This window comes from Camelus bactrianus, chromosome 1, assembly GCF_048773025.1.
Source record: "Camelus bactrianus isolate YW-2024 breed Bactrian camel chromosome 1, ASM4877302v1, whole genome shotgun sequence".
Classification (NCBI taxonomy): Eukaryota; Metazoa; Chordata; class Mammalia; order Artiodactyla; family Camelidae; genus Camelus; species Camelus bactrianus.
This window is the reverse complement of record NC_133539.1, coordinates 90,530,032-90,818,389: the sequence shown is the minus strand read 5'-3', so window position 1 is coordinate 90,818,389 and position 288,358 is coordinate 90,530,032. Positions and strand designations below refer to the sequence as shown.

The following is a 288,358-nucleotide window of genomic DNA, read 5'->3' as shown; positions in this document are numbered from 1 at the left end:
CATTTGAAGTAGCAGACACCTCCTGAAATCTTTATAGTTGCCTTTAGGTGGGATACACTGTTCTTTGGTTCTATTATATCTGGAATTTCCTCTCACCTTGTATGGATGCACCTGCTCCATACTTCTTGCTCCCTCTTGTGGAAGAATTCTTAAGCTTTTATGTCTTTATCTACTTGTCAAGTTATCTTACATTTAATTTTTAGTGGAAATGAGATATATCTGTTTGCTAAAGATCAGACGCAGGCCACTGTTCACATCTGGAAGATGAATTAGCAAATGTATGAATCAGGTTCTGTTTATGTAAGATGGATAATGATGCTTGCTAAGTAAGAACTCTGCCTTGATTGTAGTATCAGTATTTGCAAATAGTAATTTCCTGTTAATGGAAAATAGGTGAAATTCAAATAATTTTTGCAATTTATAATTGTTAATATTAGTGAGGCTCAAGTCTTATTAATAACCTTAATGATGTCAGAATATATTTACTATAGCAAATTATTTTCTCTAATAAAAGAAATATGACCAAAATCCAATTAGAGTGTGTAAATGTTTATCTCCTAAAACATACCTTACAATCTGCCTTTAGCCATAAGATGTATGACTGTAACATATTCAGAGATAAATATTTTAAGGACATTAAATTATTGACTACATGTTAATCAAATATATAATAAATAATGAAGTCAGACCTAGTTTCTAAATAGAATATTTTATCCCCCAAATATTTTATTTCCCAAAACATACTTTTAGGCTTACTGGCAGAATAACAAGCTTTAATTTTGCTATTAGAGGTTCAGAATGGACATCCAAGAATAATTCTATTACCAAAAAGGTTTAAAGAAAATCAGTCTTGTTTTTCTCTGCTCCTGGAAAGTACATGTAAGTTTATTTTGCTGGGATTAACAGGACTATGTCCTTTATTTTCTAAAACCATGTTACCAATAGGGGAAACTTAGAAGGTTAATATAACACATACGATAAAAATGTTTTCTAAATTACAGCTATTCCAGTGTAATTTACTTGATGTAAAAGTAAGAATGGAATGGAGAGTATTGTTTAAGGAAAATAGTTTATGTAGATCCTGATTATCTGTAAAAATTTATTATAATTAGACAACTAACCACTGTTTTAGAATAGGAAAAGCTAAATTTGATGTACAAAATCATAACCTGGTTAATTCTGGACATTTCCACCTTAGTATATAAACTATTATTAATCCAAGGTGATCAGCAAGATTGAATGGAAATCATCTCTGATGTCAAGAAAAAAAGAATTATTCTGTCAAACTGCATATTGGGCATTGTATAGAGCAAGTAGAATTGAGGTAGAACCAAAATTTAGACTGTACTAGAGGAGAGTTGAAGTTCAAGAAAATCTTGTTATAGGAATCAGAATCCTAGACTGGAAAACCAAGCAGAGGCCAAGGTGAAGGATTTGAGCAATGTCAGACTAGAGAAGCATCTTAAAAGTTGTGGGGCCATGGAACAAGACTGTGTGTCTGAGTGAAATGCATGAAATGCTAGTGCAAGCCCCAAGAGGCAGTAGGTTACCAAGTCTTTTGCTTTCTGAGTCAAGACTCTCTACCTTCTACTTAAGGCAGTAGTGTGTTTCAGGGTGAAGGCAAGTCAGCATTGTTGGGTGACTCAGACTCTCTAAGGTTATATGAGACTGCTACAAAGACATTGGAAATGGTAAAAATTGTTGGCATAAGAGTAATGGAGATTATATTCAGTCATCTTGCTGAATCTTCTGCAACTAATGTAGCCATTATTGCTTGTAATTTGAACCAAGCCTTGCTGTAGTGCTGCTGACAAAGGCAGAGGAAGCACCCAAGTAATAATATATGTGCTTATTAGTCTTCAGAGCCAAAATACACTAAGAAATTTAAGGAAAATACTACATCAGGGTTGTTTATGTGAAAAGACAAAACTACTTATTTATGTAAATAAAAACAAGAAATCCACTCTGCGAACCATCATTAAGTAAGCACCAAAATATAATCAGTGGAAAGGAAAAATTTTGTGACAGTAACATTCCATTGTAACATTTATTGTAATAATTTTTACCCAGTCTTTGTTTCTACCCACCATATTCACAGATTATTTTTTGAAATAAGTTGACTTTTAAATCCAGGTTGTTTTATAATTCCAGGCTGAGTTTGCTTTCTAGTCATTATCTTTTTGAGAACATTAAGGCAGAAATACAACTGAGCAGCATCTACTTTGCGGCTTGAAAATAATAAGCCTTCTCTTTTTAAAACAACTTGAAATAGCCTCTTGTTAGAAAAAAATCTCCCTTCTGCATCCTTTCAGCTTCTCTCTAGAGCATGATCTGTTCAGCTTTTTAGAATATAAATACAACACACAGTTAGAAATATATTATACTTTGTAACCCAGTACACATATGCATATGTACATATAATTGAACAATATTTTACAAAAAATACTCGTCCACTCTGATATGTTCTCTTTGTCCTAATGGTACTGCATCTTAAAACAATGAGAAACAAAAATCACCCACTAAGGAGTCATGATTCTCAATCTGAAAAACATTGCTCTGAAACAGGTTTCTCCTGCATTTTTTTCTCACCCAAATCACTCTCATACCTTAAACAAAGAAGCCTGAGGAAACATTCTGCTTTTGCCTATGATTATAGTCAACTGAAGACAGTAAGTTACTGCACAAATTGTTGGTGTTTTTCTTAAAGCAAAATTTTAAGGCAAACCAATATATTGTAATAATATAAAGTGAAGTTAACCCATTCAAAATTAGAAGCAACTAGATTTCTTTAAATTGGCATCCTGTATAAACTCAATAAATAATTCTTAACTGATTATGGATCATTTCCCTGTAAGTATCTCTGAACTTCTGGAGGAAGTGTATTCTTACTTAGGATATAATTATCTGTTAATTTTCTAGTTAATGTAAAATTTACAGCTTATAAATGGAATATTATATATGTAAGTGATATATTTCTTCACATCTTTAGTTAAAATGTATTAAGTTAAGTCTGAAGTACCTTGGAATTCATGTTAATGTGAATTTGATAACTGAGCCAAATCTGACTTCATGATGATTTAGATTATAAACTTGAATCCAAGTTATGGAAATGGCCTGAATTCATCTAATTATTTGGCAGAAGACAATTTACATTCAGTTATTTCTGTGCATGCAACTCTTCCAAGTTATGAATAAAATTTAAAAATAAAATTATCTCACAAATAAAGATCCAGATTTGAAACAAGTAGACTTTCAAAAAGAAAGAAAATAGAAAAGGTGGAGTTTTCTTCCTAACTAGATTGTTTAAAGCATATGTCCTCTGAAATAAAAATGGCATTTTAATTTCATGATAATAGTAAGTGATAATAAGGGGGGAAGGTATAGCTCAAGTAGTAAAGTGCAATCTTAGCATGCATGAAGTCCTAAGTTCAATCCCCAGTACTTCCTCTAGAAATAAATAAATGAGTAAGCCTAATTGCCTCCCCCCACCAAAAAAAAATCTTTTAAATAGTAAGTGATATTAATAAGTCACACAGCTATTAAGTTGAAGCCAATATTTGAGTACAGATCTAATACCAGAGCCCAAGAGCTTAACCGCTATGCTATATGACTTCCCACTGTGCTATCCTATAATGGTATCGCTTTTGAAAGGGATTTTATTCTGTCATCTCCCTCCCCCAAAACTAGTTTACATTCATATATCTTTTTTGGAGATAGAAAACATAAAGATAACGAGTGGAACTGCCAGATTTAAGTGTGTTTTTCTTTTTAATTAGGGGATTGATATTACTATTTAGAATCTATTTTGAAAATTTATTTAAGACTTTGTATACTGCATTTTGTTTTGCTTAGAAGCATTCTTTTAAATATAATTAAAGTTTTTATAAAAATATTATGAGCCTATTTCATAGAAAATGTGAACAATGTATAAAGAAAGAAAGAAATACACATAATCCTACAACCCAGAGAGAAAACTTAGGCTAACATTTTGGTGTATCCTCCTAATGGTCGTTCATTTATAATGTTGAGATCCTGCAGCATGTACAATGTTAGTTTAGTGTATCAACTATGTATTGTAAGAGGTAAGAGAAGGGAGATCTCACTGTACAGAGGAGGCCATATTCTTTCGGCCTCTAAATTTTTACATAGTAAAAAGTTGCTGGTGGAATATAAACACACCTTACCTTGCCTCCCACTTCTCAAGTCCATATCACTCTTTTCAACCCCCAGATATATTACAATTTTGTATTCTGCATTTTTCACTAGTTGTATAATACAGTTATTTTCTCATGTTATTAAGAGTTCTTTGAATACATTTTAATGGTTGTATAATATTCCCATTTATAGATATGCTATGACTTAATAATTTCTCTATTTTGGGATGTTTAGATTGTTAGCAGCATATTTTGTCAGAAATATATCTCAGTAAGCAGTCCAGATGTGGAAGCTTAGTGCTACAACCATGTAAGTACTTGCTGCCTGTACTACATATGTGGAAAGTCATTCCATTTGTTTTATAAAGAGCTTCCCTGTGCAATCTTTTTTTTTTTAATGGAAGTCCTGGGGATTAACCCAGGACTGAATACATTCATGCATGCTAAGCATGCGCTCTTCCACTGAGCTATACCCACTCCCCCCACCTGTACAGTCTTAAAGAATTTATATTTCCAGAGCTACAAACCCTAATGAAAAGGGAACAATTTAGGCCAGAAAAGAACTAATGGTACCTCTTTCTTTTATTTGCATAGTATTTTCTGATTTCCAGTGAACTTTCACAAGTGTATGTTATTTAACTTACTCTTTTCAATTCTGCAAGGTAGGAAATATTAATCCCATTTATAATTGAGAAATTAATGTTTAGTATGAACTCCAAAACAGAAGTTTTCCTAATGAACCATAGTTGCTTCTGTACAAGCTTCAATAACTGACTCCAATTGTAGAGGATTCTTCGGTTGTTTGTTTAGTTAATGGAACAAAGTGAAAATACCACCCTAACGCTGGACTGCTCAGGGTTGAAATTTAATGCTTTTCAGTATTTTAACAACCATCAAATTGCCCAGTCTAACTTTTTTTTTTAAACTTCCAGAAATGTATAGAACTGTCCTTTAGCTACGTTACAGAGAAAATAGGCAATTTTCCCAAAGTAGTACTGATTCATTAATCTGAACACAGTTTCAATGCAATCACATTTTTTAAACTGGTTCATATTTTTGTCAACAAAATATTAGGTCTATGTATTGAGTGACAATCTATTTCCAAAATTAGACTTTATTTAGGAATCCTTCACTAGAATATGTGTAATATTTCTTGGCTTCCTTCCACCTTGTTGGTATGACTGAAGTAGGGAGAAACTTTCTGATTTGCTCTTAGTTTTTCATAGTCAATTTATATACCCCAGGAGTGGTAAAGCACTAAAGAAGAGCTCATATTATAATCAGTGGTTTGGGCACAGCAGACATCAGAATTGATGTTGTTCATCTGAAGATAGAGCTGTCTGAAATCAAGCTGTGCTGAAAAAACAGACCCAAAAAATTGTTTTTTATACATAGACAAACTATAGTTGTTGGAGTCAGTTAATCCTTAATAAAAGAAAGCTTATCTGAGTGGTTATCTGCATTTTAATTTTTCATACAAAGATAAATTATTTATTGCTATATTTTCCAGCCTCAATGCAAATTTAAACTACAGTGAGATGCCACTTCGCATGTACTAAGATGGCTATAATCAAAAAGACGATAGCAAGTACTGTTGGTGATATGGAGAAACTGAAGAGAATGTAAAGCATTGCTTAGGAAAATGTAAAATAGTACAGACACTTTGGAAAACAGTTTGATGGTTTCTTAAAAAGTTAAACATAAGTTTACTATATGACTCAGCACTTGCAGTCATGGAGATATTTAAGCCAAGAGAAATGAAACATGTCTGTACAAAAATCTGTACACAAATAGTCATAGCAGTATTATTCACAGTAGTGGAAAAGTGGAAACAATTCAAATATCCATCAGCTAAGTAAATGGGTAAACAAAATGTGGAAAATTTCATCTAACAGAATACTATTCAATAATAAAAAGTGAATGAACTACTGATACATGTTTCAACATAAAAAATATTATGCATGGTTAAAGAAGCTGGACACAAGAGACTACAAATGAAATATGATTTCATTTAAATGAAAGGCAAGTGTCCAGAAATTCATTCTGAGGATAGAAACAGAAAATGTTTGCTAACTTATCTTCAGTTGGACATCTTCCCATATTCTGAAGAAAAAAAAAAAGGAAACTCTTTCTTTAGGGCCTTCACCTGTACTCTTCTCTACACCAGGAAAGCTCTTTGCCTGGCTAATGTAGGCCAGTACTTCAGGTATCAGCTTAAATGTTGTATCTTCAGAGGAACTATATCTTTACCTAACGATTTAATCACGTCTCCTTGTAACACTACCTTTTTGTGCCCCTTACTGTCTTTTCATAGTATTTACCATAATTGTTAATCATTCATGTATCTCACAAGTATTTACTGAGCTACTTCCTACATGCCAGGCACTATTCTAGTCTGGGGCTACAGGAGAAAAGAGAACATGGAGCATATTCTAGTGGGGAGAGACAGATAATGAACAAATAAGCAAATATGTAATACATGAAGAGATGAGTGGTTGGGAGAAGAGTAGAACATGATGAGAAAGAGGTTGGGGAAGGGATGTCATTATTTGTATGGTGTCTTCAGGGAAGTTCTATAAGATGACATTTGAACAGAGTTTTGAATGAAGAATATACACACCTTTCAAAGTTAATACTTTCTTGGTTTCCTCTTTTTCTTGATAAATCCCACTCCTGTAAATCAGTATTCCTAAATTTTGAATTGTTTGATGTTGTGTCTGATAATTCTTCAAGAGATATAGAAAATGCAGATAATTTAATCTCTTGCCAATTAACATTTGTGAATTTGTATTACATAGCATTGTATTACTCCAACCACTTTGCCAAATTAAAAAGTATTAGTATTTTCTCCAGAATGTCAGAATTATTTTACATTATTACCAGATTCTATCCCACATCTATGAACTTTTATAAAAAACAAAACAGTGGTAATTTCTTTTGTAGAAATGGCAGAGAGTAAGAAAAGAGCCTATTTTATTAAAACTAAAAAAATTAAACTTTTAGACATAGTGAAATTGAAACTTTTTTTAAACATCATACAAAAACACAATCCTGACTACTCCTCTCACCCTCCTCCCAGATTCTTAAATTATCAGTCTGTTCCTTTTCATGTTCATCTTTTATGAACTCTATCAAGAGTTTTTTTTTTTTTTTTTTTTTGGTAAAGACATTCTTGTACATCCACAGAGACAGAATATCACTTCTATAACCTCTCCCTCCCTTGTCCTTTTTCAGCAGTAGCTTAAACTATAATCAGATTGAAACCTGGGTAAATTTCTGAAGTAGATAAGAAAAGCTAGTTGGTAGAAATGATTGTGAAATCAGAAATCTGGTCTGTTTTGTCCTAAAAACTCCTTTATTTTCTCTTCATTTTTAATATAAAAAGTCCTCAGTAATGGTTTATTATTCAGGTGTTTTATGAAACAAACACATCTAGGGAAAGAAGTAGAAAATGGAGAATGTTGTTCTTTTCATTATTTAATACATAGAAGATTGAGACTAAAGATAAGGGTGGAAAAGTTAAGCAGAAGAAACTTATTAACAAAAATATGACAAATTTATGGGAGATATCAGCAATCATATGGCATTTTATCATTGTGGACTAATTTTTGTATGCCTCTTCATTTTTGGAATTTACTAATTATAATAGATTTTATAAATCCATTGGATTAATGAGATCTTAGAAACACAAATAATACAAGCACGTGCCTTCTGCACACAGTCATAAGAACATCCTTGGGAGCTTTTTAAGTACAGTGTGTGGATTCCCAGGCCTCACCCCAGATCAGAGGAATCAGGACAAGCTCACTGTTGTTATTTAGTCAGTCAGCACCAACCTATAGAGTCGCATGTGTGAACTACTGCTCTAAACCATTTATTTTGTAGCTAATGATAGGAAATGGTACATTACATTTTTTGGAAATGAGATTGGCTTTAATGCATCCAAGTTATTGTTGTCTCCTTCAATGGAGTCAGTTTTCAGGACATACAGTGGACCAAGCCTTGTGACCTTACAACATTGCCCAGTTTTGTTTTTGTTTTTGCCTTCCTGAAAAGTTTAACCAAGCTTGATACCCATTTAGCGCACCAGATATGACTTCAAATGTCTAACAGTACTGACAGAAAGATAATCCAACCTCCAGGGATTGAGTGACAACATTTAGATTATTCAAAAGATTGCATGGTAAACCAGGAAAATCATATTGTGGGTGGGCAGTAGGCTATGAAAATCCAACTGTTAAAACAGTGATTTAATCATTGATGGAAAACAGTTACATGTTCAGGTTTGTTTTTTTAAAACCAGTCACATTATTTTAAGTCTCATCTCCCCAACCAACTTACGTACCTTGAATGCAGAAATGGTGCATCTCACACTTTTTTGCAATCTCAGTGCTTGTACAGTACTTTACTCAAAATAGTCACTCCTGTTATTTGATAATATTTTCCTGCTAATGATGTCTCTACACTGAACTAACAAGCCTTTTCTTGTTACATTTTGTGATGAACAGCACAAACTTGGTAGGGCAGTCATGTTTGTGATACTGCCAGTAGCTGTAAAATGACTTACTTAACTGATCCAACACACCCTTAACATTGGTCTTACTACTAACAGATTATGAGCTAGTAGGTAGGTATCAAATACTATTCTAGAAATCTTGATTACCCCCATTTTCGCTTCATTTTTGAAATTACAAATCTCGCTTTCAAGCTTTCAATGTTTTTATTCAGAAGAATGTTTTCTCTAGCAAGAGTCAAGGGTTACTGTTTAGCAGCTTCAGGTTTATCTTTCACATGTATTTGCTCAGTGTTCACCTTTAGAACTGGGCAGAATTCCTATAGTATGCAAAACTACAGGGAAAGAAAGGAGTAGAAATCATACACTTAGGAAATGAGACTTTTTCTCCCTAAAAGTTAAAGTTCTCCATCTATTAATATACTTTAAAGAAATCTGTGTTAATTTAGAATTTTTGGAATGAGGTATTTTGAATGGAGAGAAATATACCAAATTATTTTGGATTTCTTTCTAAAGAATAAAAAGCCCTAAAGTTGAGTTCAACCAACTGTACATTTCAAAATGTTTTATTCTTTCCCTAGACTTATTAATTTAGCCTTTAACTAGCCTAGTCACTTAATTAATCTAGAATATGATGTATTTTAAGTCAAAAAGATATTTTACAGAACTTCCTTTCATATACTGAAATGCCTGTTGAGATATTTGGAGAAAAAAAATTGTACATTGGATTTGAAAGTTCTCTGAATTAGAAATTTTTTTCATAATTTTTATATTATAGTCTCTTGTAATTAGGCAAATCATAAACACCAGAGCCTGTTTACCAGTAACTGACATTTGGGCATAACTGCAGTGTGTTGAAACCATATTCAATTTGTGGAAGGTGACTAGCACAAAATCTATAAATTCATATGTGTTGTGGGTTTTTTTGGTTTTGGAAGAATATCAACTTAATTTCACTTAAGCAAAATAAAATTTTTGTGCACTTTTTAAAATTCTCAGATTATATTTAAAATCTGAGATTAATTACAGAGCCTTATTATGCCTTTAAACATGATTTAATTCATTATTATGAAGTGGTTGTCCAGGGGTGTTGTAATTGGCATAATCCAGGGCATGTCATCACAGCTATGTTAAAGTAGGAACTCTGAATCTCTGTGGAAGTGGACTTAGAGACCTTGAAACTGCTCATTTGAATCTAATTCAACAGACTTACAATTTTCAAACAAAAATTAAGAATTCTCAGTTCTGAGCTCTGAGAAATGGCCTACAGAAACAGGAAACTAAACTGCATGATTGGAAAAGTCTGTGAGTTTGGAATTCAAGTTGGCCAAGAGCATTGAAGGGTTTTTTGGGGTGATTTTGTTTTTGTTTTGCTTAACAATATCAGCTGCATTGAAGTTGCCAGTCCCTAAAAGAGATAGGGCAAAGCAGCCCACAGAGCTACTGTCAGGAAAGAAACACAGGAATCAAGCAAAAGTAATTTTTTTTAAAAAGCCTAATGGATATTATTTTAAATATTGAAAACTTCTTGAAAGTATGGACATGTCCTGTTTTTCTTTCTATACTCTTTTCCATTTTATAATTTGATCAACTCCCTGATTTTTATCATTTTAATGATAATAATAATATTTACTCTGCTAGAATGTGAGCTGCAGGAGAGCAGAGACCATGCTTGTGTGTTGCTTGCCTTAGGTGTGTCCAGCACCCAGCACAGTACAATTAGTGTAATAATTAAAAATAATGACCCTCCAAGGAATTTCAAAAACTCAAAGAGTAGAGAGTTCATTTTAAAAATGTGACATTGGATCTTATCAGTCTGTAAGTTCAGCTAAATAAAATCCTTTAGTGTTTTTATTTCTTATTTATTTTCCAAATAAGCTTGTATTTGTTTTTGTCCTCAGTCTTATTAAAATTTATACATTCTTTTTCAATAGTGAATTAACAAATTAGTATGATAAAATTCACACTTAGGAAGAGAAGGCTACAACTCAGTAGAAGAAAAAACAAATAGATCAACATAGTTGCAGAGGATCTTATCCAAAAAATAATTATAACAAAATACTGAAAACTAAAATCAAAATGTATTTGCATTTCTGCATATTTTCATGTGGTTAGTAAGTCTAATAATCTTTGTTTTTACTGTGTAACATAAATCATAATCCAGCAAATATTATTCTTTAATTCAGTTTTCTATGTAACTTTTAATCAAATCCATGATGTTTTAAAGAAGTTGAGTTTTCAACTTCTAGTTTTCCATTTAATTATTCTTCTCTCATGCAGCATTAAGAAAAAGTAGTAGTTCTTCTAAAACAGCTCTTGGATTTTTGAACAGATGGAATTTTATCTCAGATCAAAACAAAGCTTCTGTTTCAGTGTGGTCTGCCTAAAGGCAGGAGAATGGACAAGATGACTTCTTAAAGTCCCCTCCATATCCCTGTATTGTTTGTAAATTTCACTGCTTTTTAGTGAGCAAAAATAGATGGAACTTATAGTGCCTATAAAAGAACATAGAAATTACCTACTTTTCTTATCAACTGTCATACTTTGTTATTTTCATCTTATTATTATTGAAAAGTTAGGCCTTAGGAATATAATAGACAAATATGATACTTTAAATAGTTATTGTTTCTCAACCCTTTGGAAAAAAGTTCTTATTTCTCCACTTTACAGTTATACTGTCTCTACATTATTTTTATTGTAATTGTATTGCCAAATCAGGTGTGAGATTAGATGTTGGATGTTACATGTAATCTGCACAGAAATCAAATTATTTAACCTCTAAGCCCACAATGCCCCCTCCTGCTGGTTTGCTGTTAAATATTCAGTATTTTCTTGTCATGAATACAAATGGAGGACAAATTAGAATCTACAGACAGCTGACCTGAGCTTCAGATTAGAGACTGGGGGGCTTGTGCTGTTTTAAATGTTTTAATTATCATAGTCCCAGTAGCCAGTTGAAGGACACACATAAAATCATTTTTTAACAAAAGAAAAAGGGAAAGAAAAAGCTTCATCTTCCTTTTTCTTCTTAATATGAATGTTTGGGTGCGATTACATTTGCACTTCCATTGGAACTTTGCTAATTTGCTGTATTAAATTAGGTCTATTAGTTGTAATAATTTTTTAACCACTAAACATGTATAGTAATATTTTCAGCTGGTATGTGTTTTCCTTGTAGGAAAGATGATGTGTATTCCTCATTTTGTTTCTAACAATACATCTCTGTTTATTTGTAAAGCCTAATTTTAGACAATAGGTCTGGTAGTTCATATTTAATGTGGTAAAAATATATAGGAATAATGGACTAATTTAGTAGATGTGATAACATGTATTTGTGTCAGCAGAGCATAGAGAACCCAAGTAAAATAAGCCAGAAAGATCATTCTTGGAATTTAAAATATTTAATATTTCATGGTTTGAGATTTATTTTTAAGTGTTGCTGCTTAATTGAAAATGTTTACAATTTAGAATTGAAAAGTTATGAATGAAGTAAGTAGAATGTTGTATTGGCTGATGAAATAAAATGTTTATGGGCATTTACAAAGGAAAGAAATATACTTTTGAGCTTTAAAAAGACAGAAATGTAAGTAATCTTTTTAATTTTAAAAGTAACTTTATATTAATATTTATTCTCAGGAATGTATTATTTTGATACCTACAGTCTTGAATTTGCATTTTTTGTTTCTTGTATATGTTTGTGTGATGTTGATTTGATTAGTTATGGCTGACTAGTAAACAGTGAAGCATTTTATATACTCTTGGGAAATAAATTTGGCAGAAAATCAGCATGAGTAGATTTAATTATCACTCTGAGACCTTTTCCTTTTCTAGCTTAGTGATCCTGAAACTCCATGTGTCTCACTGAAATCTGTGTGGACGCTAAGCTTCGCTTCCCAATTTGTTCCTCCATGCAATGATAAGCCAAGCAATTACTGGTTTATTGATTTTTCATCATGGTAAATTTAAAGTTGATTTTTTCCTGAAAAGGCAGGGGTGATTAAGTGTTTCCCCTCGGTTTAGTACAAGAGAGCTATGTGGCAGAATCTAATATCCTGAGGTCAACCTCTGCAGGCAGATAATACGGTGTCTTGGCCACGTGTTAAAGAGAGAAATCAGGGCTACAAATGTGATAGGATATATGTGGAGACAGTTTAATTTGCTCCATTTATATGAACAAGTCATGTGGCACATGCTTGGAAAACATCATTTTGAATGGGCTTAGAAGTGAGGCCCACGTGGGCAGAAAGAATGAGTGAGTACAAAAAAGAAAGATGTTATTGGTTATTAGGGGAATTTCACTATCATTTTTAAATGAAAGTAAGTAAGCCATTGGTATAATATAAAATGTTCAAAATAGACAGTGAAATCCACATATACCGCTATGAAGATTTGCTGGTGTGTAAAATGTAAAAATAAATAGCCTGTCATGTAAGAGAGTCATGATTAAGCTATGCATACTAGTTTCAAAAATATATAGTAATTCTAATCTCTTCAGGCAGTTCTCTAGCAGCAGTATATTTTTGTGCTTTTCAAGGGTAGAAATTTTTTAATCAAAAACTCAGTTCTTTATTCCAAAATAATTTATAATTTTTTAATATTTAGAAAAATATTATTTCATAGAAGCTATTAATTACTAGTTATAAATAGGAGTAAATAAATAGATAGACATTATTGTGGGAAGCTTTAAATCTGAGAATGGTAAGAAAGCTCTCCAATAGCTGGATTGAATATTTACTATAATTTTTATATAAAATGGAAGTGTTCTAGTTTTAGCTTTTCCAGTTATAGCAAGGAGATAAATTTCCTAGAATATAAACTAGAAGATGCATTTCTCTATGTGGTAGTTTTTCTTAATCTAGTATTTGAAAGCTAAATATTTTACCAAAATGTTGAACAAATTTAACCTGGTCATAAATCTACAGAGCCCATTTTTCAACTGGTTTTTATTATTTTGCAGTATGATTCCTCAGTGTTTACTCATTATCAATCCACACTATTATAGATATACTTTATCAATATGATTCAGAAAGATTCTAATTGTTTTCCCCGATAACCGAAGAATGAAATTTGTGGCTGTTTCATGTATCTTGTTTACTAAAAAGTCCACTCGGTTATGTCGTCAGTCATTACCTGAAGTTAACTGTAGATTGTACCTTTGGCAAATAACTGAAATAATTCCTCAATTTAATATCCAACTTTTCTAAAAAATGAACATTTAAATCCATTTGAAAACAGTGGTGCTAAAGGCAAATATTTTATTATGTACATTAAGCCAAGCTCAGTTCTGATTCTAATGTGTCTTTTAAAATCTTCCGCAAAGGGTTTAATATAAATATATTAAGATCATTAATAGCATCTGATCTCTCACTAAGCACCAAAGCAACATACAACACCAGAGCTCTGCTTCTGATCATGTCTTTTCCTGTGGATTAAAATCCATGTGGCTAGAAAGGGAGTGCACCTTCCGTTACAGGAACCCCTTTTCCACCTACTTCCCCAGTGTATGTGCTCCGAAATGTTGTGTTTTATTTTTGCTCACATCTGACAGTCACTATCTGGCTACTTTTTGAAATTGGTGAATCTACTACCTCAAAGTTACATTTAGAAAGATTTGTGAATTATTTTTAGCCATGTGGTATATTTACATGAGCTGATCATTTTCCAATACAGGTTGACTCTTAAAAGGTAGAGGGGCATTATTTTCACTGACCTGAAGTTTTTATTTAAAGACAATTTTCTCTAAAACAATAAAAATTACAGGAAAAAATTCTAACTTCAATTAAAAAGAATTGTCTACCTGTGTTGATGTGAAGTCCACATGTATGTAAAATATTCATACACTACTTAAAAGAACTTAGGACATGATCTTAAAAGCTTATTTTTAAGCATCAAAGAAAAAATTAATTTTTATTTCATCAAATATGCTTAGTTGACTATTTGTCAGCCATACCAATTGTTCTTTCTCCAGATTTTAAGCAGTACTATACCACATTCTCATCCCTTCCCCAGAATATTTTTGGACAAAGAAAATGGAAATATATTATTCTTTCTTTAAATGTCCTTCCCTCTGTTAGCCTTCAAGTAAATGTTAGTTGATTTTCTAATGACTAATTGGTAAATCACATCCTGATGCCCCTTTACCTGACTTATAGTGTTAACTTAGCTGCAGTGACCTCTTACAGTTAACAGCTTTTTGAAGGAAGAAGTCAGTATGGGAAATGGATCACTCTCTTGCTATTACATTCATATCCTTCTGTTAGCAAAGCCCCAAATCTGTTTCAAGCACCATGTTAAATGCAAGGGCTCAAGAGATAAATAAGGAAAAGTTCTTGCTCTAAAAAAGTTTGCAGCCTATTAGGGAGGATATGTCATGTGCATAAATGAGTATAAAACAAAGCAGTAATAAGCTTCAGTAAAGAGATACAGGTAGACTGCCTGTGAGAAAGGGGGAGATTACTTGCAGCTGAGAGAATTGGGGAATGCCTTGAGGAAATTGCTTACATTTTTCAAATCTGTCAGTATGGAACAAGCCTGGAGTAAACATGTAGGTGGTGGGGGAGGTGACAGAACATTTTTTGAGTTTATACCAAGTGCTTTTACCAGTGCTAGTACCTAATTTCGGCCCCACAACCACCCTTTGAATTATGTATTTTCATTTTATAAATAAGGAAACATGACAATTTAAGTGACTCATTCAAGGTCATACAACTAGTAAGTAGTAACTAGGTGGAATTTGAAAATTCATATCCTAACTTTATATTCAGAGCCCTTTTTACTATGTTACAGCCAACTAGCCCACCCAGCAATTGGACCTTGATCTTGGCTTCCACAGCAACATGCTGTACCAGTGCTTCCCAAGCTTGGCATACATCAGAGTCACCTGAGGGTGGTTTTTAAATATTTAGATTCATAATACTTTATATTTTTCTGAATTTTGACGGAGTCAATCCAAGAGCCAATGTATTTTCTTAAAGTTTCTCAGGTTCTTCTGATTTTTAGCCAGCATTGCAGCACAGACATTGGAAACAACAGCTCTGTGCAGTTGTACTAACTAGTTACAATCATGATTCACCATGTATAAGAACGGGCATATAGTCATGTTTCATATTTAATCATATTCCTTTTTAACCAGTCACTGATTGTTTAAATATTCAATAGTATAATTTTGAAAGTGCCAAAATTTCCAATCAAATTTTGATTTTTTTTTAATTTCCAACAAAATTTGTGGAATGAGCATGAGCATCAGTAATTTGGAAGAAAACCCAGAGACAATAGTGGAGCACCCTCTTAAGAAAGGCTGCCTCACAAGTGCTCCTGATGGCAGAGAACATTATTGTAAGCAAAAATATAGGCACCTACAACCCTAAGTTGAAAGAGTCAGAAAATTTATATTTAGAAATACCCCAGCCATTTTATTTCTCTGTCTTTGTCTTTTTATGTATGTGCAAGAGCGATATGTAATTTTAAAAAGTCTGTTTTCAGTCTAAAAGAGCTCTTTTAATAAGTGCAGCTAAAAAATTCTGTTATAGGAAAGCATAGTGCCATAGTTGGACAGCATTTTCTTTGTTCCTGATGTGTAAGAGAATTGTGTATTGCAATCAATGACATCTGAGATTTGATGAAATACGATATTAGTACCTAATATTTTATCATTCAAATTCTCTATTGTGACCTGCCATAGTCAGCTCAGAGAAGCAGTTCTTTGTGATGATGACTGACAAAATGATGTTTCTCAGTCAGTGCTGGAAATGTTAGACATTAAAGAGGAGGTGCTTAAATGTGAGATATTAGAATATATTAAGATATTATTAGAAACTTTAATAATGCTAGCAAAGTATCTGTTATAGAAATAAAATTCCCTGGTAACTTTAAAAATAAAATTAATTTTCTTTTTGACAGATGAAAGAGGCCATTCCCACATTAACCTCTACTGTTAAATGAGTAGTTTTTCTAACTTCTTTAAGCCAGGAGATGCGTCTCTTTGTTTAACACTTCTTACAGTAAAAGTTAACATCCTACCTTTATCTAATTGCTATCAAAGACATTAGCCTATTTGGCTCTAGCATGATTCAATTGTATGAGGTCATGCTGCCTAGCTGTAATAACTTAAAGTGCTTCACTTGGTGATAAGAAAATATATTAAAATGCTCTCTGGTTCACTAGTTATTGCCTAAGGTCATGCTTTATGGTCAGTCCATTTACTAAAGTTAGTTGTAATAGCACTGACCTGAACTCACGTTTTTAAGTCTTTTGATACAAGAAACATATTAAGTTTTAAGAAATGATGTTTGTGTTTTAATCCACTTAAAGAAAAGTTGTTTATTTTCATTTTTACCACTTATAGAAGAGCTGGAAATATATCTTGTTACCAAAGTATACTTAAGACCTTTAACCAAAAAAATGCTGCTATGTAAGTGAGAGACTTTGATTTAATTGCATTTTTACTATGATTTGAAATCCTTCTGTATACTTTCATAAATAACCAAATGAGAGCAGGTCCCTCCAAGTCCACCCTTTGTGTCCCTCATGAGCATGTGCTGCTTCATTAGGCTGGCTCAACCACCTGGTGTGGAATCTTTGGTCTCAGGAGACTCTCTCAACATCTGGCATTAGCTATGATCTTTGTATATGTGTGTTTAATATTTTTATTGACATTTTATAAGAAAAAAGAATGTGGGACAAATTAGGAAGATATATAGAGCAATATAAAATAAAGCGATAGTGGATCTGATATGCCACAGTATTTTACAATATATAGAAAAAACAAACCAGTAAATAGAATATCAGTATGTATGTCAGGTAAGTTTACTTTAGAACTTAGCATGATATATATGATATAAAAGATTCAGAATTTGTTTTATATGTGATATTGTTGGTTGAGTTATTAGTCTAGGGTCAAACTTTATTCATCCTTAAAAAGAAATTATACGTTTCAATCTGCTATTAAACTGTTATAGCTTTAGTATCATTTTTAATAGATTAAAAAATGTAGGATGGTTTCATGGTGAAACAGGAAAAGAGATTGGCATCTTACTAACTTTCTGAAAGATAATGTAGTTGAATTTCTGAACTAGAGAATACTGAGATAATGTATAAAAGTGAGTATTTTCTTAACACAGAAAACCAAAGGACATTGTCCATCATGTCTCAAAAAACAGTAAAAGGAGTTCGTGGGTAACTATGACTGAACTAGTTACAACGAAAACAAAAGTGCTATGGCTTGTTTTTAATTGAAAATTTATTTATTGCTTTAAAAATTTAATAAATATAACAAAAACAGAAAACAACAAATACTCTGTTATTATTTATATGCAAAATCTAAAACATAAAACAAACAAATGTATATAACAAAACAGAAACAGACTCACAAATATAGAGAACAAAGTAGTGGAACCAATGGGAAGAGGGAAGGTGGGAGGAGCAAGATGGGGTAGGGGATTAAGAGGCACTGCTATGTGTAAAATAAATAAGCAACAAGGATGTAGTGTACAGCACAGGAAAATATAGCCATTATTTTGTAATAACTTTAAATGGAATATAATCTATAAAAATTTTGAATCACTATATTGTACACGGGAAGCTGATACAATATTATAAATCAACTATATTTCAATTTAAAACATTTTAAAATAATTTTTTAAAATGAAATTATTATTAATGTAATTTTAAAAATTATCCTATGTATTTAAAATGAAGCAAAACCTTGTGCATAAAAGCATTGCATAGTGCTGTGAAGTGTCACTATGTAGAGCTACAAAATGTCGTTCTTTTGTTTGTAGATTTATATAATCATTCTGTGTAATAGTATTTGCTATTTTTATTAGAAGTAGATTAAGAATGAATTCTCAAATAAGGTATAGGTGTTATTTGTAACTATTTAATTTATATAAAGTAGACATTTGAGTCCATAATGTATATGTTTACTTACAGTATGGGATAGTGTTGAGATCACATATAATAAATCTGTAGGTGAATGGAGAGAAATTTCTGCCTGGAGCCTAGGAGATGGAGACTGACTCTGATCTTAATCTGTTGACCTGCTGAGTGATCTTGATTAGTGTTCATATTATACATGTACAGCTAAGATTGTGAAGATTGTGCAGCTATTAAACACATTGCTTTTATAACTTAATGGGACAAAGATTAACAGCGGCATTGAACACTAATTTAACATAACAGATTCACAAGTGTAATTTTAGCAGTTGAAGACAAACCTCTCTAATAATTTGTGGGGGGAGTGGAGACATCATGTATTATTGTGATACTTAAGTGAGGTCAGTACATTATATAAAACTTTTGCTTTTCAGTTATTATCTTCTGTTGCCCTATTTTGAGATCAACGAAAACTGGTGATTTTATCATGGTTTTCTCAGTAATGTGATTTATGTAATAGATTTCTCATTTCCTGTTGTCTACAAGGAGATGGGCCAGAAGAAAGAACTCTAAAAGAAATGAAATAAAGATGTAGCAGCACTTTTACTGAAAACCTCTTTGTCCATTAAAGATTTTTTTTTTAATTTGATATTTAAAACTGAGAAGTATTCTTAATGTAGGTACCTACATTAAGTAGATGTATAGGGTATAGATGAACACTACCCTATTTGTGGGGTAAGTTAAATTGGTTTTCACAGCTAGATAGTTCAATTAATTTCAAAATTACCCAGGATTAATGGAATGCCAGGTTTTTTGTTTTGGGTTTTATTTTCTTTTTGTTTTTGTTTTGTTCTTTAGATCCTGAATGAAGAATGTTAAGCGTTTCAATATGCTTGACCTTGCTAAAATTGTATGTTTTTAACTGATTGGCAACTGAAAGGGGACTTCAACTTAAAATTTTAGGTTGATTTGGTTAACCTCTTTGCGTTTATAACAATTTAGTATTCTTGAACAAATACAGTCATCCTTCATTGTCAAATTATATGCCAAAGTAGTGAAAGTGAAGATAACTCATTGTAATTTTCATGTATGATTACAGAACATACCAACAGTGAAAACCTTTAGTACTTTTGGCACCTGGTGATATGGGTTGGAACATTCTGAGTAGAATGTTCTTATATTCTTTATCCAGGAGTTTTGCCTTCTTTGTAGAATACAAAAATAAGGATACTATTGTGATATGTTGAAGAGAATTTTTTACATCATGGTAGCATTTGTTTATAAAGTTTTTTTGAAAAAAACTTCTAAGTTGTATTTATTTAATATAAGCCTTTCCTAGTACTGTTAAGTAATAACTTAAGACAATTTTTAATATGATGTATTTTCAATCAAATAGTACTCTCATTCTGAAACTGGACAATTCTGAACAAATCTAGCCAAAGCTACTCTTAGGCTGTTTTCATTACAGAATGCTCTTTAGATAGCTGCAGATTGCATAGGAAATTGATCTAAATGTGTTCTGCTCCAGGACATCCTCCAGAAGTAGGCTGGGGGCAGAAGGGCTAGGCCGTGCGTGAGGGTGTTCTCTTATTTTCCCTTCCTTTTTTTCCTGTAAATAAATTGCCAGCATATTCTGGTTAAATGACTTCTGTTCTCAGTTACTTTTCAAATTAACATATTATTTCTTCTTCTAAGTGGGATTTTTTCCCTGTCTTTACCTCTCAAATAAATAAACTCATAAAATGATAGAGCTAAGAGGAATCTTGAAGATCATATCTAGCTCAGCAATCTCATTGCTGTCTTACTTTATAACTAAGAATTTATTTTCCTCCCATCTCCTCAGTCCCCTGCCCCAACTCAACAGAAATGTGTGGTGGTGAAGAGGAAAAATCAAAACTAGGTCAAGGGGAAGAAGATGTTTCAAAGACTATGTGGTTCAAAGAAAGAAGCTCTGAATGTCACCTTGCTTGAAAATGTGGCCATTTCTATCAGGAAAACTTGTCCTTGGGGTACAAGCCTTACTTACAGCAATAGGCCGAAAGAGGCAGTCTAGTATTTTATGTTAATTCCCTCTACTCAGTGGTTCCTGATCTGACTCCAGGGGTTTTACAACAGTGTACACCTTCATTTATCTTCCACGGAGTCAGGGAATTCTGGGAAGCAGACTGAAGTAAAGTAAGACTTGTTAAATCCCTTTTAACAAATCTTACAAGAAGCCCTAATCATCACCTGTTGAGCTGAAGCAGTAGGTCATTGTTCACAACTAAGCATCTGCTAAGTGAGTACCTTGCACTGGAGGTGACAGTAAACTTTCATTCTCCCAGCCCAGGAGTAGGAGCCTTTGAAGCAGTTTTAGTCAAGTGCTATGTTCATGTTTTGAGGTTTGGACTTTTGTTTTCTATTGAGGGATGAAAAGGAAAAGAAAATTCTGAGCAGAGAATATAAGAAATGTTTTTTTGTCCCAGGCCTCCCTTTTGGAGTTGCTTCAAAACCAACTTTCTTTTTTAGAGAGATGCTCCATACATGGGTCAAACTAGAGAAAATAAGATTTTTAAAAAATCTATCTATAGAAGTCATTAAGAAAGATTTAAGCCTGGAACAAAAATCATACCTAAGTTAGTAAAAAAATAAAGGGCTGAGGATTTGGGGCTTACTTAAAAGGTTTAGTAGAAAAATTCTTGAAATTACTTTATCACTTGAGCATTATAATATTCTCCCTTATCTTAAATGCAGTTAGGGAAAAATTAAAATATTTTATATCATCAGGGCTTACTTAGCAAGCAGGGAAGCACAGTGGCCTATTCAGGGCAAAGAAACCTATACTGTGCCAAGCACTATGCTTTTCTCATTTAGTTCTCTCATTCAGTTTTGTTTTGTTTTGTTTTTTTCATTTAGTTTTATGTTCACAAGACTCTGCTAAGGTATTTAACAATTTACAGGTAAGGAAACTGAGTCTTGGAAAGATTGAATCATTTTCCTGTAGTCATAATACTAATAAGACAAGAATTAAGATTTGAACTCAGTTTATATATCCCAAACCCTTGAGTTTTTATGTTGTCTCAGTACGTACAAAAAAAACGAATGCACTTGGCTCTAAACAGCGACAGTTGACAAAGTGGAATATTTTTGTTGTCACCAAGCCCACTGGTCATTAAATCAACAGATTTAGTGAATAGTTATTAAGTGCATAATACCTTACTGGGAGTGAACAGACATTTCTAAGAGCTTTCCCTTCAAAAAGATTGTCTCCTTGGAATTTAATTCTGTGGATACCATTAAAGGTATATACATAACCTTAATTTATCACATTTTGTGTATTTTCTTCATATAAACCAGTATCTCCAGTGTGAATTATTTATACAACGTTTGGTTCCTGATTATGTACACACTGCCTTCAGTCACTCAGGGAGCTCAGGTAATGGAAATGTGTTTTAATGACAGCTTAAATCAGGGGTCAGCACAGTACAGCCGACCTGCCAAATCCAGCCCACCACCTGGTTTTGTAAATAAAGTAGTGTTGGAACAAAAGCCATACTCATTGTTTACATATTGTCTGTGTCTGCTTTTGTCTTGCAACAGCAGGATCTAGTATTTATGACAGAGGCATACGGCCTGCAGAGCCTAACATATTAACTGGCCCTTTACAGAAAAAGTTTGCTGGCCCTGGCTTAAATCAGCATCTTAAGAAAGTAATTCTAATACCAAAATATAGCTACAAATATAACCGAATACAATTACACACATATGTATGCTATCTATCTTTATCTCCATACATATATGTGTTATAAAGACAAAAATTTTCTGGGATTTATATTTTTTGTGGTATGTGTGCCGCTAGTACTCCCCTTACCTAATTTCTTTGCCCTGGCTATTAAATATTAGTAGTACAGTCCTCATAAATATATCTAGAGGTACAAATGGGACAAACTTTGTTTCATGAATAGTTATTCTTATGAATAAGAACTTTGATTTTTATGTATTTGTCACATTTTTGCATACTTGAGGGATCAGGTTTCTATTTGAATAGGATAGACCAGTGGTTCTCAAACTCTAGTGTGCCTCGACATCCACCTGAAATTTATAGCACCATCCCCAGAGTTTCTGATTCAGTAGGTCTGGGATGGGCACTGATACTTGAATTTCTAAAAAATTTCCAGGTGATGCTGATGCTTTGGTCTCAGCACCACACTTTGAAAACCACTGGAATAAACCCTGAAGATAGTATAAAGGTAAAAGGAACCTATGAAAGCATTCAGTGAGATAGCCCGAGTCTTCAGAAAACTTACCACACTTTCTCAGAGAGTCTGTGGCATTAGGAAAACTTGTTAGGAATGAAAAAGCAGAAGACACATATATACTGTAAAACTAGTAATGATATAGTCGATAAATGTAATATGCAATGAAAAGTTATGTTAAGAGTGAAAGAATGAAGTGGTCCTTTGCTATTTATTTTTATTTTGGGTAGGGAATTAGGTCTAATTATTTTTTTAAATCAACATACTGGGGACTGAACCCAGGACGTTATGCATGCTAAGCACGCACCCTACCACTGAGCTATACCCTCCCACTTCCTGTTTTATATTTTAATTGAAAGACTCACATTTACATACTGTCCTTTCTCCTTACTGGTTGAGTGACTTTGACCATATTATTTAATCACACTGAACTCCAGTTCTTCATATAAAAATGAAGAAAACAATGCCTGTCTACAAGAATTTTGTTAAGCACTAGCTATATGAAAGCATTTAGTAAAGTTTATCCAGGTGTTAGCTGGAGGCCATGTAACTTCAAAATCTTTTTTTTTTTTTTTATCTTTTTTTGTAGTGGGAGGTAATTAGCTTTATTTCTTTATTTTTTGGAGGAGGTGCCAGGAATTGAACCCAGGACCTCCTGCATGACAAGCACATGCTCTACCAGTTGAGCTACACCTTCCCTCCTTCAAGATCTTGATTGTGGAATGAAATAGAAACTATACCTAGTAGGCCTATTAGGAAGTGATCCCGTCATTAAGGTAAAAGAAACCTTTAAAGTTTGTTAGAGGAAAAAAATTACTAACCCTGACTTCACTGTTATTAAGTGTATTCGATTCATTTCTTAGGTATTTCATTTTAAATTCTGAGATTTGGCCTTCAAATTTCCATTAATTTGGACTGTTTAGACTTTTGAGGTTCTCATTTGTCAAAATTGTTAGCTCTTGGGTATTACTAACACAAATATTGATGTGTAGCTTTGGCCTGTTAGCTATCAGTGGAAATCAGAAAATCAATAAACTTAATAGCTGTTCATTACATAGTTGATGCATTTGCAGGACTATGTTGAGTACTGTCAGTGAGTAATCAATTCAGTCAGAATCTATTACCAGGTCACTGCCAGAAAATTTTTGTAATATACTATTTTATTTATGACTTTATATAGCTACTGCAGCATTTTTTTATGACATAGCCTTTTGTCTTGTGGGATTCATATTGCTTATAATCTGTAGTCTTTCCATCCAGCTGGAAGCACCTACTACCTAGGAGGTATTGTTCTTAGATTAGCCCTCTTAATATAAACAGGACTCCAGCTCTCGGGTCAGCTTCCACCCTAGGATTAATTTCACCTGGTCCGTTCACTCAGCCAGCTTACACTCACTGAATCCCTCCTATGAGCTAAGTGCTGTGTGGAGACATACATCTGGGCTCTTTTGTAGTACATTAGCTAGTGGGGGAGAAAATGTGCAAAGCAGTAATATAAGGAGAATAAAATAAATGTCACGTTGGGGGTTTGAAGAAGCAGGTAACTCTAATCAGTAGGGATTTTGGAAGGCTTCATAAGGAGTGGTATCTGAGCTAAATTTTGCAAAAGTAAAATTCACTTTGTAAGGACTAGATGATAGATATTCCTGCCTAAGGGAAGTACTTGAAGTATTGCATGTTATAGAAGCTCATAGGAATCAGGCTGATATGTCAAGGGAAGATTTCTGGAGAAAGTAAATTCCAAGCTAAGAGTTAAAGAACATATTTAAGATGAAAGGGGGAAGGGATAGTGTTTCAGGTAAAGGACACATTTGTGAAACCTAGAGATAAGAGAACATGGTTTCTCAAATAACTGAGAACTGAATGAAGCTTAGCTCAGCTGAAACCAAGTGATTTGTGTAGGGAAATGATACACTCCAGGTGTGGAGGCCTTATCATGCAGAGATTTACAGACCCTTCCTTAATGAAAAACCCTCAAGAAATTTGTTAGGGCTACAGAGTTACCCACAGCAGATTTTTTTTTCCTAATTTTTTAACACCTTTATTATAAGCAGATTTTTTTTAGCTGATACTACAAATGTATGTTGTCCAAAAACAAACATGTTATGGTCTTAGGAGTCCTTAAAAGAGTAATTTAGATTGATGAAAGTAAATTTCCTTTTTTATGTATACAATAAAATGTGACAATTCTTGTTTTGTAGCAGAATTAGGATTTTTCTCTATTCAGGAAATAAACGGGTGGGGGTATGGACTTCAAGAATGCTGGAGTTCCAATTTTAACTGAAATTTTTTTATAAGAATTCTTAGACTATCTCAGTTTTTAACCCAGGGTATTAAGGATTTTTGTGTTGGTTTTTTTATTTGTTTGTTTGTTAATATTAACCTTTCAGTGAGGAGTATTAAATTGGTTTAGACTTTGCATCTGAGATCCTTGGCCAACTTCAAGGCCGTGATAACAAACCTATACATGGCCCAATCATCTGACACCCTATCATAAGGTCAAAAATCTCTCCTCTCCACATCCTATTTGTTTTCCTTCTCATCTCTTTCTCATCTTTTTTCTTTTTATTTCTCCGTCTTATTTTTTCATGCCTTTTTTGTTTATCTGTGTCACATCTGCCTCCTTATCCTCTCTCTGTGTCTGTTTCTTCCCTATCCCCCATTTTTGTTCAACTCTCCACAGCGTATAACTGAAGTCTGTAGTGTATTCATTATATTTAATAAATGTTGTCTTGTTTCCTTCTTTTAAAATACATATAGATGGGACATTTTACATTTCTCTCAAGATATGCTCTGTTTTTATATATGTACATATATATATGATTTGCTTACTTATTTATTCTATTCTTTCCCATTATGCATCAATGACATGTCACTGAAAAAGATTAATCTTTTCTCTTTGGCCATACACAACAGGCCAAAAGGAAGCTGTTAGGGGTCATCTTCAATTGCTACCAGTGTCTGCAGCTTTTAGCACTGGTTTAGTTTAGAATATTTGCCTGAGGTCCCTATGATATAGAAGGTATTAAAATACTCTGGGAAGGTTTCATGGAAGAGGTAACAGAAGTAACAGCGCCTACTTGATTTTTAACTCTGTAACCTTCTCTAGACAGAGGCATCATCTGTAAGCTAACATCCACCTCTGTGGTGTTCACTCAGCCACTGTGTTCTCACTACAGGCATTACTGCCTCATTCCTGCACACCACACTTACTCACTTTTCATAATACGTTAAGAATACTGTATTTTGCAAAATTTAAGTTAGAAAATAACTGATACCAGTAACCTGATGCCTGTGTACTATACTTAAAACAAAAGAACTATTTATATAAAATGTTTTTCATTTTTTGATGGCGTCTTTGATACCACCAAATAACTGTCAGATTCTTTAATAAGTTCTGATAGAAAAATGATTCTGATTATTCCATGACCTGAGATTCAGTGTTGAATTTTTAATATGATGCTGACAGTTTCCTAGCAGTGTGTTATAGCAGATAAAACATGGCCTTAGGGTTCTTAAGAGTCAGAGAGATCTGAGTACAAATCCTAGCTCTACCATTTACTAACTGACTGGTTTCTCTTTTATTTTTTTCTTCATCACAACCTCAAGTAGACATGTCAAACTGCACATACATCCCATTGTGTTGTTCCAACAGGTTCACTGTCCTGAGTCAACTATGTCATATCTTCTTTCTCTTCAAACCTACCAAACCCTCTTCTCTCTGCTTGTGCTTAGCTGATGGTCTACCTCATCCTTCACTGACAAAATGAAATCCATCGGACAGGAACTTCTCTATCCTGCCACCTGCCCATCTATAAGGCAACTGGAATTTGCTCCCATCCTCTTCTTCCTCACTCTTGTATTAGGGATATCACTGCCTTTGATACTATTACCAGGCTTCTCTTGCCTTATCAAGTACTTTCCTCCCTTGATTATCACTCTTCCTTTCAGCATCATTCGTTGTTCCCTGTCTTCTGTATCATTTAATAATAGTAATGCATGCTCTAGGATCTCCTATCTTAAAGTAACCTTTCTTGAACCTTCAACCATCATCCTATTTCTCTGTTTCCCTTCACCACCAGATTCTTCCTGCACACATAGTTTCCAGTACTTTACCTCTCATTCACTTTTTAAAAAATATACCAACCTTGTTGAAATATAATTCATGTACCACACAATTCATTCATTTAAAGTACACAGTTTGGTAATTGTAATATATTTAAGCCGTCACCCAATCCATTTTAGAACATTTATCACCTCAAAAAGAAACTCTGTATCCATTAGCAGTTACTCCTCATCCCATTCCCACCCCCAAGTCATAGGCAACCACTAATCTTCTTTCAGCCTATCTAATATGCATATTCTGGGCATTTCATATAAATGAAATCAGTTAATATATGGTGTTGTTTTGTGACTGGCTTCCTTCACTTAGCATAATGTTTTCAAGGTTCATCCACATTATAGGATGTATGAGTCCTTCATTCCTTTTTATGACTGAGTAATATTCCATCATATGAATCTACCACATTTCATTTATCAATTCATCATTTAATGGACATTTGAAATGTTTTTCTTTTTGCTTATTATGAATAAGTCTGCAATGAACATTCATCTAGTATTTGTACGGGTATGAGTATTTGTGTACAAGTATTTGTGTAGATTATGATTTTATTTCTTCTGGGTATGAACCTGCCAGTAGAATTGCTAGATCATTTAGTAACTTTGTTTACCCATGGTAGGATCTGCCAGACTGTTTTCCAAAGTGGCTGCACCATTTTATATTCCCACCAGTAGTGTGTGAGTGTTCCAGTCTCTCCACAGCTACACCAGAACTTGTGATTGTCTTTTTGATTGTAGCTATCCTAGTGGGTATTAAGTGATATGTGTGATTTTCATTTTTATCACCTTAATGGCTAATTATGTTGAACATTTTTTCATGGACTTATTGGCCATTTGTATATCTTTTTTGGAAAAATATCTATTCAGATGCTTTTTAATTGGTTATTTGTCTTTTTATGGTTTAGTGTAAGAGTTCTTTACGTATTCTGAATATTTCTTAATCTGTATCAGAAATACCATTTGCAGTTACTTTCTCCTATTCTATTGGTTGTCTTTCACTCTCTTGAAGGAATTCTTTGAAGCACAGAAGTTTTTCATTTTGATGAAGGACAATTTATCTACTTTATCTTATATCTCTTATGCTTTTTCTGTCACATCTAAAAAGATGCCTACCGCAAAGTCTCAAAGATTTACTACTGTATTTTCTTCTAAGACTTTTATAGTTTTAGGTCTAACATTTAACTCTGTGATCCATTTGGAGTTTGCTGTATGGTGGGAGGAAAAAGTTCAACTTCATTCTTTTGCATGTGCATATCCAGTTTTCCCAGACCCATTTGTTAATCTTGTTCACTTTTAAACTACTTTTGTTAAGGGTGAAACACATTCAGAAGGCTATTTATAGCATATATGAAATATATAAAAATAACAGTGATACAGACACCTGCACCTATCTCCCAAATTGAGATACCGAACAATGAAAACCCCTTCTGCAGTGATCTCCAGTCTTACCTGTTCTGAATTTTGTGCTTGTTATTCTCTTGTTTATCTGTATCGTTTCACCACATTTATGTATATTTCCAATAATATAACATTTAGTTTCAGATGCTTTTAAACTTTTTTATATTGAAAAAAATAGTGGGTTTTTTTTATGACTTGCTTTCTTTTTCTGTTCAGCATTATGATATACATCCATAGTAATGCCTATAGTTGTGGTTTATTTATTTTTGCTGTGGTAAACTATTCTATTTTCTGAATGTACCAAAATTTGTTCATTCTCCTGTTGATGGACATTTTGGTTGTTTCATATTTTTTGCGGTTACAAACAATGTTGATGAAACCATTATAGTACATCTCTTCTGGTGTACATGTGCAGGAATTTCTGTAGGGTATATATGCCTAGGAGTAGAATTGCTGAGATACAAGGTAGACACATCTTCAGCTCTACCGGATAGTGCCAAATTGTCTGCAAAGTGATTGGTGCCAGCCTTTACTCACACAGGTATTTGTATAACGTTTCTGGTTGCTTCACATCCTGCGCATACTTGATATTTCCAGCCTTTTTCATCATTGCAATGTATGATTTTATTGTCACAATGTGGTGACTGTAAAAGGGTCTCTGATCCTGGTGTGAATGAGCATTTCTAAGAGTACTAATGGAGTTGAGTATCTTCTCATTGTATATATTGGTCATTGGTATTTCTTCATCTGTGACATGCTTATTCAAGTTTTTAATGCAGTTTTCTATTGGTTTTATCATCCTTTGTCAATCTGTGTTGCAGATATCTTCTCTCAATAGGTCTTAATTTTTATGTATTTGAACTTGTTTTGTACTTTTTAACATCCCATTTCAGAAATTCTTCCTTATTTCACAATCATAAGCATATTCTCATATTTTGTCTTCTAAAAATTTTCTTTCATGGTTAAACCTTTAATCTACCTGGAATTGATTTTTGTATATGGTGCACTATAGAGGTCCTTTTTTTTTTTTTATGGGTAACTGTTTATCCCACATTATTTATTCAGTACTCCTCCCTTTTCCCTACTTGACTGCAATGCCAGCTCCATCATCAACCAGGTTTACCAATCTGTGTAGACTATTTCTGGCCTCTCTGTCTTGTATTTGTCAATTTTATTTATCCTTGTTACTAATAGTGCATGTATTAGTTCCTAGGTTCATAATAAGTCTTGATATCTGATAAGACAAGTCACTCACCTCATTTTGCTTCTACATGAATATTTTGGTTATTTTTAATCTTTACTTTTCCATTTAAATTTGAAAATGAATTTTTTGAGATTCACTAAATAGATAAGTAAATAGACTGACTGACCAATTGATATGCTGGTATTTTTATTGAATCTATAGTTTGATTATCAAGTAATTATATCTTTATGATACTGTGTCTTATGCTTTAACATGGTATAACTCTGCATACTTACCTAGGTCTTCTTTAGTATCTGTTAATAAACTTCTACAACTTTCTTAATAACAGACTACCATATCATTTGTTGGATCCATTTGTAGATGCCTTACATTTTTATACTATTAAAATACTATTTTTAAATTATATTTTCTGCTCATGGCTGATGTACACAAATGCAGTTGACTCTTGAATACTGATTTTGTACCTAATTAATAAATTATCTGTAGTTACTTTTGGTTTTTCTACATAGATAATAATATCTGTTAACAGTAACCTTTTTGTTTCTTCCTTTCCATTTGTTATATCATGTGTTTCTTTTTTAAAACTTACTGCACTGACTAGGGCCACCGCTACCTAATAGAAACGATAATAGCTAGCATCATTATCCTACTTGTGAGCATAGAGATGTTGGTTTTTAACATTATACCATTAAGTATATTTGCCTTACCTTTTTCATTTTGGTGTAGTTTTGGGGAGGAGGGGTACAATCTTTTTTCAGGTTAGAGATATTTTCTTCCTTGCCTGGTTTGTTTTTAATTTCAAATACTGCATTTTGTTAAAGACTTCAGGTTTTTAGTTTTTCTGCTTTAATCAGACAGTGTTATGAATTACATTAACATATCTTCTAATGTCAAACCAACTCTGTGGTCCTAGAATTAATCCAATGTGATTTTGTTTTATTATCTTTTTTACATTCCTTAATTTGATTTGTTTATATATTAAATTATACCTATACATGTATATATATTTGTATACAAATATATGTGTGTATCTTCCCCTCTCTTACCCTTTTTCATCTGCATTTTTGACTTTCTTCTACAATTTCTCCTTTTTTGTACTGCTCTTGACTGTTTTTGAAAGCAAGTTTGTGCTAGCCTATAAAACAAGTTAAGAAGTCAGTTTGTATAACATCAAAATTTTCTCTTTCTTGAAGATTTGGTAGAATTTTTCTGTAAAACCTTCTAAGCCTAGTGTTTATAAAAATTTTTTTCAGAAATGATTCAATTTCTCTGAGTTAGAGGACTACTAAGAGTGTAAACTTCATTTTCGGTCTTTGTGGATTCCTTACTTCATGTGATCTCAGCAATTCATTTAATTTTTTTAAATATTATTTTAAATATTTATTTAAAAATAAATAATTTTTAAAGTATCTAACATTATTTGTTGTGTTCAGCAGAAGTATCATTCAGAGAATCTTATGCTCCATTATCTAAGAAACAGAAATCTTCATTTACGTGTCATTCCTCTCCAATGTGACTTACATCACTCCATTCAAACTGCTTCTTTTCAAAATCACCAGTACTGCCTAATTTGCCAAATCTAGTGGAATTTTTCTTATCATATTCGACCTTGCGGCAGCACTTAGTGCAGCTCACCACACTTCTTTTTGAAACATCCTTTTTTTCACTTTATATGGCATAATACGCATCTGATTTTCCTGCCAGCCCTGGCCAGCCCTGTCTTTTCCTCCTACCCAATCTGCAAGTTCTGGTATTTATTGGAACTCAGGTCTTTTATTTCCTATCTGTGTAATTTTTCTCCTTGAGTGAATTTATCATGTCCCACTGGAGTAAATGCCTTACATATGCTTATCATTTCCAAATTTTTATCTTCAGCCCAGACTTTTCTGTTTTGAACTGCAGACTTGGAGATTTTTTTTTTTTTTAACATACAAGCATCTCAAAGTCATCATCTTTAAAACTGAACTCTTAATTCCACCCCCAAGTCTTCTTTGTCTTAGTAAATACTAGCACTACTGTTTATCTCGTTACTGGACCCAGAAATTTGAAAATCAGTTTGATTCCTCTTTCTCTCGCTCTCCACAAAATGTATGTCTATTCTTCATTTAATATATGTCTCCATCTTCCCTGCTACCCCGATTCTGATATGTTAGAGAATGACCACTGGCTACTTTAGACTGACTGTTCTGGGAAGGCCTCCTTGAGGAGATGGCATTTAAACTAAATCTGAACGAAAAGGGACTTGCCATGCAAAGAGCATTCTAGGTGGAAGGGAACTTCTATAAAGATCTTAAGGCAGGGTGCAAGTTTAGAATGCTTGAGAACCACAGAGAAAGCCAGTGTGGCTAAGGCAAGGGTTAGAGATTTAGTTGAAGAGTTTAACAGGATCCAGATTATGTAGGGTTTTGTAGATAAGAGTCTTATTGAGTTGAGTTTTATTCTAAATGGGCTAGGAAGCCAATAAAAAGTGATAGTTTAAATTTAGAGGGTAAGAGAAAAATCGAGGTATGGAGTTTCGTGAAGATGTCAAGCCCTAAAGATTTGAAGGTCATCAGCATATAGATGGTATTTATAGCTGGGGGTCACTTAGAGAAAAAGAAGGGACCTGGTCTGAGCACTGGGACACCCTAACATTTAGAGGGGCCTGTATAGGAAAATAAGGAATTATGACCAGTGAGGAGAAAAAAACCAGGAGTGTAAAGCGTTATGGAAACCAAATGAAAAAAGTTCCAGGAATAAGGAAGTTGTGACCTCTGTTGAATGATAGGTCAGGAAAGAAACAGAAATCAAATCCTGCTCCTATAAAGGTCATCATTTAGTAGTTTCAAGGACAGTGAAAGGGTAACATTTACATACTGTCTAGAGATTCTTGAGAGCAGTAAATAAGCATCTGCTATTTTCCAAAAAATTAAGAGAGAAGAGTGTCTCAAGGAGCGTCCCTCCCCAGTAAAGGAATGCCACACTCTTTAACAACAGTAGTCTATGTTCAGCTTATCATTCAACAGAAACCTACTAGAGTCTTCGTGAATTTTAGTATGACTCAAACGCTATTCTTGTTAGGCTTTCAAACATAATATTTGGTTCTCTAATTCATGCTGTTTGGCCCACTGCTACTTTACAGCAACTTTTCAGGATGGTTGATAACCTTTTGGACCAGATCAGATTCTCTTACAGCTCACAGCGTTGCAGTATCTCGGACTGGACAGCCAGAGAAATAAACATGTTCTCCCTTACAGTCAACACATGGAGGAACAAATAAACTTGTTTTGTTTAAAGAAACCTTCCTTCAGTCATCACTTTTAAACGAAGACTTTTTGCAGTGGGTAATTACCGTTTGAGGTAGTAGCTGGTGCTATGAATGTGTTTACTACACAAGAATTTTATAGAGACAGCAGGGATACATTGAAATTTATCCTTTAAATCCATTTTCTGACTATTTTGGTCAAATGGCTTTCTGATGTGTTGGACAGTAATTGTTTCCGGGGACTTGTTTTACTATACAACTAATCACTGTCTCATTGCTTCTGGATTATTGACCTCTTATGTCCATATGGCTGCCAAGATCAAGCCCTGAGTCAGCCTGTAAAAACTCTTCTTAAAATGTTTTAAATTAATTGTGGATTTGCAGTGGTTTCACTTTCAAATGTTTATTTTTAGTGCTAATATTGTTATATGATATCAGTTTTGTGATTATTAAATGAGTTCAAGTAGGCCTGTATATGATGTGTGTATATATAAAATTTATATTTTTATCAATCTTAGTCTTCATGATTTGGAGTTATGTTCCTACTTTTTTTTTTTAACTTAAAATTTACTGCTATCCAAAATCACTAATATTCCCTGATTGTTTCAGTTACAAACTGGCAAATATACCTTAAGAGGTTTATACATTTTTCCACTTGTGTGGACCTATTATACATTTTTTTATGCTCAGATTTTGAGATCCTACAGAATGATTGCTACCAGCACGGCTATCTCCCTGTTGCCGAAGACCACAGATCTTTAGAACACCAATCTCGGGAGTTCTAGATGTTCAAATAGTAACTACTACTATATATAAAATAGATAAAAAACAAACAAACAAATTTCTTCTTCATAGCACAAGGAATTATATTCAATATCTTGTAATAACTTATAATGAAAAAGAATATGAAAACAAATAAATATATGTATATGTATGACTGAAACATTATGCTGTACACCAGAAATTGACACATTGTAAATGACTATACTTCATTTAAAAGAAAAGAACACCAATCACGTATTGGTAGTTGATGTGGACCCATAAGAATTAAAATGTATGAGGAACAGATTGCTCAGAAATTATGTTCGTATGGTTAGAGATTATGCCTTAGAGCCACTGTCCTCTCACACTGGGCTGTCACTGGCAGATCTGCATGTGAAGCTCAGAACTATGGTAAATGTTCCATTACCATCTGACTTTCCTTTCTTGTCCTGTCCCCTTTGCTCACATCTTCAGAACCCCTTGCCCTACTGTATTCCCAGAGGTTAGCCTCCATGCAGTCCTGATCTTTCCCTCAGTTCTTCATCTCCAGGATTCTTCCTTCTTCCAAATCTATCTTTCCTGTAGGGCCCTGTTCTCTTCTGTGGAACAAAAAACTCATCTCTGCTAAACTGCTTCTTCCTACCAGAGATCATATTTGCACTTTAGTAGATACCATATCTTGACTCTGAAGAGAAGATAGGAATTTAATGGGAATACTTGCTTAATATAATACAGTTAGTTGTGAAGCTAGAACTTAGAGCACTAATTTTAACAGTCATTTACTTCACCTGTAAATACAGCTGGACTTGCCTATTATTTTGCAACTTTATGACTTAAGGCGTTGTGTTTGTCATGAAAAAAAACACAGAAGTGAATGAATGGTTAGTATTAATATTCTTTGTTCCTATAGCTGATTTCCCTCAGAGTCACAGAGGAATAGGCTAAAATATGTATCTCACTTTCCATTTCTTAATTCCTTTATTTCTTTATATTTTGCTCCTCGTCATATCTAAATGTCTCTCTGCTTATCTCAGTTTAGTGTGGAAATGTGGGGATTGGATATGATTTGCTTTCTTGAAATTGTAATGCATTAGAAACAGATTAAAATCATGGAAACTTTTCTCCACTTTTATAAATGTTATTGATGTGAGATTTCCAACTTAAATGTTTGCTACACTCTTTTTTCTCAAAGTAGAATTTAAAAATCAAATCATTAGGCTATCTCACCAGAATATTTTAATTCAAAACATTATACAGCTATGCAGGTATTCATAGCTCTGACTTACTGTCATATAATTTTCATAACATTGTTGAGGAGATTTCAGTCCTATCCAAATTAAGTAACTATAAATTAAACCAAATAAGAATTATATATAGTTCTTTTTTTTAACATTTTTTATTGATTTTTAATCATTTTACAATGTTGTGTCAAATTCCAGTGTAGAGCACAATTTTTCAGTTATACATGAACATATATATATTCATTGTCACATTTTTTTCTCTGCATGTATAGTTCTTGATACAGCTTGACCAACTGTATTTCAACATATGAAAACAAACAGAACCCGTCTTAAATGTTAATAATATAGATAATGTGGCACTTAAGGCTTTTCTTGAAAAAAGCCAATAATTTTATTTGCATTTCTTTGAAAGGAAAAACTGTAATGAGACAAAGTATTGGCAAAGTGATGAACCAATCAGAGAGGAGATTGTAATTACAGACTTCAGAGTTTAGTTTAGGATGTGTATGTATGTTGCTTCTTAAACGACAGTTTGAGGAATAGAGGTCATTCATCCATGAACAGTTAAGAGTTTCTCCGTGTAGTTCAGACTCTCAAACATGCACTCACTCTTGGTTCTTTACACTCCCTGAAAAATTACCTCTTCTATTCATCTGCCATTCTCTTTTCTCCCTTCTGATTTTTCTTTTATTAGTTATACCTGGCCCCCAAAAAGTTATACCTTGCCATCAGCATTTAAACTATTATCTTCTTCTTTATAAAATAACACAAATGCGGCTCAATTTTTGACTCTAAAGTCAGAAGAAATAAAAATTTACCATAGTAGATCTAGTTGTGATAAGTAACATTTTTACAACTTGATCATTTCCCAAAAAGTATTTGTAAAGTTGATTTAAGTAATTGGCAATAGTTTTCTTTTCTTGGTTTAAATTTTGTACCTAACAAACTAATATTTGGAGAGTGTCTAATTTTATTAATCATTTGTAATTCAACTCATACCTAGAACTGACTTTCATTATAAATTATACTTTGCATCCTAATGCTAAAATTCAACATAAAGCACTAGGAGCAAAGTTTCTCCTAAGAATCAATTTTGTACAAAATTCAAATAACAATAATTAAAGCAATTTTTTTAAAAAAACTAAAGTCAGATGATTTACATTCCCTGATATCAAGACTTAGTATAAAACTATGGTAATCAAGTGTGTAGATTACTGTGAGGATAGACATATAGGTAAATGGAACAGACTAGAGAGACCAGATATCAACCCTCACATATATGACAGATTAATTTTCAACAAAATTACCAAGGCAGTTCAGTGGAGAAAGGAAAAGTCTTTTCAATAAATGGTGCTGAAAAAACTGCATATCCTTATGGAGAGAAATGAACATTGACCCTTATCTCACAAATGTACGTAAGAATTAGCTCAAAATGTATTATAGACCTAACTACCAAAGCTAAAATTATAAAACTTCTAGAAGAAAATGGATCTTTTTCGAATCTTTGCAGTCTTGAGGTAGGCAGATTTTTTTTGATAGACACAAAAAACACAAACTACTTTTTAAAATGGTAAATTGGCTTTTTTTAAGTTAAAAAGTATTGCTCTTTGAAAAATACCATTAAGAACAAAAGGACAAGTCACAGAATGATAAAAGATACTGGTGTGTTGACAAAAGATGTACATTCAGTATAGATAAAGGACTCTTAAAACTCAATAATAATAAGAAAACCTAATTAAATAATGAGCAAAAGATTTGAACACACACTTGAAAAAGGAAGTAAGTGCATTAAAAATGCTCAATATCATTAGCCATCATAGAAATCCAAAGCTACCATATAATCTAGCCATTCCAGCATTAAAGATTTTCCCAAGAGAAGTAAAGATGTATGTCCACACAAAAAATTGTGCATAAATGTTATATAGCAACTTTATCCTCAAAAGCCAGAAACTGGAAACAACACAGATGTCCAGTAACAGGTGAATGGCTAAACAAATTGTGGGTATATTCATATAATAGAATTCTATATGCTGTTATAGAATTGTATTTGAATTATATATTCATGAAATAGAATTCTACCAGTAATTTTTTAAAAAATAGATAAACCCAACAACATGGAGTTATCACAAAAATATGCAAAGTGAAAAAGACATCAGACATAAATGAGTATACCATCTAAATAAAATTCCAGGAAATAGAGACTAATCCATACTGGCAGAAAGCAGATTTGTGATTGTCTGGGGTCGGGGTACAGATGGAAATTGACCACAGAGAGGCACAAGGAAATTTTTGGTGGTGTTGGAAATATTCTGCATCTTGATTTTGGTGTTGGTTACACAGGTGTATACATTTGTCAAAACACATTGTATGCTTTACATGAGTATAATTATTACACATAAATTATACCTTAGTAAAGCTAATTTTTAAAAATTCAATTTAAAGTATTTAGTAGTTTCTTTAAACCTTATAATTTTATATGCTGCACTTCATTAATATTATGACAAAGTACTCTGCTTTTAAGAAAGAGAAATTAATATCTTCTACCATCCACTACCATTCTTCCTATCCCATCTCTGTTTAAAAGGTCAAAATTGTATATATACTTGATAAGTATATGAAATAAGCATATACAGTCATAACTATTCATTATGTAAGGTTATCAAGGATTCAGAGGCTAAGGAGCCACCTGGTACAGTGGGAAGCATACAAAAGCTGAAGTACAAAGACTTAGTTTCACATCCCAAATCAGTTTCTTACGGTTATCTTTTAAACGTTGAGAGTGTCAAATACCCAAATTTAAAAATGGCGATACTGTTTATTACCAAATATTATGTCTATTTCAGTGTCAAATGAAATAACAAATGCAAAGGCACTTCGTAAACACAACAAATCCTTGTACCTACCCACTGTACAGTCAGCTCATAATTACTTGCAAATAAAATTCTAAACAAAAGTTTCATCTTGCCACAGATACTGAGAGGGCAAAAGATGTCACTTTCATCCAGAAATTTCCAGCACCAATGTAGCACCTGGCAGATATAGGCACTAAGTACATGTTGGCTGAGTTAATTTCAATTCTTATTTCTGAATCCCTGAATTTTTATCAATATGTTCAGGGAAATTAAAATATTTGGACCCATAGACTATTTTCTCTATGCTTATGAACCCAAACAGAAAATGCTTATAAGAAGAGATATTAGAACTCATAACTTTTATACTGAAAACTTTAATGTTCCAATATATGTTAGGTACCTATTTGCTTCTGACATAAAGGAATGGATTGCAAAAGACTTGAATTTAGGCTGTCCTGGCCTAACAAGTCCCCAAGAGAATCAAGTCCTTGAAGAATTGAGCCTCATTGCTTCTAATACATGTGTAACTTTCTGTTAAATATGATACCTAATAAAGAACTAGCCATGAAAGGAAACATACGAAGTCAGGCTGATCATCACATTTGAGCCATTAAGAAGTTAATTGTTCAAAGCCTTTTTTTTTTTTTTTTGGTAGAAGACTCCTGAAATAAACTCTCTACTCCCTACCACAATCCTAAAGTGTTAGAGGTAGAGAGCAGCTGTGCAACTCCAAAAAGTGACTGGTCTGACACCAAAACCAGTGTTGACATTTTCCCAATGTTTTATTTTATTAATCTTAATGCCACACATGCACCCTTCTCTAGGTAGTGAATGGCCAGAAAGTACAGCTTACAAACAAAGGCAAAACCATTTGGGGTGATACAAAGAAGAGAGTTGCAGATTTTTAAAAAATCTCCTCTGCACGTAGGAGTGAGCATAATCAGTGCTTTTTGAGGACTATAAGGAGAGTATGTCTTTTCACTTTCTCTGGGATGGAGGACTGGGTGGATATGCTGTCTCTAGTTTCAATATTTGTCTCTGGAAATTTTGTCTTTTCATTTTACTATCATCCTTTAATAAGCTGGTGCATTCACTTTGCAAAATATGACTATGGAGTTATTGTATACACTTTAAACACACTTTTGGTAGATGGTTCTTTTGATCTTCCAGTACTCTTCCTTTTCATCTCATTAATTTTCAGGTTTCAGCACAAGTGTTTTTAAAATAAGGATTTAAACATAAAAAAGTAACTCTAGATAAAGAACTAAAGGATTTTGATATTTCATAGTTATTCTTTCTGTTTTTAGTAGTTTTTTGACCCTTACAAATGTGTGTAATAGTTAGCTGCTATTAATATTCTTATCTTCTCTAATTTGTCATAAAAATTATAACTTTAATATAATGATACATTACATTTTAATCATGAGAAACTAATAATATCTTGATATTGAACCCAAATTACAATATGAATATATGAAATCTTATTTTATGTTAACATCTATGTTTTTTTAAAGTATGTGGTATTTGTGTGTGTGTTCATTTATTTTAGATATATTTTAACATATTTATATGTTCACAGAGATTTTATATAGAGGCATTAAAAAACAGGCATAGTCAGTCATGGGTGTTCGTTATATATATAGGTTATTGGCAATGCAAAGATATAAAAGATAGAAGAACCTAGTAATTGCCTTTAAGATCAGAGCACAAAGCATTAGTTTGGATTTTACAAGGCCAGCCAGCAACAAAAGAGCAGTAATTTATGAGCTCAGCGTAAAAGAATAGCATAATTGCATTAAAAATTAATGCTAATGAACACTAAAATGGGGAAGGTGGTTATGATGAAAGTTTGTATTCATCTTCTCTGGTTTGAATGATGGCTAGTGGCTTGATTAATGGCTTAATTTCTATCAATTAGTGGGGAAAAATCTCCTGCGAGACAAGGGTAAATTGAGCATTGAATTACATATCTTGCTTTTGTGTGCTAAGAAAAAAGAGCTGCGTATCTCTGATATTAGCCACAGTGACAAATGTGGTGTGCCCTGCGATGTCTGCATTAGCTCTCCTGACAGGCGAGTTGTGTGTGGTTATGGGGTGTTTGGAGATGGCTGGCAGACAGCATTCACTGCAAGTTCCTTAGAAAAACATACAACTCTCCCATCTCCAGAATTTTAATTAGAGTCAGTAAGAATTCTGGAATTAAATTGGACAACAAATAGCAACTTCAGAGTCTGTATTCTGCCCTGTTAATCTGGTATACCTCCAATTATATTCCTTTCTTCTATCATATTAAAATAAGGAACACTTCCAGTCACGTTTACTTTGTTGAAATTATTATCTCTTACAACTATTAAAAGTGGATTTGACTACCCATGTTTATTACATTTGAAACAAGCATAAGGCAATAACCTGTGTAGTTGGACTGCATAGTGGTTACTGGTTTAGCCAAATTCTCAGAAGCTATTCTAGTTTTTTGTAACAGCAGTTGATGCACAATAAATAAAGAATAGCTCTAACATGGTAATTTATTACTCAGGTTGTCTTCAGGCTTAAATGAAAGGATGATAGGTTTTCTAAAAACTTTATTTCTTTTATTCATCAATAAAGGTTATCAGAATGTGACTTATTCATGTATGAAAAATTCTGCAAATACACATCTGTAATCTAGCTTGACAATGCCAAAAAGTCTAAAATAGTGTATATGGCATGTCCTCTACAAATAAAGCTCTGTTGTATTTTACTGAATGAATAAGCATTAAAATGCAGAATGAGGACAATACCAGGAACATTTGTTATTCTAGTAAATAGATGAGAAGGAAGAATAAATGGTACATTGCTTGGCAGGTCTGGGTAAAGAATTTATTGACTAGGAAATAATGACTGGATCACAGTTCAGGGATTGGATCTTACTTCTACCACCAACTAGCCATGTGGCCTTTGTCAAGTTACTTAGCCTCAGTTTCTCATCTGTACAGTGAGAACAATAAAAGTACCATCTCTCATGGTTATGATAGTTAGGTGAGGTAATCCATGTGAAGTGCTTAGCACTCTGTCATAAGGCAAGCTTCTGTTACCACTATGATTACTACTTCTGCTATCAGAACAGCTCATCTGGCCTTTTTAACAACTCTTTAAATGAAAAATTAGCCTCTTTGACCTTCCTCACTAGAAAGGATACTGGTGATCAGAACAAGTGTTTTTAGCCTTACAAACACTACACTAATACACGTTTGCTTCACAACATGATTTCTACCACACGGCTACCATTTTAGGGAGTGTGTTACTAGACATCTGTTAGGAAGGGACAGGATCTCCCATGTGTTGAGTCACTGGAACCTGGAAAGGCATGTGTCAGCAAAGCACTACTTCTTCACTCACCCTGCAGCATCCCGTGAGTCAGGGTGGACTCCAGCGTCCTGGTGTGTGATAAAGGCCAGCGGGGCCTTTGTGCCTTCTCAGAAATGTGTCCGGGCCTGTCCCCTCTTCCAGTCCTTCCCACAGTCTTGCCAGCTCACAGGTGATGCCACAAGAGGTGTGAACTAAAGCTAATTACTTCCTGGCTGAACTCAAAAAAAGGTTGCCTGCTTAAACCATATGGCCAGATTAGGAGGTTTATATACAAACTTTTAGCCAATTTCCACGTCTTTAGTACGATTACTAAATTAGCGCTCTAGTATTATTCCTAGTAATAGCTACCAGTCATTAAGTGCTTTTAATGCTTCCACAACCCTATGCTGAAGCCAGATTTTCACGGCGTGCTTCTTCATATGAATCTTCTCTGCTGAAATCACCATGTCAGGGAGTTCTTTCCTGGTTTCCCCATCTGAGACAGCCCCCCTTTCTCCTTTGTAGCCCTCTACTCTGCTCTGTTTTCCTTGATATTATATTGTTTATTTACATGTTTATTATTCGTCTCTCCCATTGAAACATAAATTCCATGAGGGTAAAGACTCTTACTTGTTTCTAAACCCCAGTATGCAGAATAATGCCCACTACACTGAATGTGCTCAGATATTTGGAAGGAGGACAGGAGAAAGGGAGGGAAAAAAGGAGGGAGTCAACCTCTCAACCATCCTATGATATTTAAGCTGTTATCCCCATGCCACAGAGGAGAAAACTGAGGCCATCTTAAAGCCACTTGCCCAAGATCACAAGGCTTGTAAGGAGCAGAGACAGGGTTTAATCCAGATGATCTAAACCCAGAGCTGTTAAAGCTATCCACTTAATTTAATTTCTTAAATTATAGAACTTGTAATTTGACATTTTTCCCCCATGAAGTTTTTTTTTAATGGTTACTGTAATGCCCTTTAACTTGTAAGTTTTCAACAAATAGTTATTGACTGCTTACTAAATAATAGAGCACACCATACTAACTCCTGGAAGTGACACAGAAGAGTACGTCCCCTCTAGCTGGGGAAATGAAGCTTTTGCTCATGAAGAGATGAGTATCAGTGCAGGATAACATATGCTGAAAGCCAAATGAATTATGGAAGAGGCCCCTTTTCTCACAGGTGGCAAGGGAAGTGACAGGGAGGATTCAGAAAAGGTAAGAGCATTCTAGGTGAGAGGAACTAAATGAGGTGGATTTTGTGTGGATTTTCAATGTGGATTTTGCTTTTTCATAAAACCTAGCCTGATGCTCAGTTCACTTGCACTTATTAAAATATCTATCAGAAATTCTTCACTGGTTCAGTCATATTAAAGTAAGTTATTCCTATTACTTAATTTGATACGGAAAGTAGTTTGTTGTAAGATGAGTCTGTCTTGGACCCCATCCAAGGAAGGTTGTAATCAGAGACACTCCAGGAGCCTCATTGACATATATAACTTGGTACTGTATCATAATCTTTCAGAACACTGATAGACAAACCACATTCTTCCTAAGAAGTTTTCTTATTTTTCAAATTATTTGTGATACCAGTTCTGGAAATTTGTGCCCAGGGATGTGGGATTTATGAACAATCTTAAACTGTTAGAGTTGAGTGGATTTCTAATATATGCTCTGTATGCTTTATGAAAGAAACTTATTTAAAATATACTGTTTTGAAGGAAAAGCAGTGGCTGTGATTCATTAAATTTGTGTTTGTGAGATATTGTTTTAACTTTAGAATTCCAAATAAGCTTTATGAGATGTTTTATGTTTACAGATTTTAGTGAATAGCCACCTTTATTTACTTATTTATTGAATGGCTGGTTTGTTATTGTTTGCTTTTTTTTTTCATTCTTATAAAGCACTTGAAGATACATTTCAAAGACTTTGTTTTGTTTTCAGTGTCTGTATTGTTCTGTAAAAGGGAATTTCACAGATATTTCCATTCTTGACTAAAATTTTAGTTAATTTAAACTGAAAATAAGGTATTCTTTTGTATTATTCATATATTTGTTGCAGTGCTATTAGTATATAAATATCTCCCTCCTCCCCCGGGAGAGAAGAGTAGCATAAGTAATTCGACAACTATGAAGCCAACTGACCCAAAGTCTTTGTAACATAAAATGCATTTTAACTTTGGGGAAATTCATAAATTATTAATACTCAAAAGGAGTCATTTGAGATGAGATTTTCACGTGTTAAGATACCTTTCATAAAACTCATGCTGTCAGTTAGTCCATGATTACATCTTGGGTAATAATGCCATCTGCTGGTCTCAGCCTAGCATTGCTGCCAGAGAGATTGCCTTGTTTGTAATCTACAAATGGCGTACAGATTAAAATTTTGTCTTTTCAAGTAGAAAGTTTTATTGCACCTTATCATCTTTATTTATTAATCTTGAACTTGTGTACCATTTGATAATATTTTAAAAGAAAATTCTATAAACCTGTTATGTGAAATTGTCAAATAACTTGAAGTGGCAGGTGAGCCTAATTTTTATGACATCAACAATAACTAATAAAATATTTGATTTTAATTTTCATCACAAAAGGAACTAAATAATTTTCCATGCAGTGAGTTAGTACTGAATTCTTTAGTCTGTGGTGACTTAGATTTCTGACCCCATTATTTTTTCTTTTACTATGAAATATGTATCCCTTCTACAGACATCTTGCAAGCAAACCTATGGAAGTCATTTTGTTTATCAAAAAGAATCAAGTGCTAATAGATACTTCATGTTTACCATGTTAATGTTTAGAAGGATCCTGTAATTTTTATCCTCCAAGTAACTTGTCTTTATTTTTACCTCATGACTAATGAATATAAGATACTTTGTATGCTAGGCATTCATGCCAAGCATATAAACAGTAACTAGTTTTAATTCACATTCTTCTCAGTCTTAAAATGGGTACAGAATTTTTAAATGACAAATTGACACATAAAACTTAAGAGCCTGAATTTAAAACAATTTACTGTATATTATTGATGTGTTTTATTCTGCTTCCCAAAATGACAAGGTTATACTGAAGACATACATTTGTGGACATTGATCTTAGAATTTTGAGTATGAAGCAATTTAAAACATTTTTTATGCCTGTTTTCAGACAGCACGGAGCTGAGCTATTTATAAGGCTGCAAATGTAAATCTTCCATTAATCTTTCAAATTTTAATTTAAATATCACACTCTCTAATTTAAATATCACCAGTAAAATGGTTTTCCCACATTGAAAGGTAAAAGCTATGTTGGTTTATTTTCATATTGTAAGTCAGGCAGACAGCCTTTCCCCTGTCTGCCCCGTCACTTTGTTAGTCCTGAAGTGATCTTTAAAGAAACACAAAGATAATGTTGTTTTTCTCTGATTTTTCTCCTGCCTTTCTTTATAATTTCTCCAGTGCTATTTTGTTAAACATACTGGTCCTTTGGCCAGCTTCTGTGATAACAGTTTTATTTGTATTAGGAGCTGGTTATATGCCCATATTTAAAGCTACAAACATTGCAAGCTTCAGACATCAAATACTGTTTGTGAGCTCACCTCTGACATTTAATACTAATGATGCGCTTTGTAAATCCAAATGAGAGAATATGTTAGAGAAAAAATCCAAGGGGCCAAATAGTTGATATATATGAGACATCATCCTGAAGTCAGAAATACTGTCTTTTGGTTGGGAACTAATGATTGTGAAATAATAGTGAGACTACTTAAGACCTACACGAACAAATATGTTTTCATATGGACAAGTTAAAGTTAGATTACCTGGAATGGTATCCATTACTATTTTTCTCTGCTATATTAATACTCTTATACATGTAACTAGTAAAAATATTATCCACTGGTATGGGATGTGTTAATATTAATAAGTTAGCTAGGCAAAGAGTCTGTTCTCATTTTGCATGCTCAATTAGTGCATTGCATAATTAAAATCCACAGGAGCTTTTATTCTAAAGCATGTGAAACTATTTGCTCCTCCATGACACTCTGACAGTGCCTGCTTTTATGTAGGAAAATACATTCTTCCAGAGATGAGAGTGTTGGCTCTGATGGCTCTTAGGTCCAAACTTTCCATGCATGATTTCTCACGTGAGAAAAGACTGGTTACAGCTGTCAGGGATACATCATCAGAAGCATTGTCTTTCTCTTAAACTGGAGCTTGCATAAGACTCTCTAATTAAAATTTGTGATTGGCCAAACATTGAAACAAAGATTTTTCATAAAATGTTAATTTTTATTATATGTGTTTAACCAAATTTCTTTTCATACTCTCTGTATCATTTAACATTTTCAGCTTAGTATGTAAAAATTACTTTGATGCAAATAACTCTACCTTGTTAAACCAGTTATTACAGTTGTTTCTTAAAATGTAAATTCAGTTATTATTAACAAGATGAGATAAAGTCTCATCACTTTTAGATGCCTTAGCTTGGCATACAGTGGCTCCTAATTCAGCTGTGTATTCATTTCAGCTTAGACCAAGAGTTTAAACTGGTTGTAAACTGTAATGTTGCATTTTCCCTGCCCAGCTAGCATATGGAAAAAAGAACAAAATGATATATGCATGTGGCTCTTTATTAAAGCGTTAATTATAAAAGCAAAGGACTGGGAACAATTCAGATGAGGCATTGGTAGGAAAAAAAAAATCCTAAAACCATAAAATAGGTACATCTGTTAACATAGAATGAGGAAGTCTCTATACTGCTATGGAAGACATTGTTAAGTGAGAGAAGTAATGTGTGCAGGAATGTATACTGTGTTAGTTTTGTGTAAGAAAGAAGAGAGTGTATACTTATTTTTAGAAGTAAGCGATGGAAGGATAAAAGTTAAAACCTAATAAAAATGGTTACCTATGGACTGGGGGAACGGGATTAGAAGAGGAAACTTAGACTTCTCTGAATGATGTTGTTTTACTTTAAAACCATGTAAGTGCTTTGTGCAATTTAAAAAAACAAACATTAATCATGAAGACAAGAGAACAAAACAAGATCTAAAAATCAAAATAAACTGAAATAAATAAACCTAACTGTATATCAAGTTGGTAGCATAATCACATGGAGAATTATTTTAAGTGACTTTAGAATGTAGTCTATAGTGCATTGGCAGTTCATCAGTAGAGTAAATCCTAAAATCAAAAATCATAAAGAAATGTGAAACTGCATTAATTCATCTTGTTAATAGTAATATTTGTCTTGCTATTTTGAAACAAATACATGGTCAACTCACATACTAGGAAAAGCAAGTACTTTTGATCATATCACTAAGGCCTAATATTCTTAGAATAAGAGAAAAGATACACAAATATAAGAGATTTGACTAAAAGTCCTTTAATCCTTAATTTGGTTGGTTGTATCAGCATGAACTCATATTAATTTTTCTCTTCGAAAAATGTGTGTTTCCTGTCCCACCCACTGAAAATCTCAGATGCAGTGATAATTCAGTCACAACAAACACCCCTACTGCCCGGGTCATTGTCTTTAAATATCGTTCCCCACTAAAAGAAATCCAGACCCTTTGGAGAAATGGCTAATTTCAAGTCTAAGACAGGAATTGTACAAGATGACGCTGGAACATATTATCACACCTTAACAAAGGAGATCATATCAAAAGGATGCAGGTGCCAACTTGAAGAGGCTCCCACTACCCAAAGGGAGAATCAAAATATGAAAATGATTACCACGGACTGAAATAACATTAAATATGTAAATATTCATTAGCTCATAATGGTCATATTTAGACCAAAATTGATAAGGGGAAAGAATTAAATATTTATTCTGCTTTTTCCTGTGCAGATTGTATTTTATAGTCTCAAAATAGTCGATGAGAGAAGTTCTTCATTATGTGAGAATCAGAGCAAATAAATGTAAGACAGATAATAAAATTAGAAAAAATCACTATTCTGCAATGTCTACTAAAATAATGGATGTGAGCAACACGCATTTATGTCTGCTAAAACCATTAAGTGAAAGGTTGATAGAGAACTTTATAATAGAGTGAGGCTGACATCACCTTGGACTCACTCATCAATCTTAACATCATTAAAAAGTAGAAGTGTATCTTGATATAATATAGTAGGAATTACACAGCATCACCCGTGATGTGTTCTTGACCCAAAGAAATTGAACCAAAATCTTATCCCTGTCTAGGTAGAACTACTGGTTTACACAAAATATGAAGGATAGAAGAACGTGTTAAATGATACCACAAGGATAAAATCAGCCAAATCCAGAATGTAGAAAATTGTGAAGGATAATTGATACATTTTCTTCAGTAAATAAATGACAATGAAAGGAAGGGATGGTGGACTGTAAGTGTAAAAGGGATTTAAGATACATAACCTACTAAGTAATATATGGACCTTGTTTGAATCCTGTTTCAGACAAACCAACTGTAAAAAGACTTTTCTTGGACAATCAGTGAAAATTAAACATGGACTATGTAAGATGATATTAAGGATTTATTACCAATAATGTTAGATGTAAAGATGGTATTTCAGTTACGTTGCTGGTTTGTTTGGGGTTTTTTTTATTTTCTTAAGCCCATAACTGAGATACCTACTAAAATATTTAGGGGTAACATGGCATGATGTCTAGGATTTACTTTTAATACTCCAGGTTCACACACAAAATTGAAATGGGCATGGATAGATTAAGAGTAAGGGAAAATTAATGACTATAGAAGTTGGGTGATGGGTGCAGATGGACTCATTGTGCTCTTAGCCCTTTTATTTGTATTTCCATGATAAAATTGAAAAAAAAAAAAAAAAGTAAAGTCCTCCTACAAGATTAGCCCAGATTATCTTGGATCATTATAGCAGTAGCTTCTCAGCAATGTTTTAGGTTTTAGGTGAGAATCTTAGTGTATAGGAATGTTATATTTATGGAGCTCCAGGGGGAATAAAGTTTCTATTATAACTTAAATATAATGTCTTTTTTTTCATCCAGTTAAATCTCGTAAGTCATAAAATTCATAGAAAGAACATTGCCTAGGCATAGTGTTGTTAACAAGCTTACACACCAAAATACACTGACATTAAACCCTCTTTTTTAGACCAAGCCACCCTGGTAGAACAAGTAAAAAGAGTCAAAGAAATTGAAGCCATTGAAAGTGATTCTTTTGTTCAGCAAACATTCAGATCAAGTAAAGAAGTCAAAAAGGTAAGTTTTCATTCAGGCGTATGAATAAGCCTTTAGATTCCAACTGAAGAGATGCTTTATTAATGGATTTTACTTAAATGTGAGTGCTTCTTCTAATAAAGAGCTGAAGTAGGGTGAGAGAATGTCACCTTGTTATTGAGAGAAAGAATGAATCAGTGAGAATCAGTTCAAGTTTAACTTGTTTTAAAAAACTGTAAAAATGTATCAGATGCCATTTTTATTTTAAAATTCACTGAGAAGACAAAGTTAAGTGTCAACATGATAGTTCTATAATAGTAATCTGCTGCTATATGAACATATACAGTTCTTTTTCAAATGTGTACATCTACTTTTTGAATTGACATTGCTAGAGAAAAGTTAGAAAAGAGCTTTAATAATAAAATTATTACCCAAGTAGTATCATATATTTATACTCTTCACCCGTATGGGTATCATTTATTTAGCTTTAGTAAAAGGAGCTTTGATTGTTATTTTATCTGTTGAATATTTCATGTATTCTTTCAGTCATTATCAGGGTTGCTTTCTGGAATTTGTATTCGTTTAGTAGAAAAGGGCTATCTACTGTGAAATGTATGTATTTCTTAATAACGTATATATAATGAAGACATAGTATAGTTACCACTTATTCAAAAATATTCTATATCCATAGATATATTAATGACTATAGTATTCTACTTATCAATGTATCATAATTCATTAATTTTTTCTCTGATAGTAGGTATTTAAGTAATTGTAAGTTTGGAAGTATTACATACATGTTTGTAGATATCCATTATTACCAACTTAAGTTAAAATTTTCAAGATGGAGTTATTTGTTAAAGGTTAGTATCTTTATTTTCATGTATGTTCCCAAAGTCATTCTCCAAAAATGTTGTACCAATTCAAATTCCACCCAGAAGTGCAAGGTAATGTCTTCCTCTCACACTGATTAACACCAAGTGTTAGACTGTTTTCTGACCTGATAGGTAAAAATTGACTTTTTGTTGTTCCATTAGCATTTCTTTTGTTACTAATGAGATGAATGCCTTTTCAGTTGCCATATACATTTTAAAATAATTCATTCTGGAGACATGGATTAAGCATGTGCAGCATACCAGGCACACAGCACTAGACAACCTTGGTTAATCCATGGTCTCTGCCTTTTTATTTTGCTAATTCCATTTGAACATTTTGTAGTTTCCACCATAATGCCTAAAAAGTGGAGCTATGAAATGGACATTATAAAGTATAGTTGCCCACTGTATTTGATATCTTACTCTTACACATAAAGAGGTCCTTCATATATCCTAATAGAATTGTAATTTATTTTGAAATTTACTTTTGTAGTATTTACTTTCTGGAGTTCACCCTGACTTTCCAGTTCTTACTGGACACACTTAAGATAAATTAGCATTTTCTTTCCATGGAAATATTTATTCTTCTATAGTTAATACACTGGCTTTTCTTCTAAACAACTTTTTCCCATTTGCTATTAATTATTAATGTAATAACTTATTTTTTATTTCGTTCCTCTCCTCCAAGATGCTAACAGTTCCTCCAATAACTAGTAAAATTGGCAGTGAGCAAGGAAATTGATCTAAACCCTGCTTGATATAGTGGAAAGAGTTTCGGCTTTGGACTCAAGGAGATCTGAGTTTCAATCTTTTTTTTTTCATTACTTTTTTTAATTGAAGTATAGTCAGTGTACAATGTTGCATCAGTTTCTGGTGTATAGCATAGTGTTTCAGTCATACATATACGTGCATATATTCCTTTTCATATTCTTTTTCATTATGAGTTACTACAAGATATTGAATATAGTTCCCTGTGCTATACAGTAGAAACTTGTTTATCTATTTTATATATAGTTGTTAGTATCTGCAAATCTCCAACTCCCAATTTATCCCTTCCTACTCCTTTTTCCCCTGATAACCGTAAGTTTGTTTTCTATGTCTGTGAGTCTGTTTCTGTTTTGTAAATAAGTTCCTTTATATCTTTTTTATTGGAGTCCACATATAAATGATATCATATGGTGTTTTTCTTTCTCTTCCTGGCTTACTTCACTTAGAATGATGATCTCCAGGTCCATTCATGTTGCTGCAATTGGCATTGTTTTATTCTTTTTTATGGTTGAGTAGTATTCTGTTGTATAAATATATCATAACTTCTTTATCCAGCCATCTGTCGATAGACATTAAGGTTGTTTCCATGTCTTGACTATTGTAAATAGTGCTGCTATGAACACTGGGGTGCATGTATCTTTTCAAGTTAGAGTTCCCTCCAGATATATGCCCAGGAGTGGGATTGCTGGATCATATGATAAGTCTATTTTTAGTTTTTTGAGGAATCTTCGTACTGTTTTCCATAGTGGCTGCACCAAACTACATTCCCACCAACAATGTAGGTGGGTTCCCTTTTCACTATACCCTCTCCAGCATTATCGTTTGTGGACTTTTCAGTGATGGCCATTCTGAGTGGTGTGAGGTGATACCTTGCTGTAGTTTTGATTTGCATTTCTCTGCTAATTAGTGATATTGGGCATATTTTCATGTGCCTATTTGGCCATTTGTATGTCTTCACTGGAGAATTGCTTGTTTAGGTCTTTTGTCCATTTTTGGATTGGATTGTTGTTTTTGTTGTTGTTGTTGTTGTTGTTGTTGTTATTAAGTTGTGTGAGCTATTTGTACATTCTGGAAATTAAGCCCTTGTCAGTTATATATTTGCAAATATTTTCTCCTATTCTGTAAGTTGTCTTTTTGTTTTGTTTATGGTTTCCTTTGCTGTGCAAAAGCTTGTAAATTTAATTAGGTCCCATTTGTTTACTGTTGCTTTTATTTCTGTTGCCTGGATAGACTGCCCTAGGAAAACATTGCTAAGATTTATGTCAGAAAATGTTTTGCCTGTGTTTTTTCTTCTAGGAGGCTTATAATGTTTTATCCTATGTTTAAGTCTTTAAGGTTTTTTTGTGTGTATGATGTGAGGGAGTGTTCAAACTCCATTGACTTGATGCAGCTGTCCAACTTTCCCAACACCACTTGCTGAAGAGACTATGTTTTCTCCATTCTATATTCTTGCCACCTTTGTCGAAGATTAATTGACCGTAGGTCTGTGGGCTTATTCCTGGGCTCTCTGTTCTGTTCCATTGATTCATATGTCTAGTTTTGTGCCAGTGCCACACTGTTTTAACTACTGTAGCTCTGTAATATTGTCTGAAATCTGGGAGGATTATTCCTCCAGCTTCATTCTTTTTTTTTTTTTTTTTTTTTCAGTATTGCTTTGGCAGTTCTGGGTCTTCTGTGATTCCATATACATTTTAGGATTATTTGTTCTAGTTCTGTGAAAAATGTCCTACATAATTTGATAGGGATTGCATTAAATCAGTAGATTGCTTTGGGTAGTATGACCATTTTAACAATATTAATTCTTCCAATCCAAGAGCGTGGGATATTTCTTTAAGTCGTCTTTAATTTCCTTAATCAATGTTTTGTGGTTCTCAGCATATAAGTCTTTCACCTCCTTGTTCAAGTTTATTCCTAAGTATTTTTTGATGCAATTTTAAAAGGGATTGTTTCTTTACTTTCTTTTCCTGTGATTCATTGTTAATGTAAATAAATGCAACTGATTCCTGCATGTTAATCTTGTATCCTGCTACCTTGCCAAATTCTTTTATCAACTCTACTAGTTTTTGTGTGCAGCCTTTATGGTTTTCTATATATAGTATCATGTCATCAGCATATAAGGACAGTTTTACCTCTTCTCTTCCAATCTGGGTCACTTTTATTTCTTTTCCTTGTCTGATTACTGTGGCTATGACTTATAGTACTGTGTTGAATAGAAGTGGTGAGAGTGGGCATCCTTGTCTTGTTCCACTGAGTTTGAATCTTAACTCCTTTACATCATACCGTGATTTATGGTCTCAAGCAAACCTCTTAACCTCTTTCTAAGCCTGTTTCCAAATTCATAAAGCAGAGCTAAGAATACCTACTTTTTACTTTTTTTTTTAACATTTTTTATTGATTTATAATCATTTTACAATGTTGTGTCAAATTCCAGTGTAGAGCACAATTCTTCAGTTATACATGAACATATGTACATTTATTGTCACATTTTTTTCTCTGTGAGCTATCATAAGATCTTGTATATATTTCCCTGTGCTATACAGTATAATCTTGTTTATCTATTCTACAGTTTTGAAATCCCAATTTATCTCTTCCCACCTCCCGCCCCCTTGGCAACCACAAGTTTATATTCTATGTCTGTGAGTCTATTTTCTGTTTTGTATTTATGCTTTGTTGTTTTTTTTTTTTCTTTTTTTAGATTCCACATATGAGTGATCTCATATGGTATTTTTCTTTCTCTTTCTGGCTTACTTTACTTAGAGTGACATTCTCCAGGAGCATCCATGTTGCTGCAATTGGCGTTACGTTGTCGGTTTTTATGGCTGAGTAGTATTCCATTGTATAAATATACCACATCTTCTTTATCCAGTCATCTGTTGATGGACATTTAGGCTGTTTCCATGTCTTGGCTATTGTAAATAATGCTGCTATGAACATTGGGGTGCAGGTGTCATCCTGAAGTAGGGTTCCTTCTGGATATATGCCCAGGAGTGGGATTCCTGGGTCATATGGGAATACTTACTTTTTAGAGTAACTAAGGATTAAATATAAATATCTAACATGGTTCTTGATCCATTAAATGTTTGTTTTTCAATAACATACTTAGCATCTAAATTATTTGCTATCTAAGGACATTCTATAAACTATAGTACTTGAAAACTTTTATGACTGTAGGTGCTCAAACTATCTTGAGTATAAATACCTTACTCCACTTAACGTTTCTCCAGCATGCCCTTTATTTTCCCAGCGTCTCCATACTCACCAGTTAGACAGGCCCCGTGCTGAGAAATACAGCAATTCGTTAGATATCTGGTTTCACCTTTAAAGTCTTTTGAAATTTGTACATGTAATAATATCTATCTATTTGAATTCTAGGATTAGTAATGTTTTCACCTTCTTACATTCCCTTGAAAAGTTTTAAAATATTATTTCCTATAGCTGTTAATCTTAAGATAACTGACTGAATTCAAGAGAAAAACTCTTGTCCCCAAATCTATAACAAAAACCCTATATAACAAAACCCATGGGACCAATATAAAAAAAATTTCACATACATCTCATTAGAGGGACCACCATTATTAATTATTTTAATAATTAGTTTTTGTTTGCTTTAGGTTTTAATGCTAAGTTGTAATTTACTCACCTTCAGTATTGTTTTTCTTGTGCTTCTAATTCAGAAGCCACCATTAGGGATTGAGAGGAATAAGATAGAATAGGAGCCTCATCATTTTGTAAGCAACCTTCACATATATGTGTGAGAGAAACCCACCTTCTGTTTCAACTGTCTTTTAAAAAGAGGTTCCCCTTAACAAGAATTCATAGAAAGATAGAAAATCAACCTGGAAAACCTAGAACTGACTAGTTCTAGGTTAGATAAGTATGACAGAGAAGCAGAAGCAGCCTAGAAATGTTAATGCAGCATTGCAAATTGAGCCACTTAGAAATGTACTTAGTTAAAATATTTAACCAACACTTTTATTTCTTTCCTCTAAAATTCAAACCAAATTGCAGTATCTCTTGGATTTAACAATTAGAAATCAGTGGTCAAAAGCATGAGATGTAGAGTGAGACCTGGAACCACTTTCTGATTTTGCTATTTACTGGCTATATATGTCCTTAAACTACATAATAACCTCATGCAACCTTGGCTCTCTTTTCTTAAAATGGGGATAATACCCATGGCAGAGGCTTTTGTAAGGATGAGCAAGATACTTTACCTAAAGCAGTTAGACTCGCACCTGGCATACAGCAGATACTCGGAAAGTAAAAGCTATTATCCTACTGCTCTTCCTGCTGCTACCCCACCTCCTCTCCTTACTGAACACTGAACATTTGTCTGTGGCTTCCTTAAGAGGAATTGTAGATAGAAGGATTCCCATTTTGATTGGGCCAGAGATTATTTTATGTGATTTTTATGATCTGGAGACTCTAAAATTCTCCTTATTTGAGACTTGGTAGCCTACTGTATTACCAAGCAAATAGTTAAAAAATTACTTTCCATAGTAACTTACTGGTTTCATCTAGAGACATCAGCTTTGGACCAGTTTGTTTCAAGATAGTCATTTGGAAACGTTAAAGCACTAAGCAAATGACATAAAACAATGCTGTTTCCTAGCCCCACTTTTAAAATATATTTAAAGAACTTAAAATAATGTTGGCTACCATTAATCCTTACACATTTAGTACTTATAATTTACCTAATATCCTAATAACTGTTATTTATAGTGAGGAAGCTGAGGTTTAGCAAATTTTATAACCCTTGGTCAAACTGCTAATAAATAATAGAAAGCAGTATCCAACCAAATTATCCAACTCCAGAGCCCATGTTTTTCCTACTAATTAAACATCTCTCATAATTGTGAACTCAATGTATATTCCCTGTTGAAGTATAAAGAAAGCATGCATTAGAGTGACCGCAGCAGGGAAATATGCTAAAAAGCCTCAGAAGATGGCATTTACCTTGGTGAATGTACAATAGTATAAAGTATTAGCTGTCTAACACTGGACTTTATTAGTCACCACATTTCAAAATGATCAGAAGAGCAGTGATGGGTCAACAACGAATAAATTCACACTTGACTGTAATATAAAACAAAGGACCAATTTATTAGTTTAGAAAGTGATATCCCTTTCCAGTACTAAAATGTCTGTGTCTGCAGTATAAGGTGAAGGATTCAGGATGCCCAAGAAGCTGAATTATTTATCAGGAGATTACTTAGCAAAAGAAGGTAAATTATCCTGAGGACCATTTCACCCAGGTCATGGGGAGATGTGATGGGCTATCCCTGATGCCCATCAGGGATAGATGCCCAAAGACTAACTCTCTTGAGGACTAAATTATGACCCAAGTTTCAACATCCTTATCTCCTGGATAGTTCTACATGCATTGGTATAAAGTTTGTATCTCTGAAAAAGGCTTTTCTGTAACTAGCCACCCCTTCAGTTGGTAGAGTCTTCAGCTGTGTTAATTCTACTAATTAAGCTAGGAAGCTATTAATAGAAAAGTGGCTATTACCAATGACATGCTAGATATTGTGTCTCCTGCAACACATATTGATTTAACTAGTTTAACTCTCTGCAATCATATTTCTCTAGTGAGAGTAGATAATCTGATAGTTCCTGCTATATCATAAACTTCAGGAGCCAAGATGCAACTTGTTTTCAAACTGCTGCCCCCAATAAGTTTATTACCAATTATTCAATCCTGAAATTATTGTATTTGGCAGATACTTGCCTGTGTTCAAAAAGAGGGTAAATAACCCTAAGCAGCATGAGCATTTGTTCTTTGACATAAGTACATGTTAAGTATTTGTTAAGTACATGTTAAAACAAGTTTTTCCAAACTGAACCATTAGGTGGCAGTGTTACTCAAAGCCAGATGTTTTGATAGCGGCCATGTTGAGGGTTTTTTATGGTCAAATTTTCTCTAACAGCTTTCCTCACTTGCATAAAGAAGGAATTAATGGTTCTCCTCATTTTTTTTTCATTACCCATTATTAAATAATAACTCCTATGCTCTGATCCTAACCCTTGAGAACTTTACCTTATGTGTGTCTAAGCACTTTTCAGAGAAGACTTCAATGTACTATGTAGGTAAAAACAAAATCAGATTACTTGGTTTTTATAATAGAATGTTATCTCTGAACATGTGTAATCCACATATTTGGCAACTAGAATAACAGCACTTCACAATTTGGGCAGCCAGTCTCCTAGCTGAGCCCTGTCAAACTGTGGCCTAGATATTCAGAATAGCATGCTTCTATATTCCCTGCCTGGCAACTTAGAGTACCAAAAAGTGATGTCCTGGACCTCCTTGGATTAGCGTACTTCCCATTTTCCCCTGTGCAGAATATTGGGCTTGACTGTTAAATGGCTCCAGTTTTACAAAGGGTCAAAATAATGTCATTTAGGGAATAAGCCTTGAGGTTGGGGGGGGGAGGGGGGGAATAATATTAGCTCCAAAATATAAGAAGAAAACTGCCAAATCAAATTTACCAAATATTTTTTAAAATATCTCTATGTAACTTGTGAACAGTTTGTCATATATTTTGGTATGTATTTGTTAGTGATCTGTCATCCCATTAGAAAAATATAGTTTCCAATTTGGACAGGGAACATATCTTTTTATCCTCCCTTGTGTAAGCAATGTGCTAAGCAATTAGTAATGCCAGTAAATACTGGTAAAATAGATGGATCTCCAACTCTAAATAAGATAAATTATTATAATAAAGGATTAACTAATTCATGCGTATTTCATTTTCTAGATGTTTTCCCCAGTGACATCTGTTTTGCACTTCATTCAGAGAAGTGGATATTCAGAAGTAGATTAAATCAGAAGAAAATGGAAACTGAAAAACTATAGGTGTAGAATCAATAGGTGTAGAAAAAAAAGGCTAAGGAGAGGAATTAATCTCCCAGTCATCTAGGGTTTTTTTTATTTTGACTTATAATTTCAACTTCTCATCTAATCCATCTCATAGTATTCCTGCAACTGTGCTGTTAATTGGCCACTTCCCTGGCCTCCTCTTCTCTCAGGGAAGGAGATACTGGAATTAACCTTAGCACTACACTCCTGGTTCCTTCCAGCAGAAAGACTTATTGGTCTTTTTGTCCCCAGCACTTAGCACGGTACCTGGCATATAATATGCCATACAGTGGAATGTGATTCAGCAACAAAAAGGAGTGAAATACTGATATGTGTTACAAACATGGATGAACCTTGAAAACACTATGCTGAATGAAAGAAGCTAGTCACAAAAAAAAAAACACATATGTGATTCCTTTTATATGAAATACCCAGAATAGGGAAATCTGTAAAGACAGAAAGTAGGTTAGTGGTTACCTAGAGATGGGAAGGTTGGGGAGAAGTGAGGAGCAGTGACTGCTAATGGGTATGGGGTTTTTTAGGAGGATGCCGAAAATCTTCCAAAGTTGCTTGTGGTGTTATTTGCAAAACTCTGTTGATATGGTAAAAGCTATATGAATTGTGATATGGAATTGTATCTCAGTAAGACTTAGTAAAAAATTATAGTAATAACCTTTGAATTTGTCTTTTATACCTAAAGAGACCAACTAAGTAGAGATTTGTTGCAAGCTTCTTTTGATTAATAGAATTTAGTTATATGAAACATGTATATGTTTTCAGTAGTATAGACTCATAAGTACCAATTTCTTAAGAAAAATATACTGATTGTAAGAAATTACATTTTCACAGTGGTTTTGTATTTGTTTGCTTGTTTTAGGAATAACTGTTTCTTATTCAATAACTTAGGACCTTTTTGTGATTGGTATTATCTCAAAGAAGGGCAGTTGAGCAATTATTACTCAAAATCAGAAATATTATCAAAGCGAAATTTTAATTGTATCTTGTGATCCAGCGAACAATGTGTGTTTTACGTTTAGTCAGTGGAACCTAGTGAAGTGAAGCATGCAGCTGCAACATCAGGACCAGTGTCAGTAGTTGCTGATCCACCAAGTAATGAAAAGGAAATAGACCCTAGCAGCATCCCTACTGCCATCAAGTACCAAGATGACAATTCTCTGGCCCATCCGAATGTAAGACCCTTAAACCTTAAGAATATCAGTTTAAGTCTAGTCGACTGAAGTTAATTCAAGCAGTTGTCCTTTTGTGCTGGTAACAAGAAGACCACTGGAGGAAATGGATTCATATGTTCCTATTTGCTAAAAATAGGCAGCTCACCTCCAGCCCTCAGAATTATTACATGTATTTGAATCTGGTTCGGTCCAACTCATGTTACCTGACTTCTAGAAGATTCAGTGAGTAAGAAAAATAAGCAAATAGAAGAGTTTTGTTTTTAATCTGACACTAAAAGGTCTCATTCTGGCTGTGCTCCAGTTGGCTCACTGACTGTGCATACATCATTATCATACTCTGCTGTCTTCTGTGAAATGGTGTCATGCCACTATGTCTCCCATAAAGATTGTAGGAAATGAACTTCTCAAAATGAGATGTAAAACTGCTAACCATTGATGATGATATTAGTCATTTTACTCTAGGACTTTTCTGAGCTTTATTCCAAATAGATGATCTTCTGTTAAGAGGTCAGCAAGAGTTAAACACTATCCAAATCTTGTGCTGAAGGAAGTGTTCTGTACAGGTGACTTATCTTATTATGTAGGGTCAAATCCAAGTTGTTGGCAAACAATAACATTTTTTCTTCTTCTTTTTTTTTATTTCAGTTATTTATTGAGAAAGCTGATGCTGAGGAAAAGTGGTTCAAGAGATTAATTGCTCTCCGACAAGAAAGGCTAATGGGCAGTCCTGTGGCCTAATTAACATACATACGGTTGAATTAACAGTAACATTGGAAATTTAGGTTTTTAAATCCCAATATTAACTTTTTACTCTTAAAAATAACTTAGATGATTATATATAAAGGTAATCTCATTTCATTCTTTTCTCACGTAGGCTTGAATATTTGTTGATTTGAACTTAATCAAACACTGAATAGTAAAACTAATGTAAAGTTTAAGAATGCATGAAAATGTCATACTGTTAATAAAGCTAATCCTAAGAACAGCAGTGTTAAAATAAAAGGCACACAGTAATGTTTCTGAGTACAATAAATATCACGTTGCCATTTAAAGGCACAATTTTGATTAATCATATATATAAAAAAATCAAGCTATAAATATGAGTGGTCATCTTCTATATATTATAAAACCATTTTTGAATCTTTTATTTCACCTTATTGTAAAATTTTAGGCACAATTAAAAGCACTATAAACAATCTTAAGCAGAATGAGCCATGTTAATCTTAGAGGAATAACAAATTTAATGAAAAAACTTCTTGAAAATTAAACGAATTGTTGCTTTATTGCTTAGACATCAGCTTTTACTAGATGCTCCTTTGAATCATGTTAGCAGGTCCCAGCTCATTCTTTTAAAAATTATGTGTTCACACAAGACCTAACCAGTTGGCCACATATCATGGTGGGGAATTGTTTCTGAGAAAACTTGTAAGAGCTCTCACTTCAGTCTTACTTAACCAACTGCTATTCCCTGTAGAGGAAGCCAGCTAATGGTAATTTTGATAAGGCTATCTGTCATTGTGGAATACCTTTCACTGGTAGCTGAATGAAAATCAACTATGCATTCCATTACTGAACATGCCAGAGATAAGGACATTTAGGCCTTGCCTTACAAAACTAGTTTTCAACAGCTGACATGTGTATTACCCTTTTCTATTTTGTTCTGCTCTAATTTGTATCTGTGAAGACTACATGCAGCTCAGAACACAAGATAAGCATGAAAAGTTCTTAAGCTCGTATTACCAATATATAGGAGATTTTGATGCCATCTTTTTAAATTTCTGAAATGACTAAAGTTGTAATCCCTGTTAAAAATGAAAAATACAAAGAATTAAAAACCAGTTGCAAAAGGCATGGAAAATAGACTGATGACAAAATACTTGTTTTCATACAAACATGTTTTCATATTCTAATATATGCTAGTGGGTTTTTTTTTCCCCTTAGCTGTAAGTAAAAGTGCCCAGTATGGACTCAGGTTTGTGTGGTTTTTAACATATACAAATTTGTAGTAACTTTAAAAAGGGATTATAGTTACTGAATAATTTTGTGTTTCATTCATTATGTAACTTGTAAATAGTGAAAGGGCTGTTCCCCTTTGGGGAAGTGTGTATCAGTGATCTAGGCAAGAATATGGGTTGTCATTTGGGCCACTAGTGATTCTCCAAAGAACCTGGACGAGGCATTTTTTTCTCAGTATGCCTGATGTTCCTCATTTATAAAATAGTGAAAATACTGTCATCCACTTTAATTATATTTAACACCCATGTTCCTCTGTGACAAGTGGCCCAAATGCAGAAGCTTGAACTGCAATAGATTTGTATTTTACAGCTAAATTTTTCATCGAGATAGAGAATAATTTTTTTTGAATTAATTAAACTTTAGTCCCTGCAGGAACTCAGTGACTATTCCCCTCCTTCCTGATTTCCAGTATGATTCATTTTAATGTATTATTAACTTTGTTTACCTGCATTCCTGTTGAAGACTACAGTATTACCGCACAAGCCAAATCAAATTTAATGAGAAAGACTTCATAGACCGCTATCAAACATATCACCAAAGTCAAGCTAGGTTATGCATCCAAGCTTTCTTTACTATCCTAATATAATGAGTCTATAAAACAGAACAATCCTTTTCATGTCACTTGATTAATGGCAACAATTTGGACTTCCATGAGACCTCAAAGTGTTTTTTGAAACACTGACTTCATACAAAATGATGAGTACTAATAGTACAAGTTTTCATTTCTGAACTGAGCGCATTCTCAGGGAAAGTGGAATAAAAAATTTTTCCTGGCACTTCCTAATTATGAAGAGGCAGATACCTAAGAATATGAGAAAGAACACTTTGAGTCATTCACCCTCCTCGCTTCAGCATCCTAGTGTGTGAAATGAGGATACTAATAGCAGACCTGCTGTCTTTGATTTTTCAATAAAATAGCACAAAAGAAAGCCCTTGATAGAAAAAGTGTACTGTTTGTGCCAAGGTAACATATTGACATGGTAGCCATCTTAATGAAATATGGAACAAATAGTTGCACGGGTAATGATCTGAAAAGCTCCACTCCAACCTCAGCATACTCCTTATGTATGTGCTTGAACTGCCATGGCCCGTAGACCTCATCCCAGCTTTGTCCTCAGCTTTCCCTGCCAAGACCACAAGAAACCTTGATTGCTCTGCAGTTAGTGGCCTGTTCCCTGCTTACTTGGGGAACTCAGGTATTCTTCAGTCAGATTTACCCACTTACTCATTAACTTTTTTTGACTGCCAAGTTTGTTCTGGGCACAGTAAGGGCATTTGGGTATATATGGGTGAATCCAGAAGGGGTCCTTCCCTCAATAGGCTTAGTTATGAAGACCAGACATATATATGACATGAGAAATATAATACTTAGTGGCAGAGAAGAGGACATGATTGCAAAGAAGAGAGAAATTACTGTAAGTTAAAAAATTAAGGAAGGCTTCATGATGACTTCACAACTGAAAGAACACTTGAAGAATAAGAAAGCTTCTGGAGCCACAAGGATGCACAGCCATCACTTCCATCTTCCTTATTGCTGCTCTGGGAGGCTGGGGAACTGTTGCACTTCCAACCCATGGTTACACTTCCATTCCCTTCTTGTAAAAGACCCAAGTGGCCCTGCCCTCTCTACCTTATTTAAAAATTCAGGCAAATTTTTAGGTTGCTGGTCACCCTCTGGCTTCCTCTGACCATTTCTTCCTTTTAGTGGAGAATCAGTTGAATAAGCCAAACCTTCATTTGGCCACTGCCAGCAGTCTTGGGTCACCACCACTTGTCAGCCAAGATGACATGAGCAAGACAGACAATAGTAGCTGAAAGGAGAATTTCAGTGCTAAAAAGAATTGCATCTGCCAGTAAGGCCTTTCATAGCCACGGGGACCACTGTGTGTTCCCTGATCCTCTTTGTTTTTCCACTTTGCATTGTTACAGAAAGCATTGTTTTGGAACAAAAAGATACAGTTCACTTGCCTGTGGTTAAATCCCTCCCCAAATGTTCCTTTGGTTTGAGTATCAAGTGAAAATCTTTAAGTGAGCAACTGAGATAGTAACAAAAGCTAGAAATGAAACAAGACATAGGACATTTTTGGTCACTAAACTATAAATGAATTGACCTGGAATACTTACACGTTACTCCTTTCTTCCCCTCTTCCCCTACCCCAGAATTCCTTTTGAGTATGATGGAAGAGGTTTTAAACCAGCTCTTGGCCTTCACTCAGTTGATACAGTCCTTAAATTGTTTAGAAAATGTTGAAATGCCATCCTTTAAATGTAAGCCCTACTTACTCTTTGGAGCTCCTTTTTGGAATAATGGAGAAACAAGTCATCTTGGTAAGAAAATATCTGAGTCTTTATAGCAGAACAAGAATAAAAATGGAAGTAAGAAAGAACTCCTTGTAAATTCTCTAATTATCTTCATCTTTTATTATAGAGATGGATGTTGATCAGTATATTCTGTTTGGCAGGTTTTTTCCAAATTAAAGAAAATGCTCTGTCATCATATATTTCCAAGTTACTTTTGCTATCATTGTATCCCCAGAATCTACCCTATGCCTGACACAAAGAAGGCTCTCGAATATTTTTCAGTGAAGGAAGAATGAATTTCCCCATCTCAAATGGGCAGTCTATTTAGCAGTGTGGCTATTAAAACTACTCAGGCTATTTGGAGCAAGTGCAAAAAATAAATAGGTGTCTGGATATATACCCAAAAGAGTTGAAAGCGGAGTCTCAAAGAGACGTTTGTACACCTGTATTCATAGCAGCTGTATTCGCAATAGCCCAGACATGGAAGCACCCCAAATATCCATGGATTGATGAATGGGTAAGTAAAATGTAGTGTATGTATACAATGAAATACTACTCAGCCTTAAATAGGAAGGAAATTCTACAGTATGCTATAACATGGATGAACCTTGATGACATTATGCTAAGTGAAATAATCCATTCACAAAAAGACAAACACTGTATGATTCCACTTGTATGAGGTACTTAGAGTAGTTAAAATCATAAAGGCAGATAGTATAATGGCAGTTGCCAGGGGAGGGGAAACGGCATTATTGTTTAATGGGTATAGAGTTTCAGTTTTATGAGATGAAAAGAGTTATGGGAATGGTTGATGGTGATAGTTGGACAACAATGGGAATGTGTTTAATACCACTGAACTGTACACTTAAAAATGGTGAAGCTGGTAATTATGTGTATTTTACCACAATAAAAAAAAAATCTACTTAAATAAATAAGGGGAAGGGTATAGCTCAAGTGGTAGAGCGCATGCTTAGCATGCACAAGGTCCTGGGTTCAGTCCCCAGTACTTCCTCTAAAAATAAATAACTAAACCTAATTGCCTCCTTTCCCCCCCCCCAAAAAAAACTAATAAATAAATTTAAAAATCAACTATAAAAAGCTAAATAAATAAATAGATGTTCTGTAACTTAGCTAGTTTGATTTCTGTGATTTGTATCTTCAGATGTCTCTGAGCTGACAAAGGCCTGATAAAAATCATAGGGAAGGTCAGAGTACACAGTGCCTTCATTGCATTAGTGACTAACGTCAGTGGGGCTAGAGTTTAAACGGGATCTTACTAGTCCTGCCCTTGCCCAGACTTTCTTTCTGGGCCAGTTTTTAAATTATATAAATAATATTTCAAACGACGTGGGTGTGGTCATTCAGGGTCCACCTGCTGGCTCCTGTGATTGCTCTCCTTGCGAGCAATTTGTCAGTTTTCAAGAAGTAAAGTTTACCAATATAGTAAGACACAACACTTTAAACTCAACAGTGTACCATTTTATTTTTAGGTCTTGAGAAGGAATGGCAAAATGATCCTGCTGCAGTTCTAGGAGAATGGTGAACTGAACTGACCCTCTCTTCTTGACATCTTATGACATGGAACTTAGGCTTAAATCCCACAGTGTAAAAGACCTGTTATAGTGTAGGCTCCCTTCATAATCTTTTTAAAAAATGAACTGCTAAAATCCCATGTCTTGAATGAAATCCATAACTACAGTTTATCTACCCATGGATGTTCCATGAAAGTACTATAAACTTAAAATGGAATTGGAAACACAAATGAGAAGTAAGTAAATGTTTTCCAAACAGCAGCACAGTAGATCAAATGACTATATTAAAGATTGGGTGGATTTTTTAAAAACAAATCCTGTAACTGGATTATTTATTTAACCCCATTGTAACTTTTCTCTTCTCTTTCTGCTGTAAGTCTAAATGACCTGGAGAAGATAACTCGTTCATTAATAGTTTGAAAAAATACTTTTTTCAGAATGCTGTGTATTTGAATCAGCTGCAGTGTCATTACATACAATGAAAATGGGGAGTCATCCAAAATTATAATCTCCAAAAATATACTTTCTCCATGTTTGAAGTAGTTCACTAGGCAAAATTTTTTATGCCTACCATAGAGCATCACTGGCATCCCAGTCCCTGTGCTACGTAAGACCTGTTCCATCTAAAACAGTTGAACCTTCAGGAAGAAAACCATTTTCACATTAACATTTTTTAAATTGAAATGTAGTTAATTTGCAATGTTGTATTGGTTTTTCATATACAGCATAGTGATTTTGTTATACATACGTATTCTTTTTCATACACTTGTATACTCTTCCATATGGGCTATTACAAGGTATTGAATGTAGTTTCCTGTGCTATACAGTAGGTCCTTGTTGCTTATCTGTTTTATATATAGTAGTTTGTATCTGCTAATCCCAAACTCCTAATTCACCCCCCACCCCCTGTTAACATTTGTTCTACAACCACACTCGTGTTTCCAAGGCCATGTGGGCCATTTTCAGCAAAGGTGCTCAGAGACTTTTAACTCATCTTTTTTATAATTAATAAGAGAAGATGACAAGTGATTGGTAAATAGGTTAGCATATGACACAGTCTAGAAAATACCAGAGACTCGGTTTCTGTTTAGGGTTATGAACTTGAAGTTCCAGTTTCTAGATATGTTTGTCTTGCTGTAATAACTGCAGTATAATTCCCAAAAGACATTGTTCAATTAATTTCTAAATCCCTTTGCAGGGCATTTACACAGACCTTTAAGAGCTTCGAAAGAGTTGTAAAACTTTCAAAGAGTTCTCTTATTTTCTTATTTTTTGAAACACTGATTTTAGAATTAGCCCATCTATGACAAAAATCTTTGTCCTTCTGCAAACAAGACAGCACAGATTTGAAATGTATTTTTACTTTCAAATTAAAAAAAAATCTAATGTTTAAATGTCAATGGGGGATTTGAATATTGGATTCCAGTTCAGATGTGGAATTTGTAAGTTAAATATGAATGGCCACCATTTTACTAATCTAATTCTGTTTCTGCTAAGTACTTAAAACTTTTCTCAATATTCATTTGTATATTTTTCTATAAATTATATAATTTATGCCAGCTAGCAAATGGCCACAATTTATTAAATATGCTCATTTGTTAAAAAAAGAATACACAAAATGAGTTATGTAAAGAATTAAGCTTTTACTCAAGTAATATTTTCCACATTTTTGTGATTTGGGTCTTTTATTAAAAAATACTGGGGAAAAAAACCCATAAAAGATAACTCATCCATATGCACCCAGCTTTTGAATAAACAATATCTGCCCCTCCTACTCGGCTGCCAAGTTGTCGCTCCCCACCAGGTGACCATTATTAACGGTCCTCCCAGCCTCCCCCTGTGCTTCAACAGATACATCTCTGTTGAGATATTGACACATGGACTCTTTTCAGACCATGAGAACAGATTTGTCTGCAGTTAATTTTTTCCCCTGATTATCTGCCTTAGATAACTTCCCACAGCAGCCCATCTGTATGCCTCGTTCTTTTTAATGGCGTGTAGATTCCTAAAAGTGGAATTGCTGGGCCATAGGGTATCTACTTGTCGCATTTAAACCAGTAAATTACAGCAATAATAAGTAAGCTTTCGAATTAGATGAGTTCATGCAAATTAAGATTATCTCAATCTCTTTCAAATCACTTAAGAACTAAAAAGTCATTTTATAGTGAGGGGACATTGTAAGTAGCTAGTTCTCTCCATCATCCGTTCAGAGTCATTCTTCATTCTTTTCTTTTCTGCAGTGTCCCAGGAGGCTGACCTTCATAGACTGTATCACCCATTTCCCTGCCCTCTGGCTTCTGGGTTCGTTCAGTCAATAGGAGGCACTGGCAGGAAATCACAGGAAGGAGGAGAGAGAACTGGGTTTCGATACCCCTGCAGGGCCATGTTTCAGTCTGGTTGCTTTCCTAAGGCCACAACTCCTGTAGGCTAGCCCCTCTCTCAAGGACACAGCTCTCACCATGTTATGGTAACAGCTCCCTCCCACTTCTCCTTCAGACCTGGGGGCTGGGACAGTTTCTTGTGTGTTAGTCTCTGATTGGCTCCCTTCACCCTGCTCACATCTCTGTATATAAGGCCTTCATTAAAGTCCTTTGAATATGTCATTTGTTTCCTGCTGGGACCAAAGCTGATAAAATTATCTTCAAGGACAGTGTATCAATTAGAATTAATTAAATATACCAATTAGTTTTAGCTTCATAAACAGTAACAACTGTAACAACAAACAGTGGCCTAAATAAGAAAAGCATTTATTTCTCTCTCAAGTGAAAAACATTTAAAGGCAGGTAGGGTGGCTTCATATGTCAGGACCCTGGCTCTTGTTTCACCAGCCTCAGTAGGTGGCTTCCCATCATGTGGTTCAGTACCACTCTGACCATCACCCTCACATCCCACTGCCCTCCATCCAGGCAACATGAGGGCTGTACCTACTGCTTCCCTCTTAAAAGGACTCAGAAGTTGAAATTAAAGGAGACTTGGAAGTTTATACCTCTTGACTAGAACTTAGTCAACTGACTACTCCCCTATTGCAAGAGAGATTAGGAAATGGAATATATCAGCTTGTCATAGCAGAAAATATCCTCTAGAAATATCGAAAATCCTAAAGAAACCTAGCTACATAATACATCTACCCATTCAAATTTTTGTTCATGAGAAAAACAATTCCATCGAATACTGCTGGGTGACATACTCCCTTTCCTAACTCTCCAAAAAACTCCACAAGCAACCCTTCTCATGAAGTTATATTAAGCAGTAACATCAATAGCTTTATGTGCAAACATTTCAGACATGGAGTGAGCAAGTGGCATGTTGACCCTGAGAATTCCTAATCACCGTTGCTCCGCAGCTTTCTAATCCAGGCCAGTGCTAGTCAGTTAAGAGTGGTTCTCTGAGCCTGAATGTATCCCACTTAGAGAGGTCTGGCATGAATGTTCCAGCTTGACTGTGTTGAAATGGTATGTCTTGGGGTGAGGGCTCAGGGGAAAGGGGTCACCAAATCGTCAAGGTAATTCTTGTGCCTAATCACCTCGTTTTCCATTTAAGTAGTTTCCATGTCTACTTAACTTTTTCTTCTTTAAAGGAAAAGAACTTTTCATTCATCTGATATTTTAGCACATGGAACATGCTCTACATTTACCAACCAACCTTTGCCCGATGATTTCTGTCTCCACCAGCAGGGTCTTTCTGTCCACAAATATTTTAGTTTTCTAAAAATTGAATTAACCAGGTGTGTGATGTCATATGAGTGAAGCAATAAATTTGAATTTTTTCAGCCTACTCTTGCTCCTAAAAATTTTAGCCAAGCAAAACTATCTAAGGTAAATGAGATGCACAGTCTGGCTCTCTCTGTCTTAGGGAAAAAGTTTGAAAAGGAGGCTGCCAATGTGTCATCTCTTCCCCAGCCAATCGATCAAGGTCATAGATCAGCTAGAAATTAGGGTCAGAAGTCCCAGCTAGTCATAGAGGTGCACATGCCTGGAGTGTGCCCTTGCTTCTGGGAACCAAGTGAGCCAGCAGGAAGGGGTGGGGAGATAGATGAGAACCTTAACTCCAGCATGTGAGCCACAAGTAACAATATGTAGTAGAGTAATTGTTACCTACTGTGATGGCTTTAAAACATGTCTGCAGATTCTCTGACACTTCTCCCACTGAGCAGTGGGGGTCTATATCCCCTTTCTTGAATCTGGGTCGATCGTAGTGACTTGCTTTTAACCAACAGAATGCATCAGAAATGACACAGTGTAACTTCCAAGACTAGTTCAGGAAAGGCTTATGCCTAATTCTCTTGGGATCTTCACCCGGGAGCCCTGAGCTGCCCTACAAGATGACCAGTTGCTCAAGGGCTGCCATGTTGTGGGAAAACCTAGGCTATTTGGAGAGTCCAGATGTTGGTGTCCTGGCTGACAGTTCCAACTGAGGTTCTGGCCAAAAACCTGCATGTGAGTGCATACTCCTCCAGCCATAAGTCCCCCTAGCTGAAGCCCTATGGATAATCCATCTTCATTTCCCAGTCTAAATTCCTTACCCACAGAATCTATAGCATAATAAAATGGCTCTTTCATACCACAAAGTTTTGTGGTGGCTTGTTACACAGCACAAGTGGCCAGACACCAATCCTACCAAGTCACTGAAGGTCTGATTGAGCCAATACTTATGAACACTGATGTTTATGTGGAGGTCTGCTGAAAGCTGGGCGATTGCCCCTGTTAGCAGAGAGGCTGCCTGGCATGGTGCCATGAGGATGAGCTTGAGAGTTAAACCTCCACCCTGCCTCCTGAGCCTCTGATCCATAATCTAGTAAACAGGAGAAGTAACTTCTACCTTGCAGAGTTTCTATGTGAATTAGAGTTGATGTGTATACCGCACTCAGCACAATGCCTAGCAAAGAACCGGAATCAATTCAGCAAATAGTTAAAAATAACAGTGCTATAATTTTCTGATTTTATATTCCCTGTCATTTCACTTAGATTGAAGCTTTATTCTCTTGTGAGTGATCTTATTTTATAAAGCCAACTCACCATATACAGCTAAGTTGGATAGACAAATCTATTACAGTATTTGCATTAAATGATAAATATAATTAGAAAATGATTGAGATTTGGGATTAGCAAATACAAACTACTATGTACAGAACAGACAAACAACAAGGTCCTGTATAGCACAGGGAACTATAGTCAATGGCAATATAGTAACCTATAATGAAAAGGAATGTGACTATATATATATATATATATATATATATATATATATATATATATATATATATATATAAAAGAAAAAGTGAGAGTGCCATGTAAAAACAAATACTGGGTTATTTAGCACCTTTAGCTAGAAATCAGCATGTCCTAACAAAGCTGACTGCCTTGAATAAGACTGAATGAGCCATAATCATCAAAATGACTGAGAATTAAGAAACAAAATTAATTCCCAAAGGTAATCACTATAGATCTCATTAGTTCAGGAACAACCTACCTTAGGACTTTAATTAAAAATAATATTTATTCCAAAGAAATGAGCGCTGGCAGGTTTCTGCAGAATCCATAATCTTGGTTATGCTAAATCTTCTTATATTCAGGCAGACATCATTAATCTCATTTGAGACGCCCTCCAGTCTGACAGCCCTTACAGCACTGGGGCTCTTTCTTGAAGCAGCCTTTTTATCTTCACAAAAGAGTTATAACTCATGCAGATACCTAATGTAAAAAGGTCTAGGCAATTAGAGACATCACTCTGAGATCTATACTGGCATATTATGTTAGAAAACTTCTCATAATGAGTTTGTTCTCAACTGGAGGCCAGTATCTCAACACTATTATCAAATTAATGGGGGTTATTTTATTATTTTATGTATTTATTCCTACCATTCTTTGTTCCAGAGAAGCATCGGGTATTTTATAATAATTCATAGGCTATGATCAGAGAAAAGAGAAATTATAACAAGTCAATGAAGAAAATAGAGCCAAGGAAAGAATGAGAGTAGAGAAGGCAAGAAGTTAGAAGGAATGAGGTTAGTACCCCAAACGCATGTTGTAAAGTTCTGTCAACTTATCCACTCTCAAGCTTGCCAGCTGATTGTTGGCTTATATTCCAAGTCTTGTACAGTGATTGATTCTAAGAATTTTGTTCTCTACCTACTCTGATTATTTTTGTACCAGTTACTAGTAGATGCATGCACTGGGGTGAATAGTGTTCCCCAATACCGCCAAATTCTTGTCCAGCTGGAACCTGTGAATGTGACCTTATTTGGAAATAGGGTCCTTGCAGAAGTGATCAGTTAAAATGTGGCACTCTGTTATGACAGCTCTAAGAAACTAATACAACCCTTAAAACATTTTTCTTCCTAAGAACCTAGAGTATATGTCCAGTTTGAATATAAGGATTTGAAGGGGGAAAAAAGGAAGAAAAGAAATTCCGAAAGTGCTGTCTGGTAAGCTTTCTGTTTAAAACTGATGGCTCTCCTATACATGGTGGCCGGAGACAAAACAAGTAGCAAGTAAACAAGTGACACATATTAAGAGGGAAAAAAATCTTGGGAGCATCCAATCACATTTAGTTTAACAGATTATTTTTATATGGATAAATTGGCTTTTGATATTTTATTGCATATATTATGAGAGTGCAATTTTTCTAAAGCTGTACCAGGAGGACAGTCTTCAGTAAGACCACTGTCCCATTCTATAGCACCTGAGAGACTGCCGTCTCCTTTCCCTCCCATTGAGGAAGGGGCTTACCTAGAGCTGGACTTACAGCCACCAACACTTCATCTAGGAAAATTGGAACACAAGCATTTTAGAGCACAGGCAAGATGATTTCAGACCTACTTTAAGACAAGAGAATTGGAAAGGTAATATAATACCCCAAACGGATAAACTTGTGCCAAACTTTTGCAAACCAGATGAAAGTACTGGCTTGTAATCTAAATACCCTGCAGAAATGAAACTCCTCCCTCGTGGTCCCAATATTTTAAGATATGAACAGCCAGTGATGTGGTGGTGACTGGTATCCACTCACAAAGCCTTTGGCTGGGAGTCAAGGCACTTAGCTCTCACGACACCAGCTTCTCCATCAGTGCGGTTTCGAGCTACATTCAGAAGCCAGTTCACTGGGCTGAAGTATCCTCACTTGGCAGGAAGACTCACACTCACAGTAACTAGATCACAGACTCAGCCCACAGGCTTGTTTTGGTTGCTCTGCTCGGGTATTTTGTTTTTATAATTTCTAACTTTAAAAAATTGGGAGATTTCACGTGAAATTCCGTATTACTAGCGGGCATGAATTTCTGCAGGGTGATCATCTACAGCTGAATAGAAGTTCCCCTGTTTGCTGGAGGCAAGCCCCCTCCAGTGTGTGCCGTACTGTGCACGCCCCTCCAGGAGCCCGTGGCCTATAGCACAGAGATGAGCGCAGTCTCCCAGGCAGAATCTCAGGGTTCCACTCCCGGATGTGTGACCTTGAGCAAGTGGTTTTTCTTCCTCTGACCCTCAACTTCCTTTCATGTAAAATGGGCATAATAATAGTGTCTATCTCGTGAGACTGTCTGAGGGATTAAGAGTTACAACATGCAAAGCACTTAGCGTGGTACCTGGCACACATGGAAACTCACTAAGTGTTTGTTGTTATTTTATTATTAATTCTTATTCTCATTATCATCTTACCTATCCCATTCCTATCACTTTTATTACTTACCTGGCTTCTATTGGTGTTTGTGTTTTGACTCCAGCTCCAGGTAAAGCCCGACCCTCAGTTGGAGGTAAGGGAGACAGCTAGTCTCCTATGCGCTAGACAGCTGGGAGGCAGGACTTACACCCAGTGCATCAATCAAGAGCCGAAATTTCACTGTCAAACAACCTGGCTTCCAGTCCCAACCTTACTACTTCCTAGCAGTATGTCCTTACACAAACTACTTAACTCTCTAAAGCCTGTGTTTATTCACTTCTATAAAATAGTAATGGATCTGTTGTGAATTAATGTGCCTAGCATATGGTTGATTTTAGCTTTTATCATTAAGAACACCACAGCATTCTCCTGCCCCCTAGCAATCCCAGGGCTGGCCCACCTCAGTTTCTCACAACAGGCTATAAGTGCCACTCAGTCATTTTAGCCCTGCTGGATGCTGCATCCCAAGGGGGCTTCTAGGTCTGAGAGATAATATGAATTAGGAATAAACCAGGTATATCTTGGAGTCACGTACTATTGCTACCTGTCACCCCTTTATCTTGTTATCCCAAAATATATACCGCAGGTATCAGTAAAACTTGCATGCCTTGAAATTAAAAGCAACTTTTCTAAGAGGGAAGCAAATTTTTTTTCCCCTACCACTTCAAACAGTAAAAGCATCTAAGCATATGACAAGGTTGAAGGCATTCAAGTTCTTAAAGTTTTCCTAAATAATTCCCTCAAGCCCTGGACAGCCTTCTCATATGATTGCCTTCTCAGTGGGACATCTACCCACAGCTTGAATTCTCTCCAAATCTTATCAAAGGTTTAAAAATAACTTTAAAAATTATGCTTTAGACAGTCACATTAAACAGTTCCTGAGAACAGATGACCACAACGGTATTTCTTATAGAATGCCATCTATTATTCAGCTTGTTTTAGGCTCTGTGATTCTAAGTTTTCTTTTTTTTTTTTTCTTAAAAAACAACAAAGTGTCTCTTCTATACTAGACACAAAAGAAATACAGACAACTGTAAACATCAAAGAGTTGACTCAATAGAAAAGTCCTCCTTATGAAATTATTGTCTGTAGAAAGAAGTTTTCTGAATTTCAGTGACAGTAAAGATTAAAACACAGCTGAATGTTAAATTGATTTTAAAAATTAGTCAAGTTGTGTACAAGAATAGTCATAGCAGCTTTAGTCTTAAAAGCCAAAAAGAAAAATAAAGGAACAATATAACTCTATCAACAGTAGTTGGGTAAATTACTTGTGGTAAATTCATACAATAAACTACTACACAGCAATGAAAAAAATAAACTACTGCTACACACAATCATATGAGTAAAATTTACAGACATAATGTTAAGCAAAAGAAGCAAATCTCAGGATACTAGTTACCTTTGAGAGAGATGGTTTAAGAGGGAACATGAGAGAATTTTCTGGGGTATTTGAAATGTTTTATACCCTCAGCTGAGTGGTCTTTACATAGGTTTACTCATTATGTAAAATTTTATCAAGCTGTACATTTAAGACTGGTGGATTTTACTATATTCAAATTTTGTCCCTCAATTAAAAAGTAAATTTAAAAACTAAGTCAGTCTTTGAATGTGGATTTTCATTATCTACATAACATGGCTCCATTATGGGCTCTATGGAAAGTCTGAGTTTTATTAAAAAATGAATAACATTTGTATTTTACATTGTCATTCAGGTTCTTTGTTTTTGGAGTAATAGTCCTTGTTTTATTCACTGAATGACATTTTTGTTTTTGTTTTCAGGAAAATTCAGAAACCTTTTCATGTACATAAACCAAAACAACCTATGTCAAAGTTTGGACAGTCCTGGCAGCTTCACACGTATGTCATCTCACACCATCAAGTTCTCTTTCATTATGAGAACAGCCTGTGGGGGGCAGGGTATAGCTCAAGTGGTAGAGCCCATGCCTAGCATGCACAAGGTCCTGGGTTCAATCCCTAGTTACTTCCTCAAAAAATAAATAAATCTAATCACCTGTGCCCCACCACCTCCTAAAAATTTTTTTAAAAAGAGAGATTCTGTTTAAAAACAAACAAACAAAAAAGATAGTTAAAAAAAAAAACAAACCCTGCCTATGGATGTAGTAGGAAGAAAGAATTTAATAACGAAATTTTTCCTCTGTGAACTCAAATTGGCTTTGAAGTTTTACTTCGCTGAAGGAAAACTTGCTTTACAGAGTATGTTTCTCAAAAGGAGAAGAATGCTAACTGTCATTTAGGATGGATGAGACCATTCTTCATTGTGGGAGGCTGTGTCACACCTTGTGAGATGCTTAGTGTCCTGGCTGCACCCAGGGAGGGGAATAAAGATGCCTTCAGAGTTGCAGCATGGTCGGCAACCAACTGCACCTTGCCATTGTCTCCCTGGGAGAGAAGGAAGGGTCACTCCCAATGGAATGGGAGAACAAAATATAAATTAAGTTCAACTACAGGGAAATCAAGTTACATTCCTTGCTCATGAGTTTGTGGATGAGCTGGGTACGCATTAACTTCTGACTAGTGAAAAGAATTCAGGCTTGGGAATGGGGCTGCCATGACCAAGTGTGCGACACCTAAGGGGGCACTAGTCATATTATATACATTGTAGATTTGTAAATTGATTAAACAATTGTCCCATTAATAGAAGTATCTTGTGAGAGAGGTACCTGTTCCTAATTTGAACAATGATGTCGTCCAGACCAGAGGCGACCGTGACAGGGAGTATGAGAACCTTGGACTTATGCTTTTATTATGTAAGTCACTTATCAGTATGCACGATTGCCCCATTTTTCGTAAAGCTATAATGCAAGCCTGTAAGGGGGTTGGTAAGACAGCTAGTTGACAAGAGAATAACACTAAAAAGAATGAATCAAACCTTTTATAAAAATTGGATTTGTGATACAACTTTACATTTTTAAAAATTTGAAAAAAGAGGTATGGGGTTAGGAGAGACATCCCCAAATGATGTCAGTTCATGAGCATTTAGTGCCTCAGTAATATTTTCACTGTGCCCCCGGGTCTGAAGAAATACTGAATAGTTAGTTCTGTTTATTACATAGTGAGTCCAAAAACTTAAGTATGCGTGCCCTAAAAACTCAGTAGCCTTTTTAAAAAAAATTACATACATCAAAAGAAAAGAATTTTAGATCATTCTTAAATAATCACACTGACAGGTGTGTCTGGTCTAGCATGGCTCAACTTCTCAAACTTTGGGAACAGATTGAACTCTCTGCCACCATCCTTTCCTGTTCCACGATGATTTTCACAAGGTACTTCCTTGTCATCATGGTAACTTCTAAAAACCTACCTTTCCGAAGCTATGATACCACCTAAAGGAATGTAGTGCAATATTGAAATATGTGACCCATCTCAAGCTAGTAGTTTCACAATGTCTCATAGATGTTAAGTTTCTGTTTCCCTCAAAATTTTTAAATGTTCCATGTGCCCCCTGTGAGTTTGCTGTGACTTCTACTCCTGCAGCATCTCTGTGCACAATTTAAACAAAGGGATTAGGACAATGAAACCCTAGACACATTGAAATTAACTGCAGTGAAGATGTGTGTAATGGCCTAACACCCATGGTAAATCTGAAAGTCCAGCACTCACGAGCCTGTATATTTCTTCTTGGGAACTTGAGATAATGTCTTCAGAAGCATTTTGAAAATTCTGAAGTGCTAAAACAATAATAATTGCAGAATTAGCTGGTAAAAGCACTATCTGCTAGAGTGTAAACTCTAAGAGACCAGGGAATTTTGTAGCTTTGATGCCTAGAATAGTGCCTGGGATACAGTTGGTTTTTAATAAATAGTTGATGAATTAATGGATGAAAGAAAAGAAGACACTGATATTTCAAAGTCTTGGTGTTTTTAATAGGGTTATAGGGTTGTAGGATTAGCTTGGGTCTCATGTTTTTCTCTGTATTCTCTCAACTCAGTCAGTGACCTTCCCAGTGAAACCTAAGTTGTAGTGTGGTTAGAGATATGTACGTAAAAGTGCTTCGTATATAGAGGTACTCAGTAAGTGATTAATTTTTTACAGGGAGTTTAAGTAGGGTAGTGGCCAGAATGTAAGCTTTGGAGTAGGACTAATTTGGATTTGAGTTGACTAGACAATTATCAAATTTCCCTGGGTCTCAGTTTTTCCGCATGTAATATCGAGATAAGCATCTTAGCCTATAGGGTTGTTGTAAGGATTAAATGAGAAAATGTATGTAAAGCACTTAATGCAATGCCTGGGACAGAAAAGTATAGACAGGAATTATTATCCTAATAGGTAATTTTCACTTTACTTGGCTCATCTCATTCCTCTGAAGGTAAGTTCCAGGACTTATGAATAGTACATCATACACACCAGGCACATGCTGCCTCAGGACCGTTGTAGTGGCCTGGAATGCTCTTCTAATAGATGTCCACTTCCTTCCAGTGAGTCTGCTCAAATTTACCTTCTCAATGAGGTCTACAGAGACCTCCCTATGTATAATTGCACACCTCCATTCCCCTTACCATTTTTTTCTCCTGACACCTATCACCTTTTAACATACTACTTTCTCATCATTTATTTTCGTTATGTTCTCACAAGAATATAAACCCCAGGAGGACTGGGATTTTCATCACTTTGGTTCACCAACACCTCAATGTTTAGATCAGTGCCTGACAGAGTGTAGGCACTCAATAACTATCTGTAAAATTGAATTGAATTGAATTGATTTGAATATATTCCCAATGAATTTTATACTTTTTAGTTTGGGTCCATTATTTAGTTTGTCAGCATGATTTTGAAAAATATTAACCTGCCTTCATCTTGCATCTTTAAGTGTGGCCCATCATCCACATTCCATGCAGCTAGCCCTCCCCAGGGAAAACTCCAGGTACCCCGCCCAGTTCAATTACTGGGTGTGTGAACCTTGGCAATTTTCTTAGCCTCTCTGTGTCTTGGTTGCATTACCTACAGACATAGAGATAAAAAACATTGCTACTCTATAAAAATCCAATGAAGATTCAATTATTTAATGCACATGAAGTACCTACAACAGTGCCTGGCACACACTCAATAAATATGAGCTATTGTGATTCTTTTAACAGCCAAGCCCAGGACTCTCTCTCCTTGGGCCTGATCTGCATCTCTCTTCTCCCCTGCTCTGGTATTCATCCTCTCCAGACCCACCTCTTCTTTCATCTCCTACCTCTTACCCACCCAATCTGAACTTAGGAGGTCTCTTTAGTTTCAACTCTCCTTTATCCTCTGCTAACTTTTTTTTTTTCCCTTAAGCATTTGCCATTAGGCCCAAACTGCTTTTAAAAGCTTTAGGAAATTCCCTGACTAACCTGTGCCTAGACTAAAGCTTTCATGTTTTAACAATGTGATTCTAAAATCCCCATGGGAACAAGAGGAAAAAACTTTTCACAAATTGCTTTATTGACCTTAATCCAGGACTATTTTAATACTGTCATTTTTTTTTACCAATAACTTCCCCATTCCATTTAATTTTTTTAAAGGGTGGCCTACTTAACATCTTGGGCTGTATTATTTTAAAGAGAAAATAATTTCAGTTCTTCTAAAACATTTTTATTGAAACTAACTAAGAAGAACCCTAATATGTATATGCTCTCTGAATTTCATTCTGAGGCCATAGAGGAAAATATCCTCTTCCCTGGAAGGGCTACGCTACCTTAACTTGGGCTGTGAAGTCGGCCCTACCTCATGCCACCAATCTCAAGAAAGGGGGGCTGCCAGAGAACTTGGCTAAAGGTGGGGAGGTAAAAGGTCCAAAGGATTAAATTTCCGGCTCCCAAAATAACCCCTGAGTACTCCTGCCGCCTCCGTATCAGGCCCTGCAGGCTTCTTCGTGCTGGCTGGGTGCCACCTCCCTGGCCCAATCCCAGGAGGCCCTGTGCAGCCATAGATGACCCTCTATCCCCACAGGACAGCCCTCTAGAGAGGCTGGGGATCCCACTGAATTAAGGATGGACATGCAAGGTGCATTTTCTCTCTTCTTAGACTCATCATTCGTCTCTTTATTTTATGTTCCTTCTTTTTTTTTTTTTTTTTTTCTTTCTCTCTTCCACTTGTCTCTAGTCTCCTGGAAAGCCTTGGAACAGTGTTTTTCCAAAGCTCAGTAATGTGAGAACTACTGTCACGATATCCTCTCACCTGCCCCCAACATGTCCAAATCCCAACTATACTAGTTTCCTTAGATTAACTCATTTTTTCACTTAAATTTTTAAAGACTAGCTATTGATATATAGCACCACTTTAAATGTAAAACCAGTTTCACTTGCCATAAATAGAAGGCTCACATATAAATGCAATTAATACAAAAATATATAGTAGTGGAATTTTAGTTGGCTATGGTTGCTTGTTGCAGGCCTTGTACTTGAGTCCTACTCTTTAAGTAATGCTGGAGAAGTGTTAAAGACATACCAGCATCATAGTGAGGCTTGCTCCTTAAATAGGGACTGGGATGAAGACAGAAAAGAGCAACATTCTCATCTGATTTTCAAATTACCATGCCTACCTAAAACTTTAGCATTTCCCACTTTGGGAAACACTGCATTCAGTTTAGGCTCACAAAAGTCCTAAGTTTTGTTGAAATCTGATAGGCCTCATCCCATTTCTCTCAAGTACTGAGTACACCATTTACTAACTTCACTCAGAAAATTTTTGCACATTTTTTTTTGTTATTTGTTCACATAATTTGTTCACAGCTTCTGACCAGCCACCACAGAGTGTTTCGGATATAGAACTTTGGTGTGGATCACAAAATGTGGCCGGTGGAATGGGTCTTTGGATGTCATTTAGCCCAAATCTTGATCCATCTCCATCTTCCCGAAGAGACTTGGGATTCGAAGCCCAGGGCGATTTGCCCAAGGTCACATAGAGGGTAGACTAATTTTTGTGTTCCTGCAGCCCAGAGAACAGGCTATCTCGTCCTGCAGGAGACTTCACGGTGGTTTGCCTGGCTGGAGCGAGGCCAAACCTTAAGCCTCCACTGTGTTGATCGCGGTTGCCACGGCAGCGGCACATTGTTCCCCGCCTCATCTTGGTGACGTTACGGGACCAGCGCCCAATGGGAAAGCCGCTCTCCGCCAGGCACCGCCTTTCCCAGCCGGCTCGGCCGTCGCGGCCGGGAGGGAAGCGTTGACAGTGCTGCGGAGGCTGGCTGGGGTCGCGGCCGCGGCAAGTGACATCGTTTTCCAATCTGTCCGCGTCCGCAGCCGCCCGACACGGAGCCAGGATGTTCGGGATGCTGAGCAGCAGCTTTGAGGATGATCCCTTCTTCTCGTGAGTGTCGGGGCCCGGGACCCCGCGGCCGCGAGGGAATTCAGGGATCTTGAGCGGAGCTGTTAAGGGAAAAGAGCGAGTTAAAACTCGACAGACGGCGAGACGGAATTCGGGTGACTACCGGAGGCAGCTTGAGGGAGAGGAAGACATGGGGACATGAGAGGGAAGGGAGAAGAGGGTTTAGTGGGATGTCAGGGCGAGGAGAGGAGAGAAGGATTCGGGGGCGTGAGGTGGGGGTGGGGGGCAGTCGAGCAGGCCCCCCTCCCCAACAAACCCGGGTGTGGGCTGCTCTCAACCTGGCGCGACTTCAGGTACTGCGCACCCCCCACCCCCACGCTTCCTGCGTTCGGGAGTCCAGTCTTCACAGCTGCAAAGGCGTTGCTTGTGACGAAACTGCCCTCTCGGTGGACCGTCTGGTGAGGATTATGCTCACAGGACCCACGCTTGTTTCAATTTCAAATGAGGGGTAGGGAATACTTAGTAGAGGACAAGTCTTCGAAAAGGGAAGCGTTTTAAAAACAGTATTGTCCATTATACTTGTTTATAAGAATATTAAGTTAGAGTTGTGCTGTCTCTCCCCTCGAAGTGGTTGGAAGTTGCCAGGTACACTGTTTTGTTTGCTTACTTTGTTACAAAGGTAGCCTTGTTTGGAAAGGGACTCTTCTTTCTGTCAAAAGTAGGGCAGGGAAGCAGAGAGAGGGTGCATTTACCACCTCAGGTAAACAAGTGCCAACCCCTGTAAACGGTTCCAAGTGAAATAATGTGGTGCCTTAAAACGAAGGCATCCAGAAACTAGTGGCATTATGATCTCATTTTCTGGGTTTTGTCTTTTTTTAGTTCTTCCTCTAGCGATTATGTAAAAGAACACAATCTAGTTGGATCCCTAAAACAGGAAAAATTGTGTTACTTTTTTGCCCATGTGTTTTGCCAGTTTGAATTTCGACTTGCTGTCTTAATTTATTTTGATCACTTCTATTCTTTATGCAACTTGGAGACCATTTTTTAAAAGGTTAAAATATTAAGTTTACTATGTAGATTTTTGTTTGCTTTTGAAGGAAAATATTATATTGGCTTAAATGTGTTAGTACTATATTAAAACAAAATGTAAAAGTAATAATTGAAAAGAAATTAACAGAACAAAAGATGAAATGATTAATGTAGAAAAATTAAATGATTAACTTTTTACTCTAAAGGTTATTCATTATAATTAAGGGGTATACGGACTCAGGCAAATTTATTATACTGTTTTAGTTAACTTGTTTAGGAGTGGTTGGGACGTTTATGATCAGTGTCGTTTTAACAAATTTCAAATTGTATATTATGATTTCCTCTTTAAAACCCTCTGAGAGTAGGGACTAAATATATCCATAGAGTAAATGAGCTGTTGAGGTGGTTCTTATGTAATTGTGACATCAGTACAATGGGTGACAGTTAAGAAGATTATGACAAAGCTTTTGAGTTGTATTGTCCTTGATTATGTCATAAAGAGCAATGACCTTAACCGTGAATGTATAATCAGTACCTTCTTTAAAATGTCAAGCAGAAGTGTAATTTAAACTCTTGGGTGACTATTTCTGAGCAAAGGCAATGAACCCAAGAGTCTGGGTCAGAAATAGTAACAGACCACAAATAGTAGGCATACATCAAAGGACACTCTTGCCCTGAGCTTAGGACAGATAGGACCACCAGTTACATGTCAGTAGGTCTTTCAGTCATCACTCTGTGGCCTTCTTCAAATGCAGGCAGCCATGTCATAAAAATTTGGGATAAAATTATTGTAATTAACTTTATAAAACTAATTTATACTTATAATTTTTTTGCTTCACAATTAATAATATAGAGAATAAATGTAATTAGGGGAGGTAATGGAGAAAGAGAATATGAGTTTAGTAATCTGTCATTTGTCCCACTCCTGTTACCCGAACCCCAAACAAAATGAGTATCCATTACTTAACATAAGGAATTCATAACGATGACAGGTTCCTTATTAAATCATCAACTAACCTTAAGGAACACAGAAAGGTTCCATGCTTATCATCTTTTATATAAATATCCCAATTGCTAACATTTTGGGTCTGGTCCCTAGTGGCTATTTTAATGTCTGACATGTAGAAAGTATTCAGTAAGTAATGTTTAATAACAGTCTGATGTCGTTTACTCTGTTTGTAGTTGATGTGGTATTTAGTTGATTGCTGGATTGCTGAAAGTAATCAGCTGGTCCCCAATTTACAATGGTTCCACTTAAGATTTTTCAACTTTGCAGTGGTGTGAAAACAATACATATTCAGTAGAAACCATACTTTAAATTTTGAATTTCAGTCTTTTCCCAGACTAGTGATACGTGGTAGAATGCTCTCCTATGAAGTGGGCAGAGGCAGCAAGCCAGCTCAGTCAGCCACGCTGTCACTAGGGTGAACAACCCATCCACTCACAACCATTGTTTTTCACTTTTAGTACAGAAATTGCATAAGGTGTTCAGTACTTTATTGCAAAATAGGCTTTGTTTTAGAGAATTTTGGCCAACTGTAGGCTAATGTGTTCTGGGCACATTTAAGGTACACTAGGCTAAGCTATGATGTTTGGTAGATGAGGTGTATTAAGTACATTTTTGATGTACAGTTATTTTCAACTTATGATGGAGTTATCAGGACATGACCCCATCGTAAGTTGAGGAAGATCTGTATTTACATTCAAAGGGTGCTATTGTTGATGTTGGCACTTTCTAATTTAAATGCTACCATTTTCTAAATAATTCATTAGCTCAGAATCAGGGTTATCAATAACAAGCACACACTACCAATTTGCTAATTCATCAAAAGTGGCAGACAAAAAATTTATACTTCTTGGACATAAAATTTGAATTTTTCAAAAAGTAAAGACTGGGTAAATACAGTGGTCAAATTGTTAAACACTAAGGATTTTAAAACAAAATCTGTAGCTTTGAATTCAAATATATTCACTTTCAATGTTCATCTTCCTGTAACAGTACATGTTAAATATTTTATCAGAAAAGTAAAGGGAAACTTTAAAAGTGATATTTTAAAGTTTGGTGTTTTATTATGTATTTGAGACTTTTTGATGTATCATAATATGTTTCAGAGCTGAAGTTTTATCAGTGAAAATTGCCTCACAGTATACCTTCATATATATCTTTTAAAATAAATAATACTTGTAATTTGGTTAAAAGCACTAAGACTAAAAGCTAGCACTTCCTGGCATGCAGCTTTCCCTCAAGAATACTACTTTCTCCTCTGATTTGTATTTGCTTAAGAACAGAAATATGGATGGATGGATAGGAAAATTAATTTGAGGTTAAAATGGTTTGGACATCTATCCTATACCCTAAAAAACTGATTATTAAATATAAAAGTTTACGTATATGTAGTATAACCTAGAAATTTCTACGTTGTACAGAAACATAAACTTTGAATCTTCTGAGTTATAGAAATGAAATCCTGATCATGCAAGTCTACAAAGAATAGCTGTGTTACCACTTATCAGCTGTTATAAAGACTCAGAAACAGGTTGGCAAATCAGCCTTATTCTTCATCATAAATTGTTAACATTCCTTTAAGCCACCCAAACTCTCCATATGGGCGCCATATTGTGATGACCACAATATGGTTGTTAAAGAAACCCTGCATATATTCACAGGATGTTACTTTTTTTAATCTCCTTGCTTTCATCAGGGGCTAACATTTACATGTCTATAATTCTGTTTTTAATTTTTAAAATTTATTTACTTTGCTCTTTGGAAGTAGTGGGAGGATACTGCTTTGACCAATTCGCTGAGATGAAAGTGAATGTAATGCATTCCACATATAAGATAGGCATTGACTGAGATAGTCATTTTCTTGAGTGAGAATATTGCCATGGCAGGAAATAAAATAAAATCACCTTATTAGATAAGCTAGGCTGTTCATTTGGGGCATCTTTGATTTGTTAGGTACAAACTTGAGTTAGGAGCCAGGGAGCACAACATGATTATGACGTAGTTGCTGGGTCAGGGAATGCCATTTGGTACCATCTGTACTTACAGAATGGGAAGAAGCCATAGTCACTCCTACAACTCTTTTAACATCAAAGCCTTTTGCCATACCACCACTGTAAACTGTGCTTCTAAACGGCAGGAAAATAAAATTGCCTATGGAAATGTAATTCATTCTTCAAGTATTTCTTCGTTTTCTACTATATGCCTAGCCCTGTGGTCTCTTAGAAATTTGTAGAAGTCAAGGCCCATGCCCTAAAGATTCTCTTGTGAATGTTGTATTATTTCTAGTGTCAAAACTTAAATCATCTGATGTATTTTCTTTATGGACCCACATACCTCATTGAAACTAAGGAACATTACTTTATGATCAAGAGAGTCATAACAATCTGCTTATGCTACTATCATGTGTAGTGGAAGGAAGGAGTTTCCCTTGATGGATGGGACTGCTATGTCAATTATCTGAGACCCTGCATAATAAAGAGTAGCATAAATCAGTTGCATTTCTTTACACTAACCATGAATCAACAGAAAAAGAAAGTAAAGAAACAATCCCCTTTAAAATAGCACCCAAAGTAATAAAATATCTGGGAATAAATCTAACCAAGGAGGTGAAAGAATTGTACACAGAAAACTATAAACCATTGAGGAAGGAAATTAAAGAAGACTTTAAAAAATGGAAAGATATCCCACGCTCTTGGATTGGAAGAATCAATATTGTTAAAATGGTCACACTGCCCAAGGCAATCTACAGATTTAATGCAATCCCTATCAAATTACCCAGGACATATTTCACAGAACTAGAACAAATCATAATAAAATTTATATGGAACTATCAAAGACCTAGAATTGCCAAAGCATTACTGAAGAGAAAGAAAGAGGCTGGAGGAATAACTCTCCCAGACTTCAGGCAATACTGTAGAGCTACAGTCATCAAGACAGCATGGTATTGGTACAAAAACAGACATATAGACCAATGAAACAGAATAGAGAGCCAAGAAATGAACCCACAAACTTTTGGTCAACTAATCTTCGACAAAGGAGGCAAGAATATACAATGGAATAAAGACAGTCTCTTCAGCAAATGGTGTTGGGAAAACTGGACAGCAGCATGTAAAACAATGAAGCTAGAACACTCCCCTACACCATGTACAAAAATCAACTCAAAAGGATCAAAGACTTAAACATAAGACAAGATACAATAAACTTCCTAGAGGAAAACATAGGCAAAACATTATCTGACATACATTTCAAAAATTTTCTCCTAGAAGAAATAAAAGCAAGAATAAACAAATGGGACCTAATGAAACTTACAGGCTTCTGCACAGCAAAGGAAACCAGAAGTAAAACAAGAAGACAACCTACGGAATGGGAGAAAATCTTTGCAAATGAAACCGACAAAGGCTTGATCTCCAGAATATATAAGCAGCTCATATGACTCAATAAGAAAAAAAAAAACAACCCAATCCAAAAATGGGCAGAAGACCTAACAAGCAATTCTCCAAGGAAGACATACAAATGATCAAAAGGCACATGAAAAAAATGCTCAATATCACTAATTATCAGAGAAATGCAAATCAAAACTACAATGAGGTATCACCTCACACCAGTCAGAATGGCCGTCATTCAAAAATCCACAAATGACAAATGCTGGAGAGGCTGTGGAGAAAGGGGAACCCTCCTACACTGCTGGTGGGAATGCAGTTTGGTGCAGCCACTATGGAAAACAGTGTGGAGATTCCTCAAAAGACTAGGAATAGACTTACCATTTGACCCAGGAATCCCACTCCTGGGCTTGTATCCAGAAGGAAATCTACTTCAGGATGACACCTGCACCCCAATGTTCATAGCAGCACTATTTACAATAGCCAAAACATGGAAACAGCCTAAATGTCCATCAACAGGTGACTGGATAAAGCAGAAGTGGTATATTTATACAATGGAATACTACTCAGCCATAAAAACCGACAACATAATGCCATTTGCAGCAACATGGATGCTCCTGGAGAATGTCATTCTAAGAGAAGTAAGCCAGAAAGAGAAAGAAAAATACCATATGAGATCGCTCGTATGTGGAATCTAAAAAACAAAAACAAAAATAAACAAACAAACAAACAAACAAAAAGCGTAAATACAGGACAGAAATAGACTCATAGACAGAGAATACAGACTTGTGGTTGCCAGGGGGGTGGAGGGTGGGAAGGGATAGACTGGGATTTCAAAATTGTAGAATAGATAAACAAGATTATACCGTATAGCACAGGGAAATATACACAAAATGTTATGATAACTCACAGAGAAAAAAATGTGACAGTGTGTATATGTTCATGAATGACTGAAAAATTGTGCTGAACACTGGGATTTGACACAACATTGTAAAATGATTATAAATCAATAAAAAATGTTTAAAAGAAAGAAATAAAAGTAGCATTAACCTTTTTTACTTAGAAGCACAAGTATCTATATTCTTGTACAGGCTAGTAAAATTGTAACTCTGGGAAAAATATATATATAATATGTATTTGAGAGAGTCTTAAAAACAGGAACTTATTCTTAAGTGAAATATTATCAGCCTCTTAAAAAAAAAAAACTGTATGTTGATATTCCCAGGAGACCCAAAATCAATCTAGGAGTTAAGGCTTTTTGTGGGGGAAGGTATTTCCTAGCTTCTGATAGGTAAATAATATGGAGTGGAAAAAATGTGTTTGGTGCCAAGTTTCATTCTGTTTGATTGTGGTTTGCGTCAGCAATCTTGTAAGAGATAGTATGGTCATCATAATAGTATAAGTAAATTTTTCCTCATTTATTCAATGAAAATGCATTCTCATGGGAAATCTGTAAACTATAGAAAATTTGGTGAAGGAAATCATGCAACCCAAGATTTTAGATACTATCATTATTTTGGTGTATTTTGTTTCTATTTTCTAGATATGAAATTTTTTTCAAAATTGAAACCAAGCTTTATGGTTATAAATACAGTTTTTCCTCAACACATACCGTAAACATTTTCCTAATCTTTAGATATTCTTTAAAGCATGAATTTAGTAGCTGCAAAATATTACATCCTGTCGAAGTGAAAAGAATATTTTTCAGATAAATCTTTAACCACATTTCAAATTATTACTTTAGAGTAGTTTATGTACACAAAATGACCAGTTTATAGGATATGAACTTTGTAAAGCATCGTTATATTTTCTAATTTATTTTCCTAGAAGAATGAAACATTCATTTTTGAAAGAGAACAATATGAATAGATAGAAAAATATAATAACTCTTCTTTTTATATTTTATAAAACAAGCTATGTATTAGCTTAATTTTTGAAATATTAACACAGCTTCTTGCTACCACAAGAGACTTTGGCGTTGTTAAAAATTCAAGCTTGAACGAGAGAAATCTTAAAGTGTTATCTCCAAGCAGCTGCTGTTTTGGGTAGACATGAGTTGAACTCAGTCTGGGGTTCAGCCAGATTTCTCCCTGAATGGCTCAGACAGGTGCAAAAGCCAGACTGGGAGCCCACTTTTGTCTTAATGCTTTTTCCAACAGACAGTCTTTTGTTCATGTCATCCAAAAAAGTAAGATTTTTTTTTAGCATTTGCTGTACATATAAATATACCTACTCCTATTTAAATAAAGAGAAACCTGGGCAACATTTTAACGAGCCACAGTTAGTTGTTGAATTTTTAGCCCAAGTATAATGCAATCAGAAAAATAAATCTCATTAAGTGTTCTGTTTCTATAGGAAAATAATAGCTGTTTAATACTCATTTATTCACTGAAGAAAACTTGTATTCCCTGAAGTATCTTTCTTCATTGCATTTGACTCTCATTGACATCTCTAAAAGGAAAGTTGACTGGTTTTCTTAAGTAACTGCATATTAATGAGAGTGAACACTTTTTTCCTCCACATTTGGACCTGTATTCTAAGCTCTAAGTGTCCAGTGAGTATGGGGATCTAAGCAAAAGGACTCTCTCTTGAATCATCCATTCTAAAACATCAGATGGTATGAAATCCTTTAACTCTACATAGTTCTATTCCTTTTTTTATTCCTTAAAGATTTTTATTATGAAATGTTTAAAATATATACTACAAAAGTAGTGCAGTATAACAATACTGTGTCCTCATCACCCAGAATTTCAAAATTTACAGCTGCTTTACTCATCTCTATTGCTGCTGCTGTCTTCAAAATGTCTTAAAGCAAATTCCAGACTTCCTCTCATCTCACTTATATGTATTGCTAAATACATCTCTGAAAAATATTGTCTTCTTACATTACCATAATGCCATTTGTACAAGTAACAAAATTAACAGTAGTTTCAGTTTCTTGGTATCATCTGGCACTGAGTATCATCTAACTAGGAAATACTTTGGAATAATCTGGTTTTTGAAATAAAAATTAGAAATTCTTAAGACAACTCATTTATGGGTTTTACAACTACTTGAAACTCTGTCTCTTTAAGTAAAACTAGGGAGATGTATACACCAAATTCTGATTCCTTAATTGAAACTAACCTCTGATCTTCAGGTCTTGATTTGGGAAAGTGTAAAACTACTGACCCATTTAATTTTTAAATTGTCACAACTTCTTCATAGTGCTGGTTGCCTATTATTCTGCTAAAATAGTGATTTCAAACTTTTAATAGGTGGCAAATCTAGGAATAGTAGTCTGTTAAGTTTTCCATGCCAATCACTCCTATCAATCAGACAAAAATTCAAAACTAAAAATCCTATAAAAATTCATGGGAAAATGATCTTATTTATAATATTTTTCTGCATTGTATGTATAATATTTTTCTGCATTTTATGTATAATATCTTTACTTGATTAATCCTTAATATGTTAGTCTGTTTTTAGTTGGAAAGGAGGAAATATGAGTAATATGTAAATAAACCTAATGCTCTAGTGTCTTCATTTTATCATATTTCCTAAGTGAATTTAGTACATTTCTGTAGATAATGCTGATCATTCAACTAAATATTTTCTTCATTCTGAGAGACTCAGTTACTAATTTGGTTAAGAATAGTTTAATTTTTGGATTCCTGTTGAAATTTTTGTATTCTGTTGCATGAAGAGCATCCTCAGCCTGCACATGCTGAAGAGCTCTTTCTCTTTGTGACTTTGCATAAAATTTGTCAACAGAAAGGAGGCTAGAAAGTAGTCAAAGCAGTGTCCCCTGGTGGATGGTATGTGAAGGACAAGAGTGACGGCAGGAGAACACATGAAGTAAGAGTACTGATGTGTTACAAATTTTTAGAATCTGGATCAATTATCCAGACCAGCAGTGGTCCTAATGCAGAGGTGGTTGAACATTATTGTGCCGGTCAGGAATGCAGAGGACCTGGTGTCAGTCGTGAATACATTTCTTTTTCTACTTAACAGTTTCCTTTAAAACAGTTCATACTGCCCAAGATCTGTAGAGCAAAACCATCTGGAAACACTCTCATAAACAGACTCCTTATTAGATTTATTTAGAGAATACTCACCTTTTCGTTTTTTCACTTTAATACTTTGTAGTATCATCAGAGGTACCTGGGAAATGGCACTGCTTTCTGAGTAGAAGACTAGATTATAATTCCTGGAAATATTGACACCTAGTTCTTTATTTTTAGTAAAACTTCACTGCTGAGATATTGCTTCTGAAATGCAAAGCAATAATTTAATAATTTAGTTAACCATAGTAGTTTAAACAAAAAGAATAAATCCTTTAGATAAGTTTAAAACACTCACCATTACGCCATTTATGGTAGAATCAATTTAATGATTTGAAACATTCTAGATAGCAAATTTCTGCATTCAATTTTCAGAAATTATATTCAAGTTTAAGGCAATAAGACATCAGAACTACACAGAGTTTTTGGAGTACACCTTCTGTCTTAGCATATTTTGAAAACTAATGCCTAATTAGAAACACCTGAGAAATACTAATTTATTAAAACATAAAACTTTGTAGCATGTTACCATGAATACCAAAATTTGAGAATCTTTAGGATTTTCACAGAGATAAAATGGCATACTTTATTTTACAGCATGTTAGTGGGAATTGCCAAGAAATAAGCTTTTTTTTTAACTATTATGAAAAAAAAACACATTTATACAGCCCAAACTGAATATTTACATTGAATTTGGAATTGCAGAATTTTTTTCCCATTTCAGTTTTCCATATTTACAAGTGCACCATGAAACTTTATAAAAAAATTTTTAAAAACCTATAAAACTTAGTAACATCTAACATCTGGCAGTTAATACTTTATTTTATAAAGTATCAAAGTGCTTTACATTTTCAAAAGTGTGTTTTTGAAATATGTAATACATGTTTATGGCAAAAACTCATACAGTACAGTAGGCACAGTAGACCTGCCTCACAACAATATGGATATAATTAACAGTAAACTATACACTTAAAAATGGGTAAGATGGAAAACTCATTGAGCTGTACAGTTAAGATTGATCTGTGCACTTTTCTGTGTGTGCTATACATCAATAAAATAGCTTATTTTAAGACCAAAAAAAAAAAGACTCCTTTCTCACCTTTGGCCCTCAGCCATCTACTCACCCTCTCAGAATGCAACCACTGTACCGTTTTGCTGCATAGCCTCCTAGGGATATATTCTATACATTTATAAGCATTTGTGCATGGATTTTTTAACATGAGTGGAGGTGGTATACTCTATATCCTGCTAATCCTTCCATATCAGTACATAAATATCTGTCTGGAGATTTTAAAGATGGCATAATATTCCATTTAAATGCTTTTAAAGTGCTGAAAAGTCTTTCATGGCTCTTTTCCTATCCTTTTTTGGTTATTGTTCCATCCAGAAACATCTGTGGGCCAGATAATTTTGTACAATGGATAGAGCAAGCAAGATGCGTTCCCTTTCTTCCAGTAGCTTCTAATCTAGGAGAAAAGACAAACAATATTTTCTGTATGTTATTTTATTTTCAGGTAGTCTTTGTTTTATAAAGAGGACTAACACAATCAGCAAGACTTCAATTGTTTTTAACTTGAATTTTTAAAAAAATTCCCCTTTTACTCCCAAGAACAGTAACCTATGCCTTTTTAAGGGAAAGAAAAGAAAGTAGAAAAAATAGTGAAGAGTACTTAAAAGAAAAATGATTAAGTAGTTGAAATAGTCAATCTTATTCAGAAGTCCTAGAATGGGAATTAAGGCTGACAAAAATAAGCGTATACCTGCCCACCTACATTGATATTTGGTTGTGGGAAACAAAATTTACTCTAGCAATTACAGGCAGAAAACAATTTATTACAGGGCATTAAATGGCTTAGAGAATCACTGTGATGGCTGAAGAAACAAGATTCTAGACTGAACTTTCAGGAATGACTCCCAAAGTCATATCACAGATTCAGACCACAGAGGGAGCAACTTCCACTTCCAGGGTTAGGAGTCACTGAATCGGGAAGCTGCCGCTGCTCCTGGCTCCGAAAGTGTTGTGTACCTGCTAGCATGTAAGCAAAATGGATTTCACTTGCCTGTCCCCCAATACCCATAAAGCTCTAGTGATGAGACACTCAGGGTTCTGCTAATACTGCTACAGAGAAACTACGTACCTCTGTGACTGTGCTTACCAACAAAGAGAAGTAGTCATCCATATAGGCTCTGCTGCACCTCTGCCTTCCAGTTCTCAATTAATTGCCCAAAATTGGCAAAACCTAAATCCAGAATCTTAGCTTCAGTGGAGTAGTCTGTTAGGCCTTGGACTGAATGAGTTTTGGGAGGATGTGAAAATAGGAAATCTCAAATACTGAGCCAAACTAAGCACAGCTTCTCCCTCCTAATTCATATCTATAAAGTCACTTGAAATACTTTTAAGCATTTGTGCTCTGAAATTAATTTCTTTATCTTGTTCAAAATATGTAAAAAAATTGCACGTATTTGAGGAAAAGTAACATCATGAAAGACAGAAGCTATGCTCACCAAACAGAAGAACCAACATTTAAGGAAACAAAGCTAATGAAACAAAGACTATAGAAAGTGTAATTAATATCTTCAGGAGACTCCATTACCTTCAGGAGTGTGGCCACGAAAGATCCAGTGTACCAACCCTCTTGGAGATAACACTATAATGGCAGGATGAAATACAAAAACAACTTTCTGGAGAAGGTACTAGAGAATGATGACAACCAAATAGAAAATCTAGAACTGAAAAATACAATATTTTTAAGGAAAATATTCACTGGATGGGCTTAACAGTAGAATGGAGATGACATAGGAAAAGAGTCACTGAACTTGAAGGTTAATAAAAATCAATCTGAAAACAAACAAAAAAATAAAAATATTTTTTGTAGGAAAATATCAAAATATCTAACATAGGTGTAGTTGGAGAAGAGGATAAAGAGAATGAGGCATATAAATTAGTTGAAATAATAATGAAAATCACCAAATTAGTTTGGTGAAAGATAAAACTTTAGAGAGTCAAGAAGCTGGAAATATGGATAAGGATAAATATGGATAAGGATAAATATGAAGAAAACTATGCATATATCCATCATAATCAAACTTCTGAAAGCCAAAGATAAAAAGAAAAATCTTGAAACAAAAGAAAACAATACATTAACTGTATACAGGAGACTAATAATTTGAATTACCTTTGGCTTGTCACCAGACAAAACAGAGGCTAGTAGACAGTATAAAACACTTTTAAAGCGCTGCAGGGGGGAAAAAAAAACCTGACAACTTAGATTTATCTGTGAAACTATTCTTTAAGAATAAAGGGTGAAATAAATTATTTTCTGATAAAACTAAGAGAACCTGTTGCAAATATTCATACCCGCAGAACAAGAAATGTTTAGGTTCTTTAGTGAAGAGAAATGATATCACATGGCAAGTTATTAATATTAGGATATTAAGGAAAGAAGAGTGTCAAAAATGTTAAATATATGGCTAAATGTGAAAGAGCTCCAGAGATGTCAGAGGATAGTGCAGTCATTAAAAAAACAAAACAAAACAACTAACCAGAGATAAACAGAAATTTAAAATTTGACCTTAAAAGTTAAAAAAACAAAACAAAACTGTTAAGCAGAATGTTCACAACCAAAGACTGTATTAGTAACCTGGGAAACCAAGCCAAGAAATTTCTTTCAATATGCAGCACAAAAATCACAGAGGGTTAAAACTTCTACAAGGAAGGGACAGATAGAAAAAGAATAGTAAATACACACCCCAAAAAATAATTTAAGAACAATTTCTAGAACTAAAGAAAGGCTGAAATCCTTAGAACTCTGATTGAAAAGGGAAATTTAAGGATTGACAGGATCTTTTTTTAAAGTTCTATACTTGGACCCATGACAATGTAATTTTAATATAATAAAAATATATTTTAAAAAATCATAAACTTATGAAGACTATAAATTTCTTAGAAATAATGAGAACCAGATTGTCATCAGACTTAAGCAAAAATAAGGGAGATAATGAAGCAATGTCTTCAAAATACTAGGGGGAAATTATGTAGATTTCTATGCCCAGATAAGCCGTCGTGTCAATTTGAGTGTAAAATAATTTAGACATATGACTGCTCCAAGTTATTCAAATTACTAGATGTTAGAATCCAGGAAGAAAATAATAAGATGAAAGATTCAATGGTACATGAAATGCCCAAAATATGCAAATGCAGAAAGTACGTTTGTGGCTGCCAAGGGCTACAGGACGGGAGACTGCCAACAGGTATGGAATTTCTTTTTGAAGTGATGAAAATGTTCTGGAATAATAGTGGTTGCACAATTGTGAATATACTAAAAGCCACTGAACTGTTTAAAAAAAAAGATTTAATGGTAATTCAGAAGTAAACCAAACTCAACTTTTCTTGATGGAGGGAGATTGAACTAGAGGACCTGCTATCTCCTTTATTCTTCCCATGGAAACAGACCTCACCCTTTCCTCTCCTGGAGCTAACACAGGACAGATAAAAACCCAACAAACAGCCAGCTCGTTCCTGAAGTTTTGAATTTGGATGACTTGGAGAATAATGACTATGTGTTTAACAGAAATACAGACATAAGGAAGAAAAGCTGGCTAAGGAAAAAGACAATGTTAGAAATGTTAGGTTAAATGATTTTTTAGGATTGAAAGAAGAGAAACTACAAGCGTATCACAGATACAAACAAATCATAATACAACAAACAGTTATATGCCAACAAATTGGACATCTAGAAGAAATGGATATTTTCTAAAGACATACAAACCTCCGAGACTGAATCAGGAAGAAGTAGATAGTCTGAAGAAACTGATCATTAATAGTGAAATTGAATTAGTAATCAAAAACTCCCAGCCAATAGAAGTCCAGGATCAGATGGCTTCACAGGGGAATTCTACCAAATGTATAAAGAAGAGCTAATACCTATCCTTATCAAACCATTTCAAAAAAAAAAAAAATGAGGGGGGAACACTCTCAAACTCATTCTAATGGGCTACTATCACCCTGATACCAGAACTAGACAAAGACACTATAAAAAGAATTACAGGCCAATATTTCTGATCAATATAGATTCAAAAATCTGCAATAAAATATTAGCAAACTGAATTCAACACTATATAAAAAGCATCATACACCACGATCAAGTGGGATTTATTCCAGGAATACAAGAATGGTTCAGTATCTGCAAATCCATCAGTGTGATATGCCACATTAACAAAAGGAAAGATAAAAATCACATGATTATCTCATTAGATGCTGAAGAAACATTTGATAAAACTCAATATCCATTCATAATAAAAGCTGTCATCAAAGTTGGTATACAGAGAACGTATCTCAACATAATAAAGGCCATATATGACAAACCCACAGCTAACATTACTCAATGGTAAAAATCTAAAAGCTTTTCCTCTAAAATCAGGAACAGCCTTCTCTTGCCACTTCTAGTTAACATAGTAATGGAAGGGCTAGCTACAGCAATCAGAAAAGAAAAAGAAAAAGAAAAAAAAAGAAAAAGTCTCCCAGATTGGAAGGGAAAAAGTAAAACTGTCACTGTTTACAGATGACATGGACAATATATAGAGAACCCTAACGTCTCCACCAAAAAACTATTAGAATAAATGAATTCAATGAAGTTGCAGGATACAAGATTAACTTATAGAAATCTGTTGCTTTTCTATAACAATGAAATGTCAGAGAAAGCAAGAAAGCAATCCCATTTAAAATCACATTTAAAAGAGTAAAATACCTAGGAATAAACTTAATCAAGGAAGTGAAAGAACTATACTCTGAAAACTATAAGATATTGATGAAGGAAATTGAAGATGATACGAATAAAAGTTTTAAAATGTCCATACTAGCCAAAGCAATCTACAGATTTAATGTAATCCCTATCAAAATACTCATAACGTTTTTCATAGAACTAAAGCAAATCCTAAAATGTACATGGAACCACAAAAATCCTGAATAGTCAAAGCAATCCTGAGGAAAAGGAACAAAGCTGGAGGCATCATGCTCCTTGACTTCAAACTATACTTCAAAACTATGGTAATTAAAACACCTGAAACTAATATATAATATTGTAAATCAACTATACTTCAGTAAACACAAAGACTTACTTGGATAGAAGTAGGCAAATGCTCAATAATTTATCATTATTTGCAATTTATACTCTGAGTACTTCAGAAAGTATTACAACTTCCTGGTCAGGGCTCTGTCCCCACTGCCTGGCACAGTGCCTTTTACATGGGTATTCAGTATATGTTTGTTAAATAAATGGAGACCATTTGCATCAAAACAAGCAAAAATTGAACTAGAGGTCCGTGATAAAATGGTTGAAGAGGATTGATTAATGTTTATTCATTTGAGGTCCTTAGAACATCTGCATTAGGGTTCTTGAAAGGCTTGTTGGAATGCAGATTACTGGGCCACGCTCCAGAATACTGACTCAAAAATCCCTGGTGTATGTGTCAGGAATCTGCATTTTACTGAGTGCCTCTGGGGACTTTGAAACATGGTCAAGTTAATAGAAAGAATCCACAGAGGGGAGAAAAAAGACCAGGTAAAGTCCAGAGAAATTAAGTCTTTAGAGGGCAGTGCTTCTCAGCATTTTAACATCATTCACAAGTAGAAAACATTTGCAAAGCACCTTGGGGTACAAGGAGAGACTGATGGAAGCTGGAAGTAAGCAGCCCCAGGGCTTTCGAGGGTTCAGGCCCACCTGGCTGTTGCCCCAGGGATACGGTATCAACATTTTGACCCACCAGTAACCTATCTCATGCTAAGGAAGCTCTGTCAAGGGTGAGAAGGAAGGGAGAATTTAAAGGAAAAATTTATCAAACAAGGCTGAGAACAGTGCACTGCCCCTGAAGTTAACAGATGCTGCTGAGAATTCAAGGGGTAGGGACAACCTTTGGGTATTAGTAATTGGAAGGTTAAGGGAATCCATGGAGTTTTAATGCAGAGGTAAAGGGAAGGAAAAAGGCATTTAAGAAGAAGTAAAGGGAATGAGCTACAAGGAAGTAAAGGACACAAGCATAGGGGACTGTTGGAAGGTTGTAAGAACTAAAGAAAAGGAAATAGTAGCTGGAAGAGTATCGGGAACATGGCGAGGGGAGGGAGAGGGGAAGTATAATAGCAGCCTTTCTTTGGTACAGCAAGAACAGAAAGTTTTCATTGACATGGATCATAAATTGATTACTTAAAAAAACCCTTTGTAATCATTTAGTAGTCTAATAAAGGACTTCAAACGTCCCTTTGAATTGTAACAAGAAGTAATAGTTACAAATCAGGCCATCAGTGCAGAGAGAATGCTGCCATTGGAGTGGATACTTCTTCAGAAGCTGGTGCTTTCAGAGTCTCTTTTGGCTGGTCCTAATTCAGGTTTATGTTCTCTAATCTCTTGTCTCTATCATCAGCTCTAGACATCCCATTCAGCATGAGTGCCAGGTTAATCACAAGCTGTATTTTGTAGCTTTTCAGTCTTCTAAGACTATTTTATGTGGACTGGCAGAAACAGTTGGAAATTGCTTTAAATACTGTGATTTTAGGAATATGTCTATGGTAGACAGAATAGTGCCCCCTTAAAGATGTCCACATCCTAATCCCCAGAAGCTGTGAGTGTGTCATTTTACATGGGAGGGGGCAATTAAGGTTATAGATGGAAGTAAGGGTGTTAATCAGCTAACCTTAAAATAGGAGAGTAACCTGGATTATCCAGGTGGGCTCAATTTAATCACACGAGTCATTTAAAAATATGGACACATCAGAGAGAGATTTGAGAATGTTATGCTGCAGGCTTTGAAAATGGGGAAAGGGGCCACAAGCCGAGGAATGCAAGCAGTCTCTAGAAAATAAAAAAGGCAAGGAAACAAATTTTTCCCTGCAGCCTCCAGAAGGAACATAGCCCTGCCAGCACACTGATTCTAGCCAAGTGATACCTATTCTGGGCTTCTGACCTCCTACAACTCCATAACAGTAAGACAAACAACCTGGTTTTTTAAATGGAGGAAAATTTGAACAGATGTTCTATCAAAGAAGGTATCTGAATGCCATGTAATATAGAATAAAACCCCAATGGGATATTATTATACCACCACTGAAATGGCTAAAATTAAAAAGACTGACAATACCAAGTGTTAGCAAGAATGTAGCCCACTGGAACTGTCAGTTTACCTTTTTTTAAAGTTCAACACACTCTTACCATACAACCCAGCAATCCCACTCCTAGGTATTTTACTCAAGAGAAATGTTAACTGTGTATACACAAAGAAGCTTTATTCATAATAGCCAAAAACTAGAAACAGTTTTGTAATAATATTGTAATGTAAATCATACGTATACAATGGACCTAGCAATAACACTTTAAGTAAACTGCTGATAAATGGAATGAACTACAGATAACATGGATGAATCACAGAAGCATTATGCTGACTGAAAGCAGCTAGACGCAGAAGACAACATAATGTCTGATTCCATTACGTGAAATTCTGAAAAAGACAAAACTGTAGTGACAGAAAGCCTGTCAGTGGTAACTAGGGTTGGATGGAGGTAATTATCTGCAAAGGAGCAAGAGGGCACTTTGAGGGCGATGGAAATTTTCTACAGCTTGATTGTGGTGGTGGTTGTGACTATACATTTTTCAAAATTCATCAAACTGTACATTTAAAATGGATAAATTTCACTGTATGTAAATTATACCTAAGCAAAGCTGAATTAAAACAAAAAACCTCTTAGTAAACACAAACACACACAAATCCAGTTAAGTGGCTTGCTCATGAATTGCACTTGAAGCTTTTTCTTTTTTAACCTCCAAGGTTACATATGAATAAATCTGAGCTCCCTTGGGATAGGTTTATGTATATAAATACTGCAGAACTCAGAGAAGCTCTTTCTGCCTGGAACTGAAGGAAGATGGAATTTTCGAGCTTTGTCATGATCACGTCAGAAGATTAGAATTTATAATTAGAAGCGGGTGACCTAAGGCAGATGAAAGTGAGGTGAAGTCTAAAAGGAGAGCAAACTATGAGGGGCTTCAGTCCTAACAGGGGGCTACAGGGAAGAATAAGGTTGCCTTGGTAAAGTGAGCACCAGTGGTGATGTGCCTTAAGTTCTAGGATGAGTAACAAGGAATTGACCAATGGGTCAGTGACTTTCCAACAGAAATGACATTACCACTGTGATAAGGCAAAAACTTTTAGATTCTTGATTGAGATTTGAGATAAATGGAACAACATCAGATTAAAAACATGGATATTTATATGGCACGAAGAAGAGGGCCTGGAGTGTGATTATTGCTTTATGTGTTTTTAAATAAAATACATCGCTTTTTTATTAGAAGTATTTGATAATAGAATAAAAGGGAGTGGCATTCATACATGAGCTAAGAAGATACAGGAAATTAGCATTCAACAAACTATATGATACCGTACTTTGTGCCTGATTTCAGATTACATGATTTAATCTCCACAGCAGGGATATGTGATAGTAGCCTCATTTTACAGCTGTGGAAACTTAGAAGGAAAGCTGTGAATCCTAATTAATTAAGGCACTATAGACACAGAAGGGGCATATTCCTCAAAGGCTCCTGAAGGACTACATGAGTTATGATCGCTAGTGATGCATGTCCACAAACCACACCCAGAGCTAGTGAATTCAGTTAGGAGGTTGGGGGCGAGGGGTGCCAGGAACTTGCATTTCTAACCTGTTCACTAGTTGATTGGTAACTTCAAAAATAATTTGAGAATCACTATCTTGAGACAGAAGATATTTTTACTATGTGGTGATTTCTAGTATTTAGAATTCTTAGAAACAAAAGTTCGCCTCAGAGAGGTGATCTGCAGCTTTGTCTTTACTAAAATAATGTTGTATCTTCATGGTGTTCATAACATAGGTATAGTTCTCAATGCTCACATTCCATAAATAAGAGTTACAAAAATAAACAAGTCAGCATTCTTTATTAGCTCTCGCTAGAATTTATATTGTTGACTGCCCAAAGTGACCTGTACCTGGTAGCAGTATCTTTCAGAGTCCTTTTTTTGCAGTTTCCTTTAGTGCGGACTTAAGCCACCTGAGATGTGTTACTTTGTGTTTATCAACTTTATACAGTAAGGGATAAATAAACATGTATTTTAACTATTATACACAAGTGAATATGGTAGATAACAAATAGAACAGGTTTTGTATTAGTGAATAGTGAGTCTTTATGGGATAAATCTATTCTCCTAAATTCTTCCTTTGTCTCTTTAACAAGCATATTAGTTCAAAATAATTCTTTGTAGTATTAAGCTGCCTACTTACTATTTAAATTCCAACACTTACTCTTACACGATTACATGTATTTTCAACAGTGATTCTTTTATTGCACACCGAGAAAGTATGCGACAGATGATGAGAAATTTCTCTGAACCTTTCGGAAGAGACTTGTTCGGCATCACTGATGGTAGAGGAAGAGCTCGTAATCATACGGGACATGAGGATGGTGAAAATTCCTTGACAGTAAGTTCTTTACTTTAAAGTTAGTGAAGAAAACTGTTACGAGGGAACTATGGGAAAGCTCAATTCTTTTAACAATGCTTTTTTAATTGTATAGCATTCTACTGTGCTACCAAAACTTTTAACACGGTAGAGTTATAAATTATAAGTCAAACTTAAAGCATTGTTTTCTATATATATATAGGTTTTTTCTCTCACCTTATAATTTACTCCCATGTATCAAATTAGAACAGACAGGGAAATATCCTTCCTGTCCCCTACAACACTTTTTTTCTGCTTTAAAATAGCATCCAAAGCTATAGTATATGCTTATCTCCGTTGGGCCAGGAAAAACCAGTCTTCTTCATGGCTACCTTGGACCTTCAAAACTTAGATTAACTTTTAACTATATCCAAAAGCCTTGTATAACTACAATATGTTTTTATAGTCTTGTCTGAGAGCAAAGCTAAAAGGTTACAAACCATACTCAGCTCAAACCGCCCCCCCAAAAAACCTAGGATATTTATATACCTTAACTAATTTCTTTCCTGCTTATTTTATTTGTATTGCTTTTTCAGCCTCAGGAATGGAAGTTCTAGTACAACAAATTCACAAAAGTTTCTAAAAGATAAATCTCTGCAACTGAAATGTAGATTTTTAGAGCTCAGTAAATATGAGTTAGTCAATTGGGAAACTTTCAGAATCTTCTAGAAAATTTTTTCTTATTTTCTGTTTGCAATAATCTTAAATAGAACAAAATGTTTCAAATACTCCTAAGAAGTTTTGGATAAAGTTGCATTTTTCATTTAAATAAAAGTAATCCTTACATTTTCATATGCATATTATTCCAATATATATGTTATTCACATTCCAATTAGTTTTTTTAATTAGTTAATTGTGGTATCATATATATTTTTTAAATTTTAGGACTATAAATTTCCATAAATGTCTAAAGTTAAGTTCAAAGGAAAAATTATCAAAGAGGGCAGAAAATATCAAATCAATTATGACATTCTGAAATTTTACCTTTCATGTGAGCATTGAAATATTTTATAATTTGCTATAGCCACACAACCATCCAACCATAACCATATAACTAGCAAGGAAGAGTAGGGCTGTACATAGTATTTGTATTTATGTGCATAAATGAGCTACTCATAACCTTTGTGGAAGAAGCAAGAAGTGATGATTTTATTCCCTTGTAAGCATAGAAAAGAGAGTTGTTTATAGTTCATCTGTAAAGATCTCATTGCAAATGCCTGTCACATCAGCTGTAACTCTGCTGGTCACCCACTGGAAGTAGAACTGTTTCTTTCCTGGCTACTTGTTTAAAACATCTGAATGTTTAGTGAGCTGGAATAAGAAATATATAACCAAACAAAGAGATAAATTTCCATGAAACCACTTTGTAAGATTTATAATTTAGAACTGTTTGTATTTTAGCTTGCCTCATATTTGCCTTGCCAGTGTGGCTTGAAATCAAGTTTTGGGAACCAAAAAAACCCACATAGCTGAAGTAATATGATTGTGTAAATGTGAAGATTGAATAAAGAAAGTCAAGTAGATAAACAATTCTGAATATAAAGGAAGGCCACGACCAACATTTGAATGAAAAAGTGAAATAGGTGCAACCTTGTCCAATTTATAGGCATAAATTAACTTTTCTCTCAGATTATGACCCATATCTATAGGCTGAAGTATGTAGCATCCAACAGAACTTTCTGGATGATGGAAATGCTCTAAATCTACCCTGTCCAGTATGGTAACCACCAGCCACAGATGGCTACTGAGTACTTGAAATATGCCTAGTGGTACCTGAGGAACTGAATTTTTGATTTAATTCTAATTATTTGGGGAGGGGGGCAGTTGGGTTTATTTAAATAATGTATTTGTTTTATTTTGATGGAAATACTGGGGATTGAACCCAGGACCTTGTGCATGCTAAGCATGTGCTCTCCCACTGAGCTACACCCTCGCCCTTAATTCTAATTATTTTTAAATTTAAATAGCCGCATGTGGCTAGTGGCTGCCTTAATGGAGGGCATGATGATATTCAAATAGGCTCCAAAGCCTTAAGCTTTTTTTTTAGCCAATGCTGAGTTAAGAGCACTGATCGCCTATATATGAACCTATCATCTTATTTTTAAATTTAATATCTTTCAACATTTTCCCAAGAAAAACTGCAGTATTCATCGACCTACTAAATAAAAAGTAAATGGTAGTTTTCACTATATCAGATTTAGACCAAACCATTTCCTAAAACCTTGAGTTTTATAACTTTTTAGATAGTAAATACTGCTAGGTAGGATTTACTTGCCTCTTACATCTAAAATCAAGTCATATATATTTTTCTTCAGTTACATTATACAGTATCAGCTATCTTGGAAAGCTGACACCAATGCATTTTTTTCGAAGTTTGAACATCCTTTGCCAAACAAGAGCACTGAGCATTGTCCTAGGGCAGTTGAAGGACAGTAGTAATTTTTTAAATGTAGGAACTTCATCCAGTTGCAGCAGGTTTTCCAAGGAACATTCAGCTTCTCTTTTAGCCAAAACTCATTTTTTTAAAAATGTATACTGGTGAAATACGACTTTCCTTTTTTTCCTGACATGTTTTTCTGACATGTTTATAGCTCAGTATGAAAGACTTATGTCATACTGAAACTAAAAGAAATTAAAAGAAATAAAAAACCAAACAACAATAACAACAAAAGATCTCTATCCCAACTTGACTTTTCTAAGTCAGTGTTTTGTAAGTAGATGTAAAGGTATTCGAAGTTCGAAACTGCAGAAAATGGAAAAGACTGCTGCCTAGTTTGAAAAGAACATAGCCAAGAAAACAGTAGGCTTTTTGAGCATGCTAGCTGTTCTGTTTGAACTTTTAACAACGATTTATACAAAGCTTTCTTTTTTCTCTTTTCATGAAGTTATAAATTTTAAAATGAGTGTGTTGATGAAGTAGCAAGTCATTATACTGATCCTTTTAAGCATAATGGATGAAAATTTATATTTCAAATAGACACCTTGATAATTTTTTCTGTTTTTGGCCCATTTCTTGACATTTGTCATCTTTATCAGCCATATTGTGAAGGAAAACAAAGACTCCTATAAAAGTAGGAGAAGCAGCAGCTCTGCCACTTTATTGTGTTTGTGTTATTAGCATTTTCCTCAGGTAATGATTTCTTTTTTGGGATATTTTTAAGCCAGTTGTCCATTTTGGGAGGATTGGTTTTATTTGCAGCTAGGTCATTTAATCTGTAAATTTATTTAATTAGGCAATCTATAATTCAGATTATGACATGTGCTCTTCTGACACTTAGACTGAGAGATAATGCCAGAGTCAATCTGAAATCTGTTTTTCATTTTAGTACAAAGAAATAGAAAGAGAAATTTTATTGGTGCTTCTAATATACTTTGGAGATTACTGTTCTAGATATACAGTATAAGTATATATCATATGATATAATTTATTATAAAATTTAATATAAACACACAGTTTTCTCTAGTTTTCAATATAACTTACACAGGGAGAAAATTATCTTTCACTGAATGATTATAAAACCTTGTATATACCTTTTACAAAGAAATTCAAAATTTATTTTCAACATTTGAAACTTCCAAGTAATAAAAGTTTTTAATTTGTATACACATCTAAAAATTTATTTTTATCCATCTGTACCTATTAAGGAATACAGTTTATGAACTATAATTTTGATCATTTCATCTATTATATTTACTGTTCTTTTCCCTATCACAGACCAAATATTTTAAAATCTGCATGTAAGCCTTGCTGAAGTCTACATTTTTTTATTCCATAAATTAGTTCTTAGGAAGTATTCATTAATTTTTGTGCCCAATATCTCTACTAATCTTTTAAAATGTTGTTAGTGTAGATACTTTTATTTTTAATTGATTACCAGCAAGATTAACTGATTTTTTTTTTAAAAAGATGGAACAGTTGAGCAAAAGAAAGATATAATCTTAATCATTGTATCTTATGTTTCAATTTTTGTGTGAATTTGCATTTCTTTTGAGAAATGTTTGTCTCCATCCATAGCAAATACTTTGTCTTTGAACTGCCTTTATATTAATAACTAATACTAGAGTAGTCTTGTTTACGAGTGACATGAGGCTTCCCTGTTTGCCTGCCAGGCTCCTGTCAGGCTCGACCATGAGTAATAAGCAGAAAAAGTTTTAAATATATGTTGAAGTTTTTTTGATTAAAAAATTCTATGACTTGGTTAGCTCTGAACTATGTGATTAATGCAGTACACTTCTTTTTCAGAGGTTATCATGTAACAAATATCATAACCAAAATTAATTGGATTTTTTTCCCTAGGCAATGCGTTCCCTTGTGCCTTTTGGCAGTTTTGGTGGTATGGTTCGTATCGTAAGACACAAACCATTTTAGCAGTATTTTCTGAAAAATATTTATTTTTCATTAGCTTAAGCAAATTGAATTGGCATGCAGCTGCACTTACTTTGATGATGGCTTTTTAGCATTTTTACTGAAAATTTATTTCATGTATTAAATTTATCTTAGAGTGTTTAGGCATATGTTTTGTGAAGTGAGTCATTTCAACATATATAAAATCAATCTTCAAAAAGAAAAAGTACATTTTAATACGTGACCATTCACCTGATTTACAAAAGGGATCCCCTTAGTTGTGTTTGAAAGTTGGAGACTTCCTCATGCTCGTGATGATAGGCAAGCACATTTGCAAAAGCTCAAATTGGCTGCTCTCTCCAGGACTCTATTGCCAATTTGTTCATGCTTTTCTTTTCCCATGTCCACGAATGGCTTCTCTGCAACCAGCTTTTCTCCCACCTGTTTGGGCTTTGGTTCTGTTTTCTGTGGTGCTAGTTTCTGACACACTTAAAAGCAATCTGAGGAGTAGCAGAGAATAGCATGACCTTAGAGCATTTCCTACAGATGCATTTGTACTCTCATGAGAAAGTTCCTGTTTTATTCTCTTGTGTTAGATTTCAGCCATTTCTCTCAATGTTTGACATTTGTCCTTCCTGGACAGTTTTTAGTGAGACAAGTAATGAATGGGGGGACAAAAGCAGCTATAACACAGTTATCAGTAAAATGATAAGGGAGTTGAGCATGCTGTGGGAGCACAGATAGAAAAAAGCCCAGACCTTCTGCGATGGTGGGTAGAGGTCAATTAGAGAAGACTTTCTGAACCTTGAGGATTAATAGGAATTAGCCAGGAAAAGCAGGGATGGGAGAAGAGTGCTCAGCATAGAGGAAACAGTTTGTGCAGAGACCTGGAGGCTAGGGAGCTCGAAGATGTTTAGGGTCAGTTAGCCCTACGGTGTGAGTTCAAGGAGAGATAGAGATAAGCATAGAGAGGTGACCAGGGACTTCTCTGGGCCCTGCTAAGGACTGTGGGCTCAATCTTAGGAGCAGGGGAAGCAATTGATGAATTTTCAATTCAAAATAGTAGAATCAGGTTCTCCTTTTTGAAAGATCATTGTGCCTGCAGGTAGGAAAGCGATTAGCAGGGACAACAGTGGAGGCAGGGAGGCTAGGAAGCTGTTGAAGGCTTCTAGGAAGTATTAGCTATAGCTTCTACTCTGGGAATAGCTGTGGTGATGAAGAGAAGTAATCTCATTTGAGAGAGAGTTAAACAGGTGAATGGATAGAACTTGGTGATTTATTGAATTGAGTTGGGGTGGATCTGTAGAGAGGGAGAAGGAAAGTATTATGCCTGTTTTTCTGGCGTGAAGAATTAGGTAGGTTGGTAGTTCCCTGGCCACTGAGCTAGGGAACAGAGCACTGATGCAGTGCAGATATGAGGGCAGAGGTGTTGAGAGATCATTTCAGTTTCAGATGTTTTGCATTTTGAGTCATCTGTGGGCTGTCCAGGTGGATTTATCTGGTAAACTGTTGGATATACGGGAGCTAAGCTAGAGAAAATTTGTTCATTCATTCAGCAAATATTTATTGAGCCCTCTTGTGTGCCAGGAGTTCTTTTTAAAGTATTGGGAATACAGTAGTGAATAAGACAGAGAAGATAGCCCTTCTGATTTGACAGTGAATTGAGAAGAGAGAGAATACACCCAAACATCTGATCTTTTCCTCCTCCTGCTTCTCCGCCCCTTCCCTACCATCTCTCTTGAATTGTATCTCTAAAACAGCCCTGATTCTCAACCTACAGTTGAAGTCAAAAATTCAGAGTATTTCCTGAATTGTATTGAGTCTGTGAAATGCAGATTGATTCTATTGCAGTCCTCTGAGTCCCATAGATGTATCAGTATCTCCTAAACGTGCCTTTGTGTTCCCTACTGTGCTGAGTGCAGGTTCTAAAGAGAAATTTCCATCTGTTTTCCCATTGTAACTAACAATAAAAACCCAATAGAATGCAGAGACATAAACAGGCCTTTGCTACGTCTTATATTGAGTCCCAGCGTGGCACACAGCAAAAGACTCTCCAGAAGGGCTGAAATACCAGCATTGAACAACAGTGCCTTAGAGGATTCAAAAGACTCTTTCTACTTGAGTGGTAGGAATTCCTTGACTCACACACTCCTTATAATAGTAGATGATGTGTTGGGTGACACACTAGAACATGTGCTTCATTTTTTGATTTCTGGTAACTGTTCTAGTGATAAAACCTAAAAAGCAATAGCAGACTTTCTAGAGCAGAATTTCTCAGCCTCAATGCTACTACTCTCATGTTGAGCTGGATAATTCTTGTTCTGGGAAACTGTCTTATGCTTCATAAGATGTCTAGCAGAATCCCTTGCCTCTACCCAGCAGATGCCAGTCACAGACCCTCTTCAGTTGTAACAAACAAAAATGAGTATAATTATTGCCAGATGTCCCCCTGGGGTCAAAATCACTCTTGGCTAAGAAACCACGGTTGTGGAGGAATTCTTAACTATTCTAAAGGAGCATACCTCATCCTTCGAGGGTGGGCCCTACTGAGCCTTCAGTGGTAGGCAGCAAATTCAAGGCCTGTTAATGGAGTGGATCACAGGAGGGCTGGCTACTCCAAGGCAGCTTCTGTCAGCCTTGTGGTATTGCTGAAGGTGACACTGTTGTCTTATACCCAGGTGTTATTTATTTGCCTGGTGGGGTACCCAGAGGGAAAAAGGAATAATTTGAAAACTAGCCTGTGCTAGAGCTGTTTCGCCCACAACGCACGACTCAGTATTTAAATATTAACCAAATTATGTTTTGAGCAAGTTGAATGATTGCATGTTGCATGTATATACATGTTTATATATACACATATATATATGCCTGTATTTATAGTGTTACAACTTCCTAACCATTTATATGTTGGCTATTTAGGATTTTGTGTATGCTTCAAGTTTTTCTTTAACAAATTGCTTTCATTGTATTTTCCTTAAATTATCTTTGCCTGGTAGATCCCGGCATGAGGTCCCACAGCAAAAATCAAGAAAACACTTTTCAGCTGTTGTGGGAAGGTTCATTTGCTTCTTTCGTAGTTAATAATGTACTTCCTAATATCCTGTAGCGTCCAGATGTCAACCCTTTTCAGGCAATGGACCGAATGATGTTAAATATGCGAAACAGTATGCAGGAATTACAAAGAAACTTTGTAAGTACTAAAAAACTGATGAGAACGTTGTTTTCAGTTATTGGTAACCCTATATTATAGTGGCTTTCAACCGTCTTCTAACCCTGGTCACAGTGATTGAAAAATACATCTTACATCATGACAGTACTTGTGTACTATTTATATTGTATACCTGAAATAAAAGTTTCATGAGAAAATGATCATACTATTTACAGATTGTGCTGATAGAATTTTCTATTTTATTTCACATTTTAAAAATTCTGGTCAGATGATCTCAAAATGATCTCACAACCTACAAGTCTGAAAAATAGTATTAATTAAATTTTCAAAATAAAAAAATTCAACCTCAGAAACATTTATCCTACTGAAGGTCACTATTGTAAATGAAAATTTTATATGAATTTAGATTTTCAAAAATTATATATAACTTGTCTACTTAAGAAGATTTGTAGCACCTAAGAGATTAATTAACTTTTAGTGTTTTGAAAAATAGAAATCTCAGGAATGATGTTTAGGCACTGGATTAGATTCATACGGTCTAAATACTTAAAAACTAGTACTCATACTCTTACTTTTCTACTCATATTAATCAAAATAATAACTTGATTTAGCATGAAGACCACCCATATTATTTTAGTCATCCAGTTTGAAATCTGAGGTTCATTTCAGAATGTTCAAATCCAGGGCATTATTAATGATTTTAGAAATGTAGCGATCGGTACCCACAGAAGGTGTAAAACTTCTTGGCATAAGGCTGATTGGCTCACGGTTGGCAAAATTGCACACACAGTCAACCGCTGACTGTAAAAGTATCACATGCTTCAGGGCACAGCATCTATAAGTTTAACCATGAGTCTTTGATCTCAAAAATTTGAGGGTTTCTGAGTGAATCACTTGTTTATTCCTTACGAGGAGAGTGGGAACTGTTAAATATGGAAGGAAGTTAGGACCTTTCTAGGGGTACCTACCATTTGGATAGATCATACTCATCACTTACAGTATCCTTAGAACTTCTAGTTTGTGTTGTTAATTATTTGAATACTCTGACATTAGTTCTTCGTATTTGACTTAGTTCTCTGGATTTACAATTTATGTTTGCCCCCAGGGTCAGCTTTCAATGGATCCAAATGGGCATTCTTTTAGCTCTTCCTCAGTTATGACATATTCCAAAGTAGGGGATGAACCGCCAAAGGTTTTCCAGGCCTCAACTCAAACCCGTAGGGCTCCAGGAGGAGTAAGTACTTTCTTGGAACTTTATAAAGTTGTGGGATAATAGATCACCTATATCAACTTTTAACTTAAAATTTGACCTGGTCTTGGCCAGGGAAGGGGTGGGGTCGAAGAAAACATGGGTCACTGTGCAAAGCAATAAAGCTAACTGTATTTATTTAAGGCATTCTTTGCCTCCCCAAACCCCTCCACCCCTGTCCTGGTGGCTTTTTTCATGTAAATATCTATCAATGTTTACTACCTTCACATGTTGACAAGGTAAGTAGATACTAGAAGAAGTCTTTGTTTCATGAAATGAATGTCTACTTTTAATTTATATTTACAGTAAATGAATTTTTAAACTCACAATTTTTCAGGTATACATAAAGGATATAGAGAATAATATAAATACCCCAAATTCCTTCCATCCAATTTAGTCAAATCAACACTTTTCTCTATTTACTTTGTCTCTTACTTTGTTTTCTTTTTAAGCAAAAACGTTGCAGATTCAGTTCAGGTTTCCAAAATGCTCCTCCTTCCTCCTTTTCCTTTTCTGCCTCTGCCAAAGAGAACCATTTTCTTATACAGGTGTACCTCGTTTACTGGGCTTTGCTTTATTGCACTTTACAGATAAATTGTGTTGTTTACAAACAAGGTTCGTGGCAACCCTGTGTTGTCAGATGATACCAGTTTTTAGCAATAAAGCATTTTTAAATTAAGGTATGTAATTGCTTTTTTAGACATAATGCTATTGCACACTTAATAACTACAGTATATTATAAACATAACTTTTATATGCACTGAGAAACCAAAAAATTTATGTGACTCACTTTATTGCAATTTTTGCTTCATTGCGGTGGTCTAGAAGTGATCCCACAGTATCGCTGAGGTATGCCTGTATCTGGAATTTATCATTCTCATGCATACTTTTTGTAATCTTATTAGTTATATATGCTTCATATGCAGTATAGTGACTTATTTTACAGGTTTCTAAACTTCACGTAAATGGTTTCATATTGCATGTGTCCTTTGCAACATGACTTTGCTCAGTAATTGCTTCTGAGATTTATTCAAGTTGATATGTGTAACTCTGGTTTCTTTATTTTAACTTCTGTATAGTGTCTGAAATATGAATATACCACACTTTTAAAATCCATTTTTCTATTAATAGATGTATAGATGTTTCTAATTTTTCACTTACTCATCTTGATACCTGTCTCCTTGTGCAGAGGGGCTAGGAATGGTATTGTTGAGTTGGAGGAGGCATGTGTCTTCATCCTTACCTAGAAATTACCAAGTTGATTGAAATAAATGGCTCCCACAGACTTTGGAATGAGAGTTCCCATTTCTCCACTTCCTTGTTAGTACTTACAGTAAAGAAAGTTTGGGATTGCCTGTCTAATGGGTGTAAGTAGTTCATTTTTCAGTTCTTACCTGTAAAGACATACCTTTTAATGATACTCTTGCCATAGTACAGCAAAGACTTTTAAATTTTAACTTGCTATAAGTGACATACATCTTAAATGAAAAGAGAATGCAATTGTCGATGTCCCACAGCAAACCATGTTAACAGTCCTTGGCTTTCATAAATATTCTAATTGATAGGGTCATTAGGTAGGAGTCATGAGATTCAAGCCCACCAACATGAAGTCGCCCTTGCTTGTAGGAATGCTAGTATGTACTCCCATCTATTAATTGTCAAGGACAGTGTTGAAGGCATTGTTTTATAAAATTAAATTATTCTTTCTTTTAATAATTGTATTGGTTCTATTTGTCCTGGACATTTTAATTTAAAGCAGTTCAGGAAATATCAGAGACAGGTTGGTAGTGGAACTGAGTACCTATTATTTTTAGAGCATTGGATCTATGTGTAGGTAAATAGGTTCTGAGGAGTTTGGAAGTATATCCATTCTATATTTATTTAAATAATGACCAATTTTTATTTTCTTCATTTTCACAGATAAAGGAAACTAGGAGAGCACTGAGAGATTCTGAAAGTGGATTAGAAAAAATGGCTGTTGGTCATCATCTCCAAGACCGAGCTCATGTCATTAAAAAGTCAAAGAACAACAGGACCGGAGACGAAGAGGTCAATCAAGAGTTCATCAATATGAATGAAAGTAAGTTATCACAGAAAATAGCATTCTTTCTCTGAAAGTTAAAATAGCAGCTGTACTAGTAGAACTTGGTGAATATTTTTATAGAAATATTTCATATGATATCATTTCAGGCAGTTTATGAATATATAGGAAATATGCTATCAAAGCAGTAATAAAATTGTGGTTTCATTGTAGATCCATTTTTTATTGTGATTGTTGTTGAGTATCATTTATTTTTTGTTTTATACTTGGAAATGGAATTTTTGAATTGTTTTATAGTAAGGCTGTCAGTAGAAAATAGTTTTTATATATTTTTGATTGTCAAAGAAGTACATTTGAAAAGCTTTAAAAGGTATAAAGAAAATTAAAATTATCCATAATTCCAACCCCAAATAACTATGATTAATGTTTTAGTGTATTTCTTTCTTATAGTTTTATATGTATATAAACATATTAACACACATACTTTTTTTCAAAATTAGTATTTTACTATTGCCATAGTTTATTGTGCTTATTTTAATTCTACACTGTAATTCTGAAGTCACCTATGTATGATGTTATTTTTCGAAAACATTTGGAATAGTTACCTTATCATAAGTTGGCCATAATTTATTTAAACTATTCTATGTTCTTGGGCACTTAGGCTTTTGTGTAGATAAGATTCAAATTTCTGGTATTGTTAGATAGTAAATCATATATGTACCAAGCAAACCTTTCGGTTCCCTAGATTTTATATGCATTCTTCAATGCATTTAAGTCTTTCTAGTGTCTTCACTCTTCTCATTATAGCTTTCAGGTTATATTCATTTCCAGTTTTTAGGAAGTATTTTGAATAAAAATGTTTTATCATAGTAAAGGATTTAAATGATTATATCATTTTAGAAAAAAATTATCTTAAGGTTGGAGTTGGATAAAATTATTCTTATGCAATGAGATGGAAGCCACAACATCTTTTTTTTAATTCTATGATACCATTTATATGAAATGTCCAAAAATAGGTAACTCCACAGAGACAGAAAGTAGATTAGTGGTTGCCAAGGGCTGGGGGTAAAAGGAGAATGGGGAATGACTGCTAATGGGTATGTAGTTTCTTTCTTTTTATTCATTTTTTTTATTGAAGTACAGTCAGTTACAGTGTGTCAGTTTCTGGTGTACAGCACAATGTCCCAATCATGCATATACATACCTATATTTGTTTTCATATTCTTTTTCATTCAAGGTAATTACAAGATATTGAACATAGTTCCCTGTGCTGTACAGAAGAAACTTTTTAAAAATCTATTTTTATATATAGTGGCCTACATTTATAAATCTCAAACTCCCAAATTTATCCCTTCCCATCCCCTTTCCCCAGTAACCATAAGATTCTTTACTATGTCTGAGAGTCTGTTTCTGTTTTGTAGATGAATTCATGGTGTCCTTTTTTTTTCTCTTCAGATTCCACATATGAGTGATATCATATGGTATTTTTCCTTCTCTTTCTGGCTTACTTCATTTAGAATTACAATCTCTAGGTCCATCCATGTTGCTGTATATGGCATTATTTTATTTTTTATGGCTGAGTAGTAGTCCATTGTATAAATATACCACAATTTCTTCATCCAGTTATCTGTCGATGGGAAAGCCACATCTTAACCTTTCTTTAATTTTAACCTTTATAATTTGGCCATATTTAAATATATACAGAGTAATTCACAGTAATTAACATATTGAAGAAAATTTTAGTAAAGTAACACATTATTATATAGGCAATCTGAAAGAATAAGTATTATCATTTACCTATTGTTATTATGGAATTTAGATTACCTACTTCATAACAAATAAATTGACCATTGAGATGAGTAACCTGTCTCAGGAAATTGAAACAGAAGCTTGTGAGGCCAAGTTATGCCGGGAAATTGTGAGGTGCTGGCCACAGGAGTAGCTTCCTCCAAGTACAAAGGAAAAGCATGATCACTGTGAGATAGAATGCAATTGGGTCCTGGGGTCCATTGGATAGAATAATATGATATCCAGGCAGGTGTGTGAAAAACCAGGTCATCAATAACCAAATTACCAACAGAAATAGGAGATGAACAAATAGAATGGAAATATTACTCTGAGTCCGAGACCTTCATATTTGAAGCAGTTTCCTGCCTCTACTTTAAGGTTAGGCTGATGGAAACACCAGGCTAGAATGAAATCTATGGGGAGCAAGGCAGTTACTGACAGCTGGTACCTTCATACTTACCCCTTAATTTTGATATTTAATGTAGGTGATGCTCATGCTTTTGATGAGGAGTGGCAAAATGAGATTTTGAAGTACAAACCGGGGGGACACTGGCGCAATCTAGAAAACTCTAGGATGCGGAGCGTTGGTCATGAGAATTCAGGATCCCGAGAGCTTAAAAGAAGGTAAAAGTTATCTCTAAAATAAATTGTGTTTTTAAAAGACAAATTAGAAGAAAAGTTATGTCATTTTACTTCTGTTATCAGGAAATTTTTATTAACATCCAAGTTGTTTGTATCAATAATATCTTTTGTGAAACCTGTAATAATTTTACATTATATCTGAGTTTTCCAGCACCAATTTAAATTTGTATTTAAAAACTAATATTATTTTAGGATTATATGACTGGTAACTCACTGGCAAATTATGCTTTAGTCAATAGGAGCTAAAATCCTCCTAAGGAAAAGTGCTGTACTATGATGTGGTTGTTCTTGTGAAACAGATTTTTCAACTGGATATGACAGGAGTCATACATTCCGTACCAGACAGAGATACTGGTGCTTAGGGGTATGGTAAGGAGAGAGGGGCTATCTCTAAAAGGCTTAACAAAACTTCCCTAACAAGTCAAAATAGAGTATTTAATGGTAAACACATTTTTGGACATGTGTATAATGTAAACTAATATCTGTATTATTTTGTTATTAGATATTTTGGAAGAATGTTGCAAAAACTTTAGCCTTCTTTGGAATTACCTTTTGAAACAGCTGTGACGTATAAATGTACTAAAACCACACTTTAAAGATTATAGAGATTTTGACACATTTAGTATATATTCTAGAGTTGCAATTCAATTTGGTTCTCTGGGGGGAAAATGGAAAACACTATCTCATTCCTATTGAACTTAAACTCGAGAGAGGGAGAGAGGCCTCACCAGGCCTTAAAAGAGAAATCTGTTCTAGGCTATAAGAGAGTGGAGGATTGCAGCAGAAGGTGGAAGGCTTCCCTGAACCAGCGGTGGACAAGTGGGTACCAAGTAAATCAGAAGCCTTGTGTAGAATTTCATGTGCTACCATCTTTTATTTTAAAATACTTGTTTAGAAATTTAGAAACCTGATTTGTTTTCTATAGAAAACTTGCTCCCATGCCAATTTTAGATAGTATTTGCCTCACTTTGAAAAGTTTTATCGATAAAAACCTAGCGGTGCCAAGTTTGACTGGGAAATCCAGGTCCCAGTTAGAGAAAGCATGCTCTTTATAGATGATCTATAAATTTATGGCCCTCTCAGTGGCATTTTCTATAAACCAACACTGTCCAACAGAACTTTCTGAAATGGTTTTTTGCAATGGTGAAAACATTATGTATCTGTGCTGCCAGTATGATAGCCACTGGCCTCATGTGGCTATTGAATCACCCTTGAAATGTGACTGATGCAGCTGAGAAACTGAATTTTTAAAATTTATTTTATTTTAATTAATTTAAATGTAAATGATGTGGCTACTGGTTACCATGTTGGACAGTACGGTTAAACGGTAAAGAGTTAAATCTGTCTCAGGAAAGCAGATGTTGCTGTCTTAAATATTAAGTGAAGTTGTCTGCCATATGTTTTTCAAAGCTACTAAGGAACTTCTAAGATAAAATTCACCTTACAGTACAGTGGTTTTTATCGTGTTTGTGTTGATTTTTTATGACCACTTTAAAAATGATATTAATGTTCACATGTATATTTCTCAGGGAGAAACTTCACCAAAGTCCAGCCATTGAATATGGAAGAAGATCAAATGCTTTTGTGGACAAACTCAACATCAAAGGATCACCTGTGAAAATCAACAAAAAATAAATAGCATTGCACTTGATCTGTTTAGTTTCCATGGTTTTAACAGAGAAAGTAATGGTGCTGGGTGATACACATAAGACCAATCTCTTGTTGTTGAATTAATACTGTATTTAGCAACTTTCTTCTGATGTCTGAATGTTCTTGGAAGTGCTAGCTTTATATTGTCCCTACTTTAGGAATAAAGCTTTGATTTTCAACAATGCAAGAAGCATTAAACACTCTATATCATTTTAAAACATACTAATTTTTAAAGCTCACATGCTGATTTTGCTTTCACAGTTATTTTCCTGTTGCTATGTATCCTATATATTCAATATTGAATGTACAGCTAGTCTATCATGTAAAATTAGTTATAAGAAGTGAAATGTTAGAAAATTATCTGTTTTTACTAACACTATAAGAGTGATGTTCATAAAGGTGAAAGCTAGCTTAAAGAATTTTTAAAAATAAAGTGAATCTATACTAGTACTCTTACAAAAAATTACTTTTATAAAGAACACAATAATCAAATAGTTCATTTTCAAAGAGATTTTAAATTGCTAATATACATGAATTTTCTTCTTATAATTTCTTTTTACTGTGTATTCTTTTTTTGTTCTGTGTTACATTTTTAACATTCATCAGACTTTACATTGACCTTTGTCTTTAACATCTTAAGGTAGAATATTTCTGTTCTCCTTTCCCACAGACAGCTTAATCTATCTCCCCGATTAACATTCTAAAGTTGGAGTGTCCTTGGAGAAACTCTGCTCAGCCTTTTTGTGACATTTAGAAAAATGCATTTGGTATTCTACAAACCTGAATGATTGATTGTCTCAAAATTTCTTAGACGGGTGATGTGTGTGTTTGAGCAAGGTACTTAATAATTCAATTGTTCTGTTTTTAATTATACTATTTAAAGATTCAGCTCTTGTTTTTTTTTCATTCTAGAATTCAAACATTAATCTGTTTTTATAAAGTTAGGTTTGAAATTTCTGAGAATATAAAATCTTAACTCAAGTTTTTGTTGTTTCAAGGGGGAAAAAGAACAAAATCCCGTTATCACTCTATAATCCTAATATCTTTCTTTTTAAACTTTGGAAGTAGAATTGGGTGATTGTGCTTCTACTCTTCTAATTTTCTGTATCATGTCCTATTAATTGTACCAGTCAGGATTTCATGCCTTTAACTAGTCACTACAATAAGATACATATGTGTCGATTCATTTTTATAATGGAAAATAATTGAGCATGTATTAGTTAAAGATGTTAAATTTTTCCTCTTATGCATAACTTAGCATACTAATAACATACTAACATATTGGGAAGTTGTCATAAAGGCATACATTTTAAATAACACTTTTGCATAAATTCACTTGACAGAGAAAAATCCCAGTAGACACTGTAATTCTCCTTTTGCCTAAATTATTACACTGATGGTAACTTGAGTCATTATATTCAAATATGAAAAAATGATTTAATAAATAATTGTACTAAAGACAGTATAACTTCTATGTGTCATATAGCAGTTAGAGAATTCATAGATACTTTTTTTCATCCCAACTTGTTTACCATAAAAAGCAAATTAAAATTGAATTAAATATATATTTCTTCTTACGCCACAGTGCTTCCTAAGGGGCCACTTATAAAATATGTGACGTGGATTACATGTCAATTCTTTACATTCACATGATGCTGAAATTGGCTTTTTTCAGAATTTATTTTTATCGTAATTCTGAAGTCAACTTAACCAGTATAAAAAAGAAGGCTCTCCGTGCTTTGTGGTTCACATATTATTTTTTCTTTATGGACTGCCACTGATCTTTCTGGAACCCTGGGTCTCTGGGGAATGTAAGGATATTAACAGTTCGGTGAATTGTTAAAAATGTTAATATTCTTACATTAACAACAATAAGGCCAAGTTGAATACTTAGGCTCCTTGCTACTTTAGTGATTTTCCTGGTGACTTTCAGTCTCAGTGATAGGTTTTCATTACTCTACCTTTAAGACTCCTTTAGCTTTTAGTGGCAGGAGCATGCTGGAATCAGATGGTCCCAGCCTGAGGCAATGTGATGGAGTTAGGAGGTGGGGCCGGGGAGGGGATTGGGTTATGAGGATGGAGCCCTCAGAGCAGGATGAATGCCTTTGTAAAAGAGACCCCAGAGAGCTCCTGTGCACACGCAGTGAGAAGTTGGCTGCCTACGAACCAGAAAGTGGGACACACCAGATGCTGAATCTCCTGGGGCCTGGATCTTGGGCTTCCCAACCTCCAGAACTATGTGAAATAAATTTCTATTGTTTAGAAGTCACCCAGTCTGGTATTTTTACTATAGCAGCCTGAAGGGACTGACAGTGGTCAGTTCGGAGATCCTACTGAAGTTTGACCTAGACCTACCTCACTGCAGTGAATTAGGACCCTCAATTTGGTGTAAGTATACATATCTGAGAAACCTTGAGGTCCCTCTGTCCCTTACTACATGGATTTTGCAGTAACTCTGCATTGTGATGATCTCTTTGGTCCCAGTGTCAGTCTTATTATTGTCTCCCAAAGTAACCAACCACCTGACAAAACTTCAGGAAGAGAGCCTCTCTGTAATTTGTCTAAAGAGACCACTTTGTTTATGTAGAAGTCTGCCCATCTTTTATTTCCATACTTCAGCGCTTTTTAACTGTATGGCTTATATTTGAACTTTCTTCTCTCCTTGAAGAGGGAAGGTAATTAGACTATTACAGGGATACTTTCATGTTTGTATTACTAAATTAAAGAATGAGGCCATTAGACTGAGACAGCTTTAATGCCTTAGTAGCTCATGCAAGCAAACCAAAACCTAAGCCTGCAATGCCTCTAGGTTAAAAACAGCCAACCCGGCGTTCCCACAGCAGGCAGCCCTAGCCGATCAGCTAATCCCCTTGCTTTCCCTCTGCCTCTTCCCTCCGAGTCTCTTCCCAGCCCCACTTGGTGGAGCGCTCCTTCTTCCTGTTTGGTGCTGCTGATTCAAATTGAGTTTTGCTCAAACTCAAGATTTTCAATGTCTCAGTTTATCTTTTAAGCTGGTATAAAGCTGGCTCTAGCTCTCCTTCTTGCTTTTTCCTCTCCCCATCTTCTCCTCCTACTTGACACATTTTAAAGACGAATTTCAGAAAACAATTATTTATATGAAATATGTGTCACTAGGAATATCTAGTCCAAAAAAACCCATAGTCCAAAATGTCTTCAGAGGAAAAAATCAATAAACCATTTGTATTGCTTTTGCATGGGATGTGGACAAGTGAATTTAAATAATAGCCTCTGTTATGATTATGAGACTAAAGCTTTCTAGTCACTGTTTTGGGAAGGATCCCAAGTATGCTCCTTACTTGCTGCAAGTAATAAATCTTTCCCTCTCTGGAAAATAAAATAAAATAAAAGTTTCAAAACAAATGATCTTTTAAGTAATGATTATGAATGTAAGGTTTATAAATGTATTTTTAAGGAAGACAAAAAATATTTCTGACAAGTAGATGGATTTGGGCCAACTAATGCATGAATATTTAAAGTCAGCTATATGTCTTCTTCCAGGCTGTATTATGTAATATTAATGCTAATGAAATATTCTAGTTTATATAAAACTAAGATTGAACTTCTCATGATTTAAACTTTTTAAATTTCCTATACTGATCTTACGGCTCAAGTAAGTTATTGATTCCACCAATGGTGTACAAAATAAGATTACAAAATATCAAATGGTGTATCTGAATAAAATTGTAATACAGATGTCTTAAAGGGGTTTTGATCTTACAAAATTACTATAATACTATTAAGTATAAGGACAATGTGTGAGCTAAAACTAATTTTTCAGATCCTCAGTTAACTTTTCCAGACCTTAGAAAATGTTAAATTAGTCCTTGGATACTTGGACAGTTTCTAAGGAAAAGAAACGATACAAAGCTTTGGTCACTAAAGATAGTTTGAATTTATCTTTATTCTTATATATTATAAAATGACTACAAATCAACAGAAAGTGCAAATGCTTTGAATGACATAATGTATGTGTATTTTGCCACTTTAAAACTTAACAGAAGAAATCTATAATGTGTACTTACAAAATTTTAGCTGGCATTTCTTGATTTTTTTGTCTTCCAGTTTTCTCTGTGGAGAAAAAAGTTTATTACTTTGGTTAAAAGTGGTGATTAATAAAAATAATGAAGATATACTCAGTATAAAAAAAGTATATTATACTTGGTATAATCACAGACAATAAATACACACACACACAAGATAATGAGTATGAATTTTTACTTAAGGAAACATAGTTTGTTAAAGTAATTTCAAAACTAACAGCTACACTTTTTTACTTAACATAATTATATCTTAAAATTAAAGTAAAACCTTAATATTATTACCATCTATGTAATTATTATTTAATTTATATATTTTAAACAAATACATACAAAGGCTTAGAAAGACTACATTTTTGAAAGCCTGTAAATGAACAAGTTTACTTAAAAGTATATTCAACATTAATGGATTTATTCATCAAAGTAAATCCTTGACTACAAATTAATACATGGATGACATACCAAAAATGAATTCGAAATTCAGCATTGAATCTCTGGTTTTTCTTTTCTTGTCTCCTGTAATTTACTCTGATTTCTATTTATTTGATCTTACTCATTTAACAAGTATTTGTTGAGCTCCTAGCACAACAAGGGGTATAGCAATGAACAAAGCCAAATCACTGTCCTTATGGAACTTAGGTTCTCGTTGTCAGACGGCAGTCAGACAACAGACAGCTACGTAAAATGTCTGGATATATCTAAGTGTTCTGGAGGAAAATGAAGCAGTGTGTGAACATAGGGAAGAGCTGGCTGTTTCAGAAGAGTTGGTCTGGGAACCCCTCACTGACAGAGGCTATTTCAATAGAAGAAAGAAGAGCCATGCAGGTATCTAGAGGGAAGCAAAGGCTCTGGTTCTGTGAGGATCAGCTCCTAAGGAGGCCAAGTGTCTGGAGGAAAGCAAGCAAGTGAAGCAGGCTACATTGGTGTGGTTGCGCAAGCAAGGCCTTGTACCTGCTTATTTGAGGGTTAAATTTTTTTTTAATTTAGTCGTTTAAAATTTTAAAGTAGTTTTTTAAAATTTTAGGAAAATTTCTAGCCTACACAAAAGTAGAGAACAGCAACAAGAAAATCACTGGATGAGTGTTTTCAGCGGAGAGATGACATGGTCTCTCTCCATAGATCCCTTCAGTTACTGTGTTGGGAATAGACTGAGCAGCCGCGGGGCGGAAGCAATAAGGTCAGCTAGGCTATTCCAGTAATAACGTAGAGAGGTGGTGGTTCTTTGGTGGGGAGAAGTAGGTTCTGGATCTATTTTTGAGTGTAGTGCCCATAACATATACTGACAGACTAGACCGGAAGAGTCAAAGAGTGGTGTCAAAGTGACATTTTTGTTCTGGGCAACTAGAAGAACGGAGTTTATTTACATTTATCTGATGAAGACTTAAGAAGTTTTTGGGTGGAAGATCATTAGCTCCTTTTTGTACATAAAAAGTTTGAGCTGCCTTTAAGAAGTCCAAGTGGAATCGTCAAGGATGCCGTCTTTTAAATGGAGTGTACACATAACGTTTAACATCGAACAGTGATGGGACATTTTGAAATAAGTAAAAGCACTTGCAGTTGATAATTCACTATTATTCCACGTTCTTTTCAGGTCATGTCCTATAGATCAATTTTTTTCATATTTGTAGTAGCATAGATAAAAATTTTTGCATTTTTTTAAACTTAAAGTATAAACTTTTCTCCATTATGTCGGCAAAACAACCACCTTTAAGAGCTGCGTCTTAAAGCCAAATTAGCGCCGCAAAGCGACTGCACTTTCTCTTCCACGTCGGCAGAGGGCGTCGGGGCAACGGAGGGCGCTGCTCTGCTCTGAGATCCGGAAGCTTCTCCGTCTTTTTTTTCCTCTCCGCTTTGGCATCCTTTGCCCCGGAAGTGTTCTCTCTGCGTGATTGCCGGCGTGACTTTGAAAGCTTCCAGCAGTGGTGCTGGTTGCTGGGCAAAGCCGGAGCCGCGGGACCTTCGTACCAGTTCTGCGCTCGTCATGAGGCTGCTGGGAGCCGCCGCCGCCGCCGCCGCCGCCGCCACGGCCGTGGGGCGCGGGCCTCTCCTGCGGGTGCCCGCCTCCCTGGGCTGGCAGGGGAAACAGGTAGTGGAGACCGGCGAAGTGAGACCGAACCAGGGACTGTCCCCAGGACCTTGCGGTGCCTACGGGGCCAGGGAGGAAGTGGCCTTCCCTCCCTGGCACCTCTTTACTGACTGCTCCGAAAGCGAGCTGTCGACCTCGGTGCTGAAAAGCCGCTCTATTTGCACAGCTGTAGGTCATTAAGGAGCAGCTTCTCGGTGCCTTGGGAGGTTGGGTGGGCCTCCGGTTTATGGTTAAGCCTCTTATTTTTGGTATACCTTAAAGAGAAGTGACTGGAGTGAAGGTCAAGACAGCAGAAGAATTAGTGTGTCCAGGGCTCGAACCCGGGGCTTCTGACTCATCCAGTGCTCTTTTCACTGCGAGTGCCGTTGGGCTGACTGCTCCTTCTTTCGACCGACCCTGGGTTATTTGGTTTAGTGCCTAAATAGTAGTACTATTCTTTGGTGGTTTGTTTGCCTTTTGCGGGGAGGGTAGAGGTGGGGCGGAGAGTGGAGTAGGTTTAGGTCGCAGTCGAGCCTTCCCCGTCATGCAAACCTCCTTTGCTTTGCGCGCTGGTATCCCTAGGATTTAATTAGCTAGGCGCCTATCATCCAGATTCCATTGAGTATTTTACCTATCTTTTCCAAGTTCTGCCTCCCTTTCCCCCGAAATGGCTGCAGTGCATTTTGGATGTGCAGCCTTATAGAGAGAAGTTAATGTTGTGTCTTGATTCTATAAAATGCAGGATTCCCTCTCACCTCCAGAGTAAAATCCGGGGTTTTTTTTAATGTCATTAATTGTTTTGGCGAAGAAGGAATTGGAAACCTTTTATGGGCTGCCTTGAAGTTATTGGCACCACTGCATCGAGCATAGAAGTCCTCAGACATCCTTACTAGCTAGTAAGGGGGAAGGGAAAAAAAAATCCAAGTAAAATCTAAAGTAAAAACTGAATTTTTTGTCAAAGTAATTGTTGGGAGCTGTCTTTCTGATTTTATCAGCCCCAGTGTATATTTTAAAACCTGTGACGTTTGTTAAAAGTATCTGTCCCCTTTTGTTTATTTAATTAATTTGAATATCTCTTTTCAGATTTATTTATTTTTAAGAATATGTCCTTTCTGTCCTTTGCAGTCCCTTCTTAGGCTGAAACATTCCCTCTTGCCTTTCCAGGCTGTTTCATATGATGTTTTATGAGCATTGAGATTTCTTGAAGGAAAAATGTCCACTAAACCCTTTCTAATTGCTCACTGTTATCCCATTAAAAGTGCATTGAATTGAGCGCTCTTATTTTTTCAGGTTAATTGGAAGATCTGCCGATGGTGTTCATCAGGGGTGATTCCTAATGAAAAGATACGAAATATTGGAATCTCAGCTCACATTGATTCTGGGAAAACAACATTAACAGAACGAGTGCTTTACTATACTGGCAGAATTGCAAAGATGCATGAGGTATGTGGTTGACGGCTGATTCCAGATTGGTGTAACTGCAGTTTTGTTTTGTAAGGATTTAATAAATTTCACAAAACCTGGAAGATTAAAAGAATAATAACAGTGGATCTTTAACCACAGTCATACCACAAAGTGGCTAGCTCAAGTTGGCTTGAAATGTTGCTCTGAGAAATCTGTCTAGAGACCATCACTATGGGTATCCTGAGTAGGTTGTTTTTTAAGAATATTAAGTCAATATAATGTATTCTTAAGCAGCCATTAAAATAATATTTAGATGACCTTAAATGTTATGAAGAGATGTTTATAATGTTAAGTGGAAAAAGGGTTTAAAATGATGATATGTAGTATAAGCTTAATAGTTAAAAAAAATATTTTGGGAAAAAATTTTTTTTAGAAAATCTTAAAACTCCTGAAGAAATTACATATTGAGTTACTTTACTCTCCACTTAAAAATGTTACTTCAGATGAAGAGCATCTTGTTCAGTCACAGACTTTAAAAGATGAATCTTTCCCACCCAGGCCTCAAAATCCACAAGGAGCACAACAGGGAAAAATCTGTTCTCTGAACACCTGCTCACAGACTAACAAGGCTGGTGGGCAGGAACAGTGCAGAGAGCAAGGGTGGCTCTCAGACCAGGTAATTGCTGAGTGGTAGCAGCTGCTGAAAACAGCAGTGAAAAAAGGATTAGGCAATTAATAGAGGGCAGAACCTGTAATCAATTTTCTGTTTCATGAAATGAAATGGTTTGACAATGAGGTTTCTCTGAAAATTGTGTCAGTTAACTCTGTGTTCTGGTTCGATCTCAGTAAAGATTTCTTCTTGGAATGCAGGGACAGAGAAATCTGAATGGCTGTGCTTGTGTTTAGGTGAAAGGTAAAGATGGGGTTGGTGCTGTCATGGATTCCATGGAGCTAGAGAGACAAAGAGGAATCACTATTCAGTCAGCCGCCACCTATACCATGTGGAAAGATGTCAATATCAACATTATAGATACTCCTGGTGAGTTGCGTTTTGGGTTTTATTGCAGCTTGTTTTGGCAACAGCACATTCATTTCTTCACTATGACCCAGCTCATTTTTGAGTATCAAATAATACTCAAAAGTGTGACTGTGAATTCCCTTTTAGAGAAATCTGACTTGGGACCTCAAGTACTTCATCCTTAAGTGGGTTCTTTGGAAAATAGTGCAAATAAATTGTGGGTAGGAAAGTTCTTGCCTTTTACATGTTGCAGCTGATTCCAGAGATGCCCATGGCCTAGTATCTTTTTGAACTGATTTGGTTGGGCGCCTGGACCTTGTGGTAAGTGAACGGTATTGGTGGTTTAAGGAATTCACATTCTAAATAGAAGACTTATGTATGATCAGAGATACAAAAACTTTTACTTGTTCATGTTGTGAAAAATCAGACAGCTTTTTAAGACCCTCACACACTTCACTGTCTCTTTTAGGGCACGTGGACTTTACAATAGAAGTAGAAAGAGCCCTGAGAGTACTGGATGGCGCGGTCCTTGTTCTGTGTGCCGTTGGAGGGGTGCAGTGCCAGACCATGACTGTTAATCGTCAGATGAAGCGCTACAATGTTCCTTTTCTAACTTTCATTAACAAACTTGACCGAATGGGCTCCAACCCAGCCAGGGCCCTGCAGCAAATGAGGTACTGAACCTTAGAACAGAGGCAGGTCATGATCTGGATAACAACTTACATCCAGAAGGGAAGTTAATTCAGTGTCATTAAGCTTTATCCTTAAATTTTCTTTTCCTTTTTAAAATTCATTTTTATGACTAACTTTGTAAATAAGACACTGAGGTCCATAGTTCAGTTTGTAATGTGATTTCATCAACTGCTTTTCTCTGTAAAATGGGGGAAATATGACTTAAATTTTAGGAAAGTTGAAGGTGAATTCAGCAAACAATCTGGCAATTTATAGTGTTTTGCTATAATTAGAGAAGTTGTAGTCTAGGGTAGGTTCTAAAAGTACTTTGCATTTATTTAGATAAACCTCGAGGATCTTCTTCAATTTTAACCTTTATTTGAGGAATTTTAATTAATGCCTTAAAGTAGTGGGCTGTATTCTCTTGCTTTCACTTGGTAACATATTTGCTAAGACATCAGCAACACTTCCTTTCTGAACCGGACGTAACCCAGTAAGTGGTATTGATATCATTTTACATTTTGCACAATACTACGTATTTCACACAGCCTTTGAAAAGTGTCACAGTTTCACTTTTCACCTTTCTGGTAGATGTGTAAATGGAGCTGTGGAGTTCCCACTGCAGTTTTACATGGCAGAGCTGATGGTTGTAGGCAGCAATGCTTGTGGTAGTGGAGACACTAAGTGATTTGTCTGATGACAAATGATACAGTGTTGAGGAACTTCAAGTGACAGTATTGCTGTGTGCTCTCTGATGGAACTAACGTATTTGAGAATTTGAGAGTGAACTTTTCCTTTATTGGTGTTTGTAGTACTTTCTTGGTAGAAGGAAACATTTTCACTTTTAGCCTTATTCTGTTTTACTTGTGTTTGGCAATAGACGGGTTCTTTCCACCGAGTCTTTTTCTGAATTCCAGGAAAATTTTCTTTCCGCATTTATTTGACTACTTTCTTTGCTCCACTGCCTTTTATTTGTTTTCTCATTTTGTAACTCTGATTAAACACACTTTGAAACCTCTGAATCTAGCCTCATGTCTTAACTTTTCTACAGTACTTTCTTACACTTTCTCGTTCCTTCTCATTTTGCGCTGGATTATGAGAGAATTCTTGAGCTCAGTCTTCTAACTCACTAATCTGATATTCATCTACATCCCTTCTGTTATTTAGCCTGTTTTTTATTCTTTTTTAATCCCAGCAATTATATAGTTAATTTCCATAAACTTTCCCTTTTATTGTGACATCTTTATTAAAAGAGGTGAGTACTTCTCAGATTTTTACATTTTATTTTTTTCTAGTAACTCTCTCCTTGGAGGTTAGTACTATTTCTTGAGCTCACTGTCTTTCAAGCTATTGATTTCCTTCAAAATTTGGTGATTCTTAGTTACCTATCCCTAGTTATAGATGGGCACTTGGAATCTAGACTAAACTGTGGTAGCTAGACCATATTTTTTCTTGGATGAGAACCCCTGTTGGTGAGTGTAGTTTCTCTTCAGTGGTTCTGCCGGAGCAGGGGTGCAGGTTGACGATAAGTGTCTGGCTTTAATACCCACTCTGAGAGTTTTCCCTCTAAGAACTTCCTTTTCACATAGCTGTCCTCAGCTTCAGCAGAGTCAGCTGAGCCAAGAATGAGATGTGGGCATAGTTACCACACCATCCTTTAATTTCCTGGCCAACCACTCAATGACCTGTTCTTCCCCTTTCTGTTTCTGATCCAGGATATTCTGGGGATCTGATGGGAAAATAGTTATTGTAGAATTCTTTTTGTTGCCTACATCAGGTTGTGGCTTCCTGAGCACAATGAGTTTAGCTGTCAGTCTGTTTCTAACTGCTTTATATCTCCTGATCTCACCTACTGATAAATTCCACAGGTCTGCCGTTGATTTCTTTTTATATTTATTTTGTCATTTCAAAGGGATTTGGGGAGAAAAAAGGGGTAAACATACGTATTTTTATTTTTCAGGTCTAAACTAAGTCATAATGCAGCATTTGTGCAGTTACCCATTGGTTTGGAGGGTGATTTTAAAGGTATTATAGATCTTATTGAGGAACGAGCTATCTACTTTGATGGAGACTTTGGGTAAGTGTTAAAAATACACTATTAAAATTTTATATTTTAAAAAGTATCAAAGAGAAGGAAAAGAATGAGTTCTTTAAAACAGAATAAACTTTTTGAAATATGTCTGGAAGAATATCCGTTGAAATGATTTTGTTTTAATGCTTTTAGTCCTGGTTACTTCCCATTTTGCTTAGTATTCCTTCCGAGAGAGTATGTTATTCTTTGAGTAATACATTTATATCACATTATAACATACATCGTGTGGTGTAAGGAGGCTTTGGGCTAGTGATGTAATATCTCTTTATCTATTTGTTCTTTATACATTCTTTCATTCATTTTGTAGACTTTCTGGAGCATTTACTATGGGCATTGTCTTAAAACCTGGGAAGAAAATAGGGATCATAAATATTTCCTCTACCTACTTAAGGGGTTACAAAGATAAAAAGATTAACATATAAAAGAAGTTTAAAATTGTACAGATGTGGTTTGGCCAATACAAGAAGCAAGTTGGTAACTTTTGTCATGGTATTTGGTCGGTCAGTCAACTTTTGAGAGACATTTGCATTCAAAGCTTTGTAATTGCCCAGTGGTTATCAAACCATGGCATTCAGAACAGTCACCTGGAGAGCTTGTTAAAACACTTATTCTTGGATCCACCTTCAGAGATTCTAATTCAGTAGCTCTAGGGTGTGGCCTGGAATTTGCGTTTCTGGAATGCTCCCAAGTCATGCTGTGTTTCAGGTCTGCAGACCACAGTTTGAGTGGCACTAGTCTAGAGAGTGAGGAGCTCATAATGAACCTTTCTTCTGAGAGTGGCCCCAGTAGCCTGGCAGTTTGTCCAAAGGTCCTTCTTGAGGGGTTTCCCTCCCCTGCTGTGGAACTAGGACTGCTGTCTGGCACGTGGGCAAAGGACATTGTGATCGGTTACCTGTGGGAAGTATCCTTATCAGCCGTCTTGTAGGCTGGGGAAAGATCGAGCAGGTTCAGTGGACAAGGCTTTCTGTCACTTTTTGTGTGACAGCTAAGCAGTGACAACACAGCTTATCTATCATTCCTTAGAATGTAAGGGACAGGGGTTTTTATCAGGTTTATTTGTTGCTATGTCCCCAGCCCTAGAACTGTGTGATAAAAAATAAGGACTCAAAAGATATTCGTAAGTGTATGAGTAAATCCACTTCCCTAGAATTATCAGGGCATGTGTTTTTGTCTTCTAAAGTAGAGGCTTTTAAACTTTGTTGTATATCAGAATCACAGATGGAACGTTTTACTGTACTTGCCCCCTTTCCCAGCACTAAGCCACTGGGTATGTATATCTTGATTCCACAGAAGATTCTGACATGAAAGGCTAGGAACCAGGAAGCTTTGTCAGAAAGGAAGAAGTTAAGCTCTGAAGGCTTTGAAGAGCATTCTTTAGGGTAATAAGAATTATTGTCTATTTGCAGTTGCCTTCTTTTCCTTTTATTTTTTTAGGAATGTGTTTTCTGAAAATCTTGTTATTTTTTGACTTTAGATTCCATTTTTAAAGAAATACTTTGAAAACTTTCAGACTGATGTTTCTAAATATCAATTATGTCCATTTCTTGGTTGTCTATATTGTATTTGTGACTCTTACCCATCTGGCCCTTAGAGGAATGGAGAACTGAGGTCAAGGTTGAAGAGTATCATATTTAATAACCTTTTTTTTGAACTATAAAATGGTGTTTTCTGTGTTAAAAATTATATGATTGGGTTTGTTGTTAATGGAAAGGAATAGTTAGGTCTCTAATCTGCTTGTTAGAGACTGTGATGTTGTGATTAATTTAGTTAATAGAATTTTCAAGCACAGTTGACCGTTGAACAATGTAGGGATTAGAGGCTATCAGTTGAAAACTGAGTATAACTTTTGATTCCCCCAGAACTTTACTAATAGCCTGCAGCTGACCGGAAGCCTTACTAATAAGAAGCAGTCAACTGACAACATATTTTGTACGTTATATGTATTGTATACTGTATTCTTAGTAAAGTAAGCTAGAGAAAAGAAAATGTTGTTAAGATCGTAACAAATAGAAAATACGTTTGCAGTACTGTATATATTTATCAATACAGTGAGTTTCTTATGATAGAAAGCACTGTAGATGTTATGTGTATTGCTAACACTAGGTATCACAAATGAAAAGGCAATATGAGAAGAAATTGATATTTAATTACAGGTATAATGATTCATGCATTGATAAGAAGTAGCATTATGATTGCTTTATGGTAGCCTGTGGTAATTGATATGATTGATTCACAGTAGCCTAGACTATAAGCTAATTAATGAATCATAAAATTTTTATTGCATATGATATTACAATCATATTCATAATACAGTATTAGAAACATTGTTACATTTTAAATTTTTTCTTACCTATGATGATACAGTTTCTCCAGTTATGAGAAAGAGAAGGGCATTCTGTACAGTAATGTAATTCTTTGAAAGCAAAGTTATAAAACAGTAAGAAAATGAACACATTATTAATTTTATATTAAATATCACTCACCTTATGCCTATGTAAGGCTAGGCTATCCACTTCAATGCCAGTCTTGCACACAATGTTCTACACACATATTTTGCATATTATTGAAAAAATCCACATATAAGTGGACCCACACAATTCAAACTTTTGTTGTTCAAGGGTCAACTGTACTCATGGGCTTTGGAGTCAGACAGGCTTTGAATCTTGGCCTATCCATTTACTAATAGTATAACCTTGAGCAATTTGCTTTGCCTGTTTATAGTATTTTGCCCATTGTTCCATCTGAATTTTGAAAATGTACATTAGTTTTATTTGCCATTTTAATACAAATATATCAGAACTCTTATTTTTTTCATTGGTGGTTTATATATTTAATTGAATATTCTTAAAGTACTAAAATAAAACATTTCTACTCTTAGTCAGGTTGTTCGCTATGAGGAGATTCCAGCAGAATTCAGGGCGGCGGCAGCTGACCACAGGCAGGAGCTGATTGAATGTGTTGCAAATTCAGATGAGCAACTTGGTGAGATGTTTCTGGAAGAAAAAATTCCCTCAACTTCTGATTTAAAGGCAGGTGCTCTCAAAATATGTCTTATATTAATATGAAAAAGGTTTTTTGTTTTCTTTTGTTTTACAGGGAGGGGACATGATGCTTTTATGCAGAGTTTTATTAATGAAATCTGAGTAATTTTATTGACTATAATTGGTTTCTTCAAAAAATACTTGACATGGCATTTTTTTAAAGTAGTGAGTTATGTAATAATATCTTGCAATGGGAAAAGTCAAAGTTTTTTCTAGACAAAAAGATACTTAAACTGCCTACCTCTTGGGCATATCCTTGTTAAGAAGAAAGAAGATAAACTAGCAATGTTACAGCAATAAGACAGCTTTAGAGGCAAAGCATTTAAATATTTGCAGACTAAATGTTGGTCCTTGCACTATTGTGCTGTTTGGAAGGCCATGTGGATTCCTTCAGTTCATTGTTCAACTCTTTAAAAATAAAGAGCCTTGCCTAAGACTGATATTCACTTTTTGAATAGATATTTCTCCATAGAGATAGCAAATGGCCAGTGAACACATGAAAAGGTGCTCAACATTGCTAACCATTAGGGAAAACAAAACTACAATGAGATAGCACTTTATTCATTAGGATGGCAGTTATTCGAAAAACAAACAACAGGTGTTGATGTGGATGTGGAGAACTTGGAACTCTTGTGCATTGCTGGTGGGAGTGTAAAATGATGTGGTTTCCATCTGCTGTGGAAAACAGTATGGTGGTTTCTCAAAAATGTTAAATATAGAACTACTATATGATCCAGCAATTCCACTTCTGTATACCCAAAAGAAATGAAAGCAGAGACTCAAACAGATATTTGTATACCAGTGTTGATGGTAGCACGATTCACAGTGGCCAAAAGATGGAAACAACCCAGTGTCTATCAGTGGAAGAATGGATAAACAAATTTGGTATATTCATACAATGGAGTATTATTCAGCCCTAAAAAGGAATCAGATTGATACGTGCTACAACATAGATGAGCCTTGAGGACATTATGTTAAGTGAAATAAGCCACACGTAAAAGGACAAATATTGTAGGATTCCACTTATATGAGATACCCAGAACAGTCAAATTCCTAGAGGCAGAAAAGTGAAATAGGGGTTACCAGGGGCTGGGGGAAGGCAGAATAGGGAGTTTAATCAGCACAGAGTTTCAGTTTAGGTTGATGAAAAGTTCTGGACATGGATAGTGGTAACAGCAATGTGAACGTACTTAATGCCACTGAACTGTACACTTAAAAATGGTCAATTTTGTTATGTATATTTTATAATAAAATAAGACTGATACTTATTTTGCCAAACCACTTGATGCACTTAGCAGAGATCAGATAAGTAATTATTGTTTGTAAGACATTGTACTCAAGGAGTTTATAAATCAGATGCACAAGGAAAGAACCCTATTGAAGCTGAGATGCTTACTAATATATGAGAGTCCTTTACCATTCATAAAGGCCTTATCTTCTCAGCTCTCTGATGAGTAAGGAACACCATGTAGGAAGGTATAGGTCTGACCTTAAAGTCAAGATTATATCCTGGAAACCACAATAGGGAGTTAGGCTTTGATCTATTAAAGGGAATGTGTCAGGGGTCCCCAAGACCTGTGATTCACTATGAGTAAGGACTTAGGACATAATTGTACTCGTGGCTATGATTCATTCTAGTGAAAGGATACAAAGCAAAATCAGCAAAGGAAAGAGGCATGTGAGGTGAAGTTCAGAAGAAGCCAAGTGTAAGCTTCCAGGCGGCATCTCCCAGTGGCGTCTGTTTCCTCGTAGGGCATGCCTGTTTCCTCCAGCAACAAGTTATGACTACACCTGTGAAATCTTGTCTACCAGGGAAGCTCATTAGAAACTCAGTACCCAAGGTTTTATTGGGGGCTGGTTACATAGACACCCTCTGCATGTACCAAATTCCAGACTCCCAGAAGGAAAGCAGGTGTTAAGCACATAACATATTTTTTGTACAAACAGCATAGGCACAATGAGCTAGTCTTACCAGTTCTGGGAATGCTGGGAACCCTCTGAAATCCAAGGCTCCAGATTCCAGCCAGGGACCAGCCTTGCAGGCAAGCCTTTCTAAGGAGGTGGTTTCAGTCCTGCTATGTTTACTGTTTTTTGCACAGGATACATAGGTGTAGTTTAGTTTCTGTATTGTTGTTGGATATATAGTATTAGGGACAGTAGAAAGGCAACAATTTTCAAGTATAAATATGATTCTGATAAAAATAAGGAGAAATTTCAGGGAAATACACTGTGGTAAGATTCCTATGTCCCTACTTTTACACATAAGAGAGGGTTGTAAAGTCAAAGATGGACCTTGTGGTCTAGGGTAGCCTCATTGGTCAATGACCTGGCCATTACTGATTCTTAGCAACAACAAAAGCAAGTTTTTAAGATAGTTTCAAATAATTGCTTTCTTGCCATGCTTATTTTTCCTTTTTTATATTCCTTTTATTGTGCTCAGCTGTTACCCTGCTTTTCATTGTGATGTTTAGCAATTGTGGTTATGAATGTTTTGATTTAAGCTTTTTGGGGATAACTCGTTTTCTGCTTTTTCCTGAGGACTGAGAAGTAATTGCATGCTGCTCTGTATTTCTGTGGTGGGGGTGTTGTGGCCACAGCACAGCTGTTGGCCTCTGCCAGCTGCTAGAGCTAAAACTGCACTGCTGGCTCGGAGGCCTGCTTTTGCCAGTAGCCCCTGAGGAGCGAGAGTGGGACACGCACGATGGGTTGAGGACAAGACCCAGAGGTCATTATTTTAGAGCCTGTTACTGTCATGGCGCTTAAATAATGGATAGTTCGTACTGTTTGGTTTCCTGTATGTACAGTCTTAAAAAAAAAAAGAAAACAAATCAATTAATTAAATGTTTTTTAAAAGATGATACTTTATATGGTTTAAACATTTAAAAACTAAATTAAAAACACAGTAAAAAGTCTCCCACCTGGCTCCCATCTGCCTAGTTCTCTGCCCCGTCCCTAAAACAGATTGCCAATTAATAGTTTCTGATGTATGGTTTTTGTTTTTGTTTTTTTTTTGGTATATATATTGCTTTTCCCTCTGTTTTACACAGTTGTTAGCATACTGTTTATATGGTTCTGTGTGTGTGTCTATTTTCTCTGTGTGTGTGTGTGTGTGTGTGTGTGTGTGTGTGTGTGTGTATGTGTCTATATATATATTTGGGGGGGGCAGATTTAAAGTTAGTGACATTCCAGGAATGTTAAAAGCAATTGCACAGTTAAATAGCTTTTTTTTTTTTTTAAATTTTGACCTTAATTTATAGAGGACCTGATTCTAGTCTCCACTGGAGCCAGTACTCCAAAGAGTATCAATTCATTTCATTCATTTGTTAGTTTTTAATTGATCTGAAACACCAAATACAATTCTAAGATAAACTAATCATTAAATATTTTTCCTTGTGTAGCTTGCAATTCGAAGAGCTACTCTAAATAGATCATTTACTCCTGTCTTTTTGGGAAGTGCCTTGAAGAACAAAGGAGTTCAGCCACTTTTAGATGCTGTTTTAGAATACCTCCCAGATCCATCAGAAGTCCAGAATTACGCTATTCTCAATCAGGAGTAAGTCTTGGAAATATTCTTAGTTTATGCACTGTAGAAGAATTTAAGAATTGTTCTTGTAGTTTTGCTGTACTTGTGGGTTTTTGTTTTTTTCTTAATTTACAAAAACCAACTTCCATTTCTATTTGGTTAACAATTTTGGCATAGAGAAAAATACTTATTACACCTTCCCATATCATGTTCTATTTGTAAATTAGAAATATGATTTGTTCCATTATCTATCAAGGTTTGTATTATTAGAAAATTTTCTCATTTGGGACCAGTCATATTAAAAAAAGAGCTTTAAAACAAAAATTTTTAAGCTCTCTCGTTTTCTTTTTCTAGCAGACCATTTCTGTGTTTTTCATTCTACTCTGCACCTATCAAAGTATAATAACTAAGGCCAGACAAGTAATTTTTATTGCTCTCTTTCAGTGAACTTTCATTTATGTGTAAGCTCAGAAATGTTTAGTACACATGTGCTTTTTCTCAGGTAAACTCTGATGAAAAAACTAATATAAAAGAAATATCAAATATTACATCTCATAGATGTATATTTCTTTTGTTTTAAGTGACTCACAAGAGAAAACCAAAATCTTAATGAACTCCGAAAGAGACAATTCCCACCCATTTGTAGGCCTGGCTTTTAAACTGGAGGTAAGTTGCTTTCTATTGTATTTAACTGCTATATGTAGAAATACTCTTTTCTCTTAAGCTTTTATTCCTATTACACAGTGATTCATAGGAAAAATTTGGTGATAGATTTCTCCACTGTAAAATTACTCTTCCCCATCCCTCCCCCCTCTTTTCCATACTGAGTCTTTAGGAGGAGGTTACTATGCATAGCCTACATCAAGGGGTGGGGATAATGCTCTTGCTCCTTGAGGGCGCAGTATCTACATATGAGTTGTTTCAGATTCTTTTTTTATCAGTATGGACTCCGGGATATTTATTTTGTACTTTTGAGTTACAATCCAGTAGTAGTTACTTATTTTGTTACCAGATTGGCCAGATTTGGCCACTGGAGCTCTTTCAGTTGGCCTCTGAGTCCATTTGACATTCCCTGGTATTTTGCTTTTTTTTTTTTTTTTTTAATACTTCCTTACTTCCTGGCACTACAGGATGCTCCTGGCTTATCTTGTATATTCCCTGCTCCAGCCCTAGAGACAGCTGTCTCTTTAGGAGCCCTCGTCCCTTTTAAAGTGAATGGCATTAGAAACCAAGATTTAGAGACTGGCTGTGCTTTTTATTGTGGTGTTTTTGCTTCTGTTCATAATACTTTAAGTGGAAAAAAGATGGGTAAGTTGGAGGTTTTAAAGGCTGGTTATTTTTGGAATGGAATTATAATTGGGGGTGGGGAGTTTCTGTACTTTTTATTTTTAAGTTTTTATAATATTACTCTAAAATCAGAAAAAGTAATTTTATTTCTTTTTATTAAATAAAAAATTCTTTAATTTCTGTAGTGCTTTACAATTTTCAAAAGTTTCACACACATAATTTCATATAATCCCATAATAACCATTTTTTTCCCTCTACCCCTATATTGCTCCTCCCCTACTTCTGTCTCTCCAGTGGTAACCACTAGTTTGTTCTTTATATCTGTCAGTCTGCTTCTTTTTTGTTTTATTCACTAGTTTGTTGTTATATTTTTTGATTCCACAGGTAAGTGGTATCATACAGTATTTTTCTTTCTTTGTCTCACTTGTTTCACTTAGCATAATGCCCTCCAAGTCCATCCATGTTGTTGCAAGTGGCAAAATTTCATTTTTTATGGCTGAAAAATATTCCTCTGTGTGTGTACATCACGTCTTCTTTATCCATTCATCTGTTTTTGGACACATAAGTTGCTTCCATATCTTGGTGATTGTAAATAGTGCTGCTATGAACATTGGGTGCATGTATCCTTTCAAATTAGAGTTTTGGGGCTTTTTTGGATATGTACCCAGAAGTAGAATTGCTGGGTCATATGGTGACTCTATTTTTAGTTTTTGAGAAAGCTCCATACTGTTTTCCACAGTGGCTGCACCAATTTACATTCCTACCAATAGTGTACGACAGTTCTTTTCTCCACACCCTCACCAGCATTTATTATTTGTGTTCTTTTTAATGATAGCCAGACTGGTGTGAGGTGATACTTCATTGTGGTTTTGATTTGCATTTCCCTGATAATTAGTGATGTTGAAAATCTTTTCACATCTGCATTTCCTCTTTGGAAAAATGTCTGTTCAATTCCAGAAAAAGTAATTTTAAATTAAAAAGTAGAAATAACATTGCAGTGACAATTTTTATGCTTAAAGCTTTTAAGAATAATGTATTTAGGAATATTTTCTTCGGTTCCTCAGAATAGCAGTTATTGAGTAAAAGGTATGGAATACTTTAATACTTAATGATTTATATTGCCAGATTGCTTTTATACTCTCAGAATTCATGTACATATTTAGATTATTATTTTAGTGAATCTATCAGCATTGAGTATTTATTAAAAATCATTACTGATTTCACAAATGAAAATGGTATTTTAATATATCATCTTGACTTAATTCCTAATGAAAGAACATTTTTCCATATATTTATTATGCAGTTGTATTTCTTCTTTTGTAATTATCTATTTCTTTTGTCTTTCCTTTTTTAAAATTAGAGTCAGTGTTTTACTTACTTGTTTGTATGAGCTTTCTCTAATAAAATTTTTTGAAAAACAATTAGTTTAAAATTTATATAGTCAGATATATCAGTCTTTGTCTTTAGTCATTTTCTCATTTTTAACCTTATAAATCTTCCTCTTTGAGTATCTTTTATAAATACTTTTGTTTCTTCTCTTTTTTTCTGTTTTTCTTTTCCATTGTTAACCCAACTGGAATTTGTTTTGCTGAAGGCTATAAGGTGGTATCTGAATGTATCTCCTCTGCCTCCAAATAGAAGACCAATTGTCCAGTTAACAGTTTTTGAACAATGTTATCTTTTTCCATTGATTGTCATGTCTCCTTTATCATCCATTGACAAATGAATTAAACATTTTAGATACTTATACTGTACTCTACGGGCTGTTCAGTTTAATTTGTGCTAGTTTATGCATTTTATGCCTTGGAGTATTTAATATGTTTTTATATCAGTCAGAGTTATTTTCTTTTCATTGCCATAGTTTTTCAGAAATTTCTATTTTTATCTGTTCTTCTAAATGAGTTTTAAAATTACTAACCAAATTTTTAAAAAATTACTCTTGAGATTTTGAGTGCTGTTGTGTTAAACCTATAAATTAAAGTGGGAAGAATTGGCAACTTTTAAATACATATCTAATAGGCTACTGTTATATTCACGAGGAAATGATCCTTGATTATTCATTTATATTCAGTCATTTTTGCAGAGCTCTTGTATAGTTTTCCAGGTGATTATCAGTCTTTTTTACATGTATAGTATATGGTCTTACCATTTCTAATGATATTTTTGTTGTCTTTCTAATAGTTATACCTTATTTTTATGTCTTATTGTATTAAACTGAACTTATGAAATAACTTATATAAATAATTTAAAACTTTCTAATAACTTTTATTTCCGAGGAAACAGAAGTAGTATCTTGGATTGTGATGCCAAAAACAGCAACCATTGAACTTACTGAATTCAAAACTAGTATTAAAGTAGTTTATGATAATAAACTGAAACAAGTATATAAGTTGTACTACTAAAACTGATGGGGAATATTTGGAGGTAATTGTGAAGTTTTCCTCTTAATTTTGATTCCTGTGTTTCTTTTTCATTCTTTCTGCCCTTACCCAATTTTGACTTCTAGGCAGGTCGATTTGGACAGTTAACTTATGTTCGCAATTATCAAGGAGAATTGAAGAAGGGTGACACCATCTATAATACGAGGACAAGAAAGAAAGTGCGGGTGCAACGGCTGGTTCGCATGCACGCCGACATGATGGAGGCAAGTGCCCAGCCATTGTTGTGAGATCAGAAATTTCTGTGACACACCTAAAGTAGGTCTGCCTTCTTGATATCTTGAGCCTCACAAGAAAGTCGCTTCCAGTTGAACATGTTTTCCTAGCTTCTTCCCTTTTTTTTTAATTAGATGTGCTGCAGTTCTGAGGTAGCACTTTGGTATGGGCTAAATTAGCACAGGTTAAGAATGCATTTTATATCACCATTTATGAGTTAGCTGTATTTCCTCAGCGGCCAGTGTTAAGGACAGGAGATTATTACTTCCCTGAGATTCAGAACACAAGATTCAGCACTTTCCCTAAGGGCTGTCATTATAAAGTGTATAATAGGTTTTTAGGGCAGTGGAATAAATTCACATACAGCTTCCCACATTGTTCAATAGGTTTGCTTCCTGAAAAGTGAAGGGTGTGAAGGCTCTGTTTAACCCTAGAACTTTGTATTCATGGAAAGGCCATATTGGTGCTAGAATCCATCTGAAGATTTAAAACCTCTCCAGGTCTGGTCTGGGAAATAAACTTTGGCTTATCGCTTGAATTCTTGAATTGGCTTTGAATCCGTCCTCACCTTTGTGGCTCGTTAGGTTAGGCCTTGGCAGGAATACCAAGTATGTGAGGTTGTCTCCTTCTTGCACCCTTTTCCAATTCAGTGCTATGCTCCTGGAGAAATTTATTAATCTAAGCAAAATCTTATGACATTCAGAAATTTTGGGTGGCCATAACTTTTGTATCTCCTAGAAAATGAGTAGACAGTCTCCCAAAATCGAACATCATTGCTGTTTTTGAGATAGGCAGCAGGGGGCAGGCTAGTGGGATTAGTGATTGTCACAGCTCTTTCATGGGCCAGACGCTAAGAGGTCTGTACCGCTGTGTGCCCATGAAAACAAGCCACACACACTTTCTTATTCACAGCCACAGCTGTTATGAATGAACTGTCAATAAAAAGACAAAGGCCAGGAAACTTAGAGGCACCAGTGCTTTGTTCTTAGATTTCCTGTGGTTTCTTAACTGCTTGCATCTGTGAGAAATTAAGATTATTTTAAGTACAGTGGGCTCCATTCTCCTGCCTTTGTTTTCAAAACTTCCTTTGCTGGTTTTCCTTGTATGCCTTTGTCATACACATCTCATTGTTGGACTGTGGCAGCACATATGGTACTACATACTTTTTAATTCTATAGAAATAACTTTAGAAACGTGAGGCTCTGTGTTCTGTCAGTACTGCGGATCCTTTAAGTAAATATGCCATAGCTCTTAGTTTCCATTTAAGGTAAAATCTTGTCAATTGAGATGTGTTTTTAATAAAGGCTCTTTTTAAGGTATATCTTACCCTGGTTGATAGTTGGTGTTGCATTGATTCTAGCTAATTTCTCCTTTGTAGAATTCATGGTTAGATTCTGTCATGTTTGTTTTGTACACTGTATTTATTGTGCAGTTACTTTTTAGTTACTATGTCCTGATTTGTACTACTTGCAAGTATCATTTTGTGTTATTTATTTAGGATGTTGAGGAAGTGTTTGCCGGAGACATCTGTGCATTGTTTGGCATTGACTGTGCTAGTGGAGACACATTCACAAACAAAGACAGTAGTGGCCTTTCTATGGTAAGTCGTTGAATTTCAAAGTTATTTATCACTTGAGTTTCAAAAGTTTGTGTTTTAGTACTTTAGAAAAACAACCACAGATGTTTTCATTTAGTGCCACAGGCATCCAGTGTAGATTTGTTGTGGCTCTTTTAATGTCAGTTAAACAAGTGCTCTGGATTAGCTAACTTACCTGGTTTTTCTTAGTAAAATCATTCCACGATCCCCCAAGGTTTAACATGGAGGAAAAATCTTCACTCAACACACTGGGACCGTGTAGCTGTGACTCCTGTATCCTGAAATCTGCCTCCCCATTGTGGGCACTTCTCTAATTGCTGTCACCATCATCAGGCTAGTCCCAACCGCGTGCTCCTTCCTTATTAACTCAGCAGCCAGAGAGTGAACCCTTCCCTCAGTCCCCTAGAGAACCATAGGAGCGGGCTGTAACATTTACAGTAGACTTGGGGTTATCAAGATAGAGCAGAACCACGCCCCAAATGCGAGATGCAGCTGGACAGTCCAGCTTACTGCGCACAGCCTGCCTTGTGGAACTCGTAGGTCCTTTTTCATTACTCCCAGAGCCTGAAGGAAACAGCATGCTTTTCCTGCCTTTCAGTCCCCTTCCCTCACTCCCCATTTTTGCCCCTACAGGAGAGCAGGCTCTTCTACACTATGACTGTTTGTTCATGAGGGTGGTTCCTCTCCTGAATCCAGTAAGGGAAGAGTATGAGTACAGAGGTGATAGGTGATTTGCAGTGAAGGAGTGTACAGTGGGTCCTTTATGTAAGAACTGGTCCCTCCCTAACAGATGAGCACTGTAATGGCCCTGTATCATGTGATGAATTCTTTATTTTGTAATTTAGCTTTTTTGTATATAATACTCTCTACTGTCTGTGGTTTTACATGTTGAGTTAGGACACTACAGAAATCTTAAATCTATAAATGTTTTGAGGAGACCTAGATAAGGGAACTTCTTTAATCAGTATTATTGATAAGGCTTTTTCCAAACTTGCCATCAGCAGTATGAACGGACTGGAGGTTTAGGGAAACACTCAGGCTTTGAAGCAAATAGATATTGATCAGAGTCTCACTTCTACCCTAAGCTACCTACTGGCCCTTGGCCAAGTCATTTTTTTCTTCTTGCCAAGCCTTTAATGATTTTATTTGTAAAATGGGGATAATAATATCTGCCTCTCAGAGTTGTGATTGATTAAATGAGGTATCATGTGTATAAAGAATCTAGTCCCTTTCTCTGTTTCTCTTAACTGTGATTGTAGTATATTTTGATTAAATAAAGTAACTTATCAGACGATAGCTATAGAAAATGTAGCCACTAGCCAATAGGAATTCCGTATTTCAGCATTTGGGTTCATTATAATGATCATGTTAAACTGAAAGTGTCGACAAACTTAAAGGTCTTAAACAAGTAAGTAAACAGGTACTCTATTGTTATTTTGGGAGGGAGAAGATCATATAAGTAGACGTCTTTATTAATATATTTGTTTATTTAATGCAAAACAGACCAAGATATATTTTGTCTAGCCTAAAGATGTTGACTAGTGTTTGTCTTTTGTTCTCTTGTAAAGTAGAACATTAATATTAATCCATCTCTGACACAGACAGTACTGTATTTGAATCCTCTGTTCTTTTAAAAATATTTCAGGAGTCCATTCATGTTCCTGATCCTGTCATTTCAATAGCAATGAAGCCTTCTAACAAGGTAGGAGTTTAATGCTCAGCATATCACAATAAAAACTTGAGCTCTTTTTCATCTCTCTCCACAATGTATATGTTCTCTTGTGATAACCAGCAGTCTTACGGTCTTGATTTCCTCTTTTGGTATTCAGATCATCTGTTAAAATTTACCAGTCTATTAGTAAGTACTCCTCAGTATATTTGAAAAAGTTGATGGTATTATAATATTCATGAGACTGCTTTGTAACTCTTCACTATAGTAAACATGTATCATTGGCTCCAGAGTGTTAGTTGTAACTTCCTAGATTCAGATCATAATGGGATGGAAAGGGGGAAACTGGGGCATTTGTCCTCAGTTGTAGAAAAACCTCACTGTAAAGTATATTGGAATATTGTGTAGATTAATTGCCTCGTGGATTATAATGCATCTCTACATCTGTGGTAGTTATGAAGTAAATGTCTGATTATAACATGGAAGGTCTGCAAACAAGACAGTTTTTCTCACTTTCAAATATAACAGTTTTATGACTGGATTTGATGTCATTTAGCTTTTTAGCCAAATTGCTTGAATAGGTTCTGCATTCACATTGCTTGCCTTCGGAATTAGTCCTGATTGTGAACCATAATTGTGTAGTTCTTAAGTTGCCTTGACAGTCATAACTCTCATGTTAATGTGGTATATTGCAATTAACTCGTTTGTGCACTGAGTAAACATTTTATGATCTCTTGTCATCTGGGAACCATCGTTTACAGAATGTTTTCTGATTTATGGTCTTGTGGATACTTTAACAGCTACTACTTCATCTATTTTGAGGAACTTGAGATTTTCCAGACCCTTCTCATTATAGAAAAGAGAATGTTGAGGTGGCAAGAAACATTTAATCACTCCATCTCAGGAATGTGAGGGAAAGCAAGCTTTACATCTTACCACAGTGAGATGCCACAGTTTGTTCCAAGTACTTTGCCAAATTGGTCACTTTTTCCTTCAGAAGATGAAGGGCTAGAAATTAAAGATATTATGTTACTTTATTCCTAAATTCAGAGTTCATGTAAGACATTTAACTGTTGAGAGTTCACAACAATGGGGGGGATATCAAATGCATCAATATTCAGAAGGCTTTTTTGGTGTCTTGAGGTGTCTGCTTGCTGGAGAATTAATACAAATCAAATAATGAAGTCTCTGTATAAGGCTGTGAATCCCAGTAGTGAGGCAGGGATGACCTAGTGAGTTGAGAGTCCCTGACTAGTACAGGGAAAAGGGAAAAGACTTTGGAGATAGACTAAGCCAGGAGTCAGTACCCGCTTTGCCATGCACTAGCTGTGTGGCTTTGAGCAAGTCACTTAACTTCTCTGTACCTAGTTTCCTCACCTGTAAATGTGGATGGTTCTGTCTTGCAGTCTTGTGGTTAGAATTTGAGGTAACATATACAAAACAAAAACATCTTCAGCCACACGTGATAGCTGTAATACTGGTGATTCAGGGCATGTTCGTTTTCTATTGGTGCAGTAAGAAATTAGCCCAAACTTTGTGACTTAAAATGGCACAAATGTATTATTTTACAGTGGTGTAGGTCAGAAATCTGACACAGTTCTTAATGGGCTAACATCAAGATATTGGCAAGTTCCCTTCTAGATAGAGACTCTAGGGAAAAATTTATTTCCTTACTTACTCAGGTTGTGGGTAGAATTCAGCCCCTGTGGTTGTAGGACTGGGGTCCCCATTTCATTGCTGGCTGTCATCTGAGGGCTATTCCCAGCTGCCAGAGACTGCTCACCTTCCTAGGCTTGTAGCCGCCTTCCTACTGTCTTCAGTGCCACCAACTGCGAAATGAGCCCCTTTCATGCTTCAAATATCTCCTGTCTCTTCTTTCCCTCTTCCCATCTCTGACCTACCCTTCTGCATTCCTCTTCCATTTTTAAAGGCCCATGTGGATTACGTTCAGCCCATCCGGATTATTCATAATCTCCCCATCTCATAGTCTGTAACCTTAATCACAGCCGCAGAGCCCCTTTACCATGTAAGGTAACAGTCACAGGTTTGGGGGGATTAGGGGCTGTCCTTAGAAGGCCATTATTCTGCTTACCACGTAAGGAGAATAAAGGTGCATCAGACCACATCCAGGCAGGTTGTTTGAAAGGGAGAAGTTTCAGCGAGCATTTGCTTGGTGTTGGTCTTTACTGTCTTCTTGAATCTACCATGGAATCTTGGTAAACATGTTGATTCCTTTGATTGTGTGTAGGATTTCTAAAATATAACACAGTAACACAGATTCTCCTCTTCACTTCATGGGCAGTTTTCACAAATGTACAGTTTTTGTCAATATAATAGAAAAGGGCATAGAGTTAAGTCTTAGACTTTTATGTTGTGTCTTAGTGTGAAAAGAAGTCTGTCAGTTTACTATTCTTTGCTTTCTTGGCTGTGTTGTATCCAAGCTCACATTTAAAAGGGCCTAGGAATTAGGTGGTGGACCATTTTTATTTCTTAACTGCTTATGTATTTGATTTCATTCAGTTGTTTCAATAGTTTCATCGCTTGTCATGCTTAATAAAATGTGTAATGATTTTCTTTTTTTAAAGAATGATCTGGAAAAATTTTCAAAAGGTATTGGCAGATTTACAAGAGAAGATCCAACATTTAAAGTCCACTTTGACACTGAAAGCAAAGAGACAATTGTATCTGGAATGGGAGAATTACATCTGGAAATCTATGCTCAGGTAATAAGAAGGAAGTTAAATTCACTTTATTTATGTCTTGTGTTTTGTAAGAGTAAAGGTTAATAATTCTCAATTTATAAACTAATAGTGGTTCTTCAAGCTCACTCTTGTTTGTATTCAGATGTGGTATCCTCCACTTTGTGTTACAGATTAATCACTTTTGATTTATAAATCTTTTTATTTGTAAAACATTGCAGACTTCTAGAATCAAGGTTCAGGGGATTTGCAATAAGACCATCCATCATCTCCCAGATCATGGTTGGTTAGGTCAGGTATATCCTGGTCTCAGCCTTAGGGAGAAACCTACAGGAGGAAACCGGCTGAGGAGGTCGGTGCACCAGGGGCCACACTTCAGGCTGTTTCTTGCCTATTTTCTTAAGTTAGTACTGGGAGATGGTTATAACGTAGATAAATGAATGGGTAGGTGGGGCTTGTACTTTCCTAGGAAAGTTCTTCTGTGTATATGAATGAAAACAAAATATATGTGACTTAACGATTATAAATTCTGGTTGTGATTATATCTCTGGAGTTGAGATAGTAGAAAATTCTGACAACATATTCATAAGCTATCCCAGTGAATATGTAATAAGATGGAACAAAGGTGAAGTTTTAATGGATAGATTAATTGGAGTAAGTGTAAATTAATCAGTCTAAATTAGAATTCATTTATATAAAATCAATAAAAGCAGTTTATATTGTTTAGTATCACATATTTATCCTCACAAGGCACATAAATGATTTAAGATTTATCATTTGCTTATCATATTTAAATGAATGTTTCTAAGGTAGTTAAGATTCTTAGATTTTTCTTCTAGTTTTTTGTTTGTTTCAATTTAAATATTCCAAAAAGTGATCTCCTGCTTTTTTTTTAAGAGGTTGGAAAGAGAGTATGGCTGTCCATGTATCACAGGAAAGCCAAAAGTTGCTTTCAGAGAGACCATTACTGCCCCTGTCCCGTAAGTATGCAACACAAACATACTGGAAGGCTGGAATTAAGAGCTTTTTATTATGGGATATACATAGCACTGTTACTGTTGATAAGACACTTTTCATGGTGACAGTCTTTATTATGAAAGCTATATAATTCTGGTACTATAATTAAGCCATTTATACAGAGTGACAATTTTGGGATTCATCTGGCCCCTTAAGGTAGATGTCAATGAAGACTGGCACACACGTCATTGATAAGCATGTTTACACTTCATCCGGTGGTAGGGTCTTCATTTACTCCAACCGTGCTTCTTTTGGCAGACGGCTGTTATGTTTTACTTTAGTACCATATTGTGGATGCCACAGAACTTGCATTTGCCAAGGAATTATCTCCTGCAAGTAAAGGAAATTGATGCTATAATGAAATTTAGAAAACATTTAAGAAAACAGATTTATATTTTGTTAGAGACAAAACAGTCCTCAAAGACAGCATAAAACAAGTTAAATTGCTATAACTGTAGTATACTTCAACTTGGTGCCTGTTTGAATTGACAGGAATTCTGATTTAGAGTCAAAATTAATAAGGCATACTGTGGCTACAAAACAAGTCTTAATTTTGAAAGTGGCATCAAATAAAGATAACTGATACTCTACCTGAGATGCAATGTCATGAAGTAGGATGGTGTAGTCTAGCTCAATGAAGTCATCATTTCTTTGCTATAATTAAAAAAAACCCTGGCATTTAGAACTTAATATCATTGGCAAAAATGATATCTGTATTTTAAAAACCAGCTTTTCTTAATAGGTGATGATAATACTTCCACTTAAGTAAAAATAAAAATTGAATGTTGTAATTTATTTAGCCTGACAGAAAAACTATTCTCTTCTAAATAAGATTTCTTTCCAACCACATTTTAAAATCACGATTTTCTCGTTTGTTCCTCTAAAAGTCATTTACCATTTCTGTTTTTAGTTTCTGAGTTGTGGTAGCTAGATAAGAGCATTACAGTCTATAATTTTGTCATTTAAGATTCCTTAATGTTTCCATTGTTCAGAAAAGCATAATTTAAGGGATAAACTAATAAAATGAGTGTTTACATTAAAGAAAACCAATTTTATAATAGAAATTCTCTTTTAAAAACTGGAAATAATAAATGTCATGCTTGATTTTGTGAAAAGCTTTGATCTATGCTGCTAACTGCTTTGGGCATATTAAAGTCTTTATACTTTATACACAGAAATATTGCTTCTACATAGTTTAAAACCATGATTATCAGAGATTTGCTGTTACTTACACAAGGCTCTTTAAGGCTTGTAATTGATGTATTGAAACAAGCTCTGAACTCCAAGAGGCAACACAAACTCCTGTGGCTCCTTCGGCTAACAGTAATTACAAACGTGGCCCCAGGAGCGGATGAAACTATACTAGTCCCTCCTTACAGTATCTGGAAGCAGTCCTTTCTTTGACTGTATCAACAAAGAATGTCCTTTCAGAATAAGGTCAAAATCAGTAAGGTTTCTTATATGTTGGCTCTTAATAGGTAAAGATACGTAATATATATACCCTGAAGCACTGTATATATTATTAAACCCTTCTATTGGAATTTTCATTAATACTTTAAAACTGCAGTTTGGTGCAGGTTTTTAGGCTTTTTCTTTCATGAAACTACTGACACTGTCTTGTGCATATTTTGCTATAAAAAGATTGTATATCTTCTGTAACCTGGAGCAGCTACTCAATTATCTGAGGCCTCGGTGTCCCTATAGGAGTGTTGTAACCAAGGTTGCTACCTATTACCATGCATTACAAAAAGGCTCTCTTAAAATGTTGTAATAGTGATGTAGGTATTTGACATCACGCTCTGAGTACCGTAATTGGGTACCTGCCCTCCAGTGCCCAAGGGGATCTAGTAAGTAGTTGAAAGAGCCTGTGGAGTAAAGGTGCTCCGGCTGTCTTGCAGTTTGTTATCAGCAAGCTGAAACAAATCAAGTGGAAAGTCCTTTTCTCCTACGGAGATGACTGCAACTCTTGTGGTTTCTTTGCACTTTTTTTCCTTTATTCCATTAAATACTACTAGTTGACATTTTTTTCTCTTAAACCTCTTAATAAGGTTAAACTCAATGAATTTATTTTTATCTCTAAGGTCTAGAAAGAAGCAGTTTGAAATAGTCATATCGGACTTAAAACACAAAGTTAACAAGAAGAGGTTGTCAATTATGACTAACGGGGTTTTAAAAGAAAATTACATAAGTAAGCTTCACAAAGATTGAGATGCTAATATTTTTGTTCTGGCTGATTCGGGGGGCAAAAAATTCCAGCCATATCTCTAGCTCTGGCACTGCCATTTCAGTAGAGGAAAAAAGCAGAAGTAGTTTCAGTATCGCATGACTATAGTGATTTGAACACAAAATTTAGGTTGCCATAGGAAATAATCTGTATTAGCTATGCACAAAAACCATTGCCAAATTATTTATAACTCAGGACTTCAATCTCTTGAAACCAGCTTCACCTTCTCTGGCCTTGATAACTGTTCTCTCTTTCAAATACCAGGTTCACTATTTTAAATACAAAAATGACTGAAAGGGCACTATCCAGTCGTGAATTATAACACTTTCAGTAAATGTTAACCCTGTTAAGAGTGTAGTTTATAGAAATTACTTACCACTTGCTTGACAGTTTGAATTTTTGCCATTTTATACCATGTATTTTCAGTAGAATTCTGCCATATGATATAACTAGAGGCAACCCAGGCTAAATAGTGAACTGGCTTCATTTCCGGAGGTACATTTCCAAAACTGTCTGGTGAGGGAAACATATATATGGTAAATGGAATTATCTTATATATGCAGTATTAATTTAACCTTTTAAAAAATCTAAATTCTAAATCATATCTTAGTTTTCTTCAAATGTGTGCAGAAAATAATTTAATTAAGCCATGGATTGATCTAAAAGTCCCAAGGCCTTTTTTGTTGTTGTTGAATTAGATTAGTACTGAGTATTTTTGCAAAAGCCAGTATATTTCCAGCATAGTGTTAACAACGAACAATTCTGAACACAGGTAATTGATATTGACCTTAAAGTTGAAAAACTATTTTTCCATTCCATATTTACATACCTGGAATATTTTGTGCTACTAGTGGTTCCTTCATGGATTTGAGTCTTTGATAAAATGTGTTGTCTTCTTCATCTGGGTTCTTTCCAATTTCTCCTTCAAATGTGAAGTTGACTTCTGGTGCGGAGTCTTGTCCCATTGGAGGGTAAAGTACTTCAGCTGTGCAATTCACTGTAACTTGCTGTTTGAAATATTTTTCAAAAGATCTTTACATGTAGATGACCATCCATTACTAATTACTGTTCTTTGAGATATTACATTTAAAGCATTGTCCCCCTAATGGTGTTGTTTCAGACTTGACTTGGGAGTGCTTATTCCAGAAGTATCTAATTGACCCAGTAATTTTCTTATGTAACTTATTTTATAACTTGTAAGTTCTCGTAATCTTATAAACACACCTTAAAACTTTGAAAATATTTCAGTATTAATGGGATGTCTATTTGCAAGGCAGATTTTAGTCTGACTTATATACCAACTCCAGACTCTGGTTACTTTTTGTCTTTCCGTTACTCTTAGTCTCTTCTCCTAAAAATAACAGAAATTTTCTCAAACTCAGGTACTGCAGTCTGTATCTAGATGTAAAATGAAAAGATTGTAGCACTGATTCTGTTTTATAAAACTGTCTGGCAGCTCAAATGCCTTTTAATGAGTCTCTTTGTGTTAGCCTGTATCTCTTCTTAATTATACTTAGAAAAAAGGCAAACTTTTAAAAATTTCAAGATGGTTATGGTACAAGTTGCAGTACTTTTCAAGTTGGTCTCATTAATAATTTGAGAGGTGTAAAATTTTTTTAACATTTCCCTGCCCTATTACTGAAAGATTCTTATCTGAACATGGTGGTATCAGTTGGCCATTCTGTTACTCATAAATATCTAAAAGCACTGTTTTCTTTAATTAAAAGAAATGAAAAACAAAATGAGACAGACATAAGACAGTGATGATGATTGGAGAGTTAGTTACTTTACTTGTTCATATTAGCATAAATTGAACTAGCATATGAGTATATAACATTTTTAAAGGAAATTTACTTGAAGTATATAATGTCTCTTCCACATAACTCAATATAAATATTAACTGTATCTCAGAACACACAAAAAGTTAAAACTGACCCTGTGTGATCATTTTTTTTTGAGGCAGGGATTTCATAACAATTTTTCTTTAAAACTGAATTAATCCTATGATTTGATCAGCAGAGGTGATCTGGAGTATTTAGAATCGAATTTTATTTCATAATAAAGGACATTTCACTTACTTTTTGGATAATTTCTTCCACAGAAAATTTCAGGCAATACTTATGTCCTTTTCCTGGAATATCCTAAAATTGAGAAAATGTGGTGTTATTAATAACTCAATTCTTTGCATTGTTAGAAGAATCTATCCTCATTTGTTTGGGGTTACTGACTGGTGAGGGTAAGTGATTAAAGCTTTAGACCTTGAAAAAGGCATGTCACCATGTATATAACATCTAATTTAGGCCCTCTAGCAGGGTTGTTTCGGATGAGAATAAAAGGGTGGGATAAAAGCATATATGAATAAAATCAATTATAATTTACTTTTAATCATCAGCGGGCTCTAAACTCTGGATCTGTGATCCTAAATTCCACACCTAAATTTCAGATTCTGAAAATTTTAATTCTAAAGATGACAAATAAGATACACCATTGAAAATACTTTTCATAAAGCCCTGTGTATCCTCCAGATGGTGTTCAATGAAGATGAATTCCATTTGGGGCATATTACTACAAAATGATGTTAAGTACTGTTTTTACTTGTGTATTAGTGGACCTTCAAAATGCTATCTGAACAAATTTTTATAACAGTAAGACGAAGGTTTAGGTATTTCACTCTTGAATTAAGATACAATTGAGTGTTTATACCTAGTTATGTTATCTGGTGTGGTTTTGAAATTTTATCTACTCCCTTTCAGCTCTTCAAGACTGTTAGCAGTTAAACTTCTGTAGCATAAATAAGGGACGGTCTCAAATCTATTAGATTTTATTAAAATGAAAGTGAGCTTAGTGATTGCCCAGGCCTTGAGCCTTTAATTTAACTCTTTAGCCAGAGGGAGCCCATCGTTCACAGCAGTCAGTGGCAGTAGTGTTTGGTGGTAAAGCGAGCCTCAGCTCACAATACTTTTTTCTGATTTTGCTTTGTCAGTTTCTGTTGCTTTTTTGTTTCCCTCTTCATTTTGGTCAAAGAGTCTAATAAAAGAGTGGTCTTAAAATTTAAGTAGTGAAGAATCATTTGCACAACCGGAGCTTTTGTTGGTCCAGACTGGAATAGTAGATAAGAAACACAGTAGCAGTTTTAAGATCGTTTTGAAAATGGTTCCTACAGGTTTCACTTGTGGAAAGGGAAAAATGCCTCCCCTCATTGAGAACATTTCCTTATATTAGTTCCCATAAAAACTATACCAACGTCTCTGCCTTCCCGCGTGAAAACAACAAATAGCCCTGGGGTATCCCGAGACTGGAGTGTAGACCACCCCAAGAAATGCTAACTCGTCTCGACCGAAGGTCAGCAGTGTGACCCAGAAGAGGCATCGGAGTCGGGGGTAGGGGGCGGGGTTGGGAGCGGACCACGCTGAGAACCTAGGGAGTGGAGGGAATGTAGCAGGTGCCCCCACCGCCCTCTGCCCAACTCACCTCCAGGCTGGCTTGTTTGACTGTCTGCACCAGAAACACCTTGTGGGGGGTCCCCTGCTGGTAGTTGATGCAGCTCTCCGCCACCGAGGCCGCCCTGGAGGCTGGGTAGTGGGTCGGAGGGATTTCCATTCTTGGTGAGTGGCGGCTGGGCTCTCGTGGGGCTGCTCAAGCTGGGAAGTGCGTCCCGGTCCAGCCCGCGTGGCCCTACTGCTTTGGGCTGGGCGTGGCAGGGGCGGGATCGCCAGCTCCTTCCCTCCCTCTCTTCCTCGTTCCTTCCGATTCTGACAGCTGCCGCCTCGGCGCTGGTTCCTGAGAGGGCTGCTCTTGTGGCCCCGCCCTGCTACCGCCTACAGTTACTCTCCGGTTCCTGCGAGCAGAGAGCCGCCTCTTCCTTTAAGGGGGTGGAGAGTCTGGGCTAGGTGGTCAGGGACTACATCCTTCCTTCTGTTAACTTTTTCAGAAGTGCAGGGAGGGGCTTTCTGGACTTTGCCTTAATGGAGCATCTCCCCTGGGGCTTCTAGTTTCCTCTCAGTGGAAAGAGTGGTTGCTTCACTTGCAGACTGGAACACAACTTCCTTAATACACCACCCCCAGTGTCAGGCACAGGGCAAAGTGCGAAGGAGCTCCAGGTAGTGAGTCATGCGATTCCTTCTTTTCCCTTCCCAATGTGAGAGTCCAGGAACAGACTTACTCAACCCCACCAAATCAGAATATGAGACTGCAAACCATAGCATTAATTTGGAGAATTATGTAACTTAGGTCAGGAGAAATTTTAAAAGGTACTTGCACCCTTCTCTCCCTTTACTGATCTTAGAAGGATGAGGTTTTGATATAACACCATGCTTCCACTTTGAAAATTTTACTTTGAGGATTAAAACATTTAAAAACTGAACTTAAAGCACTACACTGAAGTAGCTTCTAACAAAAGTAGTTTTTAACGCTCCTTCAGCAAGCACAAACTTTTAGTACACAACACGTTTTTACTCTACAGATCTCTTAATTACCTGTATCTGTCACCTTTAAAGGAACTATAATCTAGGCTGTTTTTTGGATTTGCTGTAGATCAGGCAGCTAAGATTTCTTTTCATCAGATATATAGCTAACCTGACACTTTAGCTTGTTGGCTTGGAAATAAAGATTCTTTGCTATTTTTCTCAAGATGGATTTTTGTTGTTTCTTCGGGTAGATATATACGTTGTAGGGTTTTTTTTTAAGTTAACAAAAATGTATTTGTAATGTGTTTTCTCAAATATCTTTTAAAACTTATTCATAAATAAAGTCCTTGGAATAAGCAGATTTTTAACACGTTGATTGCCACATTACCCAAATCTGGGTGACAGTTGTGTTTCCTCAGGGGCACCTGATCCACAGTGGGTGATCAAAGTGTTAAAGAATAGTAAGCAGTAAGGCATTTCCCATCCTTTCTAGTTAATATTAGCCATTAGTTGTCAAGTTACTAGACGATGAAAGAGTTAATTTCTCCTCTTAAGACTTTTACAAAAAAAATGGAGGTTTTTCTCTTTTGCTTGGGCAGGGCTAGTCATTCATCTTTCAGCCAACCTCTTAGGTTGTCACCGAGTGTATGTGTGTGAATTATGTGAATTATGTTGCTCCAGGAAAGAGTGGCTGAGAACATTCTGATTATGCAGAAAGAAATTTTTGCTGAGAATGAAATTTTTTAAGTTTCACAAATAGCTACTTAACATCTCTTGTGTAATTACTAGTTAGAATTGTGAGAAGTACATGTGAGCTTCCTAGATAAAGTCACCTTTTTGAAGCTTTATGAATACAACTACTGTCTCTGCAGATCAAGGCTAGTAACATAGGTTGTGATGTCAGGCATTTATTTACTTAAAGTACATATATTAATTTAGGTTCTTTTTAAAATATAACTAGTTATATTAAAAATTTTCAACTGCCTATTTAGATGTTAAATAAATAAACTGCATTAAGAGAATTTCATTCCTATTCTTGAGTCCTTGAAATCTTAGTTGCTTACTAAAGCTTCATGAATGATTAGTTAACGGATCATTATCCTCAAGCTTGAATAATGTATGGGTTACTTTGAAAGTAACAGAATTATTACGGATCTCTGGGATCAGGCAAATTAAATTATTTTAAATAACTGTATGAACATAAAACTAAAAACGCTTATGACTTGCAAATTTTGTAAGACTATAAAGTCACGTTAAAGCTACAAGATAGAGATATACAATAAAACCAACCAACACAATTCTAGTTAACATTAATTTTAATGTGAGAGAGAATGTTTTGCCAAAACTAATTTGTCTTTCACAAAATGCCAGTGGTCTGACCATAGGAGCATGGGTTCTTTTGTCTTCAGTGTACCTGTTAGCTGCCTACCAAGTGGTGTCTGAGTTCTTCCAATTCTCTGCTTAAGCGGCAGTAAAATCTTTCTTGTGCAGCGTCTTCTAATGGCTTTTGAAGTGAATGCAGGTTAAATCAGTTTATATTCTTTTCTTATTGGCCTTCTTAGAAACATGTTTGATTAAGAGTATTGGTCTTGGTGCAAATCCTGGCTCTGTCGCTTAACAGCCATATCACATTTGGCAAGTTTCTTAGCTTCTCTGACCCTCAGGTTTCTCACCTATAAAATCATGAATAAAAACAGTACCTACTTTATAGGTCTGTGGTGAAGAACAAGTAAGACAGTCCATAAAAAGTGCTTAGCACAAGCCTGGCACATAAGTATTCTGTTATTTGGCATCCACTTGATTATCAGCTCAGCCACGATCCTGGAAAACTGCATGGATTACTTGTAAACTGGTCCTCCAGGGCAGTGCTGTCCAGTAGAACTTTGTGCAGTGATGGCAGTGTTCTGTCTGTGCTGCCCTGGACACTAGCTACACTGCACACTTGCCTATTGACCATTTGCAGTGTGACTAGTGCAACTGAAGAACTAAATTTTAAATTTTATTTAACTTTAATATAAAGTTCAGTGTAAATATTTATGATTGGTGATTACCATACAGATAGCACAGTTCCAGAGTATGTTGTATAGATATTTTATTACTATCAACAAAATCGAAAACAATTTAAAATGTCTTAGAGAAGTTGTGCATACTTGAGAATATGTCAGTGGACCATAGTTTTGGAATCCCTTTAGTAATTCTGTGGTGATTTGGCAGTTGTTTCTCTTCTGCTTTCCTTCTCTCAGTTCTGATAGCTGTTTGTTTCCCTCCCAGGAAAATTAATCTTTCAGCGTTTTGTTTTTCCCAGCCCATCCTCAAGCTCTTGGCCGCTGGAAGACTACTTTAAAGGCAGTTCCTCAGGCACATTCACACTTAGGCTATGAAATCTGCTTGTTCCAAGCTGACATCTCCTGCTGAAATTGCTATTTACTTCTTCCAACCCACTCACAGATCTGTTTGCAGGAATACACGCTCGTTAGTGTCCATTTAACTCCAGTTATCTACAGTCAGCTTTGAAAGCAGCTGGCTGCTTTCACCTTACGGTCTTGAGGAAGGTTCTGTTTAAAGGAAGAAATGCGTTGCAACGGTAGATACTCTTGAAATGTTTTCTTCAAAGAAATAGTAGCCTGTGTTTACATATATTTAATATGTATGTAAGGTGTTTATCCTATTTATGTTGTCATTAGTAGTTTGAAGTAAACACTGACCTGTGTCTGTATATGTGTATATTTGAGTGGCTTATGTTAATCATAATCATTTTGCCGTTAATCATTTCCAGGTGTTAGTTACTCCGCCCGAAATTCCCTTCTCTTTTTTTGCCTCAGTCCATAGTGTCCAAGTTGTAAAATCAAATAGCAGCTACCTGTATGAATTAACTGCACAGCTCCTACTTTCAGGTAACTGTCCTCGATTATATAGGTTTAAGGAGAGAACCCTGTGTCCCAGGGAAGGGAAGCATTCCAAAAGAAATGGGCAAGCTCTTTGGAATGTAGATTACTACAATAGAAACCTTGGGCTGACTGATTTTAATTAGTTGACTTTTATTTTCTTCTTATGAAATTCAGAATTAGTAGAATTAGAACCATGGATTACTTTAGTGGTGTACCACCCTTCCCTCCAAGTAAGAATAGAAAGGAGAGGATTCCTTTTTAAATGAATTCTACAATAAAATGTTATAGCAAGTTATATTTGAAGGGAAAAATGATGAAATGTGTTTTCTCATTTAAATTAGTAGGAGCTGTTTTATTTTGGGAATTATATAATGCTGTGTTGATTTTTTTTTTCCTCCTTAATCACTTTTAGGTTTGAGTTTACACATAAAAAACAATCAGGTGGTGCAGGCCAGTTTGGAAAAGTGATAGGTGTATTGGAGCCTCTGGACCCAGAGAACTACACTAAGTTGGAGTTTTCAGATGAAACATTTGGGGCAAATGTTCCAAAGCAATTTGTGCCTGCTGTAGAAAAGGTAAAAAATAAATAAGTAAATAAACTTTATTGTATTTTTGAAAAATCAAAAACAGTCTTCTAGGTATCAAATCATTTTTTTCTGTGTTTCATTTTCGTTACAGTCTTACTTTTTCTGATTAAGCTTTCCATCTCATTTAGAATCTTTAATTCATTAAGTTGAAGAGCTATAAATGTATGCTATGACAATGAGGGGAAATAATTCTGTGTCTGAATCATAGTTATTACATTTCTCTTGATAAATTGAAACTACTTAATTGATCGTAATCAGCAACTGAAATTTGTAGTAGTTGTCAGGGATTGATGCAAGTTTTAGGTGTTCTGTTGCAGTAGAATGACCATTCATTAAGACTCCCAGTCCCTGGGTGCTGCCATCATCTTTGCTACTGATTCAAATGCTTTTTGGTAAACCCTGGTGTTCAGAACCACTTTCTTCATTTTAAACTGAGCATATAATACTTCAATTTGAACCCCTCACAAATTGAGGATCAGATAAGACTGTGACATTTCTTTGGGAAATGTGAAGAGCTTTACACATATGATGGGCTATTAGTGTTTTGTTTGCTTTCTGGGTCACTGGCTTTAAGACTGTTGTAAAAATCTTTAGCAACTGTCTATTCTTATAGATTGAGGTTTTTAGGTTTTTTAGGAATCTTCAATAATAGATCATAATTTTGGTTTCAGTATTTTGGTAGCTTTTTTTGTGATTAGTATATTTCATTCATTACCCTTTATTTCAAGACAGTATTTTGTCATTCACACTTTGAAATTATCTTCTAAAAGATTAATGTAGGTGAAGGAAAGCTTAGATATTTCTCAACACTGAGAGTTTACAGTTTTAAAATGTCAGAAATATATTGTGCTACATGTGCAGCTGTGTGATTGTCTTGCCATGAAAAACTAACTTGAATTGTAGGAGCACTACAAATATTTAAGTGACTGAATGGAAAAGAACTGCACACTTATCAAATTGTAGTTTTTAAATAGGTTTATTTTATTGATATCATCATACCTCAGTAAAGCTGCTTTTTGAAAAAGAACTTGTTTGGAAAAATGAAAGTACCTTTTACTTTTAGTTCTTACTGACATTGTGTAACACTAAAGATATTATGTAGTGATCTGCCAGTGAAGCAGAGCAGTGATAGGTATACAGAAGGAGCTCAAGACACAGCTGTTAATTAGATGCCAATTTTGATGGAGGTTTTCTTTTCGGGAGTTTCTCAGATTTACCTTTCCTGTTTCCTCCTTATAAAATTAAGATCATGCTGTCTCAATAATGCTTCGTGAGAGTGTATAATTACTGATGAGGTTATGAGAAAGTGATTGCTGGCACTCTCATCATCATTTTCTAACCAGCTCACACCTTTAAGTAATATGCTTTTCCAAGGGATTGCTCATCTAGAGGCCACAATAATAAAACTTAAATGGTAAGGCTGTCCAACTTTTTTTTAAAAATTTAAGGAATGAAATATAGCATAAATGAAAATGTTAAACTCCTGAATACTGAGACTTTTGGGGGTTCGTGGTAATGCATCTGCAAGTGCAACCCACCTGCTCCAGAGGTTATGTTCATTCACTAACAGGGGTTTCTGGATGCGTGCGAGAAGGGCCCTCTGTCTGGTCACAAGCTCTCTGGGCTCCGGTTTGTCCTGCAAGATGGAGCACATCACATGGTGGATTCCAATGAAATCTCTTTCATCCGTGCAGGAGAAGGTGCTCTCAAACAAGGTATGCTGCGTCTGGCATTTGCCGTGTCCCTATGTCTGTTTCCCTGGTGGACCATCAGCCCCAGAAGGCAGTACTGTGCTGTTTAGGTCTTCTCCCCTCAGTGGTAGGCAGCACATCAGGGAACATGATCAGTTCTGGGAAAATATTCATAGAATCAGAGTGAGAATACATTGCTATGTCTTCTTTCTCATAAAATTAAAATCCTACTTTGTTCTTTCTAAATTATCTGATATTTTTCATAGATAATCTGTAAGTTCCATTTTTAATGGAAAAGAAGACAGAAATGCTCAGAATTCTAAGAAATATTTTGAAGAAACATTATAGTCATGTTATTTTTAGTGACTTATTCAGATGTCAGAAAATCCATAAATTTGAAATAACTTTTTGATGTATGACATTATAGGCTTTTAGGCATTTTGAGGATTGCAGAGTATTTTGAAAGAATTCGGTAAACCTTATTCACAGTGTAGACTTCTTGCTTAACTGCTAGAATCATCAATCTTTCTCACATAGAATAATATGTGTGTTAAAACCGTGATGGAACAGAACCCTAAGCAATTGCAGATGTATCTGACTCATTGCTTTTAAGAGAAAAGCAAATAACAACAGGGCATCAGGGTTATTCAACAAAGGAGTTCCAAGTTCTATCTGGAAACCACAAAATTCATTCTTTTTGTCATGTCTTCCATACCTGTTATAAGGTAATTCATTCATGATGTCTGCAAGTGTGTTTACACAGGAGAATTATGATTCACAAAACATTTCAGGAATATTTTTGGGGAAGAGGGTCAGGATGGACAGCAGAAAATTAATCTTAACACACCATTTCCAAGCATTTGGTAAATCAGGACTTACTGATTCTGTACAAATTCTGGGCTTCATGTTGTTATGGGGCTGTTAGCCTTTGTGATCGGGTGTGCGGCAGTGGTTGGAGAAGGTTGCTCATTCCTTAACCAGACTGCTAATTTCTTATTTTACTTAAACTAATGGGAGCCACTAGTAATTTGTGATTTAGTTTCTCAGTGTGAAAGGGCGAGAGAATCCTCTATTTTCTTTACGCCAGCTAGCGATTAGAAATGTGATTGGAACCTGTGATCTGGAGACCTTGTCACAGTCTGACAATTGTGTTCACAGGAAAAGAGGGAAATAAAGTCATAAAATAAGACTTTGTTAGGCTTGATTCAGATGGTAACACCTGCCTCTTTAATAAATCTTAAACAAATTTGTTGTAATCACTTCATGGTTTTTTTCAGCTTTATTGAGGTACAGTTGACAAAGCTGTAAGATACTTAAAGTGTATAATATGATGATTTGATAAATGAATACATTGTGATAGTTTTTAGAAGTATAGTTAAAACAAATCAGAAATCACCAATTGTTCTATGCTAGTTCTTGACTGGAGATTGGTAACTTTCCTGGAGATCTAGGTTACATAAGGCAAGGTAATTGGTAAAATCAGTTAACAAAGAACCTCATCCTTTTTAATTGTACCTATATGAAATATAAATAAATATAGATTATATGCTTATAATATACATATACATATTCATGAAGAAAGTCTGCATATCTATGAATATTAACTACACAGTTGAATATATACCATTTAGTTTTTAAATACTTCAGTGTGCAAATATTGTTATGTGTGATTGCCTGGTGGGGGTGCGAAGGAAAAGCATTAGATGATAACTGAATTGAGAAGCATTTTTTTTTTTTTTTGCTAGATAAACATGTGCAAAATAAGCAGGGCGCTAGCATGAAAAATACATTACTTTTCTGTTTCATCATCTAATTCTTATTTCTCCATGATTGAAAGACAAAAATGTAACAGGGTATGAGGAAATTTTTCCACGCTCAAAATCAGCTTTTCATGCATAGACTTCCATTGTATATTATGAGAGTTTTAGGGAGAAAATCTTGATAAATACACTTAGAATCAGATTAGCTTATACTTTTGAGCTATTCCCTGTTATCAAAATTGGAAGAAAAATAGTTCAAATTCTCATGTATTTTTCATTAAAAAAAAAAAAACTGGAACTATTTTCAGTCACAATTTAAACTTTGTCCCTGAGATTAACCAGTGATGTAACTAAAACTGAAATGTGAAATTGAGTGGATGTGACCATTTGCCATCAGTTTTTTTCTGGCCAGTTTTTGGGAAGACCACTATGTTTGGTCTCCCCCAGAAACTCGAACTTGTAGCTACTCTAGAAGAGAAGTAAAGTCCTACCCAGTGTCATGGCTAGCTCATTTCACTTAGCAGTGTCCCTTTTTAAATCTCTGGGCTTTGAGTTTGAACCCTGCCTCTACTTCATACTTAACTCTGTGGAAATGGGCAAGCCCAGGCTGCTTGGAGAGAGTAATTACACAATATTAAATGAGAGTGTACTTGAGAACACTTGCACATCCACGTTTGGGCATAGTGAATGCTCATTCCCCTCACTCCCCTTCCCTTCGTGCTTTCACCTGGCACTGTGCCTTGCCACCCATTCCCCAGCTTTGTGTCTCAGAGTGATCATAGGAGCATTCAGTGATCACTTTTGTGCTGTTTATTATGCTGAGTACAGGAATTACCATATCTGGTCTTCAACAGTTGAGAAAATTGTGACTCAAGAGTAGTTAACTGAATGGCCCAAGGTTCCATGCTAGTTAGTGGAGGTGCTAAGTGTTAAACCCAAACCACAGCCCTAGCCCTTGACCACTTCCTCACACAACCTCTTTAGCACTTGGTGTGGTGTTATCAACGCTATCCTTAGTGGGCTGAAACAGAAATATTACCACCTCTACCCACCAGTTTAGGCTTCAGAAGTTCTGTGATGACATTGGTGTTTTCATTTCCTGCCTTAAGACCACATGGATCTGCTTGAGGAAATTTGTTTTTGGGACTTGGCTGCCAGGTAACTATTTAAAAAATGGCAGGATGAATTAGCGCTGGAGTCTTGTCACACGGAATGCGGTTAGAGAAAGGCACGCATAAGGGTGAGGTTCTTTGAAAAAATTGGGGGGTGGATTTTGGAGGAAAGAGGGAGTTTAAAAGGGAAGGAGCAGAGTAAGGGAATATGAAACTGAGAACTAGACCTGCTGTCCTCAACAATTAAGAGGTAGGCACTGTATACTTGGCCCCTTCCTTCCCTTTGGAATAAGACCCTTTCATACTCCAGCTCTTTTTTATTACTAACCTGTTGCAAACACTATACAATGTGTGACTAAATCTTAATAAGTCTGCTCACATCGCTCTTTCTGGGTACCTTCTGCATTAATTACACTTACTAAGAGCCAAGGAAGCTCTGCTGTTGTAATAACCCAAGAAGTTACAAGAAATAGAGCTGCTTGTACAGTCCAGAATTATTAGTCTACTGCTATAAATATCTGTGTAGGAGGGTTCTGCAGGGTTTAGTTAATGAAACTTAGGACTCTACAAAGTTCAGTTATTCCTCTTTTCAGAACAAATTCATTAATTAGGACTATTTTGTCAAAGATAGGTCTGAGCTAGAATAGATTTGAGTTAGAAAATATTTCAAGGAAATACAATTATATTAAATGACTGTTCCTTCCGTTATTGCACTTAAGGTAATAGTATCTTCAGAAGAAGTGCTTTAATGAATATACGAGAATAATTGCTGACTGGTTTATTATAAACAAATTGATGTTTGGAAAATTATGATTATTTTAAAACAAAATATTTTCTTTGTCACCTTTTCTGTGTTTTGCTTAAAGTCTTTATTTAGAGATAACTCATCCAGTCTGGAGCTGAGGTATTATTCTGCATTATCATAACGTCCAAATTAAATATGTTCCGGTTATGTCTAAGTGGGATAAAAGAGTGTACGTACACATTGGGGTTTAGTGCTTAAATGGCCCTTAGCTTCTAGGCCCATGTTTTTATTTTGTAGGTGAAGAAACGCAAGACCGGGAAAGATTGCGTTTTTCTAAAAGGCATGTAACTTTTTAGAGGCAGAGCAGAAACTAAAAACTTGGTTTCCTAATTCTCAATTGGGTATTGAGATTGTTCAGCCTAGACAGATCCCAGGTGTGACTTGATTATTGTCTCCAAGAATAAATAACTATCTGCCAGGGACTAACAGGAAAGAATTGATTTACCTTGATCAGAGATGTGACAGTGTCTTTACTCCTGAAAGATTTCAGAAAGAATAAGTAACCCCCAGCTGCATAATTTAAACTGTAAAAGACTTGATCAAATGTTGTTGTAAGACTCCTTTGATATTATTCTCTGCAGCTTAATGATTTTTAAGGATAAAAATATGGTAATGGACATACTAATATTAGAATTAAGTGGTGTTTTACTGGAATTTCCATTTAGAAGAGTGACCGCTACTGCTACTAGAAAAATGAGTCCAGATCAAATATTTTAACCTCATCATTTGTGTGTGTACCTTTGGGAGAGTACTCTATCTTCCTTGTGTATATTTGGATAGAAAAGAGTCCCAGTTCGTTTAAAGATTAATAAACCAATTTATTATTTTTTTTAAACCCCAGCCTTGGCAGATGCAACATTATGTATTCTTGAACCTATTATGTCTGTGGAAGTCATAGCTCCAAATGAATTTCAGGGAGCAGTGATTGCAGGAATTAACCGACGCAATGGAATAATCACAGGACAAGATGGAGTTGAGGACTATTTTACACTATATGCAGATGTAAGTATTGTTGGTTCCTGACAACCTGGCTTTTATTAACCACAGGAGGAAATCAGATTAGCTTTTGTTTCTGGAAATCGTAGAGCAAACTGACACATTTCCCTGGCTATTTGAGTGTTGAGTTTGTGGCTTATATATGTGTGACAATTTCTGTAATTTTCTGTTAGAGCATCTTAAGTGCAAAAGCTAAAAATAAGATTTATTTCATGTAGACTTTGTGAATATGTCATTTTCTTAGATGTATAGTTCCATTTCTCATTATAGCTTTATTTGCATAGCTGTCTTATTATGCTCTAATTTATTGGGGTATTTAGTTCCCTTGCCTGTACCTTACTTGACTTAAATCTCATGGGAGAAAGGGTTTATTACGTTACCTAAGGCCTCCTGAAGACACTACTACCGACATGTCATTGAGGAGTCCTTAGGAAAGCTGTATTCACATTTTCACCCAAGAAACGTGTCTGAGCACTTGAGCTGCAGCGAGTGGAGTGGGATGAGAGGGAAGGCTGTTGGTGACCACTCTGTGAAACTGGAAGATTTGCTTTCTAGTTGTGACTGTGAAATGAAATTATTTTCAAATAGGGTTTCTACTTGCAGTGAAACAAAAATAAATTTTTCTTTGGCTTCTATCTTTTAAACCAGGAGTAGTTAGTAGAGACCTAAGTCTAAAAGAATTAAATTGCTAAGGCTTCTCTGTATTTTCCTCAAACATTTTTCAATAAGCAATGTTAAAGTATCTACTATGTTTATTTTCAGGTCCCTCTAAATAATATGTTTGGTTATTCCACTGAACTCAGGTCATGCACAGAGGTAAGCAGGTGCTTACGTTTTAATTCAGTGCTCGAGAGACCATCCTACAAGATGATCATTTTTATGAAATCTTGTCTTTATGTGACTTGACTTGATAGTTGGGTTTTTTTTTAATCTGCTTGTTTTGTTTGTTTGTTTTAAACACCCAGGGGAAGGGAGAATATACAATGGAGTACTGCAGATACCAGCCATGTTCACCATCCACACAAGAAGACCTCATTAATAAGTATTTAGAAGCTACAGGTCAGCTTCCTGTAAAAAAAGGAAAAGCCAAGAACTAGTTTTCTTCAGTTTTTTGACTGAATATGCAAGGTTTAGATACTTTAATGGACTCTAATGGAATGAAACCTGGCTGAGAACAAGTAATTTTAGAAGCCCTTTCTATTAAATTCAGGAGCTTCTATTCTATCAAAGTCAATTCTATGTATATCTCCTCTGTTGATTGGTTTTTACCTCAAATAAAATATTATTACAGAAATACATTTAATATTGATTTAAGGGGGAAGAGGCTTATTTTTGTTATACTTCTAAGCTTAGAACGTGTATAAACTTCCAAATTTTTTATAAGAATTTTCAACATACAGAAAAGCTGAAAAAACAGTACAGAGAATGGCCATGTACCTTCCATCTGGACTCAACAGTGGACAATTTTGGTAACAGTTTGTTGATCAAATAATTTCCTTTGTCATGTTTGCTTTATCTGTTTGTCTGTTATCCATCTATGTCTTATACTTCCATTTTTTTAAAAAATTGTTTTGCTGAATACTTGGAAGTGAATTGCATATATCATGATACTATCTTGGATTGTCATCTTTTAGTTGGCAGCCTTTTTGTATAAGAGTGGATTCCTTTGTGACAACGTGGATGACCCTAGAAGAGATTATGCTAAGTGAAGTAAGTCAGAGAAAGATAAATACTGTATGATTTTTACCTATAGGTGGAGTGTAAAAAAAAATGAACAAACATTAAAATGGAAGCAGACTCATAGATACAGAGAACAAACAGGTAGGTGTTTGTTAGAGAGGAGGGAGGAGTCAGGAGAGAGGAGTGAAATAGGTGAGGGAGATTAAAAGGTACATACTTCCAGTTACAAAATAAATGAGTCCTGGCGATAAAATTATTTTTTAAGGAATGGATTCTATATGATCTTAATAGAGAATGTTTTTCAGATTCTTTATTTGGAGATTAAAATGCTAGCTAGATTCCTAGCTATTTTATGTAGAGCTGATTGCTTCAATTTGTGGCTTCTGCAGATTTTTATCTGCTTGTTTTTAGGAGTGTAAATGTTACTTTTTGCAGACCTATGAGGTGAAAAACAGACCCTTGCATATGCTTTTCTTATCTATATTCATTTTAGTGTTTCTGCAGCTCAAAATAATAAAAAATTTATAATTAACAGGCTTGCTGCCTAGTCTGTTTCATTCACCTTGTAAATGCTAGCTGAATTTGAGTCTGTTAGAATTTATCATGTATTGTATTCATTGAGATTGTGAAAGAACAAATGTTAAGCTTTTGTTCCTAGAATATGTTGGGCTTTGCCAGACAATTCCATCATATTCAGAATTGCTTCATCCAAAAATCATCTGATGTAATAGACATGCCCTAGTCCTTTCCCTTAGTGAATAATACAAATAAAATAACTGGCTTAAATTTCTTTGTTTTTCTTGATTTATAGATTTGACTTTATAACTTAAGGTTCCTAGAAAAAAAAATCTTTAAAAAATATTGCGCAAGTGTTTTCAAGGCATTTGCTAAATGCTTGAAATGCATGATCTAATTTCGTTTTTACAACCCTATGAAAGTAAATTACTAAATGTCCATTTTTGTAATGGAGGTGGCAGAAGCACAGAGAAGGTAAGTAACTTGTCTAAGATCATATAGCTCATTAACTTTTCAAGTTGATAATGCAGTTATTATACTCACCAAACCAACTGCATTTTCCCATAAATATATCTGTTGCTACAGTAGCATCAGGCCTGAAAAGTATTGTTGCTTTGGCATTTCGTGAGCATCTCACGGTATTGATAATGACTTTGAATAGTGTTCCTAATGAGGAATACCTTCTTGGAACTTAGCACAGTTCCTCTGGTTATTGCCAACAGTTAGAAATATTAGAACATAAGATGGATAAATTTGGATTTATTTTTAACTTGGTCTGGTTATGATGGTATGGTTCCCGGAAAGAGTCTAGATATCTAATGTGACACCAGCATTTCATAGGCAATGACACAGGCCCAGCTGGTGGGAGTAACTAGAACAGGATCACACAGGGGCCGATCCAGGACCAGAACCCACATCTCTTGCTAAGTCATTAGTCTGGTTATAGCTTAAAGACCATATACCAGCCAAAGTCTCTACAAGGAAAAAATTAATGAGGATATTCATAAATAAGTTTCTTTTATACTACTTTTATACTACTAAAGAATAATTATTGGCTAATTTAAAGACAGACAGTATTATTTGTGTTGGAGAATAGTGGCAGCACTAGGCAGTATTGCCCTGATTCCCAATCCTGGCAGCACTTTAAAAATACCCAGGCCAACCCTTAGATACTCTAATTCTTTGGATCAAGAACAGAAGTTTTCTGGTTTATTCAAATATACAGACAAGGTTAAAGACCATTGTAATGTCACCTGCACCCCCAAAACATGAAATGCAGATGTGTCACACTATTAATATTTTGTGTGAAGTTAGAGTTCGGGCTGTTTCTTTTTAGTTTGATAACTTTACCCTTAAAGATACAGTTTTCTGTTATTCCTTTCCTCTTTGCTTACTCTTAGATTGTTTAGTTTGTGAAGACACTTAATCAATTCTGAAGCTTTAGGATTTTTTCAGATTTTAATGTTTTTGAAACCTGGATGAGTCTCTAAATTGATACCAGTGAAACAAGGCAGCCACCAGGTAAGTAGTACGTTGTGACATGTAGGAATACATCCCTGTGTAGAAAACAGCTATTTGCGTTGCTAAAACTATACATTTTTATATTAGAGCTTTAATTGTTGCTTAGTGTCTTCAAGCACCACTGTAATGCATCATTGAAGTAGTTAATGTATTCACAGGCAATTTACTGTGAGCATTCGTAATTCAAATAAGCGTCAGGCAGCATGTTAGGTGACTGTAGCACTTTGAAATCTAGGAAAGGTCACAGAACAGGTCATCGAATTTTCTAAGCTGTGAGAAATTAGTGTAGTAAACTCATGTCATGGAAGACATTCGAGGGCTAATACAGAATCTTCCAACTGACTTTCAAAAGAATTTGTTTAACTTCTAACTGAATCATAATTCAGATAGGAAAAATGAAACTGAGTAGAATCAAATGGAATGCAGACAAAATCCTGGTGTTATTCTGTACATCTTAGAATTTCTGAAAATTCTGAAGAGAGTAGGAAAATCACTGTAATGCTGTATATAACTGCCACTGGGTCGGATTGAGTCTTAATTCTTTACTCATTGAAAAGAGGGCTTAGGGTATTTAGAAGGTTTAATTCTATGTCAAGACAGATTAAGTAATTTTTTTCTGTTAGCTAGCAAAATCGGTATTAATAGAATCAAGTCAGCAGTTTTAGAGTTTGTGCTAGAAAAGATGTTCTAGTGGTGATACTGAGAAATTTTTTCGTGGTTTAACTTTGTGGGTTTTGTGAATTTATAAATTCGGTAAGTTTTTGTATGTTTGTGTAGATATACTGAAGTCTGTTAAAGGGCCATTTTAGATTCCTTGCCTGGTTGAATTATGGTCACATTTGTGAGCCTGATTTCACTAATAATGCCTTTATGAGGATGAGATCTGCCCCACCTCCTGGCTACAGGTTTTCAGACATGGATATAAGTATTCATTAAATGATATTAACTTTGAGAGGCATATGCTGGCCCATTTCCTGGATCGAATCTTCCTTCCTGGTTAGCTACTCCACTGAATCTGATAATGGTATATGTTGTATTTGCTTTTATAAATTACTTAGGCCAACATTAGGTCCAGATTGTCCTTATAAATGAAAGTTGTAAATACTTTGTAAACTTTTAGTTACATCACTGTTTCATTTAATGTGTATTTGCAGACACTCGGCTTTATCTGTGAGATACTATATTTTTTTTTTGTAAAATTTGAATTACACAATATTTAGAGATCATTTAATCCCAGTTTAGCACAAATTTTGACTATAGACAAATCTCTACAAACACATTTAACACATTTTATTTAGAAACATTTATTTGAAAGTAGGTATCAGTTAAAAAGGAATACTTGCTTGAAATCATAAAAAATTATAAAATTCCTTTTAAACAGGTAATTTTTTCCGTATAATTTGCTTTCACTGAAATATATTATCTCTTTAACATGTTAGGTAAAAGCATCATAAAATAGTTGGTTACAGTATATTCAAAATATTGAGAAATGCAGATTTAGAGATGTGACCATCAAGTCTATTTTGTTGTGTTTTTTTAAATACTTATTGGTCCAGCTGCAGCACATAGTAATGAACTAGGTTTTGCAATTTAGGGTTGAGACCCTGAGGAACCTGCAGGGAGACTGTTTAGCACTGAGCAGAGTGTACGTGCTCCCAGAGTTAAAAGTAAACCAAACCAATCAAAAAACAGAAACCCCAACATCTTTTGAGTATTTACTTGTAATCCCAGGCTTCCCTAAATTACCAGAATGCCTTATACCTTGGCTTTTTTACTAGAGTAATGATTTCGGCTATTTAGTATAGTCATCTGGTGTAAGCAGATGATCAGAAATTACTAAGCTCTGTTGGTGCCACAGCTGATCCCTCTTCGGTTCCAGAGGCTTCTTCTGGTGTGTGTGGCTCTTGACAGTGGTCCTTCACTTTCAGTGGTTTGCCAGGGTACCAGACCAAGTGAATATGACAGGGAATGATTTCCTGGGAAATAAGAGTTCTAAAATGATGATCTACAAAAACTTCCGGCTAAAACAATTCCGTATACTGTTTTGTTTTACCTGTGTTGAGAATTCATGAAGTAGAACAGTATAACCAAAATCAATTGCATCATCATTTGTTTTCTAGAGGAAGGAAAAAACAATAATTAGTGCAATAGCTAGAGTAAGTTGACTTTAGCTCAGAATTTGGAAGGCTCCCCTTATATAAACCCTTGCTTTGGCTAGGTGCCTTGAACCTCCTGCTACCTGTTTAAGTCTAAGCCTCATCTCCTGTGGTGGTTGGTATTCTGTGTTACGACATGGAAGTCATGGATTCTTCTTGTTTTGTCACTGAGGCATGTGAAAACCTAGTAATGTCTTTTTTTTTTTTTAATGGGTTTTGATAGAGGCTAAGGTCTATTGAGTACAGGCAGAATTTTTTGACAACCTTAGGAGTCTAGTTACTGTGTATGCACCTCAAGCCAATAGGTTAGCCCTGATATGCCAGGCAGTAAGAAAAGGGATAGGGCAGCCAGGATTTCTAGGCCACCATGGGCCAGATTGTGCTAGGCACTTAGTAAATACTCTGGAAGACAGGAGAATTCCCTGAGAACATGTATAATGAGCCTGGTTTTACAGGGAGGGTACTTGAGGTTATAGCTAGTAAGTGACATCAGGATTCAAACCCAGACCTACTGTCTCCATCATCCACATTCTTCATGCTTTACCATACCACTTCTAAAACCAGCACTTTGGATATTTACAGGTAGCTAGGCAGTCTTCCTCTTACCTTCTTTATTCACTTGATTTTTATAAACTTTACTAGTGACTATACCAATTTCCTGTTTTCTTTGACACTAACTTTTTTTGGAGGGGGGAGGTTGAGGGCAAGGGTGCTTATCCCTTTGCTAGTAAAAATGGAATAGAATTTTAAAATAGATCTACAAGGCTTTCACTGAGACTACTTAAGAATATGAAAAAACAAAAACGACTTAACTTGATACTGAGTTTTATCTTCCCTTTGCTTACAGTGATGGAGATTTTTTCAAGCCATGAAATTTCCAGCAGTTGGGGAGGGTGCTGGAGGGAGGAGGACAGGAGAGGGCCTGGCTCCATCAGAAATTGACTGCTCTTCTATGATACTTTGCTTCATTGGGTGGGTTTCCCTTTTGTCTAACAGTGTACCTATGAACGATGAAAGCAAATATCCAAAATACAGGCTGCAAAGATAGAACTCATGAGAAAATTCAGTGTCTTATGTAAGTTCCTGAAGGCTCCAGTGATCAGTTGGGCATTGCCGGGTTTGGGGGTGAATTTAGCCTTGTTTGACCCTCCTTTGGTGACGATCTTGACCTTTGACACAGCTGGCTGCTATGTTGTACTATTTCTGTCTCAGACTTTCGTGCTGCCTGCATTGTTCCTCAAGGCTTGACTGTTTACCATGTATTTCTACAATTTAAAAATTGGTCTTAGTGTTTTTTCAGGACAATGCCTCCTTCTGTTTTTGAAATAGCATTTCTGAAGGAAATCATGGGAATCTTCAGATTTTAGGCAGAAAGGAAGCAAGGCTTGAAACAAATGATGGCATTCAAATTCCATCTGACAAACTGTTCTGCCAAATACAAAATGTTACCTATTTTTAAATAATCCAAACAAAATTTGGGATTATTATAATGCTTAGACACCCTGTACCATTTAATTAAGACCTTCCTGAATAAAGTTATTGAAACACACCTTACATTTCTGTTTTTCTAGGTTCTTCCTCCTCCAGGAGGAAGCACCCTCAAACAAAACCAAAAGCAGGGCTTACTGAAGATCTGCGGCCTGGACACTGCATACCTGGCTGGCAAAGGATCCAGGCTGCACTGTCTGCACCAAGTGAGGCTCTGCCAGGAAGCCATCATTCTTTATATTACCCAGAAATAACCTCCTTGGCTTATGTATTCAGATAATGACCAATGTCAAATCCTTAGAGTCCAAATTGATGATGACTTACTGTCCCATTTTCTGGTAACTCAGCACTTTAATGTTCCTAGAGACAGACTGAAGTGTTTTGTTTCCTTATACTTACTCATAACCCACAGCATCCCCGTTTCTCCCCGCACCACCCCCCCGACCCACCCCCACCCCCGACCCAAAAGAATGATCCCTAAGAGAACCATGTGGTTTTATACATTTTTTTTCCTCTAGCCAACAAGTATCTCCCCTGCCCTTCGCTTAGTCCTCATGCTTTGGGAATGACATGTTCTTCAGTTCTAAGGCAATAATGCCAGTAAGACAGGTCTTATGTTTGTGTTTCAGTCTGTCTTAGCCTGCTCTTTTCCCAGGCTGTGTTCTTTTGGGGCTATGAGGTTATGAGGCTGCACTTCCTTACATAATTGAATTAAAGGTAAGTTTAATTCAGAGTATAGAGATAGCAATTCCCACCCAGAAAGCTTTTGGAAAAACTATAATCCCTATAGTTTCCTGAACTGTCTTGGGCCATGGAGCACCTCTGGTCACTTCCTGCTTCTGTGTCTTGGCTTTGTCAGCCCTGCTGTCCTACTTCCAGTCTCTAGGACAGACCTAGACTTTCCGATCTTAGTGGTTTTTAAAAAACTGTTGCTTGTTGCTTCTTTTTCTGAAAGATCATAAGAAACTTTCATGGCCACCAAGTAGCAGAATTTGATAATCTACTTGGATGGTGCATGCTTTCAAGGGAGCCCTCAGATGAAATGCGTATCGACCTTGAAACCAGCTTTCCCAGTTGCTTCAGTATTTAGATTTATGTTTGTTTCAAGGGCTTCAGTAAGTTTGTTAATCCTCATTTCCTAGTCCTAATTTGTCTAGGGTGACCCAGCAAGTCAGGTGCATATTCAATTATTATTTACGTAAAATCCAAATCCCTCAGGGTAAAAAAAAAAAATCAAAAACTCCTACTCAGTGACCATTCTCTTCCTTCCTTTTCTGTTTTCTGAGCTGTACAATCACATTTGTCTCCACTTTCCTACCTGCAGGTTGGTTGAGGGCTATTAATGGACAGGTGATGGACATCAAAGGCTGGCTAGAATGAGCAAACCAGGGCTGCCGTTTTTGAGCCACAGTACATCTGGGTCATTACTCTGGTGATGTGTCATATACAAGTGCAGAAGAATGGAAAACACGGACATTAAGAGATCCTAACTTTTTCTCTTTTGTCTCTGTTGCTTTATTCCTAAGGAGTTTTCTTCTGACATTCATTAATCTTGACACCTTTTTCTACATCAAACAAAAAAATTCCCCTTAACTTCCCAGTTAAGGTAGAAGCCTTTTGTTGAGGATATGACTGTCTTGATAGATGAGAGAAACTTTTATCTAACAAAAGAATTAGTGCTATATCCTGACTCTTGATATATCAATTAAATGGTCACTTCTATTAAAAAGCACTCTATAAGGGGAAATAAATGTGTTCATTTAGATAAGTAAGGAAAAATTTCAAACAGTTGTCTCTTTTACAAGTGGTCTTTGGAAGGCACACCAAGCTGTTCCTGGCAATAATGCTGACTGGATGGTAGACACATCCTAGTACTCAGAAGATACTCACTGATGCTCTAGCTGTCTATCCATGGTGAGCCCACTGCTTCACCCATCCATGTAGAAAATGACTTTAAGAAATTTGTGCTTATGGTTGGCTCAGCCCGCCTCTCTGAGTAGTTGATTCTGCTTACTCTGGAAGTGCCCGCCCCCTACATCACACTTGCCTGACAGAAACCCCAACTCAGCCTCCTCGACTTCCACACCTGCACAGCTGAGTGACTGGACCTCTAAATTCGTGACCATAGACCTTCAGGGGCCTGCAGTACTGCGTCAAGTCCACACCTTTCTCCACAATCCATTCTCATCCACATACCTTCTGTCTCATCCTTGCTCTCAGCTGGAGACTGCCTCACTTTCACTGAGAAGACAAACATTCAGAACTTCCACAAGCTACCACCTGCCCTTCACCAGCATCTATGCCACACTCATCTCCTTCCTCCAGGGGGCTCTCCGTGCTCCCACCCAAGGTCACCTCCCAGATGGGCCTTTTCTTCCTATCTACTCAAAGGTATTAACTCCAACAAGCCTGCCTTCTCTTTCCTACAAGTCCTGCTTGGCTCCTCTCTACTGGATTTTCCTTATCTACATATAAATATGCTATTAAATCTTCCAACCTAAAGATACAACAAAAGCCTTCCTTCCACCCTGTGCTTCCCCATCCTCTAGCTACAGCCCTTCCCTTTCTTTATAACAAAATTCCCTGAAAGAGTGTCTACTTCCTCTCCTCCTGTTCTCTCCCGAACTAACTCCAGTCAGGGTTTTGCCCACACTGTGCCAGTGAGATAGCTCTAGATAAGCTCTCCATCGACTTCCAACTGCCTGAAACCAAATGGTCAATTCTCAGTCCTCATCCTCCCTGACTTTCCAGCAGCATTTGATACAGTTGTTCAGTCCTCAGTCTTGAAACACTTTTTCTCAGATCTCCAACCTCAAATTCGAAGTGTTCCAGAACTCAATCCTGACCTAACTTTTCTCTGTCTATGCTCATTCTCTGTGATCTCATCCACTTCTGTGGCTATTAAAAAAACCATCCATGTGGGAATACTGCAGCCCAAACCTATCCCCTGAACTTCAGCCTCTTATATCCAGATGACTTTACAGATTCTCTACCTGGTTATAGAATTTAGAATACACCAAATCAAGCTAATTTCCACCCAAATCTGTTGTTCTGTAGTCTTCCTCAATCAGTAAATGAAAACTGTCCATCCAGTTACTCAGGCCAAAATCCTAAGACTCATCACTGACTTGTCTCATTCTCTGATATCTCCATATCCAACTCATCAATAAATACTGTTGGCCTACCTTCAAAATATATCCACAATCCAGCCACTTCTCACCACCTCCACTGCTGCCACCCTGGTCCGAGTTACCACTGGGCCTTGCCTAGATTATTGGAATACTTTACTGGTCCCCTGGCTTCCACACTTGCTATCTTGGCCTGTTCTCAACACAGCAGCCAGAATGACCCAATAGTAAGTCAGACCGTGTCACTCCTCTGCTAAAAACCCTCTAATGAGTAAAAGACAAGGTCCTTCTAATGGCCTCCAAGGCTTAACACAACCTGAGCACCCCACACACTCGCCTTGCTCACTCTGCTCCAGCCACACTAGCCTCACTGCTGTTTCCCCAACCCCTCAGCCACGCTGCTGGTCAGTTCCCTCTGCCTGAAACGCCTTCCCTTACGGAAGGTTGGCTCACTCTCACTTCCCTAGGCCTCTGCTCCAATGTCGCCTCTGCTCCAATTAAAGGGGCCCTTACTTTAGACCGTAAGGAGTAGTCCTGTCATACTCTGCATTCCCTTTTCCCTACTTAATTTTTCTCCTTAGCACTTACACCGTTGGACATATATTTGCTTGTTTATTAGTTCACTGTCTTCCTTACCTTCTCTCACTGGAATTAGTCTCAATAAGGGTGCTGCATTGTTTTTTGTTCAATGCTGCATCCTTAGTCCCTAAAACATCTCCTGGCATTCAAATATTTATTCAGTGAATGAAACACAATTAAAACTCTTGCCGTGAAACTATAAACCCATATGAATTTAGCCTAAGAACATCACATTGGTTGTATTTCTTAAGGTACAAGTTAATTTTCAGTTTTTCTTACCCACTGCTTCACCCTGCTGAGCTGTGCCATGTAGTAGTGTAAAAACTGTGTTGTCTTTTCCCACATCACATAAGAGCTGCCCAGAAAGGCTAAATCCCAGATGGGTTTCAGAGAAGGATCAATATGTCCGTGATTATCTGAAGGCACACAAAAAAGCACATTTGTGTTAAGACATTTTTAGGGCAAAATTTCAGAAATTTCAGTAATAGAACTTGTACCTGTTTCTATGTTATATGGAGATTTACATGCTTCAACTTGCCCTAAGTAAAGCTACTATAAAACAGTTTAAGGACTATCTGTTCTATATAAATGCAAAATAAGAGCTAGAATGATACTTAAAGTTAATCTAAAATCTTGTTAGTTGAGAAGTATTTTTTAATTCTACTGAAGCATCTATCAGTTATCTTCTCCACATTACCTTTCGGTTTCGGTCTACAGTCAGTGTACTGGTCTTTGCCAGTCCACATGTCTCTGTCCTCTGCTGATTGTTGGCGTTAAAGTTAATCACTGTAGCGGCAGCATCTCTGCCACTTTTTTGACTACATGAAGAATCAATCAAGTGGGTTTTCCTGAGGCATTGTTTTTGGAACTGCAGTCTTTTCAACTCAGCAAACATTTATTAAAAATGTACTTAATATCAGGTATGTAGGATACAATGACTAATAAATTACCTTTTGTGACTTCTAGGAACTCAATTTTAGCAAGTAACTTATGAGACAACTGTTCATGGACCATCATTTATGTAATTTGGCAGAGATATTCTTAGTCTATATTAAAGCCCAACAATAGTATAGTATGTGAGTAATACTAACTAGCTTATTAGGAGATGAATCCTTTTTGGTAAAATATCTTGAGCATAAATGCTGCTGTATACTGGTAGAACCTGACCTGGCTGGTCTGTATGAATGGTAGTCAATTCAAAAGGCATTCACTGATTGCTTGGGTGCCATGAGGGACACAAAGAGGGGCCCCACTTTCTACTTGCTGACAGTGGAGAAACACAGCTGACACCTTCCTTAAGAGAGGGAGGATCAGAGAGCTGAGGGGATAGAGAGAAGGGAGAGGTTTCTTTGGGCTGAAAGTTTGGGGAAAGCTTCATAGAGTTGAGATCTAAGCTGAGCCTTGAATTCCTGGCATGTGTATGGGAGCGAGAGTGACCAACTTCACCTTATGGTGCCACTGTGAGTTTAACTTGTGAGATGAAAAAGAATTACTGCAGAAGAAAAATTAGTTATACAAGATACCGTGAGTATGAGGACATCTGAAGGTAAAACTGCCAGTAGCCCTGCTGCAGTTGCTCAGGCGCCAGGACTTTACTTTCTCTGGTTATTCCCAGGTCCCCAGCCTTTTCCTTTGTATGTAGTATACTTGGGCTTATCTGTAGAAGTTTATGAATTCACTAGAAAAGGTGCAATTTTTACTCAGAATAAAAACCAGACAACTACTTTTTAGAGGAAAAACAGGGTGGAGCAAGGATATCCTAAAACAGATCAGATCTCACTCAGTCAACTGTAGAGAAAGCTGTACTCAGGCCAGTACCCTGGGTTGAGCACATCCTGAATAGGATCTGCTGAGATTTGAAAGAGCTATTCCAACAGGTTTTGATCCACTTTATCTAAAAACCAAATCTTCTCAGCTTTAAGTAGATAATTTTATATACACAGGCTATAAATAGCACCGTTAAACGTTTCTGCTGAACTTAAAGTGACAAGAGTACTTGTAGATTTTGTTGATGAAAAGGTTCCCGGTATTAGTTTTCTGAAGCTTCACAGTAGCCACGTTAAGTTAGACTGTTACAGAATGAACCTTGTGGGCATATAGGATTTATTAACTGAACATGATCCAGTTAACCTACACTATTAAAAAGTCTCCAAAATATAGTGATCCTGGAAAAGGTTCAATACAATTTCAAAAATTTATGTTTTAAGAAGAATATATAAAACTCTATTTCCCCAACTAATGCTAAGGAAGGGAACAATCCTGAAATAACTGTAGATTTTAAGTATCAGTCATTGGCCCATTTATTTCAGGCAGTACTGAATGTAAGCAAATTCTACTACAATGTAAGATTTTGAATTGTTCCCATAATTCTTTGGACAGGATTTAATCCAAGTTGTCAGAGAACTATAATGAGAATGAGCCAAGCTTCTGAATTTTTGAAACACTAGGAGCGTTTTTCAGCTGCAAGTGTTTTTCAGAGCACTTAGTCTGAGTAAATGGATGGGACACAGATACGCTCAGGAGTGGAGACCACAGGTCCTCCCAGGCTGACTTGGGTCTGTTACAGTCTCCGGCAAATGAATGACCTGAGAGAGAGAGAGGGACGGGGAGCACTGTCATGGTCAGATGTCAAGCATAATGCCCAAGTGCGCAAGTCCAGAGATGACTTCTGTGGTTTTGCCAGTAAGTCCAAGTCCCAGATGCTGCCCACACACCCCGCCAAGGGCCAGAACAGACTGCGTCACTTCAGCTGAGTCACGTCACAGGCAGGGCTCGTTTCTTCTGAGAGACGGCACCGCTGCCCATCAGCTCGGGACCAAAAATGAGATCAACTGACTCCACAGCAAGTTCCCGAGACAGTCGACTCGGCCTGCCCTGGTGCGGGAAAGGCCGTGATGGCGTCTTGTCACCTGAAGTTCCCAAAGCCACCGCCAGAAACCTCTTAAGGCATCTCCTCAGCTTCTGGACCCAGCCCTGAAAACTGCACCCCCACGTGTGGGTCCTACTGCAAAGACCTCTACCCCTTCCTTGGAATTCCACTCTTGCCCTGCGCCTCATCTGGGATGGAAGTGGTGGGGGGGTTAAATGTGCATTTTGGAGGAGTCACTATGATGCACTGGAGGTGAAGACTAGGAAGAGGATACTTCTGAGTTTTGTTTAAATAATGAGGTACCATATTCTGTAGCTGAATTAAAGCGCCATTTGGAGCATACAATTTTAAATGATCATTCTTTTTAAGATTTAGTAATAACATGCATTCCTGAGTATAGGAATTCCAGATACTGTTCATACCAGGTATGCTGACTACATCCACGGGGTTTTGAAGTTGCTTCATGCGCTTGTAGAGCTGGTAATCCTTTTCGTGTCTTTTCTTCTTCTCAATGAGTTGAGCACAAGTCACATTAACAGCCGGTCTGGGTTTCTCATTCCTGAAAAACACTCGAGCAGAACATTTCCCCAGACGTTTGTTACCTTCCTGAAAAAAAGATTTTGGAATTAAATGGAATGGTTCCTTCTCACTCCCCGTGGCCCCAATACACAAACACACACAACTGGGGAGTTCCTTGTACACGGCAGGTGTGCGCTGGCAGCAATACGTGGTGGTCTGCTCTGTAGATAGTGATTTCTGCGCTCACAGCAGAACACAACAGTCTTCACTCTGCTGTCGTTTAAACTCCGGCTTTCTGACGGTGCCCTTATGAAAGGGTGCTGGGCCTTTTCCCAAGAACCATCACTGGCGTCTGTGAGTACTGCTAGGACAGGGGTACTTCCCTCTACTGTGGACCAACATAGTGCTTAGTTGGACCTCCAGCTTGCTAACCTGAACCAAAAGGAAGCTGGTTCCCACAAACACAAACAGTACCTTTCAGCTGCCTGACGCACTCAGTCCGCTTATTCCAGTTTTACAGATTAAGACTGAGGTTTACAGGGAAAACTCCTCCATGTCTCACAGCCATTAAGTGGCCAGAACTGAGCTGTGTCTGTGATGCCAGGGCCCTGTGAGAGCTCCACCTCTGCACTGAGACCTCATGTGGAAGAAGCAGAGGCACAGATCACCCAGGTGGACAAATTCAACCACCCGAGTGACCAAGAGAGGTGTGTCTGCACTCAAATGTGCAGTGTTCTGGGAACACCCCAACTCATTTTCCAATCCAGAGACATGTGGAGCTGGGTAGCTGGATGCTTTAAGTAGACATCAAGTCCATGATTCATTTCTGGGACAGTGCTTCTCCACCGTTTTAGGTCACAGATTCCTTAACTCAACAATAAAAGCCAGGGAACTGCTTCCCAGAAAAATGCATGTCCGCTCATACCATCCACTGGGCCTAGAATTTGAGGAAGTTCGTGGATGGACCCACTCAAACCCATCCATGGGCCCCTAAGTAAGAACTCCTGTTACTACGTGGTTAGGTGAGCAGCTGAGTTCTTTTCACTTTTACAATCGTTGAAACTGGGTAGAGTCCCAGTTAGAGCAACAACCAAAAAGAAAAAGCCCACAAAGAAACAAACTAATCAAAACTGGATCTGCTTAATAAGCCCCTCCTAGAACTGATTCAGAAAACTGAAATAGGCTTTCCAATGGGCAGCTTTTCCTCTGGTGAGTGCTGGTTTAAATGGGAGGGAATTTCAGTGGTGCATTAGCATCCTAATTATCTGTGCAACCGAAGGGGCATTCCGGAAGAGGCTTATCAAAGGCAGAAGCCAGGCTGGTACGTGGAATCCTTTGATGTCACAGCCACTTCCAGGGAAGAGGAGAGGAACCAGGTATTGCCCCCTTTTGTTTTTCTTTCTGTGCCCCTGTCCCCAGACAGCTCCACAGAATCAAAGCAGTTGCCTGAAGATGAAAGAACTCTCCTGCCTCCTACCCTGAAGTGGAACATTTCAGTTAGCTAACCATGCTCTTCAGAGAAACAGGGCTGGTCCAAATAATCTAGTCATTGTTTTCCCTTAAGCTTCAATCTAACACTTCTGTTTGCAACACAGAAACCAAAGGCACCCTCCTTAAGCTTTAAGAAAATGTTAATTCTCAGGTTAATTAGCGAAGTCAGAGTGTTGCTGTCTTGTTAGAACCTGTTTCTGACTACCAGTAGGCTTTCTTCCAGAAGCATCGGATGAAGGGGTCATGCCTTCACCGAAGCTCTGCCTCCCTGAAACACCTTAATGCCGGACCCGCCTGCCCGTCCCTCTGCTCTGACTCAGCGCCGCACAAAGGGGTTTGGGCTGGTCTCCACCCAGGTTCCAGCTGCTGCCTCCCAGCTTGGCCGGGCACCTCCAAGTTCATCTGGCTCTGATTTCTGAGTCTTCTGTTTACTCTCTTCTTGAGAACAGGGAAAGGACACTTGGCAAACCATGGCCTGCCGAGTCAGAACTGTAGAGGCTGGAGATGCTGTGGCGGGTCTGCTGTGCTACAGGATGCCTCTGTGCATGGAAGCTCCTGGAACTGGCCTCACGCTATGCCTGCCTGCTGAGAAATGTCACCAGCTGACAGGGAAAGAGCAGGCTGGCATTTGAGAGATGCTGAGATGCGAGGGAGGGGCATGGGTGCCAAAGGGAGTGTGAAACCCTCTCCCAGCACCAAAGGAAGGAGGGGACGGTGGACTGTCTTGAACACAGCCTGCATAAGGCCATGGTGCTGTCCTGCCTACTCTGCTCTTCAGTTCTTGAGAACAAATAGGAAACAGAGCAGGAAAAAAACAAAAGCAAACCTTCATGTCTCTATATATTAAGATTCTCACTTTAAAAAAAATTAACAGGAGTTGTTAACAGGACACTTCACTAATCTTGGCAGCCTACCTCCGGGTTGTAGAGCTCTGTGGTGAACACGAGGTCAACTTTACGTTCCTTCTTTTGATTAATCTGAAACACAGAAACAGAAGTTAGCCTCATGGAAGCTCTGTTAACACCATCATATCCAAGAACGACTCTCTCAGGATAACATGACATGCAAACGGCAGCTGTCACACTTATACCTGAAGAAAATCGGGGGTTTTTTACAAGGAGAAAAGATCTCAAATTTTGGTCTGATCATGCCACTCTGCTCGCTGGTCTGACACCTACTCACAAAGAGGGAGGACGAGAGAGGGACCGGTAGTGCCGAGGCTGGGAGCAGCTAGGCGAGAAGCAGGCCTGAGCACGCAGGGCTGGGGAGCGAGCCCCGTCCCTCCGTCCCGTCCCTCCGTCCCCGCCGGTCAGTGCCCTCACCTTGAGCTGGGCCCTGGGCCACATAAGCTCCCCCTCCTGCCTCTCCTGGCTGAACAGGGGATCCAGCGACAAAGGGGTAACCAGAAATAAGTCCTGGGTTTTCAGGAGGTGATGAGTGAAGAAAAAGAAGTGGGGCAGAATGGCTACTTTTCTGAAGGGGGTCAAGGAGGGCATCTGGGAGGAGGAGACCTCAGCTGAGATGGCAGGGACAACATGGAAGCAGCCACACCCAGACCGGAGTGGGCAGAGGGGACCCACCGTGAGGCCTTCGGTGGGCTCAGCAAAGGGCCTGTGTCTGGGGGCAGGCTGGGTCAGCAATACGGAGGAAGTCCTCAGATGCTATGGTCTCCTATTTCCTTGCAGCTTTCATAAGCCAGCGTTCCTCTAACGTTTGGAAAGGCATGTTTAGTATTTCTAAACCTCTTAGTTGATTGATTCCAACACATAGTTTTAGAGTATTCATATCCATGTCATTGAAGCACATTAGATCGTTTAGGAGAATGCTATATTATTGGCCATCATTTTTTTTTTTAAGAGCACAATTTCATTCAATAAAAGGAGTGTTTTCTACAGAAGAAAAGGAACTTTCTGCTGCATGGAGCTGAAGTTATTTCACATAGTATTGATTAAGTTAGATTGTGGGAACATCAATTTCCCTTGAATACTACTTAGCCCAGGAACACAACCACCAAACAGGATTATCTTATTTTAAATAGACCAGATAGCATACATTACTGTTAGTTTTTTGTTTTTTTTTTTTAATTCTGGGAAACGAGGATGGAGGGCAAGGATTCTGTGTCAAGTATTTATGTAAAAAACATTTCAACACATGAATGGAGATACTGCTGGGGGTCGGGGGCACCCAGAGCACACACATGAGAGCAGTTTGCTTAGTGCTGATTTTCAATCTTACAGCAAGTTCTGGTGTAAGCTGAAACACTGATTTCAACTACAAAGTCATACAGATTACAACATCCACACACACAAGTCTGTCTTCTCAGTCAGTCACTGTTTACCACCTACTGTGCCAGGCACCGGGGAGATACAAGGAAGCAGGACATCCAGGCCAGCCTTACCAGCAGCCGGCTTCCAGCGTGGGAACAGGCACACCGGCTGCTACACAGTGTGGCTGTGGCCGGAGCTGATGCATGTGGGGAGCTCAGCTTAGAAAGGCTCCCTAGAGCCAGGGGGGCCGGGCCACGGTGTGGGAATGGAAGGCAGAGGCTGCTGTTCCTGGGCAGGCAGTGAAACTAGAAAAAAGGCTGTCTGGAGAGGCTGGCACAAAGTCACAAAAAGCCTTTTTTTTTTTTTTTTTTTTTTGTGAAGAGAACTTGGAACTTGATTCCAAAGTCTGTGGGAGCCCCAGTAAAGTAAACATAACGAAGTACTTAGGGTGTTGTAGAGAGTAAGACACAGCACGAAAAGGGCTTGGACGGTGCCTGGGCCAGGGTATAAGTACTCACAGATGTCAGTGATATTTATGGTCACTATTTTTATCATTAAAACCTATCCACATGAGGGAGATAAAGAACTGAGCTGGAAAGCAGGGTCTGGTCCATGGTGGAGGCTAGGGAAGGCTGAGAACACGGACTCTGTCTAGCTTCTTTTACTTTGGTTTCCTCCTGCTGGAAGCTCACAGTGAGCCGTCAGAAGGTGTAAGTTGGACCTCCATGAAAGCGGCTGCACAAGGGGCCCCGTGGCCTCTGTCTCCACGTCTCCTGAAGCTCGGCGTCCTCCCTGCCCCACCTGAGTCAGAGGAACACACGGGTCACTCACGCCAGCCACGGGCACCCCCCACCTGCTGATACTCACAGAAGGCAGCCATTCTAAGGCTTGAGTCGCTTGCTGCGCCAGCCCTGGGGCCCCCTCGAATGCCGCATGCGGGATCTAGGAGCCTGCCCTTCACGTCCCGAGGGGCCCAAGCGCAGCCTCCTACACAGGAGCCGGGTGCCCCTCAGGCTGCCAGTTAGGGGTGAGTGGGGTGGGTGGTGAGGCCCTCAAGAGAAGAGGAGGGGGATGCCGAGGTGGCGAGTACCGTCTTTGTGCTCAGGGACACAGAAGAGGGCCAGGAGGCAGCTAAATGTCATAGATGATGCAGCAGCGGTGATGGCTGAAGCCATGGAATTTGCTGCAATCCCCCGGGGAAGGTGCGTACACTGAAAGAACCTGACGACCACCAACCTTCCCATCGGTATTACACTGGGGCGTGCTTATTTGCTGTCCACAAGGATGTACAAAAATCTGCCTTATTCTTCATATAATTGTGCATATTTTAAATAAGTACTTAAGGTATTATTTAACTCAACAGTTTTTCGAAAATTCTTGGAGGCAAAGTGAGGTGCTGGTACCTGTTCTTTGTCGGGAAAGAAGCAACTGGACTAACCAAGGCTGTGAGCTGAGTCAGGATGGAGCCGTCTTTTTGAAGAGTAATCTTCTTTCCCGATTCCATCTCTTTGTTTTAATTAGGCGCTCTTAAAACACCTGCATTTTGTCCAAAACACGATTTTTATATTTTTGGTTGTACTTTTTTACCATTTATCAAGACGCAGCCCTTTTATCTCCCACAAAGGCCTCTAGGTCTCCCTTCCTCTGAGTCACAAGTTCCTCTGAGGTTCTCCTGTGATAAGGCAGCAGCCCTGGGCCTTGGGCAAAACAACACCCGCCAGGCCTTCTTTTCTGGGACAAAGTGTCTTGTACTCCTCGGGCCATTTTAGGGCTGTGTGTTCCCTTGGGCTGTCTTTGATTAAGCTGTGCCGTGATAAAGAGGTCTTTGTATTCAGCATCCACCCCAGAGTTTTGAACAGGAGCTTAGGGTTAGGGGCAGGAGGACAGGGAACAGACTGTCACAGGCTACCCTCAGGGCGTCAGGTGAGGACTTCAAATAGATCACTGTAGAGTTGATTATTTGATCATGGATGACTTAAGAGCTATGAAAAGATAACTGGAGAAGGAGTCCAGTCTAGGGAAGTGACATTTGAGCTGAACTCTGAAGATTCAGAAGGAACTGACTTTGGGGGTGTCAGGGTGGAGTGGGGGTGACAAATCATTCCACATGGAAGGAAAAGCAGTGCTGAAGGCCCTGTGGGAGCAGCCAGGAGGGGCCAGAGGGCAGAAAGACAGGAGCCAGGATGTGGAAGGGGCTGGCTGGGTAATCAGGGGCCGCCCTGCAGGCTACGGGGAGGGTTTCATCATAAGAGAACTGGGAAGCCATGGACAGGAGGAGAGGCTTTTAAAGATCCCTCTAGCTGGCGCACAGAGAACCAGAGCTGGAGTGAGAGGTCCGGAGTGAACGCAGAGACTCCAGGAGGCTAGCTGAGGGGGTGGATGACCAGGGTGGGCACGGCAGAAGTGGAGCAGATGTGGGCGTGAGTCCTAACTGGAAGGTAACAGGACCAGCGACGTCACTCAAGATCAGAAATAATCTCTAGAATTGTAGGAGGACAACATTATCAAATCAACCATCATTTAAAGGATGCTTGTATTTACAGAACAACAGCAGATGCTCTTGGGCCTGTGCTGGGTACAGTCCTAGCACGTCACAGGTCCTGACTGGGAAAATGGAGCTCTGAACCCTGCGCACAAGCGAGTAATTGGAGATGCAAATTACAGGAGTAGTGAGGAAGCACTGTTCAACTGTCAGACTGGCAATGAATGAGAAAGTGAAGAGGGCCAATCGTTGGCTGGGTTTGGGGGTTCATGGCTGGTGGGAGGTAGCCTGATGCAGCCTGGCTGGGGGGCAGTCTGGCTGACTTGATCAAGTCAAACTTACATATGGCCTATGATCCAACACCCCACTTCTGGGTACACACCCAGAGAAAATGATGCTGTTAAAAGGGACTCGTGGGAGGATGTTCCTTGAGGCCTCCTCGTGTGTGTGGCAGGAAGGTGGAGGCAAGCTGGTGTGCATCCAGGGGGGTGCAGGTAAAATGGAGGTGCTATGCGGCAGGAGAGGCAGCCAACTAACCATACATACACCAACAAAGAGATCCTCACGGCTGAGAGTGGGAACAGAAGCAACACAATGCGTGGCATAATGCCACTTAGAAAAATGTTGTAAAGAAAAATTTTCACAAATACCAACAATACCTTTTATAAGGACACTTACAGACAGAAGCATACACATCAGCCCTTTTCAAGTGGTTGCCCACGGCAGGTGGGATGAATGGTGTGAACAAAGGACATCGCCTGCCGTTTCAGTAAACAAAGGACACTGCAGCCATAGACCCAGACAGCGCACCCTGAGGAGATTCAGGATGGAGAAAAACAGGACACTAGTCTGAGAGAGTTAAGATGTTTATCAGAGGAACGGTTTCAATAAGCCCAGACTCTTGCGTCTTCCCACACACAGAAAAGCACTCAAGTCATTAACTCGAGAGCTCTGTTTTTGTGACAGGCGGTCATCTTTTGATGTTCAACTACATGTTTTGTTTTTCAGCAAAAACTCCCGTATATCCTGGCTCCTCCCATACCTCTTTGGAGCAGTTCCTCAGAGCTGAGAGGCTGTATCCTGGGCTATAGTTCTCAGTAAGGCCACCAAATAAAACATAATTCTCAACTTTTAGGTTACGCATTTTTTTCAGCTGACAGTTTTGGCGACCATCTGAGGGACCCAGGGCGGACTTCTCCCCTTCGCCTGAACTCTACGAGGATCTGGAGCCTTGGTGCCCGTGAAAAGAGCCAAAAACTAACAAGACGGCCATTAAGTTGTTCAGGTCTGTGCTTCCAGTTAAATTGATCTTATGACTAACATGCTCCCTTCCCTGTGCATTCTTTTCTTAGAATAACTTACGCTTTTACCCTAGAGGTCTTGAAAGAGGGTCATGGACTGATAACCTCAAGAGAATGGGCAGCCCCTCCTAAATTCCTCCGTAACAACAGCAAGCTCTTCTCAAGATGAAAGAAACGTAGCCCCTGCTCACACCCTGATTTGTTATCACCCTCCTGTCCCCTTTTCCTATAAAACCCCAGGACTCTTACCCCAAAGAGGGCTCACAGTCTTTAAGGCCTGCTGTGACTCCCTGTGCCTGGCAAAGCAGTAAGTTCTTTTCTATCTCCTGAAACTGTCTCCATTTCTATTTCAGCCACGAGCACAGAGGCAGGGTTTCGGCAGCACCAGCGGAGGCCTCTGGCGCCCGTGTGCCCCTTCAGAGTCCAGACGACTCTGGGGGAGTGTCTCCTGGTTCTCACACCTCCCATCATTGGCTTGGTGATCCTAAGTTTTATTCAGTGGTGTTAAACTCCTCTCTGGAGGAGTAGGTTATCCTTGAAGCTTAGTTTCAAGAAGAGCTACCTTGGTTATTCCCAGCTGAAAGACTGGGAAGATTGTACTCATTTGAAAGACACTCAGTAGGTTTGGATGGGTAATTCAGGTGGGAGCCTGGCCTGTCATTTTTTCCTTGGATTGGCTACTTTAATAGTTTGTCAGAATAAAAGTGAAGATAGCTCATGAGAACTTTCAGCTCCAAAGAAGGGACATCTCCCAGCCAGCTTCCTCAAGGCAGCTGAGAAGCAAGTGGAGACAAGTCCTCGTACCGTGCAGCCAACTCACTCATTTTATTAAAAATGTGCTCTGCCGGAAACACGTAAGAGTTGACCACTCAGTGATCCGAGCACCCACAGGGATCTTACACTATGAGAGGGAGAAACTGAGACATAAGAAAGTAGAAATGACTCTAGGGTGACACCTAGAGGAGCTCAGCCCACCAACAGCACACCGGCCACCACGCAGTCCTCAGCAGCAACTGTATCCGGATAAACGGACCTCAAAATCAGAACAAAGCTTTCAAACAAAAGAAAAAGGAGCGACAGATTGCCAGCCTCCAACTAACACCCCAGCCAGGTTCGCATACAATACCTCTGGAATTTATACTTGCGAATACTTATTTGATTAGGGAAACTAAAGATCTCAACCTGAAATGGCCAGATTAGGGCTCTTTTGACATCCTCAACCTAATTTTGTATGTGCATGGCTACAAAACACCAGCTTGATAAAACATCTTTTCAGAACTCTGACCTTAAAGAAACGAAACCCTTCTAGGGGGAACTTGCGTTTCTCTCCCTGTGTCTTTGAGATGCAGCTGTCCTATCCGGCCTTCCCAGTGTGCACGCGTGTGCTGAGAGCTTGGCCTCTGCCGTCTGGAAGGTACACACGTGGTGCACATGTGTGGCAGCCAGCGGACAGAGTGGGATTCTGAGTCATCTTACTGCCTGGCTGTGCCAACTCTCAGGGGTTTTTGTCATCTTAACCTTTGTTGCATCTGCCTGTACAACGCAGGTCTTTCCTGCCTTAGACTGTTCTCAGGAGCAAACCTTCTAGCCCTTGTGCAGGCTGCTTTCTTTGCGCTCTCTTGTGGGGACACCTCTTGCATCTTACTGGTTTGCGTCGCTATTAAGGTACAGTTCTTTAATGGCCTGGAGCCTTTCAACTGGAGAAACTTCTAAATTGGTAAATTTTTAGCGATCTCACTGTACACAGCTGTTTTTTTGGCACCTATGAAAAAAACAAATCACACAGCGTTTTATATATGTGTGTGTGTATAAAATGGCTAACCTACAGAACTCCTTTAGTTTAAAACAGTTTGGGAAGCCTTATTTGTGGTCTACGCTTCCCCTCAATAGGTCTTACAAATGCTAATAAAAACAATAGGTTAATTAGTTATTAGGTTGATTAATGGGGGGTGGAGAATAAGGGGGGAAGTCTAAAGACTTCTTCCCAACAAGGTGGAAATTTTAAAGGCATCCCTCCCAAAAGGATAAAAATCTTTGCATGGTTATTAAGAAATGTGATAAATAAAACAGATGTTAATGAGATTAAAACAAAAGGTTCTGATACAACACTACCTAAGGTTGAGTCAAAGGGACCCCTTACTAGTCCCCAGCACTAAAGGACCCCAAACAAGTCCACTCTGCATATATATATATATATTTTATATATATATAAAGGCTGGGAGAAAAATTACATTGAGATACCTTACCAGTAATTACCTGGGGCAACAGGCCAACTAATCAAGTTAAAAGATTGACAAAAGGGGCTGAGTCCCTTGGCTCAACTCTTCACTGGGGACCCCAGAGCCTTTTAGACAAAAATAGTTGGAGGATTAAAAAAAAAAAAGTTTCTAAGACTCCTTGTAAGAGCAAGGCTTATTAATGGGGTTCTAGCAGAAACTACAGTTAAAGGTATAAAAGTTAATACAAGTGAGATGAAAGGTTATGTAAACTGGCATACTTACATGGGCTTTATATGAGGTGATGATCTCTCTCCTGCTTAATCATATTGTGAGACAAACACGATGTCTCATTGGAGAATGCTTCCCCGGCATTATAAGAGGGCACATAAATCTGCCCCCCAGACAATATTAATTAAACATACTAAAAGAAACCAGCAAGGTGACCTGAGCCCACACAATATGAAATAAAAACTGGGAGCTAATATTCAGAGGCCAATAAAAATAATAAGAGATTTCTGCTGTGGGTTTAACCTGTGCATTCAGAAAGGAGGCCTTTGGTAAATGCCTTGTGCAAACTTTTGAAGGCATGATAAACTGAAGCCCAAAATTCTAGAACATAAAACTCTTGAATTTCAGTTTAGCTGGTAATCTTCAGCAGCACTTAGAGAAAATGTAGTTGGGCAAATCAATCGTTTAGTATAATTCAGGCAGCAGATCTGTTCTTTCTTTGGGGAATTAAAAGCAACTATATTTGTCTTGCAAATCTCTACAAATTACAAATGCAGATACAGCCCACAATGGCCTGACACTGAGCCTAATTAGCTCAATCAGGTAAAACCTGATACAAAAAAAAAAAAAAAAAAAGGAAAAAAGTGGTCTTTTAAAGCTCAAACTGTTGGAAAGGCTCCCTCACCCAAAATCTAATTCACAGCTTCTGTAAGGAATTATCAAGGACAAACACAAATCTTAAAAGTCTTTTCCACAAATAGTAAAGTCTTAGTCATCTGAGCAAATAAACTTAACTTATTCCAACTGTTCTTTATAAACTAGTAGGTTTATTTTGTAATAGCTGATACAGAATGAAGTGTTAAAGTGAAGCTGTGAGATCTCTGCTTTTGTCTGTTTATGTCAGTGTGTACATTAGAGATGTCTCTACCTCTGAAAATATTCAGTTAAACTTATAAAAGAGCTCTACTTAACTGACTTAAAAGTGAGCATTTACAAATTAAGTATTTCTAAATATAAAGGAAACTGGCCAGAATGAATTTCAGGTTCACGTGATCTAGGAAATACTCAATATTAAATTAATATCTCACATTAATGCCAGTTTATCGCACCTAGGGTAATTTCTGTTGCAGAATTTATCAGCAAAAAACCAAAAATTCAACTTGGTATGATGATATTTTCACAAGTTATAAAATACAGATAAATGAGATGAAGAGTTTCAGGTGAACTCTTTAGTAGTTCTGTTTTGGGTATGTCTACGTAAACTAGTTTCTCCAGATTTTTGGAACCTTAAAACTTTAGAGTTTTGCTAAATTAAGTTAAATGATGGGAATTCATTGACTATCCAGGTCATTTCAAATAAGATAAAGTACTGGAACATTAATTGCTAAACAGGTCTAAATTTACCTACTTTTGTGAGAAAAGGAAACTAAAGATGTTTGGGTTTATTACGCATATGTCTTGTGCCAACCACATTAAGAAATTCTGCTGTTTCTAGAGGTAATGAAATATTCCTAAGTTTGCCAACCAGGAGATGCAGGCACAACAAATAGTTCACAATTACTTGCTCCTTGTGAGTCTTCACTAAAGTTTTTAAGGGTTAAAACTGTAATATGTAATTAAAGCTACTAAAAACAATAAGGGAAACGTTTGTTTGCAAGGAACATAGGATGTGTGTTTTTGGCAAAAGAAGGTGTAAGGAATGGAACTCCACTGTGTTAAGGGGAAAGACTGACTTTGTCCTGGAGCCGGCTGTTTCTGGATGGGAAAATAAGGGACAAACTAATCTGGATATAGAACGTTGTGGAAGATTTGTAGGAAGACAGCTCTGAAAAAGCTGTTTTGTGCATGTTCAGGTTGGGATTAGACTGAACTTAGGTAAATACATTTTGTTGTTGAGAGTGAGCTGGTGCAGGACTGGAGTATGGGTTTCTCTCTCTGTTAAGAGGATAAAGTCTTCCTGGAACGTTGAACTACTTTTGATAATAGATTGTGAGTTTCTTTGCCTTCTACGTGATCTGTACTTGCCTTAAAAATCTTTTATTGCTACTTTGGTTGAGTGAGTAAGTATTGCTTCATAGTGACCTATGATCCTATTTGACCAAGTGTTGTTAAAATCTTTGGATTTTTTGACAGACTTCCCAAATATGAAATTCTAATTAAGATTCTTTTGACCTCCAGCTAACTTTGGGATACTTAAAGAGCCCCTGAAACATCCCATAGAGAGATATTAAACTAATTAGGCTCATTTTGTATGTTAAATTACATGGGGAACATTGTCAAATAAGTGGTGATAAAACCTTAGGTTATATTGTATGGATAAATGTCATGAATATAGATATTCCAAAATGTATACGGAATTCCTAAAAATCTAGTATGTCCTGATACAGTGTCATCAGCCATAATTCTAATTATCTTAAAATGTTGTGTCACAGAAATAGCCAAGTTTCCTGTCAATGACATTTTAATCAGATCTTTAACCATGCTGTTTTAAGTCTTTTGTCATTTACGATCTTTGTTTTACTCTGATGTTTTTATAAAATGAAGATCTTCAAGAGGATTCATAAAAAGGACTTTTTGACAAGTATGTTTCTGGTAATTTTTAGATCACACCACTGAACTGGGTAAGGAATTACAAAACTCTAATGGAAAACCTGATGACTTCATCCAGATTAGCTGGAATTACATGGGGCTGAATGAATTGATAGATGTGATTTATAATTTTACGACTTTTTTCTGAAATAAACTGGCTCAATCTTTGTTTTCCAGAAAAGTCTTTCCTCTTACACTATGACCTACAAGCTGATAAAATATATCTTTGTAAATGATGATGAAAACATTTATCTTTTTCTCTCTATATGACCTGTCCAGAATTTGGCTTCTCCAGATGGCTCCCCTGTGGACGTGGTGGCTTACTGCAATCAGATCACAACTAGTTACGCTAATCACTATCATTTGTTTTACTTTTGTTCACTGTTACTGTTTTGCTGTGTTGTTTTATTTGCTACATTACTTATGCCTTATGCCTGTCCCTGCTGTTCTATGACTGTTAACGCTACTAGCTGTATCACTTGTATCCTCTCTGTTTGATAAGGCTGTGGGCTCGTGCACTACAGTGTGTAACCAGGCCTCTGACAAATTAATGATGGCTAAACGTCTTGAGGCAACTGATCATATATATAACTCTACATAGAATAACTGTTGTAATAGTGCAACTCTAGTCAGGGGAACAACAAGGGAACAGATTTCCTGGATCATAACAGACGAGTGAGGCCGGCAATGCAGAGAATTTTAGATTATCAACAGGGCCTAATCCAAAAAAATCAGCACGTTGAGTGGCCTATCAACAGAATCCTCGCCTGATCTAACAATGCACCTTCCTAGAGCCATGGGACAAAGTTGGCCATGAAATGCATCCCAAACATTGGTCAAATTTATGACCAAGGGGAGGCACTGTGGACAAAGAATGTCGCCTGCCATTTCAGTAAACAAAAAACGTTGTAGCCTTCAAGCCCTGACAGTGCACCTCGAGGGGAATTCAGGATGGAGAAAAACAGGACACTGGCTCTAGAGAGTTGAGATACTCACCAAGGAAGGATTTCAAAAAGCCCAAGCTCTTGCATCTTCCCATACATAGAAAAGCACTCAAATCATTAACTTGAGATGTCTGTTTTTGTCATTAGCAGTAACCTCCTGATACTCAACTACATGGTTTCATTTTGTTTTGTTTTCAGCAAAAACTCCCCTATATCCTGGCTCCTCCCGTACCTCTTTGGAGCAGTCCCTCAGAGCAATCGTAGAGGCTGTATCCTAGGCTGTGGTTCTCAGTAAGGCCACCGAATAAAACATAATTCTCAACTCTTAGGTTGTGATTTTTTTTCAGTCAACGACGGAAAAGGAGATAAAAGAAAATGAGCAAGCGTCAAAGAGGGGCCTCCGTGAGCAAAGGTGATGAGGGTGTTACCCCTCCAGCTCTGTACCCAGGACCAACATGCACACGAATGGACCTTTAATAAGACAGAAAGTCATTTTAAAAATGTTAAAAGTCCCAAGGAACTCAGTATGGATGTCCCCACCCTGCATCTTAAATTGCATCTTTGTCCTCCGTGTTGTTGGTGGGATCAGATTTGAGGAGTGCTGCGAACCGCACTACGCTTGTTTCGACTCAAGAAGCTCTGGAGCTCAGGTGCTCCTCCCTCTGCGCTTACACACACAGCCACATGGTGCAAAGCTAGCACAGTCATTATAAGACATTAAAAAAAAAAAAAAAAAAGCTAAACAGACATTTTTGAAAGAGCGGAGGCTGACACAGGGAAGGTGACAGGCAGGCCTGGCTTTCCTGAGGTGAGGCGTTTCCACGAGAGCGGATCCCGGGGCTCCCACCCCCACGCCGCCAAGACCGCCCATCTGCCAAACAGACTAGGAGGCTTCACATCCCTTTCTTAAAACATAGCCAGAGGCACACCACCTTGTTCTAATTTTTCCAGAATGAGGCTCTTTATATAAAGAAAAAGCCAGCAAGCAAAGCAAATGACCCTGTGGCTGTATAACCTGAAGGAATGAATTAGCAGCTCTTTGCTACAGATTTCTTTTGAATTGTGTAGAAAAGAGGACTTATTATGTACTATAGCCTAGAACTAAATGCTTTACGATCACAGACCACCAATGACATGGTTCATGTTCTAACGTGATTTTTTGTGTGTTGTTTATTTTATAGGTTTTCTGGTTTTTGACCCCATCAGCCAGGAGGAAGGGCAGCCCCCCGCCTCAGGACGGGCGGGCTCTTTAGGGGGGTGATCAGCAACTCAGATTTTGGGCTCCCTTGCATCAGTTGGGAGGGACACAGGTCACTTTTAAAGTCCCATTTGAGAAAGTATATAGTGGAATGCTTTCAAAGGACAAACTCATCTCATTAGTTTATTTGTTTTGGGTAAAAAAAAAAATGTTCCTCAGATCCCTATCAAATCAGTGTCAAGCACTAACTCAGTGCTTGTGTGGAAAGCATCCTGCCAGCCACCAGGTGGGAACCAGGATCAGAGCTGTAATACATGTCCTGAGCTCTCACCACAGGCTTCCCGCGGTTCCACACTGTGCCCGGGACTGCTTATCACAGCACAAGAGCCCTTTGCGGGTAAACACTGTTCTTATACCCATTTTAACGAGGGAGAAACTGAGGCACGTGCCCAAAGTTAAGGAACTGCTCAAAGTCATAAAGCTAGTAAGTAACTACCCTGGCTCCAGACCACTTATATGCTCTTTCCTTATATGGCACGGAGGTCAAACAGATCCTGTCACTCTAAGGGAGGGCAGAAAGAAAGCTGCCGTGTGTGTGTGTGTGTGTGTGTGTGTGTGTGTGGGTGGGTGTGTGGGTGTGGGTGTGGGTGTGTGTGGGTGTGTGGGTGTGTGTGTGGGGGGGTGTGTGTGGGGGTGTGTGTGTCAGAGACTGGGTGAGTAGGACTTTGCTTTAAGCTGGGTTCCTGTAGACGAGACCACCCAGACCTTCTGGGAGATGGCCAGGAAGGGCATGTGAATCCATGTCCCAGGGCAGCCGTAATAAGTACCACAAACTGGGTGCCTTCACAGCAGAAATTGATCCTCTCACAGTTCTGAAGGCTAGAAGTCCAAAACTGGGGAGTTTTCAGGGTGGGGCTCCCTCTGAGGCTCTGAAGAGAGCCCTCCCTGCCACTCCCCAGCTTCTGGTGCCGGGCCCCAATCCCTGGCTTCCTCGTCTTGCAGCCACCATCACTGCAGCCTCTGCCTCTAAAAGGCGTTCTTCCTCTGTAGTCTCTCCACGTGACCTTCTCACAAGGCCATCAATCACTGGATTCAGGGCCCATGCTAATCCAATATAGCCTTATCTAAACTTGATTACATCTGCAAAGACTCCATTTCCAAGTAAGGTCATCATCGCGGGTACTGGGGGCTGACTTAACATATCTTTTTTGGGGACACAACTCAACCCACAACAGTATGGAAGTGACGATGATCTGAGACTTAGCAAGGAGCCCCTGGATACACTCTTTCAGGCAGGGTCTAAATGGGAGCTTGAGCCAGTGCAGTGCCAACAGCAACTCTCCTAAGTTATGTCTCATTTTCAGGAAAAAGCTATTTACTCTAAAACACAAAGCTGCTGTTTTCATGTCAGTGGCTCAAAGAGGTTTCCTCCAGCACACGACTGGACTAACTTTGTATATTAGACACTATATAATGTTGGCGTGCTTCTTTAAAGCCAAGTCATTGAAATACTGGATGTGAGTACTGGACATAAACCTGAGAAACTTGATAAGGGATGGAGAATAGGTATTTATTTATTTATTCTAAGAGCACATTTTAAAAACCTAATACCCCCTTTAAACTCAAAACCACAGCCAAATCTTGGAGCAGATGGAAGAGCAGGGACAGTACCCAGAGAAGCCCTGTTGTCGGCTGCTGTAGGAAGCCACAAAAACGCTGGGACCCTGGGAGTAGCCAAGACGTGATTCTGCCAAAAGCTTATCTATAAGAAGAAAACCCTGTGCTGTGGGAAAAGGCTGTCTCTTGATTTCCCTCTCTGATGCTGGTTGCTAAGCATGGTCCCTTCCTGTGGCCTTAGAGCTAACGGTGTCCACTTTAACTTCATGTTTCCAGGTTGAGGGGGTGGGCGGTGGGGACAAGGTCAGGGGCTGAGAGCTTGCAAGTGATTCTAATCTCCCCTCCTGCGCACAGGGGGCCCCACTGGCCTAACAGATTCGGCTCCTAAATGTCCTCTTCAGCCTTCACATTTGGGAAGAAAACATAAATGTCATGCCATTCCAGGAAAAGCAAACTTCTTCATTTTATAAGGTTAGTTTTATGAGTCAGGCTCAGTTGGAGACAAGTAAACAACTCATTTGTGGATAAAAATTGCTGTGCTGTTCTTCTGTTCTGGACAGAGAGAACACCAGTGTATTACATTATTTCCTGGAATTACTGCATTTGCCTTCTCTTGAGCCATGTGAGACAAGGCGAATGCAGTTTAAGGAACAAAAGTCAGTGGCCTTCGGATCAGGCCCCATCCCTTGTGGTCCAAGGAGATCTTAGCCTTGGACACTTTGCTCTATCAGGCTAAGAAGCAGTGGAGAGAAAAGAGATGGAATACTGTGGTGTTAAACTGTTTAGCCAACTCTGGGTACGAGTTCTGGACCTTTCCAAAGGAGCCAGAGTGGAAGTGGCCAGAGGCAGTGTTCCCCTCCAAGTCCCCTTAGCTCAGGGTGGGGCTAATCAGAAAAGGCTGGTTGTAAGAGGGATCTGAGGTGCTGGGTCTCCCTCCCTCCCGCAGAAGGGCTGGGAATGGGTCAGGGCCTCCCGTTCCGAATGCCCAATGGTCCCAGCACTCTTCCAGCTACCTTTGTTTCCATTTAACAAATACTCACTATTTGTCCCTTGCAGGTCCCTATGCTAGCGCAGCGGAGGAAACAAGGAGAAGTGATGCCTACTACCACGTAGAAGCAAGCACTCAGCAGCCTATAGTCAAGTGCCAAGACGGGGTGTGGAGAGCAGGCATGTTTGGGGGTGAGATCACCAAGGCTGCGGAGACCAGCCAGAGCTGCCATTTCTTGGGTAAAGTCACGTGTCCGGCAGTGTGGTAAGTACTGGCAGGAGCTCACGGCCACTCCAGAAGCTGGGGGTGGTAGGCTGAGTAACAGCTCCCAAACATGTCCACGTCCTAATCCTGGGAACCTGTGGACATGTTACTTTACAAAGCAAAGGGGACTTGGCCAATGTGATCAGGTTAAGGAATTTTTTTAATTGGGGGGTAATTAGGTTTGTTTGTTTGTTTGTTTATTTAATGGAGGTACTGGGTACTGAACCCAGGACCTCGTGCATGCTAAGCATGGACTCTACCACTGAGCTGTACCCTCCCCCCAGGTTACGGATCTTGAGATGGACAGGGGACCCTGGATGGTCAGGTGGGCCCAGTGTACTCACACGGGTCCTTCTAAGGAGACTTCCTTACATTCAGGAGGTGCTGCCTGCTGGCTGTGAAGACGGAGGATGGAGCAAGAGCCAAGGAAGGCAGGTGGCCTCTAGGAGGTGGGCAAGGCAAGGAGTGGAGTCTCCCCTAGAGTCTCTAGAAGGAATGCAGCCCTTTCAACACCTTGATCTTAGCCCAGTGCGACCTACTTCAGACTTCTGACCTCCAAATTTGTAAGAGGATTCATTTGTGGGGGTTTTTTCCCCTACAAAATTTACAGTAATCTGTTACAGCAGTGAAACTAACAGATACAAAATTACTTGTGATCCTTCCTGTCGTGTTCTGTGTGGGCATGTCTCCTTGGGGCCATTGTGGATTCACATCCGTCTCGTATACAACTATGGTACAAGATCCTTTCGTAACTCGCCTTTACTGGCTAGAGGCGTCTTGAATGAACCTAAGAAGAAACTCAGAGTGGAGAATTGCTATTGCTACTATGGGACCAGCTCTGTGCAAACCTCTTCAACTGAGGGACCATCACAAAGGCAAGTAAATGCCACGCCTGCAAAAAGTGTGACTAAGTCTCTAGGGTGATTCATGCTGATGCCTTGAGATCAATGGTCAGGCTGGACTTGCGAGACTGTGTGTGTGGATTTAACATTCCACGTCTCATTAAGATCAGTTATTTTAAAGCTATTTACATTTGTTCTCCGGCAGAACCACCTATGCCGTTCAAGGAAGCATGTGCAGCCAAGCTAGATTCCCAATGGTTAAATTTACAACCTACCAACCATGGTCTTTATTTGGGACCACTACTAATGCTCCATGATCACACACATCCTGGGCTATGCAAACACATGTGCTCAGACAAGTGGAAATGTTGTGGGCTGGCAAAAAATGTTCGTGATTCAACAATAATTTATTAATAAGCTGGTTGAAGGCATTCCTACTTGCTAGCTCATCCAGGTAATGCTAGTTTGGGTGACTGTGGGACACGTGCCAAGGAGCCCAAGGCCCAGGTTTACCCCCAGGACCACCCCAGGCGGGACCCAGACTCTGCAATCAGAGCCTGCAGACCAAGTGGATGCTGTGGTGGTAGGTAGGGTGGGGGTCCTGGGGGCACCTGCCATTTCAGCAGAGCAGTGCCCAGGAAGGAGGGCAGTTCTGTGCCTCTCTGTTCTGCGCTTCCAGGATTGCTATGTTTCATCCCCGTGGAGGAGTGAGGGTGCGTGCTAAGTGCCACCTCCATCTTGCCGATAGCTGCCCCCTTCCTGTTCTTTCACCAGGGCTGTAAAAGCACTTAGGAGCCTGCCTTGCATGAAAGTATAAATTATTTCACTTTAGTGTTTTATTATATATCTTGCCTCTCCATATTCATTGCGACTGCTTTCATTCTCCAGTTTTCATTTCTACGGTCTGCTCGATGTATTGCTTTCCTAGTCTTGTGAACCATCACCTCTGAATTATTGACACTAATGGAGGGAAGACTTCAAGGAGAGCAGCAATTAGATGAATTATGCTGCATTTAAGTGCTTTACAGATTGAAAAGTGATAAACAAAGAAGCGTTTTCTTAGTAGACCAGGCGTTCTCCCAGCTGCCTAGTGGCCCAGCAGGACAGGCTCTATTCTGCTGACAGCGGGGCGGGCGCCCACAGAGGCTCAGCCCACCTGCGCCGGGGCAGCAAGGGCGGCCGGGGCCTTACCAGAAGTCAGCTGTTTTGCTCCTAAGCTTGCCTAAGCCAGGTGTACTCAGTACCTAGCTGCATTATTAAAAATGTTACATAAACTGATGAAGAGTGGGCACAAAAAAAGATGTCATGTCCACAAAATCCAAGTTAAATGCTGTAGAAAGAACTGATGGAGCCTTTCTCGTGAAGTCGGCGCACAGAGATCCCGCCAGTCCCTCTAAACATCAGGGAAGGGCCGGCAGCTGCTTGGGGCAGGGGCCAGTGGTCGCAGGACTTGCTCAGTGTAAGGGACAGCCCCAAGTCGTCAGGAGCGGGGCTGATCCAGGATACCCTGGGTAGCACAGGCACTCTCAACACCACCCCAAATCGCCCACCCCTCCACCCTGTGGTCCTGAGGCCATGTCATGTGACATCAGAATAGCAGGGGCCTCCTGGTCATAGAAGAGTAGTGTAAGATCAGGAAAGAAATGGCATCAGGCAGCAGCAGTGAGGGAACACAAGCCATGGTCTGTGATCTCTGCTTACAAATTAGTAAAGAAAACAAAACTGAATGCTCACAGGCTTTTCACCAGCTAGTCTGACTTCTTCTCCGTACTTCCTTGCATTTACTACCACAGCTATTACTGCATTTTATCACTAGAGGGCAACAGTGTTCCTAAAATGAGTGATTCTTGCAGAATCAGGAAATCACTTAGAATCAAGGAATTTCAGAGCTGGAAGAGGTCTTAAAAATCATTTGTGCAGATAACATGATACCATATATAGAAAACCCTAAAGGCTCCACACAAAAACTACTAGAGCCGATAAAAGAATTCACCAAGATAGCAGGATACAAGATTAACACACCAAAATAAGTGGCATTTCTTTACACTAACAATGAAATCAGAAAAGGAACGTAAAAGAAACAATCCCTTTTAAAACTACATCCCCAAAAATAAAATACTTAGAAATAAACCTGACCAAGGAAGTGAAAGACTTATATGTGAAGAACTACAAAACACTGACTAAGGAAATTAAATATGACTTAAAGAAACGGAAAGATATACCATGTTCTTGGATTGGAAGAATTAATATTGTTAAAATGGCAATAGTACCCAAAGCCATCTACAGATTTAATGTGATCCCTATCAAATTACTCAGGACATTTCTCACAGAACAAGAACAAATAATCCTAAAATTTACATGGAATCACAAAAGACCCAGAATTGACAAAGCAATACTGAAGTAAAAGAATGAAGTTGGAGGAATAACCCTCCCAGACTTCAGATAATACTACAGAGCTACAATAATCAAAACAGCATGGTATTGGTAGAAAAACAGATATATGGATCAATGGAACAGAATAGAGAGCCCAGAAATAAACTCACAAACTTTTGGTCAGTTAATCTTTGACAAAGGAGGCAAGAACATACAATGGAATAAGGACAGTCTCTTCAGCAAATGGTGTTGGGAAAACTGGACAGCAGCATGTAAATCAATGAAGTTAGAACACTCCCTCACACCATAAACTCAAAATGGCTTAAAGACTTAAACATAAGGCAAGACACTATAAACCTCTTACAAGAAAACATAGGCAAAACATTATCCAACATAAATCTCAGCAATGTTCTTCCAGAGCAATCTACCCAGACAACAAAATAAAAGCAAAAATAAACAAATGGGACCTAATTAAACTTACAAACTTTTGCACAGCAAAGGAAACCATAAGCAAAACAAAAAGACAACCTATGGAATGGGAGAAAATATTTGCAAAGGATGAGACTGACAAAGGCTTAATCTGCAGAATACAACTTAATTTGCTCATACAACTTAATAACAAAAAAACAAAGAACCCAATCCAAAAATGGGCAGAAGACCTAAAAAGCAATTTTCCAATGAAGACATACAAATGGCCAATAGGCACATGAAAAAATGCTTATTATCGCTAATAGAAAAAGAGAAATTCAAATCAAAATTACAATGAGGTATCACCTCACACCAGTCAGAATGGCCATCATTCAAAAGCCCTCAAACGATAAATGCTGGAGAGGGTGTGGAGAAAAGGGAACCCTCCTACACTGCTGGTAGGAATGTAGTTTGATGCAGCCATTATGGAAAACAGTATGGAGATTCCTCAAAAAACTAAAAATAGATTTGTTAAGTAGGTTAGATAGAAATGAGCACTGGGCAGGGAGAGAGGAAGGGGAAAGGAACAATCCACAACACAAGGAAGCTGAGCTGTCAATCAACCAGAGCGCAGGGAACTTGAGTTGCCAATCAATCAATCAATCAATCAATCATGAAACCAGGATATAAAAACAGGAAAAACAAAGAAACAGAGCCATTTTTCCTCTCTTGGGTTGGCACTCTCCCAATTCTCAGGAGTGTATCTTTCATTATTTTTTTTACTTCACTAATAAAGATCTTACTTGTATCATGCTTTTTGTCTTTCATCAAAAATTATTTTTTTCTAGGTGACTAAGAACTGAGGTAATTCTTATTTCCCTTTTCCCAGTAACAGATTTACCATATGATCCAGCAGCCCCACTCCTGGGCATATATTCAGAGGAACCTTAATTCAAAAAGATACATGCACCCCAGTGTTCACAGCAGCACTATTTACACTAGCCAAGACATAGAAACAATCTAAATGTTCATCAACAGATGACTGGATAAAGAAGCTGTGGTATATTTATACAATGGAATACTACTCAGTCATAAAAAATAATAAAATAATGCCATTTGCACGAACATGGATGGACCTGGAGAATGTCATTCTAAGTGAAGTAAGCCAGAAAAAGAAAGAACAATACCATATATCATTTATATGTGGAATTTTAAAAAAATTTATTTACAAAACAGAAACAGACTCACATAGAAAACAAACGTGGTTATCAGGGGGAAAGAGGGTGGGAAGAGATAAATTGGGAGTTTTATATTTGCAGATACTAACAATATATATAAAATAGATAAACAACAAGTTTATACTGTATAGCACAAGGAACTATATTCAGTATCCTGTACTTACGCTGAAAAGAATATGAAAATGAACATATGTATGTTCCTGTATGACTGAAAATTTGACACACTGTAAACTGACTATACTTCAATAAAAATATATTTTAAAAAATCATTTGGTTTACTGGCTTTCAAATTTTTATCACCTGAAACCCACAGCAAGAACTGCATGCTTCATAATGACCCAGTTCAAACAAATAAATTTGCAACATTTTGAGGCACTACTTTTTTTTTTCTGCAATGCATTCTAAACGTTTGTATTCCAAAATATTTCATTAAAAACAAATAAACACAAACAACTGCAACCTACTAAACAGACTTCATAACCCACTAGTGTGCCATTAGTTTGAAAAAATCCTGACTTGGTCCCAGCCTCTCATCTGCAAAGGGTGCACTGACTTCCAGCATGGAGAAGGATCCCTACCAGCTGAGCTACACCTCTCTCCCACCCACTCACCTGCTCACCCGGGGTCAGTCCTGGAGGAATGACCAACACTGCAGCAACTCAGCACTCATTCTAATAATGTATTGATTGGATAAAGAGTTTTGAGGGTCTTATCATTTTCCACCTCTTGGCAATGCTACAGCTACTCTTGTTTTTGAAGCAGAAACTCCTTGCATTGAAGGCTCCAAGCAGGTGCTGTCTGTTCTCCTTATTCAAGCAATTTGAATCAAGCAAGCAATTACACTGAATTCTTGGGAGAAACTGAAATCACTTTGGTCTCTAGAGATTCTTGACTGAAAAAGTCACTAGGTTCCTTCCCTTTTTTAGGCCAAAAAACAAAAAAGGATCCCTTTAAAACTCAGCAACATTATTACAGATGAAAACAGTAACTGAGTTCTCTATGAAAAGAAAGGAAAAATTTTAACTCAGATTTTGAGAGTTTATTTTGTGAAAGATGCCAAGTATTTTATTCTTTTTAATAAGCGGGTGACTAAATGCATGAAAATGCAAACTACTTTATTATTTAATTCGTTTATGGTCATAGAAGGAAGAAAAAATACCTAGGATTTGAAAACTGGTGCACCTTAGATATGCGACCTTGGTTTTCTGTAGGGACTCTTTCCCACTGACAGTCAGGGAGCAAATCTTCAGGGGGGCCCTTTTTGGGCTCTGGGAGGTAGTGATTCTCCTACTTTGATAGAAAGGCCTCAAGCTCTGATCCTTCACTTCTCTGTTGGGCTGGTAAAACTGAACTTTTTCCTCCCTGAGACAGCAAAGTTTGTTATAACAGATGACAAACACAGGTTGCCTTTTTCAAGGAATAATTTGCTTTCATCTATCGTTAAATTAAGCCAACCTGGGTTGTACAGTTAAGTGTTTGAAGAACTAAGGCTAAGCTTCTAAAAGGCGTTCCCCTACCCCTAACACCAGGTCTACAACATCTTAAAAAACAAAAAGCCTACTGCCACTTATTAAAACTCTACCTATTTACACTCTACTGAACTCTATTTAAGGCTGAGTCTGCAGTCTTTGAGGAGTATTGGGGGATTACTGGAAAGAGCATCTTTACTTTTGGGGCAGACTTTGTATAGTTCTGTAACTTTCGTAACCTTCTATTTCATGATGAAAGCAATGTATCTCCATCGACACAAAATGGTACCTACAGCCACTGCCTTGCAATCAGCATCCAAAAAAACAAGCTGCAAAATTATCACTCTTTCCGTTCACACAGAAAACAGCCTTGGTTCACTCACTCCCATTAGATTAAAGCAGACGCCAGGATTAGGAAGGGTTCTCGCCCAGGCCTACGCGAAAATTCCTGAAGCTTCTGCACCTGCAATTAACAAGAGACCGTCCAAGGTCCGGCCTGGGAATTAGCTTAGATTTTGGAAATTCCGCCCAGGCCTAATGCTCGAGCCACTGGTGGGTCGCGCCCTCCATGACCACCTCATAGCAACAAACTCTGGGAGTAGTCTCAGAAAAGACCCAGCTTTGCCTATTGGGCCTGTACCTCAGTTTCCCCATACACCTCTTCCCAGGTATGGGAGCTGCCCTTCGAAAACTCCTTAACGCCTCGTAATGCCAGCCGGAACGAGCCGGCTTTCTGCGGACTCGGCGCACCGACGGGCCCTTCCACGCTGAGGCGCGAGCCCGGATCTCCCCCGGCGCCTGGCGCATCGCAGTCTCCCTCCCGGATCCACCGCGGGGCGCACAGGCACGCGCACCCAAAGTCGCCACCCAGGCGGCCCGAGGCCGGACCCCCGCGCCGCCCGCCCGGTCGCTCCCGCACTCACCCACGCGCGGCTCTCCTGCACCTCAGCCAGCATTCGAAGGGCGCTGGGCGAGCCCGCGCGGAAGTTGAAAAAGTGCAGCGCCACGCGCGCCGCTTGCGACAGAAGCCGGCGCGGCAGCTCCGTGTCCTGGTGCCACCCGGAGTCCTCCGGACCCCCGGAGCCCGCGGGCGCCCCCGCCGCCTCCTGGAGGGCGAGCAGCAGCAGCAGGGCGAGCAACGGGGCGGCGGGGAGTGGGTTCCCCCGCCGGGACGCGGGAAGCGGTTGCCGGAGGGGCTGCATGGACGTGGCTGGCGTAACGCTCGACGTATCCCGGCTCGGAGCGGGCGGCGCCGGCGCTCAAGTAAATAAGCCCGCGGCGGGCCCCGCCCCCTCCGCCCTCGGGGCGGATGGCTGGAGAGGGCCTGGGTCTGCGACGGGCCGCGCCCTCTCGGCGCTTCCCGTTGCCCCTGGGTACCCCGTTCCGCCCAACTCCTCCCAGGCTCCGGCTGCCCCGGCTGGGTGCCGGCACACAGCGGCGCGCCGGGGGTGTCCGGGCGGGGCCGCGCCGCAGGGGGTAAAGGGAGGCCGTTGGAGACGACTCCCCGGAGGGAGCGCGACCCACGCGGCGCCACCCCGTGTCCTCAGCTCAACTCGGGGACCGGCTTCTCTCCCCTGCGGTTGCTGTGATTTCGGAGCCGTTGGGGTTTCAGAGCAAACCTGCTTCAGATCTCCAAGGCTTGGAGCTGTGATTTCCCATAAGATGAAATTGGGAACGAGTGGAGAAAGGATGGGGCGCAGCCTGCGTTAATAGGGGTTCTTATAACACAATGACCTTAGAAGTGAGACAGGTTTCCAGGGAACTGGGGCTGGAGAGGAGGCTGCCGTGGTCAGCAGGGCAGAGGCAGATAAGGACCCAGAAGCCCCACTAAACTTAGAAACAAGTAGGTCACTGATAACCCTTGTGCAGTGTAGATTCAAAAGCCGGGCGTGAAAGCCAGATTCCAGCGAAGTGAGGCATGGATGGGCTGTAGGGCAGTAGAGGCAGCGAGGGTCGACTACTCTTTTTAGACACATGGCAGTGAAGGGGTGAGATGGCCATTATTCTTAAGCCACAGACAAGAGCGAAATACCAGGAGAACCAGGGATTAGAGGCACTCTCAGCAACCATTTTTCCACCTCTCTTTATTTTGTTCAGGTGTCCACCCCTCCCCAACCCCTGACTCCTGCCCCACACTGTGGAGCTAAAGGAAGTGGAAGGGATCAGGGCAGAGCCCCAGGGGGGTCCGTACAGGACGAGAGGATAGTGGCAGACCAGTAGGAATCTATCACTGAGGCCAGGAGGGGGAGAAGGGAATGACTGATGGCAGCATTAGTGCTTATGAGATGGTGAGGATCTTGGGAAAGTCATAAACAGGAGGGAAGACACACAGACACAGCCAGGGGAACAAGTGTGGCTGCCTGAGCACAGGGGACTCTTCCAAGGTCAGCTGTTTTAATAGTGATATTAATTACACTTAGGGCAGACTGACATTGATCAGGGACACACATTTCTAAAGTTTTTCATTATAGCATTCATTTTATTAACAGATTTTCTTCAACATAGGAGAATATTTCCTTCATTGAGAACTGTATGTCCTCTGTCCATTTATCTGTGGGGTTGTTGGATTTCTGATTGATTTGTATAAGTTCTTTAAATACTAAGGAGATTGGGCCTAGGTCTATCATGGGTACCACCAATATTTTCTCAGCTCCTACAGTGCTTGTGTGTGTGGATTGTTCCTCCTTGTCAAACACTGTGTAGGGGTGATATTGTTAAATGCACACCATGTTCTCCAAAGGGCCTGTCCTCTTGGGTCACATGTACCACCTCTTGCCCTGTTTTTCCTTCTTGGGGCTGCTGGAAGACTGCCCTACAGGCAGGGAGGGAAGTCTTGGCCAGCAGGATCTGGCCCTCAGCCAGATGTATCCTCGCCAAGAGGGTCCCATATGTCATGTCTCTTAGTTCCTGAATCATTGCTCAGATTACTGTCAGCATTTTTATATAGAAAACTTGGTTTGTGTTTAAGAAATATAATGGTATAAAAAAGTATAGTGACTTAATCACATGAAAAGATCCTGTACAGAGAGTGAAGACATTGATATAATATTTTCTTGGGCTATTTGTAATAGCTATCAAAATTAGCAATGCATATACCTTTTGACCCAGGAATTCTACCCCCATAGTTTATAGAAATGATAAATTCACACATGGACACAGAGAAGTATGTAAGAGAATGTTCCTCTGGATGTGAATTGTAAACTCCTCAAATAATCTCATTTTCTGCTCTCTGTCCCTAGAACAGTGCCTGACACCATAGGCATCAATTCAAATTTTAGGAAAGAATGAAGAGTAAAACGCTGGGGAAAAAAAATCCCATGGCTGAATAATTATGCTCCCTCCATCTAGTGGGATCTGTGCAGCCATTAAGGAGAGGGATCCAGGCATGAAGATACTGAACCATCTCTAAGATGTAATGTTAACGGACAACGAAGTGTCAAGTAGAGCAAATTATGTGCTGTTTGTTTAAAAAGAAACGGTATACACATGAGTACATACATAAATGTGGAAACATACAAAGATGTCTGAAAAGGTTCATAAGAAATCAGTAATTATAGGATGGGGACAGGGGTGTGAGAAACTTTTTACTATATACCCTTTTGCAGTGGTTCTTTTTTTTTTTTCTCTAATATGTGTTACCCATTCTGAATAACTAACTAAATGAAATGCTGTGTATGAATGCACTTCAAATCAGTTTCTTCTGTGGTAGAAAGGTCCACCATTTCTACAGGGACTTTACAATTCCATCACTGAGCATAGCCAGAGCAAGCCTGACCTCAGTTTAGACATACAATTTAGGCTTGTCTTCCTCCCTCTGAGCCTCACTCTTCCACACTCTTTTGCCTCAGGCCCAGTTGTGTTTCCCCACATTAGAATGTCCAGGGGAGGAGCTGAAGAGCTAATTCACACTGTTGGTGTAAATGACTGCCATGGCTCACTGCCTTGCTTTTCTCAGGAGTATTTGTCACTTTAAAAAGGGGCAAAGCCTTGAGCCAAGAGACCTGAGTTCTAATTGAACTGACTGCAGGCACTGGCAGCTGTGCTAAGTAGAGGCATTCAGCAGCCCTGAGCATCCGCACCTGCCCCTTCCTACTCCTTTGAGTAACAAGAGGCCAGATAGCTGAGTGGGAGGGTTTTGAGAGACATTAACTGTTCATTCCCCTCTACCAGAAAGAAGGAGCTGGGACATGTCTTCCCTGGAAGTGGCTAAACACAGGCCTGCTGAAGTACCCTCACCAACTGCCTGAGGGGACTGGGCAGTGATATGCAGAAAAGAAGGGCATGGTGACTCTGCTGTCATGGCTATCCCCAGCTGTCCCGGCTTGGAGAGTGTGGGTGAGGACTCAGGAGCCAGTTCCATGAGCCACAGGCCCCATGTTCCTTATCCAAGCCCTGAGAATACACTAAGAACAGGTGGGGTCGAGTGGGTGCTTAGCCCGCGCGGCTCTGTCATCTGAGGTTACAGAAATTGGAAGAGCCGGAAAGTTTATTTCTTATCACAGAACACTGTTCGGATTTTCCACCCTGGGACACTCTTGACAATTGGGGGTGCTGTTTGTAAATCAGTTTTTGATGAAATTTTCGGCTTAAGATTTTTGACCAGCAGTCTCTTAGTTATATATTTGTAAATACTATGTTTCTGTAAAAATGCATTATCAAGTAAAATGGGAGGAAATACTTTTTCTAGCTAAGAAAAGCAAAAGAATAAAAAAAAAAAAAAAAAGGCTGACAAATAGATCAATAGAACAGGAGAGAAAGCCCAGAAATAAACCCACACACTTACGGTCAGTCTACAACAGAGGAAATAACTGGTGGAAAAAAGACAGTCTCTTCAATAACTGGTGCTGGGAAAACTGGACAGCTACATGTAAAAGGTGAAATTAGAACATTCTCTAGCACCATATACAAAGATAAACTCAAAATAGATTAAAGAGCTAAGTATAAGACCAGATACTCTAAAATTCCTAGAGGAAAACATAGGCAGGACACTCTTTGACATAAATCGCTGAAATATCTTTTTGGATCTGTCTCTTAGAGTAATGGAAACAAAAACAAAAGGGACCTAGTTAAACTTAAAAGTGTTTGCACAACAAAGGAAACCATAAACAAAATGAAAAGACAACCTATAGAAAGGGAGAAAATATTTGCAAATGATGCACCTGACATGGGATTAATTTCTAAAATATACAAACAGCTCATAAAGCTTAATATCAAAAAACAAAACAAAACAAATAACCCAATCAAAAAGTGGGCAAAAGACCTAAATAGACATTTCTCTAAAGAAGACATCCAGATAGCCAACAGGCACATAAAAAGATGCTCAACATCGCTAATTATTAGAGAAATGAAAATCAAAACTACAATGAGGTATCACCTCACACTGGTTAGAATGGCCATCATTCAAAAGTCTACAAATAATAAATCCTGGAGAGGGTTTGGAGAGAAAAGAACCCTCCTACACTGTTGGTAGGAATATAAATTGGTGCAGCCAGTATGGATAACAGTATGGAGGTTCCTTAAAAAACTAAAAATAGAATTATCATATAAACCTGCTGTCCCACTGCTAGGCATATATCTGGAGAGAACTCTAATTAAAAAAGACACATGCACCCCAATGTTCACAGCAGCACTATTTACAATAGTCAAGACATGGAAGCAGCTTAAATGTCCATTGACAGATGATTGGATAAAGAAGCTGTGGCACATATATACACAGCAGAATATTACTCAGCCATAAAAAAGAATGAAATAATGCCATTTGCAGCAACATGGATGGACCTAGAGATGATCATATTAGGTGAAATAAGTCAGACAGAAAGACAAATATATGATATCACTTACATGCAAAAAAATGATACAAAGGAACTTATTTATAAAACAGAAATAGACTCACAGACATAGAAAACAAACTTAAGGTTATCAAAGGGAAAAGTGGAGGCACGGGGGAGAGGGATAGATTAGGAGTTTGGAATTAACATATACACACTATTATGTAAAATAGATAAACAACAAGGGCCTACTGTATAGCACAGGGAACTATATTCAGTATCTTGTAATAACCTATAATGAAGAGAATCTGAAAAAAGAATATATATATATATATACATATATATGTATAACTGAATCACTTTGCTGTTCACCTGAAACTAACACATTATAAATTAACTATACTTCAATTTTAAAAATGGTTATAAAAAAGAAGCTATCCCCTCTTCCTCTTGGTGATGCTTCTCTGATTCTCAGCATTGCCTGCCCCCTCCAATGCTGGTGAACACATCTCACTCCTGGGGCCCTGCCAGGGCTCTCCCTCCACCCTCACCCTCACCCTCCTGGTCATTATCAGGGCTCAGGGATGGGCTCTGGACCTACTGAGGCAAGTGTCGGGCTGCAACTCACAGGCCTGTAAGCCTTGTAGCTGCCCAACCTCAAGATCGAAGAAAGAGACTGAAAACAGGACAGAGACATCAATCATTCTTCAGATGGGGGATCTTTGAAGTCTGAAGCAAAAGGTCTTGGAGTGACACCCCACTGTGCATAGCAGAGGGTGAGCAGAGCTCCACTACTGGGGGAAGAAGGCTATCATTTATAGTGGCTGGGGCAGCGGGCAAGCACGTAGGCAGTTCCTGATTAAGCCCTATAATTAAGAAGATTGCAAAGTCATGTGAGCAAAGCGGGGCCTGGTCGAGCAGGGGGTATACAGAGAGCAAGAGAACAGCCATCTTGAGTGGCCTGATCATACAGCAAGTGAGTCATGAGGTGGGGGCTCTTGCTCTTCTGAGACAGCGTGTTCTTCCCTCCCTTGCTGTGACTCTGAGAGGAAGCCATGGCCCAAGAAGCTGCTGGTGCCCTCTTGCTGTCCTCAGGAGAGTGGGTCTCAGGATGAAGGAAGAGACCAGGCACAGAAAGAAGCCAGGTCCCTCAGGATACTACTGACCTGCGGGCTAATGACCTACCCAAAGCCTGCCCTGTCCAGACTTCTCAGTTATAGGCACCAAGAAGCCAACTTTATTGTTTAAGCCAACTGAAGCATGATTTTGCTGCCCCAGTTAGACAGTTCCTAATGGATTATGGAGTCAGGAACTGCTGTCAGGAGTCAAAGAGATATAAGGCTGCCCCGTGGCGGGTGCCAGGCCTGGGAACACATCAGCTGTCTCTGTCCTGAGAAGACCATGTTGGCAGATTCCGCCAACTTTGGGCTGAACCAGCTGGTGAAGAGACACCCGCTCCCGCCACCTCCCGCAACTCCCAGCCTGGCTGCAGAAACTCTCCAGCCTCAGGGGCCAGGCCAGGCCGTGAGCCCAGATGAGAAGTGACTGCTCCCAGGCTGAGGGCTGTCAGCTGTAGTCTCTCAGGTTTTTCTTTAAGAAGAGCAGGCTCAGGAGGAGTGGGAGGGAGAAAAGCCCCTGGGGGAGGAGAAGGAATCTCTTAAGATAGACACTGGAACCCTGGCCAGGGCTCAGAGTCAGCCCCTGGGGGATGGCCGCACCACTGGCATGGATGGGATCTTTTGCAAAGGCCTGAGTGGCTTCACTGACAAATTCTTCTCTCCCGTGGGGGCTTGAAAAGCAAAGTTGGTGTCAGGGACTAGATGAAAACATCCCCGATACACAGGTGAGCGAGGCCACTTGATGTGATTCCACAACTCCCCCTTTCTCAGCACTGACATTCACACGGACACCTCTGGAAGGACAGTCAGAAGCTGCTAACAGTGGGGTAGGAGGGGCTTACTCAAACTATAAGGCTCTGCTTCACTTCTCTTTCCATTTGCAGATGGCACAGCCGCGCAGAGCGCGGACCTGGAGCCAGGCATGCATTCAAAGCTGCACTGGTGTGAGGCGAGGACAGTTACTTCCCCCGCCCCCAGCCTTGGGGCACCTCCTCCTCGTAGAGTTGTCCGCGAGGCTCATGCACTAATATCCACCCAAATGAAAGCACTTCACAGTAATGGCCATGTATGTGATTGCGATTATTATTATTAACTTTAAAAATCTGGGTATAATCTTGAATAGAATCAGCTGTGAATTTCTTTTCACAGCTCATGAGAAGGGAAGGTAGGGACTAAAAACGGCTGGGTCATTAAATAAAATCTTAGCTATTACTGTTAGCCTTCTTAACCGCATCTTTTATTGGAGCTATTGGCGAGTCAGGAAATGTGACTCCAGAGTCCCTTTTATTCCCCTTGGCAAAGGTGAAGCTTGGTGGGATTGGGACAAGAATATGGATAATTAATCCTTGACCTGAAAGCTGCCTAACCAAAGCTCAGGTGTGATGAGATGATCCTTATCTCCAAACCGTGGAACTAGGAACACACGTGGAGAAAACACAGCTCATCTGGTTCTCCGGGTCCGCAACTACCATGCTCAAAGTGACCTCTTGGCTTGCGTTTTGGTTCAGCTCTCCAAACCTGCACATTTTCCATGCTATGTTCGTGATTCACAACATCTCTCCTGAGACCCCTGGAGGGAAGCGCTTTGCTGGTGAAGGAAAGAACTGCTCAATGGAGCTAGGGGCTGTCCTGGAGCTTTTGACTTCCTAATCTCTCCCTGAGGTACTTGCGACTCATGGGTGAATTCACCATGTCCTAAACACTGGGCCTATACACCACCTCACTGGCTGCAGCGAGCCCCCGGAGATGGCCTTTTCCTTTGGGACCAAGACCAGGGCTGGAGCTTTCAGCGTCATGCCTGCACCCTGCCAGACTCTCAGGGGCAAGGCAGAGGCTGCAGTGCCAAGGGCCCTCAGATGCAGGTCTGGGCTTCAGTGGGACAGCTAACAATTGTTTTCTGAATCTGGGAGGATAAGGAGAGCATTTCTAGCTTGAAGTTATTACCAAGCTTGAGCAGATGAATAGAACTGTTACGCAATTCTCTGTTCCACTTACCTTTGGGCATGAAACAATTCTTTAAAAATCCACTATCTGTTCACATTTAAAACTAAAAGTAATTTAGATTGTGTAACTTTGAAAAAAAACTCCTTCTCTTGCAAAGATTTGACAAGCCAGTTTTGACACAATTGGCAACAGAATTTTTTTTAACGTAATGAAATGAACACAGTCAGTACTACATGTATTGGATTTTGCAATTTTCCAAAGTAAGCCCTCATTTTTGGCGTGTCATGCTGGTTAAGAACACAGCATTGTTACAGGCCAATTATGCATTTTCTGGTGACTTTGGCATGGCATTTTGTTTTTCCATCACTCACTTAAGACAGGATATTTGCCATTTTGAGAATGAACTAACATTCTACTTGGTGACTTGTAAAGTGTGATGCTAAATATATTACAAATTGGGAGTGTTTTGATTTTCCAAGCAAAAAATAATTTAAAGCTTGAAGTTGTAAAGTTTACCCCTTCCTGTTTGAGAAGATGCTACATTCAATGCAGAGTGAAAAAAAAAGATTTAAAATTTTTTTTTCCCTAGCAATTATACTTAGAATTTTATGTTCTCCCAAGAAAAATCCCAATAGTTGTTAATATTTGTATACCATAAACTTCCTGGAACGATTGACTTACACAACTATTTATGACATTACTATTCACCAATCAAATCTGCATGGAGGTTGTTATCAGGGAAACCAAAACCAACTCCACATACCACAGAGGAAGGCATTTGCCCACACATGGCAGCCTATGCAACAGGACAATGTGTTAGAAAACCCATACTCTGCTTTTCTTTCCCTCTTTACCAGGGCATGCATCTAAGAGTGAGGACAAAGTGCTAGTAAATAAACCATCTGGGTAACACAGAGATGACGTAGTCACCAAGACAACTTATACACATGCAGAGGTTATGTTTTTGGAATGTAATGATGCAGTGGGAGGATCTTCAAGGCAGGAAGCTAATCAAGAAAGGCTGGATTTGTGGCAGGTTTAGAAGAGTCGGCCAGTTGTGAGACCACCAAGGGGCAGGCTGTTCTAGGCAGAAGTGGAGGCCTGGGTGAGCAAACACGGATCAGCAGTGAGGCTGCCTGGAATGGCACCAGGAGCTACCTGAGGTAAAGCAAAAAGGTGGATGACCTGGTAGCCCAGAAATGGGGTTTGTTCTTAGAGGTTCCTCAGAAGTTCTGCACACTTAGGCTGAAGGAAGCGTATGAGTCAGATCATATGAATATTAGCTTTTGGGAACAAATTCTAGTGCAAAATGGTTTTCATTGGTAAATAACAGAATTATGACCAGGCTTTAGGACAAGGAGGTAATTTTGCTGGCTAGAAAGCAAAATTCTTCCAATTCTTCAAGGACTAACAAGTACAGTCTGGTGCAAAGGGCTCTGGTCTGAGAGGCAGGAGGAGTGAGGTCTAGTACCAGCCTAACCACCCAACTGGCTTCATCTCTTCTGTACAAAATGCCAGGTATGGGATGAATGAGATGATAACCAGGAGTTACATTCTCCTTTAGCTGTTCCTTGAGAGGGAGACTTGCTAAATTGTCTTTTCTTGGGACTAACCTCAGTGACACCTTCCACCTTCTACTAGAAGCCTTGTGCCCTCTTACCAGCATTCGGGTATCACATATTTTAGGCTTTAAAAAATCCAACCCCCCCAAAACAACAACAACAACAATGGTTTAACTGATATGCTTATTATCTGAATTAAAACAACTGAATGTTTGAAATTTGATAAATGAGCTGACTCATTTGAAATAGTGAGGAAACTGATGCAGCAGTCAGGAGAGGACAGGATACGGTGCAAGTATGATTGTGCCTAAATCGCAGGGCTTAAGCTAGCAAAGTTTCATCTGCTGCTCTCACTGTAAGTCCATCACAGGTTGGCTGCAGGTTGGCCCGTATCACTCGCCCCCGGAGCAGGATGAAGGGACAGCCCCCAAGGGAGCCCGCTCCTTGCTGTGGCCGGCCGGGGGAAAAGACAGCAGGGACAGTTGTGCTCAGGCTCCTAAAGTTCCTGCTAGAAGTAACATGTCACTTCTCACCTTTTATTGGCCGAAGCACATCACATGGCCACGCCTAGCTTCTTCAGGGGGTGGGAAGGTACCATATCATTACATTCCCCAGGAGGGAGGGACCTGGAAGTTTTTGGAAGAGCACAAATGCCTCCCACAACAGTTAGTGCCAGGTGAGCCCCAGCCCTGTCAGGGGTCTTCGGTATACTGCATTGGTCTGCTAGGGGCGCCATGACAAAGCGCCACAGGCTGGTGGATTAGATAGCAGAAATTAATTTTCTCACAATTCTGGAGGCTAGAAATCTGAGATCAGGGTTTGGCAGGGCTGGCTTTTTCTGAAGCGTCTCTTCTTGGCTTGCAGATGGCTGTTTCCTCCCCGGGTTCCCTCACAGTGGTCTACCCTGTGTGTGTGTCTGTGTCCCAACCTCCTCTTCTTATAAGGACACCAGTCATATTGGACTAGGACCCACCTTAATGACTTCATTTCACCTGATCACCTCTTTAAAGGCTCTATCCCCAAATACAGTCAGAAGTACTGGGGGTTAGGACTTCAATATATGAAGGTATCATGCTAAAACTGAGGCCTGCCTCACTAATCAAGGCTATAACAATACTAGAAATATGCAATGCTTTTTGATATATTTTATCCTTATACTTGGTGCCAAAACTCTATTGAAATCAATTTCTGTAAATAAATCATTTCTTGCTATGACCTTCAAGACAGAAGCTGTGATTAGAATAATAAAAATGTAAGAAATTTAAATTTAATTGAAGGCCTATAGAGAGGGTTTTCCTAATTCATCTCGTGTCCTAAACTCTCTCTGAACTTATTAGATAGTACGGAGTCCAGAAGACTTTTTATTCGCTTAATAACTCTCTCATGATATATGGTAGAAGGCCATAGTCTGGTTACTCTTATTGAATATCTCCCTGCTAGTAGACACTGACCTTGGCTAGTGATTCTCAAACTTGCTCATGTATCACAATCCCAGTAGGTCTCGGATGGGCCTGAAGCTTTGCATTTCTAACAAGTTCTCAGGTGATACTGGTACTGCTGGTCCAGGTCCAGGGACTGTATGTGGTTTAGGAAGTTGCAGTTGGGGTGATGGAAAACCTTCTTCATAGGCTTCCTCATCTGGGTGCCTGAGTAGCGGATGCTGGAGGCAACCAGGTTAATGTGGGTACACACACTGGCAACTTCCAGGCCCCAGCAGACAGCAAGTGAGTCAGAATTGTGAATCATCTAAGCAGGACTAGCTCTTTGGTATTTTTTACTGCACAACCATGTAATATTACTCACTCTGGACAAGGCCTGCCTCCTCTTGGCTCAATCTTCAGTTGTTTTGTTTTTGTTTTTAGAACTAGGGTCCTGGTAGAACATTCTTTTTAACAGTTATGCCAATCCCACCAAAGTCTTAAGGGAAAAAAAAAGACTTATCCATTCCTTTTTCCTTTTCCACCTGTGCTGTTTTTCATAACAAAAATCCCCTGGGCTCTGTATTAACTGTGACCAGTTCTGCATTGGGAGTCATGGAGCTCCTTGCCAAGACACAGCACTGCAGCCTGCACTCACTCTCTTCTTGACGTCTGTGCCCTCCTGCTTGGGGCTGCAGACTTCAGCCCTACCATTAGGACTGGTGTTTTTTTAGTTCCCCAAGGAGCAGCAACAGCTGGGGAGGTGATGAGTGTATATGCCCAGAGGAGGTGGCTGAGGCAAACACGGCTCTCTGCCTACCCAATATCATTTTCTTCCTTACTAACTGGACCTCAGTGTTGTTCAGGGTGGCGATATGTCCTCTAAATACCATGCCATTGCCTTTGCACCCAGGGGGGCTGTGTGACTCAGAGATGACCAATGACATACAAGGAGTTTCTGTGTAAGGCTTCTGGGAATGGCTTTTAAAAGGGGTCTGGCTCAGCTGGCCTGCTCTTATCGCCCTTTGCCCTTCCTCTACCTTTTTTTTCCATCCTGGAATGCAGATGCAAGGCTTGGAGTTGCAGCAGCCACTTTGCTACAAGAGTTGCACACTGAGGAAATTGGGCAGGAAGAAGGAACCTGCCCCTTTAATGACTTCCCCATAGCTGCTGATCTCCAGACTTCCTCTTATGTGAGAAAACAAGCCCCTTATTCAACAAGGCCTTTGCAGGTTTTTGGTTATTTGGTTCCCTATGAGGGTTCTGCCTCAGGCAGCATGGAGTCCGGGAAGAAGGGAAGTATTTGGGGGAGGACATGAGTGTACTCCCTGCCACTGATAAAGATGACAAGAAGCGAGAAGCATTAACCACGGTTTCCTGAGCACATACTGTAGCTTAGGCAGGATGCCAAGCCCTGGACATGTAGAACCTTGGAATTGAAAGGAATCTCAAGCATCAACCAGCCTCAGCCTTTCCTGTGAGAGTTTCCCATGGCAAACTCAGAAGTGTGCTAGAGTTGGAGGGGGTTGGAGGACTTGTATGGGAGCTGGGAGCCAAGCATTCTGTATAGAAAAAATAAATCATGTCTTCCACTTTCAAATGTATCAAGACACAATTGTGATTAATATCATATGGATTCCTTTCGAAGCACTGCTGTATGGGGAGGTTGCGACCACGATGAATTTTCTGGTGTATACGTATTTAAAGGGTTTTCAGATCCCAAGAGTCATGAACCCCTCCTCATGCAGACCTGCTCCTTCTCCTGAGAAAGCTCCTTGGGAACCTCAGAGCCTTCCTTTCCTCGAGTTCAGCTCTGCCTCTGGGAAACTTCTACCACTGCCCTGGTCCACTTGGCAGCAGCTGAGAATAAGCCCCTCCAGCATTTGGAAATCAAGAGTCTTGTGTCCTGGCACCTCTTTCCCCACCGTCACCTTGACCTAGGGTGACAGCTTGATCTGGTTTACCTGGGACTATCCTGGTTTTAAAACTGAAAGTTCTGAATCTGGAAACCCTCTCAGTCCTGGGCAAACCAGGATGGTGAGTCAGCTAACTTGTACCTGTCTGTTCTTTTTCAGGCTAAGCAATATGTTTCCTAAAACATTTGTAGCAGAACAAGGTGTTCACATCTCCTACCATTCTGGTCCTCCTCTCTGGTACACACTCCAGTTTGTCCACATCACTCATAAAAGGTGGCACCTGGAACCAAAGATGATAGTCAGGGTTTAGTGGACCTGTCAGTGCAGTCAGTCTGTACCAATGGTACCAGCACTGGCTTATAACCACACGAGTGATCAATTAAAACCACAGGGCTTATTTCTATCAAATCAGGTTTCCCCACTCACACCCTGGATTTGGCAATTGGCTTTTTCAACCTAATGGCAGTTAGTTTTTAAATTTATTCTAATTTAACTTTTTGGCTTGGGCCCAGATGTTGTTCTTGTCCAGGTGAGAACAAGTGGCCCATCTTACTGGTGGTCTCACCCCTGTGTTTGGCTTCTGAACATCTGATAAACACGTTTTCTATACTCTCATCCAAATTATTGATTATGTTTGAGGAAAAGCCCTGGGGCATACCGCTTGAGACATCCTGTTAGATTAATGGTAAGCTGTCAGTCAATGATCTGGAGTTTTCTTGTTTAGCCACCTAGGAATTGATCTCATGTGTTTTGGCCCTCGGGGGTAACCCCAGCGACTCTGAGCACATGCTCCTGAAAAATCAAAATCCCTTAGGGGCTGAAGCCTTTTCCAGGAAGGCTGGGGTGTCAAGAGGTCAACCTCACTCTGAATGAACACAGATAGTTGAGGCATTAACCCTAGAATTATGTGGATGGTTTACTCCCTGGAAAGGCCTAATCATCACTAGAATCTCCCTGAGTCACCGCCTCTCACCAGAAACCATTCAGCAAACTCGTGGGGAGTTCAGATCAATTTGCTTAGTATTTCAAGATTTTATTCTGTCACATAAATAAACTGGTACAATGGGATATACTTTCAAGTATATCCTTTTAGAACTTGTGTTTTAACTTTTCTATTCCTCTACATGTTCCTATAACCTCTGAGTTAAGGCCTACAGATAAATGCCCAGGTCTTAAATGTGCAGTTCCACGAGCTTTGACAAATGTATGGGTCCATGTAACTAGCACATGGATACAGAGCATGTCCATCACCCCAGAAAGGCTCCCTCCCTCACCCTTCACAGAGTCTAAGGCTCTAACACTCTAACAGATCTTAGACACTACACAAATATAATTAGGGTGGGATAAATACCCTATAAAAACAGAATTAACAGATATACATGATTTGAAAATACCGACAGCTTAGAATGTCTCATCCCTTTCCGTGGGGCAAGGCAACACTGTTTCCCCACAATTCTCATTGCATAATTTTCTTCAAATAGTTCAGTATGTCGTAACAACTGAAGTATTTATTTTGCTTTGTAACTTGTAGTATTTAAAAACTATATGTATACAATTGAACCTAAATGGGGACAATCTACCTGGACATGAGTGTCATTAGGCATGCAAGGACCAGTGTCATGGTCACTGGCTGGCAGAACTGACCCCTGAGGCCTGCAGACAGCAGAGGTGCACACACGTGCAGGAGTGGGTGCTGGCCAGCCTCCACCGCTAGTTTGTGTTGCTACTGCTCAGGGAGACCCGAGTTTGCAAGCACATTGCTGACTGCTACGGCTGACACACCTGCAGGTGTCTGAGGGAATATGAGTGATTGGTGGGGCCTGGCTTTGCAAATAATGAGGACTTCTCTTGTTGTAGGAGATGAACTGGACTGGCTCGTTCATCGTAAGTGGACAGAAGACAAGTTTATGTAATTCCACTTGGTAAAGAGCGTTCATTTATTATGATGGTGACTTTGGGAAAACCCTGGGAAGTTTTTTAAGTCTGACAGTAGGTTCATCTTTGAATGATTTTTTTTGCCCAGCTGGTTAGGTGCTACTCAGATCATTGGGTAGCAATGAAAAAATATTAGCAGTAACAACAATAATAACCACCACCATCATGACAGCAACAGCAACCACTTACTGTCTGCTCATGCTCTGGATGCTGTGTTGAGCAGCTTATGTAAATCATGTTAATTAATTCCCATGGCTGCACCATTTATAGATGAAGTAATTGGAGTCAGACAGGTTAAGTAACTTGCCTAATAGGGGTACATCACGTTAACAGCAGAATTTATACCAGTCAGCGTCCCAGGAGAGAACAGAGGGCAAATTTAAATTAGGCAATTGGAAGTAAGTGTAAATAGGGTGAGGGCAGGGTTTAAGGAAATCATAAGGGCTACTACCAATGGGATCATTGTACCCCTAAGCCAGTGGGGAGGAGAAGGAAGCTGGGGACAGTGAGGCTGTGTGCAGAGGGTTCTTTCAGGAGCTGTGGTCTTTGACTGAAAGTCACAGCTAGTCACTTGGACATCCATGATACCTGGAGAATAGATGCCCTCTATTAGCACTAGCCTGTCTCCACTTCACTGGGCTTTCCGTTGATAAACCCAGTGGAAGCAAGAGGTTGATGTAGTTGATTATACATATTGAAAATGTCTTCTCTCAGGCTATGGCTTGTTTTTTTCACTTCATGTACAATTGACTTTTGTTCTACATACGTTTTACATTTTAGTGTAATCAGACCTGTCTTTTCTTTCATGGTTTGTGCTTTTATATCTTATTTAGGAAGTTCATTTTCTACTCCAGTGTCATAAAAATAGCCTCTTCTTTTCTTCTACAGGTGTTAAGATGTTATTTTCCACCCTGAGTCTTTAGCATCCATAATTTTGTATATATGTGTGAAAAGGTGACTTTTCCCCCAAATCAATAGCCAGTTGTCCCAGCATCACTCACTGGTCTGAATGCCACCTTTGCCATAAATGGACGTGTGTGAGGACCTGCATGGAAATCAGTGTACCCAGAAGTGTGAGTTCCCTTCTCGCCTTCTTCCTGCTCCTTCAATTCTTTTCTTAGCAGTAGTTTTCCTTTCATTACTTGCTACTAATTTGAGAATGAACTTGACAATTCCATGAAAAAAAAATCTGTTGGGGTTTTGTATGGAATCACATTGCATTTACTGATTACTTTGGAGAGAACTGATTTATTTAAAATATTAAGTTTTGTCATTTGTGACTGTGGTAAATATGTCTACTTGTTTAGGTGTCTTTTCATGTCCTTCATTATAGTTTGATAACTTTCCCTGTATCATGTACCACTTTTTGTTAGAATTCTTTTCCTAGTTAAATACCTGGTGGTTTTGTTTTGTTTTGTATTAAAATTGGAATCTTCTTTTTTATTACATTTTTAAAATTAGATGATTCTTGTCTAAATACTTTTGTTCTTTATCTGTTGATCTTATATTTAGTAACCAGTTACAAGGTCATAGTAAGTATAATAGTTTAAAAAAATCTCCTAGGTTTTCTGTGGTGTGGTAGGCAAAAGTCTAAGAAAGTCTCCAAGATTTTTACCTTCTCATATACACACCCATGTAATTTCCTCCCCTAAGTGTGGGCAGGACCTGTGAATATGGTAGTCACTGCCTTGATTAGGTTATTTTATATGGCAAAGATGATGGGATAGTCCCTCCCATTATTATGTTATATCACACGTATAGCCCATGGAAGGGGAAGATTCTCCTGCTAGCCCTAAATAAGCACACTGTCACAGTGTGGGCCATGTGGCAAGGGACTGCGGGCAGCTTCTGGGAGCAGAAAGCAGTCCCCAGGTGATCAAGGAAATGGAAGCCTCAGTCCTACAAACACAAGGAATTTAATTCTGCCAACAACCGCATGAGCTTGGAAGAGGACCCTCAGTTCCAGCTGAGAACAAAAGCAGGGCCCCACCTTGATTTCTGCCTTCTGAGACCCTGAGCAGAGAACACAATTCTACAGAACTATGAGATAATAAATGTGTGTCGTTTGAAGCTGCTATACTTGTGGTAATTTGTTACCCTGCAACGAAAACAAATGCATATGTAAACAATTATATTGTCTGCAATTAATGGCAAGAATTTTTTCTTCCTTTCCAACCATTATATATTTTATATTTATCTCTGGCCTATTGTGAGGACTAAAGCCTTGGGTTGAATAGAAGGGCTGAACAGAAGAGCTGATATTGAAAATCCTTGAATTTTTCTTGATTGTCAGGAAACACTTCCAATGTTTCATTAAGTATAATATTTGCTGTAATTTCTTAGAGGACATCGTTTATGAGGTCATAAGCTTTCCCTTCTATTCCTACTTCGCTGAGTTTATTTTCTAATTGTAAATGGGCTTTACAGTTGTTAAATGAGTTTTTTAGATCTATGGAAATAATTCTGTATTTTCCCTTTTTTAACATGTTAAACTGGCTTCTACATTGATAGATTTTTTTTTTTGAAGTTAAACCATTGTTTCATTCTGGCAATAAACTTTACATTTTTTTTTAAAGTTTCAGTACATTGGTGGACTTAGTTTGCTAACATTTTATTTAAGAATTTTGTTATCTTTCTTCAAATATTTGGTAAAACAATTGTTGCTTTTTTAAAAAAGACTTTTTTTAAAGAGTAGTTTTAGATTCACAACAAAATTGAGCAGAAAGTACAGAGAGTTCCCATAAACTCTCTGTCTCTCCCCATCCTCCCAGACGCCCTCATTATCAGCGTCCTCCACAGAGCAGTATATTTGTTACAACTGAGGGTTCTACATTGACACATCATCATCACCAGAATTCCAGAGTTTACATTAGGTTTCACTCTTGGTGTTGTACATTCTGTGGGTTGTAACAGATATATAATGGCACGTATCCACCATTATAGCATCATACAGAGTACTTTCACTGCTCTAAAAATCCTCGGTCATCTGCTGATTCATCCCTCCCTACCTCCAACCTCTGGCAATCACTGGCCTTTTTATTGTCTCCATAGTCTTGCCTTTTCTAGAATGTCATGTAGTTGGAATCATACAGTACATAGGCCTTTCAAATTGACTTCTTTCACTTAGTAATATGCATTTAAGTTTCTTCCCTGTTTTTCCATGGCTTGATAGCTCATTTCTTTTTAGTACTGAGTAATATTCCATTGTCTGCATGTACCACAGTTTATTTATCCATTCATCTACTGAAGAATATCTTGGTTGCTTCCATGTTTTCACAATTATGAACAAAGCTGCTATAAAGATCTGTGTGCAGGATTTTTTGTGGACATAAGTTTTCAAGTCCTTTGGGTAAATACCAAGAAGTGTGATTGCTGGATTGCAGGTAAGAGTATGTTTAGTTTTGTAAGAAACTGTCCAATTGCCTTCCAGAGTTGCTATATCATTTTGAAGGATCATTGCTTTTCTTAGTGGTTGAATTTTTTTTTATTACTGATTAGACTTGTTTTTAAATGTTTATAGATCTTTTCACATTTTTTAAATTCTCAAGTGATTTTTAAAAATGTTTTCCAGGAAACTGTCTACTGTATCTGATTATTGTCTTATTGTTCATAGCATTCTTTCATGAAATTAAAAAAAATTCCTATATTAATATTTATATTTAATGTTCATATTTAGTATTGTTGATCTGGACCTCTTTTTATTTATTATTGGCCAGTTTGGGAGAGTTGTATCCACTTTATAGGTCTGTAAAGAGTCAGCTTTTGATTTTATTAAACCTAGTTAGTTAGCTTTCTTTTTTATTTCATTCACTTCTGTTCTTACACTTATTAGTTTCTTCTTTCTATTTTATTATTATTTTCATAACTTCCTCAACTGAATGCTTTAGATCATTAATTTTTTATTTTTCTTCTTTTCTGCTATATCTTTTTTCTAAGCTCTGCATTGTTGCATTCCCACATAGAATGGCATCCATTTCTAAATATTTTGTAATTTTATTCTTTCACTCATGAAATATTTAGAAAACTATTTCTTATTGTCCAAATACATTGATTCATTTTAAAAAATTGTGATTTTTTTAAATTGTATTTCCTTGGGGTTAGAAAACTTGATGTCTGTGGTACTGAGTTTCTGTATTTACTGAGATTCCTTTTGTGGTTGGTCAGTGGTCAAGTTTTGTAAATGTTCAACTTTATAAATGTTTCAAGTATGACAGAAAAAAATTATGTCCCTAACATTGGTCACATGGTTGGGTTATCTCAAATTTTTGAAACTCTAATTCTTTTCTGGTATCCTTACTGGGTAGTCTGCTTTTTCTTAAATCAAAGGGCTTTTTGGGTCCCAGACTAACTCTCAGTTTAATTTTTTGGATCTGGATTCCTGTGCTCTTGGGATAATGTAAATGTGACTCCCACTCTTGTGAGTGAAATAGGCCTGGGGATTTGATTTCACATCAAGAGTTACTCTTTTTCATCCATGCAGCAGGCAGATGACAAACTCCCTGGATGCCCATAGTCCTGGGGGAAACACTTACATTATGTGCATAGTTTGCTAACTATCTTGTTATGGAAGGGTTCACAGAGACTTAGTTACAAAACTTGTGCAGCATTTATTAGAAACTCGAGAGGTGAATGAACACTTGGATGGATGATACAGAAGTGCCAGTTATAAGGGAAAAAATATATATATAACAGCATAAGCTCAGGTTGTCATTGTAGAGTTTAACCTAGCTCCACTTCCAGTACTACTTTCATAGAAGTACCTGAATCATATATAATATTTTTAAAATTCTATCAAACTGGCTTCAGTTACTAACTAGGCTGCTCAGCTTTCTTAGCTAACTCATTCTGTACTTAAGAAATTAGGAACTAAAAGGAATTATTGTCAGTTTGTGCCACTGTCTACAGAAACTGAGATTAGCTATGACTAAGACAGATTTGCTGTGCACCAGCAGTTTGAGAATTTTCCTTCTGCTTTTACAAAATATAGATTTTATAATGTGTGGGACAGGGACTTCCCAATTTTCTCTATTATGCCATTACCACATGCTACCGAGCTGACTGCAGTTTATTTGGATCCGCCATCCCTAGAGGCAAAGCCACTGAAGACATTAGTAGACACTAGTTTGATAATATAATCACTGAATGAGGACACCTAAGTAAGTAAAGTGTGATGTATTTGGAGGAAGTAGGCCTGGGGTGAGATAAAGTGTTTTTTATGCCTAAAAACAAGATTGCCCTTTGAATTCTTGATGAAGGCAAGACATCTTAAATGATTAAATCATTTGACAATATTTAGTAGATGTACCTTTAATTTATGTAAACCCACCACAGTTCTGACCTCAGTTACTTTTGACTCATTAATTTTTCTCAGGCTGTGAAAGCGTGTGTATCCCAGTCTTCTGAGCTGACTCAGCCCCGGCCTCGGCCAGCCCATCTTCCTCCTCTGACTCAAAACAGCACCCTGGGCCTTCTATAAACATTTCTATCAATAAAGCCAATCCTTGAAACCATTATTTTAATTATTTGACAGGCAGGATTCTTTTTTGTTTATAATAACCCCCAGCTTGAATCATAACACTGTATATATCATAGGTGCTCCATAAACTGGCTGGTTCAGAAAGAAGTAACTCTACTAATGGTCTATAACATCTTTTGAATATTTGCTCTATGTCAGGTGCTAGGATAAGAGCTTTAAGTGGGCTCTTATTTGATCACCAAGCCAATTTTGTAAGGAGGGGAGCAGGTGGTTTACTCTGAAATTAAGAACTCAGCAGCATTTGAATCCTCACTAACTGATGCTCTGCTGGCTTGCACTGTCCAGGTTATTTCTTTTGTTGTTTGCTTATACTCTACTCTTTAGCCCGACCTTGACCTTGAAGTCTAAGGTAATTTGATTGCCTTGAGAGAATAGTTCTTGAAGGTATAAAAATAATTTTTAAAAGAACTCTTTCTCATTTTGATGCAATCACAGGGAACTTCTTTTCTTCCCTTCTTCATTGGCAGTGTGTCCAGAAGGGCAGGACATACTTAGATCACCTTATAATATGTAACAGAGGATAGAGAAGGAAAGAAGACAAGTCCTAAGCTATAAGGGAGGACTGATTCATTGAATAACTGGACAGAGGACCAGAACTATAGCTTCTGTTTCGGAGTGTTGCGTAATGGCGAGAATATGAGTTTGGGGATTAGACTAGGTTTGAAATAACATCTGCTGCTTACTGACGATGTCACTCTGGACACATTACAGAAGCTCTCTCAGCCTCAGTTGAGGAAAGAGTTAGAAAAGAAAAAAAAATGATAGTGAATGAAATCTTGTACTTAAGGAAAGTAGGTTTCAACAATATGTTAAATCAGAGCATTTATTGTGAACGAAAGCCCTTAAAGGCGACACTTGACTCTCTAGCACTGCTAATGATGGAGAAAATCAGTGGGGCACCTTCCTTCACACTCACTCTCTTGTGTGCCCTCTCTGCCCTGGACTGGGATCTACAGGGAAATGGGACTCCCAGAGGACAGCTGAGTCCATGTTTGAGGCAGAGAAAATCTCAAGATATATCTAGAACAAAGCAAGAATGATTTCCAGGACTTCAGGAGCCATGCTGAAAGGACACAGGAGTTGATCTAGAGAGGTTTCCGCCTGCCTTTGGCCATATGAATGTCACAAAGAAATTGATGACTATAGTTAGTTGGAATTTTTGAATTTGTAAAAAGTTAATAACATTTAAAAGAAAAATTAATATAGATTAAGATATGAGTGAGCCTTTTTTGTATATGGGATAGAAATATACATACTGACTACACCCTGTGCTGGAGTGGTGGGGAATGAACCCAAATATTACATTTATGAAGGATGGGACAGCACTCTACCATTTATTCATTCATCAAGCATTTACTGAGAGCCTGTGAGGTAGCTGTGCCAGGCATTTGGAAACAACATGGAGAGCTAAACAGACATGGACCTTGCCCTTACGGAGATCACAGCTTAAGTGGAGAGGGAAGATGATCATCAAATAATCATGCATGTGACTGCATAACTGCATATGGTGATAAACTCTTGAGGGAAAGATACTGGTGCTGGGAGTGGTAAACTAGTCTGGGGCAGGAAGTTTAAGGAAGAAAAGACCTTTAAGAAGGGATCTTAAGTGTGAGACAAGGCAGAGGGGACGGGAAGGAGGAGAGGTCCTGGCAGAGGGAACAGCAGGTCCAGAGCTCTGTGGCAGCAAAGTGTCCTCATGGAAAGCTTGAGGAACTTACAGGAGGCCAGTGTGCGAGAGCAGGAAGTGGACGATGATGGTGGGGAAGTGGGCCTAAAGACCCTATAAGGATGTGGTCTTTGTTCTAAGATGGACGTGAGGCCTGAATGTTTAAGCAGAGGCCTGACATGCTCAGAGGTGTCTGGAAAGGGTCACTCTGGTTGCCCTGCTGTGAACACATGGGAACAGGCACAAGCGGATGCTGGAAGCTCAGTGAGGAGGGTGGGACTGTAACACACACTCGGTGTTGGTTTTTCCTTCCTCCAAGTCTGCCCAGCAGGACCTCAGGTTACAAGATATTTGTAGCAGTGACTTTTCTCGGCAACTTGGTGCCCCAGGCCTGTGGTGGGGCTTTGAGTAGCTTCTAAAGTTTCAAAAGCACCCCAGGAGGACTAAATATTGTTGTTACTGACTCAAGGGGCCTGAGGCCTCCTAACCATGTCCTGCTATACCCCGCATCCTTTTTGGTGCTGTCCTGTTGAGTTCTCTCCAACCCCACCCCCTCTTCACCTGAGGTCACGATCCTACAGAGCGTGAGGGGGTATGGCTGTGGGGCACACCTTGAGCAGTCTTAATACTTAATAAAACTCACTTCTGTTTTCCTCCTCACTGACCTGCATAACTTTTACTTACCTCATTTGGGGATTAAATATGAATTTTGAGGCAATGTAACTGCCTCAAAATTCCATGTAAATTGATATGCTGTCTTTCAGATCTTACTGGAAGTAAAGTTATTTTTCTCTGGTGGAAATATTTAGTGGAACTATTACTTTTTTTTGTAGTGTTAATTTTTCATTGCAAAATAATAAATGGTACCAACAAAATAATACGGTATTAACCTTTTGGAAATTAAAGCTAGTTTTAAGGAATCTGAGTAAGATTTAGGACTACAGGTATCACTACATCTTAGGTGCAGCAATCAAAATAGTTTATTTTGGGGCAAAATGTAGTTAAAGAGTACTGTGTTCTTCCCTTACTTAGAGAGAGATTCTTATCCTATCAAAAGAGACCAAATCCTCTCTGCCCATCATTTTGGAGTCTGTGGTCAGTTCTGTGGTCCATTTCAGGTGGACATACTTAAACCAGAGTATTTTTAAAAAGTGCCAGTAGAAAGACCTCACACCCATCAGGATGACTACCATCAAAGAAGACAGAAAACAACAGGTATTGGTGAGGATGTGAAGAAACTGGAACACTTGCACACTGCTGGCAGGAGAGGAAAATGGCACAGCAACTACGGAAAACAGTACGGAGGTTCCTCAAAAAATTAAAAATAAAATTACCATATGACCCAGCAATGCCACTTCTGGTACACACCCAAAAGAATTAAAAGCTAGGTCTTGAAGAGAGATTCGCACAGCCATGTTCATAGCAGCACTATTCACAATAGTTAAAAAGCGGAAGCAACCCAAGTGTCCACCAATGGAAGAATGGATAAGTAAAATGTGGTTATACATACAATGGGATGTTATTCAGTCTTCAAGAGTAAAGAAATTCTGCAATATGCTACAACATTGATGAACCTTGAGGTCATGCTACGTGAAATAAGTCAGTCACACAAAGGCAAATACTGTATGAGTCCACTTTTACGGAGGAGTCAAAATCACGAAGATGGAGAATATAATGGTGGTTGCCAGGGGCTGGGGAGGGGAGAATTGGAAGTTATTATTTAATTAGTATAATGTCAGTTTTACAAGATGAAAAGAGTTATGGGGGTGGATGTGGTGATGGCTGCACAACAAGGTGAATATATTTAATATCACTGAATTGTACACTTAAAAATGGTTAAGATGGTAAATTTTTATCTTGTGTATATTTTAACACAATAAAAAAAGAAAAAATACACAGTCAAACATAGCTTTGTCTTATAAAATAAAAAGCAACAAATATATTCATTTTCAACAACAACAAAAAATCGTCAGCAGAATGGTTAAAGAAAAGTAAACCATTTCATTCCTTCTTGTACCAGAGACAGAGCCTGGAAATTCTAGGAAGGAAAACCCCAGCTGCTGGACACAGGGGTCCCTCCCTGGGACTTTCATGGCTCAGCTTCCCTCCTGGCCCTTAGGAGAGGGGCCCCTGTTCAGCTGGCAGGAGGTTCATCTCTGCTCCTAGGCCTCTTGACCATAAAAGCCTCCAGTCACACCCTCTGTCAGGTTCTACTGCCTGGTATCACATCTCAAAGTCCACAGCAGAAGGGGTTCTCTCTCAGAGCACAAGCTGGGCTGTGTCCAGCTGTGGTTGGCCTGAGCATATCTTTCTTGAACAGCACGTGGCTTGGGAATGACATGCATTCTCTTGCTGACCCTCCTCTATTCACTTACACTGTACCATGTGACATGGTGGGGTTTGCACCAGCCCTTTCCTTGACAGCAGTATAAACTCTGGGGCAGCACTGACCAGTACTGACCACTGTGATGATGGAAATGTTCTCTAATATCTGTGCTGTCTAATATGGTAGCCACTAGCCATACGTGGCCATTGAGCACCTGAAAGTTGGCAATTGTGACTGAGGAACTGAATTTTAAATTCTATTCAATAGTAATTAACTTAAATTTCAATCAGTAAATGCAGCCAGGGACTGCTTTATTAGAGATTGCTGCTCTAGAGCCTCCACCAGAATGGGTGTGTTAGCTAGGTCTTGGTTAAACCCTAGACTTGGAATGTTAATGTGACCTTCTTGGAATGTGCTCTGAATCTTCAGCTGGAGAGCTATTAAAAACTGGCTGTATCACTTTTAAACCAACTGACGAATCCAGCAACTAACTAGTCCACTCCCTTCTAGTGACCCCACAGCTTCCTCCAGGTACCACTTCTCCTTCCCTTCACAGACAGGGTCTTTTTTTTGTTTTTAATCATTTTCCATAATCGCTGTACATTTCCTCATTCCTGCTCACTCCTCAGTCTCTGCTGTCTGGCTTCCTGTCAGGCTGCTCTCAAAGCAGCTTCTCCCATCAAAGTCACCACTACTGCTGAGTTAGTCTTTGAGGGCTGCCACCACAAAGTACCACAGACTGGTGGCATTTTATTTTCTCACAGTTCTGGCAGTTGGAAGTCTGAGATCAAGGATGGATGAGATCAAAGATGGATGGTTTCTTCCGAGGTCTCTCTTCTTGGCTCACAGATGGCTGCCTTCTCCCTGTGTCTTCATATGGTCTTCCCTCTCTGTGTGGTCTGTGTCCTAACATCTTTTTATAAGGACACTAGTCATGCTGGATTAGGGTCCACCCATATGTCCTCATTTTAACTTAATTACTTCTTTAAAATCTCAATTTCCAAATACAGTCACATTCTGAAGCACTGAGGTTAATACATTAACATATGAATGGAGGCACAATTCAACTCAAAACACCTGCTTTGCTGCTAAATCCAACACAATTTTTCCACCCTTATCTTGCTTAATCCTTCAGCATCACTGGACAGTGATGTCCACCCTGACCTACAGCTCTCTCCTCTCTTGCTTCCCTGACTCTGCACTCCTGGGTTTTCTCCTTCCTTGCTGGCTGCTTCCTCTTAATCTATGCCACAGACTTCTCTTCCTTTGTCTTGCCTTTAAATGTTGGGGCTCCTTGAGGCTTTGTCCTTGTCTTCTCTTCTACACACTCTCATCCACCTCCATGGTTTTTGTTACCATCTTTGTGCTGATGCTACCCAAATCCCTGTCTTCAGTCCAGATTCTCAGCTGAGCTCTAGATTCAAATATGCACGTTTATCTATGCTTGGATTTCCTTCAGGTAACTCAAATTCAATGGGTTAAAACTGAATCAGTTATCTTCCCACCTTCTCCAAGCCTGTGCTTCCTCTGTGAGCTCCAGCTCAGGGAATGGCACCTTCATTCACACACCTGCTCCTTCTAGAAGCCTACAGCTTCATCTTGACTTCTCCCCTTCTCTATCCACCATATCCTTTCCCCTCCCACCTGTTTCCTAAAAGACTCTTAAATCCTGCTGCTTTTCTTCATCTCCACTGCCACTGTGCTGGTTCAGATCACCACTTGGCATTTCTAAAATGCAAATTATGATTATGCCCCCCTTGCCCCCTCTACTTAAAATACTTCAGTGACTTCTCATTTATCTGAGGATAAAGCCCAAACTTCCTAACATGATGCCTCTGTGGTCTGCCCTCTGCTTCTCTCACCCTCACTCATCTGCATCTACCTGTACCCCATGCATTATGTTCCAGGTTTAGTCCAAATACATCCCAGCATCTCTCACCTATGGGCCTTAACACATGCTTTTCCTTTCCTGGGAACCCTCTCCTTGCCCACATGACTTGCACTGTTTTCAGCTCTTGGAGGCCATTCTCTGTGGCTGTCTGGGTCACATGTCCCTTTATGTGGCTCCATAGGACTCTCTAACTTCCAGCTCCTCCACGAGACTGTAAGTTCCTTGAAAGCAGAGATGTGTCTGTCTTGTTTACCACTGACACACAGCAGGTGCTCAGCTCCCACAACAGAATGAAGCATGGCTGGGACAGGGCTTATGGTGACCTTCTTCCTGTGACGGCTAAGGTGAGAACTGCTTTCTGCCTACACAGATTTTCCTACATCATAAACTATGCTAGAGGCTTGTGTGGTTCATAGAATATGGCATCTGGAGCCCTGTCCTCTTGGAGCGGGCCTCACAAAGGAAAGTATTTGAAAAGAGTCAGGAGAGAGCCCTTTTCCTCTACACTTGAGACAAAGAACCACTAGATTAATCAGCATACGTGGGCTCCCAGGCCAAAATAGGTAGAATCTACGAAGCTCACAGGATGGACAAGTGGATTTGAAGAGAACACAAAACAGAACTCCCCAACACTCTCTCATACTGTGGTAGGATTAGCTTATGGCCATCAGATGTAAGGTTTTTATTTGTCATTCATCTAAAATATTTATAAGGGACTTCTCTATGCCAGGCTCTGTTCTGGATGCAGAGAGTTAGAACAGGGTGCTCCAACACACACACAAACAACCAGATCCCTAGAAGTGACCATCCCACAGAGTTCAAGAGCCTTTTAAGACTGCAGTTATCTTATTTCCAAAAGTCAGGGATGTTTAAATGGTAAGGGCATGCATTTTGCTAAGATGGAGTATTTACAAAACTGAGAATATTGCTCTTCTGGGTATTTTAACAAGAGTAAATAAAAGCAAAGTAACTGGAGCTAAAGAAATAAAGACACTATATTTCGAAGCCTGAACAGTGCAGCGTGAGACCAAGAATTCTCCTCCACTGGGATATTCCTCCTAGAAGAGGAAGGGGCTGCTCTGGTGTGAACTGGTGTGGCTGGCATTGGATCTGGTGATTTCCTGAGGACACAGGAGTGGTGACACAGAATTCCAGAATTAGAAAACACCAATAGAAGGGCCCCAGACCAGGGAGAGTTCTCTTAGCTACTTCTGGTTACGGTTTGATCACGGTTCCAGTGGGAGGAAATACCCAAATGGGGGAAATCAGCTCACATCTACAGTCAAGGATGAGCGGAGCAGGCCGCCGGCTAGCACTCCTCCCACTGCCCTCCTGGCAGGAAGGAAAAAGACTGGCGAGATTTCAACACCAGAGGAAATGTTATTTCTCTGCCTTGGAGTGAAAATGCTAAGGTAAACATGAGAATGCTTGCGGGGAGCCAACCAAATTTGCAGTTTGTTGACTTTTGCCTTCCTGTCTTCCCATCCTCAGTGTGAACGAAATACTTTGGAGAAAGCCCTAGGGACTCTGCAGCTTGTGTACCCACCAGCCGTCTGCACCAGCCGTTCAACTGTCAGTGGCCTTTAAGTTTACATTTCCCTTTGTTCACATTTTGCCTCCCCAAACAGATGGTAATACATTTGAAGGCAGGAGTGTCCCTTGCACATTAGAGATGCCCACTTCGTATACATCAAAACACACTCGAGGCCATTAATTCTCTGAGCGAGTCAGAAAGAAGTGCTAGAGGCCAATAATGTAGGCCCTAACATTTGAAGCATTCATGGTGTATGAAAAATAGTGGGGTTTTCTTTCGTTGTTCATTCATTCATTCGTTCATTCAAACCTTCACTGAGTGCCTGTATGCTGGGTGAAGCCACTGTTGGGTCTTCATGTTGACAAGAGACATAGATGCCAGACTGACACCCCCACCCACCCATGTGGCTCTGGCGCCTTCCCTATTTGTTATGATGCTTTTGGAAAAGGATGAAACCAAGTTCAAATGAAGTTCATTGTGGGTGCTTGTGTGTTTCCTTAGAGCTTACACTTGGCAACCCTCAAGGGAGGACTTTGGCTGAACTCAGTGAAGGAAGGGGAAAGAATCACAAAAGTCTGGGATTTGTTGACCAGAAAAAATTGCCTACGGTCTGACAGATGACCATTTCCCACGTGGCCTTCCGCATCAGAGAAACAAGTCTCACTTTCCACTAGCCACTGCTTCTTCTGGATATTTCCTCCATGTATCTAAATCATATGCTTCAATATTGATTTTTCAGATTTAAACTTCTGACTTCCTCCTAAGAAAGACGAGGATTTGGCACTCTTGTTCTGCCCGTATTTCCAATATAATCATACCATAATTTTTGGTTAAGTCAACATTCAATGTTAACACTGTGGTGATTACTGTAAATATTTTCTCCCTGCTAAGTGTTCACTGATGATGTTTCCTTTGTTATGCAACTTTTTCTCTCTCTGGGGTTCAAAATTATCTTATGTTTTGATTTATAACTATCCCTAAAGCTCCTCCAACTCTTTGCCAGAACTGTTAATCTCTTAATGAGTCCAAACGTGTCAGGTAATCTGTTGCTTTTTTATCTTTAACACACTCTCTCCGGAGCCCACCGGCTTCCTGCTCCGATGTGTCATCCAACTCTGCTGTGTTGAATCCCTGCTTCCTAAATTCTGTCTCTTCTCTTTTCCTGGTTTACTGCCTCATTTTGGTGGAGCGCATCCTCCAGTAGCTTCCCAATAAAGCATGCTTAAATTCTATCGAACTTTTCCCCAGTTTTTAAAAATGTTTTAAAACTGAGAACTCATCCTTGTTCTATGAATAGTCTTTTGTTCGTTGGTGCAATTATCTTCTACTACCTTTCTGAAGATATTAATTATGCTTTTCCTAAAAGTTTACTCTGTGCTTGGTTTCCCCTGTATTTCTATTCGATTAGGATTCCTAATAATCATTGTCTATAAGTCTTTCTTTTGAGCTCAGTAATCCTAGAGAGGAATTTCCAACCTGCTAACCCAGATGTCTAAGCTGGGCCGCCAGGATTCTCAGATGCAACAGAAAAAAAGTTGCTGGTGGTTCTCACCGTTCATTCAGCATGCTAACCTGCCCTTAATCTCCTTCTCTGGTATGTTTTCTGTTGGATGAAGCAGATGCCTGGCTGGTGGGGTGAAGAAGTGATCTAGGATCCCCTTGCATTTAGTACAGCCTCTTAACCAACATCCCACCTCCTGAGAGGTTCCTGGTACCTCCAATCCTGTGCCTTTCAAAGGCTCTATGGGGCCAGTCTGTTAGCTTCCTACCTCCTCTCTGCAACTCATGCCTGGTCTCTAAGTCACTCCTCACTTGCTATCTGTTTTCCAGTTTCCAGTATTTTGTTCACATCTCTCTCTCTCCATTCTTATTGCCTTTTCTTTTAGCTTTGTCCTTGAGGATTTTGTTCCCTTTAACAAAATCTTTATATTGTAGTGAGGTTTCAAGAGAGAATGGAGGTAAAAGAGGGTGTTTAATCCACCATGTTTACTTGGATGGTTACCACATCTTTCTTCAATGGAATAAAAGAAGTACTCAAAATAGATTCTGTGGAAATTCCACCTAGTTTGAGAAAGTTGTTAAATCACCACATCTCGGGGCCCAGTGCACAACCCTCACTGAGCTGTCTTCCATGTAAAAGGTGAATAATTACTGATGGTTGACTATTTGAGTGAATAAATGAATCAGGTGTTCATTGGTAGGGCTGTTGCCTCCTTTGGAAGCTAAAGGACTCTAGAAACTCAGAAGTGGGGAGAGCACAGTTGGTTCAGTGAGCTTAGGAACAGCAGCTGCACATATGGTTAGATCACCTGGAAAACGTCTAGAATTATAGACCCCTGAAGATCATTCCAGAACTAACCGAATCCTGTTCTCAGGAACTGGGTCCTGAGGAACCTATGTTTTAATGAAACAACTGCCAACCTCTAGCCATCTTGTTACATGAGAAAAATAAACCGCCAGTGTTTAAGTTATTGCTAATCAGATTTTTTTTTATTGCTTGCAACTGAAAGCATTCCTAACAGATATGCAGGGCTCTTGAGCATCCTGAAACATGGAAATGGGGAGGGTGTCCAATCAGGGGAGTGTGGAAAGGGCTTAGCAAACATGTCCAGGGATACGCAGCCAGCTGAAAGCTGTTCAGATGGAACAGTGGTGATGGGGAGCCCTCGCAGGTGCTCCCCATGTTCCCAATGCTGACCTGCTCCTCCCCTCGCCCAGCCCAGCACACCTGCTCTCATCTCCCTGGGAGGCACTGGGGGGTGGTTGTCTGGCAATTCCTCCAGTCTCTCTCCTTGTTCCATGTTCCTTCATGTGCTGCGTGCCCTAAGCCTCACTTTTTGCTTCTTTAAAGCTGTTTTGGAGTCACAAAGCTCAGCAATGATTATTTTTGGCTCTTTCAATCCCTCTCTGTCAACTTTACCCTTCCATGAAGTCACTTGGTCGCTGTACAAGGAAGCAGGGAAAGAAAAATCCACAGACTAATTATCTCAATATCTTGCCATCTTTGTTAATAACAACCTGCCCATTGTTGCATTCACCCACCTAACCCTACCCTCAGCCAGAGAGGCTGGGTTTACTTTCTGAATCCATGGAGGTTGATTATGCGGATCCTGCAGAGATGGCAGAAACACGGGGAGTTCTGGGGAGAGGCCAGTGGCTGGGACCTAGGGGAGTTCTCCAAGGAATAACAAAGAGTAAGGGGGTCTTTTTTACTGGAGGGAGAGGAAGTGGATGAACTCCAGGGCCAAAGCCCTGTATTAGGGAGGCACCCCAAGAGGATGAGGGGAGAGGGGACACCCCAAAAGGTCGATGCACATCTTCTGAAGGTTAAATGTAGCAGAATAACTTCCTGTTCCTAGAGAAAGGGATTCTATGCAGAGATTAGGACCTATGACCTGAAACTTCGCCCTGAGTGGGCAGCGTGTGTTACGATGGCAGGCACGAGGTGACACTGAAGACATGGTGGAGAGAGTTAAATGATCCTCATGAAACAACAGCTCTTGGGGCAGAAATTAGTGATGACATGGGGAACCGATTGGTGAGCTCCCTGCTGGGGAGAATCTTCTACATATTTACGACTCTTTGGACCATAATCCTGGAGCACTTCACTGTTGTAAGTATCTGAGGAGGGCTCCTGAGGGACCAGGTACCAAGATGCAGCTGCAGGTTATATCTATGCTTTGATCACAAGACTAGGAGCTAGAGGACACTGCTAGGAGGCAGGACTGGGCCCTGGTGATCTGCTGACATTGATTAGAATTCATTTAGAAAAATGCAGAGAGAATACAAGTCTCACTTTAGTATGTAACATACACATAGCGTTTTACTTGAAGTGCCCTGAGATGTTTTCTAGAGGTCTCACTGAGCAAGAGATCTAGTGGGATGGATGCAGCTCACTGTCCAGCTGCACACCCCCCCATCTTTCCCTATCCCCGACTATCCCTGAAGCCGCTTCAAGCCAACCAGTGCCTGAGGAAATCAGGTGCTTTGTGATAATGAACTCAGAATTAGAAGTGACTCACTCTCCAGTTCAGTTTTGAACTTGATCAATGACTTCCCTCAATGAATTTTATTTTATTTAACTTTTTTTTTGCATTTTAAAAACTTTATTTATTTTACAATATCATTTTTAAGTTGAATTATAGTTGTACAATATTATATGTTACAGGTATACAACACAATGATTCACAATTTTAAAAGATTATACTCCATTTATAGTTACTATAAAATATTGGCTATATTCCCCCTGTTGTACAACACATCCTTGTAGTTTATTTTATATCTGATAGTTTGTGTCACGTGCATTTTTAATGTCCAGGAAGCACAAACTCTTGTGTGTTCTTTTTTTTTTTGAAACTTTTTTTTTATTGAGTTATAGTCATTTTGCAATGTTGTGTCAAATTCCAGTGTAGAGCACAATTTTTCAGTTATACATGAACATACATACATTCACTGTCACACTCTCTTTTGCTGTGAGCCACCACAAGATCCTGTATATAGTTCCCTGTGCTACACAGTACAATCTTGTTTATCTATTCTACATTTTTAAATCCCAGTCTGTCCCTTCCCACCCTCCATCCCCTTGGCAACCACAAGTTTGTATTCTATGTCTATGAGTCTGTTTCTGTTTTGTATTTATGTTTTGGTTTTTTTTTTTTTAGATGCCACATATGAGCGATCTCATATGGTAGTTCTCTTTCTCTTTCTGGCTTACTTCACTTAGAATGACATTCTCCAGGGACATCCATGTTGGTGCAAATGACATTATGTTGTCGGTTTTTATGGCTAAATAGCATTCCACTGTATAAATATACCACCTCTTCTTTATCCAGTCTTCTGTTGATGGACATTTAGGCTGTTTCCATGTCTTGGCTATTGTAAATAGTGCTGCTATGAACATTGGGGTGCAGGTGTCATTTTGAAATAGGATTCCTTCTGGATATATGCCCAGGGATTCCTGGGTCATATGGTAAGTTTATTCCTAGTCTTTTGAGGAATCTCCATACTGTTTTCCACAGTGGCTGCACCAAACTGCATTCCCACTAGCAGTGAAGGAGGGTTCCCCTTTCTCCACAGCCTCTCCAGCATTTGTCATTTGTGGACTTTTGAATGATGGTCATTCTGATTGGTGTGAGGTGATACCTCATCATAGTTTTGATTTGCATTTCTCTGATAATTAGTGATATTGAGCATTTTTTTCATGTGCCTATTGATCACTTGTATTTCTTCCTTGGAGAATTGCTTGTTTACGTCTTCTGCCCATTTTTGGATTGGGTTGTTTGTTTTTTCTTATTATGTCGTATAAGCTGCTTATATATTCTGGAGATCAAGCCTTTGTTGGTTTCACTTGCAAAAATTTTCTCCCATTCCGTAGGTTGTCATTTTGTTTTACTTATGGTTTCCTTTGCTGTGCAGAAGCTTGTAAGTTTCAGTAGGTCCCATTTGTTTATTCTTGCTTTTATTTCTATTGTTTGAGTAGACTGCCCTAGGAGAACATTTTTGAGATGTATGTCAGATAATGTTTTGCCTATATTTTATTCTAGGAGATCTACTGTATCTTGTCTTATGTTTAGGTCTTTGATCCATTTTGAGTTTATTTTTGTGTATGGTGTAAGGGAGTGTTCTAGCTTTACTGATTTACATGCTGCTGTCCAGTCTTCCCAACACCATTTGCTGAAGAGACTGTCTTTATTTCACTGTATATTCTTGCCTCCTTTGTCGAAGATTAGTTGACCAAAAGTTTGTGGGTTCACTTCTGGGCTCTCTATTCTGTTCCATTGGTCCATATGTCTGTTTTTGTACCAATACCATGCTGACTTGATTAATGTAGCTCTGTAGTACTGTCTGAAGTCTGGGAGAGTTATTCCTCCAGCCTCTTTCTTTTTCTTCAGCAATACTTTGGCAATTCTAGGTATTTTGTGGTTCCATATAAATTTTATTATGATTTGTTCTAGTTCTGTGAAATAGGTCCTGGGTAATTTGATAGGGATTGCATTAAATCTGTAGATTGCCTTGGGCAGTGTGACCATTTTAACAATACTGATTCTTCCAATCCAGGAGCATGGGATATCTTTCCATTTTTTTAAGTCTTCTTAATTTCGTTCATCAGTGTTTTACAGTTTTCCATGTAGAAGTCTTTCACCTCCTTGGTTAGATTTACTCCTAGGTATTTTATTACTTTGGGTGTTATTTTAAAGGGGGTTGTTTCTTTACTTTCTTTTTCTGTTGATTCATCATTAGCGTAAAGAAATGCAACTGATTTTTGAATGTTAATCTTATAACCTACTTTGCTAAATTCTTTGATTAGTTCTAATAGTTTTTGTGTGGACCTTTTAGGGTTTTCTATATATAGTATCATGTCATCTGCATATAGTGACACTTTTACCTCTTCTTTTCCAGTTTGGATCCCTTTTATTTTTCTCTCTTGTCTGACTGCTGTGGCTAGGACTTCCAAGACTATGTTGAATAGGAGTAGTGATAGTGGGCAGCCTTGTCTTCTCCCAGATTTCAGTGGGAAGCTTTTGAATTTTTCACTGTTGAGTACTATGCTGGCTGTAGGTTTGTCATATACAGCTTTTATTATGCTGAGATATGTTTCCTCTATATCCACTTTGGTGAGAGTTTTTATCATAAATGGGTGTTGAATTTTATCAAAAGCTTTTTCTACATCTATTGAGATGATCATGTGGTTTTGTCCTTTCTCTTCTTGATGTGATGTATTACATTGATTGATTTGTGTATGGTGAACCACCCTTGTGACCCTGGGCTGAACCCCACTTGGTCATGCTGTGTAATCTTTTTTATGTGCTGTTGGATTCTATTTGCTAGTATTTTGGTAAGGATTTTTGCATCTATGTTCATCAGTGATATTGGTCTGTAATTCTCTTTTTTGGTGGTGTCTTTGCCTGGTTTTGGTATCAGGGTGATGGTGGCTTCATAGAATGAGTTTGGGAGTATTCCCTCTTTTTCAATCTTCTGGAAGAGTTTGAGAAGGACGGGTATGAGTTCTTTGTATGTTTGGTAGAATTCCCCAGTGAAGCCATCTGGTCCTGGACTTTTATTTGTAGAGAGGTTTTTTATTGCTAATTCAATTTCATTTCTAGTGATTGGTTTGTTCAAGTGGTCAGTTTCTTCTTGATTCAGTCTTGGTGGACTGTATGCTTCCAGAAATTTGTCCATCTCCTCTAGGTTATCCATTTTGGTTCCATATAGTTTTTCATAATATTCTTGTATGATATTCTGTATTTCTATGTTATTTGTTATTCCCTCAGTGAATTTTAGATCTGTCAATTTTCCACTTTCTACACTCTGAAACTAAGTTATTGGGTGTGTAAGCATTTGAGATTGTGCTATTTTTCTGTTAGATTGACCCTCTGCTCATTACAAAGTGCTCTTCTTTCTGCTGGGGATTCTTCTTGCCTCACAATTTACTCCATGTGATATTAGGATAGCTACACAAGCTTCTTGTGAGCATTTGCATGATGACCCTTTCCATCCTCTCAATTTCAGTCTTTCTGTGTTCTTATATTCAAAATGTGTCTATTTTTAATCCAGTATTAATTTTAGCTTTTTACTTGGTTTATTTAGTCAATTCACATTAGTTATTGGTACAGTTGGGTTTACAGTGACTATCCTACTGTTTGTTTTCTAATTAACCCACCTGCTTTATGTTCCATTTAAATTTTTTCCTTTCCTTCTTTTAGATGACTAAAACATTTTTTTTTATCATTCCATTTTACCCCTTCATTAACTTGTCATAGACTTTTTACTTAGTGTTTCTATTTCTTCAGTGCTGATCTCTGGGCTACATACTAAGGCATTACCTTCAGTTCCAGGTTCCACAGGATGAAGAAGAAAAGTAGCAGACTTTCTGAGTGCTAAGAGGTGAGCAATAGATGGGTTAATCTTAGAAATTAAAGGCTGGGTGGATAAATGAAAATGCAGGGCTGAATTAGGTAATTCTCTGAAGGGATCCATGAGATATATGGGTTTACAATGGAAGGGACTACATCTGCAACCATGGAAAACATCATCAGTGCTTTTTACCACCGTTAACTCCTTTTAATTTGCTTTCTGGTCGGGGACCCAATAACCAATCGCTATTGGAAATTTATGCCGGATTACCCATGAGTATCTCACATCCAGTGTATCCTTCCTCAGTGCCCTAGCTCCCTTCTCTGGACTCGATCTCAGCAATAGCACCACCCTCCATCCAGCCACCAAGCCGAGGACATGGGCATCATCTTTGACTTCTCCCTCTTCCTCAACTCTTTTTATCACCAAATCTGACTGCCTCTTTGTCTTAAAGGTCCCTCACATGCATCCACATCTCTCCATACTCATTCGTACTGCCTCTACCCAGTCTTTTCTATTGCTCAACCACAGAACAGCTCTTATTGACTCAATTTGCTGAATGAACATTCACTGAAACAAACATTTTAAGACAAACAATGACTACCCTCTTGCCATATCAATTAGCCTCTTGTTAGATGCTAAAGGACCCAAAAGAGGGTGGGGGAAGGAAGAGGAGACCTGATACAGCAGGAAGGACTAGTAACAAAGAGCATTATAAAGGATACAAGGATTTAACTCTGTGTGTCCTACACTAGGCTGTGCTTCTCTCCTCATAGTAGGAAACAGAAATGCTGTCCCTGGAGGTCGTAATAACTGAACTGAGTATAACCTGAAAGCCAATTTTCAATTCCCAGGTGTACTGGCTATCTGGAATTTTCAGTGGACTTGATGGATCAGAGTAATGTAAAAAAGCGGGACCTCCAGCCCCAGGGTTTTATAGCATCTATAAAACATGTTTTACAGTTTCTGCTCAATTTTATGCTGTTAAGCTAAACATTTGATATCATATGGCACTTTAAGCACATTGATTTATGATAAGTCAGCAATTGCATCTGTAATAAAAAACCCAAAGTATGGGTTTTAAAAGTAATCTACTGTATTTATTATTGACATAAACAGTTACCTGCAGTCCATTTGAACATCATCTTAGATTTAACTCATGTATTAAAGATATTATGTTTCCCACTCAGCAAGGTCATCACCAAGGTGAAAACTATATATATTTGGAAATGAAAAAGATCAAATGTGTAATGATAAATATTTTTCAAATAAATGATATATAGGATTTCATCTTTCTACATTCCTGATTAATAATCACATTCTGTTTATTTTATTTTTTTACACCCACCTCCTTCCCCCAGTCTCCCAACTCCGGCAACCACTTATCTTTTCTTCATCTCTGTAGTTTTCTTACTTCAAGAATGCTGTATAAACGAAATCATACAGTCTGTAAACTTTTGAGATTAGATCTTTTTTTTTCTCTTTCAACGTAATTCCCTCAAGTCTGTTTAGTTTTATGTGGATAGTCTCATGCTAATTTTGCCAGCATGGATACAACTTGGGTGGCATAATTCAATCAATTTAAGAACTACTTCAATACAAATCAAAGTAAGAGAGTCTAAACTCAAAGTAACTGCGTAACAGGGAAATGTTATTTATAATTGAGTCCATGCTAATGAAAGAAAAATGTTTATTTTTAGACAGTGTTAGAGCAAGTGTGGACAAAAATGCATTTAGTTCATCTAAGAGGTAGCTGGCAGCATGACTAAAAAACATCCAATTTCTCTAATCCTAATTTAAGAGACGTTTTAGTTAAAATTTGGAAAGAATTATGAAAAATTTGGAGAAGATTCCATTTTCATTTTCATTTGCAGAATGTACATTTTTAGTATGTAAGCATTTATTGAGTTCATCCTATGTGTATACAGTAAGCCCCAAAGTAAGTGAAAAACAAAATTTCCAAGGACCAAAGGCACAGATTTATATTGCCTTCCTTCGACTAGCTTATGTGTTCCTGGCTATTGTTTTTAAGATACTGTATGTGGGCTTATTTATTTTCATAAATAAATTGAAAGTTTGACAAAGGCTCTTTCTTTTCAAATACCTCAACAAAGGGAGGTGTACAGCTGGGGTAAGTTAATTGCTGGGAGCGTTAGCAGGAAATGTCATGAGGTCCCCAGGTTCAGTGATTTTCTAGGGGAACTCAGAACTCAGCCTAAGTCATAGTTATGGTTATGGTTTACTATAGAGAAAAGACACAAAGCAAAATCAAGAAAAGGAAAAGGCAGATGAGGTGAAGTCTGGTGGAAACCAGGCATAAGCTTCTCAGAGTCCTCTCCCAGTGGAGTCACACAGGACACTGAGTTCGCCTAGCATCAAGTTGTGACAGTACATGTGGAATGTTGCCAATCAGGGAAGTCCATCAGGGACACAGTGCCTAGAGTTTTCCTTGGGAGCTGATCACACAGCACTCTATCTAGCACATAATCCGAATTCTAGGCTCCCAGAAGGAAAGCAGATGCTCAGCATAAACCACACTATTTGTACAAACAGTTCGGCACAGTGAGCCTCATTTATCAGTTAATGGGTGAGAACCCTCCTGAAATCTAAGCTCCCAGACGCCAGTCAAGGGCAACCTAGCAAGTAAGCGTTTTCAAGTTTATCAACTTAGGTCTGCTACGTTAACTGTTTTCTGTATGTAAGGCCACTGAGTGTAACATCTATCAACCTGGTCTCCATCTCTGACTGCTCTGTCTTACAACACAGGTGGGTAGGAGGTGAGTGTGATTTGTTGACTCTCAGCTAAATAACATGGCAGGAACAAATGAAGAAGAAAGAAACTAGCCGACATGCCTCTTTCTCCAAGCAGGAGAAAAAAAGAAAACACAGCTACAAAAAACCCAACCAAAAAAATCAACACACAAAACTTTAAGATTAAGAATACTATCTAAAAAATGGATTCAAATTCACTGTCCTTATCAACAAAGTCTATATTGTGGCTTGAGATATTGATAATGGCATATAGAACATCCCAACTAACAACATATTTAAAATATTATTTCATTAAAAAATCTCATCTTTTAAAATTTGTGTGTGTGTGTGTTCATTATAATAAGGTCCTAGTACTCTGATACATGTATACATCTTGAATCTAAATAAATATGTATATATTAGGTGCATTCAACCTGTTTTACTAATAGGGGTTAGTAACTACAGTCCTCCCTCAGTATCTGTGGGAGATTGGTTCTGGGACCTGCCAAGAATACAAAAATCCATGGATGCTCAAGTCTTGCAGTTGGCCCTTCGAACCTGCGGGTGTGGAACCTGCAAGTATGGAGGGCTGACTGTACTGCCTTTGGGTCATACCATTTTAAAACCGGAAAAAAATACATTTAGCCCCAGATAAATTTCCTTATTTTATATTGCAGCATTATTCACAGTAGCCAAGATATGGAAACAACCTAAGTGTTCATTGACAGTTGAAGAAAACATGAGATGTATAAAATGGAGTATTATTCAGCCATGAAAACAAGGAAATCCTGCCATTTGCAACAACATGGATGAGGCTGGAGGATGTTATGCTAAGTGAATTAGCCAGAGAAAGACAAATATCCCATGGTGTCATTTATATGTGGAACTTACAGTAGTGCAGAGTAGAAAGATAGTTGAGAACCAGAGGCTGGGGTGGGAGTAGGAGAAAATGGGAGATACTGACCACACAGTATAAACTTTCAGTTATCAGACGAATCAGTTCTGAAGACCCAATGTATGGTATGGTAACTACGGTCAATAATAATGCACTAGCTGAAATTTGATTTTTTAAAAAGTAGAGTAGATTTCAAGTGTTTTCATCACACATGCACAATGATAACTATGAGGTACTGAATATAATAAGTAGCTTGATTGTAGTAACAGTTTCACAATGTATATATATATATCAAAACATCATATTGTATACCTTAAATATATGCTATTTTTATTTGTCAATCATATTGCAATTAAGCTGGTGGGTAAAAATAAGAAAATTGAAGCCCAGGGGGGTGAAGTTGACTTGTCCAAGGTGACAAAGAAGTTAGTAATAGGGCCAGGCTAGAACCTGCATCATCCTTGAGCCAAGCAGGTGTGTCTGACAGGATCTAAGAGGCCTGGGAGTCACAGGTCTTTGTGGGGAAGGAATGAATGAGCTACCTTTCTCCCTGTCTCTATTTCCCCCGTGTCATCCTGCCCTGATGTCATATTTTCCATATTCTTCTTTCACAGGGGGAAAGGGCTGCCGTGGCTTGCCTCATCTGGACACAAGGGAGGGGGATTTACACCCAGTTTCTTCTCTGGTAGGTGATTTCACTTTCGAGTGTACCATTGCTGGTTAGACATTGGCCAGGATTACAATTGCTCAGAATTGTACCATTAGTGCATTATTAGACAATATTTTACTTCTTTCCAAGTTAGTAGCTGGAATTGGAGAAAAATTAATAATAATCCCTTATGTTTTCATAAGACTTCCCCCAATTATCTTCCCCTCTGCATAGTATCAATTGGTTATTGCTTAAACCACTAAATTTTGGGATAGTCCATATAACCAGAAAAGAATGGGTAAAACTATTCATTCTGTCCAATAAAAAAAGGGAATTCAATTCAAAATGGGCAAAGGATCTGAAAAGAACATATTTCTCCAGAGAAGATTTACGAAGTGTAATCAGCATGAGAAGATTCCCCAATACCATTAATCATCAGGAAATGCAAAGCAAAGAAATATGGCTTCACACCCACTAAGGTGGCTATAAGAAAAAAGACAAGACAATAAGAAATACTGGCAAGGATATGGAGAAACTGAAACCCTTATACATTACTAGTGAAAACTGAAAACGTATGTCCACAGAAACTTGTATACGAATGTTCATAGCAACCTTATTCATAATAGCCAAAAAGTGGAAACAATTCAAATGTCCATCAAGTGATGAAAAGATAAAGAAAATGTTGTGTAGTCACACAATGGACTATTATTTGGCAATTACAAGGAATGAAGTACTGATACATGGTACAACCGGATGAAACCTGAAAACATTTTACGAAATGAAAGGAGCTAATCATAATATGCCACATATTGTATGATTCTGTTTGTATGAAATGTTCCAAACAGGAAATATGTTAGTAGTTCCTGAGGGCCTGGTTGGTGGGGGTAGTAAGGGGAAATGGAGAATGAATGCTAATGTGTATAGGGTTTCCTTCTGGAGTGTTGAAATGTTCCAGAATTAGAGGGTGGTATGGCTGCACAACTCTGCGACTACTAAAATCCATTGACTTGTACACATTAAATGGTTGAATTGTATGGTATGTGAGTTGTATGTCAATACTGTCTAAAAAGACTTCATTAAGGAAATAAAAATGCAAGCCACAGACTGGGAAACATTATTTACAAAATATAATCTGATTGAAGGACTTATATCCTAAATATATATTAAAAAAACTCTTACAGTGAAAAAAATGTGAAAATGAATATACGTATGTTCATGTATAATTGAAAAATTGTGCTCTACACTGGAATTTGACACAACATTGCAAAATGACTATAACTCAATAAAAAATGTTTAAAAAATATAATTAAATTTTAAAAAAGACAAAAAAACCTCTTACAACTAAATATTGGGAACACAAAGAACTCAATTTTTTTAAAATGGGGAACAGATGTGAACAGACAATTCACAAAGTAAATGGCACATCTCTCCACCTCTCATGAAAGACTTTGGGCACTGAATCTCTCATGAGTTTCCCTGGCAGACGGCATTTCACACACACTGTCACAACTTGTTGCTGGCGGAATTAAGCACATCTGTGTGATTTGCTGCGAGAGGACTCTTGGAAGCTTGTTCCTGCTCCTCTGGACTTCACCCCATGCACCTGTCCTTTGCTGAGTTTGCTTTGTGTCCTTCAGCTGTAATCAGTCATAACCGCAAGGCTGACTATAGGCTGAGTTGTGAGTCCTCCTACAGAATCATTGAACCTGGGGGTGATCTTGGAGAAACCCAACACAGGAGGTGATCCTAGGAGAGAGTAAGAAGGGATGGGCTGATGACCTTAAAGGGATATATTATCAAATCAATTACCAGAGTGGGCAAATGGGGCAAAATTTTTCTAGGGAATTTGGAACAAGTATAGAACATGCTTCAGAATTATCTACTTACGTGGCAAGGGGGATGTGATATTATCCACTAACTCCCAAGTTGGCAGTAATTATCTGGAACTTCTAGCCTACCCTGTGCATGAGCCCAGTAGCCTCTGGTGGCCACAGCCTGCCCTGAAGCAAAGAGCTGCAGCTGGAAGTTGGGCTGGCATGGGCAGCAATGCTACGTGCCTGTGGAGGACACAGTGGGCCACTTCTGACACACCCCCTAAGAGGCATGAAATTAAACATGAAGTAGGACCATTGCCCAGTCTTTCGCAAGCTGCCTGCTGCCTTCCCTGGACACACAGAGAGGATGAATTACTTGTGCCTATTTCCATCCAGGGAGCCTCCCAAGAGAGGCCACCACAAGCTGCAGCATGGCCCAGGGCACCACGAGCACAAGGGGGAGGTTGTCTTATTTATTCAAAATAGAGATACAGTCTTTCTCCCTGCCTCTGCCCTCAGGTCCTGGGCACAATAAGCCCCGCCTCGGTTTACTGTTTCTGGTTTTACCTCTTTACCAGCTCAGTCTAATGGCTAGGTCACTGGAAGGCTTCCTCTCCCCCGGATGGGGCACTAGATGGAGCCTCTATCAGGCTACATACGGAGGGACACTCTGTTTGCCTGGGTATTGTGTGGGGCCAATGGGGCTGACCCACCCAGCCTGCTCTGGTAGAGTTCCCCATGTTCCCCAGAACTCTCTGGCTTACTTACAGTTTCCTCATTCTGCCTTTTCCTACTTACATAGCTGGAAATTCATCATCCATAATGTGAGGATACTAAGAGTACCTACCTCAGTGAGTTGCTATGAGGACTACGTAAGATAAGTAAGTGCTTAAAACAACACTCGGCACACAGCAAGCACTCAACTATTATTATTACATATTTATTATTATTAGTGTTAACTATCATTGCATACGTACAATTAGTGGCAGATGTGTATTTATTGGAAGAAATAGAATGCCTAGATTGCCCTGACCTGCTCACGGCAATGCATCAGCAGACTAGAATTGCAATAGATTCTTCAGGAACTCTTAGCCAATTTTCAATTTCAGCTTTTGCAAAATTTTCAAAAGTTCTAGGTGAAATGCTATTCCTGTCAAACAGCTGTGAGTGATTTTCATGTTCAACTCCTAAATTCGAGGCTGCTAGGCAGACTTAGTGGAACTCTTGCTCAAGAAATGGGAGGTAATAAAGTGGTAACTCTTCTAAGTTCACTGTCACCCTCTGCTATCCATACACTTTAATCTGTCCTTTAAAAAAAAGCCCAATATTTATGGAGCAGATTTGAAAACCTTTCCCTCCATAACTGCTTGTGGGGAGCACAGAGGAGCCACAGACAGAAAATTCATAATGCTCAAATGAGAGACACACAAAAGCCACAGGGGCTCACGAGCACAGGGAGACAGTCCTGTGGTCACACATGATGAATGATGGACGCTTAGTAAGCACAGCGGAAGGAAGAGGGTGCTCCTGAGAACTCCCTCGTGAAGACTGCACTGCGGGTGACTTGGAACAAGAGCATAAGCCAGAACTCAGGATGGCCTGGCAAGTGGAACAAAGGCTCTAAGACCCAAATAGAACCCAGCTAGCAAGTGACAACATGGCAGAACTTCCCCAGTGTGGAGAGATTCAGAATGGAGATGACTTCTTAGCCACACATGGCTAAGGGCTCTCATCTGGAGAGACTTAACTGTTGACATCAGAACTCAATGTGTATCATTTATTGTTAGTTTTATTAATCATGGTTATGTTTACTGAATATTGACCTTATTCTAGAATGGGAAGTTGGGCTATTCTCAACTAACATTTTGTGGTCTTTATTAAGACTCTTAGAACCTTTTTTGATATATCCTAATTTGAGTATACTATCCTTTTTCTGCTGGAACTCTCCTGATAAAATATCTATTGAAAAATAACATCTATATGTCATTTAATTAATTTTGATAACAAATATGCCTGATATTGATGACAAATAATACAGGTGTATTCTGTGAACTTAACTTTTTCTTTTAGATTTGAAAATTATCTGCTTTTTGAAGAATAATGAATGTTAAAGACTTACAGTTTAATATCCTAGATTTGTTAAGATTTCTCTTTCCCTTTAATCCATGAGGTAATCAATTCTAGGATTTCCTAGTCCTTAAGATTCATCCTTGCCAAGGTTTAAAAAAAGTATAAATATGTTAGGAATTCATTTAAAGATCAATTTGATGAGGGTAGTGTTTGGGGAGAAACTCTAAAAGCAAAGCTAAGAGATCTGCATTTCATGTTCGAAGACTGTTTTAAGTGAAAAAGTCACTGCCCTTGGCTGGACAGGGGTCTGGAGGAGTGCAGGCAGACCCGCCCTCTAGATCTCTAAGGCTGTGCAGGACACTTCATCAAGGACAAAAACACCAAGCTGTTAACATCTACATACATTAAAGAGCCACATGATCATGGTTTAGTTCTCATTGCTTACAAATTTTGTTCTTAAGTTAGGTAATTTGAGTTATCAGATCAAACCTATCACACACTACTTAAATCAGAACATGCTGAATTTAGCCTTTCAAAAAGCTCCCTCCTCTTAAGCATGTTAATATGGGCTTTTCAAAAAAAGATTTGTCTCTTGGAAACTCTTGCCTAGTTTATCTAATAAACACAGGGAGTAGGTTTCTAAAGAGAGTCATTATCCAAAAACAAACAAACAAAAAACCTGAGCAGGCTGTACTAGAATCTATCCCTTAAAGCAGCACTAGAGTGACATCCACTGGCCAGTTTTAGTGACTATGAGAAGGAGAGAGAGAGCTTAACTCTGATAAGTGACAAAAAAAGAGAACAGTCGAAGACAGATGATCCACATAGCTGAATACATCTATCCAAAGGCAAATGATTCCTACCTTTACAAACTTACATCCATGATTGTATACATTTCTTCATGCTATTTTTGTAAATCTATGCCACATATGCTAATCCAGGTTGGCAAAAATTCAAAAGCTTTACAAATATGAGAAAACAGGTATTTTCACGACACAAAATGTTACAAACCCTCTAAAGGGAAATTTGGAAATTTGGCAACACTTAACAAAACCACGTATGCATTTATCATTTGACCCAGCAATCACACTTCAGCCTGAAGACAAACTTTTGACAATATAAAAATACATATGTACAAGGTTATTTATTATAATATGATTTATAATTACAAAGTATTGAAAACTGAACAAATGCCCCAATATAGGAAAGTGGTTGAAAAAACTGTGGTACACACATACAATACAGTACTATGCAGGGATAAGAAAAGAAAGAGTAAGATCTATATGAACTGATACGCAGCACTTTTCAGGATAGATCATTAGGCAGAGAGAAACTATTTCTAATGATTGACATCTGTATCAATGCTGTGGGGGTCGGGGTATAGCTCAGTTGGTGGAGTACACGCTGAGCACGCGCGAGGTACTTGGTTTGATTCCCAGTACCTCCACTTGAAGAAGAAAAGAAAAGAGAGGGAAACCAAAATGTATCAATGCTGTTTTTTTGGCCTAATCCAGGAGATCATTTAAACTTTTCATACTAGAAATTCGTGGTGAATCAGGAATAGTAGAGATAGATGAGGAAGGCATTTCAAGCCAGGTGTGATACCTGTCTTTGTCCTCTGTGGGTCAGCCCTCCTGACAAACTAAGACAATCTATTTGGGGCAGTCATTCCTCTAGAGAGACAGACAGATATCTGAAGCAGATAATACAAGTATGTGTCTGGGTTTAGATGTGTGAACTGAATCACACATTGACTCTGCCACTTCTAGTGTTTACAGACAAATTACGCTTGAACAGATAGCAGCAGGTGGACCAGAGTCTAGTAAGTTTGTTTACTCCAAGATTTTACACTGATCTGTTTGATATGGGTGTGTGTTGATTTAAATTTCAAACTTAGAGTAGGGAAGACATTACTTCTTCCCAAATTGTAAAATCTGCCCTGCTTCTGTAAAGGTATGCCCATATTTCCCTTTCTATTCTTGTTCTTCCAAAAGGATGGCCATTTAAATTTAATTCAATTTAATTTAATCTAATTTATTTTTTTCTCATTCTTTTTCTTCTTTTCACTTTGAATTTCAGAGGTACCTTTGCTGAAGTTTTGTTATAGTACAATTTTTATAGTAGTACTGTATTTCTTTCTTCTATTAAGCTACAGGTTTCTTAATATTTTTCCTTGAAAATAAAATCCACCTGTGCTGCAGGAACTGGGAGCTGGAAAGGCTTTGCACACATCAGAAGCCCTGCAGTGAGCACAGGAGAGCTGGAGACAAAACCTTCCTGCCTGAGATGTCTCTCTTGCGCCGCCTACTGACAAAGCATAACATGGCGCCAGTTGGCAAAGGAAGCATATTTAAACCATTGGGCTAGGTGAAAAAGATGAACTGGAGCTGAGACAGTAAATGCATAACCTGCCTCAAGACTGTCCATATACACTTCCTATGGCTGTTCCTCTAACAGCTTAACTCTTTCTTAAAATATTTCCTCATCCTTTGTCTTTCTCTTCCTCAATATGTAAGTCATCAACATGTGCACATTTTTCCATTGTTTCTATTCATATGTATGTATATATACGTGTACATTTTTTCTTTTACCAAGAGAGTTACTTTAAATTTTTCTAATTAGAAAATATAATATTGCCTGTTCTTTCCTGACTCCCTCCACCTGTTATGAAGGAGGAAAAATATGGTGAGTTTATTTTTGCAATTAGGCTGTGAAACAGATTTCCACAACTATGGTAGATAAATAGATAAATGTATAGGTAGCAGTAGGCATATAGATGAATGCGTAGCTGGACACATACAGACAGAGAAAAACAGAAACAGACTGCAAGATAAATGTGTACATAGTTAACATTCATAGTAAGAGAGACATATCTTTACTAAAAATTGAAGTCTGTAGGGCATAAATGTAATCATTGGTGCTAGAAATTTGGGGCAATTATGGACGGCATTTCATCCTAGGCATTGTACCTATCTTCGTTCTCAGTATGCTAGCCTTTCTCCTCTTTATCCTGACATATTCACCAATTTAGCATCTTTGGGGTCAGGTCCCTTCTCTCTAGTTTTCAAAACAGATAATAATAAGAATGTGCCAGTCTGGGGGTCTGTGTATGAATGGAAACACACGTATTTACTCTTACACATGTACTTAAAGCTCTAGTGGTCAAGCTGGGTTTGGAGGATCAGAGGCTCTGAGCTCTGAGGTGTAAGAACTCTCCCCTTCCCATTTTTCATTCTTCCCAGTGGGAAATCTCCTGTTCTTCTGTACGGGCATGCCCATATTTAATCTCGAATGCTGCTTTTCCAAGGGCTGGTTTGGGTGTTCATTTTTTTTTATCTTTTCCTCGTCATTTTGTAATTCTGTATTGTGTATCTTTTTATTATTGTTTGGTCATATTGCCTCACATATTTCCAATATTTCCATAGACTTTTTGCATTCTTAATGAAATTTTTCATGCAGTGTAATAGTCATACATATAAACCATGTAATATCTTTTGCAATCCCTTTCCTTCTTTTAAGCCATGGTTTGAAGTCAGTTACACAGTACTTTACTGTTTAATCTTTGTTCACTCACTGATTTGTATTGTAACTCCAGTGAATTATTTACGCTGCACCTTCAGGACTCGAGTTTGCTATAAACAAATGAGGGAAACAACAGAATTATTCCACTAGCAGTGTATAAAATAAATCTAAGTGGTTCTTACGTATTTTGCTATATAATAAAAAGCATTATTTATAGAGCATGCAAACATTATTTCAGACCTTTGAAAAAAAGTTTGGCTGCAGAGGTTCTGATCCATAAAGACTGCTCTTTGGCTTTATGTATGTATGTATGTATGTATGTATGTATGCATGTATTTATGTATTTATTTATTTATATATTGAAGTTGTCAGTTTCCAATGTTGTGTCAATTTCTGATGTACAACATGTTTCAGTCATACATATACATACATATATTCGTTTTCATATTCTTTTTCATCACAAGATATTGAATGGGTTCCCTGTGCTATACAGAAGAAACTTGTATATCTATTTTATACACAGCAGTTAGTATCTGAAAATCTTGAACTTCCCAATTTATCGCTTTCCACCCCCTTCTCCCCTGGTAACCATAAGTTTGTTTTCTATGTCTGTGAGTCTGTTTCTGTTTTGTAAATAAGTTCATTTGTGTCTTTTTTCCTTTTTTTAGATTCCACATATGAGTGATATCATACAGTATTTTTATTTCTTTTTCTGGCTTACTTCATTTAGAATTACGATCTCTAGGTCCATCCATGTTGCTGCAAATGGCATTATTTTGTCCTTTTTTATGGCTGAGTAGTCTTTGACTATATAAATATACCACAACTTTTTTTATCCAGTCATCTGTTGATGAACATTTAGGTTGTTTCCATGTCTTGACTATTATAAATAGTGCTGCTATGATCACTGGGGTGCATGTTCTTTTCAAATTAGAGTTCCCTCCAGATATATACCCACAAATGGGATTGCTGAATCATATTGTAGGTCTACTTTTAGTTTTTTTTTAAACTTTTTTTTTTATTGAGTTATAGTCATTTTACAATGTTGTGTCAAATTCCAGTGTAGAGCACAATTTTCCAGTTATACATGAACATACATATATTCATTGTCACATTTTTTTCTCTGTGAGCTATCACAAAATCTTATACATATTTCCCTGTGCTATACAGTATAATCTTGTTTATCTATTCTACATTTTGAAATCCCAGTCTGTTCCTTCCCACTCCCTGCCCCATTGGCAACCACAAGTTTGTATCCTATGTCAATGAGTCTGTTTCTGTTTTGTATTTATGTTTTCTTTTTTTTTTTTTAGATGCCACATATGAGCGATCTCATATGGTAGTTCTCTTTCTCTTTCTGGCTTACTTCACCTAGAATGACATTCTCCAGGGATATCCATGTTGCTGCAAATGGTGCTATGTTGTCGGTTTTTATGGCTAAATAGTATTCCACTGTATAAATATATCACCTCTTCTTTATCTGCTCTTCTGTTGATGGACATTTAGGCTGTTTCCATGTCTTGGCTATTGTAAATAGTGCTGCTATGAACATCATGGTGCAGGTGTCTTTTTGAAGTAGGGTTCCTTCTGGATATATGCCCAGGAGTGGGATTCCTGGGTCATACGGTAAGTCTATTCCTAGTCTTTTGAGGAATCTCCATACTGTTTTCCACAGTGGCTGCACCAAACTGCATTCCCACTAGCAGTGAAGGAGGGTTCCCTTTTCTCCACAGCCTCTCCAGCATTTGTCATTTGTGGACTTTTGAGTGATGGCCATTCTGACTGGTGTGAGGTGATACCTCACTGTAGTTTTGATTTGCATTTCTCTGATAATTAGTGATATTGAGCATTTTTTCACGTGCCTATTATCATTTGTATTTCTTTGGAGAATTGCTTGTTTAGGTCTTCTGCCCATTTTTGGATTGTGTTGATTTTTTTTTTGTTATTAAGCTATATAGGCTTTAATTATTTTAGATTCACGACTTTGTATCCAAAAGACATTAAGACTAGTATTTATTGCTCATACTTTTTTTTTCATATGAGGACATGGACATGCTTAAAAATCCTACTATAACACTGGTATCCCAATAAAGTATGCAAGTCCCAAATATGATTTTCACTGATGAGAAAATTAAGGTGCAGAAATCTGCAATGAGCCCACATAGTGAATATCTTCTTTTTGAAAAAAGCACTTCTATTTCAAGCAACTCTTAAAATTATGCTTTATAAAGACAACATTTCAACTTTATGTCATGCTGTTGTTCCTTATATGTAAGTGAATTTTATATTCTGGGCAAAAAAATGTAAATATTCAGAGTGGACTTCCTTGCAAATATATTGCTGAGAGAAATGTTAATAAATGAATAAGAACTTACCTGAGTCCCAGAGCTGAGAGGTGAAGGAAGAGCTTTCTCCACATGGGGGGCAGTCAAAGGCAAGGTACCAGGCAAACTGTGTGGGGAGACACAGACTCTCAGGTCATGAATGGTAATGCCTGAAAAGAAAAGGTAAAGAAAAGAAAAGAAAAAGTAAAAGGACAAAAGATTGACTAGTAGGTGAATTAGCCAAGGCTTCCCAGACCTCTTAGTGGATGCCTTTGCATGATCTGGGCCACTAGTTTTGCCAGTTAAACTTTAAAATATAAGGGCCATCTTATGCTGCTAAAAGCACATATTTTTCTTTTAAAATTGGTACCTCATTCAAGTAAGAATCTACAAAGTTTCATTCCTGTGATTATATAAAATTGACCAGAGACTATAACATATTTTTTATGAGTTGATAAACAGAAAAGTCCAACTTAAATTCTAGTCCCAGGATTTAAATCAATCTAGTTATTTTTACCAGACTTCCAAAAATCTTTCCTTGGCACATCTTCCACAAAGAATTGGATGAAGCTGATACGGCTGTTGATGTGATTTTGAATCTCTTTCTAAGCCTTTGCATATGATCTTGCTTTTGCCTGAAATACCTTCAGTCTCCTCCCCCTTCCCTGCTCAGTCTTCTTCATTCTTTGAAATCAAGTTCACTTATCACTGATTCTGTGCTCCCAAGCAGAACCCGACACCCCTCTCTTATCCCACGTTAGAAACTCACACTGCAGGTGGGGAGGGGTGAGGGTGGAGCAGACTCGGGAGGGGAAGAAGGTATTGAGGAGGACTATGTGGTTCCCAGCTTGGATTCGGAATAGGATGGGGATAGGGGAGTTCTGAACCACACATCCCTCAGCACAAGTGGCAGAAGTAAAGGCAGGTGAAAGCTGAATCTACTTAGATTTTTGAGAGATCCTTACTCTCCTACCAGTGGGGCTAACTTTGCTCCAGAGGCTGCAGTCATCCCCACACCAATGAAACCAGCTGGTCAATCCAATGGCTTCATGTCCCAGCCGGATGATAAAGTCTACACCTATACTCAGTCCCACTTTTCCATCACTCGGTAATTACAAAGTAGGTGAAACTTGGTTGACTCATAATAGGTCAATGCAGGCAGAATGAGCATGTTTACTGTGTAGGCAGGAATGGGTTTTTCCAAAGAAGTATGCTTTCCTTGCTATACCATGAGTTGGTGCAACTCCCTCCTGATTTAAAGGCCTCATCCATCTACTTCAGCATTTTTTCAAGCTGGGTCCTGTACAAGGTGTTTGAGATACAAAAATGCACGAGGCTCTCAGGAGATCAAAGTCTGGTGGACATACTTTCAGACTTATAGAAAGGTTGTAAGACTAGCACAAAGAATTCCCATATATCCTGTACTCAGATCCCCCAAATATTAACATTAAATTTTTTTAAATGTTAACATTTTTACCACATTTGATTTCTTTCTCTCCCTCTGCATACATATATAAGTATATATATGTGTGTGCATACACACATACATGTTTTTTGGAACTTTTTGAAAATAAGTTGCAGCTAAGTTGGCACTAAATATCTGTGTGTGTTTTCTAAAATGAAGTATTTTCTCTTTCATAACCATACTGCAATCGTCAATCAAGAAATTGACAGTGATAGAGTATAAATTATCTAATCATAGGCCTTATTCATATTTTGTCAACTGACTCAATAATGTTCCTTACAATTACAGAAATTCTGGATCACGTGTTGCATTTAATGGTCACATCCCTTTGGTCTGCTTTACTCAGAAATGGTTCCTTAGTCTTTTATGACATTTACTTTTTTGAGGAGTACAGGCCAGTTATTTTGTAGAATGTCCCTCAGTTTGGGTCTGTCTGAAGTTTCCTCATGATTAGATTTAGGCATGAACTTCTGGTAGGTCTACTACGGAGGGCTGTATCCATTTCAGTGCATACTGTCAAGAGGCACATGATGTCAGTTTATCTCAGTGCTGGTCATATTAACTTTGACTAAGGTGATGTGTGATTAAGGTTTTTCTCTTTACAATTAATATGTGTCTGTGAAGAGATACTTTGAGACTATGTATGTACCTTGTCACTCCTCAAAATTTCACCCACTAATTTTAGCAACCACTGATGAGTCTTGCCTGAATCAATACTATGATGGTTGCTAGACTGTGATGCTGTACTTCCATTGTTTTTTCTACATTTATTAGTTGGGTGTCCACTGTAAGGAAAAGCTTTTCCTTTTCTCCCATTTTTTTGTTTGTCTGTTTAGTATTTATCCCAGGTCCAAGATAAGAATGCACACTATTTCCACCGTTATCTAACACTGAACTGGAGATATTAGCTAGCGCAATTAGACAGATGATGTCCAACTGTTTTGCCTCCTAAATGCACCTACCCCTGAACTCCATACTTCCCATAAGCCCTATACAGGATCCACGGCTTGCTCTGCTCTGGTAAGACTGTGCCTACCCACATAGATCTCCCTTACAAGAGTACACAATAAATCTAGTTTTGTCTTTTTTAGTTCACCTATTGGATGGTTCTCTCTTTATCCTTTGACAAACCAAACCATAAACTAACTAAAAAGATCATTCTGATCGCTGGGTAGGCCTAGAAATGCAATAGTGGAAGTAGGAAGCCAGTTAAGGCTGTTAAAAATCTTGAGTGGGAAGCAAATCCCTGGAGTTAGGGGAAAAAATTTACACTAAAAAATTATACAGAAAAATATACCATAAGCATAGTCAAGAGAAATATTTGCAACTCACACCACTGACAAAGAGCCAATTTATTAATAAGAGAAAGCAAATGACTCATCTGAAAAAACAAGCAAAGGATACGAGATGAATTACTACAAAATGTAAGTGGCTATTAATCATATAAAGAGGTTCAACCTACACTCTAACAGAAGTGCAAATTGAGACAAAACCATGATAGCCATTTTTCATTTACTAGATTAAAGACCAAAAATCTGATAACAAGCTTAATTAGGGATGATGTGGGAAACAGGCTCTTTCCGGCATTGCTGATGGGAGTGTCAACTGGTACCAACTGATGGGAGTGTCAACTGGACTTTCATGGAAAACAATTTGACACTATTTAACAAAAATTTAAAAGTATAGCTATTTGACTTAGCAATTCTACTTTTAGGAATTTATTCTACAGGTAGATGTGAAATGACCATTGTCCAAGCAATTCATTGCAGGACTGTGTACAGTAGTTTGTAAACAACTTAAATGTCCACCAATAGGGGAGTTGCCAAGAAAAGTGTGACACACCCATACAACAAAATCCTTTGCATATGTTACAAAAAAATGAAGGCAATTGCTGTTATATTATTGGGTTCAAAGAAAATAAAGAACTGTGTGGGATATCTCTGGGAAGATACAAAGGAATCTAGTAATAGTGATTACTTCCCAAAAGAACTGGGGATTGAAAGAAAAGATTTGCCTTGAGCTCCATTCTCTTTGGTACTGTTTGAATGTCATACTAGGTATATTCATTTTTCATTAAAAGTAAGCAAAAAAAAAAAAAACAAAAAAAAACTAAAGGTCTGTTGCAGTTGTGCAAATGATACCAGTCTTACAAGAACAGTAGTGGTGGACATCATGCATGGATTCAGGATACGTTTTAAAGGGAAGTTGACAGGAAAATTCCAAAGGTGGAGTAGATGTGGGTGATGAGATAGGTACGCTGTCAAGGATGACTGCTAGGCTCGTGGCTGGCAATTGGTGGAGAGATGTGCCATTTACTTTGCTGGTGGGCAATTAGGGAGGAACAGGTATAAAATGTCTGAGAGAACTCAAGGATTCTGTGCAGGATATGCAAGGTTTGAAATGCCTATTGGTCATCCACGTAGAGATGTCAGCAGGAAAAGCAATCTTACTGCTCAAGAAAGGAGTTCAGAATTAAGGTATTTTGGAGGTATCAGCATATAAATCAGCACCAATAAATAGAAATATAATGTAAGCCACATACATAATTCAAAATTTTCTATCAGCCACATTAAAAGCTAAAAGCAGGTGAAATTAATTTTAATATATTCTATTTGATCCAATATATGTAAATATTATCATTTTAACATATAATCAGTATATAAATGAACAAGGTATCTTATATTCATTTTTTCATACTAAGTCTTTGAAATCTGGTGTGTATTTTACACTTACAGCACATTTCAATTAGGACAAGCCATGACACATGATATGTATGAAGTGTCAACTTGTCACATGTGGTGATGGCTACCTATTGGACAGTAGAGAACCGTGATGATGTTTGAAGCTATGGGACTGGATGAGTGGAATAGAGTTCAGGACTGGACTCTGGAGCACTTGATCAGGTAGAAGAGGAGCTGACAAGTGAGACAACAAATAAGAGCCCAGTAAACCAGAAGAGAAACAAGGCAAGTGTAGTGTCAAGGGGGCCATGAAGGGAGGGGCTGTCAACTGCATCAAGTGACGCTGAGAAGTGGAGTAAGATGAGGGCAGAGAAGCGAGCACTGTAACTGGGAAGATGGGAGTTGCTAGTCATCTTGGCAAGGCAGCTCCATTAGACTGGGGCTTCTCCTTTGGAGCTGAAGAGAGCATGAGATGGAAAGTGTAATCATCTTATGTGGACATCGCAAAGGCAACACAGTCAAAAATGATCTATCTTCTCTGGCATCCTCACTTACTCTCTTCTTTTCCTATATTCTCACCTGTATCTGGGGCGCACGCTACAAATTTGGGAGACAATCTCAAGTCCTTCCTTTCTCTCAGACCTCATAAGCTATTATTCACAAAGTCATCCCCATTTCACCTCCTAAACACTCTGCTTCATTTGTCCCATCCCTATTCCCCAGTATAGGCCCTTGCCACCTCTAATCTTCTTGATAGCTAATAATCCTCATCGTTATCCAATCTCTAGCTTTGTCACCCTCAAAATCCTGTTGGCAAGCCTGGCACCCCCTCACACCTCCAAAAGTGGGGGGTCGGGTTGTGTTGCCAGATGGAATTTTTAAAAACACGTCTTGCATTCTTGCTACTCTGCTCTGGCTCCTCCTGGAGCTGGTTAGTTGTGTCTACTCTGGAGTTCCTTCTCACATTCTCAGACCAAGCGCGCGCGCACACACATCCTTGTTTCATGCTTGCATCTTTATTATCCCTCCTAACGCCCCCTCCTCACTCCTCCATAACCCACGCCCTCATACAGGTATCACTACTGGCTCATTCTTACTAATTCTAACTTACGTATGAACTTCAAAGACCCTCAGCACTCTTCACCCCCTCCGCCGCCACTTTTCCGCCAAAGCTGGTTAAACTTATTCTTTCTCAAACGCTTCTCCCACGCATCCCTATAGAATTCCGTGCTTATTCCAGCCACTGTTCTCACTACATTCGTCCATTCGCCATAGCGTCCTTTAAAGTACCGGTATCTGTCGCTCTCTCCAACTAAACCGTTAACTCTTATGAGGTCGGAGAGTTTGTCTCACTCCATTTTGTATTCCCAGTACCTGGCAGGTGACTTGACAAATTATAAGATGCTCAATCAACTGTGTGGAATTAAGAGCTGCCAAAGAGCCTGCGGAGAGCAAAGCTGCGAGAAGGGCGGCGCGCGCTTTCGGGTCCCTAGCGCAGGTGGGACCCCGCAGGAGGAGCCTGGCTTCGGGCCGCGGCGGGGAGGCCCGCACTTTCCCGGCAGAGCGGCGCCGGGTCGGCAGCCGGAGCAGGGCAAGAAGCAGCAGAGCAGCGCGGTCGGCGGCGGAAGGCCCGGGGCAGGTGCCGAAGACAGTCCGGGAAGAAAGCGAACGCCGCCGCCACTCCGCCTTCCTCGCCGGCCCTGCCCCCCACGTGACCACGCCCGCTCACGTGAGCGTGTCCCTGCGTGACCCGCCGCGGCGTCACGTGAGCGACCGCGGTCATGTGAGTGCAGTTTGCCCCGGGCTCTGCTCCGGATCTCCCGCCGGTCCAATGGAGGAGGAGGGTGAGGAAGCGAGGGCGCTGCTGCCCGGCGGCCCTGACGAGGGGGACGGAGGTGACCCCGCCACTCTCGCGGCCCCCGGGGCGCTGCCGGCCCTCTGCGACCCCAGTCGCCTGGCGCACCGGCTTTTGGTGCTGTTGCTGATGTGCTTCCTTGGCTTTGGTGAGCCGACCGCCCTGGTGGGGTGGAGCTGATCATCTCGGAATTCCCAACTTTCCCACGCGGCCTCAGCGCAGCTTCTGGGCTTACCTTCTTTTTTCCTTTGCGACCCCATCCAAGCCTGTGGACGTTGCTAGCTATTGGTGTCCCGAAGGTGGGGGGTCAGGGGATTGAGCTGGGAGAGTTCTGCCCCACTTTGCTCTCCGAGAAGTCCCAGAGGCTAGCAACTTGCTTCCTGGGGCCCCAGATAGGAAGGAATCCCTAGATCGTCAAGGTTTCTCTCATGACACTTTATTCTCAGAAAGATTTAACTGCCCTCCGTCTCCCTCCCACCCTCTAACCCTCACTGTAAGGTTTTGATTGAATCATTAATGGGCAGTCTTTTGTATGTTTCTCACCCTCTTTGGGAAAATGAATGTGTGTTTCGTTGATAGCTTCACTGAGTAGGTATGTTCTCATGCTCTTACGCTCTGCCAGTGTGGATGTGAAGCAATCGTACTGGTTTGGACTTGTGGTGACTTGACGGTGTTTGGTTTAAGTTGTGAAATCCGGTGACCCTGAAAGCAGTTTCTTGAGATAATTTTTAAAGTATCTGCCTGTGTTCCAGCAACTCATTTATTCAGCAACATTAGAATGTCAGTATCAGTTTGATATGGAAGTAATAATGTGTTTTTATGGGTTTCGTTGGAATCGGTGTAATCAACAGGTTTAGGAACATCATGGTGGATAACTTCATGCTTCTGTTGGGATGTAGAAGAACGCATGGAGGATGCTTTGGGCTTTAGTTTCTTTGCAACTCTCTGTTCCCTCTCCTCCCTTTGTGGGAAGATGGTGCCCATTCATTAGCTTTAACGCCTGACATTGGTATCCCTTACAGAGATTAAGTCAGGAATCATAAATTTCTGAGTTTAGGAACAAAAAACAAGAACAATACAAAACACTTAAAATTGCCCCTACTTAAGCAGATTATTTTTAGTAAATTGTGGTTACCTGAATGGATTTTAGAAGCCAGGTTCATACCGTTCTAATGACAATTTTCTTTCTTTTGAACTGGTGGCTTCAAATTTAATTGCAACTTGAAACTTGTAGACAGAGTTCGTGGAGAGATGGAGGCAACATTATCTTGTGGCCTATCAAAAATCTGTCAATTTTATTACTGAAAAAATAAATCTGAGTGCAAGACTGTCCACCCTCTCCCCATTTCTCTGTTACCCTCCAAAAGACATTATTATTGTGTTTTAATTCAATCATTTAAAATTCTTATTTTTCTTCATTCTTGGCACTGCATTTGCTAAGTTATTTTACCTTGGGTATTCTGTTTGTAGAAATAGAATTCTTGTTTCAAAAACAGGTTTAGTCAGGCTAGTTAAACTCTATTCCTCTGCTCTCAAGATAAGTGGTGACTTTAGGTAACATTACTAGGAAACTGCTAAGGATGTTTTTGAAATTTTCAGTGTGTGTGTGTTTTGGTAGCTTTAAGGAAAATATAGCTACTTCATGAAGATGCTAATAAAACAACAGACATATGAAACATGAAAGTAAAGTGAAAGAATTAGTTGTTGATTAACATCTTAATCCAGGTTCCCAGTATTTGCTGTGTGTGCACACTAATAATTTGTAAATAACTTGGCATATTTTCTGTGGGTTATTTAGCTGCAACTTAGAAAATATTGCTGGACAAAGACGTGGCCCCAAAAAGATTTAGCAGTGTCTGTCCTCAAGCCCCTAGTATAAGCATTTAAAATCACCATTTGAGTAGTAATTGCAACTTGAAACTTTTATATGGGAAGTATTATTGCTTAAAAATATTTGTTTTTCATTTTTCTAGGCAGCTATTTTTGCTATGATAATCCTGCTGCCCTTCAGACTCAGGTTAAACGGGTAAGTTGATTTTCCACCTTTGTTTCTTTCATTGGCTCTGGGGAGCAGATGTATTGTTGCCTAGTCTGAAACATCCAGAGAATCCATTTTAACATCTGTTGTCACCAAACCTTGTGCAGCAAGGAGTATCCTTGAGTTGGAATGAGTGGCTACAAATAATTCATTTATAGCACTTGTGACTTGATATTGTTTCACACCTTCAGTAAACAATTGCTATTTCCATAGTATTGGAAAAAAGTATTGCCAAAATTTCCACAGTATTGCCAAAAAGTATTAGCAGATTTTTGTTTGCATTTCTCTGTCCCATTATGTAATCATCTGAGTGACAAATGATTTGGTAGGATGGCAATATCCATTTTTTAAATATGGGTATAGATTCTAGAGGATTTTCCATGTCAGTCAGTATGTTTAGTCTAGCTTTGTAAAAATGTTTGATATTTACAGTTTCTTGTATATTTAGATAATTTTTTTCCTTTGTAAGGTTTTTTTGTTGTTGGTTTTTTTTGTTTTATACTTTGGACAGGGAGAAATACATAGATTGGCCCTTCACATTCTAGAATGAAAGGGAAAGAAGGTAGGAATTAGTGGGGGGAGGGAAGAGATAGGCTAAGATAATCCTTTTCTGTGTAGGGGGAGCCCCAATGCAGGTATAGTACACGGGAAATAAAAATATAGAAGATACAGGCAGAGGTAGTCAGAGGTGGTCCCTGTAGTGGGAGAACTGAACTCCATGAAGCCTCTGAAATGGCTGCAGACTCAAGAAGTTCCTAGGTGTGACCATTTTTCTGGGGCAAGGGCCATGGCTGTTGTGAGAATCTCAAAGCAGTTAGTGACTGCAGGTAATTAAGAAGATGCATGACCTACCAGAAAGAATGTTTTGGTTTGTTAGTTATTAAACTTAACTGTTTGGAAAAAAAAAGTTCTTTTTTTTTCTTTCCATGTAGGATATGCAGGTGAATACCACGAAATTCATGCTGCTGTATGCCTGGTATTCTTGGCCTAATGTAGTTTTGTGTTTCTTTGGTGGCTTTTTGATAGACCGAGTATTTGGAATACGGTAAGCTTGGACAAAAATCTCACTTATGGGCAGAATGTGATTATTAAGAAAACACAACTAGATGAAGTATTTCTAGAAAGAACTGAATGAATTTGTGTATTGACTATGATAATCTGTGTTAGTTTTTTTGTGTGTGTGATTTTTATATCTCTGGAATTGGTTTTTGAAACTTGTTTGGTATTTCAGTTACGGTAAATGCTGTTCATGAAATATGGTAACTTGGTTATCAAAAGATAAATTATGCCCTCACTTGGAACCAGCCAGTCAGGGTCTGAATCCCATTGGTGCCACTTACTCAACTTCATAGCTATTCTGAGCTGTTCCCAGTTTCCTGAGCTTCCGTCTCCTCATTGGTAAAATATGGATAATAACTTCTGCCTTGCAAGGTAGTTGTAAGGATTGAGAGAGATGGTTGCACAGTATTTGGCACATATGTTGTATTTGCCGCTCCCAGCCTCAGTGAGATCTTCTCTTTTACCTTTCTTTAGGCAACGAACTTTTTGTGGCCACTCCTATTAGATGCTGAGGAAGGCATAACATTATAAGCTTTGTCAGTTTCCGTCCTAATGATTGACTGTGTGTGTGTGTTGTTAGTGGAGACTTTAGGAGGCATGTAGACTCGGAATATTTTCAGAAGGCAGAGAGCAAAATGATCATGGGTTTTCCAGCCATGTCTGGTGGAAAAGAAGAAACTCTAGGTGTTTAAACTTGGGGATTAACTTTTAAATATTTTAAAGAATGTGTAAAGGAGGACTTAAATTTATTTTGCTTGGTCTATAGGAGTAGAATTAGCTTGAACGTCAGGGAGACAGATTCCTCTTAGTATGCTGAAGACTTCGCTTGATCAGAGTGACGGGGGGGTCATGAATTGCCTTGGGACCACAGTAAATTTTCCAGTAGACTGTGGTATGACCATTTCACAAGGATCTTTGGAGGGATTTGAGTTCAGAAGGATGGTTTACTCCTGTGATCTTTAAGGACTCTTCTAATACTGCCACGTTATTCCTCTGGGCAAACATTAATGAGGTAAAGCACAGAATGTTAGAGTAGGCCGAGTTGTAATTTTATCAGCATGAATGATAAATAACCTTTTAAAATAGTTTCTAGTTTTCAAGAATTATAACCACTTAAAATTAATCTGGAATTCCTCAGAATCAATCCTAAACTCAATAAAAATTTTATAAAGAATGTCCATTTTTAAATGGGAACCCCGGGAACTTCTTAAAGATGATTTAATAAGTTTTGTTTAAGAGGTGATAATGGCTTAAAAAAACCTATGCCATCACTGAAGCCTCTGGAATCCTCTTAGAAGTCAAGACTTCTGTAGATTGGCGTTCAGCCTACGAAAGCTGCTGAATTCAGAGGCCAGCCAGCACCTCATTTTTCTTTCTTTGGAGGGAATGCAGAAGGGTCAAAGAAACCCAAAGTAAATTATTACTGAAGGACTTGGTGACATAACTCTTAATTCATTCTCTCTTTCTCTAACAGATGGGGCACCATTATTTTTAGCTGCTTTGTTTGCATTGGACAGGTAAGAGAAGCCAAAGCATTCATTGATTCATTGTGACAGTGACTCTTGAATTCTTATCCAATTCCACTAACAAAGATATGTTTAATGAATGCCTAATCTAATTAAGCAGGGTTCAGCAGTCCCCATGTAGCATAATGCATAGTCCATTTTAAACCTTGAGGCAGATGAACATTAATATTTAATTTTCACAGATTTACTAAGAAGGAATATTGAAACCATTGTAGAAGTTGTGTTTCACCCTAAGTTATTTATTTCTTTTGAATTTCTTGAATTTACTTTTCATTGTTTTTATATTATATCCTATATCGTAGGTTGTTTTTGCTCTGGGTGGAATATTTAATGCTTTTTGGTTGATGGAAATTGGAAGATTTGTGTTTGGGTAAGTTCTGGATAATTTTTGTTTATCCCTACTATATTACTGTTTTAGTGCTCATCTATCAATTTACCAAAGTTAAAAAAAATATATATTATTGTGTCTTCTGGAGAATTTAAATCCTTGAAATCTAGCTATATGTATAAGACTGTTTAACAGTTTTCTTAATTTTCCTTTAAAGTAAGCAGCGATCTTGAGTGGTCATAGTTAACTCTGTGTAGGGTTTGAATATAAACTAGTTCTCCAGGAATAGTTTTTCAGGTGTTTTGCTTTTCTGCTGTATTGAAGACTATGATTTAAACCTCATTTAGAAAAGTATAGACCATCAGTTTCCAGGTGGGTGATTGATGGCCATTTTACTGTTTCTTAGTGGTAATGTATAGGTCTTTTTGAACTGTGTTGAAGAGGCTTGGATGAGCATATTACCAAAAGACTGATTGCCCTTCATGAATTTCAGTGTCTGTTCATTAAGCTCATTCTGAGTTCAGCCTTGGGCTTCCTGCCTGGAGGGAGGCAGATAACATAATATTTAAGCTTTTCACAGGTAGCCGGGACATGTAGACATATGTGACATACCCCTAAAAGGGCTCTAAGTGAGAGAGAAGGAAAAAAAATGTGTATGAGATAAGAAAGGGATTCAGAGACGGTCTGAAATCATGGATGAAGTGGGCCCTGACATCAGTGTAGGATTTGGATTAGCAGAAGAGAGGGGAACCATTTCTGGACTGGGACAGTGTGATGAGGAGGGCTCAGTGTTAGGATACAGAGGAGAGGAGCCTCCTGACTGAAGGTCAATATGTAGAACTTAAAGAAGGGAAATTAAAACCCAGGAAATAGGAGAATGTTGAATATGGAAGATGTTGGCCTGAAAAGTGCTGATTTTTGTGTTTTCACAAAGTGTGGCCCACTCTCCCCACATGAATGTTTTATATAGCATAGATGGTCATGTGGTAGCCCAAACTCCTTTTATTGCCAGTCATGGTTATCATTGTAGCATATTAACTCACCCACACTTAGCAGTATAAGGCAACCGTTACATTGTGGACTTTGTGGGTTGGGAATTTGGACAGGGTGCAGCATGGACAGTGTGTCTGTGCACCTGATGTCTGGAGCCTAGGCTGGGGTGGCTTTGAGGCTGGCATTGCTGGCTGGAGCGCCTAAGCCTGGCCTCTCCATGTGTTTTGGCTTTCTCATAGTGTGGTGAACTCAGGGTAGTTGGACTTCTTATAAGGGGACTCAAGGCTCTAAATGCAAATGTTTGAATGAAAAGGCAGATGTCATCCTGTATGACCCAGCCTTGGGATCACACAATGCTGCTTCCACCATATTTTACTGTTCAAAGCAGTCACAGTCTCACCTAGATTCAGGGGAGGGGACATAGACCCCACCTTTTGATAGGAAGGGTGTCAAAATTTTAGACCTGCTGTATTGCTAACTGTGGTATTTCTTTAAAAGCTGTGAATTTTTTTCCTCATTCTAGGATTGGTGGGGAGTCCTTAGCAGTTGCCCAGAATACATATGCTGTGAGTTGGTTTAAAGGCAAAGAATTAAACCTTGTGTTTGGACTCCAACTTAGCATGGCTAGAATTGTAAGTATGACAAATGTAATGAAGCCAAATAGGAAGCAAAAAATTGAATCTTTTAGTTACCTGTTAAAGATTACAAGATGAAGTCTATTTGTGTATAACTTAGATACTGATTTTTAATATATTTTTCTAGACCATAGTATAGCACTTACTTTAGTTAAGGCATTTCTACCCTTATTTCACTTAGGAAACAGTCTAAAATCCCTAATTGAGCATTCATTAGTTAAAGAATCTGAGTATTGGGAAGGATCATAAAGGTTTTGTCTCTAGTTTCTGTACCCATTTTTGGCATTCCTGCTATGGAAGTCTTTACATCTGGTCATCCAGTCTGCTCGCACATTTCCGGTGATTAGAAGCTCACCGAGTGATGGAACAGCTCATCTACTACAATTAAGTTTGTGAAACTCAACCTCACATAGACATGAAATCTGCCTGCGTGAGTAGCTTTTACTGACTGCTCCGACTTCTGTCCTCTAGTGAATGTTTCCTCTGCTGTGCACAGCACTTTGCTTACCAAGGCAGCTCCGAAGGTCTTAGACATGCTTGTTTCCTGTGGTTGTCTAAGCCATGTGGCATAGGTTTCAGCTCACACCTCTCTGGACTTCACCGCAGGTGGCCAGTATTCCTCTCAGCGTTTGGAGCCTGGAAATGATCATGGTGTTTCAGGTTTGGTCTGAGAGAGAGTACCCAGGGGCACAGCATTATGCTGTTATTAATGCAACCTATAAGGTGTTTTGGCAGTCCCAAATCCTGTTAGATTTTTTCCTCATGCACTCCTATGAGTAGAGGTTTTTTAAAAAAAAATCCTTGCTATTGAAAAATCAAGGTTTCAAAGACTATGTAAATGGCATGAGAATGCTTGTAACATAGTCATAGGGAAGAAACCCAGTACAAAAAGTTTTTAATGTGCTATTTCATCATATGAAATATATAGCACACATATATATCATATATTTAACATTTCTATATTTTTGTACATGTAGGTTCGTTCTAATTTTCCGCTACCATAAATAGTGCTATTATGTGATACTCTTAAAACTCGTCTGCGTCTCTGATTGTTTCCTGAGGCTAAGTTACTAGGAGTGGAATTATTACTGAGTCAGAGTTTGTTAGGGTTTCTTAGGACTGTTGGGACCTTTTTCCACCCTGTCCTCTCAGAAATATTTACATCCCCATCTGTGGGCTATGAGAGGATACTATTAATTATAGCTTTGAGAGTATAGATGATTTTTACTTTAAAAAAAGTCATTTTATCAATTTTTTAGAAAACATCTAAATATTATTTTAATTTGGAATTCTTTGATAGCTAGTGTGGTTTTCTAAATTTTATGAATTTTACCCACAAGGACATTCTGGGTACTTTGTTATATATTTTGTGCAAGCAGATATGTCTGTGGCATTTTGTGGATCTTGTTGTCTGATGACTTGTGAAGGAAGGAGATGACTCATTCTCAGTGATGCCATTGTGGTTACTAGTGATCTTCAGGTGTTTCTCTGTGTGGTCACAAATTAGTTATAAGCCATTCATCTGTGTTCTGAGGTGCCCTACTTTCTAGGAAGGAATCTCAGGGGCTTCTAGGATGCAGAGTGAGGGTAATGGGAGTGGTGGGGAGACCTGAGGAGGAGGTGGAGTGAGCCACACCTCAGGCAGCCACCTCTCCGTCAGCCAGGGCGGCTTGGCTTTGATCTGATTGATGAATTTAGGGTCCTCATGAGACCCATGAGACCAAAATACTCCCATTACAGAGCTGCCGGGATGGATGGAATTTCAGTCTTCTTGTGCTTCTCTTGTCCCTTTGCAAATTGAAATGATTAGAGAGGTTCGGGCTTTACCTCTCCGGGAATTTTTTGTTAGCTGAGCTGTGAGTTTGTCTGATTTTAGACGCTTAAACTGTTACTATTACCCCTTCTGGCAGCGGACTTCTCACTTTTTTTATTATTCTTAGCTGGGGGTTGGAAGTCCAGCACCCTTTTGATTTTCCTTTGTACTTTGTTACTTTTAAACTCCTTATTTTGACAAATGCTTATTGAGTACTTGCTACGTCAGGTCATGTTAGGCATTTTTGAATTAAAGGATCATTAACACAGTATGTCTTGAAGGGGCTTGTATTTTCAATGATATTGAAGAAATATTTCCATTAGGTCTCCATTTATACCTTCTTGCTTATTTGAATAAAGCCATTGGCTAACAGTGAGAAATAACCATGTGAGGTTTGCTCATATGGTGAGCATATGGTTGAGGACACCTTCAGCAGTCTTCAGGGTCTGACCTGTCAGTAGCATTTAGCACAATTGACACTCCGCCTTCCTTGATTTCTTCTCTTGAATTCCAGGTCACTGCAGTCTCAGTTTTCCTTGCCTTTCTGTTGGCTCCTTCTGCCTCTTTTGCTGGTTCCATCTCAGTCTTCTCAACCTATAAATGTAGGCTTGGTCATTGGACACCTCTCATCTTTTGACACTCACCTCCTTGGTAATCTTACCGAGTTTTGAAATGTGAAGATGAATAGCATGTTTCTGCTCCTGAAATTATATCACCCAGGTCTTTCCCTTGAATTCCACCCTTGTATGTGCAGCTTCCTCCTTGACGTTTCCATCTGGATATCTAGTTGGCGTATCAAACTCAACACAGCCGAAACCCAGCTCTTGGTGTTCTACCTGCTACCCCTACACCAGCTCATGCTGAAGTTTTCTCATCCTCAGTTACAGGCAACTCTTTTTTTCTGGTTGCTCAGGCAAAAACTTTGATGTCACCCTGAACTGCTTCTCCCCCGTCCCCAGCATACACATACACACTCCATGTATTTTCCATTAGCAAATCTTGTTAGCTTTACGATCAGAATATATCCATATTCTGACCACTTCTCACCACGCCCACTGCCAGTGCCCCCAGTCTAAGAACTGTCATCTCTGTTCTGCGTGATTGCAGTGGCCCCCAACTTATGTCCTTGCTTCTGCTTCATCCCCACCTATGGTCTGTTTTAAATGTAACACCCCGAGCAAGACTGTTAAAACATAAGGGATTATGCCACTTCCCTACTCAAAACCCCAGTGGCTTCCCATCTCACACAGAGTAAAAGCCAAAGGTCCTTATTATCACCAGTAGCCCTCCTCACCTCTCCTCTCTGGGGACCTCATCTCATCTCTCCCTTCTTCATTTGCACTGGTCTAGTCTCCGGCCTCCGTGCGTTGAGTACACTCCCTCTTGGGGCCGGTGCACCGGCTGTTCCTCCTGCCTCGACGTTGTGCTTCCCACCGGCTAGCCTCAGAGCCAGCTTCCTCCAAGGTTTTAATCCAAAGTCACATGCCCAGCAAGGTCTCCACCCCTTTTGTATTCTCCTTCCATACTTTTTTTTTAACCTTACTTTTTTAAAAGTTCGTATTGCTATTTAGAATACTACATATTTAACCTGTTCTACCCACTGAAATGGGATAGCTCTCAGTGAGAGCTGCAAGTTTTTCTGTCTTGTTCTTATTATATTCCCAGTAACTAGATTAATGACGAGCATGCAATCAGGGTTCCATAACTGCTAAATGAATGAATAAATGAATGAGGATATTATGTACCATAACTATTACTGTCTTAAGGACAGAGGATGATTTTTTTTTTTTCAGATGTCAATACCAGGAAAAGTTGTGCCTTTTCTGAGCTAAGGTTTATTTTTGTCCTGGGTACTCTGTGAATTTTATACCTCCTGTTTCATTTTTGTTTTGTCTATTAAGAAGTTCTAGATGTACTGTGCTGTTTTGAATACTAATATTTTCTATAAATTGGCCTTTTTGTGTAGTAATCTTACCTGTGGCCTTATCTTAGTTTGTTAGTTTTTTCCTTGTAGTGTTTTTAAAAAATTTATCTGTTGTTTAATATGAACCCTATTATACTTATTTCTCTAAGCTATCTCCCATCCTGTTTTTTTGAGCAAGACAGAGATATAAATGAAAATTATGTTGCTTTTTTACCCCCCTTTTCTTTCAGGGAAGTACAGTAAACATGAACCTCATGGGATGGCTGTATTCTAAGGTTGAAGCTTCGTTGGGTTCTGCTGGTCACACAACCCTTGGGGTCACACTTATGATCGGTTAGTGAGTCCTGACTTCTCACCTTTGTCTCTCCTGAAAGCTTGTCACATGGACTATTGAGGCAGAGAGGAAAGAACACTGGGATTGGAGTCAGACCACTTGGTTATAGTTTTGCCTGCACGGTTCACTAGTTCTTGGACCTAATTAGACATAATGAATGTAGTGACATCATTTACCCCACTTGTGTTTTTATTTCCACTTTCCTAAAATGAGGATCTTGTCCCACCGTGTCTGCTTCAGTGTTGTTTTGATTGGCAGTTGGGAGAGTGTGTGTGAGAATGAAAACAGGGAGTTCATACATGTAAAGTGCTAGTTAATAGTCTGTAGGAGAAGGAGAATTGTTTCTTTTTGATCAAATTCAGTTAGTGTGCCTGTGGAGCTTAGATTTATAGAAGTCAGAGGTGATGGGTTTTGGTGGGAAATCCACCAAGTTGGCAGCCGGAGTCTGGGTTCTCGTCCTGTCCCTGACTAGTTCTGTCACCTTGGACAAGGAAGTTAACCTCTGTGTCTCAGTTTTCATTTCTGTAAAATTGTGGGTGTTTGACTAAAATGGTATAGGTCCCTTCTGGCCCTGAGTTCTTTGCTGATTGCTGGGTGGGTCACTGAGATGCGGACGAGGCCCTCTGGATTCAGCACCCATGCTGCTTTGCTGAGCAGTGCATTTGTCTAACTGAGCCCCATGGTGTGTGGAGAGCTGCTTGCACAGCCCTGGAGAGGCCTGTGGGGTGGTGGGCTGAGGTTCTGTGCTGTCTTTTATTAGATGGGCAGCTTGTATCTAGAGACTCCTCCTTTCTTACCTCCCTCTCATGTCCTCTGCCACCTGAAACCTCTTTCTTGCTCTCCAGTGCTCTTCTGTATTCCTTCTAATTCTCCACAATGGAGAATTGAGAATCTCAAAGAATTTTAGAGCCAGAAAAGATCTGTACCATCAGGTCAAAGCCTCTAATTTTACAGATGGGAAAATTGAAGCCCAGAGAGGTTAAGTTCCTTGTCCAAGGTCAATTCAATCAGCTTGTTAGTGTCAGAAGTAGAACCCATGTCTACTGAGTCTTACGTCACAATTTTTATGTAGTATTGTGTCACCAGTTAAAGATTCATTTATTTTACTAAGCTTTTTATTAAAATTCTTGAGAAGTATAAACTTTATTCACTCCTTATCCTGATTCACTTTAATGATATAAGGTCAGCATTAGTGAGTAATGCTGAATACTCGAAGGAAAGCAGACCTGAGTAAGCTGTGCTATGGGAGGCTGGGCCCTTTGGCCTCCACAGGGTAGGAGCAAGGGTTAGACTTCAGGAAGGAATCCAAAGGGAAGATGAATACACCAGAAATTAATACAGCATTGTAAATTGACTATACTTCAATTAAAAAAAAAACAGTTTGAAAGAAGAAAAAAACAAGGAAGATGAGGTGATCACAGAATCAAGACTTTGCTTTTATAGTTTTGTTCCCCTGGCATCCATCAATAATTGGTGCTTAAACTGGATTAAGAAATTAGGACTAAATTGCTAGCTGGTCATCAGCTTTCTTCAGTCTGTATTCTGATGACAAGGCTAGACTGGCTTTAATTTTAGTCTTTCCACCTGGTCTGCATCCTCCAGCTGGGAGATAATACGGTATAGCCACCGCTGTTTGAGTGCCTCCTGTGTGCGCGTCCTGTCCTTCTGTCCTGATGCAGTGATGCAGGCTTTTCACGTGTGTGTCTAGATGCCATCCCTTTCAGTTGCTGGGTTTTCTGCTGTTAACATAATATGCTGCCTTTTAGGAACCTTCAGTTTGGTTCTCTTTTAAGAATCTCTCTCTCTCTTTTTTTATTATAGGGGGTATAACATGTATTCTTTCACTAGTCTGTGCCTTGGCCCTTGCTTACTTGGATCAGAGAGCAGAAAGAATCCTTCATAAAGAACAAGGAAAAACAGGTTAGTCTACATGCAAAAGTGACGCTTTTGGGAAATACGGCATTTTTGAGATAGTTTTACAATGAGGTAAGTTCCTGATGTAGTGTTGTAAACCCAATGAGGCTGAATACACTTTTTTTTTTTTTACACTTTTATTTCCAAATCTATTTCCACTTGTCTAAATTTTTGGATTCATTCTTTTTCCCCCTTAAGTGGTTTGGCAGAGCTTACGTTCTTGATTGTATATTTGCAAAATGATGAATGTTCCTGGAAGAGAGCAAAAAGGTAGATACTAATCTTAGGTTTTGTTTTTTCTGTGGTCTTTTTAAGTGACCTCAGAAACTGCATTTTAGTGATTTACTGAGAAAAGTTTTTTTTTGTTTGTTTGTTTTGTTTTTTTTTTTACTGAATTGTGAAGGTTAATCACATGGTAAAAGAAGACTAGTCTTGACTTAGATACACAGAACTACGCTGACGGCTCCTCCCTTTCTTCTCTAAGGTGAAGTTATTAAGTTAACTGATGTGAAGGACTTCTCCTTGCCCCTGTGGCTCATCTTCATCATCTGTGTCTGCTATTATGTTGCCGTGTTCCCTTTCATTGGACTCGGGAAGTGAGTATTCTCTAGCGTTCCATTTTTGTTGGCTAAATGATCATGAGAATTCAATCACGTAAATGTAGTGTTTTTAAGCTTCAATCTTGTGTCCCTGGTTGTAGTTTATATTTTCATAGGAATTGTTTTACATCCTGGGATACCACTGGTTTTCTTAGCATAAGGTTTAGTACTGGTTTAATACTTATTATTAGTTTTTTTGAAGAAATACTTTAAAAGCAGTTTTTGATCCATTTTAACACTTAGTTCTGGATTCGTATTCTTTTCTATTTCCTCTTTATTTTTTTTTGTTAGGAAGCCTCTTACTGAGAATGGAAACAGTGCATTGGCTCATAGTGACAGAGCCTGTTTCTGTTTGTACGCCTGCTGTTCTGCCAGGCTCAACTTCAGGGTCCACACCAAATTCTTCTTTGCTTTATCTTCTACCTCGCTCTCCTTTTCCATTGGCAACTACTTAAACAGAGCAGTGTTTGAGTGTGTTTGTGGGGCTGTGTCTTTGTAATTACAACCTTTAAGTTCAGGCTGTTATTTTTTAGTTTGAGACAAGAACCCTGTATGTTATTTAGTGAAGAACCTATCTAGTATTGCTTTTAAGTAAAGTAAGCCGTCTTAATTCCTTGTCATACTACATGTGGTTTTCTGAAAATTTTGTGTATTATTCTTTGCCGTATATGTAAAAGAGGAAAAAAGTAGGCATCAGTATATTTTATTTAGTTAGTGAACTATTTATATAAATACTAAGCTTTAGCCTGTTGCTTGAGGATGACTATCAAGTAAGATGGGGAAACAGTATGAAAAAGGGAAAGTTGACTAAACTTAGAGTTATTTTTATTCAGTTTTATTTTGACTTTACTTTTTAAAAACAGAATAGCGCTCTGTAACGTGTTCATTTCCCCACCCCCCGCCTTTTTATTTTAGAGTTTTCTTCACAGAGAAATTTGGATTTTCCTCCCAGGCGGCGAGTGCTATTAATAGGTACTTCGTTAATTCTCTAATTGCATATTGTGTGCTTGGTGTGGATTTTTATTTATAACCCAGTGTTATGCAAGACAGAAAGGACGTATGTGAGCTAACATCCTCAGTGTGAAACCAAGTCTGTCTTGGGTCTTGATTCTGAACGGCAATCTTTGCATTAATGGAAAACCAAATAAGTTTTGGACCACTGTTTATATCTCTATATTTCTGTTTACTGATGACCATTTTAGAAGAATATTAAATGAAATGAGCTGGGGTTTGCTTTACCTAATGGTTTTAGGGACTTTTTGGATTTTTTGTTGCTGTGATATAATTTATTAAATATCTTTTATATTTTCTGGGCAGTATTGTGTATGTAATATCAGCTCCCATGTCCCCAGTATTTGGGCTCCTGGTGGATAAAACAGGAAAGAACATCATCTGGGTTCTGTGTGCAGTGGTGACCACCCTTGCTTCCCACATGATGCTGGCCTTTACGCTGTGGAACCCTTGGATTGCTATGGTAACGTCACTGCTGACTCCTGGGGGCTCAGGGCTTCAGGGAGGACTCTGTATAGCACCTGCCAGGAGCCGCGCTCAGCTCTTCTGATAGCAGTGCTTGTGACAGTGGGGAAAACACTGACTTGATTTCAGTTTTTATGGAGTAACTATTCTTAGAGTATATAAATATGAATCATTAATGCATAAAGTATTTTTGATTTCATTTGGCTTATTTAACTACTCTCAATGTTGTTATAGAATTTGAAATAAAATAGTCGTATAAAAGCCAGAATGCTTGTTAATTCCTTATATTTTTCTGTACTTCATTAAAAGAAGTCATTCTATCATAGGTGGCAAAAAAAAAAATCTATCAGCCCAATATCTGATTTTGCATTCTTTTGTCTTTGACTCTTAGTAGGTCAGGAAGTAATAATGAGTTCATCAAGTTTTTGTTATTGTTCTTCAGAATGTCATTCTTAAGACCACAGGCTGAAGTGCTGCATTTCTTACCTTTTAATAAAGGGACTTGGACGTAGATATTCTCACTTGGTGAGAATTCTGTGGGACGGATTCCTAGAAGTAGAAATGCTATAGCAGAGGCTTTGCACAGTTCGCGTCTTGATGGATACTGTGAAACCTCTCCTCCAATAACTTTCTACTCATTTATAGCTTTACCAATAATATATGAATATTTGTGTATGTTGTTTTAAAGTATTCTTGCCATTGTTGGACATCGGCATTATGTTAATCATTGCCAATCTGATAGGGGTAAATGATCTTACTTTAACTTAAATGATAAGGTATCTTCCTTAATTGAAGGAAAAGTTAGCATTAAGTGATGTTAAGCAGTCAGTGGTTGTTGCTGGTTCTCTGAGAACCCAGCTCTCCATCTGGGTGGTGATGACCCAGAGGTCAGGTAATGGACTTCGGCGTGATGTTACCTTGATTGCTTAATTTGTTTTAATTCCTAATAAATACTGGAAAATTAGCTTGCCTAAGACGTTGGTAGTAACTTTTTGCAAATTAGCTTTATTTTCTTGCTTGGTCTTTGACTGCACCCTAGGCCCAGCCAATTATATGTACATATAATTTAAAATGGTTAAGACAGTGTTGTGTATTTTGTCACTAGAGGGACACTGTTAGAGAGGGCCAGGACTTTTCTGTATTGAATATGAGTTTTTAGTCTTATTATTTTGCAGTACAATTTACATGAATATTCGTATATTAGTTATTATGTCATTCTTGCTAATCTGCATCAAAGGAAAATCAGCTTTTGGTTAATATAAGGCTTTTTTACCCTTTTCCATATTGCTTTCTATAGTGTCTCCTGGGACTGTCCTATTCGTTGCTTGCCTGTGCACTGTGGCCAATGGTGGCATTTGTAGTTCCTGAACATCAACTGGGAACTGCATATGGCTTGTAAGTGTTTGCACCGTGGATCGTATAATGTCTCTCTGCTGTAATAACTTAATTATCTTCAGGCTTCTGGGACAGCTCTGAACCTGGAAATAACTAGAAAAGTCAATTAACCTATTTATGTTATTATTGTGGCAAAAAAAAATGCTCTGAGCCTCCAGCAAGAGTGCTGGAGATAAACTAACCCATAAGAGGTAATTGCTGACAGGACCATCCCATGGTCCATCTGTCTCAGGGCTTCTCAGTGAGAAGTTGAGTTACAGTCTGGCATAAAAGGCCAAAGTGGAAACCACGTTTGTGGTTGGTATTCACTTAACCCTTTCATTCAGCAGGAAGGTGTTGAGATCATACTGCACTTATTAACTCCCTTACCTCTGAGCATAAAGTTTAGAGTGATAACAATCATGTGGTAAGAAAGTGAATCTAATCACATCATTCCTGATCGAAAACATCTCTTAACACTAATAGTATGTGGTTTGTAGATACGAGTGTTTATAGTAAATTGCTCCTCAGTGTGTGAAGACTTTAGAATTGACATGTGTTTTTTCTTTTAATTTCTTAAATTGTAGCATGCAGTCCATTCAGAATCTTGGGTTGGCAGTCATTTCCATCATTGCTGGCATGATACTGGATACTCGGGGATATTTGTTTTTAGAAGTTTTCTTCATTGCCTGTGTTTCTTGTAAGTGCGCCACCTGGCAACATTCAGTTTCTTTTAATATGTAGCGGAATGTTCTCACTTATACTTTGAGGTTTTGGTTGTTACGATTCTCTTTTCCATTTTGTAAACCAAATCCCTAAGCTGTATCACTCAGATTTGCCTGTTTTTTTGCCTGTGCATCAGTTTCCCAGCTAGTGACTTTTTAGTTTTCTGAAGATTCACAGGTATTTTTCAAGGAGATTCCAAACCTTAAAGACAGCAATGGAATCTGCTTTATATTCTGTTTAAAATATTTATGGTTTTTAAAAACACTTTCCCCTTTAAAGTGGAACCATTTGAAGGGTCCTGAGTACGTCCCTGGTGTGACTGTGTGGACACTGACATGGCTTAGGTGTGAGTGCTCGTGGTTTATTCATTAGGCAATTTTGAACTCCTTTTGTTCTTAGTCCTGTTGCTTAATTTTTACCTGTAATGATTCATTGGTGAAAAATAGGAAGCATTAGGAAACTGCTGAAATCTACAACAATAAGTCAGCATTTTCCCACTGATAGTATTTACCTTACACATCAGTTGTGTTCATCTGAAAAAAATTTTCACAAAACATATCAAGATGTCTTTTACACTTCGATAAATTCTGTTTAAAGTAGCAATCCCAGTGATGATTTTATCAGATTTCATTTTCATGTATAGGAATAAATACTATACCTGGCAAGTGTGGTATTTGCAGATAATTGCTTATGTATAGCCTGAATACATTTTATTATCTCAGTTTTAGAAATGAGCACATCAGATTTTAAAAATATATTATTTCTTTTTAAGTAGTGGGCCATGTAAGAGTTCAGAATCCTAAGTCATGAAAGTGTTTTTGAGTATTTTTGATGCTGCAACATGTGGTTTAATTTCAGTCAGTGGTTCCATATAAATTTGGCTCTCAAACCAAACACCATGCTATTTAAAAATATTTCTGTTGATGTATTAATTTAAAATAAATTCAGTGTGCCACACTTGTTACAGTAAAAAGCCATGTACCTGACTTTCTGAGACCTTCACTGGTTCTGGGTTTCTGGGAGCTTAATGACCACGTTTTAACGTTTGATTAGTTTATAAAATGAACATGGTGTTTTCAGATTTAAAACCCCCAAAGGAGTACTTCTACTTGGCTCTGTAGAAATTAAACAGCCTAATGGCTGGCAGGAGTTGTGAAGAAGTGCTGGGAACGACCAGCAGTTCCAGAGAGAGAGGAAGGAGGTGGCTTGGCCTCTTCTTCTAGGGTCGGGTGTCTCAGTTTCTCTTTTTCTGTCCCTGCCATCCCTTGGCTCAGGTTTTAAAAATATATTTCTCATGGAGAAAATGGTGTGTAACTTATTTTTAGTACTTTTTGGAAAATGATGTGAACAGTGTTTTTATTTTTAAATGCTTATTAGTAAAGATTTGATTTTCTAAGCTTTTCTTTGTAATTATGATGACATAGGAATCACTGGGAAGAAGTACATGTTTTTAGGGCCGTATGTTTTTTCACTTCCAGTGTCACTCTTATCTGTGGTCTTACTCTACTTGGTGAATCGTGCCCAAGGTAAGTAGAAGTTCAGATATTTTCTTTCTTAAACCACAGTGGATCATCTTGTGGGGTCCCTGGACTGTCCCCAGGCCTCTGGCGAGGCCAGTGCTTTAGTTCATGTAATAGCATTTCATTCATAGTGATGGAAACACATTCCATTGTGAAACATCATTATGTTCATATTTATTAAAATTGTTGTCATATTCTTCCTGGACAGTTCAATTTAAGCTTTGTAATATAAAGTTTTAGATGCTCTTTTTATACTAGCATAAAGAAGTATGTTTTTTAAAAAAGTAACCTAAAGCCCTTCTTGTGTTACTGTCTTATAGTTTAAAAAAGTGAGAAGTAAATACATTCGTAGCTGTAATTTGCATTTTAAGGTTTAAAGTGTTTGATATAGAATGAGAAACTGCAGATCTTTTCATTTGCTAATATCTAGTATATACATTTGTGTTTCTTTCTTTTTTCTTTTTTTTTTTTGCTCTTTATAAGATTTTGATATCACCGTTATTAATTTTTCTAAACTGGCTCCCTCCTAAGGATTGTCATGCACTTGGAAGAATGATGCTGTTTAAATAATTTTAGGTCATTTCCTTTAATGTCTCCTAATTTTCACTACTATTGAATACTGATGCAGGGTCCCAATGAGCAAAACCTCAAGCAATACATTGGTCCATATTTTCTTTTAAAAAGCTAAAATTGAGGAGTGATTATTTGTATCATATAAGGATTCTTAAAAAACAGTTTTTCCCCCTTGGGAAGTTTCTAGGAGATAAACTATTTCTCACCTTCCATAGCCTTTTACATTACTTAAAGGCGTGTGTGTATGTGTGCATGCTTGAATTTTACTCATGATAGTTATATTGAAAAGATCCTGTGCTTATTTGTGTTTTAGGTGGCAACCTAAATTATTCTGCAAAACAAAGGGAAGAAATAAAACTTTCTCATGCAGAGTAAGTATTAAAGGAGAGAAAAGTTGTCTTTATTTTGAAAATCTTAGAACATTAGCATTTTATTTCAAGAGACTGGGTTTAGACTTTGAAGAAATTAGTCTTTTTCTTGAGTTTTGAGAGCTAATGATTACCTCTAGAACTATTATAGCAAAATTCTTGTTTGTGTTAGAAAATGTTAAAAGGGATATCAAAGGTTAAAAGGAAGGGGGTAAAGAACAAATTAGGCTTTAAATTGTCTTCAGAGAGAAGAGAGAGACCTGAAGTATTTGTATTTTATTGGAGGAGAGATCTTTGTCCTGACTTCCTGTGCTGGGTTCACCCTTCCATTCTTTCTCATATTTTCTTTTTCTTAACTGGTTGAGATAATCTTATCTTCTCCTGGTACTAACATGCTATTCTGTGTAATCTGACTCATTTATGTAAGTGTGAGGTTTAAGTTAAATTAATTTTTCCATGACTGTGTGCTAAAACATAGTAGTGATTCTATTTCTTGTTATTTCTAACTTTTTAGACGTTGAATTTTTTATGATTTAAAAAATTTATTTGTTAATATATACCATATGACTGTAAGTTTTGTGAATTTTGAATAGATTAAAATCAGGTAGAACAAGGCTGTGTTTTCAGGGGGCTGATCCTTGGCCATCTCAAATTCCCTTTAGCATAGTAATTCTCCTAGAAATACATCTTTAGAAAATAATCTGATGTGTTGCAAGTTTTAGATATCTTTATGAGTGTCTTGTTAATTGTATCAAAAAAACTGAAACAACATATATGTCCCCACTAGGGAAATGCTGAAACATATTATGACATGTCCATATCACTTGTTGTTAAAATCATGTTTTAGAAGGATTATTAAAGTCAGAGATATTCAACATGCTGTATGTTAAGTAAACAAAAGATAAAAAATGCAAATATAATATCCTAATTTTATTCAAGAAAATGTATGCAGGCATGTGTGTTTCTTAAATCCATTACCTGTGTATAATAGAAAAAATACTGAAAGAGAAATCTCCAAATACTAACAAATCCATTTGAATGGCAGGGTTAGAAGAGTTTATTTTTTTTCTTGGCTTTTTAGTGTTTTCCAAGTTTTCTGCATCGATCCTGTATTACTTTTATAATGAAGAGGAGTGAAAAGATTATCCAGCAAAATGTGTTACTTAGTATTTGGCACTGCATGTTTTATAGTGGTTATGGTTTCCATTCTGTGATGGTGGGGTTTTGTGTTTTTTCCTCTCCCTTTTTGGATAATTTATTGTATTGTGTTTTGCAGATGAGAAGTTTAAATGACTGTGACATGAGAATGGGCTGCACACATCATTGGTTTGAAAACCTCCATTTTTTTTTTTTTTTAAATTTAGAGTTTAGATGTTAGGAAGAATAATGATCTGAAGAGTTACTATATTTATATTTTGAATATACCTATTTTAAAGTAGAATTGTGAGGCCTATTTTAGCCTGTGTCTCTTGTATTGCTGAAGAATTCTGCTTTGGAATAGGCTAATCAATGATGAAGTTTAGAAAATTGCACCTGGTAACATGCAGGTGATTTTGAGTAAGGACAGTAAATGATGGAAATCTTTGGATCTTGTATTGAGATAATTTTCACAAAGTGTACTTTAGGGCTATGCCTTTTATTTATCTTAAAGGAAAAAAAAAAAGGCTTTTGAGTGGGTAGAAGGAATGTTTTATATAGAATAAACAATGGCATTTTAATAATCACTCCCTATTGTAATAGGGAATACTTGAAAGATATTTTTATGAAGTCTCAGTTGCACAAATGGCAGATGGAGTTCTGACCTCTCCACTTAGGAGAGGTTGCCGAGCAGTGACCCTTCTTTTTCTCTCTGTTACTGAGGACCTGGACCCCTTGGGGACATGATTTTGTGGTACAAACTTTCTGTACAGTTTTTCTTACAGTCCAATTAATTACTAAAAAGTGTCCTGTAAATTATGATAATTGCATATCTACAAGGATAAATAAAAATGCTGCAAAAGGAATACAGGATGTCCTTTAACTTTTGATTTCAAAAAACATGTTAAAACACTGATTTTAATTCTTATTTATGTGGAAAGTTTTCTCTATAAGAAAATCTAAGTTGTAATAAAGAAAATTTGCCTAGTTACAATCATTGAAGAATTATGGGAGTAGTTTTTTCTTCAGAGCAGGACTTTAAGTAACATTTATGTTTCTTGCATTAAATAAAATACGGATATGAAATTTCTGACAAACACTTTAGTTGACTTAGTCTTGTCATATTGCATATTAAAGTCAAGGAATATTTTATGTGTTTTGCTTTCTGTGGACATGCAGGTAGTTTAGACAACTACTGTTTAATGTATTTAGCTGATTTTATTGTTTGAAGTACATGGCATAAGATTGTATGCTTTAAAGCTCTAGACCAGCTTGAGAGTGAATTCCTTATTCAGGGTAAGTTTATTTACATCCATTTTTCTGATTTTTGGTTTATTGTGTTGTTACTCAGTTGTTAGTTCCTTAGGCCTTGACTGCCATGTGATGGTCCTGGCTCATGGCTATTGAAAATTGGCCTTCCCAGCTGGGACAAGTCTGCTGCTGCTTTCGTGGTCTGGCCACTGCCTCACTCTTTCCACTACCCCTGGGCCTCAGCTCCAGGCCTCCGTGTGCCAGCTGTTTACATTTCTTCAAATTGGTCATGCTCCTTCCCTTCCGAGGGGCTTTGTCCATGCTGCTCCCTCTGCTTAGAATATTTTATCCAGGATTCTCTACAACCTGGTTTCCCAGGATTTACAACAGAAAACTTTAGCCCCAGCTCGGAACCCTTCTTCCTGTGGAAACTCTTGCAGACCCTTCAGGCTATATCAGTTTCTTCTAAAATTCCTGTGGTCTTTGAACAACCCTGCACTTTTCCTTCTTACCTTACCTCAGCTTTTACTGAAGAATTTGATGGGGTATCTATTGCTTCCTTTATAAGCTCCCTGAGGGCAGGGGCTGTGTCTGTTATGTTAATAACGACCGTGTTGATAGTGCCTAGCACAAAGTAGGCATAAAAAATTTTTTTTTCTTTTTAATAGACTTAATTTTTTTAGAACAGTTTCAGGTTTACAGCAGAATTGAGCAGAAAATACTGAGTTCCCACATAGCCCTCCCCACCCACACATATATACTCCCCTACCCTCAACACCCCTCATCAGTGTGATATATTTGGTACAATCGATGAACCAACCTGGGCACATTATTATCAAGCAAAGCCCATAGTTTACACTAGGGTTCACTCTTGATGTTGTGCATTCTATGGGTTTTGACAAATGCATAATGACATGTAGCTACCACTATAGTATCATACGGAATAATTTCATTGCCCTAAAAATCCCTTGTGCTCCATCTGTTCATTCCTCCCCACCTCCTTCTCCCTAGACCCCTGGAAACCACGATCTTTTTATTGTTTCTGTAGCTGTGCCTTTTCCAGAATGTCATTTGGTTGGAATCGTACAGTTTGTAGCCTTTTCAGACTGGCTTCTTTCATTTAGTAATATGTTTTTTTAAGTTTCTTCTATGTCTTTCATGGCTTGATAGATATTTTTTTTTACTGCACATACATTTTTTAATTTACATATATGTACTGTTCATTGTTTCTAAGAATGTTTAGAGCTTTAGCTTTTTAAATTTACATAGTTATCAAAGCAATAAAGCCAACCACAAAATAAGAATTAACTCAAAAAGATACATACACCCTGCTATTAACAGCAGAATTATTTATAATTGCCAAGATATGGAAGCATCCTAAGTGCACATCAATAGTTGAATAGATAATAAAGATGCAGCATATATATATACACATTTTATATATATGTATATGTATATGTGTATATATATATATATGTGTGTATATATATATATATATATATATATATATATATATATATATATATATATATATATATATAATGTAATACAGCTCACCCATAAAAAAGAAGGCTATTTCGCCATTTGTGGCCCTTCATTCACTTTTTTTTTTTACTTCAAAAACCAGAATTTTATAACTGGCAGAGACATTTCCATTACATCAAAAACAATAGAACACCTGGAAATAAACTTAACCAAGGAGGTCACCTATACTCTGAAAACCGAAATGACACTAAGAAATGGAAAGATTTCTTGTGCTCTTGGATTGGAAGAATGGCCACACTACCCAAAGCAATCCACAGATCCAACCCAACCCCCATCAAAATACTCAAGATTCCTCACAGAACTAGAACAAACAATTCCAAAATTTATAAGGAACCACAAAAGACCCCAAACAGCCAAAACAATCTTTTGTAAGTCTCTCTCTTTTTTTTCTCTTTCTTCTTTTTGTTCTCTTTTCTTATGGTTTAATGACTAGAGAGGGTCCTTTAACATTTACTGTAAAGCTGGTTTGGTGGTTTGGTGAAATCTTTTAGCTTTTGCTTATCTGTGAAGCTTTTGATTTCTCAAGTAAGTCTGAATAAGAGCCTTGCTGGATAGAGTATTCTTGGTTTTAAATTTTCCCCTTGCATCACTTTAAAAATATCTTGCCACTCCCTTCTGGCCTGTAGAGTTTCTGCTGAAAAATCAGCTGATAACCTTATGGGAGTTCCCTTGTATGTTATTCATTGCTTTTCTTTTGCTAATTTTAATATTTTCTCCTTATCTTTAGTTACTGTCAATTTGATGACTATGTGCCTTGGTGTATTCCTCTTTGGGCTGATTCTGTGTGGTACTCTCCGTGCTTCCAGGACTTGAGTGACTATTTCCTTTCCCAAGTTGGGGAAGTTTTCGGGTATTATCTTCCCAAAAAATTTTTGAATGGTGCATAAATAAAAAGGAGAGGAAATCGGGATAACCTTTTTGGAGGATAAGTTGGCTGGCAATATTAATAAAAAATACCTAGAAAGCATAATGGTGGTGGGCTGTATGCCTTTTGGCTTAGCACTTCCATTTCTAATAATTTATTCTAAGGAAACCATTAGACAAATATACACATAAATATATTTTAAGAAAATATCTTCGTTGCAAGATTGTTTATCACAGCCTAAGACAGGAAACCACCCATGTTTATAAGGAGGTTTGTTAGGTACCTTGTATCATATTCTTAAAGTGAAATATTGAGCAGTCATTAATTGGTTTCATTAGAGAGCACGTTGACATGGAATGGTGGCATTATTATGTAGAAGAGTCAGAGTGCTGTTGTTTTTGTAAAAACAAACATAAACATGTCTGAAGGATATGTACATAATTGTCTCTGGGTGATGACTTTTTTTTGCTTATTTGTATTTTCTAATTTTTCAACAATAAATGCTTATTGTATAATAAAAGTTTTAAAAAGTTCACAAAGAATAAAATTCAATAGACGTTTGAATGCTACTGTTTGAAGAAAGTGGTAGTGTTCAAAAGGGGGGAGAGTAACAAGTAATGTTTTCCAGAGAACTCTGTGAATGTAGATGGGAGTTAACAGACCCTGAGTGAGAAATAGAATTTGCATTGACAGGAAAAAAATTGCATGTGAGGAGAACCATAGTTGACAAAGGGTAGAGAATGGGGTAAAGTCACCTATATCTTGGTCCCACTGGTAGCAAAGAGTAACTTCATGTTGTCTGCAATCTGTCCATGATTTCTGGAATGCCTCGGCCCCAGCCCTAGCCCCCTTGGCTTCTGCCATTTGCAGGTTCTTGGAGTGCCCCAGGGGAGATTGGAGATTAGACTCTAAGCAGAGATTTGCTGCCCCTATGTCTATGGGGAAAACTTTGGTGTTTTGTAAGAAATACTGAAAAATCTTTGACATCATCCAGTCAGGAAAGACAGCCAAACTTACTACAGACTTATTAGCACTTACTCCTCTGAGGTGGAAGTGTTCCCTGTACACGGTCACGCACTCAGCTGAATGTGTTTTCTCCTTGGTGGATCTTTATCTGTCCCCCTTCTCGGCAGCTACCTGCCTAACTTACTCTACTCCCTGAACTGGTTTTTTCCCCTATAGGTTTGACTGCAAACCCATTGTGTACTGAAAATCAGTGGACCTGTGAGGCATTCCATATGAGATTAGCGTCTACTTCATAGAAGTTTGTTTTGTCTTTTTGAAGAGGATCACCTTCCGTACTGTCTCCTGTTTTTGTAGGGTAGTAGCTTTCTGTGCTTCCATTTCCTGATTAGCAAAATGGAATATCACTAGAGTTCCTTCTTACACTCATATTCTTAATTTATGAAACACCTAAATACGGTTAATTACCATATGTTAGATCTATATTCACTGAAGGATGACCTAAAACATTGTTGAGAGAAATATCCATTCCTTGCATCCACTTGATGGGTTGGACGGATGGGCCCTCTTAGGGTTGCGTTCGGATTTCTTTGGGAGCTCTGGCAAGGGAACGAAGCATGTGTGGACATATCTAGGAAATAGCAGGTTGTTCTCAAACAACTGAAAGTGTGGGCTGGTGACAGTTTCAGGCTTCTTGAGAGGTTTCTACCAGCCCCTTTCCCCTGCCCCTCCCCAAATATTGAGGCTTGTTCTGTTTCTGAAGGAAAATCTGATTATTTCCAGGTTTTGTGTCTTAATCATGTTCAGATAGTTTTTTAACCATTCAGAGCACACCCTTCCTGCCCTGGGTAAATAAAAGTATCAGGACAAAAGGCAAATCCTTCTCCCCCTCCCCACCCCAGTAGAGCCCGGAACTCACCGGGTACCGTGAACTAGAGATGGTTGAACTACCGCTGGAGTGAGGTAGGACAAGGATGAGAGGGAGAGGAGAGAGGCCGGGTTTGAGCCAGCAGCTGCGGACTGGGAGAGCTGGGATGAGAGAATCTGCAAGGGAAACAGGGCTTGTAAGAGCAGCAGGAAGCCTCGGTTGGGGGTTGGAAGGGACATGGAGGTGGTGGGGAGGTGGGCCTGGAGTTGGGCCATCTCTGATTTCAGAGTCATCACTCATGTGACAGAGTGAGTGTGTCAGAGAAGTAAGTGTCCTTGTTGGGTTCTGATGAGGTCCGTGAGGTGCAGTCCAGGCTTGGGGGAGGGGAGAACTAAGGAATGGGCCATATTTATTACAGACTTTTAAATGATTTCTGTGACTTTATTTCACAGTTCTATGAATTTTAATAGGTATAGGTTTGTGTTCTGGCTACCACAATCAAGATACAGAACAAACAGTTCCTTAATAAATGTTTCAAAGGAAAAATATAATATTTTAAGATAACGTGTGTATTCTCTTCATTTAGGAATTATTTTAGAACGTTTTGGTTTATTTTCCAACATTTGAATTTTTTAAATGTCTTTCTAGTCTGATGACTATGAAGTTTTTATAGTCATGTTACTTGAATTAATATGCTGTATTTTGTAGACTGCAGTATTTCACCTCCTCACATCTCTGAAATTGGGATGTATCTTTGTGGAGAGTTCAGGCTGAAAGTATCTTATGATTCAAAGAAATGTAGTATTGGTGAGAACCAAGCATGATGCTGTCATAATGTGATGATGCTTGATGTAAGATGTGCAAAGACTTCTGTGTCATCATTTCTGGCATCGTTGAACCTAAGGCTCTGTACTAGAGGTAGTGATTCAGAAAGATGGAAAATGTGGACTGTCTTCCTCAAGGGTCACATCGATGAGTGGGGGAAAAAGACAAAGGATCAGTGATTCTGTGATTGTGATACAGTCTGATGAGCAGTATTGTAGAGCAATGGCTAATGGGATTTAGGGGTCCTGGAGCACTTCTAAGAGTCCCAGAGGAGGTGGTCTTTGAGCTGCATCACAAAGGATGAGTAGGATGACTCACCTAAGCAGAGAAGGAGTGAGGTGTGAGTGGGGAGGCCAAGAGGTCCCAGAGCTAATCCTGAGGGAGCCTGCTGGTTACTGAAGATGGAGTGAAGGGGGCGTGTGGAGAGTTCAGGTTGAAAGCTTTGGTAGGAGGCAGATTGCTGAGGGCCTTTATTCCATGTTTAGCATTTTGATCTTAATCCTGGAGGCAAATGGGAGCTTTTGGAAGATTTTTATGTTGGGGATTAAGATTGAGATTTACATTTTAGAACGATAACCCTAGATGCAGAAGGAGGGGGATGAATTACAGGTTGAGGGGAACAGATCTGGAGTCAGAATGATTAATAGGTTGGAGCAGTGAAGCCCATGAGAGGTGATGGAATATGAACTAAGGTAGTGGCAGTGCAGATGGAGAGGAGAGGGCAAGTTCCAGGGACACCTGGGAGGTCGAACTGATAACGTGATCATGACAATTCAGTGTGGAGAAAGGCCAGAATAAAGCATGACCCCCAGATTTCTGGCTTGGGTGGACGGCCATTAAGCAGAAAGCGGTTTTGGGAGGAAAGTGATTTCAGTTTTGGCTTTGTGAAACTTGCAGAGCCGAGGAACTGCTGTATGGACAGAAGCGTGTGTTTGCAATGCAAGAGGATTTCCCAGGAGTGGGGTTTGGGAGTCATCGATGGGGCCATCAGGGAGCCAGTGAGATGCCCAGGAAGAGTGTGGGGATGGAGTAGAAGAGTGGTAACGACGGAGCCCTGGGGCCACCCACCCACACTTACAGGGTGGGAGCAGGAAGGGGTGTAAATAAAGAGGCAGAGGAGGGTATATTCTATGGAAGCAAAGATGAGTATGAGAAGGGAGTGGGTGACAGTGACAAATGCCATGAAAGCTGAAGCAGGATAGAGTCCAGCCATTCAGTTTGTAACTGGAAAGCCATTGGTGTGCTGTTGGAAACATTTTCAGCGGAGTGGGATGGCAGGAGGGGCAGCAGCCAGCCCATAATGATGTGGTGTATGAATTCAAGGTAGAAATTACAAGAAAAAGTGTAGCCTGCCCTTTCAAGAAGCTTGGCTGTGAAAGAAGAGAACATAAGGAGTCATCAGCAGCCGTGTTGTTGATCGTTGGGCTAATGCTTTCTAAAGGTCTCATTGCTAATGTGTTTCTCCTTAAGGAGTGGAACAGTCTCAGACTCGGTGATTCTTTAATTTTCTTGAAGTGGCGCTTTTTGCTTTTTGTTCATGATTTGACCAGTGTAAAAATGCTCAGCTACAGCTTGCTTCAAGAACATAAGTTCTTCTTATCATGGAATTCTTCTTGAGGCCATTACCTTTGAAGTTGTTTGAAACATTAAAAAAAAAACCAAAATAACAAAAAACCCTCAACAGAACAAAAAGTTGCGAAATTGAAATACGAAAGAGATTTGGCTTGTTTACAAGAAAGTAAAAGACAGTGAGAATACATGACATGACTTTATAAGCTTCGGTTATGCTTTTTTGCAAACGACTTTGTGAAAAATTTTCCTTCTTTATTGTCTTTAAAATATGAGCTAAAAAGTGAGGATGCTTGCAGGTATTGTGTGTCCTGGAATTGCTTTGAATTGCAGTTGGTGAGTGTGAGAACAAATAAATCCCAAAGTATTTGTGATTTAGTTTTATAGGCACACATTCATAAATTGCGTTGAGTCAGTAACTCCAGAAAAACATACCCAGGAGAATTATTTGCTGTTTATTCGTTTACTCCACAAAGATTTAGCAAATACCCATATGTTCAAGCCTCTCCTAGATCCTGTAGGAGGGGAAGTAAGGGGATTTAAATAATGCTGCTCATACTTGGTAGAAGTCAAGATGTGCCTTAAGAGGTATGGATGAGGGATCAGAGAAGGGAAAGGGCCTTCTGATGAGTGATCAGGGGAGGCTTCTTGGAAGAGGTGGCATTTGAGTTGTTTGCTGAGAGACAGCTGTTCTTTCTTTTTGACTAGTCTGTTTCATGTAATTCCCTCGACTATTCTCTTTCTTAAAACTGTTCCCTTGTTTGATTTTCTGAGGCTCTATTATCCAGTACCTCCTCCTGTCCCTGTGTTCCCTGTCAGGATTTTTTATGGTTCCTGTCTCCTAGGTCCTCTCGTCTTTCTTTTCCCTTCTTCCTCAGGGATATAATTTCCATCTGCAGCCTGGGCAGGTGACTCTAAACCCAGAGCTTGAGCCTAAGCTGTCTGTAAGCCTCCATCCTACCCTTCCAACTTGAGGCCTCACTAGCAGCTCACATTTCACTTGTCTGAACTGAACTCTCCCTCACAATACACAGCCTCATTCCCTCTCTCCCTTCTGTCCTTTTTCTCTCTGCAGTAATGGCTGAGTGCCCACTAGGTACTAGGTGCTGGTTGATCATTCTTTTGATTCCTCATGCTTGGAGTCTCAGTCATTTTTGTTCTGTCTCCCTTACCACCCATGTCTAAATAATTAATTTCATTTCTCTTCATTCTTTCTAATACGTTTTAAAATCCCTTTAGTTCTTCTACTCATGCCCATGATCTCTGTGTTTGGATCACTGCAATGTTCTCGTAAATGTCAGTCCCCTTCCTCTTCCTCCTCTTCATTTGTCAGTATCACCATTGCTTACTGAGAGTCTGCTGTGTTCAGGATGTTGCTAGGATGCTGTACTCTATAGATCGAAAAATGGAGTAGCAGGGGAGATAAAAACTGGCCTGAAATAATGAAGGAGCCCATCATCAACTCCAAGGTGATGAGCCCAGGGGGTGAGTCAGCAGTGCAGAGTGAGATCGGAGGTAGCTGGAGGAAGTAGACCCCAAGGTCTGGGAATACGAAGACTTAGGCATGTGGGGAAGGTTTGGGAGAGGGTATTGAGTGGTGGATGGTGGCCCCATGGTAAACACGTGAGGTGGAAATCCACGTGGTGCAGTAGGAGACAGGTGAGTTGAAAAGTTCAGCTGGGACTAGACTGTGATGGGTCAGGTATACCAACATGAGAAACCTGGGCTTTATGCTATAGACGTAAGGATACAGGGAGGGAGTGGATAGAATTAGGGAGAGTGTGATCTATGAAATGCTCTTTAAAGAAAATCTGGAGGTGGTGTGTAGGCTGTTTTTGAGGGAAAGGAAGGCCAATTAGGAGATCTTGCAGAAGTCTGCTGTGACATTTTGTTTCTTTTCTCTAATTTATTCAAAACACAATGGCTGCCAGATCGTTTCTAAGTCACAGCTTTGATCCTGTCAGTCTCCTGCCCAAATGCCTGTGGTGGGTCCCTGTGCCTTGAGGAGTGGTTCTTTTGCTGGTTTGGGGGCAGCCTTCCTGGTCACACTTCAGCCCACCCTTCCAGCGTTGTCTCCACTTCCTACCCTTGGCAGGAACCAACCACTGGTCCTCACGCAAATTTTCCGTTTTCTCCAATGCTTGGAAAATTCTAATTGAGATATCACCCAGCCTTCAGCATACGTATAATGCCTTTCATGGCCCCTGCAGCCCCCTGCCCCCTACTGAAACTTCCCTAATACTTTCTGTGTTGTTTGTTTTTGATTAATCAACCACTGACATGATTTTTTTCTGTAGCTGCTGAAATTGTTCCTTAGCGCTCATATTGCTGTTTGTATGTTTTGACTTTGTTTCTCCAACAGTCTGTAACCTCCTTAAGGGCTGGTACCATGCTTGACACTTGTATGTGGCTGTAAGTAACACCTTGCATCCACTGCTGCCCCAGTCATGATATTTTGAACATGATATTTGCTGACCTTCAATTTTGTTTTAACCTGTCCAAGCAGCCAGGCATATTATGGAAGATGCTTGCAGCCCAGGGTGGTAACACATTCGAGGACCCCTGCTTTCACCAGGCAGTGGGCATTGAGTGGGAAGATTTGGGAAGAATTTTTGTTTCTTCTAGTCTTCTGTCCCCTTGTGTAGGTGGGCTTGATAACCACAGGGGAGTCAGGAATATCCCCTTGAGTTTTGTTGGGTGATGGGTTCCCAGCTTCCTTTACAATGAGGCCCTTTCTTTAAAGGGAATTAGTCTACTTTGAGTTTTGTGTTTTGAGATAACTATCCTTGAAAACCAGGACACGATAATAACTAAGTTAAACTTTTTTGATCTCAACTATCGAGAAATCTGTTAAAAGTGGATGCTTATACTTTGCTGTTAAGTGGGTCAAAGGATTCTGCAGAAGCAAAATTAGCATTATATGGATCAGAGAAATTGCAAGCATGTAGGTTCACAAGGACTAAAGGCTGGAAAACTGGCCAGGGGTATAAATCCCTTGCTTTTTGGTTAAAGGCAGTGCATCCTGAAGATTCTAGATTAGCTTTGTTTCCATTTCCAGGGTCGGCAGGCTGGCGGGCATTCGAAGTAATGGCTAAGTAAGACGTGGGATGGCTTTAAGCTTTTATGGAGGAGCCTGTGCTTCCATTCTCCAGTAATGTTAAACCTTGCTAATTTGTAAGGGGTGATAGTTGGGACTGTAGGTCAACTGAATCTTCCCTATGTATTTATGAGAAGAAAGGGGCAAAAATTAATAGTGTAAGCAAGACAGTTGAGAGAATATTCAGAAGCACAAACAGTTGTGAGCTCTCTCAGCTACGACAGAAGCACTTACTTACGTAGAAACAGCTGACCTGCTAATTAGAAAACATCCTTGCCTATTCATTAAACTAATTATCCTAAGGAATTCTGCTAGGCAACACTTAGTCTAGATCTAATTATTGTGTGCCCTTGAAAGCAATAAACTGCACTTTTAGAATAAAATTTTATAATTGAGACATGGTTTACATGGTTTGTTCAGACACTTCCTGTAAATAGAGTGGGGTAGGAATGAGGGGTTACACTGTTGTTTTTATGAAAAAGGGAGATTATAGTGAATTATTAAATAATATATGTTTAGATCTGAGCGCTCCTTGGAGATCATTATTGTTTAAATATGAGAGGTATTTTTAAAGGTTTTTTGGGGATTACCTAATGTTTTTTAAGAGGATGAACATCACGTTATGATTTAAGACAGTGGTAAAACTTTTCTGTTGTACACTGAGCCATCATGTTCACACAAGAATAAGGTGAGTCATCATTCGTGCGGCCACTTTACCCTGTGTCTCCCAGCTCATCCTGCAAAATTTTTTCTGACCTTACCCAGAACACTGATTGAGAGTGTAGTGAAAGAGGCCATACTGTGTACCCAGCGCTCTGCAGGTGATAGCAATTATGTGAACAGGTGAGCTGGTGCTGTCAGTGAGACTCAGCTCTTGATCAGTATTTGGATTGGGCTGTCTGCTTCAGTCTTAGGGGTGTGTGCTTCAGAGCCAATACCTGGGTTTGAAGCTTCCATCCAGCACTGTGATCTGGGCATTCTCCAGCTGGTGTCCTTGGACAAGCTACATAAAGCTCTGTGTGTCAGTTTCCTAATCTGTAAATGGGACTAATGGTAGCTCCCACCTCCAGGGGTTGTTGGGAGGATTAAGTTACTCCATGTAAAATGCTTTTACGTAGCAAGGGCTCCATCCATCCATCCACCCATCCATCCTTCCATCCATCCACCCTTCCACCCATCCACCCTTTCACCCATCCACCCTTCCATCCATCCATCCATCCTTCCATCCATCCATCCATCTATCCATATTCCTTCAGCCCCTGTGTGTTGTGCACTCACTAGTGCTGGGCCCTGCTGTAGAGCTGGCGTTAGGGGTACAGCAGTCAGACAGATGAGGTCCCTGTCTTATTGGAGCCTATATTCTAGGGGGAAAAGACCATAAATAAGTAAACAGATTAACAAGTCCAGGTACTAATTAGTGTTACAAAGACAATAAATAGGGAAATATAATAGAGTGACTGGATTAGAGGGTGAGAGGTCAACATTGGTTAGGGTGGACAGGAGTGCCTTCAGAGGAGATGACATTTGAGTTGAGATCTGAATGACAAGAGATAACTGTCAGCTCTCATTCAATTAAGGAAGTTTTCCTTTGTGTCAGTGGCTCCTCTCATATTCTTATTTTAAAATCTCTTGCCATCAATATAAAGTCCTTTCTAGCAGGACACCACTAGGCGGTTTTGAGTCCCTCTCCCACTAGAAAGTGGACTGTGTTTAAACAAGTGATTGTCAACATCTTGGAGCTTTCTTCCCCCCGAACTTCATCTTGACAGTACCCAGATCTGCCCGCCCCTGGTTCTGTATCCCTTGGCTCCAGCTGGGTGCTCACCCATCTTGTTATGCCGCAGTTCCTGGAAGAGCCTGACTCTGTTGTTCCCACCTGACAGGAAGTACAGGACTGGGTTGAGGCAGCAGCTCAGGCTCACCAGAGGTCTCCACAGCTTGTAGGCTAGGCTGGCCACCATCAGGAGCTGACAGTTCCGTGAAGGCAGGAAGCGGAGCATGAGGTAGAAGGAGCGCATGATGTGGAAGGGCACAAAACAGAGGGTGAAGAGGCCGCACACCAGCAGGATAGTCCGGATGGACTTGGCCCGGGCTGTGCTGCCCACCCTCGTGAGGCTCTCCTCTGACTTGGTCAGACTCCTGACCATCAGTGAGTAGCACACCAAGATGACCAAAGAGGGAAAGACAAAGCCAGACAAAGTCAGGACCATGCTGTAAACAAAAAACTGATCAAAATTCTTCGGGCTGCTCGTGTCATAGCAGACCACCTGGCCATCGACAAGGTCCGTGTGGGAGAAGACCAGAGTGGGCAGCAGCTGGAGGACCACCAAGGCCCATGTGGCAGCGGTGCCCAGCAGGGCGTGCCGGCGGGTCCGATAGGGCAGCGAACGCAGCGGGTGGCACACGCCCAGGAAGCGGTGCACTGAGATGCAGGTCAGCAGCAGGATGCTTCCGTAGAGGTTGGTGTAGAACAGGAAACGCACCAGCCTGCAGAACAGCTCCCCGAAGGGCCACTTGTCACCCAGGGAGTAGGTGATGATGAGGAAGGGCAGGGTCAGCACATAAAGCAGATCGGCCACCATCAGGTTCACCAGATAGATGGTGGCGCAGCTCCAGTGCTTGGTTTGGCGCCAGGAGTGCCACAAGACGGTGCCGTTCAGGGGCAGCCCTAGCACGAAGATGATACTGTAGGTCAGGGAGAGGTAGATTTGCTTGTAGTCTTCAGAGAAGTGGCAGAGTCTGTCTTCCTTTGAGGTGTTGGTATCTAGCTCTTCCATCTCCTAAGAGGCTCCCTCTGGGGGCACAGCTGCTCCTGCTTCTTCCCCTGGGAGGAAACAAAATGGATAGCAGGTATCACAACCTCAGCTGGGTGTTGGTCTCTGCCTTGATTCAACTCCCAAAGTCTGGGCAGAGTCCTTGTTTGAGAGGGACCAGCTCCAGGAAAAAAAGAATTAACCTCAGGGGCAAAGCAGTCTTTAAAAGCAGGGCTTTAGACTTACCAGGTCCAAAGGGCCGCCTTTACCCTGACTTGTAGGTCCTTGACTCCAGGCTGAGTTGATAGGAGGCTCAGGTACACATGGTGGCAGGAAGGTGCTGCTGTCATTTAAATGGGACACACCACCTCCAGCACTATGACTTGCCCTCTGGCTAGACTACTTTGCATAGAATTAAGAAACCTGTAAGAGGACATCCTCCGGCCTGAGATGCTGGTGCATTCCCAGGGGTAGTATTGCCTACAATCTGGCCCTAACCCCGCATACGGTGGAGTAGAAAGTGATCTTTGGGGTTAGGGAGGATTAGGGAAAGCATAGATTTTGCCTATAGGCTCTGTGGGAGGATTTTGATTTGTATTTCTCTGAGGATTTATTAACTGTGTATTTGAATCCTGAAGCTGATTTGCTTATTAGCCATCTCAGCATCCTGGACATCCAAGAAAACAAGGCTGGGAAGTCTAAAATCAAATTTATATATATTTCAAGAGTTTAGAAAAGGGGAAAGTTATTAATAAATTTGAGTAATAACAAAATG

At 38.0% G+C, this 288,358-nt stretch overlaps 6 protein-coding genes, 2 long non-coding RNA genes and 1 pseudogene across 13 annotated transcripts in view; 5 read left to right on the top strand and 4 right to left on the bottom strand.

Moving 5' to 3' along the window:
- Positions 1–63,930, top strand: part of RSRC1 (arginine and serine rich coiled-coil 1) — a 352,876-nt gene extending 288,946 nt beyond the window's left edge. Inside the window, exons 8-10 of the mRNA XM_010952035.3 lie at positions 48,007–48,113; positions 57,614–57,766; positions 58,412–63,930. Of these exons, the coding sequence (XP_010950337.1) occupies positions 48,007–48,113; positions 57,614–57,766; positions 58,412–58,504 (353 nt within the window). The 3' untranslated portion in view covers positions 58,505–63,930. The remainder of the gene's footprint in view (positions 1–48,006; positions 48,114–57,613; positions 57,767–58,411) is intronic.
- A 14,448-nt stretch (positions 63,931–78,378) lies between these two features.
- MLF1 (myeloid leukemia factor 1) lies at positions 78,379–114,839 on the top strand. 4 transcript variants are annotated; one of them, XR_835067.3, is made up of 9 exons: positions 78,379–78,564; positions 98,328–98,475; positions 102,791–102,832; positions 105,945–106,028; positions 107,113–107,241; positions 109,177–109,336; positions 111,571–111,709; positions 112,484–112,546; positions 113,257–113,378. XR_835067.3 is itself a non-coding variant. In XM_010952036.3 (8 exons), the coding sequence occupies exons 1-8, from the start codon at positions 78,518–78,520 to the stop codon at positions 113,360–113,362; spliced, it is 855 nt and encodes a 284-aa protein (XP_010950338.1). In that variant the 5' UTR covers positions 78,380–78,517; the 3' UTR covers positions 113,363–114,839. The 4 variants fall into 4 exon arrangements, 3 of the variants coding, with proteins under 3 accessions (XP_010950340.1, XP_045370470.1, XP_010950338.1); XM_010952036.3 differs by lacking the exon at positions 112,484–112,546 and having other exon boundaries at positions 78,380–78,564; positions 113,257–114,839; XM_010952038.3 differs by lacking the exons at positions 102,791–102,832; positions 112,484–112,546 and having other exon boundaries at positions 113,257–114,839.
- Positions 114,840–119,298: 4,459 nt separating this feature from the next.
- GFM1 (G elongation factor mitochondrial 1) lies at positions 119,299–160,854 on the top strand. The gene is made up of 18 exons (XM_074368932.1): positions 119,299–119,521; positions 120,791–120,943; positions 121,811–121,943; positions 122,392–122,596; positions 124,555–124,671; positions 127,565–127,715; positions 131,126–131,280; positions 131,832–131,916; positions 135,044–135,181; positions 136,690–136,791; positions 138,434–138,490; positions 141,043–141,180; positions 142,054–142,136; positions 152,104–152,266; positions 153,849–153,993; positions 158,488–158,648; positions 159,405–159,458; positions 159,608–160,854. Exons 1-18 carry the CDS (start codon positions 119,417–119,419, stop codon positions 159,737–159,739), a joined length of 2,277 nt encoding a protein of 758 aa, XP_074225033.1. The 5' UTR covers positions 119,299–119,416; the 3' UTR covers positions 159,740–160,854.
- On the bottom strand, positions 142,168–148,164 carry LXN (latexin). Its single transcript, XM_010952040.3, has 6 exons — positions 147,869–148,164; positions 146,476–146,538; positions 145,227–145,404; positions 144,774–144,910; positions 142,765–142,827; positions 142,168–142,503 (listed from the first exon to the last, which is right to left on the bottom strand). Exons 1-6 carry the CDS (start codon positions 147,995–147,997, stop codon positions 142,405–142,407), a joined length of 669 nt encoding a protein of 222 aa, XP_010950342.1. The 5' UTR covers positions 147,998–148,164; the 3' UTR covers positions 142,168–142,404.
- On the bottom strand, positions 153,236–198,473 carry RARRES1 (retinoic acid receptor responder 1). 2 transcript variants are annotated; one of them, XM_074368935.1, is made up of 6 exons: positions 197,940–198,473; positions 175,504–175,566; positions 173,002–173,185; positions 169,990–170,126; positions 164,413–164,475; positions 153,236–154,127 (listed from the first exon to the last, which is right to left on the bottom strand). In XM_074368935.1, the coding sequence occupies exons 1-6, from the start codon at positions 198,216–198,218 to the stop codon at positions 154,122–154,124; spliced, it is 732 nt and encodes a 243-aa protein (XP_074225036.1). In that variant the 5' UTR covers positions 198,219–198,473; the 3' UTR covers positions 153,236–154,121. The 2 variants fall into 2 exon arrangements, with proteins under 2 accessions (XP_074225036.1, XP_074225035.1); XM_074368934.1 differs by lacking the exon at positions 153,236–154,127 and adding an exon at positions 163,629–164,335 and having other exon boundaries at positions 197,940–198,471.
- LOC141578546 (uncharacterized) lies at positions 162,226–166,064 on the top strand. Its single transcript, XR_012508917.1, has 2 exons — positions 162,226–162,359; positions 165,363–166,064. It is a non-coding gene; the product is annotated as an uncharacterized LOC141578546 (long non-coding RNA).
- Positions 198,474–242,792: 44,319 nt separating the features above from the next.
- LOC141578544 (uncharacterized) lies at positions 242,793–253,340 on the bottom strand. Its single transcript, XR_012508916.1, has 3 exons — positions 253,030–253,340; positions 247,561–247,679; positions 242,793–245,295 (listed from the first exon to the last, which is right to left on the bottom strand). It is a non-coding gene; the product is annotated as an uncharacterized LOC141578544 (long non-coding RNA).
- Positions 253,341–253,417: 77 nt separating this feature from the next.
- On the top strand, positions 253,418–274,844 carry MFSD1 (major facilitator superfamily domain containing 1). Of its 2 annotated transcripts, XM_010952042.3 has the most exons (16): positions 253,418–253,658; positions 255,484–255,536; positions 256,481–256,593; positions 258,082–258,124; positions 258,436–258,503; positions 259,978–260,086; positions 264,057–264,159; positions 265,982–266,080; positions 266,559–266,670; positions 267,589–267,645; positions 267,991–268,147; positions 269,447–269,544; positions 270,111–270,223; positions 271,728–271,775; positions 272,656–272,713; positions 273,987–274,844. In XM_010952042.3, exons 1-16 carry the CDS (start codon positions 253,487–253,489, stop codon positions 273,988–273,990), a joined length of 1,407 nt encoding a protein of 468 aa, XP_010950344.1. In that variant the 5' UTR covers positions 253,418–253,486; the 3' UTR covers positions 273,991–274,844. The 2 variants fall into 2 exon arrangements, with proteins under 2 accessions (XP_010950344.1, XP_045370472.1); XM_045514516.2 differs by lacking the exon at positions 273,987–274,844 and having other exon boundaries at positions 272,656–272,717.
- Positions 274,845–285,937: 11,093 nt separating this feature from the next.
- LOC141578835 (uncharacterized) overlaps positions 285,938–288,358 on the bottom strand; it is a 6,273-nt pseudogene continuing 3,852 nt past the window's right edge.

What these genes read in the sequence shown, in the direction of transcription:
- RARRES1 (XM_074368934.1), bottom strand. Translation starts at nt 198,218, where the DNA reads ATGCAGCCCCTCCGGCAACCGCTTCCCGCGTCCCGGCGGGGGAACCCA. An exon ending in TCAGCAGGGTGAAGCAGTGG is followed by an intron (nt 164,476 to 169,989) that starts GTAAGAAAAACT and finishes TCCTTCCTCTAG; the next exon opens with AAAACAAATGATGATGCAAT. An exon ending in TTCATGAATTCTCAACACAG is followed by an intron (nt 164,336 to 164,412) that starts GTAAAACAAAAC and finishes CTTATTTCCCAG; the next exon opens with GAAATCATTCCCTGTCATAT.
- MLF1 (XM_010952036.3), top strand. Translation starts at nt 78,518, where the DNA reads ATGTTCGGGATGCTGAGCAGCAGCTTTGAGGATGATCCCTTCTTCTC. An exon ending in TTGGCAGTTTTGGTGGTATG is followed by an intron (nt 102,833 to 105,944) that starts GTTCGTATCGTA and finishes AATATCCTGTAG; the next exon opens with CGTCCAGATGTCAACCCTTT. An exon ending in GTTCATCAATATGAATGAAA is followed by an intron (nt 109,337 to 111,570) that starts GTAAGTTATCAC and finishes TATTTAATGTAG; the next exon opens with GTGATGCTCATGCTTTTGAT.
- MFSD1 (XM_010952042.3), top strand. Translation starts at nt 253,487, where the DNA reads ATGGAGGAGGAGGGTGAGGAAGCGAGGGCGCTGCTGCCCGGCGGCCCT. An exon ending in ATTGGAAGATTTGTGTTTGG is followed by an intron (nt 258,504 to 259,977) that starts GTAAGTTCTGGA and finishes TCCTCATTCTAG; the next exon opens with GATTGGTGGGGAGTCCTTAG. An exon ending in TGGGGTCACACTTATGATCG is followed by an intron (nt 264,160 to 265,981) that starts GTTAGTGAGTCC and finishes TTTTTATTATAG; the next exon opens with GGGGTATAACATGTATTCTT.
- GFM1 (XM_074368932.1), top strand. Translation starts at nt 119,417, where the DNA reads ATGAGGCTGCTGGGAGCCGCCGCCGCCGCCGCCGCCGCCGCCACGGCC. An exon ending in CAACATTATAGATACTCCTG is followed by an intron (nt 121,944 to 122,391) that starts GTGAGTTGCGTT and finishes TGTCTCTTTTAG; the next exon opens with GGCACGTGGACTTTACAATA. An exon ending in AGGGCCCTGCAGCAAATGAG is followed by an intron (nt 122,597 to 124,554) that starts GTACTGAACCTT and finishes TTTATTTTTCAG; the next exon opens with GTCTAAACTAAGTCATAATG.
- LXN (XM_010952040.3), bottom strand. Translation starts at nt 147,997, where the DNA reads ATGGAAATCCCTCCGACCCACTACCCAGCCTCCAGGGCGGCCTCGGTG. An exon ending in TGGAAGAAATTATCCAAAAA is followed by an intron (nt 145,405 to 146,475) that starts GTAAGTGAAATG and finishes TATTTCAAACAG; the next exon opens with CAAGTTACAGTGAATTGCAC. An exon ending in AGTAGCACAAAATATTCCAG is followed by an intron (nt 144,911 to 145,226) that starts GTATGTAAATAT and finishes TTCCCTCACCAG; the next exon opens with ACAGTTTTGGAAATGTACCT.